This window comes from Trichoplax adhaerens, genomic scaffold (genome assembly GCF_000150275.1).
Source record: "Trichoplax adhaerens TRIADscaffold_5 genomic scaffold, whole genome shotgun sequence".
Lineage (NCBI taxonomy): Eukaryota > Metazoa > Placozoa > Uniplacotomia > Trichoplacea > Trichoplacidae > Trichoplax > Trichoplax adhaerens.
Genome location: NW_002060947.1, coordinates 5908860 through 6197217, shown reverse-complemented (window position 1 = coordinate 6197217; position 288358 = coordinate 5908860). Strand labels below are relative to the sequence as shown.

Below are 288358 nucleotides of genomic sequence, written 5' to 3'. Positions count from 1 at the left end.
TATGGAATCAAGAAACCTATGCTATGGATTTATGGGAGAACGGAAATTTGATTATGAAAGAATTTGAAGGTAAAATAAATCATTCAATACATTTAGGACTGTAATCTGCCAAGAATAATTTTACAGTAAGGAGAATGAGATCATAATCTGAAATATGCCTCAATAGAAGCTGTTTATAATCTTGAAATTTTTCATACAGGAATCATGTATCCATACCATATTTTAATTTTTGTTTATAGATTTCTTCACTCAACTACATCAACGTAATATTTTACACTACGATAGGTACAGTTAAAGTTTTATTATGAATAGGGAATGCTTTGACAACAAGCTTTAAATTTCTCAATGTTTTCTCTTAAATTATTTTTAGTACTTTGGCCGACCTATTGAATTACGTTCGTCGAGGAATGAAATTGATATCGAAGAATTAAGTGCATACAGTATACGTATGGACTATTGCTGTACAAATTTATATAAAATATTGAATTTATTTGAAATTAATCTGAATTATGCATATTCTTTTATTATTCGTAAATGGAGACCTGCAGCAAATCGAACTATATACGCTGTTATGTAGCTGCGATATGATTGTTTTATAATAATAGATATTATTATTATGAAGTGATGTAACTTACTGTCAAGCAATAATCGCTGTGAAACTACTATTGATGGTTATATATGATAATGAATTATTTACCTTTGTCGAACGCTATCGATAATCTTTCAGATTGCTTGAATATTTGATTAGTGTATTTACATATACTTGATTGGTCCATGCGACGGTTTCTCCCAGCGGTCGGTGATCTTGTGTCAATTGTAATCAACGTACGGCATCGTTCACTGTAGTAGTAAATTATTGAAATATATTAATTTTAATTTGAAATATAATTTTTCTCTAAGAGATGGTACTGTTTATACAACAGCATATTATTCTACGTAAATGAAGAAAAGATTCAAATATTAGTAATAAGTACGTTATCGTGTATACATTTTGAATATGCATCATGCATCACGCAGTAACTGCTGTATCAAATTAATACCTATACGCATACATGTACCAAATAGTTGATGAAGTATCTTGAATATTGCGCTTTAATGGCGAATAATCAAAATTTAATATTTGTAAATGAGCAAAAATGAAATAAAGTTAATAGAATTCAAAATATTAGTAATTAATTGATGTTTGATAGATAGAATGAAGTAAATTTGGCCATTATGATATGTTTATAACCTGGCTAACTTTCTACGATTTAAGATTACTGATAACATATTTGATTAAAGATGCATATACCCAATACTTCTTAGAACTCGAAATTGACCAACAACAAGTGTAGGTGTAGGCGCAAACTTTGGGATAGATCGTATGTTATTATGGCAATTATAAATTACCAAAGTCGTAGAATCTTATGACATAGAATGATATAACTTCGCTAGATTAAGCATATAGGTTTTATCGCTTTTAGTTGGAATCGTTACATCGCGTAGCTAAACGTGTACTGTACTCGCATATAGTGTATAGCAGCATCCTGTTCCTAAACTGCCTACATGACAAAAATGCTGCGTACCCTAAATATGCAATTCGATAATTCTCTTTTATTAGACAGATATAGTCATATTCATAAACCGGACTTAAAATTTGTTCATCCAGTTACGTGCTTATTCATTTTGCTAGACTATCGGTTATTAAGTAAATATGTTTAAGTAGACATCTAAAAATCACAAATTGGAGAACTTACAGGTAATACTATCTGGTTTAAATTACTAAACGTTATTATAATAATCGGATGACATAAGGAAAGGTCATCACAAATGGCATTATAAGCAGAAGTGTTGAGACGGTGAGTTGTAACCTCATTATTAAATTGTGAACTATAAGTAATCTTATCTGACAGAAATAACTTGAACTCAATAGCTACATGTTTCATAGTAATTAAAGTTTTGGAATGTTAAATGCAATGCAATTACCGACTATGTAAATAATGTTATTATCATAACCAAGATGCTTTTCTACTCTCTATTGGTAATATATAAATATTTTGAAGGAACGATGATAATCAGATTAGTAAATATATTAATTATTCATTTCTAGCCCTTTTTCTTATCTCAAATGTTTGATTAAACCTTAAAATATTATAGTATTTCAAAATTTGTGCGATAACTACACTATGGGAAGTATCAATCTCTATCTTGTACTTTATGTTACTTTTATGTTAGGCAATATATAATTTAAAGCTGTAGTCAAAGGCCATTTGCAAAAATTAATAGTCTGCATAAGACTTTAATTTGTGCCTTGAATGAAATATTACTTTATTATGTAATCTAATAGCAAGCGTATATTGTTCGACGAAATAATGAAATCTTATACAGCGGTGATAAATTTTGGGGGCAAACGAATTTATAAAATCTGATCTGATATATTACTGGTGCTTAGTACACGGTATAAAGTTACTGAACCTCTGACAGGTCTACAGTACGACAAATGGTAATACTATCTGTTAAATGAGCACATTATCGTAAACCGTCAGCAAAGCGACGGGAGTTTGCACTAGTATTTCTTAAAGAAGCTCGTATATGATCTAAAACATAAAGGATGCTATAATCATAAATAATGGAGACCAAAAAAAGTGTTGCTGTTCCTTCACTAATAGTAATCAAAGGTGATAGACTGTATTGTTGTAATGCGTAACTTATCAACTATAAAGGCTGTAAGAATATGTCAAAGATCCTTGCTAATATCATTAATAAAGCTGACATTAACCTTTATTTAGACAGTAGAATATTACATGATCATTTTTATGAGATTGCTAAATGTGATAGACTGTAATCAAGTAACATAGTTGCCAACTCTATCACATCATCTTCAGGTCTTCAACACCTACAAACTAAGCCATATTTGATTATATATTTTTTCAATACTAGTAAAGCATCCTTTTCTCCAGTTAGTGTCATTCGATATTTGGCTTTGATCCTAGCTTAATCCATGCTAATCAAGAAATCGATCATGGTGATTTTTATAAATTAGATTTCTTTAAAAAAACTGAAACTTGACACTAACAATTTTTAGTGTATAAGATCGTTTTCAATGATGCTTTGGCCAAATTTATCAATGACAACAACATCAAACTAGACTATTCTGAAAGAAGTTTTTATAGCAATATTGACCAGTAAATGTGGATATTCACAGGTCAATTAATCAAAAAGGTTTATATCTTAGCCTATTTGTAATTGACCTACAGGAATTTGACGTTTACTAATTTGATAAAAAAGCCATTATTTGGGTGTGGTAAATTTCTATTTTGGCTAATCAATTGATGCTAACGATTCGTTTTTTAGCAAGAAGCCATTATTTCCCATGTAACACTTGTATAAGATATTGTTAAATGTTACTGAAGAAAATTCTTCAAAGGATGGAAGCTCTCTACTTGATAAGATACCATTATTAATAAAAGTATTTGTTACCAATATACTGTATCATGATTCGAACTAGCAGCGAAGAGGTATTGGCCGCATTTATACGATTCTATTCTGATTAGTATACTAGTAAACGATTGATGCCAACGGAAACTTTATTAAGCACAGTGAAATCTATGTCTTGGCTAACCAACGGATTCAAAACTGATATTTCACATAACTGATTATCTATAAATAAAACTAATCTAGTTTGTTAGAGCCATGCTCTAGCTAATTGATTACTGCAAAAGCGAAATGAATTGCTGCTCAATCTCAAAAAATGTTTATTTATTCGTGAAAGCTGCTGTCAAGTATTAGAATATCATCCGGTTAAGATAACATTAACCGATGCTCTAGGTAATGAATATTCAAATAGCATATATGATCGCTTGCCCACGAAACAATTATTAAAAGTGGATTTTTGTGATATCATTTTAGATCTGTTGTCGCTCTGTTATATTTACAATTTTTCGACGTCAAAATTGGAGTTTTAAGGATAAAATATCTCGTTGTGCGATACTGTAATTTTGGGATCAACCATCAAACCAATTTACTAAGTAGTGCCAAGTATTCTCTGCGTTCACGATTTTGCTAGCAAGTAGAAGAATACTTTCATCGTAAATAACCTGAAGACAGCGATACTTGTCCGTTAAATTAAATTCTTTCTAGAAACGGATATTTGTTAATAAAACTTGCTGTTGGATACAATTATGCTAGCCACTTAAACCACTAACATAGTAATTTATCCTGTCATGTTGAAGTTAATCACAAAGCATGCCGACTTTAAAATTATTGTCAGATGGAATTACATCAGCTTATGAACAAACTCAACAAAATGATCATTAACGTTAGCTCGGTTAGATTTTAGGTCAATCCAATTACTAAGTGTCTAACTTTCTTTGTGAGACATCAAGCATGTTGATTCTAGTAATAATATCATGCAACATTAATCCATAAAGATCAGTTATCACTGATCTACGGTACAAGGATCCGATGGAATATGGTAAGATAAATCAGTGGCGTACCAATTCTAGGATAGACAATGGGATCATTCCAAGCTGAAAAACTTGAATATTAGAATTTATAATTAACCTCGAATGACATCATTTCATCTTTGTAGTTTTATTGACATAGTGGATAGTAATCAATACTATGGCATAGATGTCATCGGAGGAGTGAATTTACAGGGCGGAAAGTGCTAGCTCCATGTGACTACACAAAGTAAACAAGAAAATGATTCATATCTAAGTTATTCCTATTGATGGGGTAACTAGCGCATTAAACTGTCCTAGTTGGGGCAACAAGTTAGTCTCAATTATGAGCAAAAGTCCTTCTTTCCTACTTTGTTGGTGATTTCTCGTGTCGACAGCTGTTACTACGTACACTCAATAGGACAGCAATAATAACATTATATAACTGTTGCCATCTAGAAAGTTCGAGTTGTCTATTCAATCGGACACAATTTGCTACAAAGTAGAGTATTTTATTCTTGATGGTGACATAATTATGGTAGTGCCTGCATTCTAATCTATTTTGTATCCTATTACAGTATGATTCCTTCTGCAGTAAACTTGTTCAAGTCCTTGATCGCTTCCCTTGATCATAATAAGAATAATAATATCCAACGAAACATGCAATAATAATAATACTGAAGGATTTTTGTAATCAATCTAGAAAGCTCGAATTGTCTATCCAATCAGATATAATTTGCTACAAAGCATTGAGATCTTGATAATAGTATGGTTATGGCAATGCCTTACTCTATTTTATCTAGAATACTCGGGTTGTCCTTTCAATCAGACACCATTAGCTACAAAGCAGAGCATGGTAATCTTGATAACATGGTTATGGCAATGCCTTTACTCTATTTTATATTCTATTACAGTATAATTTCTTCTCTGATAAACTTGTACAAGTCCTTGATCGGTTTCCTTGATCATAGATGAGAAACGGAGTGCGCTAATAGGATAATAATAATGATATTATACGACTGTTCTAGAATGTTTGGTTGTCTTTCCAATCGGACTTAATTTGCTACGAAGCAGAGCTTTCTATTCTTGATGATACCTGCTCTATTTTTCATCCTATTACAGTATGATTTCCTCTCCAGTGAACTTGTACAAGTCCTTGATCGGTTTCCTTGATCACAGATGAGAAATAGAGCACGCCAACAGAATAGTAATAAGAACAATATATCAACATCGCAATCTACAATGCTCGGGTTGTCTATCCAATCGGACACCATTTGCAACAAAGTAAAGCATTCTGTCCTTGATGATAATATCGTTATGGCAATGCCTACATTCTGCTCTATTTAGCATCCTATTGTAATAGTACAGCATGTTGTTAAGTTATTGTAAGAGTAAGTCAAGGTAGAAGAGAAGTAGGGAGATACAAGGTAGTTTATTGAAAATAGTCACCAATTAACAATGTTGTTAATATAATGCATAAGGTATAAGAAAGATAAGGACTACCTAAAGAGTTAGGAGGTCAGAATCTCTATATATGTGTAACTTACGCGAGCAAAATATCGTTAGTACATATGTGTATATAAAATAGCATTAGTATATATGATAAGAGAATATATATTATGGTAATATGTCTATATATACATAACATGTCCGGTAATTATCAAGTAGTTTATAAATGTGATCTACAATATCATAATCAATGATCTACGATATACAGTAGTATTAAGATATTATTACATAACATCTTCTAAATATGATCATATCTGTAGTGATTTCAGCTAATTGCAGTAGTTTTACTTTACAATATCATAACACCTATAACAGTACGATTTCTTCTACGGTAAATTTGTCCAAATCCTGGATCGATTTCCTTCATCATGATGAGAATAACAGTATCCAACAGCTATGGATGTCATTTTATGTATCGATTGCCACCTAGCTCTACTCGAATAGAATTTACCTCAACATCAAATTAGTTTACTCTTTGCATTGCATGGACCAACAGCAATAAAAATTCTATTAATAGTTTGCATATTCTGTCAGTCTGTCACTGATCAGGATCATTATAAATAATACCGGTGTCTATTCTAATTCTTCAATCCTGTATAATGTATTCATGTTGCGCATCTTTGATGTAATTAGCTATTCAAATTCAGTCATCACCTCGATTCTATAAAACAACAAGGGTTGTACTTTTCCATCATTTAATAGCTAGCTTTTCTATCGCTAATGACACTATCCATTTTGCTATGACCAATATTCATTGTGATTATCCTCCACTTTATGGAATACAAGCCTTGACCTAAATTCAACTCTTTTGGTTCTCTAGTCTTTTGCGCTATTTCACATTATCTTTCTATCAAGAATTGAAAGTCTTTTCAATCAACCTGTTGATTGATTTTCTCATGAGATCAATACAAAGTGAAAAATAGAAATACATTCTGATCAAAGGATTAACTTATGTCAATGTGGTATCATCTTGGAGGGATGGAAGGTTATTACACTATTAATCGGTTATAATCGTTGCTAGGCCTTTTCTAGGCTTATCGTATCAAACTCCCGCGATCATAACAAAAAGTAGAAAAACCTAAATTACACTAAAATAACAGATAGGATTAATTCAATTGGATCGTCAATCTTTTAAATTACCATGGCAGACGAAGAACGCCATGATGGCGAAACGATCCTATTAATTGATGTGATGTCAAAACGTTCTCAAGACAAGGGTGTTCTTGCTTCCATTATCGGTAGCAATTTTAAAGAGAGACTATTCATTTTAACTCAATCCAAATTATATTATTACGAAGGCAACTTGGAGGTAAGATTGACACTTTTGATTTGATTCATGCAATCGCATGCCAACTCGAATGACTTTATTGATTATCCACAATGTTAAGTTGGTATGTGACACATATGCGTAAGGTAGACAGACTACTGTTATTTTTTTAAAATTGAAATTTTATCAACTGTTGTAATAGTTGCATTAATTACTCCCAAATTTAACTCTAGTTCAATAGTTACACCTACACTCATTTTTCTGCTTTCCTAATGAATAACTTAAGAGGTAGAAATCTTTCAACGATAGAATTTAACGCTGTATAAGGGCATGGGAACAATTATCCTTCATCATAGTAACATCAAGCATTTAATTTAAGGCTTATAGTACAAATTTCTCTGCTTCGTTTCTTAGCCACTGTGTTTTTTCTCTAATATCGATTGAGGATTAATGCCTTGATAACTGTTTTGTTTCATATCCCTGCTAACAGATTAAATCATTTTATCACTTGATCTTCTCTCCAAGTGGCACTAACGATTTGGTTTAATATACAGTAAGGTTTGCACGATGAATGCCTCTGATTCGTTACATAACTACTCTATCGCTTTCCCAATATCAATAGAGGATTAATGTCTTGACAATTATTTTACTTCATATCTCTGCTTTTTAATTATAAATTAAATCATTGGATGTTTGATCTTCGCGTTAAGTGGCATTAACGCATTGGCTTAATTTTGAGTAAAGCTTACACGATGAATCCCTCTGGTTCGTTACGTGACCACCCTATCTTTTCTCCTATATCGATAGAGAATTGATGTCTCGATAATTGTTTTTATTTCGTATCCCTGCCTTATAAGTACAAAATAGATCATGTGTTACCCAATCTTCTCATCAAGTGGCATTAACGAATCGGCTCAATTTAACGGCTCACTATATGAATCCATCCGGCTCATTCTATGACTACTCTATCTTTTCTCTAAAATTGATAGATGATTGATGTCTTGATAATAAATAATTATTTTATCTAATATCCGTACCTCTTAAGTACAAAATAAATCATTTAATACTTGATCTTATCATCTACCTCTACTAACTAATCGGCTAGAGGGTAAAGTAGCAGCCATAACGTGATCATCGTGATAATAAAGCTGTCTAACATGTCGCAACAAAGACCGATATTTAATTAGTGTCTGAGGTGATTAAGCAATGCTAATCCATTTAGTTCTATTTCTTATGATCTATTGAAGGGATTTCTCAGCGACAGTATTCAACCCGACATTACGCTTTATACAGTATAAAATGACGCTAAATATAACCTTAAACACTTTTTCTTCAAAGGTTTGCTTTTTAAGGAATCATCGAGTTACGATACATGGAATCTATGGTAATTCGCTAATTATAGTTATAGAGAACTGAAATATACACAACAGGAGGACTGTAGACTTAGCCTTGACTGATGCTAAATTAAACATTGAAATTGAATCCAATGAATAGTAATGAATTCTCAAGTTTAGTAATAAACACGATAATCTATCACTCATTAGCAAGGTAACTAAATCATAAATGTCTGTTAAGACAGTTTTAGTTGAGCGGTGTTTGTGATTGCCTATTCGTTAAAAAGTAGCTATTAGTAATTTCATCGTATATTAATTTATTGCAAAGTTGTTATTGCAGAAATAAATAACTGTTTAAAGATGCTACTGAAGAAAGAAATACATTCCAATTGTTATTACTCACTGTCGAAAATATGACCATTTACAAACCCAATACAATTAGAAAACCTTTATTATGGTGTTGAAATGTGTCATCAGATTATGATGTAGCTTTTCTTCAGTCATATCAAACGCCTTTGCTTTGCTTTTATTGGAGCTGAAGTGTAATTCTGCCGCTAAAATATATCAAGTCTATTTCTTAGTAATCCCAATGATCCCTTGAACATCGATGTATCATGGGCTACTTTTGAATCCGATTATGTAAAGTGTAACATTAAATTGACTTTTGGAATACGATATCAAACTATTCCTTGAATATCAGTGTATCATTGGTTACTCTTCAACCCGAGTATGAATAACATGTAAAAAGTTCAAGACTACGCCTTGAATATCGCTATTTTTACTTGTTACTCTTGAATCCGATTATGGATAACATATAAAATATTAGTTTGCTATTTTAAGATTATTCCTTGAATATCGATGTATCATTGTATTACTCTTGAACCCGATCATGGATAAGATGTGAAAGGTTTACTTTTCAAAATAACCCCTTGACTATAGATATATCCTTTATTACGGTACTCTTGAACCCGATTATAGATAACATGTGAAAAAGTTTACTTTTCAAAATTACTCCTCGAATATCGACGTATCATTTTATTACAATACTCTTGAAGTTAACGATGGATAACACGTAAAAAGTTCACTTTTCAAATAATATCAAATTATCCCTTCAATATCGATGTATCATTTGTGGCTCTTGAACTCGACCATGGATAACCTGTCAAAAAAGTTTACTTTTCAAATACGATGATAAATTATCCCTTGAATATCAATGTATCATTTGTTGCTCTTGAATCTGATTATGGTTGACATGTGAAAAAGTTTACTTTTCATTTCTTATTGAATAATAGATAGAATAATATTCGACTTATAACAGATGTAGTTTACTTGGCTCGTCAAGAATATTGAATTCGCCTATCCTTCCATGCTATACAGTTTACCCTTCCCTATAGAATAGGATTAAGTTTTTGTGATTTGTTCATCATCAATAAGTTCCAATGCTTTCAACAAAAATAACAAGAGGATCATCAATAAAGTCAATGTCTTTACTTGTTAATAGATAACAATAGTAATGGCAAGACAACAATCGATGTCTAACTAGGCGTTGTAATAGTTTGGTTTAAAAATCAAGCAGTGCTTGAGGGTAATTAGTTAATCTGTTTATGCTTATTGAATAAGATAGACATATCATAGTAATGTCATTGGGTCTGTTTCTTCCCTTTGATATATATTCAATTTGCTTTCTTTCTATGGTTGCGATCAGAGCTATTGTTTCGTTTTATTCTATTCGATTTTACAATTCATTTCTTGCTGTCTTCCTTACCTATGAATGCCAATGATGGAGCTATACCCATCTAGTTCTACCGCGCTATAAAACGATGATAGAGAGATTAAGGTAGAACACAAGTTCTTAGCCATTCCTTCGTCATTCTAAACTACTGCATGACGAAGAATTGTCGTGACTAACCACTTGATAACATAGACTATAAGTAGGATTACCATGTCTAAATATCGCATAGAGAGCTTTACATTTAGCTCTGATAGTTTACAATGAGAATATTTCATTTTTCTAGCCACCTGGCCACATAGATGGTAGGCTTACGGTATCCAAATACCGAACACAGAGAGTTTTGCATTTCGCTTCGTTAGTTTTGCAATGAGAGTATTTTTTTAGCTACCAGACAACATCAATGGTTGGCTTAGAGTGTCCAAATACTACATAGAGCGCTTTGCCTTGAGCTATGTTAGTTTTATAATAAGAATATTATTTTGGCCACCTGACAACATCGATGGTAGGCCTACAGTATCCAAATGCCACATGAAGAGCTTTGTATTTAGTTTTGTTAGTTTCGCAATAAGAATGTTTCTTTTTTCTGATCAGCTGGTAACATAGATGGCAGGCTTACAGTGTCCAAATATCGCACAGAGAGCTTTGCATTTAGCTTCGATTGTTTATAATGACAATATTTCATTTTTTCTAGCCACCTGGTATATAGGCGGTAAGCTTGCAGTGTCGAAATATCGGTCGGAGAGCTTTGTATTTAGCTTCGATAATATAGAGTTCGCAACGAGAATATTTTGTTTTTCTCGCCACCTAGCAAATATAAATGGCCAGCTTACAGTGTCCAAATATCGTACGGAGAGCTTTCCATTTAGCTTCTTTAGTTTTTAATGCAAATATTTTCTATCAACCTGGCAAAATAGATGATTTCAAATACCGTAAAAAGAGCTTTGCATTTAGCTTCGTTAGTTTTCTAATAATAAATTATAATGGAAGCTATTACTACGGTTCCAAATACCGCAAAAAGAACTTGCATTTAGCTTCGTTAGTTTCTAATAATAAATTTTAATGAAGGTTATTAATACTTGCTTGCCTTTCATTGGATTTGAATTTTATTATAGCTTTATATGTTGACTTATAGATTTTTCAGTAGACGATAATTTGAAACAATTAATGATCTCTCTGTCTAGCTAGGCAACTGTAATGTTATCGATTGATTAAAGCTGCCTAGACGACTAGAATTATTCTTTCATGACTACAGAGAGCTGCTAATAAGTCGTTTGATACGTTTGCTATTCAAAATTTTGAATAAATCTCAACTGATTAGAGGGCCTTAATACAATTCCTTTTATCCTGCATCTACCAGTCATAATCCTGAGACATGGCCGTTCTAAAATGCACAAGTGTATCTGCCTTCCACCCTCTTACCAATACTAATCGTTGAATGGCCTTCCCAATCGACGATTGGAATCAATGTTTCTGTTAAAAGACACATGAAAACTAGCTTAAAAGTATCGCAATTGTTATAGAAATGAATATCTATAGACAACTAGATAGACCTTCATACAACTGCCCAAAATCGATCCCTCACCATCGAATACATAATTATTATGCATGTTTATCAATTTTAAGCATTAACGGTCTTTCATCACAATAAATCTTTTTCATTATAGAAACTGGGCAAGTTAAAAGGATCGATAGAGCTGACAAATATTAGAGTAATTGAATCATTGGATGCACAAGCTTTCTCACAGAAATTTGTCTTCCAGGTTAAATTGCTTTCAGTCATTTGAAATAGGCAATATCAGGCTAATTTAATGTTACCATTATTTGAATTCGAATTGATCCTATTGCAGATTATCTATGATGAAGATGGAAGCGACTGGAAATTATATGTCGTTGCCAAGAGCTCAGATCAGCAAATGAAATGGATTACTACTTTACAAACAGGTATGAACGGAATATATAAGTGGGTTTACCGATTATTGTGTAAGAAGATTTTAAGTTATTAAATTTTGTCATTCATTTGTTACTATTAAACCACATATTAATTCTTAAAGAATTTTAATAAACTCCTCAAAAGAAATCGCTTTCTATTTCTCTGCTTTATAGTTTGTCAAGGCAAAGGGAAATTAATTCCATTCTATCATAGTGGTGCTTATTCAAATAATAAGTGGACGTGTTGTGGCAAATCAGATAAAAATATTGAAGGATGCAAATTTACATTTTTGGGGGAAATCCTTCGTCGAAACGTGGTGAAAGCTCGAGGTACTATGGAACGAATACATAATGTTACTCAGAACGATAGCGTTATATAATTTAAAGTTGTATATTTTGTATATCGGTACTTTATTCTTACCATCTAAATTGCATACTTTACTTAACGCAAATCTGTCCAACAAAAAATTCAGATTTTAAAAGTCTTTCTTACTCTATTTAATTATAATGATACCAGTTCGTTCAAAAGGTACGGCCGCATTATTGGAATATCAATGAGTTAGCATTCGAATAATCAGCCAATTCTGCTTACTGATACAGATGTGTATGATGTATTTGCTACGATATTGAAATTAAGATAGACTGGATATACTTATTCGACATCACTCTAGTAAATTTTAAGTCTACAATTTTTACAAATGTAAAGGTAAAATCAAATTAATTGAAACTATAAGTAAAATAAGCATCATTCAAATGGCGATAATGGAGCAAAAATGTTATCATTTGATGTTTGCAAGAACAATCCATTAGCTATGTCGATATCTTAAATCTAAATGTTGCATCTAAAATTGCATACTTTACTTGGCCTAAATCGATCAACCAAAAAATTCTAATTTTGAAAGCCTTTATTACTTTATTAAGCTGTATCGGAGCCTAGTGCTGCTCCAATCATAAAGCATACGAAAGATCTGCGGAATCCAAGGAGCGAGGTATCTGAATTTTACGATCAACATTATTAAATCGATATCTCTCATCCCACAAATTCATTCTTGTTAAATAGCCACTCTTAATATGTATAGTTATATCTATTCATAATTAATTTTAATTCATAATAAAAACTTTGTAATAGACAACTCCAAATGAGATTGGCCGAACTGCTTCCGTCTCATCTGATTCGGCAATCCTTGGCATTTCGCAAAGTCTATTTGTTTCTAGTGATGAGAAGTTATCCATATCCATGGAATCGCTAAAGAGTGGGCCATGCAAAGTTAAATATTCATTTACTTCTCGGGTTCAAGGCGATTTGTCCGTCAATAAGGTTTGTTATTTGACGAATTAGCGCATACTTACTGCAATCTGCGCCGTGGATAGTGTATAAATAATCTTACGGTTATAATATGTAGCCACACATTGAATGCGATGAAGATTAAATTAAACTAGGAATAATGTTGCATAAACTAAATTTTATTAGGGGGAAATCGTCCAAGTTATTGATCATTCCAGAGAAAATTGGTGGCTAGTCAAGAACCGGCAAGGGTTAGCCATTGCTTCTCTGATACTATAGTAAAAATGAGCATAAAATTTTTATATCAAAGCATATTGTGTACTTGTTAATATACTCTATACTGTGATGATAATCTGCTTTTGATTCTTTTAAAATATCTCATGTTAGAATTGAAGGATTTATTCCTAGCAATTACTTAGAGAAATTAGAGGGCCAAAGTGATCAGTAAGTTTGACTAACAAAATTGATTGACAAATAAAACTGTAATACATGAAATTGATGAAATAATCGATTTTCTGATACAGCAATAAGTTCATTGATTTATAATTCTACTTTCTATGTATCTCTGGAGATTAGAATTAGCGAGTGCACTGTCGTAATGCGTCCTTTCCTTGTACATAATCTTTTAATTGGGTTAACGATAGTTGTTCGCTTTCTCTCCTAATGATATCTCTTATATAATAAAGCATATTGTTTTACCTTTAATATTAGTAAACGTATAGATATTCCAACTAATGTTAACTTTAATCTAATTTATAACGAGTAGATTAACTATAAGTTCTCGTATTTTTGTAGATGGTATTATTCTAATGTTTCACGCACACAAGCTGAAGAATTGCTTCTTGCGGTATTTAGCATTTCTTAGACTATCTATTCTGAAATAGATCTCTAAATCCTCTTATTATGATAAATTTTACATATAGTATTTACACAATTTCTCTCTAGGATCCAAATAACTTATCATTAAATGGCCTCTATTTGATTAGAAAATCTAAAACACGAGGATTTTTTGCCTTGTCTGTAAGGTATCATGACCTTTTATGTCTAATTAGTTTCTTGCATTATCTATTTCTGTGCAACCTTGTGATATTTTGTGTGGAATTCTTAGGAATAAAGGAAAAGTTTGGAACTATCAAATAAAAAAAGATGCTAGAGAGAGATTTTATATATCAGAAAAGATTTATTTCCATACTTTACAAGATCTTCTAGATTATTACACACATCATGACGGTGGTAAGAAATACACTTAGTCAAGATTTTAAAATAAATTCTACTCTTTAGGCTTAACTACCGTATGGTATTCTATTTTATGTGCACTATTGTTCACCATTCTTTAATCCTGCTGTTCTATAGGTTTGACTACTAAACTTTCTAAACCTTACACGGAAGAATTTATCCCCGTTATTAGCGAATTAGGCCGAGGTATGCCGATACTAGAGTAATTTATGATATCGATTTATTATTACTAAAAGTATCTAAGGATGAAAATAATTACAATGGGATCATGTAGCTGCCTGCACCAAAATTGCGTGTGCATCTATTGATATTTTATTAATCTATTAATGAAAAGATATTTTCGAAATTAACCGAAATGACTTACAAATTGGAAAGCAACTGGGAAGAGGCCAATTTGGAGTAATGCAATAGTGAATTAACTAATTCAGCTCATTTTATAATTATATAATAAATGTGTAATTTTAGTTATCGATCGCTAGATAAATGTTAAATATTTATTTGCTAGATCTGATGATAATTATACAATTAACATTTACCACAATAAGTCACATAAAGCTGCGATGTCAAGGAAATGAAAGAAGTTATTACTTGTCGACAAATCTATACTTATTACTGACCTAATTAACTCTTAATATAGAGCCGAAACAATTTTTACAACTGTAGCTGTTAATCATAACTAGCATTATCTGATTATTCGCGAATGCAAATTTAATATGTTTGTCACGGACTATTTCCTGACAAGTTTACTAGTCTAACGTAAAGCACTTACTTTGAGTTGCTTCTACAGATTACTATCCTAATCTGTCGAAAGATCTAGTAAGAATGTAGTACTGCTACTATAACCCCTGAAAACTACCCTTCTAAAAGGCTCAGAGCCATGCTATAATACTGAAATACTGTCAGCAACAATACTTTCTTAAACTCTATAATTTAGGTAACTTAGTGCCATAACATTGTCGTATTACAAATAACCAACAAAGCTTATCTCTAGCGGATTATTTTAATTAAGATGCATATTGCACTGTTAACATGTTCATAAAGTTCATTATTTCATCTAAATCTCTAGGTTGTCTATTTTGGTACCTATCGTAATTCCATTGAAGTTGCCGTTAAAATGTTAAAGTCTGATTCCATGTCAGAAGAGGATTTCTTAAGAGAAGCAAAAGTCATGCAGTTAGTTTTGAGTTTATCTCGTTGTTACCTACCATCCATTTTTAATATATCTATCCAACTGACTGCTACTAAAGGAAAATACTTATCATAGCTGTTTATAATATCGTATTTTATTTCTTTAGTAAACTGAAGCATGAAAATTTAGTCCAACTCTACGGGATATGTAGCATTGGCAAACCATTATTCATTATTTCCGAGTTTATGTCTCGAGGTAAGCATTTTAAATTTGAATATACTGTTGTCCTTTCGCTTACCTTAGTTAGATTCACCTATCATGGCTTATTTTACATAAGCAACAGGATAAATAACATGTGCTAAATCTAGTATGATGCTATATAAATTTGGAACGACTATACTTGACTCCGATATCTTTTCAAAAATATTTTTAATTGGCACTGAATCATTTTAATTTTCAGTCAACGTATTAATAATTATTATAAGGTTCATCTTAATCTCGACATTGATTATATTTCAATGGGAAGTTACTCATCATCATAATTAAAAATCTGTGATAAGTTTCAGAATTTACATAAATAACAGGATATGTAAAATATTTTAATATAGTATGATGCTGTATAAATTTGTAATGACTGCACATGGCTCCAAAAATTACTTTTAGTTGGTGTTAAATTATTTATAAATTTCAGTCATCGTATCAGCAATTATTATAAGGTTCATCTTAATCTCGATATTAATTACATTTTAATGCGAAGTTACTGGTCAAAATTTGAAAACTGGGATTAATGTAATCACTATAGAATCACTATGGAATCACTTATTGCCCATAAAGAGTTAACTATTGTATTGTAAATATTTTGCTCTAACCCATTTCTGATGAGTATCAGGATATCTTTATTAATTATTTGAAATTGAATCCTTTGGAATAGATTGTATTCTTATCATTTTCGGATAAAAGGCTGATATTTTCACTATATCCGGCAACGGACTAAATCTAGTATAATTATTTTATAACTGTACTATGAATAAATTACTAACGTTAATATTCGATTGTAAAAACTTTAGGCTGCTTGTTGGATTATTTAAGGGAACATTTCAGTTCAACAACTGCTTTAAGTTCTCAGCAAACGGTAGAAGTACTCTTGAATATGGCGCTTCAAATATGCTCAGCGATGCTGTATTTAGAAGAAAACAATTTCATCCATCGCGATCTGGTGCAGTAGCTTATTTACCGTATAAAAAAGAATATAGGGCTGATACTTATTTATATAAAAATAATTCGCATAAATTCCTATATTTTATTAGTTTACGAACGTAAATTTTGCGATTTTAATGAAGATTCAATCATATTTCTAGGCAGCGCGCAACTGCCTTATTGGTGGGACAAATATACAAATTATTAAAGTTGCCGACTTTGGTTTAGCAAAGTTAGCAACAAACATATAGTATCATAGTCAATAAATTTAATCGTTCTCTAAGATCTTATATTTCGGTCGTAAATTAAAATCTATTCTTTTCGATCCAGGTGTGTTATTGATAGTCAGTACTACCTGGCCTCTGAAGAAGCTGTTTTTGCAGTCCGTTGGGCAGCTCCAGAAGTCCTAGGTTATCGTAAATTCAGCAATAAATCAGATGTTTGGTCTTTTGGTAAGCCGATATTGATATTAAATTGTAAAAATATACCACTTGATTGCTTTTCAGTAAGGTCTCTTAAAAACTATAGTTAACGAACTAATTCGTAAGTGATGGAGAGTATTACTTCATTTCTGACATAGCTGCCTTAATGATTATATATTTTGTAGGTGTACTTTTGTGGGAGCTTTTTACTGGAGGTTTGCGCCCTTATACGGAATTGCGTAATTCAGAGGTAGCTAGAAAGGTGAGATACTATCTCCTACATAAAACGCTTTAAATGATACTATAACCTTAATTAAAAAAAGCATTATTAGGGATATCATAAATAATCCATAATTTAAAATATTTAAATTTTATCGCAGGTTTTGAAGGGTCACTATCTTGAAAAGCCAGAATTTTGCCCTATGAACATTTATAATATTCTTCGTGATTGTAACTCTCAGGTTAATAAACATTAAATATATTATTATTCTGTAATGCCTTGAACAGAAAGTAATAACTTTAAACCATTCTATTTCTTTATAATAACAGCAATAAATGACTCCGAGTGATCTCCAATTTCCTTTTTTTATAATTATATTTACTTAGGAGCCAACTCATCGACCCAAATTCGAAAAATTGTACCGAAAATTAAGCAAGATAATTGGAGCAAGCTATCCTTTTATTGATGTAGATTGATTCTTTATTGCTCTACATTTAGCAACGGTTGAACAAAGAATAAGCAATATAGGAACAAAATTGTATCTTTTCAGTCAGGCAGTATAGTGTACTGGTAACATACAAGGCTGGTTATAATTTGTTTTGACAGTTTAAAATTGACGAAAATACTAAATTATAAATGTTGTCGGTCTTCACATATTTGTCGCATTAATATTAAATCATTACATGATTAAAAGTTATCATTCTGTAATTCATTAAATTCCTATCGTGCCATACATATATTCTTATTTTTTAAGTGTTTGGCATGAGAAAATTTTAGCTGTTGCTGTATTAGTCATAGTAATAGTTCCTACCAATATGGCTGGACGTGTTATAGCTAGGATATCATTACACTGTTTGTGAAGGACCGAATACATATAGCTTACAATTTTAATCTGACAAATTATAAGTTCATCACTAGAATTTTAGGTTAGTTTTAGTTTGAGTAAACTCCCTTAGTCGATACAAGAGCATCGAGAATACTGACAGCCTTTTATTAATCGTATATCGCATTTCTGAATGGCAAGTATCATTTACTGATCATTCACGGATCATTATTGATACCATAATAGCTCTTACAATAGATAAGCAATATTTGATGAAAAAATATGTCCAGCAACATGTATAACTATACTATATGCATCTGATTTATTGTTGATTGGATCTAATCAATCGTAATTATAACAATATAACATTTATTTTTATCTATGATTATACAACCCACACCAAAAAATAATCGTTATTCTATTCCATTCAATGATGGATGACAATATACCATGATAATCGCATCTATTTTGTCATATGCAAATAGATTACTCCTGTAACTACGGCTGCTCACTAAAGAATAATAGATATCCCAGTTTTCAAGAGAATAAGAATATTGAAGTAATATATCAATGGCATATCATGTTTTGTAATATCTTGTTTCAGCAAGAAACGAATAAATTGATACTATGCATCACTGATACTCTACATTGTGTAGCTCCCATTTATACATTGCTGATCCTACGCTGTGAATTTAAAAATCAAATTTACAGAATATTACTGTTTATTCACATATTTGATAACTGCAGTAAAATTATACAGAATACAATTTAAATTCTAATATGCTGAGTTCCCATTTACACATCGCTAATCCCTAGATTTTAGATATAAAATCAAGTTTATATTGCTATGTATTTGCATATTTGATAACTATAGTAAATTATATATGAAGACTACAACTTAAAATTCTAGTAGGCTGTGATGCCCATTTATTTCGAAATTAAGTCCCTACAATAACAATCATATATTGTAGACGTAGCATTTGTGGTAAAAGATATGTTAATTTCCTCCAAGGTCACAAATGACGAATGTATAAAGTTCATTGTTGGAGTTGCAATTATGAATCCCAGAAGACATCATATACCTCATTGCTAAAATTTTATTGCTTTCATAATCAAATTGGTTTGCTTTAAATGATGTTTTTAAGAAGTATAACAATCTGCGATCTTAACTACATCAACAAAACGTTTCAGTAAGATTGCAATTGTTTTCTTCATTTTATTTACTACACGTAAACATTCATGCTTAGCAAGATCTGATATACTTTCGTTGCACAGATAATATTTTACTCGTCGTAAGTTATATTTTCTTAAATTAGTATACAGTAGATCGTATTATTGCTTCTATAAATTTGCAAAATATGAGTATTCCTGTATCTAGAATTTGTGGATAAACCAAGATAATTGCAATATCTCTCGGATAGATTAATTTAAATTTTATCTCACTACATATTAAATACGGTAAATGCATAGAAATATTCCAGTCTAACTTAAAGCTCTATTAGAAATTCGGTAGATATTTGCATGGCTTTTAAATCGGTAAAGTGAAATCAACCTCAACGGAAGCTTCTTTTGCTAGGCTCACAATGCTAGCTACTTTGACAGCCTAGAAACAAATTAACAAAGTAAACTTAAGGCAGTTTGTCTATTGAATGAATATATTTTATTCTCAAGCAATTGAATAAAATTCATAGCTACTACTGTATCTAATTTCTCATTTGTCAATATGCTCGAGCATTAATACCAGCTTAGCTGCTTCATCAAGATCATCACAGGATAATATATGAAATTTGCTAGCACCAATAACGGCCTTGGCATCTTCTACACGAGTTCCTAGATGAGAAATTGAACATATATATGCGTATAAGATGATCACTATTGAAAATATTAAGCTTAGAGACATTAATTTCGAGTAGAAATGGGTACTATATATATACGCGTATGTAGTGGTTAACGACATGCACCATTGCACATGGTATATGTATGCCATTCTATTCGTTTCTATCGTTACCTTGCAATCGTACAATTATGGGAATTTTAAGTTTCAATTGATCAGCGGCAGCAACAATGCCTTTTGCAATAACATCACAACGCATTATACCACCAAATATGTTAACTAAAACAGCATTGACCTGAATGAGTGCCGTGGAAGCAAGTAAGTTATAAATAAAAAGAATAGATTATTTATGTGGCTTTATGTAATATTATTCGTTGTTATTTAGGCGGATAAAATTTAGCACGATCAACATTAAGATGGTTATAAAAGAAAAAACTTACGTGCTGATCGCTACTAATAATCTGAAATGCTTGAGTAACTTGATCAGCTGTAGCACCGCCACCCACATCTAGAAAGTTGGCAGGTAAACCTCCATGTAGTTTGATTATGTCCATAGTAGACATTGCTAAACCAGCGCCATTAACTAATTAAAATTGAAAACTTTGCGTAAATATTGCAAAATTAGCTATTACCTGTAAATGGCAGTTAATTTAAGGTCAGCATGGAAACATTAGCTATTTCAGCAGATATAGGTAACATTTATTTATATTAAATCCATTAGGAATAGATGGATGTTATTTAGATCCTATGCGCTACCATTTAATATTCTAATGTTAGAGACAGTGAAAATATACAAGTAATGAAATGATGCCCATAAATTATGACAAACCCAAGCAACCGATAGATCCATCTAATCCTATATAATTGAGATCTGCTTTGGAAGCTGCGACATCACGAGGATCCTCTTGACTCCAATCGCGCAATTCAGCTAAATTTTTGTGACGAAATAGCGCACTCGTATCTAGCTTTACTTTGGCATCCATGCAATATACTAATTCGAACGAATGACAACAACACAGAAAAATTTAGTCAACATTGGTATGAATATAAGAATTTCTTATCCAATCTTTACAAATATCAGAATAAAATACTCTTTACATAGGATTATGCTGGTACTCACTATATTTACTATTACAACATACGATGTAAAGCATCAACTTACCATTTCCATTGCTATCTTCGGTCATTGGATTAATTTCCACCATCAGCGCATCATTCTCAATAAATACGCTATATAACTTTTGAATGATATCAGTCGCCTAAATAATAATAGAATCCCGTAATATACAATTAGAAGCGTTATATTTTTGAAAATTTAGTTTATTAAATTAGGTATCAGGCAATAACTAACTACTGTGAATCTTGCTACGGTTGATTATTGTATTTAAGTCAATAATGTCCAACAAAATTGTATACCTGATCGATATATTCCGGACCAAAGCCTACTTTACGTGCTATAGATAATGCGGTGTCCCGATTTAGGCCTTGAAATTTGGTACGAAATAATATATAAAATCAACAAGTAAGATAGTTTAATACTCAAGCCATCCAATTAATACTTTATATTAGCAATAGTTTTCGTCGTAACATTTAATTTATTATCATATCAAAGATTAAGTTCTCAAATTTATTGCTAGCTGACAAAGCACAATCTATTCGATTCTGAATCACAGGCTTGATTTTATCTACCTTCGATAATATCAATAGGTTGCTTAATAATTGCCTCAGGTGTTTCGGCTGCAACTGTCTCTATATCTACACCTCCTTGATTACTGGCAATAATAATAGGGCCCTAATAGCATCATTTGTCAATGTCATTTAATCTGAAATAACTCTGCCTGTAGATATTATGTCTCTTGTACAGACTAACCATCGATGTTGGGTCCATAGTAATGGCAAAATAGTACTCACGTCGAGGATATAAACGTTCCGACACCATTACCTAAGCGAATGCAAATGTGTGGTATTGCAATTAATGAGAGCTAAAAATTGAAATAAATATAATTATCGCCATTTGGGCATATTCATGCAAGAAAATAAGTTAAGTCTCTTTCGTTGCCATTTGGAATGGTAATAGAATATCTTCCGAATAATAGAACAAGAACTACAGTTTCTGGTAAACTTCACATTATTACAGAAATTAGATTTCATCTTGCAATTAACAAAGACTATTTAGCTTCAATCAGATTATCTAAATTATTACAGTAAAATTCATCCTTATATGCAATCAGTTCAGAATGACTCTGTATTTTAATCTTAAACGAATTTGGGACTGCTTTACAGAATAACGCTAGTCAAAAATTAGTTCGAATTAAATTACCATCTGATACTGACCTTGTTACATAGCACCCCAGCCCCTCCTGTCTGCTTCGTGATTAATTTGTGACCAAGCATATTAGCTGCAATAGTTTTAGCCTCATCAGGTCTACATTACGAACAAACAGTAGCTGGTAAGTTTATCATGTATCCTTATAACTGCATGCCAAACTATTTAACTGCACCATCAGTCATTTTACAAAATGATCGATTATCTATACGGTAAACGACATATATACGAGTGCATTAACGGATTTCGTCGTCTTTGCTTTAACATTGGATTCAATAAACTACGAAAAATAGAAGTACTATTTTCCTATGATTCATCTAATAGCCAATTTATTTCTAGATGTTTTTTAAACGAATCAAGCTAGAACTTTAAATAACGTAGTCATTGTTTTAAATTTAGCTTTAGAGAATTGTAAGAATCACGAATGAATATTATTTTGTAGAAGGTATGCCTTCCTTTGGCACCAACTTTTATCGGTTTGTGTGCAATACTTTACTTACGAGTAGGCAATTTTCACACCTCCTTTTAAACCGGACTCAAAGAGGCCTTTACCTCTTCCACCAGCCAAGACTTGTGCTTTTACAACAACATCTTTGCTGCCTGTCCATGAGTAACATTGATGCAAAAACATTAAATTTAACTCTATCTCAATTAAAGTGTTTTTGCTTAAAAGCACTTGTATAACGACATTATGATAGATGGTTCAAAATGTAGTACCTAAATCAATATATGGCATTTTTATTGCCGTAGAAATAAATAATAATCCAAATGTCAATGGTACTCGTATAATGGTACCAACTACCAAGATAGCTCGTTCAAAGTGTAGTACCGATTGGGTCCTATCTTATTCTTGTAGAAGTAATCCTACATACTATCCTAATCCAATAGTTTACTATTATTTTGGTATCGGAGAAAAAAAAATACGAGGCATTCACTACTGTCTTCGATTAAGGGCCTATTCTAAAATATGTTGTTCTGCCAAGTATTCTAACTGCATGAGTAAGATCTTCAGTGGGCAATATATTTATTACTCTGCTAAAAGTACGCTCTTTGACTTGAATCAGTATCTTAGCTCAGCAAGAAAATAAGACGATTGAGATATTTGTTCACTACTGTTTTCACTTGAAGTATATTCTCAATTACATTATACTACTAAGTGTTCTAATAGCATCAATTAGATCTTCAGTGAAGAGTACGTTTACTACTGTGACTAAAGTAACGCTACTTGACTAGTTTCAATATCTTAGGTCAACAAGAAAACAAGACGATTGAGAAAGTAGAAAGAACTATAGAGGGAAAATATCGTCTTGACTACCATTAACGATGTTGTCTATACTATAAGAATCATTCTTAAACTGTTAACATGGAGAATAAAATTGATTACAGCCGGATCATTCGATCTTGCAGTAAATAAAACATAGCTGCAGGTCAGTGAATATGACATGTTAATCTTAACATTTAGAAAGAAAAAAATATGATCGATTATATCAAAATTGCCACCACGTACATATTATACTTTTTACCTAAGCTAGACGATGTAAAAAAGTGTCTAATCATTAATCTATTCAATGGCGTGCAAATGAAAGAACATTAAGCACTAACTTTAACATTTAGAAAGAAAAGAGAATGATCGATTGATATTGCAATTATTACCAAGTACATATTGTACTTTTTTATCTAAGTTAGACGATGTAAAAATGTCTAGTCATTCCCTATTCGATGGTGTATAAACGATTGAACATTAACGTCAATCTTGACATTTAGAAAGAAAAAGAATGATCAGTTATATTAATATTATCACCAAGTACACGTTGTACTTTTTATCTAAGCTAGACGATGTCAAAAAATGTCAAATCATTAACCTATTCAATGGCGTATAAATAAATGAATATTAGTCATTAATCTTAACATTTAGAATGAAAAAAGGATCATCGATTCATTATCGCCACGTAGATATACTACACTTTTTAACTAAGCTAGACGATGTAAAATGCCTCATCATCAATCAATCAATCCAATGGTACGCAAATAAATAAACATAAGTCGTTTACTTTGATATTTTGAAAGAAAAAGGATCATCGATTATCATCAAGTACATCTATTTTAAGTTAGATCATGCAAGAAAAGTCTAGTTTTTAACCTATCCAATGGCTTACAAATTCATACCTAACGTGGATGCTACTTCATGAACTTGAATTGGCGTTGTAGCTACTCGACTTTGAGGCGTACGAATGCCATGTTGATCTAGTAGTTGCATACTTTGATGTTCATGGATAGAAAAGTGTTTAATCTGCATCATACCGGTAACAGCTGTTGGGGTTACTCGATGGATCTAATGATTGAAAAAAAAAAAAAAAAAAATGAATTCGATACGCCTTATTATCATCATTGCAAGATGGATAATCTTGACTTGACCCCGATGATGTTCATGTTACTGCGTTGATCAAGGCGATTACCATGACGGGAATTGTTGCAATCCATCCCGATCAAACATCGCCGTGATGAAAAATGATTTTACAGTCATCATCATCTTGCTATCATGACATGGAATCGATTGATCAACCGATGTTCACGAATTGTAAACAAAGATAATTCTCATTGCATCTTTCATTCGATGATGAGATTAAACGTGCTATCATCCTGGTCTGATAGATTACGTGTTGTAGTCGTCTCGATCAAGACGATCATCGTGACAGGAATTGTTGTAATCGATCCCAATCCAACATCGCCATGATCAAAAATGGCTCTACAGTCATCATTATCATGCTATCATGACATGGAATTGATTGATCAACCGATGTTCACTGATTGTAAACAAAAACAGTTCTTATTTGCATCTTACATTCGGTGATGAGATTAAACGTGGGATCCTTCCGGTCTGATAGATTACGTGTTGTAGTCGTCTCGCCATGGTCATCTTTTCCTCTTGAATGTGGATTCTCTTGGCAAATTGAACTTCAATCAGGTAGGGAGAGCACTTTCTAAACTACGCTAGGCTTGATATTCAAATCAATACACTGTAGAAATGCGAAAATGAATTATGCATCGTTAATATACACATTTCTGTTGACGTTAGAAGGCTGCAGGTGATTGGACAAGATTGTTCTTCTAAAGAAAACGGATTATAATAATTATTATTCCCTTAATTATTATAATGCTTAGTCAATTTCTACTGGATTACTCTACTGTGTACATTTTCTATATATGGCATCATGTATCATGGGGTGCTACAGAAAAAAGACGGAGAGAAATAAATAAATACGCGAGGGGTGACTGAATTTGGTGGCTATTTGCTTGCACCCTTGAAGTGGAATTTGTCTCCCTCGAGCGACTAAAGCCATGGACTATTAGAAATGACTACTATGGCAATTTCTAGTAGTCTATGCTTCAGGTTACATTTGCGGCGTAAAGTAGCGTAAGTGAAATTTTCCTCACTCCAGCTATAAAAGGCATAGCAGGCTTCGCTTAATAGTAGGTATTATCCCCCCCTAATAACCGCTGAAACTGTTTCTAGAAACGGTTTAAGTCTTGGCATTTTCTCAATTTCCAGGCTATATTTTCCTAGGAAAGAAGCGTAAGTGAAATTTTTCATCCTCCTAACTACCAAGGCAAAGTAGACTTCGGCTGATAGCAAATATTGTCCCCCTAATTTCCGTTGAATCTATTGATAGAAACGGTTTGAGTCTTGACATTTTTCTTCAATTTCCAGGCTACATTTTCTGAGCAAGAAATGAAGGTTGGAGAGAATTTTCAGGTGGAGTGATGATATTTATTATCTTTACTCTACAAGAATTCTCATCCTACAGCCCATGGCAGATATTCTATAGTGTTTGCCTATGGACTACTAGATGCACCTATATACGCGTATCTAGTAGTCCATGGTTTGCTCAAAACAGTTCGAGTTGGGCTATTAGCACGCAACTTCCATATTGATATTTCTGTTTTAAAATAGGAGAGAATTCAAGTACGGTTATAGAGTTATTGGAGTCAGTTTTGAATAACCAAATCGGCCAGTTTAAATAATTTTATATCAAACTTTGCAAATTTGAATTTTTTAATTATTTCAGCGCTTACATCACCCATAAGGTTTAGCAACGATATAACTTTCACAGTGAACATCCATCTAGCCTAATTAATTATTAATCAAGTGTTAACTGTATTTTTGTTATAAAAATTGATATTGAACTACTATATATGCAGTGGCATCTTGTCAAAGTTATACTATCAGAGAGATGATGTTTTATATCTTTGCTCAAAGAATATAACGTAATGTAGGTAGTTTAATGCGACTGTAGATTTGGCCCAATGTTTAGAGCTGTATTATTAGAGAGCAACTTTGATATTTTCAAATTTTCAGTCTGCAGTTGAGAGTTAGAAACAATGACTGGAGAGAATTTTCAAGTAGAGAGATGATATTTCGATCTTTATTCAACCAGAATACTCGTAATTAAGCGAAGAGCAGATACTGTAATTCTGTATTTTTTTTTTTTGACGAGGACTAGCATAATTATAATATTTACTGTGACATGGAGCTAAGATTTAATATTATAGAAAGATCCTAACTTTGTTAAAATATCACATATTGATTAACATGCTCATTGTATATAAATCCCTTTTAGTAAAAGAGATACGCTCATTTTTCTACTCGCAACATTGATGATATAATTTAATTTATTTGCCGGTATTCGGTTTAGCTACATTTCCGGCTAGCCCATGGAAGCTTTAGCTATAATACAGCTAGTATTACAATATTGCCGTAACGTAGAATCAAGATTTAATAATATTTTATCCCCAATTTCATCTTGGATGAAGCTATTCTTACTATCATAAATGGCCAAAATAGAAACTAACCATGATATAAGAAACGTATCGAAGGCGCTTCTTAATCAATAACCAATTTGGATTAAAAAAATAAAACTGAAACTCAAGTTGAAAATTTGCATAAGCTTTAGAAATAGATCAATTCCCAATTTTCTATCTTAGCCTTTACCTAGGGAGAAATACGCAGATAATAATTAAGAAAACTATCCTTTTTTTACTCAAATGCGTTCAAACTTTCTGCTCTTAATTACTAAGAATATTCATTAAACTTGATCAACTTTAATAACAACTTACTTGGCTGATTGTTCGAGGTCTTGATCGTACTTGTTTGAGACAACGCCTTGATAATTTTAACATGTCCTTTCTGAGATTTTTACCAGAAGCTTTACCTGATAAAGTACGTAGGGATGACCATGATGTAGGCAGTTTAGGCCAATAAACGATACGTGTATCTCTTAATTGGGACCAGTTGGATTCAGACTTCAGTAAATCTTTCTAAAGTTGTATTAAAGCGAAATGTTGATGATATATCATAGTTGTATACTTAGATAAATTAATCTTTGCAATATGAATAACATCTGATCAAGATGAATTAGATACATTATGTGTTGTACCCATTGAAGCTTAACTTACGTTCTGTAGATATTCTTGTTCTCCACTATAATATTCCTCACCTCTTACCATTAAAAATAAAGCCTAATCAAGCAGTATATAATATGAGTTGCTTATTCTATTTCTCCTCTTGCAGCATGAAAGTACGTGCTGAATAGATTTATTGTCAATTATAGCTCAGCATTTATTAGAGCTAATTATAGCAGATTTACTGCAATTTGGCCTAACTTGAAATTGTACTCAACTCAGGGAATACTGTCTACACTTTCACTTTAGATAATCTAGCTAAGCTACAAGCATATAATAAAACTTACGGCTCCGAAACTGTAGACATCGTTATCGAATTGCACTTTACCATGTAGTGCAGCCTTGCTGTAATAGCCTTGAGCATGGCATTTAAATCGCAGATCGTTAGCTATAATTTCACGATTGACGTGGTTGAAAATACTGTGATATCCGCCATGGCTAATTTTGATGACATTTTCACGATTAATAAGTATATTATCGCTGGAAATAGATTCATTGAAAAGAATTCATTCAGCTGGTATTTCAATTATTGAAACAATTTGTTGATAATCAATTGATACCTTGTTAAGTTATTATGTACAATGTCACGGTTATGCAGATAATTTAGAGCTCGAGATATGGATAGCAGGATTCGAACTCGATCGTGGCAGGATAGAACTTCTTTAGGAGACTAGCATCAAGAATAAAATAGTCAGCAAAGGCCTATATTTTCTTTATTACAATGCGATTTAACAAGCAATAGAGGATAATAAATTGATAAATTGAAATGAAAGAATAATTTATCAGTTACCTTAAGCATGACAAAGTGTAAGCTGTAATAGCAGTATTCTTCAATAACACCATGAAGTGTTTTATTTTGATAATATTGATAGACTCGAACAATATTAGGATGGTTCATGCTACAGCATTAAGAGATAATTGCGATTCTCATGGTCAGCAATTTGTTTGCACCTTATTAATAATCGAATTGTCGTCATTCCGGTATAACTATAGCTATACTTTCTATTTATAGTTGCTATTAATGTGGTTTATCTGATTTATTAACTTTTGAATTTCGCCTGTGATTCTTATCCATTATAGTTATCATTTCGCACTAGTTGATATCACGGTAGTCTATTCGCTTGCTCTCTCTCGTTGGTGTAAATCAACTCAATTCGACCTTTTAAATCGATTTATTCCTCAGTGATGCACATACACATGCAATGAATTTACAATGAACTACTCCCAATTTGAGGGTAGCCAATTGAATATTGGCTATGGGCCACTAGTCAATGTACTAGTATGGTATAGTATATACAGTAGATAATACGATCGCTAAAATGTAAATGTGATTTGGTCAGTATACGATGCATTACTAGCTAATGGATTGGCGTCTCTTGTCTGCAGTATACGAATTATCGACGTTATAGATCAGCTCTGTTATTGGCCGCTCGGTGTGTACTTCTCGAAGAATAACCTAAATAGAAATCCTGAAATTTTTCAGAGTCTCAAGACGAGTCTAAATCACTGAGCTTACCGTCAAGGAGAATAGTATACAGTGATCTGAGTAATTAATATACTGGATTATGGGTATGGTTAATACTGACATTAAAGTACTGTGTAGTGAAATTTATAGTAGTAGGTAGCACTGTCCTGAGTGTTGAAACGTATATAAAAACTCATAGGAAATGTTTGTAATTAACAGTTAGAAATTATGCAACAACGCAATTAGCCTGGCAAATAGACATGTTTTACTGTCGACAGTAAAATTTCCAGGTAGCATTTACTACAGACCTTCTTTTCAAGTCATGTTAAGAATTGCCCATACAAAAACGTACAGGATGAAACTGGCCGGGCTTTAGCAGTAATGGCGGTAACAAGGGAACACGAAGAATAGGACTACTCAGCTAAGATTTCCTCCTCAAAGCTTGCAGGGGAAATCTGAAGTAGTCTCTGTTTTTTCTTTGTAGCATAAGGGAAAAAATGTTTAGTTGCAGCTTGGAGGGGAGGGCGAATCTTAGTTGAGTAGTCACTGATAGAGATATATCTAGTAGTCCATGGCACAACGTATACTCGCCCTATAGTAATGGAGTAAACTCAAGTACAGTTGCAAGTATTCAACGATGGCGTCCATAAGTACTTAAGCAGGGACTTTGGAGAGAAATCACGAAAAATTTCTCTTGCAAGCCGCTAACATTAGTAACCTTTATAGATATATACAGACGACGCTATTTCAGATAGGGGTAGGGGAGACACGTTCACAACATGGGCCATACTGATTTATGCATGAGAGCGATTCTCAAGGAGTAAATTAATTTAATCGCCAGTAATCACGTACCTTTTCTAATAGCACTTTAGATTCAGCTACTTCTGGTTCATCATCTCTACGATCTGTTTCTTGGGTTGAACAATTTGAAGATTCTACAACTCCATCGATGGTACTTTCAGCATCAGAATCACTATATAATGATACACCACTATCAGACATGAGCAACTGGTCATTTTCTGTATTTCGTGAACGATAAACGATCAGTTTTTGCTGGTACGTAGTCTGTTTCTTATTTCGCTGTTAAAGTTCAAAAATTAAGCGATTAATGAGACAAAAAAAGTGAACAAAATTTTCTTGTGAATTTCAGTAAGAAATTGAAACGAAAGCTACCGAAAAGTTGTTACAGCTTTAACAATCTGCTGCTTATTCGGATGATAACAAATTCAAATTTTAATGTAAAATGAGGCATTTTTAATCGAGTGGCACGGCGATTATTCCAATGGTATCAATACTGAATAAGCATTCAGTGCATATATATGAGTATTTAATTTTGAATGTTCAATTAACTTGGATAGGGTTTTAATTTTAGTAATTGTGATTTACGTTTTGAAGATTGCGATATTAGTAACCGATGATATAAAATCTTGATTTGAAAAGATTTACACTCTAGAGTCTATTATGGATTATTATCACAGATTTCATACCAAAAGAAATATGATGAAAACCACAAGAAAAATGGAGTGAAAAGTGATGACCGAGATTTATTATTGATTGTGATTAATATCATGATATATAACACATACACTCGTATTATAGAATAACTTTTCAGTTAATTCATTATATTGCAATAGCAGTTGTTTAACAATCTTATTATAAGCAATAGATCAAACTAACCTTGGTAAAACAACAGCAACATATTGTGGTTTTTGGCTCTTCGTTATCAGAATTTTTTTCCATCGGTTTTCTTAAACTTCTTCAATTTTGGAAAGATAGGCAAAAATTGATAGGATTACAATTTTATGTTATGATCAGCTTAAGTTGATTCGATTAATGTCATTGATCATTAAATCATTGTAATATCTTAAAACCCTATTAATATTATCCCAGATCTTTATAATTTACGCATCAATTAAAAAGAATTCTTGTCCTCTGTCAAGTAAATACTTCTTAATTTAGACTTATATAAAGCTGCATAGAATTACTTATACAGAATTATCCTCATATAAATTTTGAAATTAATAAAGGCATAACTTTAGGATATCAATAATAATATTACTAGTTGATAAAATTAAATTAGCAAGATAACTACGAATGGCAGAAGAATAACATGATGTAATCGCTAACAGTAGAAAGACATTTCTATTTTGAGTTGTGTAAAGGGCATTATAGACGTTGTAGCTAGGTAAAAAATGCCTTCTTCGTACAATATGAACTATATTATAAGCTATTAAATGATGTTAATTAAAATAGAAGCTTTGCGTTAATCAGATAATAGCCATTCTTCAAAGTAAACGCAAAACTGTTTTAAGAGATATGATGTTTTCGGGCTATCCTTCAGCTAGCTCTCAACTCATTTTTCCATCAATAAAGTGCGAAAAAAGGTATGATAAAAACGATACGATGGCATAATCACCGAGATTTGATAGCATAGATATTGGAATGCTGATCTGGAGGACCGTCTACTTACATTTATTTTTTCAAACTGTTTATCGATAATGTCGACAAAATGTTCAACAGCCAAGGAAGGAATCTTCAACGAATATTTAATCCGTTTGCAGTTTAAAATAGTCTGCGATAACAATTAAGCTTAAGTTGAAGAGGACTTTTAATCCAAAACACAAATTAAAACACTAAAAATGAAATATTACTTATAGGGATGAAAGTATCCTATGCGTTCGGTGACGTTAAAGACAGCCGAATTAACAAAATAAACAAAATTATGCGTAAGATCAACATGATCGAAAACTAGATCTTTTATTGGTCCAATGATGAATTCGATCATTTGTAACAATTGATACTTAATGTGATTATCTTTTAATCTATCAATCTCTTACTATTTATGGAAAAGATACAACTAATATTGACCGTAATCGTACGATTTAGTTGATAAATCAGAGTTAAAAATGATTTTAACAATGAACAACCCAGAAATTTGTTAGTATTTAACGGTCATTGGTTTTGATAATTTCCATCATCTTCATTTTCTGCAATTTTACTGTAGGCTAAGTCAATTAACTCCTAATTTCTTTGTTGATCAAGTTCATTGCAGTTTGTTTATGTCTATGTACTACTACGAGTAGCTATATTTAATGAAGTATGAAATAGAACTACGATGAATCACTTATTAACATAATCATGTTATCGGAGTCATTATCCATCAATAAAGAAGTGTATTTGGATACCGTAACCTTAAAATTGAATTATGCGATGATTAGGAAAATATTAAACTCGTAAACTTACTATCGCTTTATCTGAGTTATTATCTATTAAATAAAGAAAGCGCATTTGGATACGATATCATTAAAATTAAGTTATCTAACGATTTAGAAAACATAAAACTCACAAACTTAATAACTCTATCTCAGCCATTATCTATCAATAAAGAAATGCATTTAGATACTGTATCATTAAAATTAAGTCATTTAATGATTAAGAAAATATAAAATCTCATAAACTTAATAACTCTATCTCCGCCTTTATCTATCAATAAAGAAATGCATTTAGATACTGTATCATTAAAATTAAGTCATTTAATGATTAAGAAAATATAAAATCTCATAAACTTAATAACTCTATCTCAGCTATTATCTATCAATAAAGAAATGCATTTACATACCTTAACCTCGAAATTAAGTTATCTGATGATTAAGAAAACATAAAATTCATAAACTTGATCTCTATTTCAACCATTATCTATCAATAAAGAAATGCAAATTGGATAAATTTAAGATTGAATTCTTTGGAGATAGTGTTAATTCACAATTTTATAAACATGTCCACTTATCGTTCTATTAAATCGATTGACATTGTTATTGCCAAAATTATCACTTGTCTTTCTATCCCGTTAACTTTTTTTCCTTTCCTACGAGTACCGATTTCGGTATAAAATTGGCCAGCTATAATCAATCTTTCATATTACCATATCAGAGAGATATTAATAAATAGACTGAGACGAATAGTCAGCATTGAACTGTTTGTATGCTAATTTGACTGGATAACATTACTATTGGACTAGTCGATTTAAATCTTTCTCAAAATCGATTGTGATCCTCTCTTAATCTGTTTGTTAGCCTCATTATGTTTGCTGAATATTTTAATAATAATTTTCTCTATAAAGTCAGATTCGTTCATTTTACTATCGAGAATAACTGAAAATCTAACCCTCTACAAAGAATATAGTCTAGATGTTGCATCCGTTGTGTATTAAAAAATATAACATAATATAACAATATAATATATCTCCTGTATGGTTATCAAAAAGTTTTGTAGTAAATCACGATTTTCTAATTTAGAGTAATCGACATGGAGAGACTTTGTTATTAGAATGGTTACTGAAATAAAGTCTTATGGTAATAAAGTTGATCTCCACCAGATTTAATCATATTCTACTTTAAAAAATCAACGTGAAGAGGTTTAATTTCATGTATTCCCATTCGAATCACTAACCATTAGCAGTTTAATAGGAACCATTAAATGCGATATTTAGATTATGAAAAAAGTTAATAGCATGGGCATATGTGATACCATATCTTCTTTTTCTCTTATTATCAGATGTATATGTTCTACAGTACATTATTATCGATGAGAAAAGTTGATAGGATGTGGATAATGAATATAGGCTTGCTACGAGTTTCACTTGGCGATGACTATAATTTATCATATCTGCAATAATGAATTGCAATTGATTCACTGTTAATCAGAGCAGCCAGGTTTAGCATCATTAAATTAGTTAACCATTAAATGGAAAATTGTGAATTTAATTCTCATCTTCTATCGATCGCAAAATACGCGTTCATGCTGCACAGATGGATAACATACAGATCCGATATAATGTGAATACTGAATAGTATGATTTAACGAATTTCAGCTGCAATCATGAAAGAGTGGGTACAACCTTGTATCAAGTTAAGATGGTTAAAGTAAAAGTACTTTCTAATCTATCTTGAAAACCATATTAGTTTCATCAAATCTTCATTTTCCAAGGTATGTTGCTGAATAAAACCTGAAAAACTTGTATGGTATTCTATCTGAACAAATTACCGTAATTAAAGTTACGTGCTGATTGACAATGTAGAGTATACTAAGCACGATGCATTTATTTTTAATCTAGTCTACATATTTTTCAAGAATTGATATCTAAATTTAAAAAAAAAGCATATTTATTAAAGCAAGTGATAAGCTAAAGGCTGCCGTTTATGGGAACTTCGTATTGTAATAAAATTTATAAATTGTGATATAAAAGAAATATCGTAGGTGAATAGATCAATCAGTCTGTCTATAGTGTTGGCAAGATCTACAAAATAATTCCTTTCTATATTATCAAATATGCTAGTTAAGCCAAATATTCGGTAAAAGTACCGCAGGAAGATACAGTTCCTTTTTAAACATTTACTTACAATTAACCCTAATGATAGATCTTAAGGAGAAATAATGTTAGGTCGATAAACCAATTGTTAAATACGATATATAATGATGATTATTTAATTATTAAAAATAGTATTGGTTAAGCATAGTCCCAATCGGAAATTGAAATTAGAAATTATACCAGTTACTAGTAGCAAAACAAGATTAGCCCCAAATTTAGCTAACAAAGTAACCATCCTTAATTCAACTTCAATTTTAAGGTACAAAATAAAATCCAATGTTGTATAGAGAATATTAAAACAGAATTAAAAAATGCAGATGTAATACGGACAATTTTGATAGTTTAATATCATGGCATTTGAAATATTGATAATTAGACAATTTTGATAGTTTAACATCATGGCATTTGAAATATTGATAATTAGGCTTTCTTCAGTCCAAAAGATTAAGTTTAGGTAATCCTACATCACAATCTACGTTCAAATTTGATATCGTTGTCGATCAACAAATAATTGGCCTTGAATGTAAATTCATTTACATTAGATCATTCTTGGAAGTACCGTGCTTCGTACTTGATAAATTTCTCAATTAGCTAAAAGAAAGAATTAAAATAAGTATCTCCATTAATCAAGTTGTAATCGTAACAATTTTATTTCTGTTACAGATCAATGGTGATTAGGATACACTTAAATCAATGATTAGTATCATCTAATAAATTGGATGACAACAGAAATAATTATGGAAAGCTTTGTCTTACATCAGTTAATGTTGGTCTTGAATTTTTATTCTTTTTAACACATTCATAAGCAGTTCTTAATAGAACTTTGCGAAATGTTTTTCGCGAAGGATATACTTGATTTTTAGGCCATTTAATCCTAAAATCTTTTAACATGGACCAATCTGAATCTTCTCTCAACACCCGCATCTGTATAGGCGATCATAATAATTTAAAATATGTGTTAAAGTAATGATTTGTGAATACGTAATTTTATTCATCATAATGGCACAAAGCAATTTGTAATCATTCACTGGATAGTAATTGCAACAGCTATTAATTATTTACATCTAAAGTTTTTTATCATGAGAGAAAACTTTTGCTAAGGTTAACCTTTTTACTAATACTTAACAACTGTAATCTTTCTATCATGAATAGTTTAAAAGTTCAACTTACCGCATAACGGTATTGCTTATTATTAGGCTGGTACGGCTCGTTGCCAATAACCATAACCAAAATGATCTAGATCAAAATCAAAGCCTAAATTGATACCTGGTATTCTGTAATAATATTAATTTTAGAATCATCCTCATAGCTGTAATTTTTTAAAATTAAACTATTTACTTTCGGATAAATGCGTAATCGGAGAGTGAAAATCGATAAAATTGAGCATTACCTGATATTCTTCATAATATTAATTAGTCATAGTGTTAGCTACTCATATTACATTATATTAAAAACTAAACTCTTTAATTTCAGACAGATATGTATTGGAAAGGGCATGATAAGAATCGCAATAGCCTAAAAATCTTCGCTTCGCTCAGGAATACCGTAAAGACTTCATGCTCGATTATGAAACTAATTGGTTGTACAGATTTTCAGAATATATTTAATATTTATCATTCGCTTCTAATTATTTCGAAGATGAATTTTTAGATATAGCTGTTGAAATGCGTTACTTTTAGTTAAAGAAATCCGTATCTGCTCACAAGTAGAAACTGAATATCACTGATAATTTACTTGACCAACTTTATGTAGATTCTTATAGATAATTTAACTTGTACTCATACTTTCTGATGACAATCTTGTCCATTTTCTGCATCTTTATACAGAAAATTGCGTACTTTTAAACTAGTATCTATGTAACTTTGATATTGATATATATTAGCTATAAATTAGTTTGCATTTCGTTTCGTATTAATAACCTATTCTGTTATAGAGACAGAGACACGCCGACATAGTTTGATGATCCTGAGAGAATAGTCTGTATCGTTTTGGAAGTTAATTGATAGATAACATATTCAGAAAATCATATAATGTTGTCAGTGCACTATTTACTTCCTGTATTGTGGTTTTGTTTCAAATGCTTATTGAGCTCAACCAATTCAGTAGAATTAAAGGTTTTGGATATATACTGTGTATATTGCGGGATAAGTGCAGAAGATTGCGAAAAGGAGTGAACTAGATCACTTAATATCATATCTCTGAAGTAATCTTTACGTAGATGTCTAAGTAAGGGCAGTCTTGCAATGAATAGCTCAAAATATAAGAAAACTTACCACACCAAAGCTATAGATATCATTTTCTGGTTGTAAAATACCGGTTAGTGCTTGAGGACTGTAATATTCCAATTTCGTTGGAACTGTCTTAAAATATGTTTTATCTATGGCACGATCTATTCCCGAAAATATGCTTTGGTAACCGCCATGAGTTAATTTAGCTTTATTTTCTTGTGTTAATAAAATATTATAGCTAGATAATCCCAAGTTAATGAAATTCAAGAAGGAGCCGGCAGATATAAACATGTTAAAAAGCAATATTGAGAAAAGAAGGTATTAGTGATCAATAAATTATGGTATATCGTGCATTCTATCTTCAAGTAAATATGATAGATTGAGGTTAGTCTTGCAATTCAAATTACCTGGTGATATTATTGTGGACAATCTTTTTCTCGTGCAAATACTTTAAAGCCATCATAATATCAAACAAGATACGATAACGTCGAAAGCAATCTAAGACTGCAGCACTATTTGTTGGCTGAAATAAGATCATAAATATTTGTATGAGATTGCGCTACTTTCAATATTTAGTATTATTACTAATTCTACCTCTAATATTTTATATTATCTAACGGTCAATTTTCAAATATTTTACCCCAATATCAAATAAACGATTATGAAGTGTGATATGACAATATTCCTCCAAGACACCACCAAATGAATCGTTTCTAATATAGGCCAAGACTTTAATGATATTTTCATGACGAATTCTACATGATCAGTTTACATTTGTTAATACAAGTAAAGCAGTAGCATCTATTTCTTTAATATATAAATTGTAATGTTGGCATGTACTTTTAATTATAATTCACCTCAATAAAATTTCTACTTGTTTACCAACATTGATATCTTGAAAAATCTGCTCAGTAATAATGATTATGATCAGTATGCAGGTCTATTAATAGGTAATAATATAAACGTAATTTATTCATTACCACATCATTCCATTGCTTGAAGACATAATGCTTATTTCCATCATCCATATCGATTTTACCTGATACTTTACCGTAGTAGCCAACAACGCTTTTAGCGTCTAGAGCTCTGGTAACATACTACATTGATCGAAGAGAAAGAGAACACCGCTTCAATGTTAACTGATTTTAGTAGATCGAAACTAGGCAACTTTATTGAAACAGTATTTTCTTTATGGAGGTGGAGATTCGGATCAATGGTATTGTTATTTCTCGTTGAAAGTTAGTAAACACATGCAGGGAAGTATTACTACTGTTGAATATTAATGCGGTATGGAAAGTTGTTGCTTACACTACAGTAGGTAATTAATGAGCTGTGACGGAAATTAGAATTATTTTTCATCCCTGATTAATTCTATTCCGCGTTTTTAATTGTTTTTATTTTTATCATTATTCGTCGACTTACAGAGTTTTGTGGTAAAGTGATTTCTTCTTCCCTGTTGGTAATAACCTGTTCGTAAGTTGTTATTGGGCTAGGTGGTCCATTATCGCCATGGCTTCGACTAGAGCAGCTGTTTTCTTCCATCGGGTAATGTTCACCAGAAGATGAAGTAAGTTCATCGCGATCATCATCCACGGCAGAATTTTTTAATAGTTTGGACTTTTCCTTTGATTTTTTTTTCTATGGAAATAGTAGATACGAATCAGTCATTGCGCTTGGCTTCATTGACTTATTTATTATTCTTTTATATAGTTTAGAATGCTAATTTGAATATATTACTTATTCTGTAGAATATCAATTTATAACTCCACATAGAGAAATGAATCGTTGGATAGCGTACTAAACGGGAAGTAGCCATTAAACGCCTTGTTTAGTTTCTACAAGAGTTACTTCTTCTACATGATAAAGCTCAGTCTGAAAGCCTTACAAGATTATTTGAAAGCTAATGTTTTGAATGCATTACTTGTTCCGTAGAATATCAATTTACAACTTCATAAGAAGAGAATGAGTCGTAGGATACGTTACTGAAGAAAAAGTAAAGACCTAGCCTAATTTTTAGACAAGTTCTTTATTCTACGTGATAAATCTCGATCTGAAAGCCTTTTGGGATTATTGAAATGTTAATTTGAATACATTACTCATTCTGTAGAATATCGATTTATAATTTTGTAAAGAAAGAAATGAATCGTTGGATAGCGTATAACTAAAACGGAAAGTAATCATTAAAATGCCTCGCTAAATGAGTTCATTAATCTACATGATAAAACTCAATTTGAAAGTCTAATGGGATCGTCACAATGCTATATTTTGAATTTTTTACTTATTCTGTAGAGTATCAATTTATAACTACGTTCAGGAATGAATTGTTGCATAGCGTTACTAAAAAGGAAAGTACCAGGCCGTTATTAAAACGCCTTGCTAGAGAAGTTCATTAATCTGTATGATAAAACTCAGCCTGAAAGTCTTATATATTGTTTATCAGAGAAGAATTAATGGCGACTGTATTCTAATTATATAAGAGGATGATTGAATTGGTAAGCCTTCTGCCAAATATTAAGTACCAGTAAAATGGAGCGAAAAAAATTGATTCAATTAAAATAGTACTTGTAACTTTGTACGTTAGCGGCACTTACTGGTGGTGAATAACAGCAGCAACAAAAAGTTGCTAGAAATTTCGATCCTTTCTTTTCTGGTGGCGACGTTTTCTTCCTAGGCATGGCTTAATCTTCTATCAATAAATGATTTCTATTAAAGATAGTATTTTACAACTAATTAAATCATTTTTACTCTTAACATCAGAATCAAAGATAATCGATGTTATACAATTGATCTTTAAAAATAAAGTATAACAGATTGTCGATTAACTAGAAATATGAATGATTCCTTTTATTAATTTGTGATCCTTGGAGAGTAATATCAAACATTTATTTACATCAAGAAATGGATTATTTTAGCCTTATTGTATTTATTTGAGATGATTTCTATCGACTATTCCCCAATGATTTAATATACATAAGGTTCCATGTTGGATAGTATGGAGTTAATACTAACGAACAGACTCATGAACTATCAATATTGATTATGTCTTGGGTATTTTAATGATAATCCAATAACGATCGATTACCCCATTTTTTTTTCTTGTGATTATTTCTAAATTGCTCTAACTGGACAATAAATTTTACTCGTTTTTTCTTTCTATTGGCACCAAGCGACAGCGATCAACAATACAACCTGTGGCTATCGATATCTAAAATTCTAGATATCGGCCATTTAGTCAGGGTGGATTCTCGTTCATTTTCTGCTATTTTCAACAGCATTTACTATATTTTATGGCAACTACTAGACAACTAAATGCGAAATTTACCAAGCCAGTGTGAGTATTATCCCGGGTAAATAAGACTGTTAGGTAACACCTTATCGTCAATTATCGTGTTTTTTTCTTCCCGTTTGAATGGTCTCGTATCCATCAATATTAACTAACATTTTGTTGGTTAAACTTTTGCTTTAATCATGTTCAGGGATTGTCGATAGATTATAGAGGAGTGAAATAATCTACGGACTAGATTGAATGACTTACTTGATGATTCCTTTAAATTGAAGTGGAATATCTTGATGTTAACGTTGTCATCGACATTCGCTTCCTATGCTGACTGCTACGACTGTTTCTGATTTTTTCGATATACGTAAGTAATGTTTGCACTTGGCTACCAGGCGTCAAAGCTTTCGGCCATCCACTGTTGTATAAACGTAATCGCTATTGAAGGAGGATATTATTGTTTTTATTTTATACGTTGATCTAATGACGATCAATCGATTGTCTAAAGGGGATGAAATGTAAAGGCAATTCTTTACATGAAATTACTGCATAGTAATTAGGCTTGCATGGACATAACGAATGATCAAGTTAATTATTCTTTTCATCGATGAACATGCAATACAAAGTATCGAATATGCCCTTAGGCTATAATAAAATTATTGGCCAATACATGATTTGATTTCTTATTGAAAAGAATGGGTTAGAATGAATTTTATTTATCCTTGATATTATTCATTTATCTATTTATAATGATGATGGATTTATATTCAAGATGGCAGCCAATAAGAGGGAAGCAAGAAATATGCATGGGTTGATTATCCTCTTAATTAAACCAAGTCTGGATTATCATGCTGTGCACATCATTATCCATGTGTACTTTACTGTGATAGGATGGCAGCGAATAGCTATTAGCTAGTATAATTAATAATCCACAAGCTTCTCATTCATTGATTAATTAATAATTTATTCTACGTTACCTTCTAACTTATATTCAACTTGCCGTTTGGATTGGTCTTTTAGCCATCAGCTTTTACTTCGTCTTCGTTGTTAACTTGCATTTACATTTACCGTATTAGTTTCGAAGAGTTTTTACTTCCTACTGGTCTATTTTGGTAGTGTTGACCATATTCCAATGTTTTTATAGTAATAATAGTGCACTATAGAAGAAAGAATTTCAATTTTAATGAATGAATTTGCTGTTTCTTTACTTTTTCTTCGTTGCTAACTGACATTTACATTGACCGCATTAGCTTAGATGAGTTTTCAAATCGATCCAAATCAGTTTTTGCTTTCTATTAGTCTATTTTGGTAGTGTTAGCCTCATTTCAATGTTTCTGCAGTGATAATAGTGCACTATAGAAAAGAGAATTTCAATTTTAACGAATGAATTTGCTGTCTCTCTACTTCGTCTTCGTTATTGACTTGCGTTTACATTTACCGTATTAGCTTAGATGAGGTTTCAGTCGATCCAAAGCAATTTTTACTTCTTACAGGCTCATTCAGCTGCTACTATTGACTAATGTTTCAATATTTTCGTAACAATAATGATGCACTGTAAAAGAGAGAATTCCGAATTTTAATGAATGGATTTGCTATTTCTTAACTTCGTCTTCGTTATTGACTTATGTTTACATTTACTAAATTAGTTTAAATGAGTTTCTAAGTCTTCCTAAAGTAGTTACTACTGAATGTTTTAATATTTTCGTAGTAATAATAACGCACTGTTGAAGAGAGAGTTTCAAATTTTAATGAATGAAGTTGTTGTTTTCTGAGCGTAGTTTGACAGTAAAGTGATTATGCTGGCGAAGTAATCAATTAATTGATAGTCACTTTGCATAGAACGGTGCTTATTTTCGATTTACTGCACTCGTTGAAAGTATCATTCAGTAAATAACTGATTCTGTTCGTAGTAAGGCTTTAAAGGGTGAAATTTCGTCAAGAACACTGCTCAATATGTATGCAATAATGGTCTCTACTTGTGTTGTACCTGATATTACCATTGCCAGCATAAATTTCTATGTTAGTACGTTAGCTTTTTACATTCTCAACAAATAACATTGTACTATCTTGGCTTGGCAAAGGTGATTTAGAAGTAGAGCAATTTAATTACTGCTCTGAATGGTCCTACTTTGTCCCATTTTGAAATGATTTATGACATAATGCATTTATTTATCCTATTTCTCAATATGATATTAAATTAAATAAGTAGAATGATTGATAAACTGGAGATAATTTGATTTCCATCGAAAATAGAACGATTGATTCTATTGCAGGTACGCAGTAGACTACAGATAAACGGTATTGTAGCTGGATATATTTCCCGTTCTTAATTCTTAATTCTACGTCATTAGGGCGGATATTACTACTATGCACCGATTTTCCCACAGTTCTATAATCCTATAATATTTACGTAAGATATGTTGTCCCTTGTAAGCGATCCAGAACTATGTAAGCCATTTATTTTCAATCAACTCAGTAAGCAGGATTGGATTTTTGTCCAATTTTTAATTTTCCTTTTAACTTTGATCCTATATATATGTATTCATCGAAAAAGCTAAAAGATCGTTTTCTGGCGTTTCGGTGAGCAGGAATAGAGGTTTATCTACACACTATTCTCGGTTTTCTGTTAGCGTTGATTATATATTATATGCTCTCGAACACCTATAAGAGTTGCCCTTTCGGTTAATCAAGTGAGCAGACAGAGAGAAGTCTATCTTATTCTCCATCTTCCTAACAAATTTGGCTATATACACTCATACACCTTCAAAAACGATACCTTTTAGTTAATCTAGTGAGTAGGAATAAAACATTATCTTATTCTTCATTTTTCTAATAAAGTTGACTATTTGCACTCGCATACATAGAAAGAGCTATGGTTGTGGCCAATCCAGTCATCTAGAATAAAAGTTTAGCTAATTTTCCATTTTCCTACTAACTTTGACCCTATGCATATCACACATGCGCTTAAAGCTATCATTTTCAATCTATGCAGAGGGCAAGAATACAAGTTCATCGAATGCTCTATTTTCCTGCTAACTTTAAATTTATGTACATGCATACGTATATTTGTAAAAGCGAAAAGCTCTAGTCTGCAATTAATCTTGTGTATAGGAATAGAAGTTTATTTCAATAGCTATTTTCTGACTGACTTTGACTCTACGCGTCTGTATCGAAAAGGTGTAATTTTCGATCAATCGAGTAAGTAGAAGGTGATCAACCTCTACATTTTCGCCCTCATGTTGACTATATCTACATCTATTTCTATAAAAGACAGTTATCAATTGATAGAATGAGCTTAAAGTTGTCTAGTTGTGCATGTTGACACTCACCTTGACTGCATGTACACTGTCAGTAGGCTATCCCGGAAAGATTGCAGAAACTCTAATCTCTCTTGGATAGCCTAATATGTAGCATTCTATACTTACACAACGGGTAGAAACGTTATCATATTCAATCTATCAATATTTGGAGGGCATGATTCAGATAAAAGGCGTAATATTTCATGTTTCATGAATTAATTAATTCTATTTTGATATATCCTATTACGCGACTATATAGGAGTGCGTATATATACACTATAATAATAAATAATTAATTATAAATCAAGCAAGTCCAAATCGTAGTAATTTCAGTTAATTCCAGTAGTCATATGTGCTGAAAGTTGTACTATAATTTCTAATAAGCACTGTGAGACGTAGATTAGTCTATTGCGCTTAATAAAATAATTATACACTAAATGATGGCTGGCGCTAATGAATAGAGCGGCTATATCTATAGCTGGCAAGATGGTGTTGTAAAAATAGTTTTAGACCATATAATCTCAAGTCAGCACTGCGGGACCGTAGATTAGTCTATTCTGCTTAATAAAGTATAGTAAATGATGGCTAGCAATAATGAGTAGAGCGGTTATATCTATATCTATAGCTGGCGAGACGGGGTTGTAAAAGTAGTTTTAGATCATCTGTAATCTCAAGTAGCCACTGTAAAAGTTAGATTAGTCTATTCTGCTTAATAAAGTATAGTAAATGATGGCTAGCAATAATGAGTAGAGCGGCTATGTCTATATCTGTAGTGGGTAAGACGGGGTTATAAAGTAGTTTTAGATCATCTGTAATCTCAAGTAGCCACTGTAGAAGTTAGATTAGTCTATTCTATTTAGTAAAGTATAGTAAATGATGGCTAGCAATAATGAGTAGAGCAGCTATATCTATATCTATAGCTGGTAAGACGGGGTTGTAAAAGTAGTTTTGGATCATCTCTAGCAAAAGTAGTTTTAGATCATCTCTAATCTCAAGTAGCCACCGTAGAAATTAGATTAGTCTATTCTGCTTGATAAAGTACAGTAAATGATGGCTAGCGGCTATATCTATAGCTGAAAAGACGGGATTGTAAAAGTAGTTTTAGACCCTCTGTAATCTTAAGTAGCCACCGTAGAAGTGAGATTAGTCTATTCTGCTGAATAAAGTATAAGTAAATGATGGCTGGGCATAATTTTAATGAGTAGAAAGGCCATATCAAGTATTTGGAAATTGGATATTGCCTGCTGTACAGCTGTTTGTTTAGTATACATTCGACTGGGTTCATTTCCATCCTTTATAAGCAGTACTGAGAATATTAGCGCAATCAACTTAATACGATTGAAATAGTTTTATACTAACTAGTGGAATTTTTCGCCATGTTTCAGCAATATCGAGTCGATGTTGTTGACTACTTCGTCAGGGTCATGGGCTTACAGTCTATACTATAGGGTAGCCGACAGGACGCTGTGTACTGTACTGCAGACTAGAGTGGACTGCAAAAACCACTACGTCATTGCAATCGAGAAAAGCGCTATGGCTGTTAACTACTTTGCTCGTAGTCCATTCGACGACTTGGAGGATGATGAAACTGCCTTGCAACATGCTAAATATACCTTTCATTTAGCAGATCAGGATGAAGGTGAAAAGCTAGCATCCAAATGGAACTGTAAAGAGATAATCATCACTTTCGATCCAGGTAAGTTGGTGTTGATGTTGTCCAACACGGCTATACAAGATGGATTTTTGCTGAATAATCATGATGGACACTCGACATAGACCAATAAGGAGAGGACATAATATTGATTACAGAGAATCATTAAATGGATCTGCTTTCATCGTCAATGTTTCTACTTGGATTAAATCGATCTATCTGAAGAAACTCTTTTAATCTACCCCCCCTATTTCATGGTATGGGTAACTGTTTCGACGCTGTGTCAATGGACATGGTTGTGACAAGGGAGATGTTTTCCATCATTTCGTCATTTTGCCTTGCAATGTTTATATCGTTGCTGGAGTGCTGCCTCCAAAATAAATCTTGCTGCTAGGTTACATCGTAACATTGATACAAGTGTCTATCGTGTCATTGGAGAGAATGATGTAAAAAATCCTTGGTAGAAGAACGGATTGATGTGATGATGTAAACTAGAGCAAGAAATCCCAGTCACGTTCTATGATATAATTATTTTCGAATCCTTAATCATACGCATAGTACGCGTGTATTTTAAGGATGAGAACATTCAATAAGCATTGACTGATCTTACTACATATCGACGAGTATAGTAAAACATTAATCGACTAGTCTGTAACACTCTGGCTTAATATAGTTGTAAATAGATTTAGATTGAATTGACTATTTTTTAAATTGTAAATAAGAGTGCATATCATGATCTACTTTACTTTTGAATACCTTCGTCCATATGTAGGCATAGGCACAGTTGCTAGAAACGAGACGGTAGATTACTCGTTATACTAATCTTTCAAAATACCAAATCATGCCAGATTAGAGAAAGAAGGGAAAGAATTAGAGAAGAAATCGACTCGCACATTACTGTACATTCTACCAATATTGGGTTGTTCATACTGTCTAAAGTGGTCTCGAAGTTTACTGTAATAAAACAGGAGCTTAATTACATATAATAATACTCATAAAAGAATCGCATGCTTTATTGTACAGACTTGCATTTTAGAAATCGCAATATTTATGACTATGTAATATACTGGACATAGACATGATACAGTACATGGAATAAAATAGAAATAGCAAGATTTAAAACTACTACCATCGACCTTGACTAGTTAGTATGTAAGTTCACTAGCTAAGGTTTGTAATCATAGGACGTGTCTTTTTAGAACAACAATTTGTGAACTCGCCATAGTTCATGTTGAAGTAATTGCATTATTAAACTTAAGCTGAACCTGCATAAATGCTTGCACAGTCAATTCCATACGGGTATACTATGAGTATAATTGTTCTATGAACTATCTATCTACTATGAACAAATACATACGTTCTAATTTTCTGAATTTTATTCGCTCTAGCTTCAACCATTCTTTTACAAGGCTATCTAAGCAATAGAACAGTGAACAATATTGGCTACTTCGCCTTGGATGGTCAAACTAGCCAACGTCATCGATATCCAGTAATTGGTATCGACAATGAAAACTCTATATTAATATGTTTTTGCTCCAACAAACCTCAAGATTCTTTTCAATGGGCACAAAGTGTATGGCATAGCCTTGTTAATATTATTTTTACTTCAGTGACTGTCAATCACATCACTATTCCATTTAGCAGTCTAGAACGCTGGTCAACTTTTCAATTTGATTCATCTTTCTCTACTATCTATCTTTCTATAGTTAATGCAGACGTTTGATGCTGATAAAGTGGTTCTCATGACATCGCTACATCAATGTAACTATCAAAGTATGCTACCAACTGTTTTGCCTTTCTTAAGGACATTAAAAAGCGCCTTTTGGACGGAGAATGACGACATTACAACATTAGAACAGCCCAATATAATTAGCGATGCTCCTGCTGCTGGTAACTTTTCATTGACATATAGACTAGTTGTAACTAGACATGCTTTATTCGTAGGCAATCAAACCAAGCTAGGTTATAGTAGATGTTAATGATAACGTATCATTTCACTACAATATCAATGCTATTCATGGTTGTTGTATTGAAAGCGATTCAAGTAATTGCATTTATATATGGATAAAATGTTCCTTCTACTACAGCAATATAATCATAACGCATGCCTTTCCATTTCGAAACAGTTCTAACTGAATGCCAAATCAGTGCGAAAGCTGCAGTTTTGTATATTTGCTATACGGAATCATCCACAGTTGATATGCAAACTTTGAAGCTCTTGTGGAGTTGTTTAACTAAGTCTGTGCTACAGCAAAGTACCAATGTAAGTTGAATCACAACGTAATGACAAAGACGCTAGTTAGGAATAGTCAATTTTGTCAATGATCATTTTTACATTATTTTACAAAGTATTATAATGTGTATAGCTATTATTTAAATGCACATGCGAAGCTACTAATGTTGATAATACTCGTCTACGTGTAGCATATGATTACGTCTTAATTGAGTTGGTTGTATTTATTTAGGTATCATGGGAAGAACTTCGTGACATCTACAAGAAAGCAATAAGTCTAAGGCTGTCAGCAAACAATATATATATGTAATCACTCTCCTAACTTATTAAAAATCAGCAAAGCCATTCTTTTAAACGAAGTAACGTAGTGTTCTATTTGTACGTACTGACTTGATCAATTGTAAAAATAGTATTGTTGCTCTTCAATAAATTTTTTATAAAACGGTTAAAAAGATGTTATTTTATTAATTTGCGAATGGCTATCCATTATAAAATTACCTCTTCATTAACATAAAATGCATTCAGTGGCATTATGCCAATCGAACGTAAAAAAGTTACCAACTGGTAACACGAGATACGGAAGAGACGTCTTTATAATTAATAATTTATCGCTTGTACTTCATGCAGCTAATGCTTAGCAATAGCCAGCTGTTGCTAAGCTTGCAACTTACCTTGACTATAATATACTTTACATAATTATTTTTACTTACGCTGTCACTAACTAAGAGATCAGGCATGTTATGTCGAAATTTACACTCTATCTACAGTACTGCACAATGTATTGGCAATTCCATGATAATTTTAATGTTACATTAAGTAATTAATTAAGAATTTTTATTGGATGATGCCACAAGGTCATCATTGGCTTGATCTGTTAATGTAGCAGCACAATCGTTTACTTCTTCATTATCTATTTTATCAGTTGTACTAGCATTACTGTTTACATTATCTAGATCTGGCACTTCATCATGGCTTGGTTTTTCATTTTTGTCGTTGACGTCATCAATTTCGGCGCTTTCGTTGTTGTCTTTTTCCAAAGATTTTGTGTTAACTTCCTTTTTCTGTTTAAATATGGGTATAGAAATAAAGTAACTGATCAGCTAATCATGTAAAATAGAATGATCATTAAATTTAATCGTGTCTTGCGACATGAGTACGGACCTTGGTAAAATCAGCTACTTTTTGTCGAAGTTGGTTTCTTTCCTCTTGAAGAGCATGGCATAAGCTTTTTAAACGATCAAATTTAGCTTTGAAATTTTCATGTTCCTTTTCTTGTTTTAATTTCTATCAATACAGTTCAGTATAGCAATAAATTAACGTTAGCAACGTAGCACATTACTTTATCGGTAGAAAAATATAGAAATATTTTTAGTCTAGCGCAAACCTCCCCGGTCATTTCTAAAAATGCACGATTTGTGTTCTCCCATTTAGTCTTCCATACAATAACCTCCTTTTCTAATCTTTTAATACTTTTTGAAGCCTATGATATTTTATACCATTGAAATTGAACATTTTGTACGATATTAACACATGTATATCAAACATATTTGCCAGAACTGCATTTCTTACATTTTCCGTTTCTTTCTTGAAGGTATTGAAAATATCATTACTTTTATCAATGGTTTTTTGAAAGTCTTGAAATTTATCGGTGTACGCTAAAAGCTGACAAAAATAATACCTTATGTTAATTTACTTAATTTTATAAATCAGAAACGACGTAATAACTCTATTGTGGGTACTACCTGCTTCTTCAACTCAGCTTCATTTTTAGTTAATAATTCGCATTTTTTCTTTTGTTCGTTATTTTCAGCTATAAACTAAGAGTTTTAAATAGAGGAAAGTCCATTTTACTATTTTTACGCTAATATCTTGATGTAGTTTCATTACATTGTACTAAGTCATCAGAGTTTTGGTACTATCTATTAGCCGTAATATACAAATTGTGATTCTAAATATGTAAAATCTTACAAGTTCTTTAGCTTTATCGTAACGTGCTCTTTCTTCGGTTAATATTTTATTAATTTGGTTGAATTTAGCTTCATAGAGCTGAACTTCAAGTTGTTTTTGTTTAAATAATTTTTCCACGTGCTAATTATACAACATTAATTTTTAGTACTTTCTCAAGATATGAATAAACTGGAGAAAATTATTAGAATTCTATTCTAACTCTGAGAGCATATTTACCTCTTCTCTTACGTCGTACTGCTCCAGCAATCCTTTTAACTTCTTACTTAATCTAGAAGACAGTGGAGTAAAGTAGAATGACAATTCGGTATATGGCTTGTAGTTTTTTTTTTAAAGAGAGTTAGTGATTCGATATGCCGATTTACTACTGATCAATTTCACTAAGTAGAAACTCGAATCTTATTATTACACAATCTTTGATAAATTGCTTCAGTTAATGAGTGATACGCATAGTAATATACTTTGATAAAAATGCATTAATTTCAATGCAAATGTGAACTTTTTGGCATTTTTTTGAATACGTCTACTTACTCTGCATTTTGGTCCTGTAAAGCAACATTTTTTTCGCTTTGTTCCTGAATTTGATTTGTTATGTCGTCAATTGTAGACTAAAACGTGGAATATTAAAAAATTTGTTGAAATTTTCCTTCATGTATAAGCTTTACCACGTTGTTTAACTGCTTTAGTAGTTATACTCGGGTACTTTAACATAAATAATTCAGGTAGTCAGTTAATATTATAATTCATATCTTATCAATATTAATTGAATTGCATAAATTCCTACATTAACTGCACGGTTAAATGTGCTTATACAGTAACTGCATAGTAGTACGTTGTTAGCTCATCACTGTATAGCATTATAATTACTTAGACGATATATTTTCATTTTCAAAGAATAACATTAACACGGTTGCAACTTTATTGATGTTATTTCAGCAGAGCTGATTCTGGCGTCAAAAATATGCATTATCAAGCTATAAGCTACTATTATAGTTTACTAGGAACTTGCTGAAGGTGTTAGAATATGCTTGTAATAAATACTTTGCTCAAACTTTTATCATTGATGTGATAGAATGTAGCACGTATTATTCTAGCACCATTTACATAGTGTACAATACCTGAAATTTTGTAGCTATTGCTTGACGTTTCGATTCTTCTTCTTTGATACGATTCATATACTCTTCCTATGAAAGCAATATATAAAAGTTTTATAACGTATAAATCACTAAATATGCTCCTATAAATGGCCCATGTAGAATATTACCGCTTAGCCTAGACAGATTTGTAGTCAATAATAGCTGTATGGCAACACATTTATTTATCCATACCGTATAAGAACAAATATTCACTACGAACTAACGCAGTAAAAGGAAAAATTGCTTCTCAGGAAAGTCATAGCAAACTGGATTTTTATACTATACTTGAGGAATTAAAACCTAGTACGAGTGTATTATTTTGCTTACCTTTATTGCTTTATTGTGACGCTGTAGTTCTCGGCATAAATTTTCCAGCTTTACTTTAGCCGAATTTGCTTTTTCCAGTTGAGTTTGCAGAGATTGCTTTTCCTTAGTGAGCTTACATAGGAAGCAAAGGACGTTACTTTCTTTTTTATTATCATATTTAGTACAAGTAATGCACTAGGTGTAAACGAAAGACCTAATTTGTTCGCTTGGCGCTTTTAGTATAAAGCAATTCACAGATGTCATGCAATTCAAAAATGTGTACATATGTAGCAATTGTCTTGCTACTATATTACTATATAAAAGGTAGTGTATTGTAACGTATATGAGTAATATAGCTAAACAAAGAGCACGCAGTATCATCAGCGATAGAAATTCCAATTTTTAAAGTCTATAAACGAAATGATGCTATATGTATCGGACGGCAAAGAGTTATTGAAATCACCGAATACTAACATCATTTGTAGCTTTGATAACAACTGTTAAAAAAAGTAGCCGTAAATTTTCACTGAAATAGCTAAGTTTAATAGAGGATAGATATAACGAGGCCGTCATAATGACATTTTAGGAATTGGTATAAATTTGTAAGAAATGTATTGCAATAATTTTCTTGAAGAGTAAGCGCTACGGTATGATTCTAGACAATATAGTAATTTGATTTTTATGCTTGAATAAGTGTTAATGTTTAACAGTTAATTCTTAAGAACAAATAATAAATTAAAATAAGTTAAAAATAGTATCATTTATTGGTTATACGAATAATCTTTATTCCATTCATTGCTCTACAATAACAATTCACTTACTCGTTGTTGATTTACGGTATTAGCCTTGACGGATTTCTCCTGTTTCTTCAAGGCTTTACTCTGTATTATTTAACGAGCATCAACATTAGTAACTATCGCTCCATTAGTTAAGTTGGTAGATATATTGGTTTCATTCAGTGATTGCATTTACAAAAACATGTCATATGATCGATTTCGATCGTTGAAATAATTACCCTTTCATAAAAGTTAGTCTAATTAATATCGTTATACTATTGTAAGTTGAGTACATGGTACCGATAACATTATAAAGTAGTCGCGTAAATTATCATTTCCACTGGCTCAGATCTTGGCTGTTTACTACTGTACTACCGCTCATTTTTTCAAGTATGTAATCGCTAGTGGATACGTATTGACTATTAATTATCAGTATGCTATACTTTTCCAGAATCCTACAAATTAAGGATAAGGATTCACTCGGTCTAACTAAAGGAATTCTTAACAATTAAAAACTTCTACTACAGTATACGTATGTTATGAAGCGGTATGTGTGGATTGTTTAGTCTTAAGTTAATAAAGTGATGCAGTACTAACGCACTAGCAGATGTTGCGCTTCTAGTTTTTAGCGCTTTACGTATTGACAGTACTGGATCCACCTTTCAACGATTGAATTCAAGGGCAGAAGTTAATACTATGATTGACCAAGTATATCAAACATAATTTTTATCAAGTCAATGATAAGGACAAGAATCAATTGTAACCTGTACTAAGTTGTAAATTATCATCTAGAATAGTTATTATGCAAGATTACAACATATTATTATCCACCCACATACCGTCTGCAGATAATGAGAACATGCTATTGCTAGTTTTTCTTCCGGTGTAGCAGCTTCATCGAAGGCCTTTAACAGCGGTTTCATAAGAGGATCTAGCAAAAAGATATGGATAATAATTATATAAAACAAAACTAGATTAATATAATGTAGTAATAAAGAAACAGCTTTAACATCTTCCTTCAGTCCTAACAATATAAGCTCGTATCAGTTGAGCTGACGAAAACTATTAATCAAATATCGTGCAATCTGTATTCTCGAACAGAATCGTTTACGGTAGTCAATAGTCACTACAATCACGTACCACGTAAAAACAAATATGTCCTATGCACAATCTATCAAAACTGACTTATATTTCAGTGAGATGGATAACGATGAAATGCTGTTTTGATGCACTTTATTAGGATCGGGCAATGCAATATATTATACTAGTCTAAACAAATCAGCTTGTTGTGTAGTGCTATGTCACCTGTACTCTAATAATACGATCTAATAAGTTGTGTAGGAGATATGGATCATTTATGATCGTATAATGTGTATTGAAGGCTAAAATGAAAGAACGTCAAATCTTCATGCCACGCCGGATCAGTGACTTTCGTCCGTGATGGAAATTATCTGAAATGTATTAACGTATAGAACTGCTGCTGTACTATCGTTTGATTCACTCTTGGTAAGCTATTACTACGATAGGGTTGCTACCAGCAACGTAGTAGGGGCATTGATTTGGTTGGTAGTAAATTAATAGTTTATACATTGTGGACGGATGCTGCCTGCTGGTAGTCCGAAAGTAATTCTCGAATTGTAAGCAATCACCTTTATTCATTATCGAATATCAAAGTAACGCAGCAACAATATGACGATACAATTGAGCCAAAAATGAACTATGACGTTAGCGGAGTGTACAATAACTTGAGAATCAGCCTAATCAAGGGAGTGATACTTTGCTGCGAATAAAATACTCTTGATGATTTTATAAAATCATGATGTCTTTCTGTCACAGTAAACTATGTCATACACGTAACTACTGTCAACGGACAGTTGTGATGTTATATAAAGTATTGTTTTCAATGAATGGCTAAGTTCAATGTCGATTTAACCTTTACCATTTCGTTAAGGTAATGGATTCTATCTCTATTACATATCGATCATTGGAGTGTAGGGTATACTTCTTATCATTGATGGCTTTATTAAGATTGTTGGAAAATATTAGCTAATATCATGATACTACTGTACTTGTGTGGTCGTGAATTGGAAGACCAGTGGTTATCAAGGTTGAGTTTTACGAGTCGACTCTTGCTACTCCATTTTCGATATTTTGGGTAGTCCATTTATTGAAGCTTAAGGTATCCATCCTTCACTCCTCTACCGTTCTCTGATTTCATCGCGAATACGAGTAAAACGATATGAAAGTACTACCGTCGAACATGATGATGAAGGATGATACAGTATGCATCATATTATCCTCAGTGGTTGTTATCCACTTCAAAGTATCGATTTGAACGGCAGTTGTGCTAGCTGAATCTAAATTGGTTATTTTAAATGATCTATTGTTAAGGGATAGATTGTATTCGTTCATTGGCAATGAAACTAGTTGATGATGCTGGCCAACATGATGATGATCGCATTTAATCAACAGAAGATAAATCAACGTATGGATTGATCAGTTATGTTGTGAACCATGATGCAACATTGTCACGTTATCTTTACCTTTCGGCATTTTAGTCGGTACGTTAGTGGTGGAAACGTCCATTTTTTGATTGAATTCTTCAGCAAGTTGTTGATTAATCTATTAGGATATGGATTGAAATGTTATCTACAAAATTGCAAAATCAAGCCAATCGAATCCATCGATCCTCCAGCAGGCGTGGACTAATGGAATACTATTCAATACAATAGACTGACTAATCTATCTTCGTACGATCGATTACTGTAGTCTGTGATGATGACTCCATCGTCAACCATCAACCTTCCTCTTCTACATACTGTAATCCTATCATCAAGAGGCTTTCCTTACCTCAGATGGTGTCCTATCTTCTTCTGTCTTGGACATTTTTTCTAGCGTAAAAATTCAGTGATTGAGAATGGAGATGCAAGCAGTCGCAAGCGGACTCTTATTTTGAAGCAAGCGGGTTATGGCGTATTGCTTCTTGCGCATGTTCTTATTATACAGTTGGACACCGCAGTCCTACAGTGATTCTGACTCGTGCCTTCATGACAGCTCGTGACGTAACCGATTTTTCCCTCTACAATTTACCTATGCTTGGAGTGGGAAGAATGGCAAGCATGCGCGATTGAAGAGAGTAGAGTGTAGAGTAGGCCCAGCCATAATAACTCCGATTACTCAGATACTCAGCGTAAATAGCTTAAATAGTGTAGAGTGTAGTACAGTAGGGTACAGTGTACAGTACAGTATAGTACTGTACAGTAGAGTACAGTGTACAGTACAGTACAGTACTCTCTCTACTGTACACTGTCACCTCACCCGGTTGAGCGGAGTGATACTGTGTTACTTGATTCACGACTGGATTGCATTCTGACTGGTAGAGTGTGATATCGTTGTTGCTGACGTTGGACGAGCACGTCCGCCCGTCGTTGACGCTATAGGCATGACGCCCACGACGTCATACGGTATGCAGGTTGAGCCATCCAGCGGCGACAAAGTCTACTGCAGTCGATTCGGTTTCCATGCTAACTTGCGTTAGAGCTGAGACAGATGCTTTGCTTCTTATTTTCTTCTTCAAATAGTACTCAGCGTTGGAAGGGTTAAGATGTCTTCATACTAAAATTGAGCATGACTTACTACCACTTGTACAGTAGAAGATTTTGTTTACATGCTCCCTGTCGTCAGAGCTGAGACAGATGATGTACTTCTTAAGGTATAAGGTGTAAGGTGTCTTCATACTAAAATTGAGCATGACTTACAACGACTTGCACAGTAGAAGATTTTATTCTGATACTACCTGTCGTCAGAGCTGAGACAGATGCTGTGCTTCTTATTTTAATTGAAGGTGTCTTCATATTAAAATTGAGCATGACTTACAACGACTTGTACAATAGAAGATTTTGTTTAGATGCTACCTGTCGTCAGAGCTGAGACAGATGATGTGCTTCTTAAGGTGTAAGGTGTAAGGTGTCTTCATACTAAAATTGAGCATGACTTTATGAACTAATGCTTGATGATGGCAAGCTGGGTTGAAAAGTAAAGTCAAATACGATGACTGCTATACTCGTACTTGGATGATAGTGGACGGTGTACAATTAAAAAGTACATGAAAAGGAGACCCTGGAGGTCTTGAGTGCGTAGACATACAAATATGTTCTATACGAGTAATAGGCAGTATAATACTGCACTGTTATGCATAGCAGTATCTCCATCATTACTAGAACATACACTGCTGTCGATGTTCTTGGCATCCTTCTAAGCAAAGGAAAGATGAGCTACGATAGTATGGATGAAGTGACTTAATTATAGCGGCCAGATTTAGCCTATCTACCGCCAAGTCCTCATAATATTGCAGCTGTTAAGCAATACTGTATAGTCTGCTGCAATACGCCTTACTCGACTCAACTACTCACATAATAAATGAATATTTGAATTTAACCAACCTGCAGTCAACTCATGCAGTCCTCTCATAGTTCTATCCTGTACACTACTAGCTACCATGATATCATTATAGTGGACAGTCTTTAGCTCATGGCTCGACCATACAATGAAGTGTACGTGTATATCGACTCATGTAGACAACCTTCATCCACAGGAACATGCAATTGGATATCAATACAAAATAAAATTAGAATCAAGAAGCATGCTGCACACTTTAATCATTTGGAAATATTGCAAACACTAGCAGTTTCCAAAAACCAGTTTTCAGCATCGATGACGTGATCATAGAGGATTAGAAATTAATCCACGCAGCAATTAGAAAGACCGCACGGTATACGGACGGAAGAGATGCATTGATGCACAGTTTGGGTTGGATACGTAGACTTTTGTCTACTAGTTTACACAAGATTTATGTTAATACTGCAGAGTTCCTATACAGTAAACCATTCAAACATTATAACAGTGTACATCGCAAAAATGTATAATTACGTGACTACAAGTCTACAAGATAGGGAAAGTAAAAGTACAATTCATCGTGCTTCTGTAATAAGCTTATCCGAAGATAAGGGGATCTAACTTTACACACCAAATCAGCTATACATGTACAGAACAGCGATGGTAAGCATAAATCATGTTATCATACAATGTACAGTACCGTATCCAAACAATTTCACAGTATGGAAATGGAATACAGTTTATCAGTAGTAAACGTTTAGAGAATGTCCCATCACCTGCGATAATATTAATAATACTATGGTAACCGAATGCAGTACAACAAAAACGACTACGGCTATCATAACAGCTACTTTACATTTTGAGAAGTTCCATACATTATACAGTACACCTTTCATTAGATATGATTATAAAATCAATTCAGAATTATCCAATTATGGCCCTTTACTTCTAGCAATTTGTTCTCTTAATATCAATATACTTTGTCTTTGCTCCGGAGGTAATAAAGCTATCTGTTGGTCGGTTAAGCTCAACACTTGCATAATAAGAGCGGCCTGAAATAAAATTTCAGCAAAACATAGATTATTGTTAACCGCTATCACGTAATATATTATAAGCGCATACAGTACTAGTTGTGAACCAGTTCGTTGTAAATTATATAAAACAAATTTTACAAGAGTATAACACAACTACATTTGAAAATACCTTTTCTTGATCTTGAGCACGAATTTGAGATGCTGTTATCAGGCAACAAAATTTGATTACATTATAACTTAGGTTTTAATAAAAGTCACGTCTATTATTGATTTGGATATATCGCTAAATTTGATACCTGGTGGTGGAGGCGTCGTCGTAGATGGATTAGGTGGAGCACGATTTGCTGAGGGTTTCTTGGCTGGAGGGGGCTGTGGATTACCTGCTCCTTGATTAGGACGTTGTTGAGGTTCAGGTACAACGTGGCCAAATCCAGGATCGACAGGTGGTCTACCTACCTGCTAACGCAGTTTGAAATCGATAAGTGACTAATCGCGATAACGCTAATATGTGTATAGAACTGCAACTTTTCAACATCATTTTCTTAATTACGTCTATCTTTCGTGAAAGAATGTTCTAATACAATTTAAATATCTTAAAAACCTGAGGCTCCATTGGCATTCCGGGTAGAGGACCACCTAACGGTTTCACCAAGGTATTTGGAGGATGTAAAAGTTTCTAAAAAAATCGAAAATATTTTATTCGCAAATTAAAAAGAAAAAACACTAGAACTTTATAGGAAAATCAATCTTATTTTTGTTAGCCACAATTGATAAAACTTACTGTTGCTTCAGCTGGATCGACAACTTTCATGACAACTAAAGCCTGCAGTAGTGCATACGCCAATTGGGGATTTTGCAGCAACATTCGTCTTGTCTCATCAGGGTACTTGTGTATACTTTCCTAAAATAAGACAGTATACATAAATTATGTCAGCAGTGGATAGCATACAAGCTAAGCTAAAATCGTTTGACTAACCTTCATTTGAACCATCAGTTCAAACATTTGTTCAGGTGGGAGACTCTGCACAGATTTTTTTATTACTTCTGGAACCTCTTCCATAGGTACTGCATCGCCATACATAGACGGCTACAGAAAGATCATGAATATAAACAACTAGAGTAACTTTAAGACAATAACTTAATTGATGCTTTGCGGTGATGAACTGCTGTAAGTCAATGTGTACAATGCAACAATTGTTTACTAATTTAAATTTTTATTCTATTATACTACATTCTCCGTAAATCATATTTAATTTTACCTCTGCTAGTCCACCACCACCAGCCGGCATTTGTAAAGGAACTACAACATTGAAATGCATCGTTCAGAAACTGGCAAGTGATACACTCTCAGTCATATGACTATTCTACAAATGGGTAGTACGTAAGATGAACTTACGATCTTTATCTTTTTCACTAGCCGCACTGTCAACTCTTAATGATCTCCCATTTAATTCATAACCACTCAAATTTCTCATAGCACTTAATGCAGTTTCTTTGTCTTGAAATTCGCAGAATCCATAACCTTTAGGTTTACCACTTTCACGATCATATACAAGCCTAATAATAATTCATTGCCAATGGAATCAAAACTATGATATTGCTACTAATAGTTAACATTTGGCAAGATAGGGTAGCAATTAAATTTTCATCAAGACAGTACTACCTGAAACTGACAACTGGACCAGCACTTCCAAAGATGTCCTTTAATTGTTCTTCAGTGGCTTCATAAGGAATATTACCGACTGCAAGAAGAATAACAAATTAAGTGTTTCGATATCATTCTCAAACAATATGATCGATAGTTTCAAAGAGCATGCGTTGCGTCTCAGAGCTAGTAACTTTGTCATGTAGCGTTTGCATTAGCAGAGGGGATTACCGTAATTAGGAATGGCAGCAGTTAATTTAGAGGCTACATTATGTTCACATTACCGTTCGCTATAGCTGCTGATGTCAAGAGAGTGCACTCAAAAGTATTTTAAGACACAAATATATAGTAGGCAAACAAATTATTCCATTTCCAATATGATAGCAACTTTCACTTGGCATTGCCACTGCGGATTGAATATTGCACCTACGACACTACGTTAGGGTATCTTTTCCGGATTGCATATTGCACCCACGACACTACGATAGGCAATCTTTTCTTCTTGTTTAATCATATTACTATTAGTGTAGCGTATGTGGATAAGCATCAATAGGGACTAGTAGAGGAAGATTAATTCCTGCTAAACTACATTGCCTACATAATTAATTGGTGTGCAGCTCGTTAATGATTCCTATAGCGTATAGGCGATACTGTAGGAAGAATTGTTGAATGCATTTACTGTATGTATATACTTGCAAATTTCTCACTAATTCATTCCGTAACTTTATGAAAGTATTGTTGCAAGTATGATCGCACTTTACAAGGTTCATCAAGAACGATTTGATTTGTTAGGGTATAGATATGACATCATAGGCAATATCTACTCCTTTCTAATGTCATGATTACAAGTAAGATTCATTTGAACTACTGTATAATCATTCCATTCCTACACTTAATCGATAACCCGAGAGCAAAAGATTCTTCCTTTCTACACGCCATAACGCCTCGCTTGGATACGATACTGTAGGACAATAAAACTACGCATACACATAACCTACGTTCCATTAGATCCACTATCATTGGAGATGAATATCCTACCCTATCACTAAGAACATGAGGAACAGAAAGATTTAACATACCAAATACTGAACGTAGCGATCGTTCCCGAGAAATGGTTGCAGAAGCCATCTTGTGAGCACAGGCAATGGATCAAGGCAAAGCAGAAGATGGAAAGGGTTTACGCATGCCTGAACAGTCCACTTGCAGTCAACAGAGCGTCATCTTAGCGCATGCTCAGTACGGTAGAGCAAACCATCGGAACGATATATGGAAGCTTTAGTAAGGAAGAGTATAGATTGGCTGAAAATGCCAGTATACTGTTTAGGACGTTCATTCTTGTAACTGGATTCCGTATGGGTAGGGACGATCGCCAGTGTTCAATATGAGAAGAGGCAGAGCAATTCCATGGCAACTTCTTCTTGGCTAAGATCAGACGCGCAAAATCTGCTAGTGGTCTCTGGCCAGCTATACTCTACAGGATTGCTCCATTAAACAGTGCCATTAAATCGAGATTACACCACAATCCAATTCAGCAAAGTGGCTACTGTTAAACGCAGTTGGATCTTCTTCTCTTCGATTGATTGGTTAACTTGGAAAATTACTCCAAATCTATCATTGACTACAAGCATTTCTTCTACTTTTGGACTAGCAGTTTGTAGTCCAGTCTATGCTAGTGGTAACTCGTTGCATGCATCATCATCGGTGTGCAGTTGTGTTGTGACTATTTTACGCATTCTTATTCGCTAAAGGTATTGTAACTCCTCACTCATAACAAGATTGCCAAGATGAGTAGCAATCGTGCTTCTAAGCATGGCTCCGTTAAAGACGACAAGCCATTTTATCAAGCGGGTGATCGCATGACTGCTGCTCAGATAGTTTCTCAAGCTCGATCATCATTACGCACATTAAAAACTAAACGACCTGAAACTCCATTGCAATCTGAGCGAACTCTACTAGGAGATCGTAGTGGTAGTGCAAAAACGCGTGAAAGTCGACCACCATCAGTTATGAGGTAAAATTGGCAATAGGTCTCATAGGTATATTTAGTCATTGACTTTATATCAATATGGATGACGTCAGGATATAAGGGCCCGTATTACATATTGACGAAGTAGACTTGGTAATATCGTCTTATTGAGCATCAACGAACATATTCATCTTGCTACTGTAATCCAAATTATATTTATACAACTTGATCAGTTATAATAATATTGGATATCACAAGATGCTGCAGCATATAGATTATCATCTTGATTAGTCGAGTAGATTTAGTTGAGTTTTGCGCACATCCTATAATTGAAGTTTGTTACTTGCGTGTACCATAAATATCAAATCTTAAAGTGTGTCAAAATAATTTTCTAGATTTTCCATTTATAATAATGAATATCGTTAATCGGTACGCAAAGTTACTAAATTATTCACTTTTAAAGTCGATAGTAACAACTACAACGTTCTATCATCATTCATGCCGTAGTAGTCAAAAAATTCGAATGTTATTGCTGAATATACTGTATTCGGCGATAATAGGTTAATCGAACTCTTGCTACAGTATGGAGAACAACGAGAGATGATAGAAATTAAGCTTATTGCCATGTACTTAGGTTAATAAAGTATGTGGTTCATTTGCGATGTCAATGATTGTAAATGGATACTGATTTAATCGGATTAAGCCAATCATCACTGTTTTTATTTACAATTTTGGTATTGACGCTGTCTAACCGAGTGCCTACTGCACACATCTTTCCCAGAATATCGCGGACATGATTCAATGATTAGTAATATTGAAGAATTGGTAAATAGTTCCAACAATAATATTTCCCTTATATTTTACCATGATCTAAGTCTAAGCGATTCCTTTATAATAGAATCAAATTATATATAACATATCAGTCTATTTAGTTGTGGATGTAATAGGAATATTATCAATTAACACACTAAATGCGCTTTGCACTCGTGTAATGATAAAGAGGAGTACATAATTAAGACATCGACCAGAAAGCTTAATCAGGTTATTGATGCGGAACCGATGTTGAATGAATTTCATCAATAATATAATTAGAAGAGACTGTGAGAGCAAAAAATCAATACCTAGTACTCTCCTAGTAATCTAATACAGTAGTTGACTGAAATAGCTGATAGACTTGATATGATAATACAATTATCGAGAGATTCCAAATCACGTCAAAATACAATCTTGATTCAATCCTTGTAAAACATATTCATCCGTTTAAATCTCTACTTAGTGCAGTCTTTGGAAAGTGTATTTCATAGGTTTAATTTTCTGCTCTGTGGATGTGATCATTTAATCCGAAACTTATTTATAGCATTGAAATGTATTCTTATAACTTGAATAGGTGTCATTACTGATCAACTCCTTTTTATCAAAATATTTCGTTTTATAAAACCTTTATAATCAAAATTGTTTACATCAATCGTTGACCGATACTAATTATTATACTGTAAGCCTTTACTTGGGACATATTTACGGCACTTAAAAATAACGATATAAAAATGATATGACAATCTTATGGCTAATTAATCTTTGATACTGATTTAACAAAGTTGATTACCTTCTCATTTGTAGCCGGTTAAACGATTTCTGTTTAGTTATATACTATTATTTATTACTTATCGACAGTATTTCTTCGAGGAACTTTGTTGATTATCCAGCAGCTAAACCACCGTCTGGGAAACGATTAGCGCCGATTGATCAACAGAAGATTACAAAAAAGCCTATCTCTCCGGCTGATTCTGTCGAGAGCAGAGAAAGGGCTAGTAGTGGTAGTTCTGCTAACAACCGAAAGTTGGACAAAGGTAAGGGCAGTCATCTTTATAATTTTGTAGACCAATAAATATATTTTCTTTAGTAGTTGAATTGTACTGATTATAATCGTAGTAATCTAACAATCCTTCAACTATAATTGTTTCATTTTCGGTATTTCAATCTCAAGTTTAAAATCTTCAATCGACAAATAAAATCATCGTTGTTTCATTACATTTAATGTAATATTGCACAAAAGTAGAGTAGAAAGTATAACTGTTTGCTAGGTTTATGCTACTGTTGTGCATCATTTCAAATTTTTACTGATCAATTATTTGAATAACAATAGGGATTTTAATTTGACTAGTAGAATCGGTAAATGTTAAGATTATCCAATATGCTATTGCCGCGTAAAATATTATAGACAGTCCATCGGGCATTCCTAGAAGATCATCTTTTGGTAGGCAGTATCGACGTTTAGACAGTCTTGATGAACCGAAAAGTGAATCCAAATTGGAAGGTAAAGCATCCAAGCAATTACAACATACTGCTAGCTTTGATCAAGTACCGCGTCCACCTTCGCAAGCTAGAAGAGGGTCGTTACCTTCACCAGCAAAGGAAACTGGTAAGATTTACGCTTCAATCCATAAAAAAATTGTCAGATAAATGTTTTCTATGCTACTAAAACGTTATAAAAATGAAAGTAATTAATTATATACAGTGTTTTGGATATCAGTATACGTTAAAATAGTTGTATATTATTGTCCTAGGAATGGCTAATAGAAGAGTTCATAGTGGTCCGAAAGAACGACTTCAGTCAGATATTACAATTGATACCTCGAAAAATGATAATTTAGCTGTAACAAATGATTTGGAGCCTAGCTCTGACAAAACAGCCAGTTCAAATAGTAAGGGAGTAAAAACTAAGACATTAACAAAATCAAAAGAAAATTTAAAAACTACTAAAAAAAGAATTACTAAGGATAAAAAGTCTACCATTCAAGATGAAAATAAAAAGACGAAAAATTCTGCTACTGAAGACGAAGATGCTGCTTACTGGGAACGTGTGATTGTACCACTATTAAATCGTATAGATTTAACTAAATTGGAAGGTCCTACCAGTACTAACCAACTCTATCAATCCACGTGCTATCTATGGGATGCATTGTTTAGAAAAAATTTACTAGGACGAAGCAGCGGTGAAACTGGATCAAGTAAAAGGAGAAGTAGTGTTTTACATGCTGCTTACCGCCTATTGGATCAAGATGATCCAAAATTACTAATAAAACTTGCTCGTATTATCTTTTCTGTAAGTTGATTGCAAAATTTATTTCTGAAAATGATACTAGATTAATGAGACATTATTTATAAAATTAGATGAAAGTCAGTGGGAAAAATTTAGGAAATATTTGCAAATTGGTGTATTTAGCTAGTCGTAATGAATCGAATGATAAAATGATTATCGATGAAAACATTCCTGGTAAGTTATATGAATATTGATCATTAACGCTATCGCTGGAAAATATTGGAGTATATAACATTGATGAAATGTTGTTTTTGGTTAAGATTATTTATTTGAAATATGGAAAGACGTGGACCCTACAATTAATTTAGAAGCTCTAACTTACAGTGCTGCGTCCATTAAATTTCTGTCTGGTAATGCAAATCTGCAGGATTATCTGTTCGACCGTAACTGTATCGAGGCGGTGGCATTAGCGATGAACTCTCTCAATTCTGAAGTACGCTATTTTCTATTTGATTACAACTATGCATTTTAAGAATTATCTCGAAAGATTTTTTTATTTTACAGTCTGACCTGAAAAGTAGCGAGATTTCACATGCCATGATTCAATTGACTGGAATTTTAGCAAATCTAGCTGACAATGGACAACATCGAAAAAAGTTAATGTCAAAAGAGATTGTACTATCTGTTTTACCTGTAGTTACTAAGTTTACCAGTGATCATGATTTAATGCTAAATATAGCACGAATATTTAGGTAGGTACACAAATGTTTTTGATATATCATGTTACACTTAATATTGACTGCTAATTTGGACTTTTGTAAAGTACTTTGGTACTAAATGATCTACTTATTGGTATATTAAATCCTGCAGTAAATTGACTCAACATAGTGAATTCTGCCACATCTTGATTGATGAGGCTGATCTTATCGTACTTTTCTTGAAAGTAATGGAAAAGCAAGTACATAAAGCGGTAACATCCAGTTGAAAAATTTGCACTTTTGCTTGATAAAATTACAATAGTTACAATATCAAATTAAGTCATAGTAAATATCTTCATAATTAGGATTTGGTTCTACGTTTGGGTTATATTCTTGGAAATATCTTTCTGGAAAGTGAAGAAATTAGTATATTTGTAACTTCTAATGGCAATGGCATCGAATATTTATTAAAAGTACTTAGGACATACCTTGATTGGGATAGGAAGGTAATAAATTTTACTGTAATCTATCTTCGTTAATTTAGGTGCGTGGACGCTTGCTTGCTTCATTATAATGCTATTTATAAACTTGCCAATAATAGCTCGCTTCTGATGAAGACACCGAAGAAAAGCCAAAATCTGTAGCCAAAATTGAAGACGTAATACTAAAGGTACTCTAAGTTACTTAGGAGTTCATTGCCGGAAAAACGAGAAAAATTTGCTCAAACTTGCCTTTGTATAATTTAGATTATCCGAGCTATTGTAAATTTGTCTATATATCCGGACGTTGGCTCAATCATTGCCACCAGTTATGAATTCGTCGACTACCTACTACAACTATTAGGTTTTAATTTTTTAATTGCTTAGTAGCATTGTGATAGAAATTAACTTGTGATCATTTTCCTTTAGCTACAAAAGATATATTAAAATCGAGAGAAATTGTGACTCATGCAGCTGTCGCGATAAGTAATTTATCCTTTTATGATGTCAATGAAAGTGCCTTATTTAAAAAAGAAATTGAATTAACAAAGTGTACGTACTACTTATTATGGACCGGTTAAATGCACTACTGAATTTAAAGTTGATTTATAATCGACTGCTACTGGAATGATTAAGGGATTTAATTATATATATATTTTATAGTTTTAGTACTTTTACTACTGGATGATAATGCTTCCATCATGATTGATGTCGTACGTGTTTTTGGCAATCTTACCAGATCGAAAGCCGTTCGTGATTTGTTAGTTAAGAAAAAAGGTAGGTTCTCTTTCACTTTATCGATTCCATATAACGTAATGAAATAGAGTAATTCCCTCCGTAATTGAGTGCACTTTATTTTGCAGTGGATGAGATGATGATTGCGCTTCTTGATGCTGGCCAGCGAGAAACAGTATTTTATGCTTGCGGACTGTTGATGAATTTTATGAAAGATGCGGATAACAGAGAGAAATTATTGAAAGAAGGAGGTGTTAAAAGGTATCGTGTTGTTTTTATTTTAAGTGCCAAAATAGAAAGTGTACAGACAGTTTTATACCACGAGCAAAAATTTCACAGTAAAGATGTATTTCACTTATGTTCTTTCAATGGTAGACTGATTGATGCATTACGAGATTTTGGACGAGATGATTGGCAATTGGCAGGTTTAATTTGCAAGACTCTATGGAATTACAGGTAGGATAGGGCTGTACAGTTTTCAATGTATAACGATCAATTTGACAACCATATCAGCTATATTGATTTACCAATAATAATAATAGATAATAATAGCATGTTGTCTTATGAATTGATGATAATAAAAAAATTAAATTATTGATGCATGATTTATAGCGTCGGTATGGAAAATTCATATTCAGCGTTTGGTGAAGAAGATACTGACCGACTAATAGATTTCCTGGAAGAATACTTGGGTATTTGTTTAATTTATGCTTAGGGTATCTGTAAATGTATTGGAATCTTAACGAGGAATGCTGCTATTGCGTATATTATTTATAGATGAGGATATCATATTCGACTATGCAGATAGTGATGTTTCGCCAGAGACGCAAGAAATGCTAAAGGATATTTGGAATGATGACTTTTGTCCCGTTGCAACTGAATTTCTACAAAAAGTGATAAAATATCGAAGTGATCTGGAGCCTTTAGATTAAATATTATACTTCATATTGGATATTGAAGCACTTTATTCAGCGATCATGCTTGTAATAAGTTGTACAGTAACTTAAGTTTGCATTTCGATTGCAAAAGAAAATTTTCGCTTTCAGGTGATTCCTTGTCGTCGATCTTGAGGAATAAGAATCACCATTTTGAAATAGTTACTCTTTGTGTATTAATATTTAGAAGTAGATATTAGCTGCCTTTTTTTATTTGAGGATTAACCAAATTAGCTTAAACTCATATGTTGTTGATTACTAATGTACAGTAATGTTGTCATCATGATATTGTGATTAATTTATGCCTAGGCAGATCAAGATCGCTTCAAAAGCGAATGTTGTATATAAAGTAGGCGATAGAGTGTCATGAAGGCACAGCTATCTTAACTTTAGTATTTTTGTAAAAAATTTGTAATGATAGTATTCAGTGTGACATTGTTTACATACAGACCGTTTGTTTAATCTTAAGGTTATATAAATGTTTCGCAAACTATGATTAAAATTTAGGATAGCCACTGTCTTCAGGTGAATTGAAATGAATGAATTTAGCTATTCAACAGAGAGACTTTTGAGGAAAGATTAATTTCAAGTATACAAGGGATTGTATGGGATCTGCCCACTTGCATCCTAGTCGTAGCATGGAATTCATTCTATAAGAAATTTAGATACAATATCATGCTCAACTTTAGAAGAAGTCTTATCATTTGTTTTACGAGTATTTGACAAATACGTTGATACAATTGTTTTGTTTCCGATGTATTTTAAAAATTTTTCGTTCAATAGTTGGTTCTCAATTTTAACAATTGTTGATTGCAATTTTTGTCCTTCGAAAGTTCTTTTAGGGAGTCCATTGAGATAATAAAATATTTTATGGTTTCTGTCTAAGTTTTTTATTTTATGGCAAATGATTATACTCCTGATCAAGATCACTAGAATCATGTAATATTGTATATTCTCATTGATAAAAATGTTTGATATACTACTACGAAATAGGAGGAAAAGTAGGATAATTTCAAGGAGAGAAATATTTAATGGATAGATCATAAAAATAGTAGATATCGATCGATATACATGTAATTACGATCAGGACAGCCTAGATAGTAAGATTAGTCAAGTGCGACTAGCTAAAATGGCTATTGACTAATTGTTATGTCTAGATATTGCAGGTAGGGTAGTTACATCAAGTTATTAAAGATAAGTAAAGCCAATGCATAAGAAAACGGTTGGAAACTATTATAATCGATATACTGTATGGAAAGAGAATTATAAATTAAGAGAACTAACAATATTATCGATGAGTCTATGTGAAATATATAAAGTATAACGAGCAAACTTTATGAAATAATACAATTTGACAAAGTATAATGATATAGTTGCAAAGTAGCTGTATTTAGAAATATTAGGTTTGGTGAGATAACGTGATGAGTAAAATATATAGTTTATTCTGTCAGTTTAATGAAAAGAATTAAGAGGCAACCTTGTAATCTTCTAATTTTTTTAGAAGAGAGTCTACATTAGCTAACTTGGTAATTATCTTGGTAATCATCCATTCTTGGATATCTCTAACATAGAATAATTTAGCGAATGATGTACGTACAATCTTTTGAGCTCTCAGTAAATACTTTCTACTTTCCATGCATTCAGCATAAGCTCTTTCTAATCGAAATGGACTAATTCTACCACGCTTTCGTTGAAATCGAGTATGCCACGTTGGTATTACATTTCTTGCACGATCATAATGTATTGTACCTTGATAATAAATTCCTATGGCATAGAATGCAGCTGAACCAGTAAATGAGCATTCTTCTGCTTGATATTTACGATTAATGGCAACAGTAATATTTTTTGGACAACCAAGTAAATGTGTTGCTGTCATGACGACTTTATGATTCATTTCGCCAGCTTCTAAAACACCTAAGCATAAGGCTAGCGATGTTATTCCGGCTGGTAATAATTCAACCATATTAGCAAAGTGATCATAACGTGACCATCCTGTTAATGCAATGCCAGTTACTGTCATGCCAGTATCTTGTAAGGATGCGATAATTTTTAACCACGATTCTTGATTGCCAACATGTTGCTGAATAGGTGGGAAATCATTATCCGATCCGCCAGCTCCTTTAAAAGCGGATGCAATCCATACTTCACGAAATACCTTAGCGTAACGTTGCCACATCCCGGTAGGGAAATATTCATCTAAATTAGACCAATAGGCCCATACCATAGGTATAACGTAATCTTTCAAGTTGGCGATGTGATCCACACTCCATGTTCTTAACATATCATCCCATATAATGACACGTACATTGGACCAGTGGCTATTAATATAACTCGATACTTGCATAATATGGGTAGTAAATAATTTCTCTTTGGAAATAAATTTACCTCGAGTATGTTTATGCTTGTATAAATCGTAGACTTCATCACCACCAATATGGATATAATCAATTCCTGGATGTAAAGTCATAATTTGTCGAATCATTTCTTCGATTAATTCATAGGAGCCATTACAGCCAGAGCAAATGACCATTTTATGGTGGCTTACTTCATTTAAATGAGTAAATTGATCATGTTTCAAGACAAATTCCATATGGCCAAAAGTTTGTATTAATGGTATAATGGTTAACTTGAGTTGAGTGGCTGTTGTGTGTATTTTGGCAATATCTTGAGCAGTATAGGAATTATTCCTTGCTAAAACGGAAATATTGCCCGTATAAGGAAACATATCTTCGTATTCCATTAATAAACCCGTTGCACCTAATTTCTTGAATAACGGCAATAGCTGGAGTAAGTATTTGATCTTTGGTGGAGCTCCTTTCAAATCGAAGTGGACTAATTTTTGCCCTTCAAATGGTGACGTGGTAGTTAATGTATACTTGGCCAATTGAGAATCTTTTTCTGATAATTCTTTTTCTACTTTACTTTTATCCGCTTTCAATTTCTCATAGGCTTGCTGTGAGCTAATTAATTTCTTTTCTAAATCACCTTTGGAATCGCATTTATGTTGATTGGATAACTTGTTGAGTTGTTGAATTTTTTCCTTGGCTTCTTGTAATTGAACAATTTTAGCATCTAACTCTAAGCGTAATTGGGCAGCATCTTCCAGTTTAGCTCGATTATCTTTGGTATCTAGTTTAAAATCGTCATGTGGTAAAGTTTTGGTATTGGAATCGGAGGATAAGTAACCGAAAAATTTCAATGATAGTAATATAAATAAAATGACACATAAGATGACTGGTAGTGGACGTATTCGATTGGTACGATTCATTATGTTATTCATTGGGAGGATTGTAATTCACTTTACAGTTAATAATAATATCATCAACGACGATTTTCAATTTGGATTGGATGAATAGCAATGGGTTGCTAATGGGCAAGAAATGAACAGATTGATGGATACAATATGATATGGCCAGATTGATCGATACAGGTTGCCAATTTTTGTCACTGTCGTCACGGCTAGCAGGCTAACGTAGTAGATATTAGTCAAAGATTGATGACGATGGCAATTTTTCTAGGCAGTAGTTAATTATTCTTTATCAAGTGATCAGCGATTAATTGAATTATTTTGTGTTGGAGTGGATGGAAATATGGCGATCGCAGGGAAGCAAAGCCAACAAGAGAGAGAGAAAGATTTGCTTGATGGACACTATAAGGAAGAAAGTAGGAAAGGATAATCTTACCGATGAGGAATAGAGCTTGCCTCCAGTATACATCAATAAAATGAGAATAATTGTCTAATCCTTGACATTGTTTGGCATGGCCAACATATGATGGAAGCGTCGTAAATCAATTGGCGGAATATCAGTCCAAGTAAAATTTCTTTTGTCAATTACTTTCTTCAATGGAAACAATAGGATCAAAAATAGAGTAGACTGTTTATCCAGTCATTAAAGAAGGAAAATGGTGGCAAGGATAGCATAAAATCTGCTGCTGACTGCGTTGATGGTTCCTCTTGCAAATGGCCACGAGACTGTCCAAAGTGTCTTTCAAGGGGGAGAATTTGCTGCCTGTTGACGCCGATCAATTCTACTACCATCCAAATAATCACTGGCACACAATCAGTAAGATTTCATCACAGTTGTAGCAATGACTTTAGAACACGTAGAATTTACCATAAGCAATTTATTTCTTTAATAAATCAATGTTGGCGTAGACCAAAGCAATATCGAGATCCGATGGGGGCAAAATGCACTTCTTATTCTTACTGTCGATACTGCCTCCACTCTACCGCACTGTAGTATGGGATACTGCTGACAGGATTGCCACTCGGAAGCCAGTTCAAACGCCATAGTGGCAACAGCATGGATGGGAGTCTGCCGAGGCTACCTGCAGCCTTACAGTAGTGTGTTCCATGCGGAGATTGTCAATAAGGCGTTAGACCAAGCTATTTGCAATGATTATTTTGTTGGCTGGGGAAATGACTGCCATCCAGGTCGACGACGGCTATTTTGTGCTCGGATAAGACTGCCAGAACAATACTTTACTATAGGGATTGATTGACTTACGCTACAAAAGCACAAAAGTTGCAGACGCCAACAGCAGCTGGATCATTTATCGGATATACGTCGTAAATGCACACAGCAGCTGACTGCCTGGCGCCTGCAAACCGCTCAGCCATCCCATCTCAAAATGCAACCATGCTGCAAGAACCCAACCTTTGACAGATGAAACTCTGTACAGTATATGACATATATATATAAATATAAATGGTGCGAATACACAGTAGCTTACTGCCTGGCGTCTGCAAACACTCAGCCATCCCATCTCAAAATGCAATCATGTTGCAAGAACCCACCCAACCTTTGACAGATACAACTCTGTATAGATATGTATATATAACTCTGTACAGTATAATATATATGTATAAAGATAGATGGTGCAAATACACAGCAGCTGACTGCCTGGCGCCTGCAAACCGCTCAGCCATCCCATCTCAAAATGCAACCATGCTGCAAGAACCCAACCTTTGACAGATGAAACTCTGTACAGTATATGACATATATATATAAATATAAATGGTGCAAATACACAGTAGCTTACCGCCTGGCGTCTGCAAACACTCAGCCATCCCATCTCAAAATGCAATCATGCTGCAAGAACCCAACCTTTGACAGATGCAACTCTGTATACATATGTTATATTGTAACTCTGTACCGTATATATGTCAAATATACATGGTGCAAATACACAGCAGCTTACTGCCTAGCACCTGCAAACACTCAGCCATCCCATCTCAAAATGCAATCATGCTGCAAGAACCCAACCTTTGACAGATGCAACTCTGTATACATATGTTATATTGTAACTCTGTACCGTATATATGTCAAATATATATGGTGCAAATACACAACAGCTTACTGCCTAGCACCTGCAAACATTCAGCCATCCCATCTCAAAATGCAATCATGCTGCAAGAACCCAACCTTTGACAGATGAAACTCTGTACAGTATATGACGTATATATAAATATAAATGGTACAAATACACAATAGTTTACCGCCTGGCATCTGCAAACACTCAGCCATCCCATCTCAAATGCAATCATGTTGCAAGAACCCAACCTTTGACAGATGAAACTCTGTATAGATATGTATATCATAACCCTGTACAGTATATGACATATATATAAATATAGATGGTGCAAATACACAGCAGCTTACTACCTGGCGTCTGCAAACCGCTCAGCCATCCCATCTCAAAATGCAACCATGTTGCAAGAACCCAACCTTTGACAGATGCAACTCTGTATATATAACTGTGTACAGTATAACATAAATGTATAAATATAGACGGTGCAAATACACAGCAGCTTACCGCCTGGCGTCTGCAAACACTCAGCCATCCCATCTCAAAATGCAACCATGCTGCAAGAACCCAACCATTGACAGATGGAGCTCTCTCTCTACGTTATATATATATAAATATATATGGCGCAAATAGCAGCTTACCGCATGGCACCCGATAACACTCAGCTATCCCATCTCAAAATGCAAACCATGCCGCAAGAACCCAACCTTTGACAGATGAAACTCTGTCCGGAGATGACTCTAAAACGAAAATGAGAGGGTATAGTTAGCTATAATGATAGGGCTATACGTAGATAGCTATCATGTTCTTGCTATATGTACAGTACTATCATAATAATGACGATGGCCATTATAATGATAGGTATACATAGCTGTCTACCTTTGACAGAAGAACCTCGGTCCGGAGATGACTAAAACCAAAAATGCAGACATGGTGCAAGAAGATAGAGATGACAGTTCCTCCATGACTTTATACCTAGGCGATAGTTTTGTAGTCACCTCTCAAAATGCACACTTGCCGCAAGAATAGAGATGATAGTTATTAGGGATTGCAGCTAGTTTACTCCATGATTTTACAGTTCAAAGAAAAGAGATACTGGCTGCACTCACTAGTTGTCTCTCAAAATGCACACCTAGGCTGCTGCAATATCATGTACTCATGTTGAGTTGTCACTGCAATATGCCTTGTAGAGTTCATAGTATCGTATTTGTTCTAAATAGTGGTGCACTTCTGTAGGTATTCCTGAATTCTTGGAATCTCTCTTGAATTATCATAGTAAGGATGTACTCCTCGAATTCAAGTAATACACAGAACTTCCTCATATTAACAGATGCTAGAACAGAGATGATAGTTACTCCTACTCCCATGATTTCATAGTTCAAAGTAAGAGATACCGGATGCACTCCGTAGTCGCCTCTCAAAATGAAGATATGGTTGCAGGAATAGAGAAGATAATTCTGTCCGGAGATGACTTTACTGTTAAAAGAAAGAAAGAGATTCCGACTGCACTCAGTAGTCGCCTCTCTAAATGCAGACTTGCCGCAAGAATAGAGATGATAGTTACTCCATGACTTTACACTCCCTTTCTATTTCGTTCTGTCAAGCTGGTCCGGGCCAGTAATCCCCTCTCAAAATGCAGACTTGCCACAAGAATAGAGATGGGACTTTATAGCTAAAAGAGATACTGCACTCCGTAGTCCCCTCTCAAAATGCAGACTTGCCACAAGAATAGAGATGGGACTTTATAGTTAAAAGAAAAGAGATACTACACTCAGTAGTCCCCTCACAAAATGCAGACTTGCCACAAGAATCGAGATGGTAGTTAGTCTATCCAGAGATGGGACTTTACAGTTAAGAGAAAAGAGATATTGCATTCAGTAGTCCCCTCTCAAAATATAGACTTGCTACAAGAATGGAGATGATTGTTACTCCATGACTTTGCAGTTGAAAGAAAAGAGATACCCACTGCACTCAATAGTCACCTCTCAAGAATAGAGATGAGAGTTACTCTATCCGGAGACGACTTTATAGTTGAAAGAAAAGAGAGAGACGTTCCGTTGTCGGATCTCAAAATGCAAACACCCTGCAAGAATATGGATTACAGTTACTCTACCCAGGGTTTGCTAATTGTAAAAGAAGAGAGGCAGGTTTTGGTAGCTACTGACATACCAGATGGTAATAGACAGTTACTCCATCTAGAGACTACTAAGAAAAGAAAGAGGGAGATTCGAGTAATTGCTAACATGCAGCCAGCAAACATCCAGTCATTGCACATTATTGCTGACTGTTGACTGGATTTTTTTATAAACAGTCAGATCATGTTCTTCTGCCGAGATCGACGCTGCCAAACTACAGTACTGTACATAATCCGGAATATCTAGATGTCATTTTTTTGGAGGATAAATGAATAGCAGATTAAGCAATGTTCGTATGCGTTGTACGCTATCGATCGGTTTGTCCACAGCAGTTCAAATACATTAAGCAAAGTAAGTGTCAGGAGATGGTAGCCATTCTACTTTATTTATGGTTGCTGTAGACTATCGATCAGTTTGTCTATAGCAGTTCAAATACATTGAGCAGAGTGTCAGGAGATAGTAGCCATTCTACTTTATTTATGGTTGCTGTAGACTATCGATCAGTTTGTCTATAGCAGTTCAAATACATTGAGCAAAGTAAGTGTCAGGAGATGGTAGCCATTCTACTTTATTTATGTTTGCTGTAGACTATCGATCAGTTTGTCCATAGAAGTTCAAATACATTGAGCAAAGTAAGTGTCAGGAGATGGTAGCCATTCTACTTTATTCATGGTTGCTGTAGACTATCGATCAGTTTGTCCATAGCAGTTCAAATACATTGAGCAAAGTAAGTGTTAGGAGATGGTAGCCATTCTACTTTATTTATGGTTGCTGTAGACTATCGATCAGTTTGTCCATAGCAGTTCAAATACATGAAGCAAAGTAAGTGTCAGGAGATGGTAGCCATTTTACTTTATTTATCGTTGCAACAATGAACGCTAGACAGTACAGTACTGTTTAGTTTTATCCATGGAAATTTCAAGTGATTGAGTCAAGTTAGTACGATAACTATTAGTTTATCCATCAAAGTTGAAATGGATTGAGCAAAGTTACTACGGAGAGGAGAAACCTGCTATTGACTTTGTACACAGTCATGGCTACATGATTCATAATTGGACTAATCAATCCCAAAGTGATTTTATAACATGTAACAACGATGATCCTCCAGGCAGGGATTACTAGAATAAACTTCTTCTTATAGTAGTCTATAATCCCAATCCAAAAGCCCTTGCTCAATCGGGGACTTTTACTTACGCTTATTAGAGAAATTCTTTTGCTCCATTAGCGGTAAAGTAGTAGGCAAAATGTGCAATCTGTTGTCTCCATCTTGTGCATAAAGTAGACACTGTTATACCATCAATTCAACACGCCTTACAGTGACAAGCTATTTTGCACATAATGCTCCAGCACCCACTCTTTGTGCGTCCTAGCGTCCTTGCGGCCCCTCACGCATACATTTGGAAAATTCAATTAAAATGGTTAACAACATCAAATCAAAAATGTGCTTAATTTACATGAATATTTGCGTGCAAGATGGTCAGGTTATTCAACATTGTCATGTATTGTACACAATGTAACGCATAAATTACACATGCCAATTGGGGTATATATAGTCCTAGCTCTTATTGGGCAGTAGATTAGATTGCCACGACGTGTTGCCTTGCAAATCAAGAACAGCTACAATATGGCTGGTTACCGGGCTGAAGAAGAGATGGATGTCATGAGTAAATTAGATATGGTACGAGGTATTCGGTAAGTCACGATAGCCAGCCAACTCTATTTCTTTATCGTTCAATAAACCAAGACAGTGATGGAGGATCGCTAGCGCTTTCTTCTTCTAAATAGCAATAGCATGATTGCACGAGCTTGAATTGGCAGATTCAATAGCTTGCATCAAGTTGTCTCTCTTTTTAGTATACATTGCACTCGATGAGAAAGCGGCATCATTCCCATCCAACAACAAAACTAGTTTACTACTGTCGACACGAGCAAGGAGACAGCCTTCCTTACTAAAGGGATGCCTTTTCTACTGCATACTGATTCAATGTCTTGCAGTTACACGCTTAGCTTATGACAAAATGGCTATGGTTGTATCATGATTTGAATGGCAATCATCATGTTGTAGTACTAGATGCTATTGTACACAGGTTGGCGTAACTTCACAAAACATGATTGTACAGTAGTTAAATAACACTTCCTTGTTTTTCACAGTCTTGGGTAGGATAATCAAGTCATGACATGAACAATAATTTGCTAGGATGTTATTGCAACCCACGCTTAGACGGATTGCCCCCAGAATGAGAGCATTTTTTTATTTACAGTCAAAATGATTTCCATTCTATTCAAATTCATCTATCCTTCCATTATTGTTAATTGCATGTTAACCAACCATCCATCCACCAATCTCTCATCATAGACGCCATTTTCACAAGGTTTAGTCATGGCTTTTAGCCAATTTTGCTTTTCACACCTTATTTGTACAGTACTGTACAGGATTCTACAACTGCAAATTGGTAGAGTGTGTTCTGTACAGTCAAGAAGATTTCTACCAGTTGTAAATCGAGCGATGGTATTTTACTCCATGTACTCATGCTGTTACGATAATATCACAACGGAAAGATCGAAACGAACAAATTGTCGGAAAAATGTTGAAGTTATGGACTGTACTGTCTGCTAATCTATTCTCCTGTAGTAATTGGACAAATGGATTATAGGATAACAGTACAAACATGTTGAATTGCTAGTGTTGATAATCTCCACTTTGACACTTACGCCAACGACAGAAATGAATGATTATGAATGTGATCGTCTTGCCTAAAAGATGTATACTGTCTGCCAATCGATTCTCTTGTAATAACTAGACGAAGAAATGATAGTCTTGCCTAAAAGGTGTATACTGTCTGCCAATCGATTCTCCTGTAATAATTAGACGAAGAAATGATAGGAGAACATTACATACATGTTTCCATGCCTATGTTGATAGTCTCAACTTTGACACTAACGCTAATGGTAGAAAGCAATGATCGTGAATGTGATCGTCTTTTAAAATTGCGATTGAATCATTCATTATACGTAGAAATAAAGTACAACTATTGGATAAATTAAAGAGCAAAATGCAAAAAGAACTGGAGTTAATCAGTGGTGAAGAAAAGAAACTACAAGAATTTACCTCTGAAATTGAATTATTACAAGAGGAAAAAATGAATCACGTCGAAGCATTAAGATTAATTCATGCAGATATTAATTCAGTAAGCTATTAATTCATTTTATATAGAAGATTAACGGTCATGCATTGGTAATCATCTCACTTTATATCGCTACTTATTTCATCACTGCTCTTTTCAACTCTCTCTTTACTCATGCTAAATCAGATGGAAGCCATTATCAAGCAAACCGACCAAGAATGCCATCAGTGTAGAAATAATATTCAACGTACACATAAAGAATACAATGAATTAAAATATGAGGTAGACAAGATGAGATCTTCATTAGGTTTAGAATCTCTACCTGGCTTAGAAGATGACGATCGTAACCTATTCACTGGGTATGTTAGCTATTGATTAATACTTATTGATTTAGCAAGTTGAAATTAGTTATAAGATAGTCCATTCAAAGTCTACTACTTAACTATTGTACTATAAATGAAATCTGGCAACGAGTATCATAAGAGTCCGTATGATATCATTAAATTTGCATTGAATATGTATTACAGAATAATGAAAGCTCAAGAAACATCTAAAATAATCCACACAGAAGTCAAGCCTCCACTACCTCTTGCTCCACCAACTGCCATCGATACTGTCACCCCACTACAAGCAGTACCAGCAGAGAATCAAGATGAGGAACCTGTAATACAACAATTTAAGCAACAAGCACCACCCATGAAAATGTGTTTATCATGCCATCAACAAATTCATCGTAATGCTCCAATTTGTCCCTTATGTAAGGCGAAAAGTAGGTCCAGGCATCCAAAGAAAAAGAGAAAAATTGATGATTAAATTTGGACCAACAGTCTAGCGACTGCTACGGTCTACTTCATTTTAAAATGAAGGGGATAGTAATTTTAAAGGTTATTTTTGAAATTAAGCGCATTGAATTTCTTGTACTTGTTGTAGAATACAGTTTGAGCTATAGTATTGAGAGTGCAATTGCAAAACAACTAACTTTTTTACGATATTGTTTTAAGTGTTTTTTTTTCTGTTTCAAATAATTTATATTCTAAATGTCTATTAACGGTACGATATATCACCGCATCATTACAACATATTTATTTATTTAATATTTCAACTATAAGTTATGATAGGATTCAAGATTAAAACTGCTTTCTTAAATTAGTCCTAGTCCCATCTATCAAGCATTTCATTGCTATGATGATTTCAGAATCGGTTATAATCCTTACTCGATTCCAATGAAAATAAATGGAGATCAATTTTCAACCAGTTTGTAAACTTTAGATAATACAGAATGGCACAGAGCTATTTTATTCCATCTACATTGCTAAAGTCATAAATGAACATAATAAAGTCAAATGAAAAAATTTATTAGCTAAATTACAAGAAACGGATAGACATTAATTTGTGGCTGAAAATAATAAATATCCAGTAAATACAACAAAGTATCATATTTGTAAATTAGGAACCATTAGATATCTAATTTATTACTGTTTTTAAGTTCTCTAGCCATAACAATAGAAAATCTGATCAGAGCAATATTGACTTCAACCATTAAACAACTGCAAGTTGTTAGAGTAAATGGTATCAGATAATTTGCAATGGAGTAAGCAACGTTAGTCGGATTTTTTGGAGCTTTTTCGTAGCTCCTTTAGCCTTTCTAATAGTGGTGGATGCGAATAATTAAATGCAGAATACAGCCTATCAACAACTGGAAATGATAAATTATCTTCATGTAGTTTAATAAGACCGACTGAAAGTAAATTAGCTTTTCCCATTTCTTTGGCATAACGATCAGCTTCGAATTCAAATTTTCGACCGAGAGCAGTCATAAAAAATCCAAAAACCTGCGACAAAAAGAAAAAAATTACAAAATGTTAGTAACGCTACCGACAGTATTTGATTTCATAGTTAACTCAAAAGGACTTTATTAATAATCCGCTGATAAAGTGGCAATAGCATTGAGTCAGTGTTAAAGCATTACCTCGTTATAGATTGCATAAATATACTCAAAAACGATGATGAGACCTATTAGCACTGGCTGACTACTGAAACCGAAGGATGTATAAATGGCATTCTCTTTGATTAACAAATTTAATCCATAGAAACATATGAAGATATTAATCTATTGAAGGAAATAACACCAACAATGGTAAGTAAATAAATTTTAAGAATAATCATGATCATAATTTCATAGCAATATCACCAAAAAGGGGTCTTACTTGGGCTAACACAATATTCTTCAAATTATGATTAAATTTCCAATGGCCGAGTTCATGTGATAAAATAGCAACAACTTCATCATTTGTGCAACCTTTGATCTGATTTTTATGCCAGTTTTTATCACTTTCTTTGCTTTTTTGCTAAATGCAGGGGACACATTAAAATTGTTCTTTAGAAACAATTACATCTTGAAATTGGCATCATTCAAGAATCTAAAGTACCTCAACTGATTCTTCCTTGGTTGTCTCAGCTGCTATGTCACTTTTTTGGTCATCAGTGTTTTCTGATTCTTTTTCTTTTTGCGTTAATGGATTATCTTCTAATAAGGTATCAAACAGTACAACTCGCTTGTTCTTATAGAATCCATAGAAGTACGCATTGCTATGGGCTGATCGGACTGATCCTTCTACGACAAATAATTTCTTTAATGGAAAGTTGACACTAGAAGCTAATGCTTCGATAGCAGTCTTTAATTCTCCATCCGGCAAAGGAGTGAATTTGTCGAATAACGGAGCGATAAAATCCGCGTATATAAATACAATAAACTATACAAGAAGAAAAACATTCGATAAATATGCTGGCTGATATGTACAGCTTGAACGATTTCGATATCATTTTAGTAAGACTGGTTCTATCTTTTCATTCTGGTTTAACTACTATCCAATGAAATGAAGAGTTAAATTACATGCGTGCTATATACAATAGAGCCATTGTAAATTAACTAGCTCTATGTTAAATGCTTTTCCAATATCGACAGTGAACTACTTACCATAGAAAAGAGAAAAACAAACAACCAGGCATATATAAAAAAGTAATCGCCTCCATTCATAATGATATATATTAAAACGGCTACGACAATATATGATAGTACCAAAGTGAGGACAAGTTTCTTCAGAGTATCTTTAATGTAGAAACGTAGGGTCTGTCATACCAGGATGGGATTTAGATTATACATGAAAGAAAAAGCAATCATCACGACATTTAATTATAATTATAGTATACCCTATTTCTATTTTTTTAAGACAGTATTATTACTTATCTAAATATACGTATGTATAAGTTCAAACAATCAATGTAGTCTTATCTAAATGTAGTAACCAGGCTCAATCTACGCAAGCTTTTACTCCGCGCAAGCAATAGGATCGCTAGGTTTATCAACCTGTTTATTGAAACCGTATTTTTCTTCCAAAACAAATGTATGGTAAAGAGACCACGGCTGACCAATAACAAGAGACCACAAGGAGAGTAGTGTAGTGAAGACTAACGATGGCCAAATCTGTAAATAAGCAATAGATTATTTTATTTACTGTTAGAATCCAGACAACATTAAGTCATTTATGTCAACTAGTGATTTTAATCATTTCGGTATTACTTGGCATGCCGTTATGAATACGACCATTGCTAATAATATCACGTCAACGTAATCTTCAAAATTCTATGTCATATTTTTAGATCGTACTATCGGCTACATTTATTATAAGTAAAAGTAACTGTGGTAAGATATACTCGAATATATTTTAAAAGCGTTAAGAAGTATTTGCAATCATGGTACTAAAGGCTACTGCATCGTGTATATTTATGCTAATGTTTCTTGACAAACGATTGTACACTAACTCCATTCTATGAGTCAGTGTACAGTACGCTTTCGTTTTTAGCCAAACATACTTCCATATTTACAAATACCATTTCTATCAGTCATCACTCCCCTAATTCAAGTGATAGTACCGTAGTGGTATTATGCAGAGTACCCATTTGAGCCGTTATCCATCATAATATTATGTCATAACTGATCCATCTTGGGATAATGCCGTCGGGATTGGATCAAACAATTGTATTGAATAAATCAATTAGGGGAATATTACTAAATGTTAATTTAAAAAAAATTACTCTACCACTATAACGCATTTCCTCTTTCATTGTATGTACTTACTTCGCTCGTAACATCGAAATCATACCGAATGCATAAATCGACCGAGTATTCCCATACGTAAGGCAAGATACCATAGTATAGAAATAACTGAGAGAAATATAATATCATTTTTTAATTTCGTCCAATTACGCCATATTGATTGACAGCAAGAAATGATATTTGCACTTACCGTCATTTCTATCTGAGAGTAGAGCGTTTTATAGAATCCAAAGCTACTTTTATCCAAGCTGTAACGTCTGGATTTCTCAAATACTTCTGTCGAGATCATTTCTCTTAAATCGGCAGGAACACGTCTAGTATTGAGTGTAACACGTCTCTGTTTTGCAAAATGTGTCATATAATATAGCATTAGTTTTGGAATGGTAGAAGGCATTTCATGGTTTAAAGATATCTTGACTCCACATATTCAATACAACAATGCTTGTCGATATTCCTCAGTAGCTGTAATATACTGTATCATTATCGGCTGGGAACCTTCAAAATATCGCAATAGTATTAACTTGATGCATAATGCGTGGAGAGAAGCCATCTTTTACACTGTTAATATCAGTCGAAATTGATCTATTGTACAGTATATCCTCTATGATCTCTTGAAGTCATGATCGAAAAGGATGCGTTGCGTGAGTATATGAAGAAGTTAATCGTGAGCGATATCAAGGAATGAAATAGCATTCTTACCAGCATAAGACCCTTTCATAAAGGCTAGAATAGGGGTTTCAAAATTAGAATAACATGCATGCATACGATATTGACAAGTCGTTACTGTATCCATGGACTATCCTACAGCACGATTCATTCATCCATCTTGAAGTATGAAAAATACAGAAGAACTAATATTGAAAAGGACTTTCATCATCATTTGCTGTATGGACAATTTTTCCCATACATTCAATTAACGCCATTTTGAATACAATAAGCTCATTAAAAGTGACATGGAAAAAGAGAAGGCTAATGCCCAAATCTTGGCCAATTTGAAATGCATTGATAGTGTAATGTTAACTCATCAGCAAGGGAGGAAAAAATGGCTTATTTTGATTCATTAACTCATCAACGTCCATTCATTCTTACCTGTCTGCTCGCTAAATACATATCCCACAGCATCACCAGCCATGACAGCGTTAAAGTAACGGCTAAGATGTTAATACTGGATAAAAATTCGGATAATGTCACGGCTTCCATTGTCGATATTCTCTCCAAGTTCCCTCTTTGACGGCTGAAAAACTTAACAACTTTTCAACAACTTTTCAACAACTTTTCAACAACTTTGCCTAGCCACCAATGTGCAACTGCTGTGGAAATAGTCAGGTCGCCGCCAACTGGTTCTTTTCCTTAACTACTGCCCCAGCCAGATGGCCAACAAGCGGATGTTGACTTGACTTAGACTCCACTGTTGCCTGTAGTATGGGGAGAGCACCTTGGAAACCTTGTACGGTACCAGTGGGTAGACTGGGTGGAGTAAGCAACGGTAACAGACTACCGGACGTCCTCCAACTGCTTGACTAGGTACAATGTACCCCCAAAATGTCGACCGCTTGGTGAAATGGAAAACCAGTGGAAGGCTTTAACAAGATAATTTTTGACTTTTACTCTTCATATGGGAGATAAATTAGTATTCTTTTTCTATCGTAGCCTAGGAAAAAATTTTCACTGGCTGCGATATATACTGACATTCCCCTATATCGGTATTGCAGTGGCTTGACCAACGGGAATTTGGACTTCAAATCCTGCCTTAAGCAAAATACCTGTTAGTTGAACTTGTCATAAGCTTAAGGCCAATAAAATAAACTAGATAAAGTAAAACCCCAACCCGAAAATATAAAACTTATTTTCTTTTACAACATACTGACATTCATTTTGGATTGCAACCTACAAAAATAGCTTCGCTTACGGCAATGTTCAGTATACTGATATTCCCATATACTGTATGTGCAGACAATTTGCAGTGGCTTGACCAACGGGCATTTGGACTTCAAATCCTACCTTAAGCAAAATACCTGTTAGTTGAACTAGACATAAGCTTAAGGCCAATAAAATAAACTAGATAAAGTAAAACCCCAACTCGAAAATAAATAACTTACTATTTCTTACAACATACTGACATTCATTTTGGACTGCAGCCTACAAAAATAGCTTCGCTTGCTACAATGTTTTCCATATACTGTATTGCAGTGGCTTGACCAACTGGAATTTTGACTTCAAATCCTACCATAAGCAAAATACCTTTTAGTTGAACTAGTCGTAAGCTTAAGGCCAATAAAATAAACTAGATAAAGTAAAACCTCAACTCGAAAATAAATAACTTACTATTTTTTACAACATACTGACATTCATTTTGGACTGCAACCTACAAAAATAGTTTCACTTGCGGCAATGTTCAGTATACTGACATTCCCATATACTCTATTGCAGACAATTTGCAGTGGCTTGACAAACCTATAATTTTACTCCAGATCCTGTGCGTACGTCTACGTCGCAGATCAAGTAAAATATTCATTATTTCAACTAGTCATAAGTTTAAGTGGCTCACGAAATAAAATAAATAAATAACTCATTTTTTCCAAACGAATACTGGTATTCGTTCGAGACTGCAGCCTACGAATAATTTTCACTGGCTGCAATGTGTACTGATATTCTTATAGACTGTATTGCAGTGCATTGACCAGACTGCAATTTACTCCAAATTCTATATTAACCAAAATACCTATCGCTTAAATTAAAAGCAAGCTCAAAACTGGTAAAATAAATGACTCATTTTAGAGATACTGGCTTTCGTTCTCGATTGCAGTTTACGAAAATGTTTTTCCACGGCGTAGCTGTAATGTGTGCCTAACTACCTATATGCTTATGTGCATCAATCAATACTAATACGTCGATCACTTGCCGAAGTGAACTGGAAATAAGCTTACAAGATCGATGGCAAATTTTCGTACAGTATGTGAGGAAGATTGATGGTTATTGTCGACTGCAGCTTACGAAAAAATTTTCACTAGCTACAATGTGTACTAATACTTCTACATACGGACTCCGTCTTGCAGTGGCTTAACTAACTGTAATTTTACTTCAAATTCTATATTAAGCAAAAAGCCCATTAGGTGACTAGTAATAAGGATAAACTAAAGATATAAATGACTTCAATTTTAATTTTGAGAAGGGCAGGTATTCGTTCTCGACCACGGTCTACGAAAACATTTTCACTCATTACAATGAGTAACTAGTCGATGCATGTTTGCTTAATTTTGATAAGCTGATTCATAGGAATCGATTTGCCAACAAAATTTTACAACATATATTACTTCAGAATAGATACCAAGGGGTTTTCAAATCCAAATTTTACTGGTAATAGGTTGATATTTGGTTTATTGGATTAAAAAAATAAAAAAAATGATAACAGGACTATCAACGGTATTCCTATAATCATAATGGACAGTAAAGCAGAGGATAATTTGATATTATTATACAAGTAGCTTTAGCAATACTGGATAAAGCTTGAGATTCAAGAATTTTTCATACGACAAACTAAAATTTTAGAACCCTAATGATTTAAAAAAATAAATTTTATAAGCCCTATCACTGTAATAATATTGATAAACAGTTTTGCATCGTGCTGTCAATATTTAAAATTTATCGCCACATTAAAAACTAGTCATAGGATTTATTAGGACATCTTTGTGTAAATCATCCAATGCTAAATTATAATTTATCCCATGATGATGTAAACATGTCAAGACTTGCTTTACAGGATTGGTCACATTATTGGGCCCTTTTAGTAGCTGTTGAAAGTGATTTATAGCCAATTGTTGTCCTTCATTCCTTGAAGGACTATTATTGTCAGGCTGTTGATCACAAGCAAACTTGGATAGAATTCTAATGTAGACAACGAAAAATTGACAACAGTAACTTGCAAGCTTTGCCAACTTTACAGGGGAAAGCATAAGGAGTTCCCTGTGTCTATCCGGAAGGGCTTGTCGAATTGATTCTTGAATATTAATCAAACACAGTCGAGTTAGCACAAGACTTTAGGAGTTCAATCTGTTTCTATGTTTAACTTCTATAATGGAAGTTCGATTTTATAACGTTAGCAACATCTCTTCTACTCACCATTTGGCATAGCATTTACAGCGCCAGGCTGCAAGCCGTCACTATAATATTCTATTAAAAATTCAGTTAAAATTTGGACACATGGATCAGCATCTGATTCCGATTTACATTCGTATCGTTGTAGTAGTGCTGTCGTGATAGTAGCCTACCAAAGATCATATCGTGACGAAAAGAATAATAATTAATAGCATCATTTCAATGACATAGTTTATATTAGTTCACACCTCAAAAGTACACAGCTGGGTTATAAATTAATTACGTCTTGCTAAAGCAAATTAGTTCAGCAAGATCTAGAGTTCGACGTGAGTGCAAGAGCATCTCCTTTCTATCAAAATTTAAAAGCTGTAATTTTCATGACCGATATTCAGATACATACTATTCCAGTGTTTTTAGTAGTTAAATGGAATAATGCTTTCTTCTTGAGTAGAAAGATTTCCCTAGTAAAAATATGCATAACAATTAGATTATAGTCGTGCCTGTAAGTTAACTGGGGCGGAAATCTATAATGATAAATGTACATTATAATTCATTCATAGCTGTAATTACCGAGAAGTGATTGAGTGATTTGTATCATATTCAATGTATTGATTTAATACTTTTGCATTCTGTTCTATAGTCACTTTCAATAAAGACGTGTCAGAAAATTCCTTCATACCTATCATCAAAGTAAAACTGTTATACATGGACTAGTACCATCATAGGCTTTGTCAATGTAAATTAATTACTAAGTAAGATATTGTCACTAACCATGGATAGAGTTCTCGGAAATCATAGCATCGATTTTGCTTGCAACCTCAAGCAGTGCATTATTTACACATTTTTCAGAAATGATCTGCAAAAGATACATTAACGTTAAGGGAAAGTCTGCCTCTCCGTGCTTAAATTGAAGATTTCTCTTTCAATACAGCTATAATAAATATTTAAGCAATGTAGTTATCATTGGCAAGCTAAGTTTGCTATTATAAGATAAGGCTACATAGAACCAGTTTCGGCTATTTCTTTTTTAATAATCAATACTATCATTCAACTAATGTTACCTTGACGACACTTTCAACTTTATCTTGCGACCCGTTATTGAGCAAGTACCGTTCCAATAGAAACTGGAATAATTCTAAGGTTAAATTTTCGTTTCCCAGTAGCCTCTGCATAAAGTAAAACACCAAGTTACTGCTTAGGTCATGCGATGAATGTTAAAATGAAATACAGTAAACATTTCCATGGACGCTACAGGCTGTCATCGGATATTATTCTAAATACTGTCAGAGCTAAACGGTATTTTTACTCCAATGAGACAGTTTGAAGAATTGGTCAATCAACGCCAATTATTCAATGTCAATTATAGAAAATAGTAGATGTAAAATATTTCATTTTCGTTGATTCACGCCTTATTATCAACAACATTTACCTTTAATAGCATCAATTCTGCATTGCAAAAATGTTCGATCGATGGTAAGACCATTGATTCGGGTTCTGTCTCTTGGAGATGATTGTTGCTATAACGTATAAACAACTGCTGGTTGATTTTAGGTCGATTTGGTTTCGACCTTAAGTGATTGCATACCTAGAGTAGAAATCGTATAGATGATATTAAGAAATTCGACATGATGTAAGTTCATCATGGTCTCATTCCATGGCCATGCCTAAAGTACTATTGCAGTCACGAACCTCTTCAATATATTGAGACCATTGAATTGCATGGCTAAGGCTCGTTTCGTCCCATTTGGCTACTTTTCTGCTTCGACTTGCTTCAAGTATATTCCAAAAGGATGAAAATTTATCCAGCAAGTATTCCATCCTTAGGCTGCAGTAAATATTAATTTAATCAATGCTAAAACTCAACAGGTTTCGAAATAACTCTTTTACAAGTTTTTGCTAGCAAAAGAGTAAGAGAATGATCGAAAGTTGTACTTTGCATCCTCTGCTACAAGGACACGATTGCATCGAAAGCAAGCAAACCAATCCTTCCACTCTCTCTGACTAGAGTCTCTGTGGCATATCACTTAAGTTGCAATCATTTCTACCTGATAAATCGGCTACTGCCATCCATATTGGACTGTAACTAGTTCATCCTTGTCGTTCATTGCCAGCTTAGCCTATATACAGCTTTAATTCCTCCATGTTTTGGATATTTTGAGGCTGGAGGAGAGAGCTCGAGCTGCTGCTGAAGCTTAACTGCATTGGTCTTTCAAAAGCCTTATACAGTAGGGCTATATGCAGAGTATGGTTTGGGCTCTGTTACCGATTTTACACTCGTCAAATTGTAAACAGTTCTATTATTGTACTGGTACTGGTACCGTACTGGCACTGCCCTGGATCCTTTAGGGTCGTTACTGTATTCGGTCATTCGGTACACTATACAGTATGAGATTTCTCCGTGCAGAGTTGTCCTTGCTGCCGACTACGGACTACCGTACCGTACCGTACACAAATATTTGGCGCCAAAGTTTCAACCACGTTGTGTTTACAAGATCGATCGGCACCTTTCTGGTTACCAGAGCTTGCACCTGGGAGCTTGCACCTATCAACTTGCTGCTGGAGGAAGATTAGAATTATATAAGGATTTTGCACTAATTCAACGTTATGGCATCATCATCAACTCAACAACTAACTCTAGGTAATAGTGATTTTGGTTTCATGGTAGCTCGAAAATAAAGTAGATGCATGTTGCAATGTCGTAATCAGCTAATCACGAGCTCAAATACGATCTACTTTTAGATGGTACAAATCAAAATGGATTTCGACGATTTCTGGATTCTTTACCAGAGGTATGGTGCTGCTACTCTTGTCTGTTTCTGTAGAGTACTTTCAACTTTAACAACTAGAGGTTGTGGCGTCTACAGCGCATAAAATTCATTTTTACAAAATCAGCCATCATGCACTAGTGATCTACAGTGAGGCTTTGATTCTTGCAGAATAAAATACAATCCCAGTAATTTCATACCTACAGTAGAACTTGTAGGTATGGAATGTTGCAATAATTAATCCAAAAGCAACGATTCGATACTGGAGTGAAACAGGCACTGATTAGCTATCGATAGACTCGCCCACAACAACTTCTAATGAAGGTCTATACTTTGCTAGCTCGAGTCCAGCATGATAAGTATTTTGAAATTGAATTTTGTCAATAGTAAATAAAGCTTTACGTTCGATTCATTTCGAAATTGTCACTGGAAGAGAATACCATATTATACAGTACAGTCAGGCCCTGATGCAGTATAGTATGAACTATGAATCCCTCCAATAATACCCCTTGATCAGCTATGGCTAGAATGTTGGCTGACTGGCAATAGCGCATTAAATGTTACCTATTGAAGGAATAGTTTTATCTCGGCGGGAAAATTAACCAGGCCGCTGAAAGAGGACCGCAGACGATATTACTGTACAATTTACTAGTACCAATATTAATAGAATTATCCTATCATTATGTTCGATGTTTCTACTTTATACAGTACCTTACTAAGATTACTGCATTACTACAGTATTATATCGATAATAACATTAGACTGAATAGATTGCTTATTGTTGTAGTTAATTGATTCTTCCTTCATGTTTCGTAAATAGAAACTGGAAACGACTATCCGAATCTTTGATCGATCGGTAAGATTTTAAGTACAATGTGTGCATACGGGTATCATTCTATTTGGAACAGTGCGATAATCATCACATTAGTGTAATCCCAACTTTAATCGCCTAAATTACCTGGGACTAAGAGACTAGGTGGCTAGGATCTACTAAAATCTACTAGAAACGTATATGTTTCCTAGCTATTACTGAATTAATTTAAAACAAATACTGTTAATCAGCAGTTTAGAATTTGAGCATTGACACTGTAGCAACCTTAGTTATAGCGTAACGATTTTCTTTATACCCGTATATTAATATAGGATTGGTTCACTGTCCATGGATCCGACGCTATTTTTGTTGCAAACAACATCTTTCGATCAAAAAGTGTAATTCGATATTATCGAAATGGTAAGCCTATTTGAATCTGGTTAGCTTACATGACATCGCGTCACTATTGTACTAATGGCAAATATGTCCGAATTTCGATAATATAGGCAATGAAAAGTTAGAATATGTAGTCCTAAATAATGCAAATTACGAAAAGGTGTTACGAGATTTGCTGCTTGTTCGACAATATCGCATTGAACTCTACAAGAACAAGGGTACAAAGACAAATCAGCAATGGTACCTCGCCGAAAAGGTAGCTGGATAAATTTAACTGAGGCTTCTTGTTAAGATGTGGTATTAAGTGATTTAACTTTATTATCGGCTATTTTTTTGAAGGCAACACCTGGCAATTTGCGATGCTTTGAAGAAATCATTTTTGGAAATAATGAAATGTCTGAATCAGCCCCAGTCATAGCCATACGACTAGTAGTGGAAAATGGCCAAAGGGTAAGTCTATCGACGAATATGAACTGTAACTTACGTTGGAGCGTATCATTGATTTTGAAATAAACGACTGATATATTCGTAATACGTCTACAGATCATTGGTGTAGCATACGCTGATGCTACCCTCTATAACCTCGGCATTTCACAATTTGAAGATAACGATTTAATGACTAATCTCGAGGTCGGTACAGTATACTGTACTGTCATTGCCTAGGAATCCGGTAATAAATAGATAAGTGATGCAATTTAAGTTCTTTTGAATTCGTCGTAGGCATTAATGGTGCAAATCGGCCCCAAAGAATGTATTTTAGTATCAGGAGAAACCAGCGTAGATGCTGTTAAACTTCGTCAAGTAATTAATAAGACTGGCGTATTGGTAACTGAAAGAAAGAAATGTATGTAGACTAAAATAAGGCTTTCATATACTGATAAGAATGAAATTTCGTACATGTATGCTATAAACCTGCTTATGAAACTACCATTTGTGTTAAATTACCGTTTCTAGCGGACTTTAACGACAAGGATATTGTACAAGACTTGAATCGGTTACTGAGGATAAAATCTGGTAACGCCGCAACATTAGGTATAGTATTAGTGATAAAACTGAGATTTTTTCTTACCATAACTATTAATTGCACAAAATAACCACCAAGTCTTGTTTGTAATTTGTCATAGCTGAAATCGATCAACAAGTTGCAATGAGTTGTGTTACAGCTCTTATAAAATATCTAGAAGTGAGTTATGTTGTCATACTGAAGTTGACATTGCCGCTGATGATAACTGAGTAAATGTTTGTTATTTACAGCTTTTGAGTAACGTGTCGAACTTTAATCAATTTGACTTGGTAACATTCGATTTAAGCCAATTCATGAAGCTTGATTCAGCAGCTGTTCGAGCCCTTAATTTATTTCCAAGCCCTTCGGATGCTGGTAATAAATTGCGTTGTTTGATGGGTGTCCTAAATTATTGTAAAACAGCTCCTGGACAACGATTACTAGCTCAATGGCTTAAACAGCCGTTAATGGACATTGCCAAAATCGGTAAAAAAAATTCTGTTAGATACATTGGCTTAATATCAATGGTAAATGAGTAAATTGAACTATAAATTAAGAATTTCAATCAAATAATTTTAGAGGAAAGATTAAATTTGGTTGATGTATTCGTTGACGATACGGAATTGAGACAGTCAGTTCAAGTAAGTGTAATAAATCCTTCATTAACAATTTAAATGGTAACATATTTGATTTGCCCATTATTACCATCGCAGGAGGATCACCTTAAAAGATTCCCCGATTTGCAGCGTCTTGCTAAAAAGTTTCAGCGTAGCCGAGCGAATTTACAAGATTGTGTTCGTGTCTATCAAAGCATTAATAGAGTGAATTGTCTCATCAAAGCATTAGTAGGCTATGATAGTGCCTACAAAGATCTTATTCGAAATATGTATAGCAACCCATTAAGTGTACGTATTAATAGCGCTTACAGACATTCATAAATTATTCACTCTTTCTGTAACTAACTTCAGCTATTTTGGTTGTAAAAATTCAATTTGTTTTAAATACAGTACTCCATTAATTCATATTGATCTGGTTTAATATTTCTCAAATTATTGTTGAACCTTATATTATAGGATTTAACGACAGATTTTCAAAAATATCAAGAATTAATTGAGACCACAGTTGATCTTGATTCTGTTGCGAACCATGAATTTGTTATTAAACCCTCAATCGACCCGGACCTACAAGGTGAAGAAATCTGTTCTTTATTAATATACAAATCGACATTTTTTAATTACCAAGATATTTATTGACGACTATGAATTTAATTCTGGTTAGAATATCGCAATCAAATGGATGACCTGATTGAACAGATTTCACGCCTTTTAAGTTTGGTCAGTATTTTTGCAGTAGCGTATCCTGGATTTAGATGATAATAGTACTTGTTGATTATGTAAGCATGGAACTATAGTAATGATTCTTTCTGCTATCTCAGGCTGCTCGTGATTTAGGTCTTGAAGCTAACAAGTCTATTAAACTTGAATCCAACAGCCAATTCGGCTATTATTTTAGAGTAACTTTAAAGGTTTGAAATTCATTTAATACTTGTTGCACCTTGTGACTTGCTTTGAAATAATTTCTTGTCTCAATCCAAACAATGCCGCAGGAAGAGAAAGCGCTACGAAGCAATAAGCGATTTATGATGATCGATACCAATAAGCATGGAGTCCGATTTACTAATAATAATCTGGAGTCTTTAAATAAAAGTTTGCAAGAGATAAAATCGATGTATGACGGAAAACAAGAAGACTTTGCCGTTGAAGTTATCAATATTGCAAGCGGCTACTATGAACCTTTGCAATCATTAAGCCGGATTATTGCTCATTTGGATGTTATTGTTAGGTTAATAACTAAAATACGTATACAGCATAATTTTTAAGTTTCTCTGGACTTAGTCGCTAAAATTTAGTGAAAGGAAATCACGTAACCTATTAAGCATTTAACTTGATATGTTTGTACTTTAGTTTCGCCCATGCATCAACTAATGCTCCTGTCCCATACGTGAGACCAACTATCTTGGATACAAGTAAGTTACTGGATAGAATCATCAGATATTCGTTAATAGCCGATCATTTTTCATACGATTATTTGTTATATTATCGGGAATGTTAGTCACTAGTAAATGGTGTTGTTCGGATTGAAGATTAGAATTGTATTTTGTATTATATTTTAACTAAAGGTGATCGAATAATTGAACTGACTGAGGCTAGACATCCGTGCCTTGAAATGCAAGACGATGTAGCATTTATTCCCAATGATGTCAAATTTGCTAAAGGTTAAATTTGTAAATCTTTGCAGCTGTAAATTGTATTGCCTATTGTAAATTTAATCCTCTTAATTTCAAATTCAGACGATGCAGAATTTATTATTATCACTGGCCCAAACATGGGTGGCAAATCTACTTATATACGTCAAGTATATATAACTGTTTGCGAATACTAGTAGCCTTTAATTTATCTCCAAATTGAAAATATAATTATTTTCTGTATATAGATCGGTGTAATAGTCCTTATGGCACAGATTGGTTGCTTTGTTCCTTGTTCTTTTGCTCGAATCTCCATCATCGATTGCATTTTAGCTCGCGTTGGTGCTGGTGACAGTCAGTTAAAGGGTGTTTCTACCTTTATGTCGGAAATGTTGGAAACTTCATATATCTTAAAGGTAGAAATTGAATAAGATTATCCTAATGTTTACGTATTGATATTGAGTGTTAGTATTTAATACTGCAAGATCTGTCTTATGTCTTGTAGACTGCTACAGAAAAGTCTTTAATTATTATTGATGAACTCGGTCGTGGTACTTCCACTTACGATGGATTTGGATTAGCATGGGCCATTTCTGAGTAAGTTATATCATGCATTTTTAAGAAGTCACTAATATCCTGTTTTTAATCAGATTTTTATTCTGTGTTGGAATTGATGAATCAACCTAGATCTATAGCAAAAGATATTGGTGCCTTTACTCTATTTGCCACACATTTCCACGAATTGACGGCATTAGCAAATGATATCAAATCTGTTAAGAACTTTCACGTTTCTGCTATGACGACAGAAGAAGCTTTAACACTTTTATATAGGGTTAAGCCAGGCGTTTGCGATCAAAGTTTTGGAATTCATGTAGCTGAACTTGCTCATTTTCCGGAAAATGTTGTTACGGTACAGTAACAATAATGAGCATTTCACTATTAAAAGGTAGAATCAATTTCAGATTAACAGTCTAAAAAAAATTAATTTTATCTTTGGACAGCACGCTAAGGAAAGGGCTGCGGATTTGGAAAATTGCCAGGCCATAAGTTATGTTACCGGTAACTCCAACAAAGTCGTCTTATTGTAGAGTTACTTTAATAGTATAGTTAAATCCAATGAAAACACAGCAATCGATTAATTGGAGCATTATTTTAGATGAATATCTTATTTGTATCTTGCTTCGTCTATTAATGTTCTAGAATCGGATAGCGATCGACGTCGTGATATTATGGAAGTATGATAATTTAATTTCATCTTAGTAAATTGTATAACCGTAGGTATATAATGCCTATTAGCAATCCGTAAGATTTTTTACCAATTTTTAATGTCATTATTAGGAAGGTGAAGGCCTAATACACGACTTTTTGCAGAAGATAAGTCAAATTTCTACAACAGAAAGATCGCCACAAGAAGTCTACAGCGAAATTGCGATGCTGAGAAATTCTTTGTCTTCTTGTAGTAACTCCTATATCAAAGATCTGGTTAGCCATACTGCCAGCCAAGCTTAATATCAAAGAAAGATCCTATGAATACATAAGTCGTAGTTGAAACTTAGTTACTTTACCTTAAAGGAGCATTATTAACGCACAAATGGATCATTAGCTATATGCTTACTTATGTTCAATCAGAGCTGGCATGTGGTATATATTGTATAGTAGTGATACAATTCTAGTTAAGCTAATTCACTTCGTGTAGCGGCTAAAAAAGCGAAATTCTCTAGCTATACTAGCATGATTATAGCTCTCCATCCACTGTTCGTGTTGCAATCTAGCAGTAACGGAAATGTAATTGTAGACTGTATGTACTTGCCATTCAATCAAAGCAAATTAATCAACTGACACTAGATTAAATGATATAAAAGTATCTATAGTTCGTATTTGATTTAACTGATGACTACTAGCTATTGCAATAGTGCTTATGGCAGTTGTTGTAGGATGTTTTAAAAGGGGTCATTCATGATTAATCAGCTAATTTTTGTAATTAATGAGGTGTAATTTACTGAAACACGAAAGAATTGATATGTAATGAGTTCACATTAATTTGCACTGTACTAATAATTTTATCCAAATCTGAATTATTCAATCACACAATTATAAATTATGAGACTTGATTATTTTTACGTATAAAACAGCTAATTATAACCTACATTTGCGGACGTTTCCGATCTATGATTGCTTGCAAACGTTTAATGTAAAAGATTAAACCAACATTGACAATATTAAAGGGGATTTATATTTGTCTGACTACGTTAAAGCATTCATGCGACTAAACTCGTACTGTCGTACGGCAAGATCTACCTAAATCCCGGGCAATGGCTAGCTATACGCTTATGACGACTTCTAAAGTTTGGTCGATAATTATAGTTATAATTATAATACAATTCGATAGTGATTAATTATTACGTCATTTAATTTACTCAGTCAACGCCAGATAGTAACCGATTTTTAGGCAGATATACCTATACCCTCCTTTAACGCTTTGAATTTAAAATGCACAAAAAGAGCATTAGTTGTGAGCCACTTGTGACTACTGCATTTTAATTTCGAAATAGACTTCTATCAGGCCTACGAAATAGAAACATTCTTCTTATATAGCCTTTACGTATACAGTCTCATGTGTGCAGCTCATCAAAGTATCTTGCTGCCCTATTGATATTGAACTTCAGTCAGTTGCATAACCTACAGGCGTATTTTGTCTTCCTAATTTGGTTTTTAGATCTCTTGAAGATAGTGTTGTCAAATTGGATCACAACGACTATGATTCAATGTGATTATATACAGTACAACAATTATCGAATTACAGCTCAAACGCTTACTGGTCAAATGAAACATTTTAATTCATGTCTAATAGCAGACCCAACCTTTGATCACGAGCGTATAATCTTGATCACATCCGTTTTGCGATACCATCATTAAATACGGAGCTTTTCGGGCTTTTCACAAAGAAAAATCGTCTCTTTCGGCGGGCAGCTCTTACAAAATTGCTCGGTTACAGACTTACAGTAACCTTCTTTCCTGTTCACAAATACGCATTTGCAAGGTAGAAAATCTCCCACTACGTGATTAAGTACTCAATGCAGAGGTAGAGAAAAGGTCACTAGTGCTGATACTCTGCAAACAGTTAACTATTGTACTCAGGCAAAGACCATGAAATATTTACCTCTTAATACGGACTGCATAACAAACCATGTGCCGATAATTGGTTCAATAGACGATCTGAATTAGGTTGTGTGAAATTTGCCTACTAAACTCTACAACATATTATACGAATAGTCTGCTATGATCGTTCAGATTATGATCAGTCCACGATTACCTCCATGCGCTCTTACAGTTACAGTGCTGATTATTAATAATAATAGAACTGTCATTATAAGCTTATTCTTTGTAGAGTGGCAAAAAGAAGCAGCTAAGCACTTGGCGAATTGCATTGGTACCCAAAAATCTAACAGTAGTGTACAGTAAATTAGGAATTGGAGAGGAGCTATAATTGAATTAAATTTTTAGTAGTGATAGTACTGTAGTTGTTGAACATTGCAATTAGCTACATAATTCTTAAAGTCGAGTTTGTAACGGTTTACAGCAAGTGTCCACAGTGAAATAAATCCTTTGCATATGCACTCGAAGGATTTCATTTCATGTTTGCTCACTTTAAACCGTGTATGGTATTGCTGTAAGACATTAACCTGCAGATTTTATTTGCTAAAGTACTTTTACAGTTAATAAAAACTGGATTAGTGCAATACACGTGTACTAGTTCCAATTGCACATTCAACTAGCTGTCCCAACAGTTCGGTTCGAAGCCGGACTAGAGTCGAACCGTGTGCCTTGTCACATTATCGTAAAGCAATGCGTTTATTGAAATGATTTACATCAGAATCCAATAAAATATTGTTAGAAGGCCATATTTTCTTTTAGTTCTATAAGTATTAACTGCTACTTACACACACTGTATGCTATATAGCGAAAAATCTCCCGCTTTCACCAACACAAGCAGAAATAAAGTTCACTACAACATAAAGTACGATGTTCGAAAGAGCGACATGTAAGCTTTACAGGAAAACTAGTAATGATGGCTCATAATTTTCAACCTTTTTTTACAGACCATTTATCAGTCTGTGCAGTGCTAGGCTGCATCAGTCATTAACATTTTTCTAAGGTAGAATCTCCCTCTCATACACCCATTGCCATCGGTTCGGCAGTCAATAATTATTATAAACAACTCAGAAAATCTTTCGCAAATTTTTTCCATGAAAAATGTGTAAATGATACGTGACCAGCGACTTGAGTGATGCTCTCTTAACAAGTCCCTACGTGAACGCTTCTAAAATCAATCTCTGACAGTTTCGAACTATCGTAGACAACATATAGAGCGAAATTTTGGACGAGTTTCACTATGACAAAAATACACGAACTGAATTCGTTATTCGTCGCGGCGCAATCACACAGTTTGAAGAACAGTAGACTTCCTCTACTTTAACTATGAGTTCAATCCGCTTTGCTAGCCAATTTTAATTACTTTTCAGTTATCTTGGCCAAATTTGAATTTCTCAAATTATATAGTTTTAATCGAGTGGATAACTCAGCATGACCTATGTGCAGCGTTATAAGCTTGCTATTACTGAAACCTTGAAAGACTGTGTAGTATGGTTTTCGGAGCTGGGAACTTCTTTCACTCGTTAAAAAAGCCAATTATCTATTTGGGTGATGCTGTAGTCTAATTTTCCATTAAAATATCAAAGCTCTGCCGTGCACAGGAAAGTACTGTTGACTATCTCAATCAAATTTTAACACAAAGCTATACAGCAACTTTATATTTTCGAAAATTTTCCTTTTTCTTTGATTTGTGGCTTTTAAAAAAGCCGTTGTGTTAATAGTAATGTTAATTAAACTATAAACTCATTTTGTCGAGTAGTAATTTAAGCGCGTTCGCCACGGATACGACGTGCCAATTGGATGTCCTTTGGCATGATAGTAACACGTTTGGCGTGGATAGCGCACAAGTTGGTATCTTCGAAAAGACCAACCAAGTAAGCTTCACTAGCTTCTTGGAGAGCCATAACGGCAGAGCTTTGGAAACGTAAATCGGTCTTGAAGTCCTGAGCGATTTCACGGACCAAACGTTGGAATGGCAATTTGCGGATCAACAATTCAGTTGATTTTTGGTAACGTCTGATTTCTCTCAAGGCGACGGTACCTGGCCTATAACGATGAGGCTTCTTGACACCACCAGTAGCTGGGGCGCTTTTACGTGCGGCCTTGGTAGCCAACTGTTTTCGTGGGGCTTTGCCACCAGTAGATTTGCGAGCGGTTTGCTTAGTACGAGCCATATCTTTTCACAATAACGTTGAAACGATAACGAATGATTGGAATCAGCAAGGTTGCTGGTTTTATAGCTTATCCGTTGGCGCGCTAGGGTGCCCCTTCAAACTTGGCGCTCAGCGATAGTCTAATCTGATTGGTTAGTCAAGCTCAAATCTGATTGGCTGATACAATCGATTTTTGATCCACGGATGCTAGGTTATGCTCGCGATCTGGAACCTAAATGCGCTTGCGCAAATTGTTGTTATGACTACAACATTATATACAACATGGCGGGGCAGGAAGATGGCAAGAAGTTGCAAATAACAATCTTCGGATTACTTAAAACTTATAACTTTCACGTAGCAAAAACAGCTGCCGAGGTAACAACATAATAGTAGACTATAATGAATGTCTCTTGTAATCGTGCATATGTCATGATGTCATATTTTGTCATCATTTAATTTGTTCACGCAACTGTCTTTCAATGAAAATGCCGAGTCCAGTAACAGACGCATCATTTACAGCATTTTGGTTATTGACTATGGCGAATAAGTGATACAATACATGACTTAGGAAAATAGAGAGCAAAGTAGATTCTTGATTAGATTATAGATGTTAGAATTCGTTATATAATTATCAATTTACATGGATCACCAACTGGGATATTTGCGTGAACTATGTATGCTATTGCGTCGTATAATTTACAGTGTGAAATAGTAATTTACATCTTTTAATACTATATTAATTTATATTATTAGATCGTTAACTCCATATATTTGACGTACATTATTCTTAGTAACGTCTGTAGTATGCAAAATTTTGATGATTAGGTGACTGGCTAGCTTAAAATAAACTTTGACTGCGTTAAAAGTAGTTTTGACTAGACTAATCTTAATAATTTACGATTAATAAATGATTGCCAGACGTTGCAGCAAAACGACCCAATAAAATTCGAGAATTTAGAAATAAATGGCTTACTTGAATGCGATTGGCATGAATTTATAACTACAAAGAAAAAGGTATGAATCTTATCCCTAGGACATTATGACTTGTGACTTTTAACAAGTTAATTGTAGTAATGCTTTATAAGTACTCATTAATTTCAGTTGAGCAATATGAAACTGAAAATGCTATAATTGTTTACATCAAATGTATATTGCTGAAGTACTCGTATTATCAAAAATGCTCAAGGTTGAAATGTAACTATTTTTAAGGAAGCGTTGAAGTCCATGACATTTTTCATTTCAGTAATTATGATTTTCAAAAAATTAACTAATTTGATACACTGGCTATTATGACTTCCGTCTTTAATGTAATTTTTGTTATGTGAGTGCTTTCGAACCTTTTTAAATTTAAATGTTCTGTAATATATCTAGGAAATCAAAGAAGAATTTTGGGGTTTCAATGATGATACTGTAGTTTTCGTTAATGGAGAAGTTTTGGGATCAACGGGTGTCTTTGTTGCATGGGCAACTAAAAATTTCGATTATGAAGACTATAGGTAGAATAATAATTTTTTAACATTTATTGTGCTACTAAATGCTTAATACAATTGCGAAAGGTACCTATAAAGTAAGAATTTACGTATAACTCTCTTCTTGTAGACCTCTTCCTCTGTATGAAGCAATGGCATGTGAAGCTTATAAAGATAGATTTGAAAATGCAAAAGTAAAATTTTGAGATAGATCGCTATATACATATATAAATATGATGAAAGCGTTAAACAAATTATCGATTTTTACAGCATGATTTTGTCTACATGGATGTCACTATAAACGATGAATCGGCCGGAAAATTAGTTTTTGAGGTATTCGGCTAAGTAATTCATATACCCGTTAGGTTAGCTTTCATTAAACTCACGCAAAATCCACTACTTCCTAAATCATTGGGCTTGATGAGACATATGCATGTTTATATGATAGCTTTATACTGATATCTGCCCGAAAACATGTCAAAATTTCCGGGAATTGTGTTCATCGACTCATCAGCGTGAAGATGGCTCTGCTCTCACCTACAAAAACACATTATTTCACCGAATTCTTAAAGGTGGATGGGTACAAGCCGGAGGTATTAATTCTCTATTAGATTACTTCGGAATCTGTCATATTTAACAATTTTTTATGAATAGCTTGTCTTTATACAATTGCAATAACTCTTGATCACTAATCATGCTGATGTTATTGGGAAGACGTAATTGATGGTAGCGGGGCTAATACTGAATCAATTTATGGACCTGTTTTTGAAGGTATGCTATTGGCTAGGGTAAGCTTTAGAAATTTACTAGGTAAAAAATTAACATACGTTACTTGTTGCGCCTTTTAGACGAAAATTTCTCAGTTCATCATGATAGACGTGGCATTCTAGGAATGGCAAATAAAGGAAGACACACGAATGGTTCTCAATTCTACATTACACTTAGTCCAGCTAAGTGGATGGATACTAAATTCGTTGCATTCGGGTAAGTAATCCCAAACGGTTTTGAAACCTTATTATTGATATTACTTATATTTTCTCATTAGCATGGTAATAGAGCATAATATTGGTATTTATAATTATAGACGACTAGTCGAAGGAAACACGACTCTGATGACTTTGGAAGCTCAGAAAACCTATAATGAACGGCCTACGGTATTCTGTAGAATTGCCGATAGTGGCATATATAAAGCTGATTAAAAGATTTTCTGAAATATGTATCATTTCCAAAAATTCAACAAGTTAGCGCTTTTTACTACCACCTTTTCGCCTGTAGCAAACTTTAAATTTTTTACAATAATACTCCTACAAAATTTTACTCACAGACATTATTAGTGATACAATCTAGCTCTAGCTAATGGCGTGATTCAATATAATAATCTAGTGTCGCGGAGAGTAAAAATACGATCATTGCCAAAATGAGATTTGATTAATTAATTATAGTAATGTTAGGCTACTTTTAAGGTATAATTCACCTGCCGCAGATATTGTAGCTATCATAATATTTTTAACGTAACTCTAGTAATAAATTTATTGAACTCCATTCTGTAATTTATAGAGCAACGAAATATGGCTTAAATAGTATATACTTCTACCGTTACGTTTATTTTCTCAAAATATCACAAATACGACTGTACCGCTTTTATGATGGCATGGTTTATCCCATGCCACAAATTAGCTAAGTTAAGCCAAATTTAAATAACTTCGTAAAATATGCAATAATATTATCACACAGTGAAAGTTGCTGTATTCAATTACTGAAAAAGTAAAATGCATCATGTACTGTAAATACAGTGTATTATTATTACGTTACCGATACAAAACTGTATTCTAATCTATTTAAAATAAAGCCAAGTAAACACTAGCATTTGTATGTCTGGTGTGCAAACAAAATGCTGCATTCTGCTTGTGATGCTATTAAAATACAACTACGTTGTACACTAACAACAAATATTGTTCTTGATCATAATTCTTTGATTAATTTATCGTTTAATATAAAGGTAATTCAAATGCATGTTCACACAACCCGTTATACTTTATAATCCACTGAGATAGTGAGTCGATCGTGTATAGGACAAGGTTGTGCACATGCAAGTAGTACACCGGAAACTTGTCTATGAAGCGTCATTTAATAAGTATAATATGCGAAACACCCAACATCGTCAAAGAAGCAAGATATTGAAGATGCCGTATTCATATCATATACTTGCCTACGTATTATCTATAAGCTATCTGTTATTATTATTGTTTACTCTGTTTGGAGACTTTATTTATTATACTTTTTGCATATTTTTATATCCACAGATATTAGGACCATAACAAAGTTCCATACGTAGCACGACTTTATTACGAAATATGATGTACATCATTAAAAGAACGAGACTAGAGCCAATCGTATTTAAGTACCGTACACTATAGAAACACTGTATTGCTGATTAACATTAGCTAAACACATAATTAGTCATACTCATAACTTTACTTTAGTATGCTATCCTATAATGAGGGTACTATGTTTGGTTTATGCCTTTTCCTTACTGGCACTACGCGTTCATAAAGGCTGACTTGACTGTACCCTAATCGTCGAACTTGAGAGCAGTTACTATTTGATTTATTAGATTCTGTTGAGAGTTGTTGTTGTGACTTTGCGATCTGTTTGTTTCTACACGTTCGCCTAGAAAAAATATAATTTTGATTATAATGTCATCCAGTAAATTTATTTATCTTAGCAGTCATATACTGTAATCATGAATCTGACTCAAGTCGATCAGAACGGTAGAATACCTTTTATGCATCTTACTATACCGTGAAAAATATCACTAAATTGCTTGGCATCAAACTAACCATTTACAGTCAAGCTACAAATTGTAGTAAATAACGTTTATTTATCTTGTAAGAGTAGCATCATAACTCATGATGTTTCCACGCACAGTCAGGGACTACTTAACCCATATTCACTCATTGCTAAGTCACAGTTTCACGCCCTATCCCAGTCAATACACAGCGGATTTTCCCAATTGTAAACAATATTTTAATTTGAGGACATAATTGTTTCTTTTCGCAATTTTGAAAACATTGAATTTTAATTACAAGTGCTGTAAGTGGGGGGAAAGAAAGTAACTTGGTGGTAAGTGGATATGGGTCGAGGAGTAGGTAGTAGTCGCTGACACAGTCCCTTGCGATTCGGCTGAAGAAAGAGTCCACACCCACAAAGTGGTACAGTACAGCACAGTACAATTACGCTCTGGATCGTACCGTACCAGGAGATACCAGGGAATTAAAAGTGTACTGTACTGTACTGTACTAGGGTTTCAATAAATGCGCACAGCTCTAACGCAGAAGGACTGTGCTGGATCAAATTTGACGAAGAGAAAACTTCCGTTTGCGGCTAGTTTACTTGATCATATTGGAATAGTATGGCATTGACGCTGTACATCAAGGTAGGTTTAAATATTTTTAGAAATTGACCGGGATACTAGTGAAATATTGAAGTCATATGACTTCAATACGTCATGATGAACATGAAACATACAGTAGTCATCAATTTGAATCGGAAATGAGATTAGATAAGTTGTAGATCTTGTTTATGGCGATTAACTTAAGTCAGAATTTTTCGCTGTGTCATCATCACTGCAAGACTGAATTTAGAAGGCTAATTTAATCATTATAATGGAGGTTCTTGTAATATTAATATTGCTCGTTGTTGTATGTTATCCATGTTATTAAGGCCGGTCAACATACATTACTTGGCGATTGCCCATTCTGTCATCGTGTTCGAATGGTTGCAGCATTGAAAAATATTGAACCTGAGTTAGTATTTATTAATGTAGCTCACAAGCCTGAATCCTTTACTAAACTTGGAAGTAATACCGTTCCTGTGATGCAGGATGGCGATGTCATTTTAACTGATTCTAATGATATATCATGTTATTTGGATGAAAAATACCAACCTACGAAAGCTCTGGAAACGAACGATGAAAATTGTAAATCTGCTGGAGCTGCCATATTTGGTAAATTTGCTGCATTGATGAAGAATAAAGATTCAGCTTTGGATGGTAGTTTAAGGCAGAAACTGCTGGATGAACTAAGAAACTTTAATGAGTTTTTAAGCTCGCGATCGAATCGGTTCATCTCTGGTGATAGTTTAACCCATCCTGACTGTTCTTTGCTCCCCAAATTGTATCATGTCAGAGTTGCTGGTAAGCATTTTAAGCATTTCGATATACCAAAAGATTTTGCAAAGTTGCTTGAATACTTAAAGGCTGGATTTGAAACCGAGGCATTTAAGAAAACAGTTTACCTTGAAGATGAAGTCATTGCTGGATGGCAAAAACATCTCAATGGAAATTGATTTCTTTGCAAAGCATGAATCTCTTGTTGAGCTCAATGATCATTGCGCAGTAATACGTGTGCTTATGGCTCTTCTAGCTTTCGTATAAAATTGGTGTTATATATTATGATTTGCCTTGTATCAGCTTATCGAGTGAGCTTTTTATGCAATACCAGTCACTGTAGGGATACATGGGCTACTACTGTAAATTTTACAGGTAGAGTTTAGCAGCCTAGCGATATATGTATATTATTAATTCACCTATAAAATTATTAGTGTAGGAATTGAAAGCTAAGTTCGTGGTTGTGGTAGGTTAGGGTTGTAATTTGACCTATTCTTAACGCTAGTGAAATTACTTCAATAAACTCTGCTGCGATTGTGCTGCCATATTTGATAATTATATACTGTATCTGTAATCGCAACTGTAGTATATTTCAACCTTCCATTACTTCGCTACACTGATGGTGCTTGCATGACCTTGAATTTGCATTGGAGCTCAGACAAATAAACATATGTCCATTTTAGTAATATGCCGTATATGTGGTTTCTTAACTGTTGATGATTGCGTCAGATATTACGAGTATATTTATTATAATTGTGGATTTAATTATTATATTATTTATACAACCGTTGTAGAATTTTTACTAGAGGCTTGCCATATCATTATGTAAACAAAAATAGTGTAATAATGTTCTGAACTAATTTTAGTCGCATGAGTATTGCGATACCTTTGCGCTTTCATTTTGAACCATTATTTTACCCCTTAGTATTCTACCAGCAATAAGATCATCTCCATGTTCGTTTACACATTCATATAATGTACTGGATGTAACATACCAATACACTTTTAGTATAGGCCCAGTCAGTTTTGCCAGGAATTCTTGTATACTCTGTTCATTACGCTGTCCTAAGGATACATTGGACATTAATTAATATTATAATAAAATAAATAATTCAAGGAATCTTAAGTTATACAAATAATTTTATCATCCACCATCTGTTGTTAGGCAAAAACTAATTATCGTTAAACTGTAGATTACGCTAACTTTCTGTTAGCTATCAAATGATCGGCCAAAGTTTACGTGTTACTTAAATAATATTATTAATTTCTTTTTTCTTATGCATAATACAGAATTACAGATCAAAATAATATTACTATACAGTATGACGTTGTACGGTAGGAGAAATGCTAAAGCTACGAGCTTAATAAAATTGCATGAAAACTTAAGCTACGGTGTAGTAATTTAGCACAGAATTAATGATTCCTCCTGAACTCATAATAATAACCCGCGCGTATTTACCAGTTGCTTCTAAATAATGCTTCTTTCTTGATTTAACAACTTGTCTTCCCCTTTTAAACGAGCAGAAATAGTGGCAGTATACGTTCAAGACTTTCCAATTCTTCGCAGTACCATCGACCTGTAGCATCTCACTGCAACTCTACAGTAATTTAATTATTGTCAATAATACTGTAAACTGTATGTTCACGGGCTCATTCTATATTAATTAATTGATGAATACGCGTATATGTGCCAGTATATGTATACGTACATGTTAATTATCGATTCACCTAGTCAATACTCCTATTTTTTATGCCATGTGTAAGTTGTGATGTTTTATTTATTTCCTATTAGCTAAATCGGCTAAGCATGTAGTGCAAATGAGATTTCTGATAATTTAATATCACTTAATAATAGAATTGAAATGTGCTAGTAATATTAGGACATAACCCATAGGATACGTCCAATCATAACATGGGTCTCTAGCTTTTTACTTAATGTCATCGCTAAATAAGACAGTATCCCTAATTTCCCTTAGGATACATTTTGAAGAAATGCATTTTATGGAGAATAGAACAGTGATTCAGTGGTATAAACCAACTAAAAAGGATTGATTTATGTTTGTACTGGAAAGCAAGCTATAACAAATGCATTTTATGGAGAGTAGAATAGTGATTCAGTGATATAAACCAACTAGAAAGGATTGATTTAAGTTTGTAATGGAAAGCAAGCTATGAGAAATGCATTTTATGGAGAGTAGAATAGTGATTCAGTGGTATAAACCAACTAAAAAGGATTGATTTATGTTTGTACTGGAAAGCAAGCTATAACAAATGCCTTTTATGGAGAGTAGAATAGTGATTCAGTGGTATAAACCAACTAGAAACGATTGATTTAAGTTTGTAATGGAAAGCAAGCTATGAGAAATGCATTTTATGGAGAATAGAATAGTGATTCAGTGGTATAAACCAACTAAAAAGGATTGATTTATGTTTGTACTGGAAAGCAAGCTATAACAAATGCCTTTTATGGAGAGTAGAATAGTGATTCAGTGGTATAAACCAACTAGAAACGATTGATTTAAGTTTGTAATGGAAAGCAAGCTATGAGAAATGCATTTTATGGAGAATAGAATAGTGATTCAGTGGTATAAACCAACTAAAAAGGATTGATTTAAGTTTGTAACGGGAAGCAAGCTATGAGCATACAGTATTCACTGTCGTTCATTTTTAAAGTTATTTTTTTACTATCCATTAAAATTTTATTACAGCAGTACAAGTTACCGTATTAGTCTAGCACTAGCGAGTGTACTATCTCACGTTGTGAAAGTGAAGCTAAAAATAATATTTTAATGAATGATTTTACTATCCATTAAAATTTTATTACAGCAGCACAAGTTACCGTATTAGTCTAGCGCTAGCGAATGTACTATCTCACGTTGTGAAAGTGAAGCTAAAAATAATATTTGAATGATTGATTTTACTATCCATTAAAATTTTATTACAGCAGCACAAGTACCGTATTAGTCTAGCACTAGCGAGTGTACTATCTCACGTTGTGAAAGTGAAGCTAAAAATAATTGAATGAGTGATTTCTTTTTTGAGCTTTGCAGTACTCATGACTCAATATGGAAGGCTTCAAGCTGCTGTACTTACAATATAGGATATGACTCGAATGCTTTAGATGCTATTCAAGAATAGTTACAGATGGAAACAGGGACTACTCAAAGTTTGATGCCCGTTTTAATAAAGTTGTCACCCCTATCCTCTAGTCCTTTTCATCTAATTTTAGACAGTGGGAAGGATTTATAAGACACCCTGAGGGTAAAATCCTTCCCACAGTTTGAAATTACAGTATGAAATTCTAATTTCCAAGTCCTTATTAGACAAACATCCTTTTCCGGGTACAGTTCTTAGGTCACACCCAATGGACATGATCTGTACAGTACGAACTGCGCTAGTTTACAGTACTGTACAGTACTGTGCAAAGCTGGGAGAAATCATGGCCGGCATTGGCGAAAACGAAAATCTCCTTCAGAAAATACGAGAAAAATGGGTTTTTTTACTGTGAAACTTTATCAAGTTTATCGATTTTGGGGAAATTGAAAGTTTCATAGAGCGTACTAACTATTTCTTATCTCATTTTCATGAAGCTTCCTGGGCATTTCTTAGCTTCATGACAAAGGAGTTCATAAGCTTTCGTCTGCAAAAAAGCCTGGAGTTTGTTCAAATTTGACCCAACACAGTATTGTACTCAGTATAAAGTACAGTATAGAGACATACTGTACAGTACAGTACAGTAGAGTTATACTTATACTGACTCTAAATACTGTACTGTACAGTGTACTGTACTGTACTGTACACCAGTGGTGAAGTTAGCGAAAAGTTTGCCACAATCGAATGTACTGTACTGTACACGTGCTGTACAGTACCTACTGTACAGTACTGTACTGTAGACGGTGGAGTAAATAAATAAAACCTTGACTTCATTACCTCATCGTCCCATTTCACTCTACCGTGCGGCTAGGTTTCGAATTGCAAATCGTATCGTTTTGGTTTCTCCGAGTGCGTTTCAACAGCAATTCAACTTTCCGTTTTCCGGTCTACGTGCACAAAAAAATTCAAATGGCTAGTTATAACATTGCCTTGGTCCTATCGCTGCTATGTTTTGCAGCTTATGCACAAGAATGTAAGTCAGAGATGATTAGTCACTCTTTTATTCTTTGATATTTCACTCTACTGGATTATTTTGCAATCACTATATGACTACTACACTTGCACGACATTGTTATACGTCATGGTTGGGCAGCTGGTGCTAGCTACAGAAGATACCAATAGCATGAAAAAAAATATAAAAGGAGAGACACTGTATTTAGTTTGAGAAATAGAATGAATAACTTCTCCTAGCTGCTTGATGGTATGTATATCCACTGCGATTTTTCAATAAGCTGCTGCTATTAAAATGATATTTTCCAATGTTCTTACTTGTTCATGCTCCAAAATCACTCTTCCTCTGATCGACCAATATCCAGTACCGTCCAGTCACTCACTCGCGTGCTGAGTTGCCCCATGCCTAGACGGCTACTATTTTTTTTTTGGCTTAGTTGATGCCAAACAAGTTTCGTTATTAAATCGTTCTCAACGGTACAGTACTCATTTGAAATACAATTGAATTTTGTCTTAAAATACCGTTCAGTTATTACGACGTAGAAAATCACTGACATTACAACAAGTACTAGGCGTAAATGCAACGCAAATTAAACTCCCAACAGTGAATCCCAATTTTCAAATGCTATGATTCATCTATTGAAGACTAAATAATAAGAACCGTAGATACTTTACACGACTGAGCAGTAAAGCTTATATGATATTGCGCGGCGTAAACTGTGATTCTCCAACTTTTTCCAAAAATTGCTCTTAGAAATTATTTTTCTTGCAGAAAACTCCCCCATTTATTTTCGATTACTTTGCAATAATAAATTTTTAAAATTACAAATAAATATGTAACAACTTCGGATAAAGTCCATTGCACAATATGTGCCTGATAAGTTCAACTGAACTTATTGACTTTACTTCATCTTACAAGTCAATAATCCTGTATTGTAACTGTAAAAAAAAAAAAGTGGAAATGTTGCTTTACATGACAGTGGAATAGTGTTGTTGTATAAAACTGACTGTGTACGCTGCGTTAATTAATAGCTTTTACCCTTAATTTCATATATACGTAGACGAGTGACGGTAAACTCGTAAAGTGCTCGTACAAATGGTTTATGTGGTCAAAATACGTTGTAATATTGGCAACTAAAGCTGACGTATACGTCTTTATTTGTTAATTCCCTCTAAAGTGGTGGTATTGAGGATCTTAGAATGGCAAATACTGCGTAGTTGCGCCTATTATCAATGCGATCAATTAATTATATAATTATTATCGCGTAATGATTACATTAACATACATTTATGTGCTGTCTCTTTGCAATCGTTCACTGTCTATCTACAGTACTACGACTAATTATGGTAGTCAATTTTCATGATATAATTATGCACAACTCTAATGTACTGCATATGTTGAGAGAATTGATGAAACTGACGCTATTGCGTAAGCATTTAACGACCTTTTTTATACAGTCAACGGCTTCTAAGTGCACAATATAATAGAGTACAGATAATTGTTTTCACCTCCAATTTCCGGTTTCAAGAACTTACAATTCTACTTTTTGCTTTTTGCAGTACTGTATGTACTATGTTGATAAAACGATGAACGCAAATCCTGTATTTTTTAGTGTTTCAAAAGACTTCATGTTATTATCTTTCATCTTGGTATGATATTCGACAAAAACTTAGAAAATGCGATCATAACTGATTCATTGTCTGCTAAATGACCCATATGGTATAAGCAAAATATTATTTTTTATCATAATGTTATTATGTTCTGTACAGTCAACGAAAAACCATATATGCCATTGTATAGTACTCATCGATAACTACTGTATTACTTATAAGTAATTATATAATTTTAGAATCAACTGTTCGCAGTCAATAACATCAATTTCACTGTACAACTATAGACTCCAATATGCTGTTCTGTACTGTATGTCTTCGCGTACTTACAGACGGTATATTGTGTAGGTGGGTGTACAGTATTGGTAATACAGTATAATTGGGGGTTTACTTTACAATCATACAATAATCCAACAGTTTGACATCTTGAAAGATAAATAATATGCGGTAATCCAGTATTTTCCTCAATTTTCAATTATTCTCTGTAAGTAAAGCTTTGTGAATAAAAGGTATATTATATACAGTACATCCTTGTATATGATTGACAAAAACTGTTGTATATTGTGCGTATTTGTTGCTTCATTTGATATAGTTTATGGTGTGATTTACGATCGCGTGACGTATGTGATATACCTTGCATAACAACAATATCATCTATTGATAGATACGCGTATACGATCTAAGGTATTTCATAAAGCTCAGCCTTTGTATCAACACATCTGCTGCATTAGATTGATACATGAAGGATTGTATTATATCATTTTCCAAAGTTCTAACTGTTATTGGCATGCAAAGCTTACAATATATATATACTAAAACTATGGTCAACTGATACATTTTGTACTTGATCGACCGATTGCTATTGTTTATTCCGTATAGCATCATAAGAATACAACTATCACAAATATGAGCGACTCATCGTTATTAAGTTACAATGGATGCTGTTATACTGTAGCTTGATGTACTGGTAGTAATAGCAACATTGACGCTTTTATCAAAGTGTCGTAGATTATTATGAAATTTCTTTAATTTTGTATGCCCGTTGAAACTTACAAATATACGCGTATATTAATTATCACCGGAAATTAATCCTTCCATAAAATACCCAAAATGAGTTATGTATTTCCGCATAATTTTATAATTAATTGTATCATTTTCTAGTCCCTGATTATACCTTTCTGTAACCTGTAATTAAGAGGCCATCAGTATTCGAATGATTATTACGACCGAAATTTACTTTTTTACCCAGCAAGTAACGGATTTCTGCGATCTTTATACTTATTGACCTAGTTAACGTTGAAGAATTGGACGATTTTGATCTTGCTGCTAGTGGTACCGTTTCTGGTAGCGCAATGCCAATGGGCAGTACATCAGCAACGATGCATCACTCTCCAGTAATGACTTCATCCAAGATGGCATCCGATATGATGTCGTCTCAAATGATGTCGTCTCATGCTCAGCCAGCATCATCTGCAAATCCAACTCCATCTGCAACTGTCGTACATCCTAGTATGTCTGTAAGTGTATCCTCCATGCACCCCACTAGTAGTGGTAACCAGAGTACTCCAACTCACTCTGGCAGCAGTGCTAAAGGCTTTGATGGTGGTTCTTTCATTGGAGGTATTGCATTGGGCGTAGGGCTGTGCATTATCATCTACGGTATTGTTTATTACTACAAAAGGCGAAATAATGATTACGGACGGCTATAAATGAAAACTAGGTATAAATTTTAAGCTGTAATTAGCTTAATTCTACGATTATTAACTACATATTTCTACTATGGCACTAGTTTAGATATTTGTTGTTGCCTTAGCTTTTAGTAATGTACACACTTAAATTTGAAACAATTTAGATAGAGCAACTGTTGCAGACTAAATGTACTGTGAATGTGCTTTAAACTTTATTTTTCAGTTACTTAAACTTTATGTCAACGTTTATTAATATAAATGCAGCCCGTTCAATCGTGATTATCATGTATGATCTTTAATGACCAGAAATTTTAATTATTACTAAGGCTTTAAATTGCTAAATTAGCTCACTGTTAATGCTTAAAATAAAGAGATCATTTTTCCATCATTATCTGGGTACTGTACTCCTTTTTACTGACAATCATTAATTCATTATATTTAAATAATTGAGAGACAAAAATTTCCTCAAACTATCGAATCAATCATTATTGCAGGATAGTAATAGTAAATTATATCATCTAGTGATCTTATATTATGTGTTACATACTGCAGCTACTACGGAGGGTCCCTAGAAGCTCTTTATTGCAGTCATTTTTATACAATACTGTATTAATACATTCATGCATTATTCCATAATTTGAGGTCACACGCCAAGGAGGTAGTAATAGGGCAGCAAAAGTATAAAATGTTATTGGTACGTAAACAGTACAAATTTCATCATTCATCAACATACTGTACTCTAATTAATTATGATAAACAATTTTACAGGAAATGGATATGAACAACTTTTATATACAAATAGTAAAATGTTTGATCATTACCCTATTTGTTGAAATTTAAGCTATCTTGGAAATGCAATGGACAACAATATCGTTTTGATTCAAATTCGCTCAAGTCGTAAAACAATGCTGTAATCATATAAGTGTTGATCATAGAGTTTGAAGCAGTATCTATTATTTTATTTGTGAGTGCAAATCTACAGTAAATAAATTTATTGATCAGGCAATTATAAAAATTGTTATGAACGAGAATTGTGTAAACGCACTGATCTTGCAAGTATAACAGAATTCAGTAGCTATTAGTTGCTTCACTTGTTGTTTTATTAAGTTAACTTTATTAAATATAATGTTAATTACATTAACGTCAATTATATTAGTAGTGTTATTGCTGAAATTATTAGCCTGTGAGCCGAATTTAGTCAACTTATATACAGAGTACCGTAATAATATTGATTATACCGCATATGACAACTTTATCTGTCCTTCTCTCGAAAGTATTCACCTGAAATTACAAAGAAGTATACAGCAGTGACCACCACGTAACAGCTATTTTAGTTATATCTGAAAATCTGAAAACAACTTATAACATTCAATATTGTTATGTTATCAATTTTACCTAGCTTTTCGGTGGCTTCTACGCATATGCTTGAATGCATACTATCGTTATAGATCGATAAAATCATAAGATTGGCAGTAATAGATATAATGATTCCCTCTTTACCCTTATTAAGTAATGCAAAAATTTTTATATTTTGAACTAAGCCTGTCAGTATGAAGATTTTAAAGTCTCCATGTTCCTTTCCTATATTTTAACTATCTTATAACTAAGAATTCAAATTAAAGGCATTCAGAAGTAACCTTACTTACATATTTTGCATAGACGGACTGCTTATCAGCTCGAACTACTTTGTACTTTTTTCCATCATACATCAGTCCTTCCTCACGACTAGTAGCCGGGTCTTTTACGGCCATCACGAAGCGATTTATCTGGTCATTATCCAGCTAAAAAGATCAAAATAACAGTCATTACACTAGATTTTTATTCTCTATGCTTTGATACTCCTGAAAACGCAACATTTTCAGCCTTGGGTGGTACATATGATTAAATATAATAGACTAGCAAACTGATACAACAGTGCAATTAATTTTACTTCTTTCAACTTACCGTTAACCCAACGGAACTTGCTCTCAAGGAGGCATCTTTCACTCGAATTATTGCGCAGTGTTGAACATGTTTTGTTGATAATAGTGCTTCACCGAGTAGTTCATGTAACTGATTCATATTAAATTAGACACTTTGTACGAAATACGTCTTTAGTAGAAGTTCTTAAGCTATAACATGTCAATCAATGATCTGATTGATAATAAATAAGGTTCTCTTGCAAGGACACTGAACTCGTATCACTGCTAGCTAAATAGAGAAGCTAATGTAGTTGGGTTTCTAATCAATGATATAATATTCACAATATTGACAAAAATATTCAGTATTTATATTGGAAGCTCTAATTATCTTCCGACTGGGAATCAGTAAGATACAGAAACTTCAGATTTGTTAGCCAAAGGGTAAATCTCTGACAGTATAAGTTGATCAATTCGTCTATCTTTTCCGTTGCTCTGGTATGGTAAATAGGAAGCTCGCGCTGCGATACTTCAATATCTTGCAATTGGTAACAGTTTCGTTGCAGACTTTAATCGGTAAAATTCTATACTGAAGTAATCAAAATTGGATATCGATATAATTTATCGATGGCACCTTCAATCTTCAAATTGTATCTATAGATTTTCGAAATCGTGAAAGGTTGCGGCTTTTGTATAACTAGATCCTCAAGCCACGATATTACTGAATTCTTAAACGGCAAGCGGTTTCACAGATAATCACAATTACTTGTTGTCAGTTAATTTAGGCTGCGCACTCATAAATTTATCAAGCTACTGTACTTTGAACGAAATTGGCAGTAGTATTCGCTATAACACTATTCACAGATTGCATGCAATGCAATATTTTTATGAGGAGTAAAAGAGGAAATTAGGAGGTTTGGGCCCTACGGTTGCTTGGGTAACAAATTGAATGCGCATGCCAATTAATAGCGTTGCGTTGCTATGGATTCCATACGATATAATCATCGCACAGCCACAGAAGAAAACACAGTCGATAGACAACGACAATTGCTGTAGTCGCATACAGTTCTACTTCTCTAGGCTAAAGTAGTCAGTTCTTAAGATTAGCAGTTGTATACATGATTCAATTTTACCTTTAACATTTGTTGTTCTAGTTGGTTATGCCTCTTCGCTTGATAAATGGCTATTTATGCTTTTATATAAGTTAAGTAGGATTATCGCTTAGGTGTTGTTTGTATGAAAGATTCAGATAGCTCTAAAATTTTCACACGAAAGAATACACAAAAAGAATTCAACTACAGTTACAATTAATGTAAGGTTACAATCAAAATAATCAAGTAGATTGAAGATAATAATCATCCCTTGTAAGGACGAGACAAGAAATTGTATTCTGCCATTATTTGGCTTGGTGCTGTAAAATTGGAAAGAAAATCGAACTTATTATCTCCTAAGGATATTTTTACACTGGATAAATGAAACAATAAGATTTCCATTCTATTTTACTACGGTTTTGCATTCGGATATGAAGAAGACATTCGAAAAGAGTAACAAAGATAATCTAACTATTATTTCGGATCAGTTCACTAAAGATATACTCAATAACAGTGACGATGAAATAAGATCCTCGGTAAGACACTTGATTATAACTATAGGATCATCCAACTACATAGAATCCATCCTAACTATAGCGTAAAGGATTAAAATTGAAGCATTTATATATATGTTAAAGAACCGCCAGTTCTTTTATTATCTGTTAGGCGCCACTGGCAATGTCGTAGTTTTGTTTTTTCATATTTTAAGAGCGAATTATATTTAATTCCTAAATAATTTTTAACAGTTTTATAGAAAGCTTGCGCAAAGAAACCGCACTTCATCAGCTCCGGCCAAACCGGCTACATCAGCATCATTTAATACGCTTAATAAATTAAGAAAACAGGGCTGGATTAGTAAGGATTCATTAAAGGTAGCTAACATTTTAACGAGCACTTTTATAAGTACTACTCATAATAATAATCGAGCCATAAAGAAAGGTGGACTCATCCGGTTATACTATTCAAATTTATTTGTGTATAGTAGACCATACTGCGTATTGTTTAGTATTAATTGCCAATCACAGCATTGATGATTATTTTTTGATATTCACAATTCTTAGGAAAGACTAGATCATGAATCTCTTGAGGCAAGGCGACTTTATTCACGCTTAAAAAATGTAGAAGATACTTTCGTCAAGGTTAGTCATTACAGAAGGATGATTATTATTATCGAGATCAATGCAGGATGACATGAACTTATTTTTGATTATAGGTGCACGTACACAGTACAGTACTTGCATTTGTATTTCATTAAATTATGTCTTCATATTGATAATAAAATTTCACTAATTAGGGTGTTAACCAATATGTGGAATATGAGGATGAAAAACATGACCGAAAAAAGAGGATGTTGAATAAAAAATGGAATGAGCATGTTTATGATGTTGTACAGGTGACCTATGATGCGTTTTTTACGGAATTATTCATTTTTAGACAGACAAGGGTCGAATTGTATTCAGATGTTGTATTGAGTTCAACTGAAAAATCTCAATTATTAATCTATTCAAAACTGATAGATTCGCGTAAACGACGTTATGAAAGATTATAATAAAATTAATAAGGAAAAGCGCCATCTTATCGATCAATATATTCAATACACAAATAGGAAGGTTGTCAATTAATCATAAGCGCTTTCTTAAATTTTTAATCGCAGTTTCAAATATAATGTGATTGTTTTTGGATACAATCTAATCAATAGTTAAAATTGATATCTTATATCATTTCGCTAATAGATGCTAATTAAGCTAAGAAGATAGGCATTTTACACTTTGTTAGCTTGATGATTTACTTATATTTGGTATAATCTCAATCTAGTATAAAGTATTGTTAGACGATTATTCACCTGAAGAATATGATCCAGTGCACTTGCAACGAAATCGATATCATGGCTCTAGGGTAAATGAAACAGTAGTACTGGCATTGCCTTTCTGTCTTCGTGTATCCTATTTGCTAGCACTACAATAAAATGTGGACCCATACAAACATCTAATTCTTCCCTTACTTGAATCTGATACAGAGATCGGCGGCACCAATTCGCGATCCACTAATTTTGCAAGAAAGGGCTAGAACAGCTGAAGATCGTACTGTTAGAAGATGTGATACTGGTGTGAGTTGCTCTTCAAGGGAATTAGCTAAATATCGTTTACCTTCATCCCCGTTAGTACCTCTTGGGCGTGGGCAAGATGATAGTCGTGATTGGATTAAAATGGAATTATATGATATCACGAGTAATATACGGACTCAAAGCAGGTAATAACTCAATGCACAAATTCTTTTTTCTTTTCTTATATATATATACGTACGGAGCCCAATAAATTGTAGTTTTGGTAAATGTTTTCAAAGTACTGATCTTTATCCATACTTTTGGTATTTTTTACTGTTGGGTTAAAGAAAACGGATGAATACAGAAAAAAATACAAGTCAAGTAAATAAGTTGATTGACAAAGGATGGGATCCTCCTCAAGTAGATTATCATCGAAGACGTGAATATTTTCAACCACACGATGGAACGCCGTTAATTAGTCCCATGCCAAAACGACAGCCTATCAAGCTTTCATGGACATCTTAAATGATACTTTTATTACATGATTAATTTTAGTTAAAACAAGTCTTGTATGTTCTTTTGTTAAGCGGGCAGAAATTCAAAATATTTGCATTTAATGCTACATGTTACATTTCTGAAGTAGTTAAATGAAGAAATGATTCGACTTTGGGTATGATTGTTACAGTTTTATGGACAATATCAGGCAGATATGTGTATATATATGTGGTGTATGCCTATAGAAAATGGTCGAACACTAATGTCAATGGCAATAGTAGCTATTTGTTGCGCTTTTGGTGAATCATTTCATCAATTCAAACGTTCATAATAATTAATTCTTATGGTTATAACGAAACTATAACTGAATGTGTCAGTGATATGTGATACAATAACTTCAGTTATAGTCATGCAATTGAATTGCTTAGGATGCAGCTAACCTTTGTTACCTTGCATGTATCCTTTGCGATTAATACCGGTATTAACTTTGGCTATTAAAATATTTTATTATGGCAACAACAGTAAATCAAGTCTTTGATTAATCTATACAACCTTTTTATCTACAGAAATAAAGGTTATGAAATCATTGGTGCTAAATTATTGCTAACTACATTAAAAAGGCAGCATTGATCATAAATCATGACTAAGTAAGGACACTAACATGTCCATAAACATTCAATTTCTGCATGAATAACATGTCTGGTCAGGTTACAGTAAATTTATACAAAGTTAAATCGATTAGAAATGTACATATGTACAAAACGAAGTATATTGATGTGCAAAATATTTGAAGGACGTAGCATATTTCCTTTACATATTAACGAACGCCATAATTTGTTATTACGGATGAAATAGTATAATATTATAATTCAGTAGTTCAACCATGAGCCAAATCATACTAGTGTTTTGTGGTTTCCACATTCGTAGTGCATTGATAGCCTTATACAACATCCTGTTGATAGATTACTAAAGCAATTTACAGCGGTAGCTATGTAAAGGTTAAAGAATCTAAAGAATGGGTGAATCAATTGATTTTACTTGCTTTCTGATTCAAAAACTTTTGTGATAGGTAAATGCAAGATTTCCACTTTATAACAATTCAAGGATCTACTTTGATTATAATTATAATTACAAGTTATTACGGGTTATTCTCCGTCGATTTACCAATAATTTTATAAACGTCTATGTTGTATCTTCTAGTAGATCCACTACACTGTATAATCGAATGATAATTACCCTAAACATAAAATCTGGATCAGGATTTTGAATACCTTTAAAGGAGATGTTCTTAGAGAGTAGTGTTATCTTCTGATGTTGGCTCGCATTCGCCTTAAATTTCCAAGTGATCTATTGATTGTTTTGCTTATATCTATATGAGGCGGAATGTGAGCGTAACGAATCTTTCTCCCTTGGATAAATATCATAGGACAATGCAATCTTTTACCATTTAAAGTTAAAATATCAGCATCAGACATAGTGACATTCGAATAACCATCAACTGAATCAATTTTTCCATGAATTTTTTGCTCATTGACTAGCTCAATGATTGTTGTAACGCCTTGTAAACCTTGCAGTAGGCATAAAAGTGTATTTTCTGATGATTTTTGTTCGCGTATGGACAACCATACTTGTTGCTTTGATTTATCCATAAATTTCTTGAAGTAAATCCATAAAATGTAGGTAATTATTTCAAGTTTGAGAAAGCAGTGTAAATTAATATGCTTGTATTCGTTTTAGTTGCAACAGCTGCCAAGCGCTACGCCAAAGAAAATATTGGCTGAACAATCTTTGCTGAAGGCGAAACCGGCAGGAATCTGAGTAGTAACAATGATGATATATGATCACACAGTATTGAATTAGCAATCTACTTGCAGCAATTATCCAGGCTGCTCATATATAGTATAGAAATTTGAAAGTGTGAGAACACCGGCCCACTGTCAAAGTCTCTGCATGCAGGAAGGAAGTTGTAATAAAATCGAATTACTGTAGTTGATGATCTGCTCTAATTGGAGGTCAAAGTGGAATAGATACAGTAGTAAATGAGACAGTAGCAGCTAGCATACATTCTTATATCTTGCCTACTGATGCACTAGGTGATATTCCACACTCATTTTCAAATAATAGAGTACTATTGAAGCATATGCAAAAAGCTACAAGACCTTCTTAGCAGCGTTGCTTAACGCTAATTGGAAGCCAAAGCGGAATAGATACAGTAGTACATGAGACAGTAGTAGCTAGCATACATTCTTATATCTTGCCTACTGATGCATTAGGTGATATTCCACACTCATTTTCAAATAATAGAGTAAGTACTATTGAAGCATATGCAAAAAGCTACAAGACCTTCTTAGCAGCGTTGCTTAACGCTAATTGGAAGCCAAAGCGGAATAGATACAGTAGTAAATGAGACAGTAACAGCTAGCATACATTCTTATATCTTGCCTACTGATGCACTAGGTGATATTCCACACTCATTTTCAAATAATAGAGTAAGTACTATTGAAGCATATGCAAAAAGCTACAAGACCTTCTTAGCAGCGTTGCTTAACGAGCTCGTATTTACTCGCATGCTGTAGTCGAAGCAATAGCGATTAGGAAGCTTTACAGCATACACTAAACTCTAAGAACATTCCACAAATTGACCACAATAATATCGTTAACGAGATTGATCATATCAATGCATAATACAGTGCTATACAAACCTATGATGCCAATCAAAATAATCTTCGTTTACCATCCAGAATTGAAAGCAACAAACTAAATGCTGATGGAGACCTCGGCAAGCTCGTCTTCCAGTTCAACTGCTGGTATTTCTGACTAGACTTGCTACGCTAACGTACCTTCTATTTTACTACTTTGTATTAGAAATTTTCCATACTGTACTCTACTATGGACTGTCTATTTCTATGTTCGGAGTGTCTATGTTTTACAGTAGATTGCTGTAAACTGTCTGTCCGCCCATCTAGCGTTATCATAGCAACTAGAGTACTCGAGCCGAGCTACTCTGCTATCCTTAGGAAGGTTTGCAGATCGGTGTCCTAATGGAAATAGTGGAAAAGTTACTATAGTTTTCGTTTAGTAGGACTAAATTTTGGAGTCTGTTTTTAAATAGCTATTAAGTGAGCTACGTGCTAGTATTATAGCTGTGAGTTAGATAGAAAGGGTCTTAAGGCTTGGATCAGGGACAGTTTGTTTGATTCTCTGCAGATCATGCAAAAGAAGAAGTGAGCAATTTTAGAGAGAATTTATCGAGCTAGTTTTACGGGACGGAAAACAAAATATTGCATGGCTTAATCGTGGAACTAATCGAAATTTAAACTTTAAAGGAAATGGATAACAAGAAGCAAATACTTGCATGGGATTATTATAAGCAAGGAAAGTTCTCTGACAGTTTTGCAATATTAAACGAGGGTAAGCTGTTCTTCCTATATCATGCTGAAAACAAATGATGCAAGTATACTTTCTCGTATTACAATGCATACTTGTGTATTCTCTTCTCGATGCTAAAGACGTTATTATATCGGAATTTCGTTTTTCCTATTCTATACTGTCAATGTAAAAAGCGATAAGAATTACTAACCCATTTATTTGCTCATTCATCAGTTCATTTCCCTACATTTGACTCTGAAGAAATTAAAGTCCAGAACAATAAACTTGCTTGCAGAGCTCAGGTTTGCTATAAAGGAAATTTGAAGTTGCTCTAGACGAGTGATTGTAGATTAATTACAATCACTACATAATCTTTGAGCAAGACACAATGAAGTACTAGCTGTCCTATATAGTATTAAAATCATATCCATTTGAAGGACAGTGTACGTACGTTGACATAGCTTATGATGTTAAAATCAAAGACGTCAATGCAAAGATTTGTATCAATCGTAAATGATGCAAAATATTAAGGTTAAATGAATTAAGAAATAATACGCCAGGTTAGATATGAAGATTCTTGACAATTTTTTTCCATTTGGCTAGAGTTTTCTCTTAGGTCAAGATGATCAAAATGCTACTGATATATTACAGGATCTATCGAAGCTAATAGAGATTATTTCAGGTAAGTTATTGAATATGATACCGCTCAGATGCTGTTATGTGTTCAAAATTGGGCTAAATTATAAATGGAAACTGTTGTATGTGCTTATATGTATAATACTTATAATTTATAGAGGACGAATATAACATAATTTATCTTAATCTGTAATGCAGGATTACCTCTCAAAAATGTTATGATTATGAGATGCTCGTTATCCGCTACTATTAACAGATGTATTCTCCACTTGCAATGCCAATCTGTTACTCCCATTGATGAATTAGTGACAGAACTTACGAACTGCTTAAGATCTAGTAAGATGGAAGATGATATTCAAATGAGATGATATAAAAAGTAAAATTTCTGCAATTAATTATTTAGCTAATATGTTTATGTGTCATTTTGCATTATAGTTGCACTAGTCTTAACTGAGCAGGATATTAAGACAGACAATGCAGATGATGATATTGGCCTTGTTGCAAAGAACATCTTTAGCTGGGTTTCTGGCAACGGAGGTAATCTGTGTTGATTTAAAGGGATTCAATGCGAGTTTTTATTTATTTATCTAAATATCATACCTTCTTACTCTCCCAGATCTCATGATCGAACTTGTACCAGATTTATGGAATGCATATTGCATTATGTCGGCTCTGCTACTCATTAAAGATAAATGTATGTCTTAGTAGCTCTGTCAGTAAAGATGAATTTACATATCGTATTTACTACTTTCTTTTGACTTTATTGTAGACGATACGGCTAGTAAATTGTTGGATCTACTTCAGCCGAGCTATTTGGTAAGTATTAATCGATTTAATGAGATGTAATTATTAGTTCTAGTATGTCCTTATTGATGAGATGTTCAATTATTTAACATCTAGGATTCAACTGAAATGTTGGAAAGTAAAAGAGATGTTTATACAGCTATTAAATGGCTCGCATGTGAGGTTTGCAGCAATTAATTGTAGGTATTTTACCTTTTAATTCAAGGAAATAAACTTCTTTTACAAAGAAATATTATGGTAGCCTTGATATCCTTTCATCAAAAATGTTATGATGTCAGTCTTCAACAACTGACACAAGAGATTAGCGATCCTACTGTAGTTCATGTACTGCAAGGTACGCTTTGTTTTACTGTATTATACTTATTACTTTTTCATATGTTTCCACATTTCTAAGCTTACATAATTATATTTTTTGCAGGTTTTAATAGCTACAAATTAAACCGTATCGATCAAGCTCTCGACTACTTCAAAGTTGTTTGTTCACAACCCAATGAGGTCTACAAAGCAACCGCATTTAACATGATTGGATGTTGCTTTGCATCGCAGGTATAGAAGTACAGCATTGCTAGCGTCGACATACGCGTATTAATAAGACTAAAAAAATGTATTTTTTCTCTAGAAAAAATATATAACAGCATTGCTAAACTATAAAGAAGCCCTTTCAATAAGTATTGATAACGTGGAGCCACTACTTAACATAGCCAAAATATTTAGAGTTACGGGTGCCAAAGAGAAGGAAGTTCAAATGCTACAATATCTAGCAGATGTAACTGCATACTACGTATACTAAAAGATCAATACAGCATAGAGTAATCAGTCTAGACAGTCAGTCATAATATCATATGGTACTTATTTTAGAAAGCTAAACTTACATTTACGTATAGATTATTCAGAATCTGGCTATGGCTGTTACTTCTGCAAATCACCGCATTAAAAACTGCAGGTTGATGTATGATAATCATGGTGATTTGACTTCTATGGATGTTTCTGGCCGATTTCGGTTTGCATCTACTGTGGATAGTAATTGTATGAATCCTGTACTTCTCTGTAGTGAGGTAGCATCTCGATTCCTTCGCGCACAGAGGTAAAATTGAACTGTGTGTTTTATGATAAATTTGGACGTTTACACTGCTACCAATCATCCACTACGCGAGCGCTCATATTTATACTATACTAACTAAGCGGGTTTTATAGATATTCTTTTGCCAGCAAACTTTACTTAAACTGCTTATCGATTATTAACACAAAATGGAATTTTGAGGTATTTTTGAATATGGTTACTGTCAAGGGCAATTGTACTTGTAAGTTTCTTATATCCTATCCAACTTTCTAACTTTCTAGGTATTGCATTTATCTGTAGCACCGGATATTTCTATTATTTACCGTCTTGCGATAACATCGTTACTTTGCAATTGTCAATATGATGATGCATTAATCATATGTAACTATCTTGTATCCATAATGGAAGAGAAAGGTTTGTATTGCTAATTACTATCGTACATGTTAAATGTTTAAAAGAATTTCCGCTGATTAATTGCACTGTAGTTTCATCAAGCATTTTTACGTATTGTAGTAGGACATATTGAAGATGAAATTGAAAAATTACGAAGTTCCAGTAGTTACATGCCGGTTACCAGTGATGCTAATCCTTCAAAAAAGAGGAAAGTGACAAAGGAGAGTTTATCGACTAATAATAATATAAGGTTATTTCTGCAAGTTTTACTGATGAAAGCGGATGCTCTTTATCATCAAAAGCAATTTGAGGAAGCCAGCCAGTTATTTACGAAGTAATTTAAATGTTTCTGATTTATATTCTACGACATGATGTCCTGATTTACTATGTTTTTCAGAAGTATCAATTTCTTTGTATGCAGCTATAGAAATAATGTAATATTGTATATGCTTGGTTGTATAATTTGTAGGGCACTCCAAATTGTGAATAAGGTTTTACCAATGTCTTATCGTTTACATATGCAAGACGACCTAGTTGTTGGTGATCCTAATGGCTATTTCGCATCTATTGCCAAAATTAAAGTAACTTAAAGACACAAGTTATTTACAGTTTCTTTAAATGTTGATACAGTTTTCTGCTATGCTTATAGCTACCCTTTTACTGTTATAATTACCGGCCATATCGCTTTCGCAAATCTGATTGAATTTTCTCTTAATATTGTCATAAAATATGCTTTGCCGTAGTCGAGAATATTGAATAATATCGCCTTGATTAAAATCAACCAAGGAAAATTAAGTGATGGCTTGAAATTGCTACAAGATAGTTTCCATTTTAATGAAGGTGTGACTTAATAAGGCGTCATCTTACTTTTAAGTTCCATTACAGTTTTCATCTTACAATAATCGCGTCGCACGAACTAAAATTTCAGTTTCTTTCACGTATAGCAAACCGAGAAGCAGCTTATAACTGTACGATCTTACTATTTATGCTTGAAAGACAGCGTGATGCTTGTTTCAGTTGGTTAAAGTATAGAAAAGTGGCTACAAACGTTGAAGATGATGAAGAAAGAAGCAATACTGAACTTCGAGATAAATTAATGTTGTAAGTCTTTTGATATTGGAAATATTGTATAAATACTTTTAAGTTTAATAAATATGCTTCAGCAATTATTGACTATAGTAAACACCTCATTGCAGACTTCGATCATCAGAAGTTTCGCAAGAAGATGCATCATTTCGCGTTTCAGATTACATGGCACTACAGCTTGACATTCACTGTTTAGAAGTTTTAAATAAGATTCAAAAGACATCGAAAGGACGAAATGTAATTGCTTTGTAAAGGAATATGTGTATCAAAATTTGTCAAACAAAATTACATTTATTTCTATTGATCTTGTTGAATAAAAGAAATTTATAAAATAAGACACGCTAGGATTTGACCGCACAGTGACTTCAAATGCGATATTTGACAATGGTCGTCTTGAAAAGTTCCTGTCAAGGTCTCTTGACAGATAATTATACAAGCTTACTGATTTACTGTTGATATTGCAATTTCAACATACCGCAAAATGGACCAATGGCAATTTAAAGATAAAAAATTTTTAATTTAGAATAAACTAATTTAAATTTGATAGCCTCACTATAATTTTTCCGTAAAAATGGTTTGCAAATTGATCATATCCAATTCTATGTTAATAATACTGGTAGTGATAGCAAGGTTTAATATCGTTAATATCTGTAGGCACGAAAACTTGACAATATCAAAGTCTTCTCTAATTATATAGGCAGATGGATTGTTTTGCAGAGCCAATCATAAACGATCCATTGAAGTTGAATATTTTTCGAAAATTCGCGTACACAATTTACCCCTGTAACATTCTGAATTGCATGTTATATAGCCTATAAGGAGATCATACGGGATTTTAAGTCATTGAACAAGGGTACTTTACTTCTCTCCGGTAAGCCTTTTAAAATCAAAGATTAGCAGAGTTTGATCAGATTTGGTGAATAAGAATACATTGATTATTTTACGTTAAATGATTTGCAATTCAACAACGAATGGAATAAATACTCTTCTTGTTAGTACTAACGTGTAGCGTATTAAACGGCCTCCTTGGATCAGTTGAGCACCTTCGTTGGTTATATGGCAAGCAAATAATAAATAATTACGAGGCTGGACCATCCATGCGAATCTCATAAACACGGCTGAGTAAACGCATAAAGCTGTAATTGACGACAGAAAAAGATATACGTGGTTAACCAACCGATAATTTATGTTGCTTCACTAGGCCAAATCTACGAGTATATTTCTATACGCCTATACGGCTTTCATCTTTATGATATCGACATACTTTGTATGAGTAAATAATGTTACAGAACTGAGGTTTAGCCTATACAGTGGTTAGAAATCTAAGTATATACCTGTTGTCATTTTGCCACTGATAATTTCGGGATCTTTCTTCATATCAATAATCGCAGCAATTGGAATTCCCCAGTTAGCCACTGTAAAAGAAACATGCACCTTTATTGACAAGGATAATATTAACGTTCGGCATTATATATATTGTATTACTGTATACAACGCATATATCAATAGTGTATTATTGTACGCTCATATTTGCTGATCATAAATTAAAATACAGTTTCTACATTGACGTTTTCACAACTGTATTTCTTCTACTAGATAGAAAAGTAATACTAGGGTAGTCAAACGATGTTGACTTCCAGATCAACGTGCGTTGGGCTACTTTGATCCGAACGGCATAGCGATGTAGCCTAACGGTTAAAGGCGTATTGATAGCCATTTATTATTCATTTAATATACCTTCACTATTGAACTAGTTCATATATATCTGATATTGTAGTGAGCTATCTCGTATCTTAGGCGATGTTTTCATGACAAGTTCTACGGAGTATTTCTAACTATTACGTAAGTAAGAATGTACCTATTCCACTACACCTAAGAAGCATTCGATATCTTAGGCGATGTTTTCATGACAAATCTGTGGAGTATTTCTAACTACCATGTAAGTAAGAATGTACTAATTTCACTGCACCTAAGGAACATTCGATCAGCATGGATTTGATCGTTATCGACATGTGTACTACAGTAGCAACATATTGTATGTAAAAGATTATTTTTACGGGTAGGGATACACAGATTGAATATATTGTGGACTTGAAGCTTCTTTACTTTACTATTTATAGTACCAATGATGTTTACGTGTTCTGTAGCAATTAATTAAGTGGCTATAGCGATGATTCTACGAGTATTGTGGTAGCAAATTGGCGAAAAGGTTATTGTACTAAATCACCGCTAATTACTAGTATATAAACTAATCTGTTGAAGAAAAATTGTTAGAATAGTCTCTATCAATAAATTACTACACCAGTATAAGAACAGTATAGCTATTCTTAGCTACTACTGATTGAGGACTAGTTGCTGAAAATGGTTATCACTTTATTGCCGTCCAATATCTCACGAGTACGAGTATGTTATTTTATTTCACTCAGCTAACCTGGCCCCCAAAAATGCTGTGGTGGCATCGAGCGTTCAGGAATCCAGTATAGATAAAGGAAAACATTAGTAAACATGTCATTGGAAGAGAGGAATAAGATACACGTGTCTGCTATGCAAGCAGAATCGTAGCTGGAACTGAATATTGACTAGTATCATGATTGTAAAATTATACTAATCAAACTTACCGTGCTGGAAGGCAAATGATGCAAGGAGAAACGGTCAATCATGCGATAGAGACAATACCCAGATTAAAGATATTAGAGTTTAGCAAAGTAGTACGAATCACTATCTACCTTACTTTTGCAAATTGATACATCAAGATAGACAAGTTAGTGTCAAAATAACATGGATTCCTCTCCATTTTAAAGACTAGGAGTTGGACTACGGGTACTGCTGGTTATCAAAGCTTCTCGATTGATCTTGCACTAGGCAAAACCATTTAGCTACCACCAGTAGACTACTGCACAATTATTGAACCTAACCCGATCCAATCTTAATCCATTCTAGGCTTATTCTACATCATCATTTACCTCATTAAATAATTTCGAAACTCTTTACTGCCTAGTGCTTGAAAAAATTTCCTAAATTGAGCAGCCATGGCTAGAAATGAGCGAGTGGATTGGAATCGATGCTGCAGAAAATGCAAAGCCTGGAAGCAATTTGCTTGTCCTTCTTGATCAAGATGATGGATGATCGGCTAAAATCCTAGCGCACTGAAAGTATTGTAGTACAGTATGGGTCATTGCTATAGTTTAGATCACTATACTGTCTTTAGTATGAAATCGCCGACCTTTTTCTATACTATAGCATAGGGTGAGCTAAAACCAACCATAGAAATACTAGCATCCATACAGCATTCCCAAGCGAGACAGTGATCCTCTGTGAAACCTTATACAAGCAATGCTGTATGGCCAATACTACTACATTTGTATAGAGTAAAGCCAACAAAGGCAAACCCGGTCCAGAAGTCCTTCCAGTTGACGTTTCGTTCTCCTTTGCCAAAGAAAGGGCGGGGCGTAACAGCCGGACGGTATTCAGGACTACAGTATACTGTACGGAATACCAGTTGGAGTCCAGTATAAAACCTATGCCTGAATGACTCTACCGCATTACACTACTCGATGCACCTCAGACGGACAGTCAGCTGTGATGTATGTCAATGTAACGACACGTATTTTACACACCTCCGCAGGCCTTCCTACGGATATACACGTTGTTTAGTATAGCACATGCAATCTATTATGCGAAATAATCGCCACGGGTGACACTTATTTTGGTTATCCCGTACATTAGACGGATAATAGTGCAGTTCGAATGTCGCTATCGCCTTTTTCTTTCTTCTAACAACTCCTTCTTTCCGCCAAATTCACTACTTAAGACGTATATACTGTATGTGAATGTAACGACACATATTTTCTACACTCTCCCCTTAGCTTCCTACCGACATACGCATGTTTGGTATATATGTCATCTTATATATGACAATATACATGTCGACATCAACTACGCATAATGCCAAATAATCGCCATGGGTGACATTTATTTTGGTTATAACTTACTGTTCTACACCAAATAAATGCGCAGTTCTCATGTCCTTAAGAGCCATCAAACCACACAGTACTGTACAGTGTACAGTGTACAGTATACTATAACTCATAGTATATAGACTGTAGAGAATGTACTGTACGGTACTGTACCCGATCGGGCCACTTCCCACTCCAAATTGCGGCGACGAGCCGGCATGGCGACCTTGGCCCTACGTTGCTGTCGTTATCGCCTTTTTCCTTCTTCTAACAACTCCTTCTTTCCTTCAAATTCACTCCTTTACTTTGCTAGACGAACTCTTATTCAAGGTAAGTGATTTTATTTTATATTGGTTAGCATGTTTTCATTTGAATTGCCCGTAGCGACGTCTGTTGTGCGACATGGACTAGGAATGATAAGGAAGGACTAACAATGACCATGATGTCGGTATAATTTCAATACTGTATACTAGTGTTGAGTACGGTATACTGTTGAGAGAGTCAGGAAATTCATCATGGCCAATGAATGAATTGGTTAATCCCAACGTTGAATAAATGATCTGTTGGAGATAGACGCACAAATAGCTTAATCTTTAATCGACTACTTATTTTATAGACAATTGTATAGTAGAGATTTGCCTTGGATGTCATGGATTTAGGGTATTCAATTCAATTCAACATGATTTGGATATGTTTGATTGCTTGTAGGAAATCCTCAAACAAACAATGCCCACGATGGCCAATTAATCCAAAAGTATCATCAGCTTGTCCAAGATGGAAGCCTAACGTTGGATTCACATCAAATGCAAATTATCAAAGAGTTAAACCATGTTTACGATGGACTACTTCATTATCAACCTGAAAGGCCTGGATTATTCAGCAAGGTATGTCCAAAATTGTGAATGACTAGCTTGTAATGAATGACACCCCGTGTTAAGGATCTTATAATAATTAAGTCGTTGCGTTCGACTAAAAGTCCCAGTCCATTTTACGTGTACTGTACTAATGGAAAATCATCATTCGTGGTAGTGATCACATAAACTTTCTGTTAAACGACTCATGTTAATGTTGTAGAAAGTAACAGATTGTATAGCGTCCCAAAAAATTATACTCATGACTGTACTGTGTTGATTTCATTCTGCATCAATAGATGTTTGGTTTTGGTGGCAACCGTGTAAAAAGACCAAAAGGAATTTACATGTATGGCAGTGTCGGTAGGTTGCATACATCGTAGCCATAGTGTCTATTGAATATACCATGAATTGAGGTACACTAAGTGATAGAGTAATATATCAATGCTCACAACCAAGAGATGACATCATCATAATTAGAGGCTCTATGAAGGTTGATGACTTGAAAGTTGAAACACATGGCAAAAAATATCAGTTAGCTACTATACTTTTGATCTAATGGTTACAATCTTCATTTTTAGGTTCAGGAAAAACAATGTTGATGGATTTATTTTACAATAACATTCCAATTGAAAAGAAACAACGCGTACATTTTAATGCCTTTATGCTAGATGTCCACGCACGTATGTATTCCCTTATGGATATGATTAATACTGCAATGAAAGGTGCTCTTCAGAGTTAATAGTAGTCTAAAATTATATCTACTTACTGTTGAATATCGTAGGAATACATCAATTCAAGACAAATATTCCCTTCCAAGCTGGACGAGAAAAACCTCACAAGTACGATCCCATTCCACCTGTTGCTAGCGATATCGCAGAGGATACATGGCTGCTTTGCTTTGATGAATTCCAGGTAAAGCATTGAATACTGTACTGTTAAGAATATAAAGTAATGGTCTCTTTATAATATACTATAGCATTTAAATGGAGATTTAAAATACAATGTTCGTTTGTTAGGTTACAGATATCGCTGACGCTATGATACTGAAACGGCTATTTACAACCTTATTTGATTACGGAGTTGTCATTATTGCTACTTCAAACAGAATACCGGACGGTATAAATGCTTAGGCTGCTTGTTATGGCATTCGTTACATAAGTGTAATCTTTACATTACCAAATTGAAAGATATAACGTGTGCATTTTTTTGGCCAACAGATTTATATAAAAACGGATTACAGAGAAGCAATTTCTTGCCTTTCATACCTATATTGAAGGTCATTGGCACCGTTGTTGAATCATTTTTCTGATTGTTTTAAGCTCAATTTATTCTTTTACTCTATTATAGAGTAATTGCCATATAGTACCGCTAGATTCTGGCATTGATTATCGACGATCAGGTAGTTATATTGAACTTCAGTGTCTACCAGATACTTTATCGTATTAAAAAAATTTTATGCCATTTCATTCAGCTTCAAGAGTACTACCGAGTGGAGGACAAGTTTACTTTGTGTAAAATTTTCTTTATAATTTCAAGTTGTTACTAGTACTAATCATGCAATAATTAAACTCGTATATTAACTTTACGATTAATTTTAGGTCTAGTGAATCAGATGCAGAAAATGAATTAAATAAGATATTTGCACAATTAGCCGCTAAAGAAGGTCAAGGTATGGTAGTAGGAAAATAAATTCTCAATAATCGATTGATTTCTATGGTTAATATTAATTGTAGCTATGCTTTCAATTTTATTCCAACAGAGACCGGTAAGAGAGTATTGCGTCATCTTGGTCGCGATCTCGAAATCCCTATAGCATGTGGGAGGATTGCCGATTTTACATTTGAGCAGTTGTGCGCCCAGGTACATTAATTATTACTATTCTTGTATTAGTGCGCTTATGCCAGAGAGTGCATATATGGTGCTTACTTGAAACTACATGTTCGATCATTTAAGCACTGTTGCTTTTATTGTTAATAAGAGTTTTGAAGACTTGTATATGAACCAATTATAGAAAATTATCTGATTTTTAATTTAATTCTTACACCTTTTCTATTCATTTCCTACAGCCTGTTAGTGCAGCTGATTACTTGGAAATATGCCGCCATTTTGATGTTTTATTGATAAGAAATATACCGATTCTCAATCTTGCTTTGAGGACAGAAGCCAGAAGATTTATCGTCCTAATTGATACATTATATGATAATAAAGTAATTCAACTAATTCAAGTTACTGCTTATTTATTCATACTACAATACTTTAATAAGAACATTACTATTTCATGGTCATTAATTATTAGGTGAGGGTGGTTTGCTCAGCTGAAAAAATAGCGGAAGATTTATTTAGTACCAAATCATCAAAAAAGGTAACGGATGCGAAGCGAATGTTAATGGACGATCTGGGAATTTCCGAGGTAATGTTAATGTATTTTCGACAAAACTAGTTTGTATTTTCTATGGGTAGAGTACGGTTCTATTATACATGTATTCACCGATACTGATGTAATTTCTGTTTTTTATGATCATTCATAGTTTGATAAAGATGCCAATGCTAGTATTTTTACTGCAGAAGAAGAGATTTTTGCATTTGAACGTGTTATTTCTCGTCTAATTGAAATGCAATCGGAACAATATTGGGAAGCATGCATTGCGGAGAGAAATTTTGAAAGCAAATAATCGATGCTCTTCAGCTTTATTGTATCATTACATCCTAAGAATTGATGCAGTCTAATTTTAAAGGATTTCTTGTGAATTGACACAGCATAATTGGCAAGCAAATTATTTTTCTTTAAAGTACGTATCAACCTTTTTTAATGTTGTCTATTTTTTAATGGAGCTATACAGGTTACAAAGACTATTTATTGCAATCTAAAAGTTATAAATTATTTGTTTCTTATTGCAAGAACATTGTTATCCTTAAAATAGTATGTTACTATTTTGCTTTTCTTGGAAGATATTTACACCGAGAGCCACCGAAAAATGATCTCGGATTGATTTCTGATATTTTCAGTAGTCACGCTATAATGTTACATCAAAGGATAATCTGTACATAATGATAATGGCTTACAAATGTTTTATTGATAGATTGCTAATAAAAAATTGATTAGAGATTATATTATATTTAAATGAACTTTAGATATCTCGCGTTCATCTTGCTAATTGTAAAGAAGTAGTAATTCGTATCATGGTAATAGCATTTTAGACTTGTAAGTACCTATACATATATATAACATATATATATATTGTATGCATGTATGTATATAAATATAGTTTTAACAACGTTGTCATTACAATTTCAGTTTAGTGGTAAACTTTAAAATCAGCCTTTAGAATCGACCGAATATTTCTTATCGTTAGAAACATAGATTTCGATTCGTTATACAATAATAGAAAAAGTTACCAGTCATTCCTATAACGCACAAGATTTCTTAGTTACAAGGTTGAATATCTATCTGTTGGTCATAGTCATGCTGATGCCAGTGATAGTAATCACAATTTGCTCATAATATATCATTTTTACTTGAATAGTAGTAAAGCTTTTCTTTCTACGTCACACCTATAAGACGGTATTTACTTGAAATGATTGCAGCGTGACCAATGCTGCTATTATATATTTTGAATGGAAGCGTTGTTTTCGTCAAGTGCTATTAAAACGTTAAAACAGAATCTCTTAAGGCGTCTGCAAACATTTATGAGTCATGTATTAAAATTCGAAACAAAATCATTTTACGCATCATCAGCAGCTGGTATTTCTAAATATTTAAAAAAATTGGTGACAAAAATAGCATTAATCTTTAAAACTCACTAGTAAGAAATTTCTGATAAAAGATCAAGTATACAGGAAAATACACTGATAGGAAAATAATTTGGGCAAATTGTATTGCAATGCTAAGTTAAGAATATAGCTATGATTGTACAGCATCAACTACAGGTGGTTCTTTTTCACCAGGATTATGATTACTTGCACAAGTGGTGTTTAAAGTTTCCGCTTTATCCTTTTTTCTTCCGTTTATAGTGGTATAGCCGTAAAAGATTACTGGAGATAAAAAAGCTAACGTTGATATGATAACCAGCCAAGTGAGATCATCTGATTTGGCGTTGCATTTCCATTCATTGATCCATTTCGTCCTGGTAATATTGATCTGCAAAATAGAGACGCGCCATTAAGTGAAGATTATACATGGAATGATTGAGAAATTAGGAGATAAAAGTTTACAGTTCGAGAAAAACGAGCATCCGTTATTTTATAATATTCTATTGAGTCATTACCATGTAGACGATATCTCCACATAGAGCTACGCGAGGAGTTAACATGGCGTAGGTTGCAGTTAAATGATTATAAGCCTCTCGACACTGTACACAGATTGAATTATTACTTTGAGCTTTGGATAACAATTGTTCACTTGTATTCACATTAACGTGCCCGGTCTTATTCTGCAACATTCAACACATACATAGTCAAAATCAGATTATTCATGATTCCATTTCAATAATTGATAATAGCCTAAAAGTGTCTATTATTCTATAACATATACATAGTCGAGATCAGATTGATGATTACATTTCAATAATTAATTACAGGTGATAGCCTAAGAGTGTGTATTATTCTGCAACATATACAGAATCGAGACATGGTCGAGATCCAATTGATGATGATATGGATACAGTAACCGCAATTCCATATTCTAATGATGATAATTATCTAACTATCAATTGTTCTACAACATACACACTGTTAAGGTTAAATTGATGATTCCATTGTAACAGCAATTTCATATTCTAACGATGATAGCCCAAGTGTCTCACTATTCTAAAACATATACAGTATGTACATACTCAAGATCAAATAGATTATATTGATACCAGCCATTCCATACTCTAGCGATGAGCCTAAATTAGCCTAAAAGTGTCTATTATTCTATAAAACTCGTATATCAGTACGGCAACTGCAATTCCATATTCTGACGATCGTAGTCCAAGTATCAATTATTCTACAGTAGTCGAGATCAATAGATGGTGGCATGGATACAGCAACTGCAATTTCATATTCTAATGATTGTAGTTTAAGTATCAATTATTCTACAATAGTGGAGATACATTGATGGTAGCATGAATACAGTAACTGCAATTCTATATTCTAACGATGATAGTCGAAGTATCAATTATTCTACAATATATATACATTGTTAAGATTAAATTGATGATTCCATAGAAAGAGCAATTCTGTATGATAGCTTAAGTTTGTACTATTCTACAATATTTACGGTATATCGTCAAGATCAAACAGATGATTACATCCATAACGGCAATTCCATACTTTAGCGATGATAATCTAACTGTCTATTATTCAACAATATATATACATGATCAAGATTGAATTGATGATTACGTCGCATATTCTAACGATGATAGCCTAAGTGTCTACTATTCTACAACATTAACGGTACATCGTCAAGATCAAACAGATGATTACATCCATAAACGGCAATCCATACTCTAGCGATGATAGCCTAACTGTCTATTATTCAACAATATATACGGTACATGGTCAAGATTGAATTGATGATTACATCGCATATTCTAACGATGATAGCCTAATGTCTACTATTCTACAACATTGACAGTACATCGTCAAGATCAAACAGATGATTACATCCATAAAGGGTAATCCATACTCTAGCGATGATAGCCTAACTGTCTACTATTCTACAACATTAACGGTACATCGTCAAGATCAAACAGATGATTACATCCATAAACGGCAATCCATACTCTAGCGATGATAGCCTAACTGTCTACTATCCTACAACATATACGGTACATAGTCAAGATCGAAGAAATGATTACATAGTCCACTCAGAATAGCAATGTTTTCTACTTGTATCTTTTCATTAATAGTAATGAAGCAATTTGATTCACTATAATAAACACAATCTCTGTATACGCCTATCCAGCAGCGGTAGTTTGCTTATTTATCAGGAAATAGCATATACAGAAAATTACCATTCCATTCTATCTATTCCTTCGTAACTAAATATAAATTAAAGCGATATAAATATTTCTGAAAGTAAAGTAGAAGCATTTCTATTTGATTAAGTGGTTGTATTTTATTGCAAAAGAGTACTACCCTAGTGATGACGTAATGGAGAAGGAAAGTAGACGAAAACAACATGGCGAAAAGGATATTGGATACTGAAAGCGTCTTCAATCTATCGATCATACAGGACTTACAAAGAAATGGAGGAAACACTTTCGCGTTTCGATCAGAACCAAAAAAAATTCGGTAACATTCTCGTGTAGATGCCATTCATCACTTTGATGGTGGCGTTGAAGGAAGCATTCTAAAATACCAGATAGAATATGAAGAATTATTCGAAATTGGAAAATTTCTCCTAACAACATATATAGGATTACGATTGTGATCATTTAGGGGACTGTACGATTAATTTGGCCTTAAAATCATGTCTGTTGTAGAATCTACGAGTTACTGTATACGCCATAGTTCGCTTGACTAGAGTATTTCCTGCTGAAAAGTACGATGGAGAAGGAATGAAAGTGAAAATATCCTACAGGATAAGGTGATAATATCGATTGTGATTTCTTAACGAACTATCGTGCAATTTAGCGTTAAAAAAAGTGCAGAATCTGCCGATTATATATCTGTTATATATATATATATATATATATATATACAGTATACACGACTGTACAACTCTTAACTGGACTAGAATATTCTCCTTAATATCCGTAAGTTTCAAACAACTCTTCTACTCCTTGATTTTACGATGGATATCAGGAGACGGGAAATGGTCGAAGTACTGACAAAAAAAGTTACGGCTGGTCAAGAGTCGATAGAAATAGACATGATCAAGATATAGTTTACCATTGCAAGAGCAAGATTTCCATAATCCTACGGCATGCTTATGAGTCTGAAGAAGGACTTGAACGTGAAATGAATACTTCAAGTCTTGTGAACATTTTAATCCATTCAGTAGACCAAAGTGTTGATTAATGGTTGTATTCTCCTCCATAATTTGCGTATAACTTTGTGACAAGCGGCTATAGTAGATAGCACAATTGCGACACATTCGAAAGAGTATACTGCCACTATCAAGGGCACATTGGATAAATTGGCTATGGTGTACTGAATATTGATGTAATCGTTGTAAGCATAAGGATAAATTTTGATTTTCTCCATTTTGCTGTTGTAGTAAATCCATTCCTTGATTGGGATCATCGTCCTCTTTTGTCGATGCCATGATAGAGACATCCAATGGATCATCATAGCCCTTGTCAGCGATTGCTATCGTCGCTGCTAGTAAAATAGCCAAGAAAGACATAGCTAATTGGATTCGATGCATGATTTTTGCAATAAGAAGGGGCAAAGTGATAGATAGGCAAGCAACGAATTTCCAACTAGTAGAGAAAAAATTATGCTTTCCAGTCTGTCTGTCTACAATTCTTATAGGTCATGATTCGGTACATGACTAGCGACGTATATGCGAGAGGAGGATCAACATCCAGTCGCTTTTTTCCACCCTGCTGGAAAATCTCTCCATCAATTCCCTCCACTCCTGGAGTGATTAGCCCTAAAATTGGCCAATTTTCTATCCTATTTGTGCTCATCTGAAATTGACAAGGTCAGATAGTCGAGATGTCGTTGTTCAATAATAATTTTTACTGTGGTAGATTGAGAATGAAGATGTGTGTTGATAGCGGTGTAAGAACGGATTAAAGTAGTAAAAAAGGATCATGGACTAGTCGTGCTGTAGCCATTTCGACCATGTATTCACCAAAAGTGACGATGGAATATCTTTTATTTTAGATCGTTGTTACATGGCTAATTTACTCTACATCGTGACAGGCTTATTCCTATATTTGTATGCGTAGATAGACAAGACGTTTGCCCTATCCACTTCAGTAATTGGGTGGCATAATTTGGATGATGAGCCTTGTGTTATACAGTAGATGAAATAAAATCCCTTGCGTCTGTTTAATACGAGTCAAGAAAAAGCTTTCGCTCTGATTGATTGCATGGCTAAATTGGTTTTTTGCTGCTTGATCAGAGAGATTTATACAGCGACAACATACAGGACTATTTCCAGTAGTAGTCTGCTACGAGGAAACTTTCATCGCGCCATTCATACTAGCAAGATGGCGCTTCTGAATGCTGGCTCTCCTTTTAGTATCACTTGTACAACGGTATGCTAGAAATGTTTTGAAGTAGTGATATAATCGAATGCTGTCATGAGCTAAAGTAGGTTCATTTCCATCTCGGATTTGGACATAGACATAGCATTATGGTATCTGCTTTTGAAAACAGTGTACTACTCTACTTGTATGGCTAGAACGAGCCTAGAAGCCTCGACCACCTATCGCAGCATGTAAAAAGAGATGCTCGACAAGTTGAGTAATGCTGTCATGGCTTGAAGTACATCCATCCAATCTCAGATGGATGGATGAACATTGCATTGCAGCAGTTCTACTTTTAAACAGTCTACTACATCACTAGTTATCCAGCACCTAAGTATACATGCAGGATTACCTCTGCAAGCAATACTTGACGAGTTGAGTAATGCTGCAATGACTTCAAGTACATTCAGCTAATCTCAGATTGCTAAAAACAGTGTGGATAGAACTGCAATAATTCGTTCATCGAACATCGACGTATAGCGTGTTGCCTTTGCAACAATATACAAGAGATGCTCGATTAATGCAGTAAGGCTGCAAGGTCTCGAAGTACATTCATCCAATTTCTGATTGAAAGATGAATGTTATATTGCAGGAGTTCTATTTTCATGATCTACTTTTCAAATAGTATCGACTCGAGCTCCTTCGTTACCTTTTAGATGGGCAAGATAGGCTCGATTAATGGAGTAATCGAATAAGGTCTATAAAGTGCATTCATTCGTTCTCAGAGGATAGGTAACTTTGCATAAAGTATTATAGCGTTACCATTGCAACGATAATAATAAGTATAATAATGTACAAGAGATGATCGACTAGTTAAGTAATGTAATAACGGCTTTAATGTTTGCATATATTCATCCGGTCTCAATGCAACGATAGGCAAGAAATGCTCAACCAGTTGTCATTTAGTTAGAGCTTGGAGACTATTCATTCCATCTCGGATTTGTACATATTTCAATATGGCCTTGCATCCCTATTTCAATCGTCTTCTTTTAAAACCAGTATATAGCGATCAGCATGGAGTTAGCTACTGTAGCCTTGCATCTCTATTTTGATCGTCTTCTTTTAAAACCAGTATATAGCGATCAGCATGGAGTTAGCTACTGTAGCCTTGCATCTCTATTTTGATCGTCTTCTTTTAAAACCAGTATATAGCGATCAGCATGGAGTTAGCTACTGTAGCCTTGCATCCCTATTTTGATCGTCTTCTTTTAAAACCAGTATATAGCGATCAGCATGGAGTTAGCTACTGTAGCCTTGCATCCCTATTTTGATCGTCTTCTTTTAAAACCAGTATATAGCGATCAGCATGGAGTTAGCTACTGTAGCCTTACATCCCTATTTTGATCGTCTTCTTTTAAAACCAGTGTATAACGATTAGCGTGGAGTTCGCTACTTTAAGCCTTATTGATGCAAGAAATGCTCAACTGGATTTAGTAAGAACTTGGAGTCATTCCATCTCGAATTTGTACATACTATACTCAAGGTGGCCTTGCAACCCTATTTTGATCGACTTCTTTTAAAACCAGTATGTGACGATCAGCATGGAGTTAGATACTTCAATATGGCATTGCATCCTAGCTTTGACCATCTTCCATGAAAGTAGTGTTGACGAACTGGTAGTGAACCTAATTTGAATTTCTACTAGCAGCTTGTCGCAAAAAAGTCAGCATTACATTGGATAGCTCCTCGACATGTTGACTATCATCACCTCTTTAAAACGGTGTACTAACCAGCTGCCAGACTAGTTTAAATAGATTGATATTTATATTGGCATCTCCTTGACTATTTCCGCCATGCAATATCACTAAAACTAATGGTTGTATGCAGTTTTGAGTAAATAAATAAAATACAATCCTGTAGAAGAAGTTCAGTCCATAGTTTAATCCTTTACAACTTGGACATCATATATATTGTATAACATAGTGATAAAGAAACCAGCCTGTGCCTATTTCCTATGGCGGAATCGAGTGCAGCATCGTCTACAGCAGACATCCATTTACCCTAGACAACTCCTGATGTGGTAGCCGTAGTCAGGAAAAACAAATTCTATCTATCCCTCTATAGCAAATCGTTTATGTTTACATCTTTGAAATGTTGACAGCCAACTCCCCTTAATCAGTCGGGTAGAAGCATTCATTCAAGTGCTTGTCTTATTTTTAGTACGATCCAGTTCAACCTAGTCCGAGTAGAATGGCGACGCTGGAGGATCCACTTCATGCTATTGGATTCGATTTAGATCATACTCTAATTCGATACAAATTAGAACCATTTATGAAGGTAAGGGATAGCTAATCATAGAGTGTAATGATTATACTAGCGATTGCGTGTTGTGGCTTGAATAACATGCTAATGTTCAACACTGACATGAGAAGCCATAACTGTAAATAATTCACTACGGTAGAATTGATTAGTAATCCATACATACTGACTTTGAAATTCTTTAATTGACTATACTTTTACTCATCGTGTACGGCTCTAGTCATAGTCTAAAAGGTATCAAATCATCGGCTATAAAAGCCAACCCTAAAACAGTTCAATAGTGTAAAATGCAGCTGTCTTTAAGGCTCTCGAATCATGGATATTTGCCATTTTTTCTGTATCGTCGATAGGTCAGTGCATCTATATGATTGCCTCTTCTCCTAATGCACTATAGTATGGATTCGCATAGTTGTAGAATCACAGGCAGAAGGAAATGGACTGTTTAATCTGTTTTTCAGCACTTTAACCTTAGCAAGAGGATTAATTGGCGCAATTTACTTTTCGCCACAGTCCTAGGCTACGATGATTTACTTAGAATAATTAATTACGGTGCTACAGAGTTCCAATAGGACACTCTAGCAATCTAGATTATATAACATGCAGCAGCATCGGCTATAGACCCCTTGATCTACCTTATCATACTGTCATAGACTACGTGCAAACAAGTTTACTAGTCTAACGTAAAGCTCTTACTTTTTGAAGTTGCTTCTACAGATTATTATCCTAATCTATCCAGAGATCTAGTAATACGTAAAGCACTTACTTTTTGTGTTGCTTCTAAAGATTATTATACTAATCTATCCAAAGATCTAGTAATCATGCTGCCACTATTACGCCAAAGAGCTATCCTTCTAAAAGGCTGACAATCAGTAGACGCACCGTACCATAATCTAAAAAATAGCTTTATATTCTAATACTTTCTTAAACTCTTATGATTTAGGCAACATAGTGCCGTAACACTTACACATAAATTGCAACTTACAGTATTACCATTAACAAGACCAGTGATAGGCTAAGATTCCATCTTTTACATCATTAAGTTTGTATAGGCGAATATCGAATATAGTAATGCTAGTTGCAATAAAATCTTGAATGATTTCATCGACTGTTGCTACGCTAATGATATTGCTACCATTGCTTTCTTCAACATTCTATCTAGATGATTTATGAATCGATAGCACTTCATATGGTTCATGATTTTGGCTATGACGAACGATTACTTCAATTTGATGACGATTTAATGGATTTTTGGTATGTACAGTTATCCTTGTAGTATCCTTGTTGGCTATTGACGATGGTTAAACTTGTAGTACGATAGTAATCTTCAATGCTAAAGGTACTCATTATCATCAGTTTTAAGGGCAACTTTCTCGATCGAAATCGGGGTAACTTTCTAAAAGTAGCAGACAATGGTTATATAATCAGGTAATTTTGAATATACTCTGTACAGTACATGCTATGTCAAGTTGAATAAAATAGCCAACCTACTGTTGTAGTTTCGAGCTATAAACTCTTTCATGTTCCTTAACATAGAGCATGTCATGGTAGTAAGCTAATGAGCGATGATGAGCTGGCTACTACTTATGGAAAGGAAAGAATATTTCCCTACTTTGCAGATGTCAAGGATACCTATGATTACAGTAGTAAGTCTGCTAATTTCACTAGGGTAATTACCCTATGTGCAATTTTCAAAACTAGCCATATTGTTCTTATGACTGCGTCCTATTTTGCTTAGAATTATATTAAGAGATTGACCATGATAACATTACTATATTTTTCAATACTTGGGTATTAATCATCATCGGCAATCAATTTATTATCGAGTAACCGATAGACTGTAGAATTACTGTATAAAGATATTCTTAACCTAACCTAAAAAACTTTCCTCTTCTAATCTTTAGTTTAATAAAAGTACAACTACTCTTCAGAATATAAAATACAGGACGATAATGCAGTATTATGCTGTAATATGCCAGGAAGAGTATAAGAAAGCTTTGTTGATTTCTATTGGACTTGATTATAATTATAGATATGTGCTACTTTTTCGATGGATATTATGAAATTCCAACTTCTGCTATTGCAGCTCGATTAATCGATTTCGTAGATGCAAAGGTAGATCATTGACAGCATGAGAATAACCAATTGATCTATCAAATGACTTTTGACGTTATGCACTGATGATGTCTACAGTATAGGTTGTCTTAAGTAATTTTAATACCTACAATGGCATTTATTATTAACAATTTGTATCTACGCTTATTTCATATGTCAAAGTAGTTCGAATAACGCCTTTGATGAAGCTACTTTTTTTCTGCCTGTTAGAAAGAAAGAAAGGCTCCATATAAGATCTGGGGTAATATTCAAAATTCAGTCTTTAAGGTCTTTTTCTACAAGAATTTTAAAGGTTCGTAGATCTTGACCGCTTTCTATGTTTGTTAAATATATAACTGCCAATAGAATTTTAAGTTGAAGTAGGACCAATTTACTCGTACTATAATTCACTGTATATGAAATAGTAACGTTGAATGAAAGCATGCAATAGTTCACTCGTAGATTTAAGCTTCATGTTTATAAATCTTTTATAAACCCTACATATAACTGTATAGTATTTCTTGCTCTTTCTTTTAGAACATACCTGCAGGTTTTTTAAGTTATTATTTACTGAGCCTGAAAAGTACGCAGAACGTTGCTCTGATAAACTAGTAAATTATTTGAAGTCTTTAAAACAACGTGGCAAGAAACTATTTATCATCACTTATTCGACCGTAGAAACTGCCACTCTAATGTTGGATTATATTTTGGGGTAAACTATTTCGTAACAATTGCATTTTTAAATACTGTAATAATATTGATTTCATTATTTTTAATTACTTATTCGCCGACATGTAGTCCCGATACGTGGCGTGAATTATTTGATATTGTTGTTGTGGATGCAAAAAAGCCAGGTAAGAAAACTGGGATACTTTCAATGTTATCCATGGACACATTAACTGTCAATCTTCTTCAAGTTTGGTGATATACATTCCGTAACAGTTTGTTACAACGATTAATAAATGAGTCTATTTATATCATCATCGCTACTATTTAGCCTTTTTTGATCCAAAGAAAAAAGCCGAACACCAGTGTTTCATCAGTATGTACAACTTTATGTACTTTGGCAAGCTTTTCTTAATAATATTGCGTCATTGTTATGCTTGTACAGTTACACATTACACCATATGTAGAAAAAATATTTTAGTAGGCGATTAATAATAGTCATTTATGCTTTAGGTTAACTAGATGAAATCTAGGTCACCATGTTCTATGATTTTCTTACTTTATGAAAATTCATACAGTGCTTATCATTGCTATAATAGTTGACTATGTTACAGAATGGTGGAAAAATGATTAGTAATTTGTTCTTGAAATCTGTCTTGTATTTTTAAAAGATAATGATAAAGATGAAAAGATCCCTTTTAACGAAAAATGGAGTGAGCATGGCGTATACATTGGGGGACATTGTAGTCGATTACTTGAATTCTTATCCTCATCTACAGGAGAAGAAAACCCTAATGTGAGTTGCAAATACAGTGACCAAGTAACTTGCAAAGTCACACATTTTTCGCTGTGTCGATTATTATTCATCGGTTCAGTTATTTCAAAGTAATATAATTGCCCTACGTTAGGTCATGTATTTTGGCGATAGCATTCGATCCGACATAGTTGGTCCCAAAAAATTCTTAAATTGGACATGTGGAGCTATTATTGACGAACTTGGACCAGTAGCATTTCCAGATTCTCAGGTTCAATGAATACTCAATATATATCTGAGAAATAATTGATTGTACTTTCTGAGACATTTAAATTCTAGTGAATATGGTTCAGTAAGTAGCTTTGTTGATAGTAAACTCTTACGACCGCAATGACTGTCATAGGATGAAAGTCGAAAGAAAGTTGTCAGTTCAAAACGATGGGGATCATTCTTCTATGACTCACCTAATTGTACGTCAGACTCGGATGATAATTTGGACAGTATTCGAACGTGTGAATGGAATACATTTTGGGCTAATGGAATTAAAAAATATGCTGATTTTTGCATACCTTCGCTCCAATATTTTGTTGGTATGTTATTTGGTCTTTCTGATATCCTTTCAGTTCTGTAGTTAATCTATGTTTATATGCAAATAATATTTATCCCACCCTTTGCCCATATTCGTCATATAAAGATAACCCGAAAAGTAGCATTGCTGAATATCCTCCCCATCAATGGCCTAATGCAAGTTCTTAAGTACAACGCACTTTGGCACAATAATAGCAGATTGGACCCAAATACGAAAAACTGAAGGATATGTTATACCCTACAGTCACCGTCATTAAAATTGATGTAATAATGCTTTTAAAATCATAATGTCTTAATAAGTATCATTTAACTGTTTATTCATGTCATCTTAATCACGGCTGACACGATTATTTAGGCCTTTAAACCATATAGTTATTTATAAAGTAGCTTTGATATAGTATCGAATTTATGTTCTTAAGTCCTATGCGATTAGAGCTAGTCCTTTTTGAATGGCACAGTTACGACTGGTAGTGTAGGTACTGATGAAGTATGCTTGGTGTCATATGATTACATCGAACTTTTAGGGAGCGTATTTGTTGACAGAAAAGCCTCTAGTTTTAAATAACATCAGTTGACAAGACAATACTTGTCAACAGTCGTAAATACTGAAAGCTGTGGCGCTATATGATGTTTAAAACTTTTATCGTACTAAAAATTAATCATTTGATGATCTTGTTCTTGCTAATTTGTATGGTACACTAATAGAATATTTATATTTATATCGTCATATCACTACAATCTACATCATAACTCAGCAGTACAGTTTTACAGGTTGATTTTACCTACCTGATAACTTCGGATCTCTATTGCAACAACAAGTAACGATAACTGGACTCTGAATTATTTTGTGTAGCCATAAACGGTCAGTCAATCGTACGCTATGTACAGTATGTTGTTTCAAGATCAATTGTCAAGATTTATTTCTAATTAACGTTTTATGTTTGATTTGATGATCATAAAGTGATCTTGGTTATTATTCCATAGGATTATTTTGGACTAGAATAAATTGTATCCTGTTTACTTCACCATTAGTTTTGTAATATCGCTAAGTACAGTAAGTCTGTTGCTAAATTTGTATTCATCTGACAGATATATACAACAAGTAGCTTTGCCTATTTTGCTAACGATAGCAAGGCGATTTTGACCATAATACCATCGATGGAGCAATGTAATCCGCCTAACTATGACCCTTTTAATAGGAATCCCTGTCCATGATTACTCTTTGCTAAAGATATTGTTAACTCATGTATTATAGCATGATACAAGACGAATCATTTAGTGTAGCTTCTTCAATTTCTTGCTTGAGCAGGTAACCTGCCAAACTATGAGCATTTCAATAGGAATCCCTGTCCGTAATTACCTTTAGCTAAAGACATTATCCAATCATGTATTATAGCATGATGGAAGACGAGTCGTTTAGTGCGGCTTCTTCAATTTCTAGCTTGAGCATGTAATCTGTAACTGTGATCATTTCAATAGTAATCCCTGTCCGTGATTGCCCATTACTAACAATATTATCTAATCATGTATTATAGCATGACGGAAGAAAAATCGTTTCGTGCGGCTTCTTTAATTTCTTGCTTGAGCATGTAAACTGCCTAAGTATGATATTTTATTATTAATTATCAATTCAATAGGAATCCCTATCCTTGATTACCTTTTGCTAATGACGTTGTCAAATCATATATTATAGCATGATCGAAGACAAATCATTTAGTACAGCTCCTTCAGTTTCTTGCCTGAGCATGTAAACCGTCTAATTATCACGATAGTATTATCATTTCATCAGGAACCCCTGTTCTTGCATGCCTTTTGCTAACGACATTGTCAAATCTCGTACTGGTATTATGGCATGATGGAAGACGAATCTGTAATAAAAGTGCCCCACAATAACTATCTTAGTCAATGGCATTTTCTATAAGGCTTTTATTACAAGGTTTCAGGAATAGTAGAGCAATAATTAATTACTGCAAGAATCTGGTCTAAAATCTAAAGTATTCCGAGCTCCAAGCGAAGAGAAGTCTCTTTTCCCTTTCGTGAGCTCATCCCTTTAGTTCTTATATACATTTCGTTAAATCCATTTACGACAACTTGATTAAATTTAAAGTTGTGTAAAAGTTTTCTTACTCTTCCTCAGACATAAACCGTAACTGAAAAATTATGAACATAATGCCATTCCATTTTGTACCGTTTATTTTATTAGCATAAGAATTGATTTACTGATAGAGTAATATCCTATCGTAGTTCTAAATTTGAAATAGCAATAAGTAACCAGCAAATATAAAAATAGAATGACTAAAAATAAAAAGTCACTGAATCAGCAGTCAAGACATAAAGAAAGAATGATGTGCTCTTGAATGCTTTTTTAGCAGTATTTTCAGATAGTATATACAAGAAGATTTAGGTATCTTCAATAGATTTCAATTGAAACTAATTAACCACCTCAAGAAAGAAGACAGTTATCATTTTAGATATCTTTAGCCAACTAGCTTAGCATTAACTGCACTTAATACAGGCAATGATAAGAGTAAGAGTTTTCAAATGAAGCTGCTGATGCGAAGAAGAATCCTCTGTGGAATAGAATCAAGGATTTATTTTAGAAAACTTTGACCAGGTGATTTTGTAGAACCTGTAGTTCAACGCTTTGTTGAGATGATTCGCCATCATTGTGATATCGAAATTGCAAAACGATTATCCATATTTTGATAGCTTTGGCTACTTTAATTCAAGTAATATGAGGACGATTGGCTTTATCTCGATTTCCCACATAAAATTAGTTGCTTGGATAAGACCAACTGTAGTATAAAGACTAGTAGTAGTATTACAAAAACTTAATCTTAACAGTATACGCTAGCGATCCACGATCTTGATCGAGCTTTTAATTGGCCAATCTACTCTTGAAAAAAATACTCTCTTTATCCAACCAATGACATCTAACTTGCAGAATTTTGGCCTGAATTCAACCTATCAGGGAAAAATTGATCTGTGGTACCTCCATTGCATCAATAAGGAAGGACTAAGGAAATAAACCACGTTGGATATTTGTACAGCAGCCTTTCTATTTTAATCTAAAATTGTCGTAGCCGAGTAGTTATAAGTCTATTAAGCCTTTTCAGCTTTGTTGATCAAAGTTGATTTTCGTCGAAGATGGAGCCTACATGTTAGCTTACTTGTCCATTGGGAGATATTCCATCGATCGTAAAAGACAACCTCATCACTATACAACATTTTTATACCATAATAATAGATTGCAATTTGTACAAAGCCGGCAATATTTTTAGTGATATAATAATCATGCCATTGAATATATTTATACAGCCAATTTAAGACATACATGGTCTTGTAAAAGGCAAGTAATATTAAATAGTGGCGAATAACAGCTTTGGATTCACCACGATTACGACATATCCGTAATTGTGGTAAAATGGCGATAGCTTCTAATATATGTGAAATAGAATAGCATATTTCTACTACATCGATATAACGTGTTAAAGCAAAACCAAGTATAATGGAAATTAGAAGTAAATAACTTGCTGGAAAATCATCTTCGCCTACATCATAGCCTACTGGATAGCGTGCAGCGATTGAAAATGATGTCGCTAAGCTGAGCAATAAGATGGACATATTGACGATTGCAAGATAAAGTGATGTGTATGATATAAACCAAATATCTAAATAGCGTAATACCAAAGCGGTACATTGCAATAATTGACATTTTAATGAGATACTACTGCAACTTTCCCACCAATTGATCGCTACAACGAGGTATAAAATGGCAATCGTGTGAATAATATCGCCAATACAGAGATACGGGTTAATAGGTAGCATGGCTAAACTGGTTATGGTATCAAGAATGAATGCTAAGTTAATTTTTTACGAAGTTCTGAATAAGATCGCATAGAAGATAGTGTTATCGTTCTCAATAAAGCCGTCACTCTGTTGTTACGAGATGGAAGCAAAATAGGATAAATCCATATTGTAGCAGCGAATATAATAAGGATAGAAAAAAATTGGATACTAATATTGCTACTTAATGAAACAAAGATAGACACGATGGAGGAAGTGAGCAATGGTTAAAAATTCTTTAAATGTAAAGTTATTTACTGGATTAGGTTAGCTAAGAAAGCAGAGGGTATCATTGGAGATATTTCAATTGGACGATGAATAACTGGACAAAAAGGCCGTCAAGGAAGATATGTTGATTCGTTTACTTCAGCTAATTGCAGTCTCTCTATTCGTTAATCAATTCTATTCATCTACACCAAAAATGGCGTGCATAAATATGCAAAAATGATACTTGTATTACCAAGAAGCTTCAGGCTTTTAGGTGATTGCTTTTCTCCTCTACTAAATTGGATTTCTGCATCTGTTGTTATCCTACCAATTTTCTTCAAGATTAGGCAAGATTGACTACACCTTCTATCTTTAGATACATGGTCTACGCCTATTGATTAACGGGGATTGCGTTATGCCTCATTGGCTCAAGAATAAATCATCAAGCAAATAGACAAGTTGGAGACAAAGGCATAGGCTAAAGTATTTATTACTTGTCCAAGGCCAAAATCCTCTGCCTATAACGTGATTAAAACTAATGATAGACTTGTCACATAGTGATTGATTTAATGAGTAATCAATCATGTCTTTCATAACGAGAATACAATCATCTGGGCAAACATATGGTCGACATGTATTTTTCTTCTAGGGCTGTAAATAGGTCATACCATCAACTTGTATGATGAATACCATAGTCAATATCTGGGCTGTTTGGATTTACTCATATTCTAAGCAATCAATGGAATAATTTGCTGACACATTGAACACTGCCCTGTTTCTATCAATGCCATGGAAAGGAGAGGAAATCGTTTGATTTTAGTCTTCCTAATAGTGGATATAAATCTCGTTTGATTTTCTTTTAGTCCTGCCACAATTTTAATACCGTCCTGTATCTGAAAGTAAAGTAATGTAGAGAAGAAATGCTTTCTACTCCATATCTGAGTGTCATAAAAGTATTTCACAAATAACTGTCCTAGTCAAATGAAATTTTCTAAAAGGCTTTTATTACAAAGTTTAAGAATAGCAGAACCATAATCAATTATTATAAGAATCTAATCTCGAGTACTCTGAACTCAATATAACGTAGAAGAAATGCTTTGATTCTAGTCTTCTCTACATTCTTAATGTGGAGATAGACCTTAGCCTGATTTCTTCCTTCCTATAGCTCTTAATGATGCCGAGTGGAACGTTATAAATTGATTTAATATGGCGATTTTTTCTCTGCTGACCCGTTTCTAGGAATACAGTAAATAACGCGGAAGAAATACCTTATCATTTCCTCTTAAAGTGGATATACGAGACGTCGCCTGATATTTGAGAGTTCTAAATACTAAATATCAGAGCAATATCATTTTATTGATTTATTTCATACTGGCAGATTATCAACTTCGCTCTATTTTCAGAAGTAGCGTATGCAAGAGAAATGATGCCTTGATTAAGGATACCATAATAGATTATAAGTCTTCCCTACTGTGGATATACAAACCTTTCTTGATTTTTCTTCCTTCCCATATACCAGTAGCTCATAAAGGGTACTGTAGGAAATAGTGCAGATATTTTCGATAGGGTTAGGATGCTCGGAAGCTTTAATTAATTAAAATAAGACAATTCCCCTTACTAATCTCTGTTGTCTATTTCATGCTAAAAAGATTTATTTATCCACAAAGGATAATAAGCAAGCTTCCTATTAGTATACAAAAGAACTGTATGAGATAGCATTTACTGCGTCAGGATATTTGGAGGTTTGAGATAGAACCCACCTAATAAAAATTAATTCTTGCTTGCTTTAAGCTAAAATCCGCAGTAGATTGGAGTATGATAACTCTACGTATGAGATCCATGAGATTTTATTTCTCTATAAAGGCGAAACAAGTATGTATTTGAATTGGTATACAAAGTATATTACATGAGATAGATTTTAGTTGGGATACTCAGAGGCTTTAAATTAGAGCCACTTCCTTAAAGAATATTTCTAACCTATTTCAAGCATAAAATAATGGCTTATGTAGCTAATTAAGAGTAAAGAGTACATGAGATAGCTTTTATTAGGTTCAGATACTCTGAGGTTTTAAAATATGATATTTCCCTTAAATATCATCTCGTACTTATTTCAAACTAATTCTGTTTATAGGCAGGGGAGAATGAGCAAGCATCCTATTGATATACAAAAGTAGGGTATGAGAGAGTTCCTACGGGGTTGGGATATTTGGAGGTTTAAAAATAGAATGATTCTCTATATAAATCTTTTTTACCTGTTTTAAGCTAAAAGCTATTGGTGTACGATTATATTAGAGTAATAATGACTCGATCCATGAGACATTAACCGAACATGTAACATGACTTGCAGCTCTATTTCTTGCGTAAATTATAAACACATTCGATAATCTAAGTGCCAAGAGTGTGGCATATTCTATGTTGTGATTTTAAAATAATACAGAATAAATGTTTTACCATGATGGTGACTATTTTACTTATAAGTTTATGGCTAAGCGGTTGCAGTGATATAACGATAATTCTACTCGTGAGAATAAGGATCAAATAGTAGCTGGTGTAATAATAAAAAACTACAGTTTTAATATAGAGTAATTAATGAATAGTAAACAATAATTGATCAAAAAATTGATCATTTCTTGCTAATTTCAAGTGCATACCTTGCATGATGATTTTGAAATTAGTCTAACTATATAGACAAAAAAGTAATGACCGACAATACTGTATTCTCTATTTAAGCTTGAGGATACAGTATCATAAACTCTATGTATTAATTGTAATTGCAGTCGATATTTCATGGAGGATTAGTATAGCAAGCTCCATATTGTGCTAATATACTAATTCTTAGAATTTAAATAATTTATCGTAAAATTGATCTTTTCTAACTATACAGGATTAATTGCTATATTGCTGTACTGCTATAATGACGGCTATCTATGCGAATAAGTTTATGGATTGATTACGTCTTACCTATTTCAAAGTCATTCTTTAAATAATGATATTAAGACAATCTTTGCCCTATCGATGAAAAGTGAAAAAAATTGATAATACTGTATACTATATTTAAGATTGAGGATGCAGTATTTTAAACTTCATTTATTCATCGCATTTGTAGTCGACATTATATATAGGATTAGTACAATCAGCTCTTTGTTGTACGAATAATAAGTCTTAGACTGGAATGATTTGTCATTAAAAATTGATCATTTCAAACTGTACAAAGTTGATTGCTATATGGTTACCCTGCTGTAACAATTATCTATATACATTAAGGATTGTAAAGCTGTATTAAATTGAGTAAGTTAATGATTAGCTTTGCTTAATTACCGATAGTACAAGTATAACCTCGAGAATGAATGTTACGTAACAATAAATCTTAATAGACTCGATTGAAAATTATATTTCATTAAGTTCATATGTTTCTTATAAGCAAACAAGTTGAGGCTTTATCCTCGATAAACTTTTTCTATCATAATGATGTAAAACAAAAATGATGTCGATATTATAATAAATTAATTTGAGAATATCAGTCAATCAAAAATGTTATTCGACTAGGAATAGCATGATCGAAGATTTAGAGTATCATTGCTGTATATTACAGTGCACCCTGTAAGCGTTAAAAATAGAACAATTGTTAACTCCTTTCAAATTATTTACTTGCAATTAATCCAGCAATCACAATGTATTTATATAAGACATTGTACATAATGGAATTGATGTAATTTAAAGTCTAGAATAGCTGTTAAATAGATAAAACCGATATTTCAACAGTAGATTATAAATATTGGCCATTTTTACTATAAACTTATCGATTGTAAACAAGTTAACGACATGCATGATATAAGTAATTATTTATAAATACTGCGGATTCTTCTAAAGGCATCACCGATGCTCTTTGTTGGTAATTTAGAAAAAATGAATCAATATTAATAACATTATTCAATACGTATGATATCTATTGCCTTTCCAATTTTTTTTACTTAGGTCAATCTCCTGCTTGCTATAGCTAATAATATCTACAGATTTTCTTCACTTGACACGTAATTTATGCATGTTGAATGCCATTTGGTAGTGAAGCAGATTTCACATTCAGTCGTTGTTTATTAACTAATAGATATGGTGGTATGATAAATAATATCGAAAATCAACGTTGACCTTTTTTAAAATGTTCCAATCTTGTATTTTACCCGGAATTTTGATTTAGACGACGGTTTTGCGCGTGACTCGATTCAGTTAACAAAGTCTTATACTGTAAGAATATATCACGATCATAGAATACAACTTGATCGCTATACAACATCTTGACAGCTGCATAATATACTAGTGTTTGTCCAGTACCAGCAATGACAGACGTTAATGAAAAATAATCCATACATAATTTTCGATATACCCAATTAAAGCAATACATTGTTTTGTAGAAAGCTAGCATTAACATGTAATGGCGTATAACACCAAGGGATTCTCCACGGTTATGAGACATGATCAATTGTGGCAAGATCGCCAACGCTTCTAAAAAGAGTGACATACTCCAACAAATTTCTAAAATATCATAGGTGTAGGTAAATAGCATACCAAGAATAAATGATGGTATCAATATATAGCTTAATTTTAAATTATCTTCTTCCATTTCATAAGTTCCATTATATCCAATCGCAATGAGTCCAGTGGTTGCATAAGTGATGGTTAGAAATATCAATTTTATCAGTGTGTTATAATAAGAAATGAAATACTTGAATAGATCAAGATAGCGTAAGGTAAAAACGATACAATGTACAAATTGAGTTTTACCAGAGATGCCACTGCATGATTTTCGTTTAATTATCCAAAGTAATAAGTAAATCATGGCGATGAGATGACTTCCATCGCCTAGTAATCTATAAATATTCATGGCTGTCATATTTATTTTCCTTCATCAATCAGCTTGTACCAATGAGTACCAACTCATCTCTGATGGATGGATTTCACTTCGATCACGTCTTCAACACCAGTTTAGCCTATCAATTAGGTAGAATGTGTTGATTTAGTCGTAGACACTGAGCGAAGGTAAGCAAGATATGATCATGACGGCATTGCTCTAGAAGCCATGTCGTCTTTCTCTCCTTGAATTCGGGAGTAATTGCCAAGGTAGTGTACAGTACTATCCTATCCGCAGCACTGTGGAGTATTCTGCGTCCCAGTCTGGTAATACCGTAAACTACTGTATATGGTAAAACTCTGTGAGCTCGGTTGTTACTAGAGTGCATCCAAGTGGACTGAGTCATGGACCACCAACACCTGGGCTGGACGGACCGAACACTCCTTCCGACGGACAGACCGCTCATTGGACGGACAAACGTTAGGCCTAATTTCGTCAACACTTCACGACGATTGAATTTTTGGTATGCAGACAGTCGATTCTGAATGGACTAATTTTTTCGACAAATTAAATAATATTACATTGTATTCTATTGCCTGTTGCTAAGTGCTGCTTGGAAGCGGTAACTTTAGATTATCAATGTTATTGAAATGAATACAAGTGATTTCGAAAACAGACACCGAAGATTCATAGTGAGCAACTATTTTTCGGCCTTGTCATGTATGAGAAGTCCATCCATCCGAGGACAGTCTCTAGTCCCGCTACATTACAATACTACATTACAGTGTACAGTGTACAGTGTACAGTATCCAGCCTCAAGCTTGCTATCCTACCGCTTGTAGACCGAGTGGTACCGGAAGGCATTCGAGTGGCAATGATGGAGAGCAGAGTTCGATATTGAATAAATGATTGGAGACATTGAAGTGTGAGCTAAAGTAGACATGTAGCAAGAACGCTATCAACTCGTTAGTGACAAAGTTGATCGATGGATGATGATATAGAATTAGAGAGACTTCGAGATGAGACATTTGGTAGATAGCTCGTTGAAGCTGAATCCTGGCAATAGACTGCCTGATTTGCGGGCATTCGAAATCCTCATCGTGCATGTCAAACTCTGCTAGTGATTAGCGATGTGAGACATTAGGGAGATAATTGAGCTCATTTTCAGCTAATCATCAGCTCATCCACGCCTAATCTTGACAGATATCCACTGGGTGTGCAATGTACTGTAGTGATAAACAGGGTAGAAAATGTACTATAACTATGGATCAAGAAATATGAGTGTATATCGACTCGTTGGTGATAGAGTAGATTAATTAGGGACATTTAAACTCGACAATATTGAGTTTAGAAGACAAGTAAAAGGGATATATGGTATCCATCTAACAGTAGCAGATATGTATTGTACTGTACATGCAATAGTAGGTGTTGTAAAAGTCAAAGATATTTTAATCACGTCGCTAAAGTAGCAAGAAAAAACCAAAGCATTCAAGTATCCCTACTGCTACAGCAGAAGTGCACTAACCATTGGTGTCGTACATTACGCTAGTATTAGGTCTTAGTTGACACTGATGCATAGTAAGTGGTTGGAATCTTCCTTCGAGGACTCTACGGTGTAGAACTGCAGGAGTGCTACCTCAGCGGGTGCAGTCAGAGTATTTCTATACAAGAATTTGGAAGCACGCTCAGCTTTTAAATCTCAAAGCAATCTCCCATAACGAGTGAACATTATTGAGATTGTGTTGTTTCCAGGTATAAATTACAGCAAATGATAAGTTGGTAAAATTTCCTTTATACTGTACTAATAACTTACTCATGGTGGAATGATAAGTTCTACGTTAGGGTTTTGAGCTATCTTGGAGGTACTCGTCCACATACTGCGAATTGCAGCTCAGGCTCAAGTTGATATTGAACACCACCAATAAGTTATGGCGGAAAATTCAGCTAATACCACTCTTGATCAGGGTACAGTGATGCTCACTATAATTACTGAAGCTAATGTATTAATAAAAAAAAAAAGGATTAGTCATTGATATCTCATACAGTAGCGATAGCAGCAAGGTATAATAAAAATGGTTATTTTAGCGGTGATGATTGTTTTGATTATCATGTCCAATGGCGTAGGACGAATTGAATAAATTGATAGTAACCCATTAATCGTAAAATCTCATTTTACTATGTATTAAAACTAGTTTGCATTTGCTCGTTCAACAGTTTCACGCCGAGATTTTGGATCATTTCATTCATCCAATGTGCAAGAACTACTAAGCTTAACAGAGGTTGGTAGGAAGGAAAACTTTACGAACTTTCTCTCGTCATAACCTCTAGTGTTATTGTTTTACGCATTCGTGTACGCAGTACGATAGATAGTGTATAATGGTATATGTAACAATCATTTGAGTTTGCAAGATTAAACAGACAGCGTTGCCGGACAGTGTTGCTCTTCAAAATCAATGTTGATCGATCATAATACGCTATAAAACACAAATAATGTTCTGTACAAAGCATACTTCAACTGCTATATTTATTAAATTATTGATACCTGGAGCTGATGTAAATAACTTTTACCAATGTATATCTAGATCGTCATTATTAAAATGCACAGCCTAAAATGGATGGCACACAATCCAATCCCATAAACCTAAATTACTTTTCTTAAAAAACAGCTCATTTGTTAATCATCTTATAGGACCTATATCAACCTCCAGATATTCCTATAGATCTACCAAAGTTTGATGCTGACGACAGAGGTGCTTATGGTAAAGACATTAAAGGCAAGCACTTTTTGCTGGGGGTACGTAACAAATCTTATGGGATACTGTCTTATGCATTAATATAAACTATATTTGCCACTATTCTATCATGAATAGAGGAATAACTTCCAGATTTATTAACAACTTTTTCAAATTGAACTATTTTAATTTAGGATGAATATACATTTCTAAACCATGGTGCCTTCGGTTCAGTATTGAAAGAAGCGTTGGATGCTGTACAGGTTTTATCTTGTAGTCTTTTCTAACGTGGCTGTTAGGTAGAAGAACGTTTATACGATCTTACAATTTCGTTTATTGTAGGCATGGCAGCGGTATACGGAAGCACAACCGTTAAAATTTCTGGACAGGGAATTATTCCCTCAGCTCGTTCATGTTTCACGAAGGCTGTGCAATTTTATTGGTAAGAATTAAGTGACAGCAGTATTATTAGGATCACCAACATGTAGTCTTTACAAAGATCAATGCTCGAATGCTTATAAGATAAGGCAACAAAGCAAAATCGATAACAATTTATATAATCATTGCTCTTGTTCTAATTGACATTAGTGGTAGATAAAAGCGAGGATTTATTATTAATCTCCAGCGCATCTTGCTAGTAATTTAATACTACTTATTTTTTTATAATTGGGAATTAGGTTGTACACCAACCGATATAGCGCTGATAGAGAATGCTACCACTGGCACTAATGCTGTGTTAAAGTCCATGAAATTCAGTTCTAGTGATACCATTTATTATCTGGACTGTACATATGGTAAATATCGTGAAAACTGTCAAAATTAAGATAAAATTGATGGAAGAAGTCTACAATATTCTATTCCAAAATTGGTTTGCCTCCTTGAGTGAGACATAAAAGCTACTCTAATTATTTTATAGGTGCTGTGAAAAAGCTCCTAAAATTTATAAGTAGCGAGAATGGTTGTAGCCTTAAGGAGATTAAAATACCTTCATTTGTAGAGAACCAACAACAAGTAACACTTTAATGATTAATATTGATGTTTAAAACAAATTAGCATTCGTTTCTTACTAATACACATTCACCTTGACTAATTTCAGATAATTGATCTTGTCAGATCAACCTTAAGGTTGTCTTCTACTGAAAATTTTGTTTTTTCTGTAGTAACATTTAGGTGATAAATGTCTGTAAAAGATTATAATTCTTGATTGTATTTGCTACACCATAGCCAAGAATGTACCTTTGCTGTATTTGATCATATTCCTAGTAACTTTCCTATCATTATGCCGATTAAGGTAGGTACTGTCTATCTTGTGTTGTTTACTATTACGCAATACTATCTCAAATACTAAATTGTGCCCATGTCCACATTTTTAGGAGATTGTTAAAGTTTGTAAAGAGAGGTATTGTTGTGTTGCTTCTTTATCCGGTCTTATATAATTATTTGTAAGAGATACAATCACTATAGATAGATTGGTTATGCTTTAAATGTCCAATCATTTATATCATTATTAGGAATATTCCGGTATTTATCGATGGTGCACACGCATTAGGATCTTTACCAATTAAGTTAAGGTATTGTACGTAACGTATGGTGTATGTTATTGCAACCAATTGATAACGTAATGCTCGGTTCAAACATGTTAATAGCCTTGATACCAGTCGTAGCGTAAATTTGTGTAACGAATCCTTCTCTATCAATAGCGATATCGATGCTGATTTTTACGTATCGAATGCTCATAAATGGTTTTGTTCTGCAAAGGTAATGTGAATCATTTCGATTATTAAGTAATTGCAATGCATTCAATTAGGGTATTGAATTGATTTTAAATTTAGGGGTGCGCATTTTTATACATAAAGCGTTGCTGGCAAAAAAAAATTCGTTCGCAAACTGTATCTCATGGCTTTGGATCAGGGTTTAATTCTGAATTTATTTGGACAGGTCTGATAAATGTGTATTAAAGAATTAAACTTGCAGCTTATGTTTTCAAATCATATTTAAGACTTACTCTAGGTCGTGCTTTCAAGGCAGATAAAATTATCACTCTAATCTAACAATGTATACGTATCTTCATTATTCCACAAATACTGACAGGGTTAAGAGATTTTAGTCCTTTGCTATCACTACATACAGGTTTATTTTTGAATGATATCATTGTTGCACTGTAGTTTTAATTCATGTACTGATCACCAGCTGCTTCGAATATGACAGTATTAGATTTTTGGTCATTGCATAACCCAGATTCTATTCGGAAATACATCTACGGATTAGTAGCTGAAGCTAGTAAGTCGTATTGAAGGTTGCTTTTAATGTCAGATTGAATTTTTCAAACAGCCAAGAATATGGCTAGTTATCAATATTTGTTATGGCTAACTCCTTATTTCAATCTATAGGTCAAATGTTGGCAACAAAGTGGGATACAAAATTAGCAGCTTCCAAAGATATGTTTGGTTGGTGCTGTACTCAGTTGTAATAGAATATTGAAAGTGTCGATGATATCACAAGTGTGACATTAGCGTTTTCCTAATTAATATTTCAGGTTCGATGTGTTTAATTCAGTTACCTGAATGTATCTCTAAGAATTTATCACAGGATAATAAAGTAACGTATGAGCAAGCAGAGATTGTGCAAAACGTACTTTACCGTGATTTTAAAATAGAGGTAATTAAAATATTACTTTTGCATTTTGCTCTAATATTTGTATTTATCAGGCGAATAAGGATTACTTAAATTTCGATTATGCTCATTAGGTTCCTATTAAAGCCCACTGTAACAGTCTCTACGTCAGAATATCGGGTCACTTATATAATGATCTATCAGATTACGAAAGACTTTGCGATGCAGTTTGTACAATAGCTGCAAAGCTCTCATAAGATACAGCGCTCTTTTGAGGTAGTTTTCACTCAATTAAGTGAATACTACTTTACTTTAATATCAATACAAAAATATATCTGGTGTTAATAAGATTACTATACGATTGATCTGCCTCGCTAAATTATGTTTAGATAGGCTGTGATAAATCGTTCGAATTTTGCAATTATTATACCTTTTAGTAAATAGTCTTATTTTCTACTTTGATAGGATATATTGAACTTAGCAATGTATGTCTAGTACATTTACTTAATAAAAATTGTAAGCGTAATGCAAATTTTTTCCGGTTAGTCATATTTTAAAGTGTGGGTATGCACATAGAATGTGCCACCTAACAGAACCGATTACATCCGCTCCACTTGTCGCAACTGAAAGGCTGGCATAATTGTATTTGTTAATAGACTGTAATTGAAACAGACTACTTATGTTTTGGTACTATGTATAGTTCGTAAAGGTTTTATTAATGCTAAGTAGTTCCATGCAAAATAGCAATATAGTAAGCATTGTTAACTGTGGATTAGCTCACAAGCGTATTGATAGTAATCGACAACAATCACGCCATTTTCACCATTATTTGCGCTAAAGATTAGCTTTTTTATTGCGAATGTTTTTATTTCTTGGTTGCAATATGTTACTTAAAAATTATCTTTGTAAATATAATGATATTAAGTAAGGAAGTATTGGTTGAGTCGTAGGAGTTTCTAAAGAGTGCATTAACCTTAAAAATTCCTTTTACGATTTAAATATGTAATGAATACTATACTATCGTTTCAACCTACCAGATTTTATTTGGCTTACCTTGGATGATTACATCACATTTGTTGTTTATATTAACGGTAATTTTTATCGTCTTATCTTCACAGATAATTGACTATGCGCAGTCAGTTTTGCACAGTATGTACATGCGAGTATAATAATGTCGCGTTTGGTAATTAGTGAATTGAATTTCAATCTTTGCACATCTGTTAGAAAGGTGCCATCAAAATCTGTCGTTAGCTATTTACACGTTTAATATGGCAATGTTTGTGAACTGAAGCGCAAATTATTAAAAGATATTGGTGGCCCAGATAACTCAGCTTGCGTAGCAGCTGAATTTTTGCAAGAGTTTTTCGATCGATGAATATATGCAGCACTAAAGTGAATGACTTATCATCTAATTATTAACTTGTAAATCTTGGTCTATTTCTGTCTTCTAGCGGACTATTAAAGAGTCCGTTATCAGCGGATCATATTGTTAATGCTATTTTTATTAACCAGATGAGTAAGATTATGTATAAGATGAACCCATTGAACAGATGTAAGGTTCATATCTGTATACACTCCGCTATACAGTATAAGCATGGCTGCAACAAATGTCCAGCTGATAAGTCATCAATTCAGTAAATTTTTTTATGCTTTATAACAAATTCTGCCGACTATAAAGATGCAGACTAGAGTCTGGAATTGACTTTCCACGTACTCTTTCATCGCAAATACCCTCTCTCGCAGGTGAGACGTTTCTTGGAATTGGAATTAATAATTAATTTGCTCGCATGTAGATCCCCTTGAAGTATGTGGGTGGTGGCATGGAAGTCATCATCTGTTAGTAGCAGACATACGCGGATAGTAAACAGCTCAAGATCGCTTTACCTTGCATTAGTGTAAAGATTGACCAGTTTGTCTCAGATTTGTGCTACTTCCTGCAGTGCCTAATATACCACGTACAGTGTACACGTCCAATGCCTTAGCTATTGCATTAAGGTCACATACTTTCAGATTCTACACCCTTTTCAATGGCTAAATTCGTATTGGCTAGCTCAATTAGTTGAGTTATGGTATTGCTGTGGATATTCAGTCTATACTAGGCCCAATTTAAATACTAATAGTGATTTCTATAACAAGACGATCCTTATGCTCTTTGGACCTTACTTCATTGCTAGAATACTCATACTTGCACGATAGCTCTCGCTTTTTACCGATTTTCATACCATCACGATTAATAATTAGTTTGTATCAAATAGGCATAAAGTATGCAAGTGCTATTGCGATAGGACAATGTAATGTATTGAATAATATGTTATTCTTTGATGCTAAAAATGCTTATGTCGACATGAATAAGACGCATGAATATTCTTGGTCAGTAATATGTTTTAAGTGGCATTTAATAGTTTGTGTATACCTTAGCTGATTGCATGCTTTGTTTGTTATTATCCTATTATGGTTCTGATTTGGAATGTAAAATTGGAATTTCAAAGTTATCGTTTCGACGTTTATCCAGTATTTTTATATAATATACAGTACAGGATTTGCATGCTAAATTTAAATTAATAAATACCTTCGCTCATTCATTCAATAACCATCTGTAAGCTCAAAATAGTGATAAATTAAGAAAGTATTGCGGTATTCTACGAGTCGTAGTAACTTGACTAGTTTAATATAGTAGTGTACCGATAATTCTATTTTGAAATTCATAATCTATTGATTCAGCGGTTAGCATTAGTGATTTGAATTCATAATACCATTTTAACTAGATTTTCTATTTATGCTGATAAAGCAAAATAGTTTCACTGTCCATCTATTTAGAATTCGTTGAAAGGTAATAGGTCATGATGCAGTTAGTATCTTAGTTGAGTATATAATAGCTACTTTGTCACTCCAAGGGGCAATGATATAGAGAATTATCTTTCATTTATCTCATCCCTTTGCATTGCCCGGTGCTAGCAAAGAGACATCACTGCTACTGTACTGTTTACTTTTAAATGCTAAACATATTTTTCTACAATAGATCATGAGCTTCTGTGCACAATTTTAAATTTTACTGCAGTCACACTATTTACTTAAAAGTGAAGGCGTTATAATGAGCTCCGATCTATCAGCACGACGAGATACTTTAGTAATTTCAGCCTTGTTGATATGAAAGTGAGCTTGTTTTTATCCCATAGCAGCAAGATAGAAGCTGAAATTATGCCCCTAAAATGATTGCTACAATAGCTCAAGTATGTAGAGTAGTTATAGTGGTGCATTTTATTGTCTACTGTACTCATTGATGATTATTCTATATATTAATAATGATATAATGTGATAATCTCTTTGAAAAGGCGAAAATATATTCAACATTGAAAATGATAGAACGACAGTTCATTGGATTGTAATGGTTTTTAATTAAAACATTAAGAGAAATTTGCTGTCTCAACATTGTGGCCATCTGCTATAGCATTATAATTGACATGATAATAATAGAAGCAATTATTAAATTGTGATTGGATACAAGCTTCTTCTATCTACACAATCTAGCAATGAGAGGGTGCACGATTAAAAAATTGATCATTCCCATTCTTGTAGGCAACTAAAATAAATAAACTGTTTCAAGCTGGATATTGGTCATAATATACCTATCTTAATAAAGGACGTCGAGCCTTCGCTTTGTTATTGTCATACTTCCAGTTTTCTTTGGCTTAGCTTCAGATCATTATAGCAACCCTATTGGAAAGGAAATTAAAATATTCAGAGTTGATATCGCTACAACCGATAGCCAATTCTAGTATCTTGGAGAAATCAAACCTATTCCTTAAAAGCAATGGCTGAGGCAGACGTTCGATTTGTTAAAACAGCCCGTAAGAAAATTATTATTGGCGTTATTGTAGCCATCGTCGTATTATGTGCAATAGTTATTCCATTTGCAGTGACTAGTCAAGCTAATCTACCGCAAAATAGCAATGCTACAGCACCATCCACCACTACTAGTAGCGTTGCTACAACGCAGCCAACAACGCCACCATTAACCAATGCCCCTACTTGTGCAAGTGTTCAAGATAATCAACGATTTGATTGCTTTCCAGACAGTGCTAAAGCCAGTAGAAATTTATGCCAAGCGCGAGGTTGTTGCTGGATCCCAACCAATACACCAATGGCACCATCCTGTTTTTTCCCTCCTAACTATCAGTCCTTTACTGCGGTAGAGCAAAATGCAACCTATGGCAGGAGTTTCCTTTTAACAAGGCATTCCTCCATGACTACACATTACGGCTCACCAGTAAATCGTCTTCGTTTACAGATTCAGTATCAAACTGCTAACCGACTTCGAATTAAGGTAAGTCTTGTAATAGCCAGCAGTCAAATAACAGCCATTCCGAAACTCTGTAGTACAAATATGAAATTCTATTCGGCTGTCGATCCATACTGATGTGATTGTACTGTGATGTATAATCCCTATTATTGCTGCAGCTTAATTTGCTACTGTAGAATTGTATTTCTGAAAAGGTTGGCAAGGATAGAAGGATTAGAATGGCCGAGACAATAATCTTGCTGATTAATTATATTACTTTAAAGGCAAAATTTCTTTACCTTATAACATTTTATTCCAGATACTAAAAAATAAATTAGAAATGACAAACTATTAATCAATCATTCTTCCAAATGGACATAGAATACAAACTGAATCCATTTTTCGATTTCAATATTTCGCTAATACGACATAAATCGGATTAAAACTGATATATAAAATGATCAAGTTACCAAGAACACATAAAAAGCTTTTTTTGACGATTTGAAATCGAATTGAAGACTAGTATATGAAATGATCCAAGTTACGAAGGTTAAATTAATTTCATGAATGCAAAGCTTTAGTTTTAATTTTAGTCTTGTTAAATTTCAATATTTCATTACTTTAACCGTACGGAGTTTTAAACTAGTCTATAAAATTACTAAGAGACTAAAATTCCATGAAAATCTTCCCGTATTGGTACGCTAATTTAAGCCCTGTTATTCAATTTCAATATTTCATTGGCATGATTTAAATCGAATTTAGACTAACAAAATCGTAAAAAAATTATGAAATTATTTCACTATCCAATTGAAGTCTTCTTACGGAAACTTTTGATAGCTGTGATGGCGATATCAAATTTTCCAGCTCAGCAATTGCCGGAGATGATCATCTATTATATTTATATTCTGCGGGAGATTTAAGTACATTCAATGGATGATATGTAGGTAGACGTTAGTTGAAATCCTTTCCTTTATATAGAATGCTGGGTCGTAGTTATCAACATTAAATAGTCAATTTAACGTTAATCTTTTCTAGCTAAAGAGATGTCAGGTTTTCGTATTTTTACACCAAGCCTCTAGTTTTATTAACTATGGTTACCGCAGCTAAAATGATGTATGGAGAATATTTTATCACAGTAAGAAATCTTCGTTATTATTTACAATTTTTCTTAGCTAATACACAATAAAACGCATTAGTACTGAATGAAATGCTTCCAGTAGTTCAAATTAGCATGGATAAATACGATACTAGATATTCACACTCTACCTCTTGGAAATTTTAGCTTGGTTTTACAGAGATTTGGTTGTATTCATTTAGATCGAATGCTTTCGATTGGACGAAGTAAAGCTTAAAGTATTCGGGCTGCACGTTCAGGAATACTTTATGACTCTAATATGAATCTACATGATCAAATTTATATCAACAGCTGCATCCATATCATTTGTAAAGTTTTAAGCAGATACGAATTATCAAGGGATAGAGTTTTAAGTAGGCCTGCTCTACTTGTAAAGGGACAGAATTTTGATCTATTTCTTGTAGCTCGATGTAGATAATTGTAAATATCAAGCAACCCTATCCTGCTTGCAAAGAGATTGAGTACAGATCTATTTCTTCTAGTTAGATATGGATAGTTTTGTAACATTTTTAGGGCTTTAAGTACCCCTGTCCTGCTTCTAAAAGAACTGAGTACCGATCTATTTCTTCCACTTGCATACGGATAATTATAAAATGTCATTCGTTGATCTTCAAGTGGTTCTATATAGTTTGTAAAGGGACTAAATGACGATCTATATCTTCTAGTTAGTTACGAATAATCATACAATATAATTCGTAGGATATTAAGCAGCCCTACTCTACTTGTAAGAAGACTGAATACTGATCTAATTCTTCTAGTTCCATATGGATAAATGTAAAGCAATATTCGTAGAGCTTAGTGGCCTATCCTGCTCGTAAAGACTGAACACCGATCTATTTCTTGCAGTTCGATCAGATATACTGCAGTATAGACTATTTAGGAATTCAGGTTTATGTTTTCGATTCCACTACATTAACCCGATCGAAAGTACAAATTTGATCTCAGTAAGAATTGATTAATTTCGCTTCGTATGCAGGACGTAAATTATAAATAAAAGATGAAATCCTAAAAACTCTTTTCATTATTCAAAGAAGTTAAAATAACATGCAGACTGATGAAATAAATAAACTAGCAACAGAAGGCCTAAGTGGATTTGAAAATACGCCTATAGCATTAAGATTATCATCAATAGGCCCTACATTGCTTTGCAGATGGATGAAGATCGTATGATAAGATGAAGAAAGTTACGATCCATTCAATTGCTAATGTAAACATGATTGCCAGACTATAGAAGATTACTGAGCGGACTAATAAGGATTGAGATCATTTGGTCCAGAAAGAATTGATAATGATCATGTCTGTATTCAAAAGAAACATGATAATACATAGAACGATCTAGAAGTAAGGAGAATCAACCCTATTTGCCAGTATTCTACCGTTGATTATAATCCTAAAGTTAGTTCTCGCCTAGATAGAACAGCAATAGAAAAATTGGATCTCATGGATTGTATCTTGACACTATCGGATGGAAGAAAATGTAGTTTTCCTTGAATAGCTTCCAAGGTGTAATGTCAATAAACAAAATACAGCTGTTACTGTTGATAGAGAAGAAAGTCAACAAAGATCAAGACGATTATCTCTATAAATTAGTCATGAGATGGAAGAAATATAAACGTATTCCATTTCTTACTTAGAAACTATTTATTGCCTTGATAGGACATGACCATTTTAGGACTACGATTGTTAATAATATTAATCATTAATCGTACTCTGTCTTTTTCCCCCTTGATCTAAGATCGATGGCAATTTCAAAATTCTATTTTTACCGTGAAATGCCGTCATTGAACCAGGCCGTTTATTGTCAGTAAATTTGATTATACTAATATACCGAAATTACTCAATTTTGTATTCATGCTCAGTATAAGATATGAAGGAATAGATCTATTTGTACCTTTATTTTTATTTTAGGATATCATAGTTGAATCAGGCGGTTTATTGTTAGCAAAATTTGATTATTCTGGTACGCAAGTATTTTTGAAATTCTGTATTCTTTCTTAGTATAAAATAGGAAGGAATAGATCTACTTGTAATAGTTTTACCTGAGGACACCGTCATTAAACCAGACGGTTTATTGTCAGTAAAATCTAATTATACTAATCTACTAAAATTTTCAAATTATGAATCCATTCTCCGTATAAGACTTGGAGAAATGGATCTGCTTGATTAAGTGCCATTATTGTCTTCGAACTCCATAACCGAGCAGGCGGTCTATACGTATCGTCTATATATCAGGTTGTTCTAATCAACCAAGGTTGCTAATTTTTGTGTAAATTCTCACCATGAGATGTGAATAAATGGATCTATTTGATTAAGTTATTTACTTAAGAAAGGCCCACGTGGTTAGTAATCCTTATTAAAGAAGAATATTTCTATGTTATACTCTTACTCTATCCATCTTGATGATAAAATTCTCTACTTAATAGTTGATTTATGAACTGAATAATAACTACTGTTGCCAACAAGGCGATTACAAGTAGCTTTCGTTCCACAACATGAACAAAATGGTTATGATCTTGTTTGAACCCTAGATCGGGGAAATTACAGTTGATCCTTTAGATTGAATAGTAGAAATGAATGACAAGATTTGTATGTCTATCCATTTATCCAATTTGTTTACTGAGGGGAAATTCCATGTTATCAACTGATAATAGCATATAAAAACGAATCCTAAATCGATAGGCTAACCAATTAGCGACAACATCAAAACTCATCAAAATCCTTCGATCTTCCCAATCTACTTCTTGAAGTCTTCACAGCCCTTATAGACTATTTATTTATGAAGTAGCTACTAATACACAGGTATAAATAGCTAATTTAGATTAATGACACTCTATAACAACCACATTTGAAATATCTTGACCTTAAACCGATATGTAATCAACGAGTAACAAGATAAGAGTTCATCAGAGCTCTTTCATCCTCTTAACCTGCTGCACTTGAGATACGATGCTATGATATACTAGTAAATGGCAGGAAATGACAATGAAAGTGAAGACTTACAGGGTTTATGATATCGATTGGATTTCAGTGATATAAACAGTTTTGTAGAGGAGTATTTTGATACCATAATATGGAATCATGTTCTAAATAGTGTGAGGATGGTTCTATTTTCAATCGAAATCCTGCGTGGATGCTATATGCTAGATGGAAGGGAGAAAATAGCCATGTTGATGGTATTATCATTTAGCAATTTATGTAATAGAGTTAGCGACTAGACTTGGCAATCTTAGATCAATTAGTCAGTAATTCATTAAAAAGAGCTCGTCTGCTATACCGAAATTTGCAATTTTAATAAGTAGATATGGTATTGGGAAACTTGGAGTCAACTTTTAGTCATAGCGAAACTATATATGATCTAAAACTCTTTCTCAAAGTCGTATTTCGAAAATTGAATTGATTTATGAGTCATGGCTTGCTGCTTGAAATTATTCACAAACTAGCAGTTTCCTGAGTACGCTAACCCTGTTAGACGTTCTAGAATTTTAGTAGATCCTCTGCCATAGACTTGTAGTTTGGCTACTAGATAAATATGCTAGTCGATACGTGGAGCAGGTATAGACTTAAATTATGGGTATGAAATGCTTAGTTTAAATTTATAACTCGTAGAAAACGCATTTAATCGTTCTAGTAGCTCAATAAGGTTCCTTTAATATTTCTAAACCAAAACAATGAAATTTTAGCTACTTTAAAAGATTACAGCAATAATTAAATGAGTGAATTATACGCCATAAAATCATCAAATAGAAGGTTAGAATTTAATCCATGGCAGTTTTAATCGTTTCTCTCTTTTACTATTGTAGAATTGAGATCTCAATGATCGTCAGGATAAATCTTTAATTTATAATTCTATAATACGGCATTTTCTTTTAAAAGTTGCTCTGCTTGTGAATCATCATGTTTATATTTTTATATGTATATGTTGCAGTTTTCCGATGCTGATTCAACCAGATATGAAGTTCCTATTCCTCTGCCAAAAATGAACTTACAAGATCAAGCTGCAAAAGATCCAATTTACAGCGTTGAAGTGAATATGGATCCTTTTTCACTTGTGGTAAAGCGAAAATCAACAGATACAGTAATGTAAGTGGTTGCGTTGACTTTGCCAATAAGGACATGAAAATCGACCAATGCATCTACTGTACTCTGTAATTTATAATTGATATTAATCATTATCTTGATCATTACAGCTTGGACATAAGTCATGGCGGTTTCATCTTTGAAGACCAGCTGCTACAAATTTCATCATCTGTTCCGTCTAAATACCTCTATGGTTTAGGCGAGCATGAACATGAGTCTCTTCTTCATCAAAATTGGAATTGGCATCGTTGGGGAATGTTTTCAAGGGATGAATTTCCTGGCGTAAGTCATACATAGTCTTAATGCTTTATAATAGAATATGTAATCTTATAATTCATTTATAAATCTAATAAAATTGAACATTAATTTTAAAATTAATGTAATCTTAATACTTTAAAATCATGTTTACTCTGAATTCTACAATAGTTTATAAGTCTTAACATTGCTTCTTAAGAGGTTATCTTAATAAGTACATTTTGCTTCGAACAGCCAAACAGAAATTTATATGGCGTCCATCCTATGTACTTAAATATTGAAGATGATGCTGCAAATTCTCATGCTATACTTTTATTAAACAGCAATGCTATGGGTAATGTAGCTTAAATAAGCAATTATAAGACATACAGATAGTTATTCTTAAATCTTATTGAGAGAGATACTCTTAAATTTTAACTAAAAATGATTTATCCATACGAATAATATAGCTTAAAGCAAGCAATTATACGACGTGCGGGTAGTTGTGCTTGAACATTATCGTGAAAGATACTCTTAGGCTAAAAATGACTAATCTGTATAAGTAATATAGCTTAACTGGAGAAGCTATTATAAGATGTACTGCTAGTTCTTTTTGAATATAATCGTGAAGAGAGTTTTTCCCTAAGAAACATTTATCTATCATTATTGATTTTAGAGGCGGTTTTAACCCCTATGCCTGGCATTACTTGGCGTACCATCGGCGGAGTACTGGACTTTTATGTCTTTCTTGGGTCGACGCCATCAGAAGCAGTTAGCCAGTATATCAATGTAGGTTTTAATCCTTTTCCAGGCTGTATAACTTAAAGCAGAGGTAACTTTTATCGTATAAATTAAGACAAACTACTCCAATACTTCGTCTAATTTCATACGTTTGTAATTAAAATTCTTCCTACGGAAAAGATAACATAGTAAAATCAAGTACTGTAAAGATCAAAGCTTGTGCACATAAATGTTGGAAAAATGATCTTTCATATCGCAATCAGTCTTATGAAACCAATGTAGTAAATGTCAAGATAGATGCAATAAAATTAGCAACCTTGATAATGCAACATAAAATAAATATTAGATATCCGATAGTTTGGAGCATATTCTTGAAATATCACACCTATAGTAAGGAAATTTTGATATGGAGGTAAATTAATAGAAAAGCTTTCCTATCTCTATATACCCATAAGACGAATTTTTCGCTGATAAGATTATGCTAAGGTAGTTCTAGCATTAGCTCTAGTGAATAAAGTACAAATAATGATATTTATACTACTAATCTTTAGCTAGTGTTTTTCGTCCTGAGTATACATGTTCTAAAATCAAATATTCTAGCTTCAATGCTACTAGTAATAGCAGGATATGATGTAGGCATATAGTATTCAGTTAATAAGCTCTAAATAACGAAATTTTGACATTGCCTATGATAACAGAAATGGAACTAGGGGTAGCAGAAATGCCTTATTACGCTACGTAAGGTATTAGGTCTTTGCTAAGAAAATCTGGCACTGACGATACTAATAGCTATACAAACCATAATTAAAGAAAAACTTTAGAATTGATCATGGCATAGTTTAAATTTCTGTATTTCTTACAATGAAAAATGCAACTTACGGTAACAAATGATTACAAATATAAACCTAAGGTTAATAATTTCATCAAAGGAAATACGTGATCGAGCATCTAAAATATTAAGTTATGTATGTTATTTTACTGATAGTTTCTGCAAACGTTTCGATAGGCGATTGGATTGCCGTACTTTCCTCCGTATTGGGCTCTAGGATTTCAATTATGTCGATGGGGTTATAACAGCTTAGATCGAGTTAAACAAGTAGTTGATGATATGCGGAATGCAGATATTCCACAAGTAAGTAGTTTCTGTTTTCACTATCATATCATCGTACTTCAAAATCGATATCTATAGGTATTGCCTCTATATCTAGTTAAGTGTGTATGTTAAAATTTGCCTTTTGCTTAGTAAAACTGGAGCATAGAAATGTCTTAAATGAATGCTTAGTGTAACAAATTTTTATTTGTTCTTCTGTAGCATCAGTAAATTATCTAAAATATATTTTGAATAGTATTAAGCTCTATGTGTTACACTAACGCGGTAATAATTCATCCATTCTAACTAAATATTCACAATTAGATTTAGAAACTGTTTGAAACTGTTGATATTTAGTCCTTTTTGAATAATTTTGATCAAATTAATATCAGTCTCAGTATATTGCACCTATGTCGCATTAATTTTCCACTTTATCAGAAATATTACATTTTCAAGTCAAGATATGACTTGAAATTGTTGATATTTAGTCCATTTGAATGGTTTTTATAAAGCGATTTCAAACTCAATGTATTGTTAATCACAATATGGCATTATTACTGTATTTATTTTCCATTTTCTCATGGAATGAAATATTTCTCGATCAGATTAAGAAATGATTTAAAAGTATTGGTGTTTAATCATTCTCAAATGATTTTCATCGAAGTAATACCAAAGGATTCGCTGGTGGATTTCAATTACTAAAATTTTGCAATTTTGTAATGGATAATATTAGGATATCCAATATGGTGATATCGACTACATGAGCGATCAATTAGATTTCACATGGAATAAGACTTCCTATGCTGGTTTACCGGAATTTGTTCAAGACTTACATCAGCATGGACAACATTACATTATAATATTGGTAGGTAATAAAAACAGAAGATGGTATTAGATTTATGCTGTATACTGTATAGTTGTAGACTCTAGTATGATAGGATAACGATAAAATGTTAAGCCTCTAATTTTTAGTCAACGGTGAGGTATGGTTGAGTTTACCATTATTTTAATTCATTTGCCATAAAGTCATTTATACGTTGACTGTTAAAGGTGCGATGAATATCTGCTTGCGATAATTTTGGTATACAGTGGTAATTAGTGTTATTAGTTCTCGTTTCAAGTTTCAGTATTGATATATTTACCTGATCTCCGCTACTGCGACCACTATTTGCTGTACTACCAAACACCAATTCTGATCAGTTTGTAGCATGAATCAATCCTAATTAATATCTGGATTTCTAGTCTGCATTCTCGTATAAACTGAGATAATTATATGCTATAGTCATGATAAATAAGATCAATTTAATCTATCCTTTTGAAATGAAATTTATCACGTTGCTTAAAAATAACGCTACTGATTAAACAGGATCCTGCTATTGGCGCTAGCCAGCCAGCTGGAAGTTATCCTCCATACGAAGATGGCAAAGCTAAGGATATTTTTATTCGCCACGGTGATGGTCGCCCAATGCTTGGCAAGGTATTTGAATGAATAGCATTCTTTATAGAATTGGATATCTTAATAAATCTACTTTGAGTAAAGTACTGGTACAGTTTGCCTATTTTTAATTAGGTATGGCCTCCTGGCAACGCTGCATTCCCTGACTATACCAACACTACTACTCATACATGGTGGCAAAATCATATTGTCGATTTTCATCGTAATGTTTCATTTGATGGCTTATGGATTGTAAGTCTATATTATAGACTGAAAAGTTTAGTATTTTTAGTTAATATCCTTGATAATATTAGAATGTCAATGATTTATAAAGCATTTCGATGTAATGATATTACGTCATACAGTTTTAATTGATGAAATAAGAAATCTTTCTTAATACCTATAATGCAATAGTATTGAGGTTATGATGATAATAAAAACTTTAAAATTTCGGCTAGGATATGAATGAGCCAGCCAATTTTGTACAAGGATCGGTTGAGGGATGCACAAATAATCAATACAATAATCCACCCTACAAACCAGGCAAGCATGGAAAGATAATTTTACTTTAATTGCTGAATATTTCTACCATCCGATTCGGAAAAATAGGGCCTTTTTATTATTAAATTCTTGAAGTAAATAGGATAATCTATTGCATTTTAGCTGCCCTTTTTGGAGATAAATTGTACAACAAGACGCTATGCATGGATGGCAAACAAGCTTGGGGTGTACACTATAATGTTCACAGCTTGTATGGCTTTAGCGAGATGGAGCCCACTCTAAAGTATGTAAAATTGCAATCTGGTCCGTCTTTTTATGATGTTTTCACCTGTGTCTATAATTTTGTATAACTTGTTAGAGCATGCCGAGCAGCAACAGGAAAACGGGGTATAGTCATTTCACGATCAACTTATGTTAGTGGTGGTCGATTTGGAGGGCATTGGTTGGGTGATAATTATTCTGGCTGGAAATCGATGACTAATTCGATCATTGGTAAAGTTTTTACTGCAGATTAATTTCATATCAGCAGCATAAAATAACTATATTCACAATTTTTATTCATGTAGGTGCTCTTGAATTTAACATGTTTGGAATTCCATATGTAAGTTCTTTCGTATGTTGAAGAAAAGTGCTCATTAAACTGTGCCGTAGTATATTTATTATAAATTTAATCATCCTCAATGATGCAATTACATCTATACGCGTATATCAGCTATTTACGCAATTGTAAACTAAATGTATGGGATATGATAGTGACATGTTAATGAATTGCTGTATTTCTTTATATTTGACCTCATGTAATAGCAAGCAAAATTAGCACGGCCCTTAAATTTATGCGTAGCATTAGCTTTTACGTTCTTAAATTACTATTAATATTTCAAATGATATGGAATACTTTCATCAAGCCAAATCAAGATAGTTTTTACTCTCCATATGTTATTAAAATAAGACTTTATGCACGCCAAAATTCCTATACAATTATCCATTAATGCACTTAGATTGGTGCCGATATTTGTGGCTTTTTCGATAATTCTACAGCATCACTGTGCAATCGTTGGATGCAATTGGGAGCTTTCTATACCTTCTCTCGCAACCATAACGGATACGGATTTAAGGTTAATAACACGTGCTATAATTTTAGAATCTTAATATATTTATTGCATACTAGACGATTAAATGAGTGTTGGGAGGAGTATTCATTTACTTTACAGCATTACGCCAATTTAAAATTTATATCTGGATTTCAATCCATTCAGAAAAGGCAGAATATTCGAAATGCTTAAAATATATTGGATCGTTGAGAATAATTATTAGGAACAATCATTCGACCGAATATTCATCTGCCTTATATCATTTGTGAACTCAAGAAGTTCTTTCTTAATTTTATTTCAACGTACAGTAATAACAAGTGCTGCAGTTTTAATTCTAACATATATATTAGGTAGCTGATGAATATTAGAATAAATGTTATTCTACCTTACATCACGATTTGATTTTAAGTTTACTTGGATTTCATTTTAGAAAGTATTTTAAGCTACCTTGTATCATTTTTTCCTATTAAAAGTCTTAATTTTATCATTATAGCCTCAACATCCACCTGCATTTGGTGCTAAGAATGCTGCTAATGCTAGATCAGTATTACTTATTCGTTACAAGCTGCTTCCCTACTTGTATACGTTATTCTACCATGCAAATACACAAGGCTTAACCGTGATGCGATCCTTAATGATGGAATTCCCTAAGGATAAAATTGCACGAACTGTATCCAAGCAATTTATGTGGGGATCAGGCTTGCTCATTACTCCTGTTCTTGTAGAGGTGAGTGAATTTTTAGACGGTGAGTAATTTAAAGCTTAGCATTAAAACTATATGTACAAGTGATGCTTATCGTGTGACTCAAATCACAGTCACAATATCTTCAATAGGATGATGGAGAAGTCTACTCCTATAAAAAATAAATTCATATTAATAAATGATAAGAATGCTGTGGATTTTTATTGTTTATCAAGCCTATTAATTATTCTGTGTCCATAAAAGTCATTTTAGATTTACTCTCCTTAAAATATTAATCATGTGTGAGACAGACAAAATACGATTTATCGATTTTCCATTTTTAGAACGCTACTTCTGTTCGTGGATATTTCCCCAATGATCGTTGGTTTGATTTTTATACTGTAAGGATATTTTTCCTCCATTGCGAATATGATAATACTATTACTCGCTATCGCATTGAATCAATCCATTTATCAATACAGGGTGTAGAAATGCAAGGTGGTAGTGGAGGCGCATCAGTCAATGTATCGCTTAGTGCTCCCACAGATTTTATCCCACTCCATATCCGTGGTGGACATATATTGCCGATACAGCACCCTGCCAATACGACAGTCTATTCGTAAGTCTATTCTATTTCTTGTTATTGAGTTATAGCGAATAGATTGAGGATCTTTTAATCTACTGTAAATGATAAGGTCCTGTAGTAATATCCTTTAGAAATAGAATTAAAATGCATATGGCTATGTCAATAGCAGTATTGATTTTCTTGTTTTACTAGCTTAATGAAGTCGATTTGCAGTAATAAAATTTTAATTTACCCCATTTATTGAATGGATTACTGAGACGTCAATTCAAATAGAGTAAGAAAGACCTTAATTTTATCGCATTTTGCTTTATCTACATATAAATCAGTCGTCAAAATCAATTTGCATTAATGGTGGCCTTAACTAAAGAGAATTATGCAGAAGGATCATTATTTTGGGACGATGGAGAAAGTACCGGTGAGATGTTAATTGTATAAATGACTTGATTGCCATGTTATTCTGAATGTACAAATAAATGAGTAGATAAAATTAATCCATGGTCAGAAAGATTGTAACTGAAACTCTTAATCTATGATTTTATTGCAGATACCATGACTAACGATAAGCATACTTTAATTCACTATAATGCAACGAAGGTAAGGCTTCGTTGTCGTTGTCATCATTCTTCATTGGATGATTTCAATTTTATATTTCTTTAGCACTAGCATAATCTTCTACGAAATCGAGCATTGTAGATTCAAGCCAATGTTATTATCTTGCCTATGCTAATAAATTAAATGGTCTACTTTTCGTTTATAGGACACTTTAACTGCAACAGTGGCAACCAATGGCTATAGCATAGGACCAACTTTAGATTATATAACCATTTACGGTGTTAATGTACCTAACATTGTTTCTACTACCATCAATGGGGCATTTTGTGCTCATAACTGGGATGATTCTACAAAGGTAAGCTACTTAAAATACAGGGTTACTGTGATGGATTATACCATTATCCACGATATTACTCATTTTATAAAAATAGTGAAATTATTGAAGAAACAATATAATGTACAATTGTCCATTATTTGATTGATGCTTCTCCCCCAAAAATTAAAAAATCGTTCTATAGTCCATTATTTGATTGATGTTGCTCCCAACAAAATTAAAAAATCATTCTATAACCTAGGCTAAAATTGCTATGACAACTTGGTAGTTTCCATTAGCTAATTTACAATCCAAATAGGGTGAAATAATGATGCTATAATCTAGAACGAATTATTACAGAAACACCATAGTCCTCATTTTCTAGCTGATGTTGCTCGGAATATAGTTGAATAATCATTCTATGTTCTAGGATAAAATTGTTGAAGGAAACACTATAGTCTCACTGGGGTACTCAAATAGCATTAAATAATCATTCTATAATCTAGGCTGAAATAGTTAAGGAACTACTGTAGCGCTTACCTGTTCGTTTATCTACCCAAATAAAACTAAATAATCATCCTGTAATTCAGACTGGAATTATTAAGGAAACATCATTGTGCCTATTAGCTAATTTGATATTGCTCTCAATAGGATTAAATTATTTTTTTATTTGCAGCTTGCCAGATAAATAGAGATTATATGTTTGTATCGTTTAAATGAATTAAATTACGGTAGTCCATCAACGCCATAAATGCTATCAGATTAAGTTAAACAAGTACGGATACTAGAGTTTCCGATGTAACTTGTGTAGAGGTGTAAATGGACAAGGATCGACTGTGTGGTAACGGTTAATTTCAACGTCAATATTTAGGTGCTCAATATTACTGGACTGAATCATAATATGAATCAAAGAATTGTCGTTAAATACCAAGCAAATCTGTAAGGTTATGGCAACAGCAACCTAGAGTTATCCAAATAGCCATAGAATAATTTTAACTTTACCGGCTACCATACTTAATTTTGGTAGCAAAGCTGCTAGTTCAGCTTATGCATTTAAAATTATCTTCTACTTGTGTTTACCTGTTAATCAAATTTTAATGCCATTGTCAAGAGTTAGTTTGTACTTGCAAAGCGCCTTGGATAGCTTTAGCAACTTTTTCAGGCTAAATTAATGTATACCAGAAGTCTTTCCGTAGCAATAGCCGAAAAACTAGTCATATTTTATGCCTATTTTGATCCAGTTATAGTATTATTCATTGCAGGTACATCCGAAATGTTGCATTTTTGTTGTCTGTATTAAGATTATGATAACTCGTTAGGAGATAGTGACTCGCAATTAGATGTAATTTGTTCGCTTTAGAAATAGAGCTATGGCGTAAATGACTCTGCTTTTCGTCATCAGTTTCTAAGATAACGTTAAATTGATAGGGAGGAGAAGTGGTGTTTTAGGTAAATGTTGTGTACTCATTATGGAAATTGAATTTTTAATTTAATGCCTGATCGCTACCCAATTTTTGAGACGAAAACAAATTGATAGAGTAGGGTACTTTATTTTCAGCTAGATGTAATGGGACTGGCTTTGGAAATTGAGCTATAATTATTCCATTAGCTATCGTTCCATTGATTTGATAGATTATTGTAAGCTGATTTGTTATGATAAATCATTTAGTCTTGATAGAATAGATCAAGCTTGAGTTGATAATTATAATTCCGTAGTACAATCGAAAAGAATTTATGGAATATTGTTTGACTTAAATTAAGGAACATCTTATTGTCTATTATCCATTCTGATGTATTTTGAAAGTTTCCGTAATGATGCTAAACGTAATAAATGAAATTGTCTCGAATGCTGACTTTATAAGTGGTTTTACTAATTGAGATATCGTATCTACATGTTTGGTTATGAGAAGATGATCGATTAAGATACGTTAGATAATTAATTTACATTTATTTTAATATTAAAGTATGCTTTAAAATTTTAGATCTTCATATTTAGTGGAATGACGGATAATAACGAATTGGTATTGCTTGTTGGTGCTAAGAATTGAGTTAAAGCAAGGCCTAGTTCGTTGTAGATATAGCATACGGTGAATGATGGTTGATCTGATTTATACGATGATCTAGATAGGGTTACTTGTAGCCTAGGAAAAACTAATAGTCCATGGGTTATTAAGTAAATTTAAATTGTAGACAATAATATGAACTATTATCGTCAAACTAGTATACATATTTGGACTCCAACTTATTTCAGAACTAGAAATATTAGTGTTTAACAGACGATAAATGTTTGAAAAATTGATATTCCATGGTTACACTGAATTAGAAAATATATCTCTTTCGATTTATTTTAGGCATATTATACCGTAAAGAATATACATTGTAACATATACAAGTTCGTAAATATTACGAATTCGGGCAAAGCAGGCAAATATTTAGGTACTCTTGTAAACGACGCAATCACTAAATTATAATTATTTAACAACTTAAATATAGTGAACCACATTTTTATTATTATTATCAAGAAAAATACGAGATTTTAAAAACAATTTTTACTGCATACAACTGAAGCAATTTACTAAAGTGTATCAACTTAAATATTAATAAAATTTCCTGTATTTTGAAATCTATAAACCTTTTATTATACGCTTAGTTAAGTCGATTTTTTATGCAATGAATTCATTATATTTAGGTAAAATAACTTTAGCAGCTATTTACACGTGCCCTAAAAGTAGTTCCCATATGACCATACCTGTTATCAAAGTCACGTGAAATTATCGATTAATTATAAAAGTAAGACCAAAAATTAGATTTGCCCAAGTTTACAAATTGACTTTTGCCCATGTCATATAATCTGGGCCCAGTATGCTGCGGTTTTATGTTCAGTTTTTATTTGTAATTTTATCCAATATGGCAACGCAATTCATTTTAAAAAATAAGTAATGGGATAGTGGAATTTCGAGCTATTAGCAACCATGACTTGATTAACATAGTAAAAAACATTTATCCTGTCTAGTAGAAAATTAAAAATTCTTGCATGCTTTTCCTCTTAACATGGATGGGCATAGAAAGTATACAAGGTCATCAAGGAATAGCTTTGATACGATATCAAACCGATCAAGTGATGAATAGCATGAATTATCTATGAGTCTTTCTAATTAAAGGATCAATTAATTAAGCAAATTGAACTGAGAAGAAGAGTGCTGTCTATTATAATCGATATTACTATTGACATACAATTTAATTGGCTAGTCCTAAGTATATAATAGGCAGAATGAGAACATTAAATCGACATGTTGGAGCGATTCCATATGTATGCATGTAGAGCATTATTTAATTAGTCATTCCGTAAGCACTTTATAATTTCTGCTGTTTCAATGTGGTAGTACGGTACTGACTGGCTCTTACTGCCTTCCAGATCCAAAGGAATTGCAACTCTAGCTGATCTGCTATCGACATCCAATTCTTTAACAACTTTTTCCCTGTCAGTATCGATTAGATCAATTATCTCATCATGAGAGAAATGAGTAATAGATTAAAAATTGTTATTGGAGTCCCTGTAGCCATCGTTATTATGTGTGCCATTATTATTCCTGTTGTCTTGGTCGCTAATGGCCAACGTGAAAATATTGGAGCTACTGAGCCAGCAACCATAGCGACTACACAAGGCCTCACATCGCCTACTCCAACAACTTTAATTGTCAGTAATTCCCCAACACGTCCAAGTGTTCAGGCTTTACAGCGTTTTGATTGCTTTCCAGATACGGATAAGCAATCCAAAGGTGTCTGTCAAGCTCGAGGATGTAGTTGGATTCCTATCAATGTCGCTAGAGCTCCAAGTTGCTTTTATCCTCCTCAATACCGATCCTATACAGCAACAGAACAAGCCGTACCTTATGGTAAGAAATATATCTTAGAGCGCAATCCAGTCTTGCCTACCCATTATGGATCGCCAAGCAATACGATCAAATTAGATATTCAATTTCAAGCTAGCAATCGATTGCGTATCAAGGTAAGCATTTTTGCACTAATAGCATGAGCACTTTCGAGCTGGAAATACGCGTATGTCCTTTACATCCATTAGTAAAATTGAACTACAGATTCAAGTCATACTCTATACGATAGTTGTCCAAATGGACTGGAAATGAACAATTTTAAGTCCTGTATCCATTTTATTTTATACGTTGAAGAATTCCTGGGCAATCATTTATTTCAGCCTAAGATGTTTTCTATTCGAATTTTGTTGCAATATATGTCAGTTTGAAAATTGAATATAGAGGTACTGATTCAATTTTCTACTCCCTCGACTGTCTATCCTACTGAGTGACTAACCGAAATAAAGTGCCCTTCCTATATTCGTTTATTTCAACTTCAGATCGATTTCGTGATAAAAATTATTTTGATGGCAATTGGAAAATTCGTGAGATTAATGGCAACATGTTTCAATATTAGAATAGCGTTTTATCCTTGAACCTATTTTTAAACATCTTTCATTCTGTAGTCTACAAGACTCTACTCCTAGTGGACTAAAGTACTAAGTGATAATATTTTGCTTGAATGGAGCTACATCGTTGCTCTCATGACAAACTAGAAAGAGTTAGATGTCTAGATCTTGATTTTAGAATAGGATGATTTTAATTCTGTTTTACTGCTATTAAGATTCTCAACAGCCTCACTTTTAGCGCCAAAAAATTGCGTTTACTTATCGCTGACTTATAATAATTCAAAATCTTACGACACATTCCTGACGGAAAGGTGAAAGATGATTGATTTTATTATACATTTTGTAGCGGAACAATTAGGATTGAATAGGAATTTCTGGACTAGAAAGGATTAATTCTGAGCGTTCATGTTGTTGTAGTTGATAAGTAGACTAACATGCAGTTAAAATCATTTCTAATTTTTTTATGCGTTTCTACCACAGTTTACCCTGTATGAACTCACTTTTCCAAAAAAATATCTAAATGGAGCTGTTAGAAAACCAGCCGTTATGGCCAAACTGAATATTAGATCAAATAAAACTAGAATCAGTAACCTGTAATATTAATTACTTAATATGACTAATGGCCTATCTAAGAAACATTCCATGATAAAGTTATGATTACACGCATTTCTCCTCAGTTTAATATTTTATTTGAATTTGCAATAGCTACAGCCTATTAATTCAATTTATATCTAGACTAAAATGCTAATTTGTATCCATTTACTAGCTCACCTTTCATTTAATGAGGTAAGAGTAACATCCTTAATAGTAAAGAGTAAATTGTAATATTTAATAATATAGAAAGATGAAAGAAATAGAAGGGAATATCAAAAGAGAGTTCCGTTCCATATTTGAAATTATAATAGAGTAGCAAACTTAAGCTATTATAATACACACACGCTTGCTTAAAACTGTATTATACGATTTAGGACTATGTTATAATATAAAAATAAAATGGGTTAGGGGCTGGTAACTTTAATAAAAGCCGAATTTGCATAACATTAATTTATCGGCAAATAATACGGGTAAATTAATCTGTGTTGACTATGATCCAGATTTATCTCTACCAAGTACCGCAAACGATATGATGGCGTGTAGGTTGTCCACGAACAGAATTTAGGACATTAAAATTGCTGTCTTTCGTAAAAAATAGGTGAAATAATTACATAGAGAAATAGGTTATATTGTGATGTAAAATAGAGCTTTATGAGCTTCGAATGGATTTACTCTATGTTATAAGATGATCGAGTATTATAATGAGGGACGATAGTAAGTGACAGATAGAACAAAGACTATCTAATGATAAATGATTTAATAATCATCCATTTCCTCCTTTAATCGTGGCTAAAGACGGATTAATTGATACATGATGAAATTACGATTAAAAGTGCCAACAGTATTGATTTCATGAATGAAATTTCTTATTTTTTATTTCACTAGTTGTAGCATTTAGTAGTTCTTATTCCTATCCAGTTAAAAAATTAGATTAACTTACAGCAAAGAATATCTATCACTCGATGTAGTTAAGAATAAAATAGTAAATAATTGAAATTGAGGAAGAAGTATATCTCACTTTGAATTTTTATACTCATGACAGAATTAGAGTCGGAAATATCAGAATATGTTTATAATTAGCTCAAGTAGAAAGTAGTTAAATGTGATACAGGAAAATAGAATAGTTAAGTTAATACCTATCAGGAAAAGAAAACATACCACGTTCTTTTTCTACCAACCGTCCATCATTGCTGGCGATTAAGGAGATGAACGGTAATGTTGAATATGAAATAACGAACAAACATTAGATAAAAATAACTTTCTTTCTAATGATGGCTACAATCGAAGTTTTCAAAGCCAATTATCATCTTCATGATTAAATCAATTGTCATTATCAAGGCTATGTTGATTACATCATTATTTTTAAATTGATTATCATGATCACAACTACGTTGATTATCATCGCTATCGCTAAATTGATTACCATTATCATATAGCAAAACTCCTCCCTTGTAATGGTTCCTATTATTTATAAAACAAATACAAATATGGTAGTGGTATTATAAATCAAATGATTGTAATTATTTATCTGTGTAATAAACTTGTTTTGCGAACTACTACCCTAAAATAATAGATTACTTATTCCTATCTCCACTACACTTAGGTCTACTGTGTGGTAGTCCTGTTTTACTTACAGTCACACAGGGGTAAGACTGTTCTAAGAATTTAGTATAGTTTTATTGGTAGAGTAGCCGAAATGCTTTCTAATCACGAACGAACTGAGGAGCTGAGCATTTGATCCTCCTTTTATACTCTACCGCCAAACTTGAGGTGCACACATAGTAATTAAGCAACATAACATTTACAGGGTTCTTATAAGAAAACAACCCTCAATAAACTATATAGTTTACTATAGATACAATTAGTAAAAAACTTTAATTGGCAATAACTAATAAATAGCCAATTAAACGAGCGATGCTCAGTAAGCTACTCGCACTTCGCGGCGGGTGCTAAGGCCATGCCAATATTAGTATCTATAAAGATTATACTAATAGATTTCAGAACACGCTTACAGTACATCTAGGTAGTCTAACAAAACTATGCACGATTAATATTTATAATCACTGTTTACCGCGTATAGCTACGTAATGAAATCTACTTAATTAAGTTAACATGTACGGTGCTTTGCTCCGTAACAATCTGCTAAAGGAAATTGATATCAATTAGCTAAAAATTCGTCATTGATAACGAATTATTCGTTATTCCTAAGCATTTATCGTTTATTAAGTTAAGATCGTTATTATCCAAGAATTTTCTTTAGTGCCTGCATCGATTCAACATTGCTAAAGTAATTATGATGCTAGGTCAAGTTTTCTGAGCCAATAATTATACAAAGTAATCTCGAATTAACAATTATACCATTATAACTACAACAATCTAATATGATCGAATAGATTAGTATAACTTGCGTATCTTGTCACTATTTACGGTAGTACTGAGATTACGACATAGCTAAGGGATTCCAAATTCGTTTCAGCTATTACGGTTATTAGTAATAATATTCTGAGGTTACTAGTTATAAATTGGGTAATATTTTAAACACCATGTCATGAATTAGCGTTTATTCTGTTTGAATGTTTAATTACAGTATCGATACCTAGAATGAGTGGAGCTAAGTTAGAGAAATATTTATTGTCATGTTTAACCTGAAATACTGACACGTCCATTACGTATTTATAGTTTACGGACAACGCTACAGCCCGCTATGAAGTGCCAATCAAATTTCCTACTATGAATGCAAATGATCAAACAGCTGCAAATCGTCTATACGATGTTGAAGTAAAAACGGATCCTTTTGCTATAGTTGTTAAAAGGCGATCGACAAATACTATCATGTAAGTTCTGTGATACACTAGAAATGGAATTTCATTTCAAGAAATTGAGTTAGCTAGAACGTTTAAAATTAATTGCTGTTAATGTTTACATCTCTTATTTGGATATAGTTTTGATTCCAGCGTATCTGGCTTCATCTATGAAGATCAATTTTTGGAGATTTCTTCCAAATTGCCATCCAAGTATTTCTATGGCTTAGGTGAACATGAACATCGGTCCTTCGTCCATAAAAACTGGGACTGGAAACGTTGGGGAATGTTTGCTAGAGACGAATTTCTTGGGGTATATTGAATAGTTTATTAAGTTTACTCTCTACAGTAGATATTGCAATAGACTTGATAGCTATAAATCAGAGTGATTGACTTTTACTTCTATCTCTTCGCTTTTATAAAGTGTTTAGTAACTAGTAGCAGAAAGTTTACACTCATCTCGGCAGCTGTTATAGTTTAAAGCTGAAATATTTAGTTATCTACTTAATATTAGACCGACAGATAATAGTTTAGAGATTTAGAATCAAGCTACAGCTATTGCTTTCTGACTAGAAAATGTGTTATTGACTTTTTGGCAATGATTACTACTATATTAAGAATATATTATAAAAAATAAATAAAAATCGGGTAGTGGCCGGTAAAGCTAGTTGTGATAATAAATTGCTTTAGATATTATACACTTGTAATTACTGCATTGATGTTTCATAGTTATGAACAGTAGAATTAAGCTCACACTGCTAAATTACGGTTATAAGACAAGTTCTTGCTGCTTTCCATGATCCGCTATAATTGATAGTATTAATATTTTTCGTGGATTACAACAAAGTATTATAGCCTTGAATAGTCAATAATTTGTTGCCGTTGCGATTTCGTATACGATCAACTTTTACAACGGCTAAACAAATTTTTGAAATAATTGTTTTATCCTTAACTCGGTTTAAGTAGACTTATTTGAAACTTTAGGAGTAATAGTATATAGTTACTTATGTATATAGCGTATAGTATATTGGCTGAAGCATTAGGATTTTGTGCCATCTTAGAATTTCTTTAACTTTTAAAGTCTATACTGATATGAAATTATCCTTGTTTTAATCAGCCTGATAAAAATTTGTATAGTACACATCCTATGTACTTAAACATCGAAGATAATGCTGGTAACTCTAACGTTGTTCTCTTAGCCAATAGCAATGCTATGGGTATGTCTAAAAGCTACAAGATTATAACAATATAATTGGATACAATGATATTTATACCATCAAACTCGATTGATCTTGTTCCTTTGAAAACCTAGAGGTAGTTTTAACGCCTCTTCCTGGTATCACATGGAGAACTATCGGCGGCATATTAGATTTCTATATTTTTCTTGGTCCTTCTCCGGCAGATGCAGTCAGCCAATACATCAAGGTTTACGCTATCCATCAGTAGATCTTGTACGTAAACATAGTGGCTTAGAGCTTTACTAACTGCAACTACGACAAATATATTGTAATATCACATTAAATGTAAATATCTTGGCTTTAAATTTCTGCTGAGTTAATTATTGTATTAGACCAAACTAAAAATCTTATAACATAGTTAATGAATCGTTTAATTAAATTTTGACTAGCTAGGCTAGGCCTATAATCATAATCAGCTGTTTGAAACTCGCCAGTCTGCTTCCTACAATACTTATGTACCAATAATTTACTAATAACCCCATTGGCTTGATATTGAAGGCTATTGGATTACCTTATTTGCCACCTTATTAATCCTTGGGTTTCCAACTAAGTCGTTGGGGATACCAAAATTTGGATCATGTTCAGCAAGTTCTGGAAGAAATGAGAACAGCTGATATTCCAATGGTAAATAAGCGGCATATATATTATTGATGCTATTAAGTATTTAACGCCAATAGGTTTGTCAGCATGATTTTGATCTGATAGTTTAATGATGATGGCTGAAAATAGAATTTCAGTTATTTTTAGGACGTCCAATTTAATGATCTTGACTTTACCAAGTACCATCTAAGTTTTACCTATGATTCAGTCAATTACGGTGGTTTACCCGAATTTATCGACGATCTTCATAATCGTGGCCAAAAATATATTATTAAACTTGTAATGATGGCATTAATCTCGAGTATATTCTATACTCGTATTTCTAGCAGCTAAATTATTTACAACATCTATTAATTACGATTGCTCGACACTTGTTCTATTGCATCAACTAGGATGCACAGATCGGCAATAATGAAACTAATGGCACATATCCTCCCTACGATGAAGGAATGCAAAGAAATATCTTTATTCGTCATAGCGATGATAGAATGATTGTTGGCAAGGTAATATTATGATTATTATTCGAATCTGGAATCCAGTTTTTAGCAAAATATCCAGTAAGATATTAAGAAGCCTGCTTCTAAAAAGGACACCCTATAAGCTACGATAAATTAGTCAATTCTATATGTACTAAAGACACATATATGCCGCTTATTTTCGCTTGTAGGTATGGCCTCGTGGAACTAGCGTGTTTCCGGATTTTACTAGTGACTCGACAAAAACTTGGTGGAGAAATATGATTGTTGATTTCCGTAGAACCATTCCATTTGATGGTCTATGGCTCGTAAGTTGCTATCGATTGCTGCGTTTGAGAAGTTCCATTGTCTTAAAAAATAATGTATAAATCATTTCTAGTATTAGATGGCAATTTTTGAGCAGATAAGATGAAAATTTCTCTTTATAGGATAAGGATTGGTATTTAATGTAGCTACATTAAATCTTAAAATTAAACTATTCTATTAACTGCTGTATTGGATCGTTTGAGCGGGTGTAAGGCCCTTTGGCTTTCGATGTAGTGATCAGAGACAAAATTTCATGAGACAAATAATCTAAATAACTGTTATCCCATGATGTTAGGACATGAATGAACCGGCAAACTTTGTCCCTGGATTGATTGTCGGTTGTATTAACAATCAATACAACTATCCTCCATATAAACCAAGTAATGAAGAAATTAATTTGTGTAAAATCTTAAAATTTGAGTCATAGTTTAGTGGCAATGATTAGGAGTTTTAATTTTTAGACATTGATTTATTTCATCATCGGATAATGCCTGTACATCAACATAGCAGGCATTGATATAACTGCACGGTAGTATGGCTTAAATTTTTAGACTGTAATAATTATTTTATGGTCAGATATTGCCTGCACATTTAACGTATTAATATAGGAGGTATGGATTAAATTATGCGGCAATATAGTTTAAATTTTTAGACTTTAGTTATTGCAATTATTTTATGGTCAGATATTGCCAGTACATTCTATATATTAATATGGTAGGTATTGATCTAATTGTACGACTTTACAATCTAAACTTTTAAACTTTAGTAATTGTTATTATTTTATCGTCAGATATTGCCTGTAGATTTTACATATTAATTTAATACAGCCGGTATTGATCTAATTGTAAAACAGTCTTATTTAAATTTTTAGACTTTAGTAATTATAAATACTTTATCGTCAGATATTACCTGTACATGTAATATATTAATACGCGTTTAGCAGATATCGATCCAATTGTACGGCAACGTGGTTTAAATTTTTAGACTTTAATTTATTTTATCCTCAGATATTGCTTTTAAGTTCTATAGATATAAATATAAACAGGTATTGATTTAATTACGCAATTGAGTAATTAAAAACTGCTTGTAGAGGCAATCATTGGAAAGACTTTGTTTAATCAAACTATCTGTATGGATGGCAAGCAGGCTTGGGGAAGTCATTATAACACCCACAGTTTATATGGATATAGTGAAATAGAGCCATCTTTACAGTAAGCTGCAAATACAGTAAAGAGAGTTGAATAGAGTTTAATTTTATATTTTATTTTCATAGCTGGTATTATCATAGTATATCCTATTTAATTATATGTGTTAAGTCAATTTTTCAATGTATTATTATAATTGAGATTGAATCTCTTCTGCCGTCGATAACTTTGCAATTTTATGGCATTTTGTAGTATTTGCGTCTATATTATATCTTTAAATCAAACTAATTAGCATTCATGGTATATTCAAGTGCTGATATAAATAGTTTTAATCTTACGATACCTACTTATGAGCAGAACTTGCGAATAATTTCTTAGGGGTTGCAATACAGCGACGGGAAAGCGAAGTATCATGATTAGTCGCTCGACTTTTGCTGGTAGTGGTAAATATGGTGGCCATTGGCTTGGCGACAATCTATCTGAATGGCCATCCATGGCTTATTCTATTATCGGTTAACATTTTATTAGGATATACTCTACATTGCTTCAAAGGAGATATCAATATTCACAAATGGCTACAGCCTGATTATAGAATAAAATCGATACAATTTTTTCAGCTAATTTTAATCATAATTGGCTTTATAAATTCCTACCATTTGTTCGCTTTTGAACAGGTTCCTTGGAGTTTAACCTATTTGGCATACCATTTGTATGTTTGAAATTTGTAAATTTTCAGATTTAAGCGTAGTACAGTAATTTGCAATGCTATTGTAAATCATAAAGAATTAATGTTTTATCCAGTCTTATCAACTGTTATATGCACCATATATTATTTAATGCGCAGGTTGGCGCAGATATCTGCGGACTTTTTGGAAATGCAACCGCTTCGCTTTGTAATCGTTGGATGCAATTGGGAGCTTTCTATCCTTTTGCTCGAAATCATAATACCAGAGGAAACTCGGTATACATACTTTTTCAAGCCTAAGACAAAGATCAATGTTTGATATTTTAGGATAGAAGAAGAAAAATTCTAATGGTATAAAATTACTTTATTTTCCTTTGTAGCCTCAACATTCAACAGCATTTGATACTCAAAATGCAGTAAATGCTAGGAAAGTTCTGCTCATACGTTATAGATTGCTACCTTATCTGTATACCTTATTTTATGAAGCAGCTACAGAAGGAAAGACCGTTATGCGCTCGTTAATGATGGAGTTTCCAACAGATTTAATCACGTGTTCCATTTATAAACAATTTATGTGGGGATCTGCACTGTTGATTACTCCGATTTTGGAAGATGTAAGTTACAAACTTGTTTTCTTGCTATAAATAATGAACTATTGTCTAATGAATTCGAATTTGAAGATAAAATTGCCTATATTTCAATTTCAATTTTTATTCATAACTTCACTCTTTGACCAATCGTAAATCTTAAGAACCTAAATGTTAGATATTAATTGATGAATCAATTGAATAACATTATTCGCATATTAAATACTCAACCATAGTCCCACTTTTATCCAATCTAAACGTTAAGAACTAAATGTTGAATATTAATTGATGAAGCAATTTAATGATAGCATTCTGCTATCAAATATTCTACCATGGTTTTACTCTTTCATCAGTCTTAAATGTTGAGAACTAAATGTTTGATATTAATTGATGAATCAATTAAATATCATCCTCCTCTTATTATTCCATCATAATTCCACTCTTTGACGATTCTTACATGTCAGAAGCTAAATGTTGATATTAATTGACGAATCAATTAAACATCATTCTCCAATTAAATAGAATGCAAATAGTGTCTATGGTTATTTTCCAAGTGGGCGTTGGTTCGACTATTATACCGTAAGTATATCATTACTACGGTTGCCTTATGATATTAAAGAGGGATAGTATAAAAAAATAGAGAACTTATGCTACTTACATGATAAATAGATGTTAAGCTTTGAGCTAGTCATATCTACTTTCCATGCATTAATCTGATTTCAATAGGGTGTAGAATTAAAAACTAAAGGTAATGTTTCGTTGAATGCTCCTGCAGATTATATTCCTCTTCATATGCGTGGGGGAAGCATCATGGTCGTACAAGAACCGGCTAATACTACAGTTTACTCGTAAGTTCATATCATCAAGGTCTTCTACTAGGTCATTTAGTTGTCATCGTAGTCCTAGCCAAGTAAACTATCCTAAATTTATTTTTAATGCTCTATTAAACTTTGAAGATAGCATTCAATAGTGGCATAGAATCAGTTACATGATTATTTTGGTTTGGTGGCTATATTTCATCCCTCTGTATTTGCAAACATCGCTGTTACTTTAAACATATTTTATCATCTTAGTTGTAACGTAGATAGGAAATGTATCTGCCTACGATACCTCATGTCGCTAAGACTACGTATGAATGAAATTAATTTTTGACCTAATTTTATCAGTTTACCTTTATATTAATAATAATAGACTTGCTAATCAGTTACCCGTTCAAATGAACGGAAACATATTTTGCACGAAGCAATATATTAAAAGAAAATTAACAGCTAGATTATCTTATTATGTATGATTCCTTATGGTTTAATCGTAATCTTGGTCCTAACTCGTATATGATTATCATGTTCGTATGCTCGTAAAATAATCTTCTGAGGTACTTTATGGTATCTATGAGTAAAAATTAAGATTAAAATGCGATTTGACACTATTCTAACGTAATATTATTCTACATTTCAGACGAAAAAATAAATTTACTATTATTATTGCTATCAGTGCTAACAACTATGCAGAAGGGTCCTTCTTTTGGGATGATGGGGAGAGCATAGGTAATCTTAAGAATAATGAATTACTGCCGTTATAATTAATATAATCAATGATAAATATTTGGTGATCATCGATATAACTTTAAAATTGATAATCTGTAACTAAATAAATCTTTTATTAATATTCCAATAGCATTAAGAACACATTACTTTATAAAATACTGATTTTGGCATTTTCCCCATAAACTATTGCTTTATATCAATCGTCGATGCCAAGTAAATTTATACCTTGATAGAAGACGTTATTAGTACTTCTATTTCGGCATCGTACTAGCTGCAACGTCTAGCAAGTGTTTTAAAAGTATTGATGATCGGATAACCAGTTTATTTTGTAGCTATATATCGTGCGATTTCAAGCTTTTATTCTTTCCAAAATACAATATCAAGAATTTTTTAATTACTTTAAAGTAGAAAGTATAGTCTAGATCTCTAGTATCAATGACACTCTTACAAATTCTAAGTCTCGGTATTAATCATGCATTTTATTTCTGCTTATTAAAATAAATCTTTGCCCATGTCGGCATTAGCATTGTCTTGAAGATCATCTGGTGATATTATTTGTTGTTTATTTACTAAGCTCTTATTTTTCTAGATACTATTAAGAATAATCAATATACCTACATGACTATGAAGGCTACTAAGGTATTTTATGATATACTGTTGCAAATAGGCTAATGCTCAAGGTTGAAAGTATTGTAGACAATCACATGAACAAAGCAACCGAAAGCCTGTCAATGTTATGCTCTGCGATGCTATTTAGATAGAAAATGGAGAAGATTTGCGATTCTATACGTATAGATATAAATTTAAAATGGAGAAGATTTGCGATTTTATACGTATAGATATAAATTTAAAATGGATTAGAATTATAATCGTTTATCTAGACATGCCTACGATGAGACGATATTGACATAATCAATATTGCCAATATGAAGGTATTAACTCTTAATCTGGATTCTTCTTCTATTTTTATAGGATACTTTAACTGTCAACATGGTGAAGAATGATTATGCCATTGAACCAACTGTAAGCAATATTTTGGTTTACGGTATAACAGTTCCCTATATTGTATCGGTAACCGTGGGTGGCGAATTTAAGAATCATGTATTTAATTCTAATACTAGGGTAATTTCGCTAATGATTATATTAATGCGTTAGCTCAGGATTCATTTGCTTACTCCATTCGATGGGTTTCATTGTAGCTAATAGACATGGATAGTTTTCTTGTAAAAGTTGGGATATTAACAAGCATGAGTTCTATTTTACTTTTATTGGTTAGGTCTAGGATATATATGGTATAAACGGTGCCTCATTAGACTACAACATGAATGGTGGAGGTTTTACTGTGACCTATAAAGAATTCCTATAAATTGCTATTTAGCTCTATGCATCCTATATATTCTATGATTTCATAGATTTTTAATCCATAGCTATAACAATTTAACAGAAACTTATCTATTTCAGCGTATCTTTATTTTATATACTGAAAATTTTTTAATCTCGTTTTAATTAATTCTTGTTAACATCATGTATGCTGTCGTATATTCAATCCTGATTAAAATTTAGTTTAACCTATTCTAGCCTTCTTAAAGTTATCACTTTTTCAATAGCATTCAAATGCTTTTTATTGTCACTTCAGATAGAATTGCAATTGTTTAAATAAATACCTAAATGTTAAAATTGCTAACGATAAGTAATTTACAATAAATGGATTTATCTGAAGTTGTCTAACAAGTAGAGTTTGTCTGAAAGCATCTCACGAGAAAATTTTGCACCAAGTATTGAATCCCTACCCAATCGTTTTATAACTAAAGTTGGATTTGGATTATTATTGTTAAATAACCATTTTAGATAGACTTGCCTTCGTTTAAATAAATACCTAAGTATTAGAATAGCTAATGGTCTTTCAATTGCAATAATATAATTGAGGCTGAATTATTTTTAAAACGTTCTTGCAGATTATACGCACTCATATTCATGTACGGGTAACATAACTAATTGATGAATATATTTGAGGTCTAGTAAAATTCATAATGATAACGACATGGACAACATAGGATACTGATAATGATAAGGAATAGATGTCTCGATTTCAATAGCTGTGGAATTAGCATTATTGTAATTAACACTGTGATCAGCTTTTTTCAAGACCAATCAACAGGCATGATTCCGGGTTGGATGAATAGCAGTTTACTGTAGTAGCACTACCTGGCAAGCAGCATAAAAGTTCGTAAATTGCTGGTGGCTTTTAAATATGAGACTGTAAAAGATTTAGTAGGTAGAAATCTTTAAAAATAGATCTAGCAGATCATAAATTGAAAAGCCTCAAACAGCACCAAGTAAAAGAACACTGAAAACCGAAAAAGGAAAAGAAAAATCAGCTTTTATTTCTCTTACTTTTCCTTTGGTCTGTTCTTTCGCCAGTTAAATATTATAGAGTGCATGAAAATTTTGTACACTTTGTATTCGTCATTATACAGGCTATATTATTATACCCTTAACATCATCCATTTAATATAGGTTAAACGTGGAATAAATATCAATATGGTAGTCAAAAGAATATCTAATCCTTACCTTTAATCCTAATAAAGTATCGGACTACGGCCTTTAGGTCAATTTTGCTGCTATTTTTTTATAGATTATAAAAATAGAACATGGGGAATGTAAACTAGCCAAAAATAGTAGCCTTAAATTTACTAATAGTATATCCTAATTGAAATTAACATAATGAATAAATGGATAAGACTATCAGATAACGCCAACTGTAGTGGGCTTGCATTCCATAGTAGATTTAAGATCAGATGCGTTCCCTGATCATGAATATATGGTATTATCATTTAAAATTTTTAAGCCAAAATAAATTACATAAGAGCGATATAGGGTCGCTCTAAATCATAATTAGTGTAATAACATGCCGTTCTTTTAGTGAAAAATTTGATTTGGTTGCTCTGCAATTTATTATTGTTGTAAAGTCTTGCCGATTTGCAACTTGCTTCTAAGTAGTTTATAGTATGTAAAAGTTAATAGAACATTCTATAATAATACCACTGCATTAAGAACGTTTAAAACATAGTGCCCTATAAGTGAAAAATTGATTATGTATGAAATTTAACGTCCATATCAAGTAAATTAATATTCAAATCCAATATACTGATGAACATGATTACTAAAATATAATATTATTCTACTAAGTGCAACTAAGCGATTTATTATTATTTGAACTTTAAAATTAATTGACTGTGAGCATAGCGAGTGAGCTCCGACTCAAAACTAGTATTTTAATTGGATAATTATTTGAAAGCTATTAATGAATTGGTGACCAAGAAGATACTTCGAAGTTCAATGCTTTCATTTTATTTGTCTATAATATTTAGTTCATAACAACTACTGATCTAAAGTAAATCTTGACTCCATGGACATTTATATTATTCTTATAAACTACATAATTGTATTAGAGTTGTCCCATTACTCAAACCCAAACTGCATATATAGACTAGCTATGATAGCTCGGTGCATATACTATAATTTAAAGCTAACATGACTAGGTGCCCCTTCTTCAACAATTTTACTTTATGATTGAAAAATAGTTGCATTAGATGTGTTTCTAGTATCGTTTAAATCTACGTTATTGTCTTTATACATTTTTTTTCATTACAGCAAGTATTATTAGCATGACATTTGAGTTGTTATTGCTGATACATTCATTTTTGCGGTCCCAAAATTACTTAACTGGACGAAATCGAATTATCAACCATTACCGGTAATAGGCTTCGTAATGACAGTTTAAGATATTTCTTGAAGAATGACTTATGCTGTTTTATAGTCTCTTAGACTTATTTGCAGTCGAGAAATTAGATGTAATCACTAAAATAAGCTATAGATATAAAGAAAAAGGACTCAACTAATTTTTAATAGATTTTCTATGAAGCTTGTCGCTCATGAATTTATAGCCCTGACAAGAATGTACCACGTGCTGAATGCGCGTAGAACGTAACTTTCAAAATAATGAATATTTCCTTTCTAGCTATAGTTTTGAGTGGGGTTTGGCTATAACCTCCTTATTTTTCTATAACAGGGAGGTATTTGATTCAAAAATAAAATATCTCAAACTCTCGACAGATACCGGTATGTCAATAATGCAAATTATGCCTGTAATTCATGTTAGGTTGCATACGGTTATGCATATATATTACAAACTATTCTATAGCATAAGTTCATGGAGCTTAGAGCAGACATTTGTCTACATTTAATGTATTTTATCAATCCAATGTACACTTTGAAATGTAAATATAATGGGCTAGAGAGATGTTCACACTAATAAAGTAATTCTAATGTAATAGCAAGATAGCATTCCTGGAAAGGCATGCACGAATATGTTCTTGATAATCATGATTATTTTTAATAAAAGAGTTGTGTATAAAGAGCTTGTTAACGTTATAACTCACTTTCTTGTTCTAAGCCTTGTTATATACAGTTATGGGATATTTGGTTAGTGCTATTAGGGTAGTTTTTTCCCACTAGTTATAAGTAGTCTTACATTAACAAATCATTACCGGTAGAAATATTTATTTTCAATCTGGTGTCTGTGGTGGTACCACTGTTTAACTATTTGCTTTTGTAGCTGATGTTGATTTATTTATATAGCATATTTTATACAGAATGTTCATCTGCTCTGGCATTATAAAAAAAAATTTAATAATAAATTTTGACCTGTTGTACATCCTAATAAAATACTGTAATATTAATTCTATTAGAGTAAAACATGCAAAATGCCACAGTTAAAACCAGGTTTGATAGACTTAGATCAAATGGTAATCTAGAACTTACTTGATCACTGAAAACATGAACATATTTTCATGCTCTTGTCAGGATTACCACATATCATAGAGATAACATATATTTTTACATTGAATAGATTTGTGGCTTTCTACTATGTCAGTTTACAATAGCTCAATTTGATTCATGTAAAATAGATATAGAATATTACGCAAATATGTTTAATTTGGCATTATCTGACGAGAACAGTTTAAAAAGCCTAGACTTAGAGCCCGATAGGCATATTCGAATTTCACCTTAATATCAAGTTTCATGAAAGTCGATTTAGAATTTACAGCTATCTTGAGTCAATTCTAGAATTTATTCTAATTTAGCATATGATATTGTATCACTCTATTTTAATTCGATTTAAAGAGACTTATTGCTATTGAATATTGGTTAAATCATGTTTGCTTATAATAGGCAAACATAATTTGAGGTTTTGTGTATATAGAAGGATGCTTAGTATTATTGCTATGCTCACATGATTATCCATATTAGCGATGTCGAAGTTTTGCTTTCTCATTTGCGTCTATAATTTTGATTTAGAAATTGGTGCTGTAGCATTTGCACACCACAGTTGACACAATATCTATCTGGTTGGTAAAACTTATTTACAACCTGATTAAATTGAATTTAGGAATACAATTATGCTAGTCCCATTGCAAAATCTACCTCAACGTATGGTATACGTCCTAAGTTTTAATCGATCCTTAATTATTTTATAAAAATTCTGAGCTTGCTTCGGCATATTGATGATTGCTTAGCTATAAGTGAGCATAACTATATAAGGAATAGAGATAATATTTTTGAAACTATTCCCAAGGCTGTCTATTAGATGGAATGCTTATAAAATAGTATAAACAAAATCAAGTTACAGACATGATCGACAAATGTATTTCCTTCAAGTTTGAAAATTATAGATATCCGAAATTATGCTAGTAAAAAGGAAATAACATGGCCTACGTTACAGCATTTTATGTGTCACCAGATAATAATTATTTACAGTATATAATCAGTTACGAATAAGTCTTTGAGTAAGTTATAGTGCCAAACTCTATCCACTGACATTATAGGATACCTACTATACAGATAATTTAAAAACGATTACTATCGACGAGAAGACAAATAATTGTAATTGCTGACATGTTCAAAAGTTTTTAATTAAACTGACGTTAATCAATCTATTCCATTAATGAATGCAAAGTCAAAGTCAATACTAGACGGCTTGATATCAATAATTAGTCAACAGTCTATTTTTACGAAAATTTATTAGATGGATGTGAAACGCCTTCAGTACAAACCATCTGCTTGGTAGGTAACATTCCATATTGAAGCATGAAGATATCAAGACAATACCAACAATTGCATGCAATATTATTGGATAGCATCTTTGGTATGGGCTTATAAATAAATAGATGCAACCTAGACTTTCGATTATTTATATAGTTGATGAATAACAAATTCAGTATAAATCTAAAGTCCTATGCGGCTTAGATATCATTCACCTCAATCTTCTGCAGTAACTTAGTCCATGGTCTAGTAATTGCCAACACAGGCTGATATTTTCTACCTTAAGATTGATTTCAGTTAGAGAAAAGAAAATTTGGCCGTATCATCACCATGGCAAGTGAAGAAGACATTAAATCGTTCAAAAACGAGCAAACATCGCCTTCAAAAGATCAAGAAGCTGTTGTCGAAGTCAAAAGAAATACAACTCATCGGAAGTTATTTATCGGTCTTATTATCACAGGACTGGCTTTAATTATCGCCGTTATTCCTATCACCATAATGGCCTATCGAAATGAAAGCCCAGGTGAGCAATCAGGACTGGGCCAAAGTACTGATAATCCTTTACGTACAGAAAATTCAACATTTGCTTCGACCATATCAGCAACAACTACACGTACAACTAGTGGTATTCCAGTAGTTAGTACTAATAGTCCAACCAGTCGTCCACCAATAATAATATCAACGACTAGAGAACCAACGGTTGGCGATCCAACACAGCCATCTACATGCAATCAAATCGCTGGTTATCAACGATTTGATTGCTTTCCTGATGTTGTTAAACGATCGCAAAGTGGATGCATAGCTCGTGGTTGCTGTTGGAATCCCATTTCTGAGCCCAAAAATGCTCCTTCATGTTATTACCCACCTAATTATACTACCTATTATGGCCAACAAGTTCAAAATGTCTCTTTTGGTCAGCGAGTGATTGTTAATCGTCGTTTAGATCAGCCAGCTCTCTATCATTCACCTGCCATATCTCTGCGAGTAGATATTCAGCATCAAACAGCCTCTCGGTTGCGAATTAAGGTAAGATACGTGCACATAGCTTATGCTTTAATAACATCAGAAATAATTAATATAGTAGGGCAGAATATGCGTATTTGTAAGGCTAGATGGCTTCGAATGATTTGTGGAGAGCTTATAAATGATGATTGAACTTCTTAAATTATAATGATGAGTTGGAATCATCAAGTTATTTCTCGGATGGTTATTCTTCTTTATGATTCTACTTAAGAACCAAGAGTGCTCTACCATGCGTAATTCATACCTAAATAAATTGCGTCTTAAAATCTTAAGAAATTGTGGTTGTTAAACCAAACGTTAGTAATATTATTGATCGAACATTCGAAGGTCACAGGCTCTCACGGGCGACGTTACTTGCCCCTCATTGCAATGAAATACCTTTCGTCTATTAGGATACTTGATATACCTAGAGCTATATTCATAACTCGATTAGGTTTAAAGGATTTTGCATTTATTTCTAAGCAGTCCAATACTGCTAGGAATTTACTTTTTGTATTAAATCAAAGAGATAGCCTTGTGGACTTTGTAGCTACCAATTTCTGTTCTACTTAAACTCTTAATTTCTTAAATTTCTTACAGTAATATTCAGTCCAGCCTGCAGTAAAGCAGGATTCTAAACTTGTCTATTTCCTGGGTTGCTTTGGGATTTTAACAATTATCAACTCTAGTTTTGCTTTAAATTTCCAAAATGTTAAGTACTAGTACAGCTAAACCTTGAAATATTATTTTAGGTTCCCTAGTTTCGTAGGTAATAATTGCATTGTTATCAAGAAGTTTAATGATAATTAAAAATCTACGTTATTGTTACACAAGTGTTGATGCATAATGCCTGAAATGTTTGATTATATTTTTGCTTCAAATCTCGATTAAAATTAATTTCAGAATATTCAGTCCAGTTGACAACCAGACAAACTTTAAAACTGCTAGACAAAGTGACAATCGTCTTACGTTATGATTTTGTCTTGCCAGTAAATTTCATGAGAACTCGATTAAACCCAAGAGACTAAGTTAATTTGCTAATAACAAATTGATTTTTGAGAGTGGAGGGAAATTTGGAAATTCATTTAACGCCATATCAAATCATCATTTCTTTGAAGGAACAGTTAGTTCATTTGGTAGAATATACGCTAAGGATAATTATTCTCTTATCAAACATTCAAATCTTTAAATTTTTCTCCATTTATCCCTATAAAGTGAAAATGGCATTCTTTATTACTAAAGAATACTTTAAACTCTACTAGACCATTTCTGATCCTTTCCGATCAATTTTAAAATTTTGCTCTTATATCGGCACAAGGACAAGTCATCGTATTTATTACTCAGAGACTGTTTATTGGAAGATTTTTTCTAATGTTTATCCTTTATTTATTTATCAACTTACTCATATCTATGGGCAATGAATTAAACTGTCTGTCGCATCATATGGCTATCGGGCATATGTCAATAAAATTATTGGAACAAAATAAATGCTGATTAGTAATCAATAAAGGTGAAGAATTGATTAGTCATTGTTGCAGACTGTATAGATTAGATTTTATAGCCGGTTAAAGGATTGCAGGTATAGTATATGCCCTTGAAAGTACTGATATTTAGGGTAGAAATGGGATAAGTTAGTAGCCTAAAAATTGCTTAATAGCTAGGAATGGGCTTAAATAGATTCTTTTTATTTATAGTTTAGTCTGATTAATGTTAAGATATAACATTAAATTCCTTCTATATCCTCAATTAATACTGCTAAATTTAATTCTGTTACAACTGGTAGTTTGTTAAACGCAATGTTGGCTGGCAAGTAGAGATTAGAAAGTGTCACAGTTTAAATGGTTTGTTTCGCTAGGCTAATCATTAATACTACGGTAAAGTTAGTACAAGCTTGATATTTAATAGGCTTTAGCACTTTATGCGCACTAGCCGCCTATAAACGAATTTCTTTGTGCGTTAAAAGGTTTAGGGAGCTTAATTACTGTGATATTTTGGCCTCAGTTTATAGTCAGAAAATATCTCACTCTCCTTTCCATAATTGGGTCTCCTATATTAATTTGAGTACTAAACAATTTAATAAAATTTTAAGCCATAAATTTCAGCAACGCGTAACCGATGCTGCAAGTTTTAAAATCAACTGTAAGACAGATGAAATTACCTTATGTGATATAAAATGACCTTCAAAAGCAAAACTAAGCTATCTGATAGGATTGTACCCAGTGTATGAATTAGGCAAAGAGGTTAACTTTTAAGATAGACTGCTAGTAAAAAGTAAAAGAAATTATTCTGACGGAATATTCTACTCTACCAGTAAATGTAAATTTGGGAAAAATTATTCAATAACTATTAAGGATAAATTTGTAATAATCGCCCATATAAATTATGCATATCTCTTTGAATAGCTGAAATTTAAGTACGGTATAGCATGAATTAGATTTAAAGTTTTAAGTGTACTCCTCATTTTTCACCTGGGAAGGAACTGGATTCATAGCAAATGATCAAATTAGAATAGCTATTAGCAGGCTATTTAAAAACTTCAAGTTTGATTTGGATTAATTCTACGGTAGTATAGCGTCAATAGAAGCCAATATTGCGTTAGCTAAATAAATATTTTCAAGACGCAATCTAGTCCTTAAAATGCTGCCCTATAGTATAGCTATTTCGTTTTGTTTGAAAACCAGGATATGAATCTTGAATAATTATGTTTGCCTTTAGATTACAGATAGAAATAGTGCAAGATATCAGGTTCCAATTCAACAATTTCCTGATATGAAAGAAAGTGATCAAGGCAATAGAAATCCTTTATATCACGTTCAAGTTAATACCAATCCATTTTCGATTAAAATTACCAGAAAATCGACGGGTCAAGTCATGTATGTCTATATTTTTAAACTAATTAATGCAATGGTTTCATTTAATCCGAGCTGTATGTACTTTCGTCATAGTATTATTTCAAAGTATAAATTCAGGACCAATTACTAATCATGATGGTCAATATTGATCAACGACTATTGAATACAGTGACTGATGACATCATTTTGCTTATAGTATGGACACAAGTGTTGGTGGATTTATCTACGAAGATCAGTTTTTACAAATTTCAAGTAAACTATCATCAACATGGCTTTATGGGTTAGGAGAACATGAGCGTCAAAATTATCGCCATCAAGACTGGAATTGGCACCGCTGGGGAATGTTTGCCTCAGATAACATGCCTGATGTAAGTTTGTTTTTGCTCAGTTTAAGCTTTTGCAAGATCTAGAGTGAGAATCGAGTTATGAAATTTACGCCTATTAGTCTTCAATTAGATCAAGTCTATTTTAACTTTATAATTACATCTTCCTTAAGACCAATCAAAATTTGTATGGAGTCCATCCTATGTACTTAAATATTGAAGATAATGCGGGCAATGCTCATGCCGTTTTGTTAATTAATAGCAATGCTTTGGGTAAGAGAGCCATTCCATGATTTTTTACTGCAGTTCTGGATATTTATTAGTAATACCTTAAATAAATTAGCTCCGATTTCGATAAGTGAATCTTGAAGATATTTAGTATGAGTCTTATACAACAAAATTTACCAATAATTGTGATCAGTATATTATCTGATTCATCAATTTCTGTGATATCTTTCATAGAGGCTGTATTAACTCCATCGCCTGGTCTTACTTGGAGAACTATTGGAGGCATTCTCGATTTCATAGTATTTCTTGGCCCAAGTCCACAAGATGTCATTAATCAATATATTAAGGTCTGAAATACTGCAGTCGCTAGTGTTAATTAACCTGCATATTAAAAATATGAAGATTATTATTATTACTTAGATGATATTAATTGGATGTACACATAGATGCCTATTTTTCATTTATTCATACATTTAATAGTTAAAATTATGTTACGGCTAAATTTAAAATGCAGTTTTTGCTCAGTACATTCTCTTTAGGTTTTGGTGATTTTGTACTGACTGATATTGAATGCTATAAAGACTATAGGCTTGCCATATTTTCCACCTTATTGGGCCCTAGGTTTTCAGTTATCTCGCTGGGGTTATAACAGCTTAGATCGGGTCAAAGAAGTTGTTAAAGAGATGAAAGACGCCGGAATCCCACAGGTCTGTGATATTGAAAATCATAAAATTTTAAAATAACAAATTTACTCCAAACTTACGTTGAATGCGATAAATATCAGCTTGCCTAACTAAAGTAGTATAAATTTCTATATATAGCATGCTAACCATAATTTCAATTCATGGTGTAACTAGGATGTTCAGTATGGGGATATCGACTACATGCAGGATCGAATGGATTTTACGTATAATAAGGAAAGCTTTTCTGGACTACCTGAATTTGTTCGCCATCTACATGCAGAAGGACAAAAATACGTTATTGTATTGGTAAATAAAAGTAGCATGTAGAAATTTTCCAACAATCTGCTCAGCTTAACTTGTTATTTTCTAATCTATATATGTGTGCTAAAATTTATATAAGGATCCTGCTATTCGAAGTAATCGGCCTGGTTTCTATAGACCTTATTCTGAAGGTCTGACTCGTAATATCTTTATTAGAGACGAAAATGGCATGCTAATTCGTGGCCAGGTAGCTCATTTTGATAAATTAGAAAAATCAATATCATGCTTATTTATAATTCTTATGATCTTTAATGATAAGTCAAAAGATTAGAAATAAGTATGATATTATCGATAGATAGTATTAGTTAAGATCATATTTAACAGAAAAGATAGAATGCATAAATTGAAATAAGTTAATTGCTTTCAAAATTGTATGCTATATGTTAGACAGCTTAATTTTTAATTACTTCATCTTTTCTGTTTTTCACAATAAGATTAAAAGTAGTTGTGATAAATGTATAATTTTTTAACATTTTGCTGCTTAGTTAATTCGAATACATAAGTTGCTCTAAACCTACAGCACAATTTAATAAATTTTAGTTACGGGACTGCAAAAGATTTACTTTCTGATGTTTCCGTCTGCTCATAGGTTTGGCCACAAACTGCTTCTGTCTATCCAGATTTTACTAATTCTCTTTCTCACTCCTGGTGGCAAGATCAGATTGTAAATTTCCATAAGAACATTTCGTTTGATGGATTATGGCTAGTAAGTTACTTACCTTATATTTATATAGCTATAAAATATCATTGATTATAAATTTAAAACTGAGAAGTTTACTAAGATTCATTTGATAAATATAAGGAATTAGTAGCATTACGAAGTATTTAAAAATTAAGTTATGAGATTTAAAAATAATGGATCTCCATAGATAACAGTAGAATTTTGACTGCTGTCTTGGACTAATTGATCAGAGCATTTTTTTAAATTATGTCAACACTGCATTGATCGTTTATAAATTCTTTGGCTATAATCTTAGTAGATAGACGAAAGCAATTCGGTTAAATCGGGATACAGTATGAAAATCATCGTGTAAAAAGTTGCATTGCACTCAAACTTCGTTAAAATTAACTTTTTATGTGATATTACGAGGGAGTGATTAGATTAGAAAATATTATCAAAAGTAGTAATGCAACAAATATAATATGTTAATGATAACATATTGCAGTAATAATTTGATTGCTAAAATATTCTAATAGCAATAGAATTGCTATTCTAATCGCAATAGAATTGCTATTCTAATCGCAATAGAATTGCTATTCTAATCGTGGTACTAATAAGTATAGATCTTGGTAGATAAAGTCGTCAAAAATAATTTGATAAATGTAATAATATTTCAATCAGGATACCCTAATCTAATTGCTAGAATAAATTGTTATTTGAAATTATGCTTCAGGACATGAATGAGCCTTCTAACTTTGTTTCTGGATCAATTTCTGGTTGTCCACGTAATAATTTCAATAATCCTCCATATAAGCCTGGTAGGTTGATTTGCAAATGCCGCCATTATAGTGGTTTCAATTATTATTATCAGAGCCATATTTAAGCTGGGCTAGTGAAGTTAAAGGTTATAAATTGATTGACTTAATTAATGGATGTTTCTTGATAATTTAAAGCTGCTATAAGCGGAAATAGAATATATGATAAAACTCTATGCATGCATGGTAAGCAGACATGGGGCGATCACTATAATGTTCATAACTTGTATGGTTACAGCCAAATGGAGCCATCTATGAAGTAAGTAACCTTTGATATTTTTTATGATAGTAAGGAATTAAGCATTAAATAGACTATTAGACTTAAATTTGAAGGTCAATTACTCTAATTACTATTTGCATCAAAATGAATAACTTTAGAGCCCTTCGTGTAGCTGTTAAACAACGAGGAATGATTATTTCCCGTTCTACTTTTACTGGTTCGGGAAGATTTGGTGGACACAACTTAGGGGATAACTGGTCTGGTTGGCAATCTATGTCGAATTCTATTATTGGTAATTTAATTATTTCAAGTAATCACAGCTATGTATACATGGTAAGCTAATAGATAAAACTTACTATAAAATTATTGTATTACATTATAGGAAGTCTTGAATTTAACATGTTTGGTGTTCCATACGTAAGTTTATAGAATACTTAATTAGATATTATCAGAGAATATGACTTAAATTTCCAACGCTAATAAAAGCAATGTCAAACATTATATTAAAAGTTAAAGAAATTCTGATGCTAATGTTACTTAATACTGTATATCAATTAACTGTAAATATCTTATCGATACAATTGTAGGTTGGTGCGAATGTTTGCGGTTATTCTGGTAACGCAACAGCCTCATTATGTAATCGTTGGATGCAGTTAGGAGCATTTTATACCTATTCAAGAAATCATAACAGCTATGGTTTTGGGGTAAAATACTTGTTTTGAGTTCAGTTGAAGACGGAAATATGAATATTAACTTACTTAATTGAAATTAAGTTGCTAATTTTACATAAATTTCCATAGGCCCAACATCCACCAGCATTGGGTCCGGAAAACGCAGCCAATGCTAAAAAAGTTTTATTAACAAGATATTCCCTTTTACCTTACTTGTACACATTATTCTACCAAGCACACACACAAGGCAATACTGTTACGCGATCTCTAATGTTTGAATTTCCTACCGACGAGGTTGCTCGAAGTATCGATAAACAATTCTTATGGGGACCTGCTTTGTTAATAACACCAGTTTTAACGGAGGTAAGAATGTTTCACTTACACATTTTATAATCAGCAACGAAATATGACTTATTTATTATTGATAGATTAGATATTACTCTAAATATCCTAAAATTATTTGACTTATAAAAATAAGACCACACTAGTTTATGAGTCGAGATTACTACTGTTCGAGGAAATTGAGATTATAATAGTCAGTGATCATGATATAAACTGGATAAAAAAATTTTAAATGTTTATTGCTTTACAGAATGCTAATTCCGTTCGGGCTTACTTCCCTCAAGGCCGTTGGTTCGATTATTACACTGTAATATCATATATATGTTAAATTTTTGTTATAGTCTTGTGGTAGTTATGCTAACTTCCATTAAGGTTTCACGATTTTTACGCTTAGGGACAAGAAATTAATACTGTAAATAGATTTGTCGACTTACCAGCACCAACAAATCACATCAATTTGCATATTCGTGGTGGCTACGTTTTACCTCACCAAAAACCCGCTAATACAACGTTTTACGCGTAAGTTATTAGACAAGGGATTACAAATTCAATTAGATTATCATTAACAAATGCCCAACGAAAAGGTATCGTCGCTCTTTAGACAAGCTTAAATAACCGATTATTTATTTAATAATAGTCGCAAGAATCCGTATTCATTAAAGATAGCTGTAGATAACAACGAGCAAGCTAGTGGTACTGCATTTTATGATGATGGAGAATCAATTGGTAAGTCTAGTTAGATTATACACTAATAGAGATAGAAAAGCAGCACTAGCTGCAGCTATTTTTATGAGGTTGATTATTAGTGTAGTACAGCAATAATTATAATTAGCTGGACATTAATCATTTTATAATTATAAATGATGTTTCTTAATAACATTGCTGCTTCATCTCCAAACTAGCAATTAAACAGACATAGTAGAAAATAATTTTCTTGGACTTTGTATTCATAATTAATTAGGATATATTTTTCCTTGGATGATAGTTAATTTATTGTAAGCTATTATATTGTAAATAACCTGGTTTGTAAATGATGCCATTTCTGGTTAATTTTTAATGTTTTCTGTGGTACCAGTAGATGATAACGCATTTCGTTTAATATGACCTTTAGTTAGCTAGCTTATTAAATTTAAAATGAAAACTTTACCCAAAAATAACTTTATGATAGATAATGAGCTTAAATGGATGCTTTACTATTTATTGACATATTAAGATACCATTGATAAGCAACAATATACCATCATCAATTATGAGGCAACATCTGTAAGTAGATAGAACACTCGTTATACGAGTAGAATTTACTTTATTTTGTTTAACAAAGAGTAAATTGAAAATTATTCCATATTCTGCGGGTAATAAATAGCTTTTTTATTCTGATAAGATTAAAATTTAACTTATTAATTTCTATAGACTGGCGTAACGGCTTCAGTCACTGTCAAAGGGTATTCAATAGTACCAAGATTGGATTTTATAACAGTTTATGGTATCAAAGCATCGAGAATTATCTCCTGTAGACTTAATAGCAGATACAAGCTCTTCAATTGGGACAACGATAAGAAAGTAAGTCTCAAGTATTCATTGCAAAGCATTGTCTTCTTTTTACAAAATATACAGAACTAATAATTAATTTCTATACTTTGCTTTGGGCCATCTAGGTACTCAATGTTACTAAATTAGATCATGACATGAACACAAATTTTATCCTTGAGTACGGAATACCTTAGATGTGGAATACAGAGCTGTAGAATCGGTATTTTAACGATCAGAATGATTTAAATTTGGAAGTTGGACTCACAATGAAGAAGTAAGATATCCTATGACCAAATATTTCTTTCAAATTGGAAGCTTGTTGCGTATTTGTTCTTATAACTTTAAGCATAGAAGTATATGTGCGTATTTGCTTATAATATATGAAAAAGTAATTATTGTAAACTCTAATTTTCTTCGATAGCATCGTTACTCTAGTTTATGATATATTTATCAGGAATAGCATGACGATGTGTGACGACAATGGCTATTATTTCTAGGTTAATTATCGATAAGATCTAGCCCAATAATGTAGTTACAGGTGACTACTTTCAGGGTTAAAACTCTTATACGATATATTGATGTAAAGTTTTTCATTAAAAGGAGAGACTGCCTTAATTAACTTACTAATATTATATGTATCGATATAAGTAAAAAATATATTTGACTACGATTTATTACAGACTGCTGGACTCGTGTAATTATCAAAGAAAATTTATGATTTCCGTATACCAATTCATAGCTAGCATGATGTGGTATATAATTGTGTTTACATGTTAATTATCATCAATGATGCTGAGCTAACTACAGCGGATATACCGTAAACAGTATGACATACAGAGTTTAATAAATTCTTTTAACAAAACTATCTCCAAGATGAAGCAATGGCTATTCAGTATGATATACGAAATAATTTAACGATTTGATGAACTGCTATTTTCTGCCAGGACTTAGATCTTATTTATTATAAACTGAATATTCATCCTGGCAATATCTATTTACAGTATGAAAACAGTATACAGCCGATCTAAAATTTATAAAGTCTGGATTTAAATGGATGAATCATTCAATAATAGTTTAAAATGTATTGCTGAGTATTAGATGATATTATTTATTAAATGAATTATCAACAAACCAGGTTATGCTAAATGTATGTAATTTAACAATAATCTATACGCTGTGCAAAAAAATCCATAGAATGAGCCCATGTCTATACCCTGTAATATATCATGCAGTTGTTATTCACAATTTATAGAATTAAAAGCAAATTCAATAAATTATTAGTTGCATGTCATAATCATTTTCTGGTCGGGCCTAACCTTGGACACATTATTCACCAGTTGGGAATTTAAGTAGTTCCGGTATTTGTTGATATTCTTACGGGAGGAATTTGCTTAGAAACGGCATATAAATGTGCTCCCAAACAGCTTAATTTTTGCTTATGTAGATAATGTTAATTAATAACATCGAAATGCTTCGCTTTTGTTTAAAAACTTGAAATTATTAATATTATTTGCACGAATTTGTAATTATGTGCAGTGACCTTTGAGAGTGTGTTTATACATAGTCATATCCTTTCTTGATAGCATCATTCTTGGCTATAATCTTGTAAAATTACAAAATGTTACAAATCGTAACTCCTCTTATAATAATTATCATAGATTAAATTAAATTAAGAGAATTTTTTGGCAGTTATAGTAATCATCCTGATGTAGCCGTTGCGAATAATAACAGCATGCTTGACTTGTTTCCTATTTGTTTATATGGAAAATGAATAAAGTTCTATTAGGTATCTGTGCCATTTTCTTCATCCGATAGTTATTCCGAGGGTAGCTTATAAATTGGACTATTTTATTATTCAGCTCGCGCTAATATGCTTTTGCTAATAACATAAAATACTATCGTAATACGTGAATTCCAATCGCTATATTTATAGTTATGATCTAGGCTATGCTAATTTATATAGTTCAAATGTTGCACTTCCATACTTGGGGTTACACGATGACTACATAGGAATAAATCTTATACATTGATATTGAGAGCTACAAAAGGATTGCATTTTATAGTAATATTTAATATTATAGAATCATCTAATTTTCTAATACTGTATATGTCAGATTACTGTCATTCTTTTATCGCAGTTTACAGCTATATTAGTGTTATTACCTTACAGATGTTAAAATGTGACAGAAGTAGGTAATTTTCAAATCTTGCTAAGATACTTCCTACGTGGCATTAACTATATGTAGACTCCTAGATAGGTTATTAGATTACCTGTATGGCGAGAATGTACTGTACTGTATGCTTTATTTATACTTCAGCTAAACTATAAATGTGTATATCAAAGAGATTTTTATTCTTACTGATACTTAACAATACATGAGTAATATAATGAGACCTAATATATTATTTAAATGTTTTGCTTTGGTGGAAGCATCATCTATATTTGATTATGTTGTTATCTGTTACACAATTCCACCAGTTAAATTTTGAAGTAGTTTCAGCTAATTACAATAGTAGTTGAAGTACGTAAGCATTAAGAAGTAGAATAGTCGACTATGCTTATAAGGTAATTTCATGATTAATGATGATGAAAAGGTGTACTTATATTATTCGTACTGTGTGCGTATAAGGCCATTGTAGGCAGCTATATAAGGTGGTATTTTTGTGTAATGTCTTAATGTAACTGTTAAATAAGATGGGATTGTTATCGTGGAGACTAAGTTGATCATCCGATTTATCGTAGCCACTTTCAGCCCGTCGTATTAGATACTTTTAAACAAATCCATTTATTGAAAATTAAAGGTGCATCGCTATGTCAATACTAAAGTAGTCATTTAATGATTGCAGCCTATTTAAAATGGCAATCAAAAAGCATTTGGATGCCTATACAAAAAGAGGTGACTTGAAGGAAACTAAATACGACGTACTAAATGTAAACAAAAATTAATGACTGGTATACATGAAGTAACGTACAACTAATAAATGCAGACCATTTAACACAAAAAATAGCTCATGCTGCAATGCACAAAAAGCTACTGTTAACCCCTAACGACCACAAATTAAAGATCTATGAAATGATAGAATAGATAGATGCCAAAGAGGCCAAATAACAAACTAAAGGAACTCTTTATATGTTGTTGTGAAACCTCTTCCATTCATGTTGTAATTTAATGACGCGCCATTTATACCAGTTATATTCAGGACCTAGCCAACACAAGTCAAAATGAAATTCACACACGTTAATTTTCTCAATTTCTCAAGGTGATACTGTCAATATTGATCGATTATAAAGATCAGAAATAGCAATCATGTATGGTTTTGTGTACTTGTAGCAAGAATTGTAGTAGAAGAATTGGAACAGGAGCTTGTAGATGAGAAGTAAAAAAATAATAGCAAGATTTACATCAGTATTAAGATTAATAATTACTCAATAAAGTAATTTTACTATCATCATCATCTACTTCTTGACAAGATCCTCATTTAGTTTACGCCAACAACTGGCAAATGAGGTAGATGAGATGGAAGGTGGAATGCGCACAAATAATGACCTCCTACATTACAGGATAGTGAAATAGTGACTGCAATCTTGCAGTCACTGGCTTTGCTAGTTGTTACTATTTTTAAGTTGTTACTATTGTGCAACCGTAATGTACGATTAGTAAACATTGAGAAAGCAGGTTTCGCTAGGTATCAGAAAGATTATGAGCATCAATATAACCACCGCTTACAGTAGTTACTGTAAATGTTATAACAAGTCGCTATGAAGAATAATTATTATACTGAACATGAGACAAATGCTTATCTAGAAAAGTAGTAACTACTAAGTCTAGTAATACTAGAGGGAATTACTACTACTAAAGTGTTTTGATAATGTAATTATTAATAGCATTACATTACCACTCAATTGAAGACTTGGACTAGGCTCGAATAATCTCATCATCATAAAATTGTCGGTAGCCTTCAGCTACTCCACGCCGTCGATAGTGAAGTTCAGTCAATAAAACTTTGATTTATACCTGGATATATTGAACGATAATTATATGTTGTATTACCACTGATAAATGGAACAGTTTTCCTATTTTATCAATTGAGGTAAAGGTGAAGAAATTCGATTTATTGAATAATAGCATCCGTTCGACTGTTAACCATCAATTATGCTTTGCGTGACCTTGACATAATTTTCTTCGCGCAGTATCAGACTGTTTTCTTTGGCAGAAATTTACTTTTCTCTATTCTTTTACTCTGTTCTATTACCACAGTATATTCAACATTTGTATGGGTAATGCATCAAATTGATCCTGTTGAGATTTACGTGACTGAATAGTTCTTATCTAAAAATGGAGATTAAAAATTGAAATCTATAGCAAAAATTGAGTACTACTACTAGATACTAACACTGTGAATCTACTGTCAGGCTTGTTCTCCTCTGCATTAACGTCAAATGACTCTAAATACTAGTTCAATCGCTACAAATCAGAATTATAACGAGGAAATAAACATTACCAACAGTTATTACATTACGGATCTGCAATCATGTTTGTCTTCTAAGATTTTTATCAATAGTTCGACTCTAAAAAACACTATCTCGCCACCCTCAAGATGTTATATTAAACCATTAGTCTCTATTAAACAAAACTGAACCTAATTTTTGTAGAAAATCGGCAAATTTGTAATTGGGAAACAATAACAACAATTATATAATTATCAGGTCCTAGATAATATCATAAACTTTACTGTTATCTATAAAACTGAATATAGCGTCATAGATAACGGTATTATCAACAAATGCTGAAGTATTTTATCTAACGAAAATAAAATAAGTACATGCTTGCGAAAGTACGATCCTAACAGTATCTACTTTATAATTGAGCATGCAAGGCGTGTATGCACATTATTAAGCATTGTTTTCGTTCTTTTAAATTGATCAACGAAAAAACTACTTCGTAATCGTCAATAACTTTAACTTGAGGTATTCTATCTACATTAGTATAGACAATCTAACATTCATAGCCTATATTAAATTTTGCGTACAATATATGAAATTATTTAAGTAAAATTTATTAAAATTTTATTCACAGCTACTCTCTGTGAACGTGTTTAAATAAATTTCCAAGTCACTCGAACATAGCTTTTCTTTTGCAGCTCAGCAATGTGGTTAAGTCATGAAATGAGTAATAAAATAGCTTAAACATTTCACCATCTAGTATTGACGAGCTATCTACAATTATGACTTGATTAACATAGCACAGAACTGTGTATTCAGTTTTTCAGCAAATTAAAATTTCTGTATTCTGTTCCTCTAAAAGTGAACATACACGTACGTAGAATATAGGCATGGCCATAAATTAACGGTTTTCATACTATTTATCGAGCTAACTTTGCAAAGAATAGTGTGAATCGTCTTTCAATCCTTTTCAGTGAATTTATTAACGTAACTGAATTTAAATAAGACAGAAGAATAGTTGTTGTCATAAACTATCTTCTTATTTACATAAGATTTCATTGGTTGCTACTAAGTACATAATCAGCAGAATGGATCGATTAAGTCAAAATCTTAAGGCGTTATTGTTTCCATGTGCACGTTCAGCATTATTTAATCTACTATCCCCATAAGCGCTAACTTACTTCTGCTTTTTTGATCTGGTAGCACTGGCTGGTTATCATTGCCTTCCAGATCGAAAAAAATTGGGCTGCATCTGATCCACTATCAATTTTAATTTTTGTGCAGAAATATCTCCTCTATTCATTAGCTAGATCAACATGGGAGAAATGAGCGGTAGATCGAAAATTGTTATTGGGGTAGTAGTAGCTATCGTTATTATGTGTGCCATTATTATTCCCATTACCGTGGTCGTTAATGGTCAACGTGAAAATATCGAAGCAACCGAGCCAACTCAACAAGCCACAACTACAGTGCCTACACAAGCCCCTACATCTCCAACTCCAACCACTATTCCTGTCAGTAATGCTCCAACATGTCCAAGTGTTGGGGCTTCAGAACGTTTTAATTGCTTTCCAGATACAGATAAGCAATCCAAAGATGTTTGTGAAGCTCGTGGATGCTGTTGGATTCCTACCAACGTTGTAGGAGCTCCTAGTTGCTTTTTCCCTCCTAATTATCGAACCTATACTGCAACAGAGCAAAGTGTACCTTATGGTAAGAAATATACCTTAACACGCAACACGGTTTTGCCTGCCCATTATGGATCACCAATCAGTTCCGTCAACTTGGATATTCAATTTCAAACTAGCAACCGATTGCGTATTAAGGTAAGTTCTAGCTCTTTCAATTTTATACTCTTTTGCTATAATTACATCGATTACGTCTATCTATAAGATTCAGAAACTGAAAAATTAAAAATATCAATTCAATAGTCATACATATGGATTCATGACGGAAATTCTAGTTTTATTAATTTGATGATGTACGTTGAAAATTGTATTAGAATCATCTTATTTCGGGCTAGGATGGTTTTCACTTTATTTTAGTAGCCATGTATATCTATATTAAAATATATTTTGTGAGGATAATTTACTCTTCAACATCCCCGAACGTCTACGTGATTTCATGATTAGTCAAAATAATACATTGATCCTAAAATTAATTCTTCATCTTAATTTCCGATCGGTTCGGTGTTAAATCGAATTGCATATCGACTTGAAAGGTTGCGACATAATTGTTACAGTTTCTTTATATCGTTGCTTTAGTATCTATTTCAAATATTATATAAATCTCGTTATGGCAGCTTCAATGATCTATGGGACTTCGTAGTTGTAAATTAAAATGTAGTATTAAGCAACAATCGTTTGCTTAGACTCCAATTACGGAGTAATACTTATGATAAACTTGAAAGAGTTTGAGCTGCAATTGTACCGAAGGAATGAATGATAGATTTCAGCTAAAAGCTTTTCGTCTAATGCTGACTCATGATTGATTGAAATTAGATATTACGAATTAGTTCGAGGAAGGTTATCAACTTTACTTCATGTTATACTAACGTACGATATAAATTCTATCATTAAAGGTAATTTCTGAATAATTGCATTTGTTGCTCAGAAGATTTAGCTAATGGTCAAAATCGGCTCACATGTTTTGCCAGTCTTGACTGCTATTTTAAGGTGTGGGGCACGAACTTTTCAAAAATGTTAAAATCGAGGACTTAGGAAATCAGCTATTCAGCCTGCATAAAAAATATCATTAGATTAAACAAAAAATATAATTGACAGGTCAGGAAACTAATTGCTAATTATAGCCAATAGTGTATCGGGAAAAAATAATATTTTATGGTCATGCAATAGTTCCACCCATTTTTCGCCACGTTTAATATCCAAAATTAAATTTACGCCATAATATGCGTATTGATCCGTTCTTGACCTATACTAAAATGTAATTTGTTTACTCGTTTATTTTTTATAATTCCAAAACTGAATTAATTAAGGGTCGGTAATTTAATTAAACAGGACTTGCATAATGTTAATTAATCGACAAACAATGAAAATCGTCTATAGCAATGATTTATCTCTACCTGGATCACGAATTATTTTTTTTAATGATACCGTTAATTTCGGCAGTTAATCGAATTTATGGCCATAAAATCATCAACTTTAGTAATGGAAGTGATGAATATAGCCTGATTTAACTTTCATCATAGTATAAAGCGTAGTTTCATAAGCTGTTAATACATTTATTTAGCGATTTAACATTCTGAAGTAATATGACGAAAAGATGATAGTAATGCTATGTATGTAACAAAGGCTACCAGCTGCCATAATTAATTAACTGTTTAATTGTTACCCATCTCCTTTTACTAAGGCTACCAAAAGGCTAATTGATTCCTACTGTTCAGTACCATAGCATTTCCTCGTTCAGAATTCATTTACACAGTATGAGACAACGAATATTAGCTCAGATAGATTTTAATTTCGAGAAGAAAAATTTCTCTCATTTCAAACTTTGATCCTCTAGTCGAATTTAAAGTCGAAATTGTCTAGACATTTTTATATTAGCTGAAGTGTTTAGCATTCCATGTTACTGATACATTCAAAAAACTAGATTACTAACCAATCGTAAATAATTTCTTTCTACGCTTCTCGTAGAATAGTTTAGGCGCAGGAGAGTATAGTTAAATAAACTTCAATAGCTCATTAGTGCTAAATTGAATTAATTTAAAATCAGGAATGAATCAAAGGATATTCAGGTGTAGAAAAATCTATATGAGTAGAACGTAGATATGGGCTAGTTAATTTTCCTTGGGGAAAGGATAACAATTTGTATTAGTGGCAGATACTAAAGATCAAGATGATTTAGTTTACGTTAATATCTAAAGTCAGATATGCTTAAAATAGCTCTCTTCAAGTGATAATATGGAGATAGATTTTTATGCTACACGTAAATATAGATTTGTAAGTTCTAATCTTGGAAAGATTCCTAATTTAACAATGCAATGGGATTGAAGACCAGGATTGTTTTGTTTGATTTGATAACTTTCAAGGGAAATGAAATAACTTACTAAGTCTTAAAATATCGCGATAGGTATTTTAGTACGAATATATTTAAAATATTAAGTTCTTACAATAGAAAATAAGTTTTAATTTATACCAGCAATAGACAATGATGTTCAAAATCGTTTAGATTGTATTCTCAGCAGAATAGAATAGATCTCTACAGGTTACTTTATCATGATGGATATATGTTACTGCTTTTCTGGCTTAAAGTAGCAAAATTTTAAAATGAAAGAATAATAATTTAGTAATACAACAGACGCTAACGGCCAGAATAATTTAACTACATTAATATATAAGAACGAAAATAAAATCGTTAACCATCGGATGTACGATCATAGGTTTATTTTGTGCGTTGTTTTTCAACCAACTGTCGATCATAACTAGAAATAAGGGTAAAGAATTGTACTATTCAATATAAATTAACGATTAAATATTAGATTTAATTTCTCAATGTTTGAATATCGCCGTGATCAAGGCTTTCAAAGTCAATTGTTTTCGTCATGACTGAGTTGATTATCATCATCATCAAATAAGAAAGCTCCTCCTATATTCAAAGTCCTAATTATTTATAAAACAAACATGATCATAGCATTATGGGCATATAGATTATTAATCTCCTGAATGCAATTTATACCTTCTAGCTGAGAATAAGTAATTGACAATTATTCCCATTATCCTTCAAGATTTCATCGCTATAGGAGATTATTAACAAATAATACCTTTCGTCGGTATAGATTAAAAGGTGGCAAATGCAATAAATATACTTTTAATAATACAGTGGTTAGATTACCGTTACCGATTAGATTAGAATACTTTACAAAATCACTTACTGTTTGCAATAACAAGGTATAGTTAATTCCTTTTCAATTTTTGTTATCATCAGCTTTATTATTATAAATCTAGTTGTAGTTTGGTTACCATTTGGGTACTGTAGTGTTGAACTGAAATGTGTCGGCTTACGATACAGTAACGACTAAGACAGCTATGGTCCTTAACTAAATATCCTGGTAGTTTACCGAATCATTAGCTACAAATTAGAAGTCCTGATGCAATTAGGCTGCCACTTAGGCAGTAAAGTCTTAATGAAGATGTATTGGCTTGCAATGTGAAACGGGTATTTTGGCCAATCATTCGTTTTTAAGTGGAATTGGGGGATTATTATTTAAAATGACTTTACTCTCGGCTCCATGCTGTACTGTTTGCTTTATTTCAGCGTCACGTAATTTCCATGATCTAGCGTAGTGACTCATGAAGTTATGATATAATTATGTAGTAAGAAAATTATGCTACTAGATTTCATTCGATAAAATAAAGTTCAGGGCTTTTTATCTAAATAATGAAAGCACTAATACAATCATGATCTAGATTAATGTAGGAACTAAAATTACACGGCACTAAACTACTTTCTGAGGTTATTGGATAACAATCACCTATAATATTTTAATGGCTAAATCGTTTGCTAGCTTTGCAATTCATAAAATCGTTATCTAGATGAAATGGGCATATAATTTTACGAAATTAGACTCTATTTTGATGAGATGCATACTTTCACCCTTTCTTTGTTAGCATCTAATAGTTTCAATCTCTTGAAAAATTAAAGTGCATAGTAAATGATATAAATCCTTTAAAATGATGCACTGCTATATTTTTTTAATTTCATGATCATTATTAGCAATAGCTATTTGAGCATGACTAAATTGATGTAGTTTCATGACTATTTTTTCAGTTATTTACGGGCAAGACCAAACTTGAAAACTTTGAATCTTATTTATAATTTGATTCCACGGAAAGATTAATATTTAATTCTAATCTATATTGTAAATCTGGTAATTAATTTACAATGTTAAATTTGAATGAGATAATGCTTTGATAGAATGCTTTTATAAATGAATTTTATGATTTTAACTAGTGATCCGTTACGATAATTATCATTAGCTATGATCACTATTTCGTATTGTAGTAAAATTTTAATGAATTACCGGTATATACTACCGTTCGGTTATTATCGCATTTTATTTATTAAATAACTTTGCAGTACTAAAATCATACCAATACTTTAAAGCTGTAATCAGATTTAAGAAAGTGGTTTAGTTTCATCTGGGAGACGATCAAGACTAAATTGACCTTAATTGGTAGCAAATAGGATACCATCGAATTAGCATCGGTAATTAAAATACAAAAACCATTTACATATGCATTATTCCGAGAACTATGAATAGCTACAATCACCATGCGGTACTACTATATTAGCTATAGTATTGCAACATTACCATACACTATTTCATGAAAATACCCCCAAAATCTCCGAAATTTGTGCCAAAAATAGTTCTGCTCGATTAGAGTGATTATTGCATTGAAATCATTTAGCGAAACTACTATTTATCAGCAAAATTTTATCTAACAGAACAAATTTCTTCGTTTAAAGAAATTGTTTCCAGTACAGTGTTTCATACGTATTGCTATCATTCAGCAGGCAAGACCATCAAATAAGATTTTCTTGATAATTACCACCCCTTTCGCATTATTTCATGACATTGTTGCCAAAAAATATACAGGCCTATTTAAAAAGTAATAGATTCTTTGATTGCAGCAACGGTTTCTTTCTTATTTCAAGAAAACCATCAATCAATAATTACTAGCATTAAAATAGGAATAGTTCTGTTTGATTACAGTAACCATTTCCTGTTTATTATAAAAAAAAATGCAAAACAACACGTAAATTTTCTCGATAAATTAAAAAAGTTATTAACGATGCTATATTAGTATCCAACCGTGAGATAGCTTAATTGAATAGACATGTGACAGGCTTGATTTGAAAAACAATTTATCATAGGGATTAAATCGGTTAATATTTCCAAACTATTACCTTGGATAAATATTTCTATTTGGATAAAGATAATCTAATCATTTCTGATAAATTAGATACATAGCTATATCATCGCCGGCATCGCTGCATGCTATTCATGTTGAAGGCTAATAAGGTATATGCCCAAACTGGTGTATGAAATCGATTTAATCGAAATTAGAAAGCCTTTTAATGGAAGCTTATTGAAGTAGTGATCGTTGATATTCCAATATTAAGACGTTAGCAACACCAATTAGATATTTTATTGGTAAACTATTGATATTGCCATGATAAGAACACATTCATCTTTGTGGAAATGATGAAGAGCGTTTTGCAAATATCTGATTTTGCTTATTTGACATGAACGGGGATTATTAATCTTTCGTTTTAATCGGAAACTATTGTACGGGATATAGCAAACGAAAATTCGACATTCTTAAATCTGTTGCCGCTGCAGTCTTTATTTGTATCGAATTATTTAGTCACTATATCAATATCTAGAACTAGTAGAGCTAAATTTAAGTAAGCTAATTGCTGAAGTTTTACGTGAAAATAATGATATTCTTTTTCGTCCGATATGTTACAGTTTACTGACAACGCAAGAAAGCGCTATGAAGTGCCAATTGACTTTCCCACCATGAACACAAATGATCAAGCTGCTACAAATCGTTTATACGAAGTTGAAGTAAAAACAGATCCATTTGCTATAATTATAAAAAGACGATCAACAAACACTGTCATGTAAGTTGTAATGTAGGTTCATTATTGCAGATCGAATTCTTGATATGAGATTAAATTTGATGTAGTGCTTAAAATTAATTCCTCTGCTTGTTCTTGCTCACCTTGCTTGGATGTAGCTTTGACTCTAGCGTATCTGGTTTCATCTTTGAAGATCAATTTTTGGAGATTTCTTCCAAATTACCTTCCATTTATTTCTATGGCTTAGGTGAACATGAACATCAGTCTTTGGCTCATAGTAATTGGAACTGGCACCGCTGGGGAATGTTTTCTAGAGACGAATTTCCTGGAGTAAGTCATGAAGTCTTTTGAAGATCACATAATGTTTGGAATAGATAGTAAAATTTCCTTCTATTTATGTCTCTTAAGTTTCCTTCTATTTCTGTCTCTTCTTTACTTTAATATATCGCTGGTGTGTAGTAAAAATATAATAAATGTACCGTAGTCATCAGAGTGATTACATTTTTAAAGCTAAAACTTTTAGTTATTCCGCAGAATTTAGAATGATAAGTCATAGTATAAAACTCAAGCTTTATTGTTATGAAAAGAGTTATCAGCCCATTTCGATAGTGCTCAACGTTCTAATACGAATACTATACTGCACTAATAATTAGCAGAAATCTAGTAGTAGTTAATGAATAATATTTACTACAATAAATTAGGATAGTACGGGATATTAGGGCCGGCTTATACAGTTTATAATACTAGAATTAAGCTTAGGTTACCAAAAATTGTTATAAAAGAGATTCCAGTGGCTTTTACCATGTGCTATAATTTATAGTTTCAATATTTATACTATACTAGTATGGCTAAGGTGATCTTAAGGTGCTTATTATTGCTATTAGCAAAGTAGTTCCATTCTATTCGACAGCAATGCAATGTCGAATAAGATCGGCTTTTACAACGCCGAAACTAATTTGAAATAGTTTTCCTTAATCAATTCCACTTTAAGCCGGCTTGTTATTGTAGTATCGAATGTTTCGTTCTACATTACAGTCGATATGGCTTACAATTTTAAGATTTTGAGCTGCCCTATGGGCTAATTCCTTTGACATTTTAAGCCTTTACTGACATAAAATCACCTATCTTTCCATCAGCCAAATAGAAATTTATATGGTGTACATCCAATGTACTTAAACGTTGAAGATGTTGATGGTAACTCCAATGTTGTTCTCTTAGTCAACAGTAATGCTATGGGTAAGTCTAAAGCATAAAAATCATGATAGTACTATAGGATAGAACGATGCTTATGTGATCAAGCTCAGACGATTATGTCTATTTTAAATCCAGAGGCTGTTTTGACTCCTCTTCCTGGTATCACTTGGAGAACTATTGGTGGTATTTTAGATTTCTATGTTTTCCTTGGTCCTTCTCCGGCAAATGCAGTCAGCCAATACATCAAGGTAACGACTATCGTTTATATGTCCTAGTAGCATGAAATATCAATAGTAGTTATATCTTTTTTAAATAATATTAGCAATAGATCTTTAGGTATGAAGATATAGTATCTTAGAGCAGTATATATAAGTAAATATTACTATAATTTAATAATTAATGCATGCGTTTTGGCTTAAGGATCCTTTAGCTAAGTTATTATGAGATCACCAGGACCGAAATTTTTATTACATAGTAAACAAATCATTAACCTCATTTAAATCACCACCTACGTTCAATTTACACTGTCTTTAGTAGGCTTAAAGTTCTATTTAGATGTACGCATATAAAATTATTTATCTATACCTTAAGCTACTAATACACAACTAGTAAGTACGAACATACTGATAATTTAATTGGATTTGTATTCAAGACTATCGGTTTACCGTATTTCCCACCCTATTGGTCTTTGGGCTTCCAATTGTGTCGTTGGGGATATAACAGTTTGGATCGTGTTAAACAAGTTGTTGAAGATATGAGAGCAGCTGATATTCCATTGGTAAATTAATAATAGAAATATTTAACGCTAAAAGTAGAATAATAATAAAATTTGGATCGATGCCGATTAATTTTATCTGCCATTAATTAAAAATTGAAAATATTAAAGTATCAAAATTAAAAAATGAATAAATTGAGCTGCTATTTTAATTTTGATCTGATATTACAAAAGTTAGGACTGAAATATGATTTCATCACGTTTTTAGGATGTTCAATACGGTGATCTTGACTATATGAAGTACCAACTAGATTTTACCTATGATCCTGTACGTTATGATGGTTTGCCCGCATTTGTTGACGAGCTCCATAGTCGAGGACAAAAATATATTATTATCCTGGTAATGATGACAGCACAGTAATCTATAGTGAATTATACTGATATTGTTAAATTAGCCTAACTGCATCATCGGTTTATGATAATTTCTTTGAATTGCATGTTGTATAGGATCCAGCAATCAGTGATAATCAAACTAGTGGAACTTATCCTCCTTACGACGATGGAGCAAAAAGAGATATTTTTATCCGTCATGCCGATAATAGGGTTATGGTTGGCAAGGTAGTATTCTGATTTATTACATTTAGTTGTAGTTAATATTTATAGAGATTTCTAGTAATAAATTGATAGATCTATATGTTCCTAAAACATAGAAATGATTACTGTCCTATCTCATTCAATTACATGAGTTAAAGACAAGTATGTAAAATCAATCCATTTCATTTGTAGGTATGGCCTCGCGGAAATGCTGTATTCCCAGATTATACTAGTGAATCTGGAAGAACTTGGTGGAAAAATCTAATTGTTGATTTCCATAATACTATTAAATTCGATGGTCTATGGATTGTAAGTCACTGTCTGTATTTACATTCGGAAGAATACTGAAGTTATCATACTTTACAATATTATTTCCCGCAGCACGAAAAAGTAGATCAATTTATGTTAACTGGATAGAAACTTATCTTTGATGCGATTATAGCACATTTATAATTTTATTTGTTATAGTGTATGGCAAATTTTAAGCAGAAAAGCATTAATTTAGGTTTAAATTGAGGAAATAGACGAAGCTATAGTTTCGTTTCATATTTAAGTTTGTTTAAGAAATATATAGATTACCTTGTAAATCGATATAACGATCGGAAATGCACATAAATTCTAATGAAAATATAACCTAATTGACTAATGACTGCTGCTACATGATAGGATATGAATGAGCCTGCAAACTTTGTTCCTGGATCAGTCGTAGGCTGCCCAAATGACCGATACAATAATCCTCCATATATGCCAAGTAAGAAACAAAGATAAACTGAAGTAGATTTTAAATTCTCAGATATAAAGTAATGGTGATGATTTGAGTTGAACCTATTCGATTTTTATTTATTGTACTCTCGGATTCTACTGGTACACTTTTTCTATTGATGTGTATGAGAGATATAGATCTAAACATAGCAATCTATTTGAAAATTGCTTATAGAGGGAATCAAAGGAAACAATCTATATGAAAAAACTCTCTGCATGGACGGGAAACAAGCTTGGGGTACACATTACGATGTCCATAGCTTGTATGGATATAGTGAAATCCAGCCAACTCTAGAGTAAGCTCGAAGGCAATAGCTAACTTTCCATTGAGTATGAAACTGTATTTCTATTCCCGTGGTTAATATTGATGTAGTCTATCCTATTTGATTGTGATTATTGAATCAGTTTTCAATGCAAAATTAGGATTTTATCATTTCTACCTTCGATAACTGCTCAGCTTACTATATTTGCAACTTGAAATTTGTGTGCTAATTTTACACTTAGAACAGTTATTGTCTATTGAAAGCTTTACTACTTCGTTTTATTCTATAATAAGTACTGTTATTAATAGCTTTATGCTACCTTTTAACGAAGAAAACTGGGTAATGATTTCTTAGGGGTTGCCGTAATGCAACTGGAAAGCGAGGTATGGTTATTTCTCGTTCAACTTTTGTTGGTGGTGGTAAAGAATCTGGTCATTGGCTTGGTGACAACTGGTCTGGCTGGCCACCTATGGCTTACTCTATTGTCGGTTAGCATTTTATTAGTAAATGCTTTCCAATGCTTCGTATTTAAACTTGATTTACGACAAGTTGTACTCTTTTAAGGCCGTATTCTTAATAACGATGAGCCGTTCACAGTAGAAATACAATCAATAACGTTGTTTAATAGCGGGTTTCAATTTTTTACTTTCTGTACACCTTTTGGCCACTACTAACTAGGTTCCTTGGAGTTTAACATGTTCGGCATACCCTATGTAAGCTTGAAATATACCAATCTTCAAACTTATGCATGCTTCAATCATTTTTTTTGTTCTTTCATATTTCCGTGAATTGATATTTAACCCTGCCTCATAATCTAATATATGCTTGCATATAAAATAATGAACAGATTGGTGCGGATATTTGCGGATTTTTCAATAATGCAACTGCTTCACTTTGTAATCGTTGGATGCAACTGGGAGCTTTCTATACTTTTGCTCGTAATCACAATGGCAATGGATTCTTGGTATGTTCGTTAGATCAATATCAATTATTGCAAATCAAAATTATGTTAAGCTTTTTTAATGCAGTAATATAGGATAGAAGATAATTCAATTCTATAAAACCTCATTGCACTATTTTCTCTATCTTTACAGCCTCAACATCCACCTGCATTTGGTGCTCAAAATGCAGCCAATGCCAGAAAAGTTTTGCTCACCCGCTATAGATTGCTACCCTATTTGTATACCTTGTTCTTTGAAGCGGCTACTGAGGGAAAGACCGTTATGCGATCATTAATGATGGAATTTCCAAGAGATATAACCGCACGTACTATTTCTAGACAATTTCTGTGGGGATCCGCACTATTAATCACTCCAGTTCTAGAAGATGTAAGTTGCATACCTACTTTTTGTTATAAATTAGCTAGACACTATCGAAATAAAACTTAATTACGAATATTCTCAGGTATCAATTTTCGGTTATAATGCACAACCTTAAATGTTGAGAACTTAATAACAAATTTTAATTCATAATTTTTAATTACTCGTATGCCATTTTCTGATTGAAATAGAATGCAAATAGTGTCTATGGCTATTTCCCAAGTGGACGTTGGTTCGACTATTACACTGTAAGTATATTATTGACCATGCTGCCACTATTAGGCTACTGACGGGTCCTCAAAAACTTGATATGCGGTGTTTTTTCTGAAGCTTTGAGCTATTTACGTGTATATACAAACTTATTGATGTATTAATATGTTAATTACAATAGGGTGTAGAACTCGTGCGCCCACCAAATGGCAATGTTTCATTGAATGCCCCTGCCGATTATATTCCTCTCCATATGCGGGGTGGAAGTATCATGGTTGTACAAGAACCGGCTAATACGACAGTTTTTGCGTAAGCTGATAGAACCTTCGTTAGTTAAGATAGCTATTATGATTATCCTAAACAAAAATTTACAATAATTTTGTTTTCGAATGGTCTTTTAATCTCTATAAATAACATATAACAGTGGCTTAGAGAATCAGTTAGGGGATAATGTATCTTTAGGGTTACGGTATATTTCATTGCATTATATTTGATAGACCTTTTTAATTGCTACCAATTCGACAATACATGATTACTCTAAGCCTACTTCATCATCTGGGCTCATAACTGAGATATTAGTTGTGCCTGTCTACTGTATTTTATTTAATATTAAGCAATATTTATGGATTAATTTATACCTTAGCTTTATTAATTCAGCGTTACAGCAGTTGTTTATTTATTGGTATCATCTTAATTTTAGTTCATGTCTTATACTTCGTAAATTTATATCAATATAGGCTAGTTTATAGAAGTCTACGAATTAAAATTTAGAGTTACATCGTTTTACACCATTTAACATAATGCTTTTCTACCATACAGACGCAGAAACCAATTCACTATCATTATTGCAATTGGTGCAAACAATTTCGCCGAAGGTTCATTCTTCTGGGACGATGGAGATAGTGCAGGTAACTTTGAGAATATTGAATTGCTCGTGCAATTGTAAATTACTGATATTTGGCCGTTATTAGCGTAATTTCAAAATTGATACCTTAGTTATACAGAAAGTGTTTTGATAATATTATTATGGCATAGATAATTGGCAAATTTTGTAAATATTAATTTAGAAATATGTCTTTAGATGTTTAGTTTTTCGCCATCACAAATAGAGCTATAGTTACTGCAGTGTAACATTATTATAGGACGAAATTGATGCTTAAGATTTTTTGCATAGAATTAATTATAACACATTTTAAGTTGCGTATTGATGATATAATAACCAGTTATACTTTTAGCTTTATATACTACGATACTTATAATCATATTAGGAAAAGCATTAAGAGCAATAAAAAGGTCCATCTTATATACTTGTGCTTTCTAAAATACTATACTGGTATCATATAAACTTTGATTAAGGTAGCATAAAATGTAAAGATATTCAGGTTTAACCCTCCATCATCCACGATACTATTACAAATTGTAAACTATCATGCTATCATTCACTTTTTTTTCTATACTGTACATTATCGTGGCTACTTTAAATTATTAGGGTTAAATTTGCCTAAATAGTACCTCACAATATTATTTGAATATATTAATTTTTGGAATCCTCATTTCTATAGAAACAATTAAGAACGAAAATTACACATATATGACTATGAACGCTACTCAGGTACTTTGCTGTTCATTCGTATTAAACAGAATAATTTTTAAGACTGAGTACATTATAGATCGCTAAATTAGAGGCGAAAACAAAGTCGATTGACTTTGTGCTATACCAACTTAATTTTAATTTTCAAATAGAAAGGCAGTTAAAACTGTAATCGTAAATGCAGATTTAAGGATACAATAAAACTTTCACTACTCAACTAGATAAGACCGTGATACGACAACTCTAGAGTAATATATGACTGCAATTAAAGTTAAAAATATTGAGGTATAAATTATTAATCTAGATTATTCTTCAAATTTGTGCTATAGAATACTTTGACTGTCACCATGGTGAAGAATAATTATCCCATTACGCCAACTTTGAAGAACATTTTGGTTTATGGTATAACAGTTTCCAATATTGTATCGGTGTCTGTTGGTGGTGAATTCAAAAATCACGTGTTTAATGCTAATACTAGGGTAATTCCGCTTGCGATGATATTAATGCGTTCGCTCGGGTTTCTTCTTCATACGTGATTACTATTTCTGATCTTTATAATCGATCAATATTGACAGTATCACCTTGAGAAATTGAGAAAATTAACGTGTGTGAATTTCATTTTGACTTGTGTTGGCTAGGTCCTGAATATAACTGGTATAAATGGCGCGTCATTAAATTACAACATGAATGGAAGAGGTTTCACAGCAACATATAAAGCGTTCCTTTAGTTTGTTATTTGGCCTCTTTGGCATCTATCTATTCTATCATTTCATAGATCTTTAATTTGTGGTCGTTAGGGGTTAGCAGTAGCTTCTTGTGCATTGCAGCATGAGCTATTTTTTGTATTAAATGGTCTGCATTTATTAGTTGCACGTTACTTCATGTATACCAGTCATTAATCTTTGTTTGCATTTAGTGTGTCGTATTTAGTTTCCTTCAAGTCATTTCTTCTTGTATAGGCATCCAAATGCTTTTTGATTGCCATTTTAAATAGGTTGCAATCATTTAATGACTACTTTAGTATTGACATAGCGATGCACCTTTAATTTTCAATAAATGGATTTGTTTAAAAGTATCTAAAAAGACGGGCTGAAATTTCACTGCAAGAAATCGCAATCTAATTAATATTTGATGGCAATTACGATTAATTATAGTATGCATCTGCGTATATTAAGGTCTATAATGATTTATTATGATATATATCAGGTAAAGTGTTTCTAATTGGAATGGATAGTCGTCTAGTTTTTCTTGAATAATTAATTCATCGTACGACAGTAAAGAATATTTTCTATACTTTATCAACTATTTCTGTACAAATTGTATGTAATTAGCTCAGAAAGTAAAGCAAACAGGGAAATTTTTCCAATTTAGTGTACGGCGGTTGGTAGAATGATGGCGAATTATTAGAAAAAATTATTCCCATTTCGTGAAAATAAATCGAAGGTCATGGTTTGCTCTGTATTTACAGTTTAAACTCTAGCTATGATAGTAGTATACGTAATTTGGTGGGATAATAATGTAAATATGAGATCACAAAAGGGGCTTACTGTAGGCCAAATCCTTCCAGTAAATTACTAGTAAGTGATATAAACTCTAGTATGAGAGACGTAAAAGATTTTGTATACTCGGAAGTTCTTAAAAAACTGATCCCATTTCGTCAAGACAAATCGATGGGCGTAATTTGCTCTATACTTATAATCTTAAACACTTCCTCTATGGTAGTGGTATAGTTAAGTGGGATAATACAAATCCGAGACCAAAGAAGGGATTTAGCCTAGGCTAAATGCTTTTAGTGGATTTCTACTAAGTCATACAAACTATAGTATAAGAGTTGCAAACTATTTATATATACACTTCAAATTTTAATAAAACCGATCCGATTTTGTTACAACGGACATGATTGGAACTGTATTAGCAGTTTAAAACTCTAGCTATGGTCCTAATATACTTAAGTAGGGTAATAATGATAGAAATATGAGATCACAGAAGGGTTTTAGCGGAGATTAAATCTTTTCAGTATACCTCTAGTTAGTCTCGCGAATCACAGTATAGGAAGTGCAAAAGATTTTAATCTTTTATACACTTCAGGTTTGCAATGACTTCACACTGTATCATAGCTTTGCAATTCGAATTTAATATAGGTCAAATATGGAGACATAATATTACAATAGCAGGCCTGATCCTTACTTTAATCTTAATAAAGTTATGGATTACTGTATATGGATCCGTATTTAGCATCCATTACTTCATGACGTATTTGGCAGTCAATTTTTTTGCTAAGCCAAAAATAGAATGCAGTATACCAACGTCATATTCTATAGAGTTGAAAATTTTTCTTACTACTCTTGGACTAAAATAGCCGGTAAAAATATCTGCTAGCATTGTTGTTCCATGAAGCTGTTCGTGAGGTTTTCGTACACTGTGGTGGACTTCAAGGACAGCTATATTTACTAAATGTGAAAGCTATGGCATTGCCATCTAGAAATATTCAGCGGAAAGAGAATTCTACGTATTACCAGTAGATGCAGGTATCGATTAATTTTGCAATCATAACTTATTAGAGATTTGGTACTTACAATTTATCCCATTTCATTAAAGGCATTAGGTTATCTAATAAATTTACTATTATTTCCATCGCGGCTTTTAAGCTAGTTACCGTATTCAGTCAGCTATTGTAGGTATAAAGGGAATAAAGAATTGTCTAAGAATCCAATGGCCAGATCATGACTTTATTTTAAACGAATACAGCACAGTACTTTTAATAAGGCAAATTATTCAGTATCAAGGTAGACACAGGATTGATTATCAGTAATTTTCAATTAAATATAGATATGGTATCACAATATTTTCATCATGACGATGACATAAGCCCATGCTATATACGGTAGTAGATGTCTAAACTCTCCTGGAGATTCGAAGGTGTAAACCGACATAGTAGAATTACATTCTTGAGACTGTGATCATAAACGACAAGTCATTTCCATAATCTTATTCCATATACGCTAGCAGTAACTGGCCATTGCTATGTTGGCTAGATATATCCTCGACGATGACACCAACTTATGTCCTATACTATAGTACAGTAGTAGTAGCAGATGGCTAAGCTTTCTTGATGAGATTCGAAGGTGCAAACTGGCGAAGTAGCATAAAACTATCGAGACTATGATCATGCACAATTCATTAATCACTTTCCTATACTTAGGTCATATACATAGGTGGCTAAAATTGTCTTAGCATAGCGCCATATACGGTAGTTATAGACGGCCAAAGCTATCCTAGCACAGTACATTCTTGAAAATGATATCAACTTATACCCAATGCAGTAGTAGAATTAAATGGCTAAGCTCTTTTAGCAAGATTCGAAAGTGTAGGCTGACACAATAACATGAGATTATCAAGACTATCATTATGAACAATTAGTCATTTCCTCAAGCTGATGCCAAAAAACGGTAGGTGGCCAAAGCTATCTCAGCTGGATATATTCTTAAAGATTACACAAATTCTTTCCCTATATAGTAGTAGTGGTATTTAATGGCTAACTTTTCTTAGCGAGATTCGAAGGTGCAAACCGATACTCAGGGCTGAAACTTTCGAAATTACAATCTTGAACGACTACGCATTTCCGCAAGTTTAGACTATATATGGCAATAGTAGGTGGGCAAAGCTGTCTTCAAGAGACTAGAGTTTGGAAATGGGAACGCTTGAAGGAAGATATTCAGGCTATTGATCATTCTAGAATAGAGATCAATCTCTTCTTATGGTCAATGGATTTATCTCCAAGCCCTGCTTTACTACTTTATTTGGATGGAACTTGAACGATTGGTAGTTTGGGGAAGGTAAAGTGTTTTCTGCGTGATAAAATTAGTAAGTAAATCTCACTATCAATTTGACGATTGAAAGATATTGTAGCTCAGTGCGTGTTGAACTGCTATGTATAAAAACTCTTGATATTGGAAAACTTACTCATAGTTTCTCATCATAAAGACTGCGTGATCATTATCCTCTTATTCCACTCGATTCCGGTTGACGAACATGGATTCAGCAAAAACTTGCAAATTGACAGGAAAGGCCGTTGTGGTAGTTTGTCTCCTGGCTCTGATCGTTATTGGAGTAATTACAGCCAGTATACTGGTTGGGGTACTGCAGAAAAATCCAAATGATGTTAGCCTAACATCTCAGAATATTCCTACTTCAACCGCAAGCACGCTAATGAATAAGAATATCCTTACCGCAGATTCGCTAAAAACGATCTCTACTGCTATTTCATCTATAGCTCTGAGTAGTTATAGTGATATTTCAATGGGCTATGATTATGGCAATAATGTTGATGAAGATGAGCAAGCGAGAGAGTCTACGATTGTGGCGAGTGGTACGGTTGTTCATGAACATTTTCCATCAATGACCTCTTCGGATAGAACTTCTTCTGTCGTTTCTAGCAATTAGGAAATAAAATTGAATATCATATCGTTGATAGGGTGATTACAAAGTTTTATCCCGAATTGATTATTAGACTGTCAATGGACTAAAGAAGAACGCCATGTGAGACGATTTAAATTCGTTTAGAATACCATGTCTAAGTAACTTATTGCCGTTAAATCGTTTTTTATATTTTTGTAATTGGGATAGTAATAATTGAATACATTTGAAATGGAGAGCTATCATGATTCCTATTTCATTTTTGTACCTGAACTACTGAAAAGAAAATGCGCTGAATACTTACTTATTCATTGCTTTTGATGCTTGTTGTTGATTATCCAAATGAATTCTTTTCAATAAATCTTACTAAATAGTATCACCAGTTTCGAATCTTTGATAGATTCTTTTTCGTCAATTAACTTTAAAAATTAACATTTTAAAAATGATTATTTTATTGGAAATAAAACTGTTCAGGTAAAAATCCGTGGAAGGCGTTTTACTTGCTTATAAGAGTGATTGATTCATTTAAAGAAAGCAACAGGAGTTGATTGAACTATAGTCCATAGTATGAGTCAATATAATGCTAATTTTGGGGAAATTGGCTAGCGATTAATATAATATATTTCAACAAGAACAATAGTACATTTTTGCTCATTTTGCTAAATTGAGAAGATGTATTACCGGTTAGTTGTAATAAGCAAGGGACAAAACTATAAAATATGTGATATCGTGATTGCTTTACTTAATAGACAATTATGTTAAGAAAACATTTACCTTATAGATTTGGTAGAGTAGGCAGTATCTTTTCACCTATTTGCAATAAATGGGATCGCTTTACTTAATAAGCACGATGTTAAGAAAGCATTATCATATTTTGGTAGAGTAGACAATATCTTTTCACCTATTTAGAAGAAATAAATTAATATGACAAGATTTATATGATAGGCCAGGCAGAAATTATGAAGCATAGTATAGGGTAGTATTGGATAATTGATGGGTTACTAAGTTAGGTTAGGTAAGATGCTAAGTGATTTCATAAGTCTTACTGAACTACTATCATAAACCTACGGGTTGATATTGTTGCTATTAAATGATTCATTTCGCCTTGATGATATAATTTACGAATCTGCTATAGCCATAATAGCTTTCAACTGAATGATGGGATAAATATCACGACATTCGTAAACTGTATCATGGACTACGGTACTAGAGAAAGTAAGGTATTTCATTAGTAGTCCATGGCTGGATCTATTCAATTTAGCTGTGATATCAAGCCATTTTAAAGATAGAGGACTGTATATCAAATAATCTATAAAATGAAAGCTGAAAGTAATGATGGTTGTGCTATGTAAGCTGCTAGAGTGAATGAATTAAGTATTTATAGCAGGATTTCTATTGAATTTTTCTCTATAAGTTTAAGTCTTATCGTCGGAAATACGTCATCAGCGACTTTTGGATTATTTTACTTTCCTAACTATTCTAGAGGTTAAATTTTATAAGAAGCTAACCAATTCTATAGATGCTGTAAAAAGTCGCCATAATTAGCCGATATGAAACTGAAACCTTGCTAAGATTCAATTTCCTTATCATTTTTTTGTTTCAGAAGTGCAAAAAATCCAATATTATACATTCGTACTCTGCTGTATCATTTCCATCTTCTTCTATCATGATCGCTGGTCCATATTAATGATATATTATTTACTGCTCTAGTAGTTATTAGCTATGCTTTGCTTTGCCGGTACTGATGAGGCAATTAAGTTAATCTTTTCCATTTAAATTCATATGCCCGTCTTGGTACTGTATGAAATTTTCCAACTTCTCGTCTACAAAGAGATGCGAGTGCTAATTGATTGAATTTTATAGCCCTTGTCAGATACCTTATCTGCTGATGATTGCTGAGAGTGTAAGATCGATCATTCGGTGCAGCAGACTTGACTATCTGGAATATGAAGAAAACGATGGCTACCAACTTGTTGCGAAACTCAAAGCTAATTGAATTTTATAATTGGAATCAAATTTTAACGGAATTTCTTTCGTATTCTCCGACTGATTTTCATCGCTAGCACTTTATATAGAGTCATTCCATAGAGAAGAGATAATCTCCATGTTGGTCAAAATTACTGATTTGCTGTTTATCCGTCTTCCTCATCGTTTACATTGTGTCGTTGTTATTATTAGAATAAAGCTTTAGGAGAAAACTAAAGCTGTGTCAAATAGCAGAAGCCGGCAGATGATTCAGTCATTATTATCATTTATTGCAATATGAATTGGCGGAATCATTCTATACTTTGTCAGAGAATTATTAATATTAACTATTCGTAAATAAGTCCATAATTCGTGCAGGTACCAGATAACACGATTTTAATTTAATTAGCATAATGTTTACCTAGGAATAATTATGCCACGAACGGCTGAGATGTACTGTGATTTACATTCTAGGAAAATTATTTCAGTTAGATAGTGATGATTACATCTTTGATGCTGAAAGACTTAAGAAGCCATTTTTATTAAATAGCGTCTATCAATAAATGAAAGTTTCTATACGTGTTCATCTTTGACGATGGGCAGTTCTTACTCATATTCAAGACAATTTCGCATAGCGTGAGAAATGATGGGAACTTATCTTAAGTTGTTTTATTGTTAGTCAATGAACTTAATATCCAAATAAATGACTAACAATTTTGCATATAGTGCACTTTCCTGCTAGAGAGTGGATTAGGGTTACAAAAAAAATGGATAAATAGTGTAAACTTTTCAAGATTATTAGTATACTGTCCTTGTTAACTAGATCTGCACAGTGAATTATAGTCACGTAAATGGATGAACGCGGGAAACTCTTTGAGATTCGTTGTGTAGTGCATTTCCTAACTGACTAACGAATTATAGTTGTGAAGATAGCAGAACAGCGCAAACCCCTTAAAGTTCCTAATATTGCGGATGAGCGCGGTCAATTTTATGAGATTCTCTGTGTAGTGCATCTCCTAACTCGCTAGCGGGTTATAGTTGTAAAAATGGAAGAATACTGCGAGCCCTTTCAAGTTCTTAATAGAATACATTTTCTAATTGAGCAGTTGATCATAGTCACCAAAACAGATGAATTATGACACCTCTTTACAGACCTTCATAGAATGTTTTTTCCTAACTGGATGGAAGATGACCGTAGTGTATAGTCGCAAGAACTGATTAATACGTGGAGTAAATTATTTTAGATCATGCAACTCAACGCCGATTGCTAAAACATGAAATGATCTTGACTGCAATAGCTAGAATCAATAGCTCGAATCAATAATAATGATAATAACAATTTAACAAGTCCTAACCAAATAAGGAAAAAACCATGATTAGGTTCATGGCTACAGCCTACAGGTCAAGGATATGATAGATGTTATAAAAGCTTTAGTAGAGTACTAATTTATATTTGCTTCAGTTATAGTTCAATGATGGCTTCCAGTAGAATATAATAAACTCTTTCTCAATTTCTGGCGTATCTTAGAGGATGATCGTGACCTAGAATCAGACAAAAGCTTTCTATAAACAAAGACAATAAATAAATATTAATACTTGCTGTAGGTGATTTTAGGCTATTTATTTGTTATTATTTCATTTTGCAAACTTTGTAAACACCTCCTATCCCACCTTCTATCCCACCTTCTATCCCACCTTCTATCCCATCTTCTATCCCACCTTCTATCCAACCTTCTATCCAACCTTCTATTCTACCTTATCCTACCTTCTATCCCACCTCCTATCCCACCTCCTTAGCCGTCTTTGATACAAGCACCTCCCCATTTGCCTGACCGCATAGAGTTGACCAATGTGATATTAAACAGCGGTTATGACCATCTCCACTTTTAGTAGGCTAGTGCAATACTGTTGTATTCAATCTGTTCATAGTCTATAGCTTACTTCATCTCTATTGCATATTTTAGCAGCTTTAAAATTTTGAAGCAAAAATCACTTCGCTAAAGCCTGAGTATTCTTCTAGATAAATTGGAAGTAAAATGTCGAAAGACGATGCATTTGGACAATTTACGTCCAGCAAAAGAGCTCTCTGGGTATTAGGCATATTCTTGATCGCAACTATCGCCATTTGTGTCGTTGTTCCAATGGTTATCAACATTAATTGCATCCCTTTAAATCAAGAAATTGGATCAACTCAAGCAGTGACTACATCAAAGCCAACAACTCGGCCAACAAATCCACCTACAACCAAAGCACCGCAAACAACAGCTGCAACCACTGCAGCCACAAATGCAGCAACAACTGGTGCAACAACTCAAGCAACGATACCACCAACTCCTCCTGTTAATCCTTGTCTAGCAGTCACTGAAAAAAATCGACTGGATTGCTTTGCAGACTATTCCTTTTCCAATCCTTCTTCCTGTGCAAATCGGCGCTGCTGTTGGAGGCCAATTTCGACCGGTGGTGTACCATGGTGTATCTATTCCGACAAATTTTCATTTTACAACAGCACAGTTCGAACGATGCCCTTCGGAATTCGTGCTATCTTAATGCGGGATGCTTTCATGCCTGTTCATTACGGTAATGCTCCAAATATGATCTATGCAGATTTCCAATTTCAAACCAATGAAAGATTGAGAATGAAAGTAAGTGTATGAAACTAGCAGTCTTTAAGGATTAATGCTATATTATCTGTTGAATAGAGCAGCAGATTAAAATTGAGATTATCATTTAAGGATGAACGGAAAAGAGTTTTAGCTGTCGATTAGAACTGAAAAGTAGTTAAAGTCGATAGAATGCTGTATAGGTCTAGTATTGACTCGTACAGCTGATCGCAAATCAAACAACTAATATTAATATTAGGTATCAGTAGACTAGCTCATCATGTAAGCTATATCTGAATAGAGTTTAGACCGGATAACGTTAATTTAGCCGACATAGATGTTGATTATATATCTAACTTGAGATATTGGAAATACACGTAGGGGATGTCTGTCATTTTGATTCAGTATCTCAATTTATAAAAAAAAGTCTAGATCTCTTTCCTCTAATTTTTACTCTACTAATTTGCAATTATCAAAGCTTGTAAAATAAAGGCCAAGCTTGTTGGGCCACCCAATTTACTTTATATTACAATGTGATATGACTTAAAATAAAGGTGCGGCACTTTGTTTCCTATCGGATACAACAAATGATTGCTAAAAATCTTCTACAGATTGATGTGACACTGTTTAATGAATTAAATAAAAGTTTTTTTCCATTTTTTGACATTATTTTATATATATTGTCTATTTCATTATTTACTAACTTTATTTTAAAATTATAGATTTACGATCCTAATAATAAAAGATTCGAAGTTCCTATACCAATGCCAACCATGTCGGACACTGACAACCAGGCTAGTGATCCTTTATATGAAGTGGAAGTATTGACTAAACCAGTTTTTACCATTATTGTAAAGAGAAAATCAACAGGAACAAAAATGTAATAAATTTACATATAAAGCAATCGATTTAAAAAGTAGATAGAAATACTTATAGTTTAACACGAAGGTTTAAACAGCAATAATTTTATATTAAAGCTAGAGTAGAAATACATGTATCACATTTAAATTAAAAGATTGCCATAATCGCTTCTTAATTGTAACTCATTTCACATGAATAGTTCCATATGTAAAATCTATTGACGCTTAAAATATAATTGACGGTTATAGCTTGTATTTTTTGTTAGTAATATTATAAAATGAAAGATTACTAGTTCATTATGCATTTACAAAGCATTTTGCGCTCTAATTTCAGCATTGATACAACTCTTGGCCCATTAGTATTTGAAGATCAGTATTTGGAATTGTCAACTAGGCTACCATCTACTAACCTCTATGGATTAGGAGAGCATGTTCATAGTACGTTTATGCATAAGGATTTTCACTGGAAACGTATTCCTATCTTCGCCCGCGATCAAGCACCAGTCGTAAGTTACTACGTCTACTATCTGAACTATTTACTGCAGTTTAGCATGCTTCATTATAAAGTCTTACAAAGTGGGCTATTATCTTAATTATATGCCTCCATTCAAATAATTCATATAGCTCAATGCCAATCTTTACGGCTCACATCCTATGTATTTAAATGTCGAAGACGATGCAGCCAATAGTCATACCGTACTATTAATGAATAGCAATGCTATGGGTAAGAGTGGCATATGTAAATGCCAATCTGTCAAATAAGATCGAGGTTTATTATTTCAAGATAAATGATTGTTTCTAATGGTTTTAATCGAGGCCATTTATTACCGTAGCTGCAATATTTTCACATATCTAAAAGTATTTTTTCAATCATGCAGAGGTTATTCTAACGGGAGCACCAGGATTGCAATGGCGAACAACCGGTGGTATTCTCGATTTTTACATAACGATGGGCCCAATGCCACATCAAGCTGTTCAACAATACATTAAGGTTAAATTTTCATTACTATACAACTTAAAGTACAATTATTAATATCAATTACGTATATTTCAATAAAATATGCTCTTCAACGAAATTGATATCACTATAATAGATGATTGGCTTACCCTACTTTCCGCCTTATTGGTCTTTGGGATTTCAGCTATGCCGTTGGGGTTATAACAGCTTGGATCGTGTTAAGCAAGTAGTAGAAGAAGTAAGATCGTTTGACATACCACATGTAAGCACAAAATAGTAGATTAATGATTAGAAAATTTTTCACCTTTTTCTTGTCTACACCTAAATAAAGGCCTTAGAGTTTTCAGGAAATAAACAGTTGTATTTTTCTTAAATTTTATTAAAGGATGTTCAATATGGGGATATCGATTACATGAAGCATGCCTTAGATTTCACGTGGGATCCGGTCAATTATGCTGGCCTTCCTGAATTTGTCAATGATTTACGCTCCAGAGGAATGCGCTACATCATTATATTGGTTAGTATAGTGTATTAGATACTCTTATTTTGTGCATATAAGTATTTGCAATCTTAAAGTAATAACAGTTACAATTACTGTAGGATCCAGCTATTAGTGACAATCAAACTGCAGGTACATATCCTCCTTACGATAATGGAGTCAAGATGGACATCTTCATCAAGGATGGTGAAGGCAAGACTTTAATTGGCAAGGTAATGAGAAAAGAAAATTGGCGGTATTATTATATTCATTTACAAAATTAAAATAGGATGTTGAAATCTGATACGGATATCGATATATGTAGGTTTGGCCTCGAGGTAACGCTACTTTCCCTGATTATACAAACCCAAATACTACTATATGGTGGCAAGAATTAATCGTGAACTTTCGCAAGAACATCACATTTGACGGCTTATGGATCGTAAGTTATGAATGAGTATTATACTTATAAAGAATTATACTAATGCTATGATTATGAATTACCATCAGGATATGAATGAACCTGCCAATTTTGTTGAAGGTTCCATGAAGGGTTGTCCAAAAAATAAATATAATAATCCACCATATAAGCCACGTATGTTTCAAGACAACTTTAATTCATTCCTATAAGCTAGTATTAACTCTAAAATTAGATGATAAGTATATGTATACGTACGACAGACAATTTTGTTGTATATAATGAAAAGTCACATAGATGTAATCACTATTAAAATAATATAATAACATTTTCATTTTAACTGGTGAATTAGATTTGTAAACTGTTCATACTGCGTATCTTGATATTGGTTATTAAGCTATTTGTTTGTGAATGTTTTAAGAAAGTTAGATTTAGCAGTATGCATTACTTTTGTTCAATTTCATTAGTCAGCATTTTTGGCAGCACATTGAATGATAAAACTATTTGCATGGATTCTATGCAACATTGGGGTCTACATTATGATGTTCATAGCTTGTACGGATTTAGTGAAACAGAACCCACTCTCAAGTAAGTTATAAGTATAAACTTTAACGGACTGATGAACAGTAATTGGGGATAAATTGAGGATTATTATCATACTATTTATTATTTATGTCATATATTGCGAGGCCTGTTGTACCAAATTTCCTTCAATTAATAAGATGTTGCAGTACTATTTTTTTTGTTATGCATAGTATGTTACCAAGCTTATGGCACTAAATCTTATTAAATATTACTATAAAATAGAGCTGCTAGAGCTTCTACAGGAGAGCGAAGTATCGTCATATCCCGATCTACTTTCGTAAGTTCTGGTAAATATGGTGGTCATTGGCTAGGTGATAACTTCTCTACATGGCCTGATCTAGCATATTCGATCATTGGTTAGTGAAGTGGACAGTTATGTTCGTCACAATATGTAAAATATGCCTAAAAGCTGGTGTGGATAAGCATTAAAATAGATGTTTATATAGCTTATCAATTAATTAGAAATTAAGTTTGGTTGTACGTTTATCATGATAGAAGGACCTTACTCTAAACGTAATTGATTTTTCGTTGATCTCGTTAGGCTGTTTGGAGTTCAATATGTTTGGCATCCCATATGTAAGTTATTGTAAAAATCTTCAGATAGATCTAAGACTATGGATAAAGTAATGATGTAAACTGATTTTGAACCCTAGATTGGAGCAGATATTTGCGGATTCAACGGTAATACTAATGAGAACCTGTGTAATCGATGGATGCAACTCGGAGCATTCTACACATATAGCAGAAATCACAATGGTCGAGGAAATTCGGTACGGTCGAGACTGTGACTTTCATCGTCTTCATGCATTTTTAATTTAATCTTTTTCATTACTTGTTTTTATTAGCCTCAACATCCAACAGCTTTTGGAGCTAAACTAGCTAATAGTGCTAGAAAAGCCCTGCTAGTTCGATATAAGTTACTCCCCTATTTATACACCTTATTTTATCACGCAAATACAGATGGCTTAACAGTTATGCGTTCCTTTTTGTTTGAGTAAGTTAATTTGATGAATTGTAAGTTATAAAAATAATTATGTTACAAGATAAATGGATCTCAAGAAGAAGAGTATTTGATATTAAGCTTACCTTTATTGTAAGATAATTTATAACCGCATGTACTATTGTTTAGATGGCCAACTGATCCAGTTGCAAGGAATACAGACAGACAATTTTTGTGGGGTGCTGCGTTATTAATTACGCCGGTTTTAACTGAGGTATTAACTTTAATTACTTGTGGTTTATCATGAAGTAGCCAGATTGGAACCGTTTTGAAACTTTATGTTCTTTTTTATTTCAATCTAGAATGCCGTTAAGGTGACCGGCTACTTTCCCGATAGTAGGTGGTACGATTATTATAATGTAAGTCAAATTAAGATTTATAGTGATCAGCTTCGTATATTTAATAAAGATATGATTTTTAGACATAATATATTGTTATGGGCATAATGAATATAGTATTTAAAAAGAGGATGTACATTCCTGTAACAGCACTTTATCAATGCAAGTGTTCGCGATTAAAAATTATTACTTTTATCGTCCTTCTATGGATAGGGAATTGAAGTTGGTATACGTAAAGGAAATGTTGAATTAAGTGCTCCATACGATCATATTAACGTTCACGTTCGTGGAGGATATATCTTACCTATGCAAGAAGCTGCTAATAATACCTACTTTGCGTAAGCTGAAGTAATCTGTTTGTATTTAGTAAAGAGAATTGAATTGCATGTTAATATTTAGTGTGGGTAGTTCTTTATTTTTGTCTTGCTTGGTGAGGTATTGTGAAAGTTTTACGCATATGTTAAATTTTCTCTGTTGCTTTCTTCTATTTTTAGACGTATGAATCAATTTTCTTTACTAGTCGCTATGGATGACAAAATTACTGCGAAGGGGAATCTATTCTGGGATGATGGAGATTCAATAGGTAGGATGCAAATTTAATATACTTTGCTAGATAGATTTCCCTATTTCTTAATAAAGACTTTTCGTTTAACGTGACGCTTCGACTTAATTATAATTTCCAATATCAATAGATACCATACCGAAAGATCAATATCTCTACGTCGACTATACAGCAGATAAGGTAAGACCGAGAAAGAAGGAATATTTACTGAGCATTATTTTGAAAACATGTAGGGTTTCATTCCTAGATATTATGAATAGTATTATCAAATCAGTGTATAGGATAGCATGACTAAGCTAGAAAGTAGCAATAACTGTGCAACTATCCAGCCGAAATCAGTAACGCAAAATTTATATCTGAGAAGCCTAACAATTATATTATATAGAATATGTAATCAGTATATCATGAGCAAACCGCTGAAGAAATATCACTATCCTAAATTCTCTAGTCTTGATTATGTTTTATTTGATAGCTAGAGTAGCGAAAATTTTTAACTGTTTGTCATACTAGCGAACACATGAACATAATTTAAATGGATATAGATGACAGATTTTATAGTGCTCATGATACAAAATTAATTCAGATTATATTCTAACTTTATAGACATCATTGAAAGCCGTTGTTTCCAAGAATAATTACATTGCTGCAACAACTTTAGGAGAGATCAAAGTTTATGGTTTATCTATTCCTACAGTCAGTAATGTTCAAGTTGATGGTACAACAACAGAATTTACTTTTGATAGCGTATTTAAAGTAAGCATTCTAACACTGATTGATATTAAATTTTGTTGTAAAATTTTATTTTGCAAAAATTATTTCACGATAAACCCGTATTCATTTTTCTGATCATCTATTCTTTCTTCATGTCCCATAGATTTTGCAAATATCTAATTTGAATATTGATATGAACAAAGCTTTCACCATTACTTGGAGCTAATTTGGTGTCCTAAACTCATGATTATGTTTTTTCTAAATTTTAATCCAAAATAAAACGTGTTCGTAAAACACAAACTTCAACTAATTATTTTGATAATTGCTAGTTTTCTACACAAATGTTTGGCTTGTATCTGTACATAAATGATATAATGCTGGTTTTCAATTTTAAGCACAGTTAAGATTGAAAGATATCTCTTGACTTAACTGTAGCTATGGTAAATCACGTCATTTCATTAATAATTTGGCCAGCATAATTTAGTTTGATCGTTAGTTGTGCGCATATGATCACTTATATCAAAATGATACGTTTATAATATCGATCGTAACTGATAATTATCAATGACTTGACGTTCATCCAATAAAATTAATTAATTGATTTATTTGCTATCTGGAATTTGATATTATTAGTTCAATAGAGTAAAGTTCTTAATATTCTTCGATTTAAGAATTGGTTCTTGATTCTTGTCTTCAATATCAAGATCTGTAGCTTCCTATTCGCTGTTTGGCAATTGTCAATTTCACGTCATAGAATGAACAGATTCAATCGGCTCAATTCAGAATAGAACCAGCGATAACAAAATATAGTCTAGTTTTTAAATATATTATCATACTCATTATGATACACATGGAAAGCTGTAATTGCCGTTACTTTAGAGGATATACATAATCACTTTAAGTATGCAATTTAGAATACTTTATACTCTTACACCATCGAGGTTAGATTATATTCGATATAGTCTAGCTTTTAAATATATTATTATCATAGTCAACTAGCAATTGCTGTTGTTATAAAGGATAAACATGATCATTTTAACTTTGTAATTTGGACTACTTCATACTTTTTACCATCGAAATTCGTCTATATTCGATACGGTATATTCTAGTTCCTAAAGATATTATCATAGTCAATAAGATTATGACAAAAACAGCAATTATCGCGATTATGGTAGATCAATACGATCATTTTAACTTTTCAATTTGGACTCTATAATTTTTACTATCGGAAATTCGCTTATATTCCATATACGTAGTCTAGTTTTAAAATATATGATCATGCTCAATAAGATATGGACAGAAAAAGCAATTATCATTGTTGTAAAGGATAAACATGATCACGGTAACTATGTACTTTTGGCCACTTTATATTTTTACGATCAAAATACACTTATATTCTATTATATCTAACTAACTAAAGAATGGCGTTATATAATGTAGGGTTAAGTCAGCATTTTTTTATTAAGTTGACTAATATATAAAAATAGGAATAACGTCGCCTAACAACATTTAGCTGTACCTGGCATCAAGATTGATTGGTGTAGTTTTTAAGATATTGTCTGCTTACTAGCAGAGCCGAGTAAAAAATTGATTTACGATGGATAATATACCGGTGAACAGTTAATATATTAAATCAAAAAGATCCGGAGAATGGGACTAGGATCATATTAGAGTTTTATTTCATATTATAACCTAGTTTGTACCCATTTCCTGCCGCAAGAATTAGAACTAAAAGTAGTCTATTAGTATATCTATCAAGGATACTTGTGTATCAACTTTAAACAATTGGTATGAATAAATTGTAAAAAAATAATCATGATAAAATCATCTTGGCATTTTGATTGACGAGACATTGTTGCTTATGTAAATAGCTTACGTGATAGATTTGTCAAGACTGACAGAAACCTGTTAGCTTTGTCATGAAGGTCTATCATACTGTAGTGGTACTATTTCTTTATTTGAATATATGAAAACGTAAAATTGCGGTAGTAAAGTGATGATATAGACAAATATAGATTGACCTTAAGCATCATTTAGATCATCATAATGCAATTCTGAATCATCATCGAATTAAACTGTAAATTTTCATTTGGGTAACTAAGTCTTTGCTTGAGAAGCTTAATAACTCATATTTCGTCTAAACATTACTGATAACAATATGTCAATTCGAAAAATTGACATTTGAATATTAGCGTGATAATACAAAAGGAAGTGTTGACTCAATCATGAGCACGAGGAAAAGCCGTGAATAATATTATAATCATCGTGAAAAAGTAGAAGTGATTGGCTAAATCTTTTAATGCTAATTCGTAGATAAGTGCATTAAATGCTTCTCTATTGATTGCTCACCTATCAATCATGATTTGATATCCTGCTACGAGCTAAAATTGGATTTTTCTATATCTATGTAATGTTGTAAAGCTTAATGTGGTATTAGCCGGTTCTAATTATTATTTTCTTGTCAATATTATCAGACAGAAGAAGCTCCTGTCTAATTCCGATTCTATTAGGTTAAGAATATATACGATTTAATTCTTGCTAATATTTTTCTGTCATCCTTAATTGGAATACATTGACAGTAAAAGTGAATAATAAACTGTCAAGACATAATCAGATGATTCTCATTTTCTGGGATATTCTTCCTAATGTAAACACCTAAACAATTGATGTCAAACATTAGATAAACAACTTCGGTTATGAGTGAGATAATATCCTGCCAATACAACCCTAGGCAATAGAAATAGACGATACGGCTAAATTGAAGTCTTATAACGTGACTGTGAATTAATGACCAATAGAACTCTTCTATCAAAGCTGCGGTAGCTACTTCTCGTACAAGTTAATATTGTCCAAGACCTCGCTTCCTCCTCAGTCTATTCTGCAAGATCAGAATTGGGCTGATCCTTGTTTGTACACTGTAACATTCAATCTCTGCAGCTAAATAGAATTCTGTGCAGAGTAATTAATTACTCTTGGATGCAATTACTTTGCACACAAAGTACAATTAATAAACTGATCGGCAAGTTTAATATTAGTAATTATCCTCATCGAATACCAGTTTGAATTATACTTTGAAAAATTTCCAGTTATCGCTAGAAACCACCATGGAAAAATTTGACGTCGACGAGAACCAACAATCAGGTAGCCAAACTAGTAAAGGAATTTTTCTCATTGCCTTGGCTGCGATGATCGTAGCTGTATGTATTGCTGTCATTCTACCTATCACAATGTCTCAAAAACTATGCCAGCAATCCAGTGGTAATTTGGCAGGAACTCCAACTATTGCAACAACAGCTCCACCACCAACTACACCAACAGCAACGCCAACATCAACAACCAAAAAACCGACAATAAATCCACCAACTACTCCAGCAATGCAAGCAACAACCATGCCAATTACACCACCACCCACTTCTTGCCCAGCAGTGAATGATAATGATCGTATTGATTGCTTTCCAGATTATTTCCAATCTTCAGAACAAACATGTCGTAGTCGTGGTTGTTGCTGGGCAGCAACAAATGTACCCAATGCTCCTTATTGCTTCTATCCCCAAAATTATCGAACTTATTACGTTAGCAAGACCGAAAAAAAATCATATGGTCAAACATTAGAACTAACCCGCGATACTGCAACTCCTGTTCAATATGGCAGTCGGATATCGACATTAACTGCAGATATTCAGTATCAAACCAATGAACGACTTCGAATTAAGGTAATTTAGTAAGCTGTATGTAGTGTTTTTGAAATAATTCTTGATCACGTTGATGCTGTAACTATACATACACCCAAATGAGTCCGTTACAAGCTTGAGAGCAGCGCTACATCTCTGTTAAATGAATGATTTCAAAGAAAGTAACTGCAATCTATTACCATTGCAAAATGATACCTTACAGGTGGAATGTGAATTCATTTCCTATCTTGAAAATTTATTACTACCTCTATTATAGTATCCAGTATTTCGATCAATCTCAACTTTTACTTCCAATAGATAATAATACAAGCTACATTTAAATGATTTTTTTAAAGACAGTCACTATCCAGCATTGTATTTTAGTACTTACTAACTAGACATTTATCAGATGATTTAATATTTGAGAAATTTCAATTTCTTCAGGGATTGATTGGTGTAAATTGATGGCCGGTATTACGCGATTTGTATATTGTTAGACATTCTCTAGCTGTAAACTGTGACGATTAAGATGATATTAGATCGATTATGACTTTTTCTGACTTTCGTTTAGTGCTATACTTAAATTTTATTACCTCAACTTACCTAATTTAGCTGACAATAAGCACAAATCTACTTTCAGAGTTTACAAATTAACGTAAATCTATCAAAAAATTTTCTATTTTAAAATTTATCAACTTGTAATGACATCTGATTTAGTTCTAATTTCGTTGATATATACAAAAATTTAGTCTGGTCAAGTTGTCATTCGCTAATATTTAAACTAATTTTTAAGCAAATCATCTAAATCTTGTCCATAATTATGATCGATTTTAATTAGATTTACGATCCTAACAATGCTCGATATGAGGTTCCAATTACGATGCCAAATCTGTCCGGTAATGATGCAGAAGCTCCGAACCCTCTCTATCAAGTCCAAATTCAAGAGAATCCTTTTGCTATTAAAGTCATTCGTAAAGCAACCGGAAAAGCAATGTATGCTTATAAATAAAGTATTTCATTTTAAACTACTTCAAATGTTTCAAGAATGCTATATTTTTTAGCTGACATCGCTTTCAGTGCTACCTAATTTTAATAGCCTAGTTATGATAGTGTACCGAATAAGTTGCAGTGCAGTTTGATCAACGTATACCTATCAACTCTGAGATTAAATAGGAACCTGTATAAATTGAAACGCTAGGTATCTCAAGATTAAGCTTAACGATAACGATGAAAATCAATAAGTATTATTTTACAGTCATCTTTTATATGTATTGTACGCTGTAGTACAATGTTATTCAGCTTTAAGATATTTTACCCTAAATACTTTAATATCGTTGTTCAATTATAAAATAAAAATCCGCCACTAGAGTTCAGCTTGTTTTTGTTGAATAACTTATAAAGTTAATTCCTATCAATATCTTTTTTCTAGCTTTGATACAACTCTAGGCCCTTTACACTTTGAAAATCAATACCTTGAATGGAGCACAAAATTATTATCCAAAGATTTCTATGGTATTGGCGAACATGAACATCGATCATTTAAGCATCAGCAATGGAACTGGAAAAGATGGGGTCTATTCGCAAGAGATCAACCACCCACTGTACGTTCCGATATTACTGATAATCAACACAGATACTTTGAACTTAAACCCACAGATTTAGTGATATATATAATTGATTGAATAAAGCGTTACTGTATTTCTAATATTGATTTTACAACATTTACATACTATGATTATACGCGTATATTCTATTTTACGTACGGTATTAACTTGCAAGAACATAATGTTGCCGGTAATTCTTCTTATATTTAAGGTAGAATACGCCGATGAGAATATTTATTGACGTTTCACTTTAAACATATGCATAGGTGCTTTAAATTGAAGGCTAGCTTAAATAAAAATTTCTGTTTTCCATTCCGCTATAGCAAGACGGAAATTTATATGGCACTCATCCTATGTACTTCAACATCGAAGATGATCAAGCCAATAGCCATGCAGTTCTTTTCTTCAACAGTAATGCAATGGGTAAGGTAGAATAATTCATTCTAGCTCCGATCACATCTAAGTCATTCTTATACCAATACTTGCAACCAATTTAATTCTTTTCCAACTATTTCCTCCAGAGGCCGTTCTTTCTCAAAGTCCAGCTATAACATGGCGCTCTATTGGTGGCATCGTAGACTTTTTCATCTTTATGGGACCTCAGCCAAAACAAGCAATTTCACAATATGTTATGGTTAGCGCCATGATATCTTAAATAATAGGATAAAAATTAAGATTTTATGTAGTGGGGCTATGCCAGAGCTCAATTTAATCTGAGCAGGTTAATTAATTTGCCAATTTAAATCTCTAGACTACCGGTGCACCTTATTTTCCACCATATTGGGCATTGGGCTTCCAGTTATGTCGTTATGGCTATGGCAATGTATCGCGTGTAAGACAAGTTCTATCTGAAATGAGAGCTTATGATATTCCACAGGTAAAACCATGCAGAAAGCTGGAGTTTTCTGTACTATTTCTTAAAATTATAATGTCTCCTCAGATATTTAATTTAAGTTCGCATACTTAAATTTTTAGGACGTTCAATATGGAGATATAGATTATATGCAAACTCAATTAGATTTTACTTACGATCCAGTTCGCTATAAGGATATGCCAGCATTAGTTAATGAAGTCCATTCTTACGGCCAAAAATATATCATTATTCTAGTAAGATCAAACGATTCTGTAAAGTATGGCTAACTGTAGGTTATAGAAGTAACTTTCAATAATATAATCATTCCATTAATAGGACCCAGCTATTGATACAACTAGACCAGCAGGTACTTATCCGGCATTCGATGAAGGGAAAAAAATGGGCGTTTTTGTCAATAATAGCGATGGAACGATGCTCCTTGGCAAGGTTTAAGCGATGATGTATTGTTTTCTGTCATTTGCACAGTATTAAGATTTAAGCCGAGCCAGTCTATCAACTTGTTCATTTTTTACTTGTGCTATTAGGTTTGGCCACCAGGTAATGCATCTTTCCCGGATTATACTGCTCCACAAACATCAGATTGGTGGACCCAATTGTGTGTTGACTTTCATAAAACTATCCCATTTGATGGATTATGGATTGTATGTAGAAAGCAAGACTTAATTTAATTAAGATTGTATTAATTATTGAATTCTTATGACTAAAATATCAATAATGGAAACTAGGATATGAATGAGCCAGCTAATTTTGGAACGGGTTCCATTATCGGTTGTCCAAACAACCCATATAATGCTCCTCCTTACAAGCCACGTGAAGACCTTTCTAGATATGAATAAACCTAGGCTAGCGTTCTTCTCTTATTTTAATCATTTTTATTACTGACAAGAAAAGTACAGAATTTATCCTAAAAAATTACGTATACTGCATTTAAATATTGATGTTATCCATTAGCATCGAAATTCTGAGGAATGACGATATAATAATTAATGCTTTTTCTACTCATTTTAGATGGAATATGGGGTCCCAATCTTAATGACAAAACAATCTGTATGGACTCTATACAAAATTGGGGAGTCCATTACAATGTTCACAATTTATATGGTCATAGTGAAATGGAACCTAGTTTGAGGTATGATGATTATTATTATTACGATTGATAATAATTTAGCTAAATCATGCAAATAAATTAGTCGAGAAGAAGGGTTGTTTTGCTGTCTCTAAAGACGCAATATTGAAACATAGTTACCAAAGCTTAAAGTTCAGTTTCATGCCAGAGCTAAATTCTTTACCTTTATGAAAATATTCCAGGGCTGCTCGTGCTTCGACTAATAAAAGAAGCCTGGTTATATCTCGTTCTACTTATGTTAGCAGTGGTAAATTCGGTGGCCATTGGCTAGGCGATAACGCTGCTAATTGGAATTCTATGGCGTATTCTATCATTGGTACTACCAAAAAACTGTTACTTTATATTGGATGGCAAATTTAATAAGTTTATTCATCCTAATACATTTATACTCGAAATCTATAGGTAGTTTAGAGTTCAATCTTTTTGGTATTCCATACGTAAGTATTTTTCAAGCTTTTAGAGTTTAACAAGTTAAAATGAAATGTTACATAAGTTACCTTTTAACTGTTACAATTATTTGCCGAATAATTTTTATACTTTGTCATCTATATAGATTGGAGCCGATATATGCGGATTCTTTGGCGACTCAACCGCAAAATTATGTAATCGTTGGATGCAATTAGGCGCTTTCTACACCTACTCGAGAAATCACAATACTCTTAATGCGAAGGTATTTCTTGTTAAAGGAATAAGTTATCATCATTTCCAAGAATATGATTTGCAGAATAATAATTAAGCTATTGATTGATAGGTCTAGCTATCGATTACAAATTAATCCATATTTCACTTACCTAGTATAGAGCCCTAGTTTTGTTTAAAGTTATTCCTTGTAAACGTATGATCTTTAGTGTTTAAATATATTACTTTGGTAGTAAACTGGATTAAATAAAATAAAATTGCACAAAATAATTGCAATAATATAATTTAGATCAAAAGTGCCGAATAATTACTGATCGTCTTTTTTGCTTTGATAGCCTCATCACCCTCCAGCATTTGGAGCTGCAAATGCTAATAGTGCTCGCAAGGTTTTACATACACGCTATAGATTACTGCCTTATTTATATAATTTACATTATGAGGCAACAACGGCTGGTGCAACAATTATGAGGGCTCTAATGTTGGAGTAAGGAATTGTTTAAATTTATGATAATTTTCAAGTCCTGAAATTTTGCAATCATTACTCATGCTGACCATATTTCACTTTGTGTTACGTAATTAGGTTTCCCACTGATAAAACAGCTCGTGGAATTGACAAACAGTTCTTATGGGGTAGTGGACTTCTTATAACGCCTGTACTAACTTTGGTACGTCTCTAAGCCCAGATAGTTAAGCTAAATAATTATTCCTAAACCTAATTTCGCATTTCTCGTACTTATACTGGCTTCTATGCAATATCTACAGGACGCAGTAACAGTCGATGGATATTTTCCTGATGCTAGATGGTATGACTATTATACGGTAAGACTTCCTTTATGAAGGTGTAGTAGCATAGCTGTAAACATATGACTGCTAATCAAGAATAATTTTGGTGATAAAACTTACTGATACTTTCCTTGGTGTTTGACTAATTTGTTGAGATAGATTTTACCAAGCCATAAATAATAGCTGAACATAAAGACTATACGTATAAGTATCAATAATAAAATGATAATCCTTTTAATTAGGGTGCTCAAGTTGGAGTACGAAGAAGTTATTTAACATTAAATGCACCGTTTGATCACATACCATTACATGTTCGAGGAGGATCTATTTTCGTCCAACAAGAGCCAGCTAATACTACTTATTTTGCGTTAGTACATCAAATTTCTGCTTACTAGTGTCATGTGGGAATTTTCCAGATAATTGAAATATTTTTCAATTATATTATATTATATAGACGACAAAATTCTTTCAGCTTATTGGTTGCTATGGATGATACCTTACAAGCTAGTGGAAACTTATTTTGGGATGATGGAGAGACTATTAGTAAGTTCATCTTTATTTTTAATTATAAAATAATCGTGAAAGCTACAAAGAATCTCACTATGTACTTTATCTTCACATTAAGAATACGGCATTTTCTTAGATATCTTACATTAATGGACAGTAAATGCTAAGCATAACCTTGACAAAATCTGATGATTCTCTTACTTACGCTTTAATTGAACAAAATTAAATAAATAACGAGTCAGAGAAATTTCAATAATTATTTAAAACAGTAAAGAATATAACTGTATTATCTGGCATTCTGCAATAAAATCTAAACATCTGCTAGGCCATAAGATAGTTGAGTAAAATTTTCCTAGATTATAAGATTATCTTTTACATATTTTATTTCCGTAGATACAGATTTTAACTTTTATTTTTAGTAACTAAATTATAAAATGAATCCCTACTTTATTCTCTGATTCATAACAGTGGGATTGTAAGAATTTTTAAGTATTACTTTACAGCTTTAGTCTTGTTCAATATCTTGAAAATTATATTAGTGTATTTATTTGCTTTTAAATTACTTATTAGATACAATTGCTAATGGACAATATCTTCGTGTTAATTATAAAGCAACAAAGGTAAAAGGAAGAATATTTAAAGATTAGTGAAATAGTAGTTGTACTTACGTATCTATAATACTTTGTGATGTTAGCGTTTGTATAAATGTTTGAATTCTTGGTAATGATTTATTATCAATAGAATTGTATAATTTAGCCTGATGTTTATCTAGATTAGCAATCTTTAGGCATTTTAGTTAATTAAACCATCTAGCAAAGCGTCTGTTTGGCAATTCACTACTGTTTTTCATAGATTTAGAAGATATCTAGTTAATGGTTTCATGTTTATACTAACCATGAATAAATTATTGCAAAATTATGGGTATTTCAAGGCATATTTCTTCTAATAATCTAGAATATGTTATCAATTTATGTCCATAGTCTATAAGAATACTTAAGAACCTAATCTAATTGTTGTGATTGCCATTTCAGAGTGGGTTGACAGCTACCGTTGTGCAAAATGGCTATACCGCTCAAACTAGTTTGAATTATATTACAGTATATGGATTATCTGTAGCCAGTATCAACCAAGTCCAACTCAATGGCACTTCAACGCAGTTTGATTTTAGTAATAATTACAAGGTAATTGTTGAAAATATTTTCTGAATCCGCTAAATAGCCACTGTAATTTTTAGAGTTATGGTTTTAATTTATTTTATTGTTTAAAATCGATAGATGCTAAATATAACCGGCTTGAATATGGATATGAACAAAAGTTATACCGTAACTTGGAGTTAAACACCTCTAGTTCGTACTTAAATTCTTGTATCGCGTAATTCTTATTCTAGTTTTAAATTATGCAACTATGTTTGCAATAATATGATATTGAATTATGATCATTACTTTAATTCTTTTATTTCATATCAAATCGATTAATAATTATGTTAATGAACTGAGGTAGTTTAAAGTGCTGATTTGCATGGCTTAATTACTCATATCGTTCAATGAAGTTTCGGGGAGATTATATTACGATAGAAGAAACTAAATTCCTGGATTTACTAGCTCTATTTAGGTGCTAGTACTCTATTAACGTTGAATAATTTTATTCTGAGGAAGTTATAGCAAGTGTTGGCATATCATATATCGGAATTTGTTATGAAATCAGCTTCACAAAATAGATAATGTAAATGTGATCGATCACACGGTGTAATTCAAGTCTGCTTTGTGAACTGAAACTTTTGTGAATTTAAGTTGAAATAGTTACTTTAAGTTAGCTATAGTTTGAGTTTTTTCAAGTGATATATTTAAAATAATTTCATTGAAAATTTAATAAATCTATGGGTTTTGATCCAGTCCAATATCTTATTAGCGTTGATACTTTGTGTGGTCATATGAAATCGTACTAACTGGAAGCATCTACTTCTATTCTTGCCACAGATTTAAATTAATGAGATTCATGAGCAAGACTGTGCAAATTATTGATCGAACAACTAGAGTTTACAATTTCTTTGCAATTATTTTACATTATGGATTACATGTAAAGTATTGAACCAAAACTAGATTATAACTAGAATGTTTTTAATGACTTTCTCTTACTTCAACAAATATTCGAACTAATACTAGAACAGATCTGCGTGCTCACAGTAATATATCGTAAATTCTGGTACGAAAAATCTTTTATTTACATATCCGTAACGTGAATTGTTACTGTTACTATAAAATATTTGCATTGCCATACGAAATTTTTAGTCACTATCAGATCAGATGAAGGCTTAAAATGCAATTGCTGTATATCAGATTTCATACGGTCCTTGCATAGTTAGCAGCACGATTTACTGACGTTTTAATTTGATTTATTATAACCTCTACGTGGAATTCTTAATTATTGTATTATCAGATAGTAGTTACTAAAGGTAAAGCGGGACTATAAAAGATTTCGTATCCACTTTTTTAATCAGACAATTCATTTCAGATACCATAGCATACGCGATAATTTTATTTTGAATATCTCAGTTATGTTAAATCGTAGCTACAACACTATTTAGATCGCAAAACCAAGTTTAGCTCAACTTTACTTTATAAAAGCATGAATTACTTCAGCTGCTATAGTATCATCATGACTGTTTTACAGTATGTTCAACTTCTCGTTAATTTAGACTGTAGCAATAAAAACCTAAAATTTACTGCGGAATATTTTATGACTATATATTATTGACGTGACTAATCTCTGTTATTGTAGAAAATATCGTGATCTCTTTGTGTAAAATTTTCAGCTAGCACCTAATTGCTGCTATGGTACCAGTCTAACTGGAGAATTAATTTGCCTCGTTCGGTAAATATTTTGTTTAGAACTGGCATAATTTTTTCGATGATTAAAAGGATTGAAATTCCGCTTCGAGATCATAGACCGGCGAAATAAAAATTAATTAATTGTTGATTACTGTACATTCTGGATTGCTTTTAGTATTATAAGCGTTACTCGTTGTCTTGATAGAGGTTGTGACACAGGGAGATAATATAAAATGGGGATGCTGTACCTTCGTTGATCTGCTAAAACTACCTCGTAACTTGATATTAATTGGAATTGCTCTTTAAATCTTGGTCTCCGTGCTGATATAATAAGTACTACCCTACCTTTTATCCTACTAACAACTTCATGATCAACGTGTAGTCCATGCTACTATACTGTTAGCTTTTTTAACTCATTTTATACAGCTTACTACTACTCTTCCGGTCGTCTACTCAGCTCCACTTTTTATTTATGAACAATCCCTTACAACAATCACAATAGCTGGCACATATTCATAATAATTAATATATCTATGTATAGAATATACTTTAATAGCTTAATTAGTTAATAGATTTTATGCTTTCAGTTCGCTATCGTCACACTCGTATATCATCATATCATTTGGAAGGGAATAAAGCACAAATTCATCCATCTCTACTTCCATTTCACACTTCTTACGTGAATGTGCTAATGTAAGAGCATAGACTAGACTGTATACTGTGATGTTATCATTGATTCCATATGGTTATGAGCTCCAACTATACCAGCTGATGGATTTGTAGTTGTAAAAGTGGGTTTTAAAAAGTCAACGCCAAAGGAAAAATTATACCGGAGCTACGTATTTCACTCACAGGATAAATACCTTTTATTCTGAATCGTCGATACTTCATCTAGTCCATTAGCGACAACAAGGTTAAAATCTACTCTAGGTAGTTCTAGTAACTACCGAATTAAGAAGAATTTATTAAGCTAGTATACTAATGCTGCAGTATAACAGTGAATACTATTCTACCAAATTAAAATCAAAAAATTCCGAAATCAACTATACCGAATTAATCCACCATTACAGTAGTTACTTAAGAGTTTGCGACTATTTAAAGATGCATTTCGATGCTAGTTTGATTATATATATATATATATGTATAAATAAGGACTATACAATAGATAACATGAGTATCTCTCGTTACGCCGATATTCTGGATTTGTAGTTACTTTCGATAGTCTAACTAGTTAAAAATCATGTTTCTATTGCTAGCTACATTCAATTTAATATGGAACAAGCAGTACAGAGACAATTTTGGGAGTCTTCAGTTTATGGATAGGCTTTGACTGTACCCAATTTAGCTACATGCTAGTTTTTATTAAGTAGCTTACTTTGATTTTGTAGCTGAAAATATCTTTCATCTTGCGGGTAATAGGCACATGTATAAATTAGGATTGTAAAGTACTGTCATTTGACAGTGACTTTTTCAACGCTAATGAACTATTAATTAATTCTTAATTATAATTTATTATAAGAAATAATATTATACCATATCGTAGTCAATGAAATTGCAATGAAAAGAGCAGTAACAATTTAAAATATCTGACATGGTAAAGAAGTCAGGAAGTAAATGAGTAAGTATAATTAAAGAAGGTCAGTGTTCTGTAAGATTCCTTTTTTAGGCTTAGCCACGGTACCTTTGCTAGAAAATTCATTGCAAACGTAATTATAATCAATTGTAAATCTAAAATGTATATTTTGCATATGAAATAGTATATTTTATAGTTACATTGAAGGTATGCTCGATATATCCAGATTATTTGCTATATAGGAGCTGACATTAACCTTTAATGAATGTTTAATAATCTACAGTCTATCAAACCAATTTTACTTTGGGTAAGAAAAAACAATTTTAATTTTTCTTGCAATTATGTTGATACTAGACAGATCTGCTGTATAAATAAATCGATCTTTGCGACTTTATATTCCTAATGTGTACATTACTTCCCAAATAGACTGAGAATAGCACGTGCTAGCGCACTGTAATTTCCAGGAAATCATTATGGTTGAACACAGGATATACAACGAAATATAATTAAAATACTTTGCAAGCAAGGTTCATAATTACTAATATTACTTCAAGAGTACAAGAGACTAGCACTAGCAATTTAGTTTGAAACATACACCAGTCAATAATATTTGACTATTATGAATACAAATAGATATTATGATGGAGTGCTTTCAAAACTTCTAAGCTCTCTATCAAATCATAATAGAGATCTGGCTGTCATGCAACGTCTTTAATATTTTTTAGAATGCTGTTTTACTGAATTCAATTCGATGCTAATTTGCCGGTACTTGGAGTAGGTTTCTTACGGCATTATAAGGTCATATTATAAAAGAAATCGATAGTAAAAAATTTATAAGATTCACAACAAGAAATTGACCTCATACAATTTCCTTGCTTATGGCATAGTCTAGAAAAGAATTATACCATACGTGATCATATCGGAATAACGCAGCAGTCGCTCTCAGCTATATCACCTCAGGCTTAGTTTACATTAGCTCTGCATGAGGTCCCAGTGTCAAGGTACCAAGATGTACTTGCACTAGTCTAAGTGAATTTCAGTTCGTTAAGCAGGAGCAATAGTCAGTAACCAAAGTTTAAATCTATGACGTTCTTGATGACTCAATATTATCTGATCATTATTATTAAGTATTATTTACATTAGAGGTCTGCCCGAATTTATTTAACTTTAAGCACGCGCTGACCAATTTTATTTTATTTTCTGCTTAGTGCAACTATCCAGGATCGATAGAAGAAAGAGAGGCAAAATGGCGATGAGTAAATCGGCTAAAATTGCCGTAGTAGTAGTTGCAATTATCATCATTATTGTCGCCATTGTGGTTCCTGTAACAGTTTTGAGCAATCGCAGCCATACGAATGCAACTGCTAAAACTCCGACAACGACTAGGCCAGTAACAACCAGGCCAACAGTGGCGGGTACAACACCTAGAACGTCGGTAACTCGAACTACTCCTGTAGAAACCGACGCAGCTACAACAGCTGCAACAACTGCTGCTGCTCCAGGCCAATGTGGATTAGCTACTGCTTCATCTCAAGCATGTACTGATGTTGAAACATCTTACATCGTCACACAGCAGACTCAAACTTCTTATGGATGGCGCCTTAGCCTTCAGCGATGTCGGTTAACACCTATGCATTTCGGAGAGCCAGTAGATCAATTAAATGTTGACATTCAATTTCAACAAAGTAATCGCTTAAGAGTCAAGGTAAATTCTTTTATCTACTTTTTCAATATTTTTTATCCAAAGTATAAATCTTGAAGTAGTATAATATTCTTTAGTTGTCGGGTAATCAGTGGCTGGCATTAAAGTGCGATAAAATTATGACTGAAATTTTGTAAAATTATGCTTGATCCATATGTGATAATTCTTCCCACGATTAAAAGAGTATTCTTATACTCTCTAAATTAATCACTTTTCACAATTACAATTGCCGGCTTAGATCACCGATGCTAATATTAAACGCTACGAGGTTCCAATTCCTCTACCGGAAATGAAAGACGGCGATCAAGCTGCTCAAAGTCGTCTTTATGATCTAAAGGTTAAAGCTAATCCGTTTTCATTTCAAGTTATCCGCAAGGAAACCAACACAGTTATGTAAGGAAATAAAAAATAAATGGAAAAAGTGTAATGGTTTGAATGCTTTCCTTCATTTCCGTCTGACAATATTCATCGTTGTATAAAACATTATATTTCTAATACTTATATCGTCACAATTTATTTGCAGCCACGTAGGGTGTTAAAACACTAAAAAGTTGCACTTAAAATGATGTTGGAATTGCGTTAGACTTACATACCCATGCATTTCTATTTCTTTCTATTGTAGTTTTAATACTGAACGTGGTGGCTTCAAATATGAAAATCAATTTCTACAGATTTCATCCAAACTTCCATCACGATATTTTTACGGCTTAGGTGAACATGAACACCGGCAATATCTTCACAATAATTTTGATTGGAAGGCTTGGCCACTCTTTACCAAAGATGAATTTCCAACGGTAAGTTCATCATTTAAAGTGATCAAATTCAAGTCTTCGAAGTTCCTTTTTTTACCAAAGCTAAGGATATTAAGAATTGTAGAAGTTATCAGTTAACTTGATCACTGTTAATGGAAACAGTAGTAATCAATAAATATAATGTCGATTCTACTATTAAAGCATATTTAGAAAGTTTCTCAATTGATTTTGCCGAGAAAATTTTGTTAATACGCATCGTAGAATATCCTAATAAAATATCGAAATATTTATATCAATTTAATTTGGCTTATTTAATGCAGCCCTAGTTCCATAAAATCTGATGATGCACTGATTACCCTATTTTTTTCTTGGTTCTAATGTCCATCTTTTTAGGCTGATTTAAATTTATACGGTGTCCATCCATTTTACCTCAATATTGAAGACAATGATGCTAGAAGTAACGCTGTTCTTTTCTATAACAGTAATGCAATGGGTAAGTGGGAAATAGTAATTTTTCTGAGATGAGTCATGTATCTGTATCACTAATAAGTGTAGGTTCCTCTATTATAACGTTATAAATCCAAGCCGTAGAGAACAGGATTTGTTCATATACCTTAAAATTCTAGACGTAATAGTACCATTTGACTGCCGTATATTCAGCGCAGTGTCCGTAGCAATAGTAATTAATTTATACCCTTAAGATCGTAACTGAGCTGCTACAATCCAGCGTCGAATTATAAAAACTATTTCATATATTACTAGCGCACAAAGACTCCTTTAGTACCGAACCCTATAATTATAATTAAAAATGCAAATTTTAAATTCGAATGATTTTTTCCTATTAAAATTTTAAAGCGGTATTGATAAATGCTACCTATGGTATTTTATCTATCTTTATGAATTTTCAAATCAGTTCTGATGAGAATACTAAAGATGGCTATATACAGACGCTAATTAATGAAGCTTCCTTTACCTACAATTTAGCCTAAACTCAATGCAGTTTAGATCCGATTGTAATAACCGTAGTACTTGCTGTATCATATCGACCAGACAAGCGCTAATTATCAGCTATTGTATTAGAATAAATCATATATCATTTTGCATTCCTTTCCTGTCTAGAAATTATTGTTACACCAGCTCCAGCTATTACTTATCGCACTATCGGAGGTGTTTTGGACTTTTTCATCTTTCTTGGTCCTGATCCAGCTGCAACCAATGCTCTCTACATACAAGTATGTAAAAATTGAAATATATCATTCACCCTTTGATAGTTTATTTTGGCTCTAAGATCTTCAACGAGCTGCAACGTAACCAAAGTACTAACAATTCATTTTATTAAATAATGAAATTAGACCATTGGAATGCCGTACTTCCAACCCTATTGGGCTCTAGGATTCCAATTATGCCGATGGGGCTACATGCACATCGATGTTGTTAAAAGAGTTGTTTCTGAAATGCGTGAATATGATATACCTCAAGTAAGTTGATAAACTATATTTTTCTTTGCCGTAATAATGTTTTTAAGCATCATCAGTTCTGTCTCTACCTCAACTATTTTATATAAAGTTATTAATAATATTATGTTAATATGGAGTATTCTATACGAAATTTTTTTATAAATTAATTTCAAAACCTCAAACTATTCAGTTAGACACAGTAGTACGGCAGCGTTTATTTTATAATTCCACATTTTAAGATAGTCCTGATTGTTGAATCGGGTTCCGTCCTTTTAGATAGGATGATTTTATAGAATGCTGTAATATTACTCTCCTGTAAATTATTTGTATGCGATACTTTACGGGTATTTCTTAGGCTTTTCAAAACTTAACGTTGTATTGATCTTCATGCAATGATTTCATACCTTACATAAGAACTTACTAAAAAAATTTTGATTTGCCGAGAAATTTGAAATTATTATCAGAAATTGTCGTTGGAATTGTAATGTCAGTTGATTTTCTAATGCTTACAGGACATTCAGTACGGTGATATCGATTACATGAGACATCGGCTTGATTTTACATATGATAGAGTTCGATTTAATGGGCTACCGGAATTTGTTAAGCAGTTACATGCTGATGGTCTACATTACATAATCATCCTGGTAATTAATAATCTTTCCATAAATTTGTTTATTCTGAATGGATTTATTGAGAATAAAAATGAAATTTTAAAATAATAAAGAATATATATTAATATGGAAAAATGTTGGATATTATCAGGATCCCGCAATTAGCGATAATCAAACCAAAGGTACTTATCCTCCTTTTGATAAAGGCCAAGAAATGGGAGTATGGGTAAATGATAGCAGAGGAGGATACTTGGTTGGTAAGGTAAGGATCTCAGGATCAATCCTTCAATAATCCGTTTGTGCAAAGTCGAATCATAGCTTATGTATAAAATACAGATAAGATAGTTTAAGTAAATGACAATTTTAAAATAACATAGGTATGGCCTAGAGGAAATGCATCGTTTCCAGATTATACCAACCCTATTACGCATAAATGGTGGGAAGATTTAATTATAGACTTTCATAAAGTTATCGAATATGATGGACTATGGATTGTAAGTGTATTCTAAGTCACGACTGTAACTATAAAATACTTGATGAATGTATTTAATATAGTGATAACTAAGATGGAAACAGAGTTTTAGCTTCCATTCTCTTACTTGAAATAAATTTATAGTATAACCTAAGGCTATCTAAGGAGTTAGTTAGATTCCGATACATTAAGCCATGCAAACGGTAACTATCTTATATTCCCTTATTTTATTGGACTTTACTAATTTTAATATATAGCATAAAATATAAAGGTGCAATTACAATTAGTAGTGGTTGTTTAATTTCTATATCTGATATTAAATACTATCTAGCGCGTAATAAATAAAGAATATCTAACGAGTAATAAAAAAATGACTTGAATTACCATGGTATTAATTTAAGCTTAACTTATCGTGCAGGATATGAATGAACCAGCTAATTTCGTTGCCGGATCGCAGACTGGCTGCCCAAATAATAAGTGGAATTATCCTCCCTATCGTCCAAGTAAGATCAAGCATCATTTAAGCTATAGCATATAGTATTTACGCATTTCATTCATTTCTATTTGGATACTCATAGAGCAAGATAGCTAATTCTTTCTTGTTTTACTACTCTATCAGAAAGCTTGTCTGGAAACTTTCTCTTCACTAAAACGTTATGTATGGATGCTAAACAATATTGGTCAGATCATTATAACGTTCATAGCTTGTACGGATACAGCGAAACTGAACCCACATTAATGTAAGTTTCAATCTGTTTTATTCCTTTATAGCTTTATCGAATGAGCATTTTTTTTTGCATTGCTGTTGATATAGCTGTTATAATGAAAAACTTTTATTCAATGTTGAACATTTAAATTTTAAGTACGGTATAATTTACATGAATATTGATACTGTAATTAATAGTGCGGCAAGAAAGGTCCTGAATAAGAGAAGCATGGTACTTTCACGTTCTACTTTTGTTGGAAGTGGTAAATTCACAGGTCATTGGCTCGGTGATAATAACGCGTGGTGGAGTCAGCTGGCATATTCTATTATCGGTAGTTTTGAGTTTGGCATGTTCGGATTTTCCTATGTAAGTAGCATTTGCAATTTATTAGATATGGAAAGATTACAGCACTCTACTTTGGTTCCATTTAAAAGACTAAAAGCGATTTCAGTCACGATAATTGTTACTAGCTAAAATAGAATTATCTTTAAATTAAAATTTAGGTTGGTGCAGATATTTGCGGATTTTTTGGAAATTCGACAGCAGATTTATGTAATCGTTGGATGCAACTTGGTGCGTTTTATCCATTTTCTCGAAATCATAATGCAGAAAACTATGATGTAAGTTATAAGATACACTCATTGATGATTCTTTTTGTAAGCTGGATTATGATGTTCTCAGTATGCCGTTTGTGAAATTCTTTCAGCACCAACATCCTCCGAAATTTGGGCCAGAAGTTGCAACTAATTCACGTACAGTTTTGTTAATCCGTTACCGGCTTTTGCCTTATCTATATACATTAATGCATGATGCTTCTACCCTGGGTACCATCGTTATGAGACCCTTTATGATGGAGTAAGTATGATGTTAAGTAATTTATAATTTTGATTATCAGCACCAACAGGTTAATTTTGTCAACAAAAACATAAATCCAAGAAGGATTCTTTAATCTTCATATTATGATTGTAATTTAGTACTATGCAGTATGTGTCCTATTTTAGCCATAGTATTAAAAATTGTCTTTTCTCAAATACTTACACTCCAATAGTGAAAGACTCAATTTATTTTTCAATATCGTAAATACAATATAGATGGCCGAAAGATATTACTGCAAGAGCAATAGATAAGCAATTCCTTTGGGGAAGTGGACTGATGATAACGCCAGTATTGCTACAGGTGAGAAACAGAAGCTGCAGAGCTGGCTATAGATTCAATTTTAAAGATAGTACATTTTAAAGTTAGCTTAATCATTTGGATCCTAATCAGTTGGACAATGGTATATAGCGGGTATTCAAGTTCTAGTCTTGATTGTATTTTTGAGTGATTTCCTTTTCTATTTGCTTGATATATTCATTTATTTACTGACATGATTATAGAATACCACTTCGGTTAGAGGTTATATCCCAGGTGCTCGCTGGTTTGACTACCGTACTGTAAGTTCAAATGGCTAACTTTAAGTAGAAACTCAAAATTAGCAGAATCGATTTCAATATAGATTTAGTCACTGTTGGTACACAATAATACTTAAATTTCAACTTTAGGGTCGAGAATTGCCCAAGAACGCTCGGTTAACTTTTCAAACTTTCGATGCTCCTCACAATTACATTCCTCTCCACACGCGCGGTGGTGTCATAATTCCTATGCAACAACCAGCCAATAATACAGTATTTTCGTGAGTATTGTAAAATTAATTCAACTTCTCTATATACTCGTATAAGTTGGATATCAACATTAAAAGAATGTCATATTTAATATATACTCTTTGAAGTTCAGTGGATACAAGAAGTATAATCTTATAATTTACTAGTGCTTATCATTGACAGCATTATCATTTTAAATCAGTTTCGAATTAGTAAGGTAGGCGTATAAATTGGATTAGATAGATTCTAGTTTTGGTCTATGCACGAGCATTTTTAGGGATTTGTAAAAAGTAAAAAAGATCAGTTAAGTTTCATTTTGAGAACTAGAATGGATATCCAACGGAATGCTTATCTTCTGGATGGAGAATATACTGTAGTTCTCAGAAACTAATATAGACTCCGAAATTATAGCTGAAATTTGCATTATAGACTGAAGAAATTAGTTCAATGTTATGCAGTAATGATTTTGTTGGGTATTGTAAGACTAAAAAATGTTACATTAGATATAAGATTACAATCCTATATTCTAACTAGATTATATCGCGTAAAAGTATTCTAAAGGAGCAGTTTTTATTTATTATTAGATTAAAGTTTGAGCAATCCTAAAAGAAATGATAAAGCATACCGTTATGCTAATCCCCGTCATTTAAATCTAATCAATTAGATCCCACAGAGCTGCTATTATGCTGTCTAATATAATAGATAATACCAATTTTTTTAGAATGAGACACGAGAACTAATATATTTTATTAAAATTCACATCCTACTAGGCGTCAAAATCCTTTTGAATTACTAATATCTTTGGATGATGATAATACCGCTACCGGAAAGTTATTTTGGGATGATGGCGATTCTATTGGTAAGAAAAGATTTTCTGAAATAAATTAATAAAATTGGTAGGTATTTATTATATCACAATTTATAACATAATTTCTATTCACTTCATATAGATACGTATAAGAATAACAAATATCTCAGTATTTCCTATAAAGCGACTGAGGTAAATGGACCTATACTGTGCTACTTTTAATCACAGGATTTTATTTAAAACAGTTATTACTAAATATAGAGTATTAATCAAGGATTTTACTATATAAGCAGCTAATATTAAATGTACCTTATAATTATTTTATTTCCCTTCTTATTATCTGATTGAAATTATAGAACAGTGTTGCTGCTAAAGTAGAGTATAACGGTTACGTTGCTGAAAATACTCTCCAAAACATTCTCGTATATGGTCTTCCCAAGGCTGTCGGTGAGGTTACTTCTGGAGGTAATAATATCACTACATTCCGATGGGATCCTATAAATACGGTAAGTGAGTAGATCATGATATTGCATATCAGTATATAGTGTTAATTCTATTTGAATGTTCAACAACTAGGTATTGAATGTCACCGGACTTTCTCTTAATATGGATTCCGATTGGACAGTAGAATGGAAATAAATCATCATCTAATGAATTCATTCAGCAGTACAATCACATTAATCTTAATGATTTAGTTTTCTTACCCTATTTATAATTTATATTAGAATATATTTAAACTATATCAAAGGATCATTTTGGAATCTAGATTAGAAATAGAGTGGTAGAAAATCTCAATAAATAAATGAGTATCATCAAATATAGCATCACCATAGGATTCTTCAGTGCTATTATGAGATAGGATAGTGTGTTGCTGACTTGAGCAAACAGAAGAAATTTAATTACTTTTGAAGTAAGCGAGATCTTAAATGTTAAGTAATCTGATCTGATGGTATATGTTTATCCAAGGGTAATTAATTTCGTCCTAGATTGTTAGGTTCTGATCGTATTTTAAAGTTGGTTTTCCACTTTAATAATCCAGAATTAGCTTTCTACTGTAGCCCTCTTTTATTAAGAAATTGGGTTACTAATTTGATTTTATCATGTTGGTGAGCCACTTTAATTTGACATTTCCAATTTCTTTTTGTGGAAACTGTGAGAAATGCTATAACCTCTAAATGTTTATTGATTAATAAACTGATACTTTTAAAAATAACGAAAGAGAGCTAACTATTACTTTTGAGTCATATTGTAGTAAAGATTCAAGTAACGGCTGTTTCTTGACTATAGGCTTCGTACGGTCTGCTGAAGCGACTTAAAATGCTAAATTTTCCGTCATTTAAATACCATACTTTGGAGAAACTAGAATATTGTCAACGCTATTACTGTAGCATACGTCACTATACGGTACGGTTTATGTTCTTTTTAATTACAGCAGAAGATATAAGTTCAGGTTTATTAGTTATTTATCGAGTCAAACGTCTATCATCTATGGCGCAGGTACATGTTCTACATATCTGGGATATTTACTGATTAACACTGCACTGTGTGTGATCACTTTCTAAGCCTCACATCATTTAATTCTAGTAAACATATGAAAATTATAGCGTATAACTAGCATCTTCTGATTGTAGTGCTATGAATTGTTCGTAAAGTAACGTAGCATTTAGCACTTTTCATAACTTGTAGGCAGCAGTAAAGATTATAATTTATCGTATTTTAAGATTTTTCGCATTTTATGGGCGTTTACATTGGATCTACGATGCAAGGAGCCTTAAGTAGAGTATGTTAAATCGCTTTCTGGAACATTTATATTTTATCTTATTTCTCAATATCATAGCTGCTCGAGATCTAGTAATAAGCAAGATAATGCTTTGTATACGCGTAGATGTTAATTTCGGTAGATCATTATTTAGTGTCTCATTTCATGTTTTCAATACGAATGTAATCTAGAGATCTGATTAATTTAAATTTTTACACTTTCTTGAGCTATAGTTGACACTATGTAATATTTCCTTATTGACGTTATGCCAGATATTGAAAAGTTATGCATGGAGAGAACGAGCATAACATCAACAGCTAGATAATAATACAGTAGCACTATTACTCCATTAAGGAATTATTGCAGTGAAATTGTTAATTATAATTTAAATTCATTAATATATGCTGGTATAATATGTGACATATGTTATATATCACGAATGCAGTTGCTGTCGCAATGGAACTCCTTTGGACATTATAAACCTGATGATCAATGTTGCGTTTATCTAATTCATAGCTAAGCCATATTATCTTGTTAAAACTGCTGGGGAACGTATAATAATGTTCTATCATTTATTAGCTAGCAGTTATAAGCAGTCTGATTACTATATTTCAATCCAAGAGCCAAGGTGGTAGGAGTTCATTACTGTCCAATGTCCAATTGTTCAATGTCCATGCGTGGAATAATACGGACAGATAGAAAGGACTTGTTTACAATTGGAGAAATTACCTACGCTTGCGCAGTAGGATTCGTCTGGCCATGATGGTAACTATGGCTGCGTAATTTACATAACAATGGCCTTTACGCGAAAAGACTCTTCTCGGTCGCCTAGCAACAAGAACATTTATTTATGATACAGTATAGGAAAGGCAATGCAACCCACTGATCTCATCCAAACTCTTAAGCGAATTTATCCTAGTTTTATACATAGTGAATTAGAATTGCTTCTATTTCTTGTCAGTATTTCATGAATATAATTTGTTGAAGCAATGTCCAAGAAACCACGACAGAAGAGTGGTTCTGCCGGTATAGGCAGATGGGATTCGCAACTAGTCAATTATAATCTAAACGAGGTAATATGGTATATCAGTGTTTGTTCAATAGTTAGAATTATGAACGTAGATGTTAATACTATGTTAACATGTTAACTGAATTATGACGATAGTCATAGTTACAACGAGTTTACTAATCGATATTAATGTGTATACGCAATTACAGTATATCACTTAATATAGCAGTTAGTACGTCCAGATGCTGTGATCATAATGCTTCTGGAAATAGTCACTGTTATTACTTGACTCTGTGAACATGACAATCGTTAGAAGTACAATTGCTTTTATTTCAATTTATCATTTTTCAAAATTATACTTAGGCTATTACTCTTAGTCTCTTATAATTTGAGTGTGTAGCAATAGAGATGTTAAATTGTATACGTAATCATATTACCTAATAGTATTTAGTACGCCAAGACGTTGTGATCTTAATGTTTGTGGGAATGGTCACTGTCGTTGTTTGACTCTGTGAATACGATAATTGTTAGAAGCATGATTTCATTTGCTTTAAGTTATCATTTATCGAAATTATACTAATGCTATTACTCTTAGTCTCTTATAATCTGGGTGTACTGTAGTAGAGATGGATCAATATCCTATCAAGATACTGTTGTGTATTTTTACGCTTATCATTTATTGACACAAATAATCATATTTACCATCAGGATGATTGGAAAGCAGCTTTATTCTTTGTAGTTGGTGATCGAACGGAAGATTTTAAGCATATCAATATATTACATTCCGCAATTGCTACCGGTATTCGCAAACAATTTTACGCTATATCTAAGGACGACGTTCTAAATCAGGTACAGTATCGTTAGCCATCAATTGATATTTAATTAATGAATATGTATGGTAAAGTTAAATTGGTAATAATTGCTTGTAAAAACCTTGAAATATGCATTTAGGCTAGAGAATTAGGTGGTAAAGTCAGAAAGGGATCAAATCGTGACCTACCACAATTTGTCGAAATCTGTGAGCATGTTAAGGGAATTCTGGATAATGGAGATGAAATTAGCCCTCATTTACAATCAAGATTAATAAAATTTAAGCTGATTCAGATAAAGACTAAAGATATTGCTAAACGCGAAGCGGAACGAAAAGTAGGAATCCAGGCATCCGTACTTGCTTTCAAAATGACTTCTAATTCACTGACTAAGTGAAAACTATTTATGAATTATGAATTATGAATTATAGGTCGCAGAATTGGCGAATAGAAACAATGTGCGTCAAGATAGGGTAGATACGAAAGGCAAGAAACCTATTTCTAGCCGAAGAAGTCGTTCTCCTGCTAAAAAGCGCGATATACAACGAGAAGTACCAATGCCACTTAAGAAGGAAACTAAACTAAAGAGGCGAGGCGAAAAGGAGGATAACTTTCAAACCATCGGTAACTGGAATTATCAATTTATAAGTGGACTGACTTTAGAATTTTGCCAAGCTTATACTCCTATTAACTAGTTATATCCTTTGTTCTCATAATTTAATCTTCACTTTATCTACGGCAGATGATGAACCAGAATATGGACCTCAAGCTTACGTCATTATCCACGGCTTCAGTGAATCTGCTGTCTTAGCATATTGCGCTGAAAGTAATATACCGATTGATGCCACTATTAAAGTTCGGTCGGACGATTATGAAACATTTGAACAACTTTATAAATTAGCTGAAACTTCAAATGTGCAAAATGTTACAACCGAAGGTAATTGCTGCTTTATATCTCACATAATATTATATACATGTATGTGTGAAACATATTAGTATTAAAGGGATTTTTAGGGTAACGTAGGCTATTCTTTAAGTTTAAAACAATTGTTGTATACTAATACCGACTGCGTAAAATACTATAGATCATAGCAAGGATGACATTGATAAACAGATGGAACAAAAATCGAAAAAATTCTGGAAAGAACTGGATTCTGTGGTACTGCAGTCCTTTGCTAGTGCCAAGTTACATGATTTAGCATCCTTTGAAGTAGAAATTAAAAAGTCTTTATTCCCGGTTGATTATCAAAATATTGAAAAGAAGGTTAAAAATATTGGCAAACTGCTTACTTATATTAGTAATATGCAGCATTATGATATCACTAAACAATAGCTGCTTTATTGATGTTATTTCAGAATGAATTTGGGCTGAAAATGTTTGATCAAATTGCTAATATATGCTATAATATGTTGCTTCGGCGTCGAGAATACCAAGAATATCTAAAAATGATCAATTTGATCCGAATTCCGACTAACAATTCAGGAGATCTCAACGGCACACAAAATATTGTTAATGATTCAGTTACCGCTGATGTTGATATGCGTTATTATAACGATATTCTCAACTCAGTTCCAACGGAAAGTGTTACTGTGCCTTTAATTATGTATGCCATGTTGGAGCAGGTAATACTAAATTTTAAGAATGAATTATTCAATAATTATAGGATTTACGCGTTCTTAGCAATCGTGGTATTCATAATTAGATTGCATGCTCTAGATTTTGAATCGGTGCAGTACGGTAATTATTTGTATACTTGATGTATATATAACTTTAGGTAAGCATCGCGATCGATGAAAGCGAAATTGCAGCTTCTTTAAATAATACAGCTTTTAATTATCCTGCCGCACCACCTCCATCAACAGCAGCAACTGCAGTTACACGCGACGAAAATGGCGCTGCAGAGGCTTCCGTTATGGACTATTTTGATAATGCTATTCGCGGTTTGGGCTTATCCGAGCCTATCGTAAAGGTATAAATGTTATTATGGCTACTGTAGCTAAGAATAATTTACTTATAATTATGCCTACAATTTTCTAGATTTAAATATAGCTTTTATTGACATTGTTGAAATTATTACAAATGAGTAAAGTATAATAATATTTTCATTTAGTCCATAACAGATAATGCTACTATCAATGATACAAGTGTATGGTCGAAGGACAACAAAGTAGAAATTCCTCCCGTAGTTATTCGTCATGGTGATGAAGCATTAAAACGTTATTACCATTTGGCTCGCTTAAACAATATTATTCCACATGAGGCGGAATTAGAGATGCTACGAAAATTACCAGTTGCCCGCCTCTCGCAATTTCAGGTACCTTCTCAACGTTGTGTTTTGGATCGAGCTTCAAGAGCTCATCAACTTCAGCATTTTTGTACAAAAGTATCGCTAACTGAAGACTCACTTAATCGCATCTTAAAACAAGCTACATTTGAAAACGTTAGCTTAACTAGTGTTGATGATCAAGAGATTGTTCAGGACAGTAAAGACGTTAAACCTATCATTTTACCTTGGGACGATCCATATTTATTTCCCACTCAAAATAATGATCATCATTTGGATGAAAATCAGCATGATTTCGACAATTGGCTTTACGCTGAACACTATCAAGCTGATAGCATGGTACAGGTATTATGTGAAGCTCAGGAATTAAGATCGCATGTGGACACTTATCATAATCGACGCGATAATACTCTACTTGTGGTTATGCATAATCCCATTGGTAAACGACAACAGCACTTAACTAATTGGGATTACAGCTTACACTCCAATGTTGGCTTTCGCAACTATCTAGAATATGTAGCTAAAGATATTGGCGATATTGTATCGGAGAAGGTACAAAAGGAAATAGCAGCCACCGAAGCATTAAATACTGCTCAAGCCGAAACCGTATCGGTTGTTGTTCAACCTGCTATGCCTTTACCGCCGAAGCAAGAGCTGATTTCACGAGCAAGTATTAAAGAAGCTGAAATAGCAGAAAGTATGGAAAGTAGTAAAAGGGCTAGAACGAAGCGCAGTACTGCTCGACGAAGTCCACATACCGAACAAAGAAAAACTCCAGAGCGACGTACGCCTTCACCACAATTTGGAAATTCAATGAACAAGAAGTCTGTGTCTAAGTTGAAATTGCAAACTAAAAACGAGAAATTAACTGAGAAAGAAGCACAATTTCCATCTCATGGTACGGGTAGTAAACGAGGTGCTAGCAATAATCGGCGTGTTAGTTTACCTGAATCTGTTAAAAGTATGACAGTGGATTCATCAGTACGATCAGAAACACCAGTTAAAGATGAGCTCAATCGAGATATTGATATCGAAAAAACCGATGACGAGTGTGAAGAAAAATTCTTAGGTTATGATCTCGGAAATCAAATGGTTCGAGTTTCTGGTTGTCAAGCAACGCAGTTGCCATGCGATGATGGCTTAATACGATCAGAAAGGACCAGTTATGTTCACGGAACCCTGTACGTTAAAACTTCAGTGTATAAAGATGGTCATCATTTTGTTGTCCACGTTGTTGACCCTCATAACGAAGAAGACGAAGAATCGAATAACGATGGAAATACTTCAGAGCACAATAAATCTCATGATGCAGATAATCCTGAGATGAAAGATAGCGGATTAATGAATCAAGATAAAAATGCTCAGGATGATCAAAATCAGCCTATACCACCTTGTAAGTTTGGCTCATTTATTGCTCATCTTCGTGACGGTATTACTATTTCCTATAGCCGATTTGGTGGTCACGGTAAACGAGAAATTACGGAGCGTGATGACGAATCAGAATTAATAACTATGATCAAGGATCTCATACTGCAGCTCCTACACCAACCATCTCGCCAGTGAAAAGTCGAAAACATAATCAAGACAAGCAAGATAGGCAGCAACAATCACAGCAATCGCAATCGCAACCGACACCGTCAGCATTTGATACATTCATTCATCAAGATAGTAGAACAGAAGGTGAATTAAATAATCCTACCTCTAATCATAGTTTCAAAGAGCAAGTTAAAGGTTTATTTATGTCCTGTCCTGATGGTCTTCATATTCAAGCAACCGTTAATGATAAATTAAGCAATGAAGACGGTAGTAGCAACAATAATCTTGGCATTATAGTTCGCCAGTTCTATACTGACAAATCGAATGGCTATCATGTGTGTGAAGCACTCAAATCTCAAATAACGAAGGAGGAAATTGGTCGAACATTTACTCATGACGGCAATGTCATTAAGTTAATGGTTGATGGCAGTATACAGGTTTTAATGCCACATGGTGTGATATGTAAATCTGCTAGTGGTAGCATTAATTTTCCTCGCACTGTTACTACAGCAAATGGACAGAAATCAAGCGACGCCGTACCTAATACACCACAAAAGAAAACAAGTTCACGTAGTGTCTCTAAAAAGGTATCTAATATTTCAGCTGTTGATCATTTCAATAAAATCGCATTAGAAAAGTTCAATCAATGGGAAGTGATTAGTCCGGAAGGGCAACGTTATTCAACTCGATTAGATTCAACACAGCATCAATTAATTGATGAAATTATCTCTACCGTCATGTCTGATCCAATCACTCATCAAGTGAGTAAATTACAGTATAGAGTTATATTTAAAACTATGTATACTTATCAGTATCGATTGATTGAGTTGTTATAATTAAATTAAAATCAATGATTTAAATTGATATATTTATTTTCCCAGCGTGTTAGAGTAAGAGAAGACAACGTTATCATTTCCAACCATGATAATGGTAGTTCAGTTGTTGAATATCCTGATGGAACAAGGATTCATACGTATTATGAAGAACGACTAAAAGGACGTGATGAAGATGGTAATAGGATCACTGAAAGAATTAAATACAGAAAAATTGAATGCAATGGATATGCCGGTGTAATTTTTAATTGTAGTGACGGTTCATGCCAAATTTTATTTGCTACTGGAACGAAAGCTACTGTACAGGTTGATGGAAATCATAACTTAAACTTAGATGATGGCTCTCAAATTGAATTACATAATGATGGTCGGACATTATATCAACCAGCATCGGTTCTTATAGCTGGTACATTTGGAAAAGAAGTCGGTGTAGTAGGTGTTTATGAAATGCATCATGCTTCATCAATCTGTTGCCATACTGTTGACAGCCGTGGCAATACTTTTAAAGTCTCATCGCAAGGAAAAGTTATTGTTGATTTCGCTAAGAGTCCTGAAAGTGACGGTGATCAACTTATTAATCCACTTATATTACCGCGATTATTTATCTTGAAACCTGATGGTAGTGGTGCTGAATTGATGAATATCCATTTAGTTGATAGTGAACTAAACAACTTAGCAATGGATAAGGATAACATTATCATGAATGAAAATATTAGCAATCGCTCTAAAGCTTCATGCGTTACAATATTGCAACCGCTAGCTAATGTTACTTTAAATCGTTGGACAGCACCACCACAAGCTCGAGAATCTATCATGGCCTCATTGAGAGTGAATTCTTTCCGTGTAGATTCTACTATTGCGGATATCAAACAAGAAATGCGCCAAGCAATCTTTGGTCAGGAAAATGATAAGAAGAAAGCTGCTTTGCATAAGAAAAAGATACATCCAAATGGCGTCGAAATCCGCCACTTAATACGATATCCGAGAATATCAAAGAAAGAAAAGAAAACCTTATTCAATTGTCTAAGTGAATATAACGAATTCGTTAATGAACGTGAAATCAATGCCGATCAATTATTACCTCAGGATGAACGAAATTTAGAAGAGCGTTCACAAGCGTCTGATTTTACAGTCAATTATCGCAGTCAAAGTCGATATCATACACAACAAGAAGAATTGAATGAATTTATAAGTGATATTATAGCAAATAGTTCTAAGCCTGAGTTATCTGATCGCGATATTATTCAATTATATCTTCACGCCAAATCACCATCAAAATTAGAAAAACAACAAAAACCTAAGCCGAAAAGAACACCAGCAGATTGGCAAGCTGATAGAGAAGAACTAGCTGCTGCTGAGGCACGTAAAGAACAGTTGAAGTCTCATCATATCCCTCCTTATTTTCATACCGAGAAGGGGAAAGAAATTTTAGAGTACATTAACGAACCTAATATGACAGCATTGACAAAAGAATTAGCAAAATCGCCGCTGAAAAGTCATCAAGGCGACAGATCGTCTACTGCGTTATCTTATATTTTAGATAATTTAAAACTGGATTCGGAACAAACTTTACCTAATCCTAGCGGGATTGCGGGTGGTGATGATACCGGTGTGGTTGATCTAAATGTTACTAGTGAAAATAATCCAGATAATAAAGATGAGGAAAGCAATACAAAGGTAATATCCAGTCTTGATGTTAGTTATGAGGAAGCGCGACCGATAGCACCAACACCTGGAAAAGCAGTGAAAATGCATACAAGTAGCAAATTTAATGAAGTCGAGCATCATAGTACCACCATGAGTCCATCGCGCCCCGCTAATGCAACTCCTAGTCAAGCAAGTGTTTATCCTTCTACTGTAGCTAAATTTGCCGAGCAGGATGATGCAAAATCTATTAATAATTCTTTGAGAGGTGATGTTCAATCGGCGCCATTAGAGCGTATTACGGCAGCTACTGAATTAGAAACAGGTAAGTTTCATTCATTCAACTTTCTGACCGGATCGTAATACAATTTCCTATATCATTTCGCCTTTCACTCTGTTTTAATCCTCAATAATATTACTGATTGACACTTACTCTTTCATTTACTTGTTTAGCATCTCCTGACATACTTACTATGCATAATGGGAACGAATTTAAAATGCGTAATTTAGTTTCCGAGAGTGATGCTCAACGTAATATTTCCACAAATGAGAGTCTTAGTAGGAGCAGTCAATCTCGTGTTAGAAAGCCTGTATCGGTCAAAGGCTCTAGACCTGGCTCAATTCCCAATGAGAAGGTAAAAATCATATTTCAGTCTTCTTAAATGCCATCAAATCACCATCATAATTATACTGAAGTTCCTTAATGATTTAGCTGTGTACTAGTTTATGTAGCCTATATTTATTATTGGTATGCTCACTAAATGCTGACATAGTCTTTTTAATTGGCAGTATATGAAAATAGAAAGCCCAGTTCGTCGAGATGTCAATACAGCATCTGTCTCTAATGGCAGACAATCACGTGCCTTTGAAGTTTATCCTGACTGTGTGGAATTTGGTGTCTTGAAAGAAGGCTACATGTACAGGAGTACGTTTTTACTTAAAAATATTGGAGTTGATGTAGGCAGATACAAGATTACTCAACCCCCACCTTCAACCGGTTTAAAGGCTTCTTTTCAACCAGGACCCGTGAGTACCGACTGACTCATGCTTATGATATATCTGATAGTAACATACTGTTGGTTGCAGTCAATTAAAATTATTTGTAATATGCAAGTAGCAGTTTTATTTAATTTTTACAGTTTTTTATTAATATATGGACAGAATTGAACGTGTTAATTTAACGTGTTATTGATTTTATTTCCATTATAGCTCGCTGTCGGTATGACTGCAAAAATAATAGTTGATATCTATGCAGTTGCGGTTGGCATTGAAGGTGGCAAAGATGGTGCTGGTATGATCCATCACGAGCTGGAAGTAGTTACGGAATCTAATATTCTTTACATTCCTATTTCAGCAGATATCCTTTTTTATACTAGTAGCAATCTTGCATTAATATGCACGGTATTGAACCATAACAATTGAAATATTATAATACGAATATTTTGTCATGATATAGAATAATGTATCGATCAATTTTAAATTTTATTGATGCAATCTGAATTGTTTAGACATTTGTTTATTGCATTTTTCTTAACTTAAACTACTGGTCTTGACGACTGCTGAGTTTAATACTCGATTTTCTGTTGATCCTGCAACTGGTATGGCGCCTGGAGTTAAAGTTGTAAGTGATCGCCCTACGAGCGCCAAAGCGATTATTGTAGCATAGATTAAGGAGAATCCAGTCTATCCGTGATTACCGGTAAGTCTTTCGATTAATACTTTAAACTTTATTAATTTGTAGTGCGTTGTCGATTATAATATTCATATCGTTCATAGAGCAGTTTTTCGAATATTCAAGCTTAAAATTAGAATGAAAATAATATCAACTTTTTGCAATACATGTTATCGTTTATGTAGTCTCTTATTAGGTTGACTGCTCGTATTAAGTAATCTACTGTGATTAATATTTTATCGCTTTCATTTATAGGTTCAGCAAGATTAACATCAACCAAGACTTGGTATCCCAACTAAAATACCGAATATTACTTCAACATATTGTAAAAACTGATGGTTATTTTTTACCTCAATACACTAAAATTACGACAAACAGCTTGAAAGTCACCAATCATAGTTAAGAATTGCATTTATACCGAAAATTGTAATAGTCGTAATCTTGTATTTTAAGCAATATCATGCAGTATTTTATCATATCACTTGTAATGTATAATAAAACACAGTCAGTACATTTATGAAATTGTGATACAGACTTTAGCATCCATGATGGAAAGCTTGGTCAATGGAAGAGACGATTTTTCTTTGATAGCTCGAATAATTTGAGTAAGGCTATTCGTTTCATAGACTATTTGGCCTGTACAATATGATAATTAATATTTTTTTTCATTTGAGTATTTACAACTTTACAGGCGGATATCACATTAGAATAGTACCAAGGCGCAGTTCAATACACTCTAAGCTCTACGCGTATACGAATATATTGTAAATCTATCTTAACCGTGAAGATATGTCACTCATTATATTACGCCATATTGGCTTCGAATTGAATGGCTTTGATTATTTGTAACATTTTTAATTTGGATATGAAGGATTACGTGCTGCATACGTAAATATTGACAATGGAATATTCAATTTGAAATATGGATAGTCAAAAATAAAATTGTTAATTGATATTTCAAGTGTGTAATGCGTGGACTACGATTGAGACCCTAAGGCCTAAGCGTCTTGAAAGTTATCCTCGGTCCGCCATCGATCGATCAATCTGTGATACTGTATCACTATTAGCACAGACAGCAGAAATTGATACTTGAAAGAGATAAGTTACAGGCTACCGTACAGCATAGAAATCTATAATTTGCAGTATTCTGATTGCTAGCTGCTACTACAGAACTAGGAAATGGCAGGACAAAATACACGATTTGACTAGAGTCCTGCTAGCTGTCCTGAAAAGGAGTCCGTCGTGTGAATGCCCGTATTTTACTAATACGTCAATTCAAGCGATGCATTTTTTCAGGACTTCGGTCAAATCCCGTATTTTTCATCTTCGTTAACAGGGGTAACAGAAAAGATTTTTTAGCAGATAATGTACACTTAATAAATGAAAGAGGGCAATGGACTGGCCACAGCCGTTCTATGTAATATAAATGTTGGGTTGAACTATTTTGGTAGTCGTCTCCAGTGGTGGATTGGTTTTGCACAGTGTGGAATATGGGGTTTACGGCTATAGCAGAATGAGCAGAAAGATAGTCTGCAAAGCCTTGTCATTATTTTTGCACCGAATACTTTAGTTCACCATAGCGGACTATAGCAGAATGAACAGAAAGATAGTCTGCTAGTGTAAGTCATTCTTTTTGCACCGAATACTTTACTGTAGTTCACCATAGCAGACTATAGTAGAATGAGCGGAAAGATATTCTGCTTAGCCCTGTCATTATTATCGTACCGAATATTTTAGTTCGCCATAGCAGACTATAGCAGAATGAGCAGAAAGATAGTCTGCTATCCTTGTCATTCTTTTTGCACCGAGTACTTTACTGTACTGTACTGTACTGTACAGCAGCGTTGCTGATAATATAATGTTTAATGTTATGGCAAAATTGTTTAACATAACTTAATGTTAATAATCTCGAAAAAGCTTGTAATTAATTATTTAAAAACTATTCATATCGACAATTAATTATTGAAAATATTGTGCTAAAGTAGTTCACCATAGCAAACTACTTTACTGTCCAGTATAGTAGAATGAGCAGAAAAATAGTCTGCCAGGCCTTGTCATTATTTTTGCACCGAGTACTTTACTATAATTCACCATAGCAGACTATAGCAGAATGAGCAGAAAGATAGTCTGCCAGGCCTTGTCATTATTGTTGCACCGAGTACTTTACTGTAGTTCACCATAGCAGACTATAGTAGAAGAAGCAGAAAGATAGTCTGCCAGGCCTTGTCATTATTGTTGCACCGAGTACTTTACTGTAATTCACCATAGCAGACTATAGCAGAATGAGCAGAAAGATAGTCTGCCAGGCCTTGTCATTATTGTTGCACCGAATACTTTACTGTAGTTCACCATAGCAGACTATAGTAGAAGGAGCAGAAAGATAGTCTGCCAGGCCTTGTCATTATTGTTGCACCGAATACTTTACTGTAGTTCACCATAGCAGACTATAGTAGAAGGAGCAGAAAGATAGTCTGCCAGGCCTTGTCATTATTGTTGCACCGAATACTTTACTGTAGTTCACCATAGCAGACTATAGTAGAAGGAGCAGAAAGATAGTCTGCCAGGCCTTGTTATTATTTTGCAACCGAATACTCTAGTTCATCATAGCAGACCATACTGTAGTGGTCAGGGTCCTTCATTTGGCATTTTTACCGGTCCTCTGTAGAAGGTTCTAGTAAAAGTTGACATGCGTAGAAAGCAAAGCTAGCACAGTACAGTGTACAGTACTGTACTGTATTATGCTGTACTGTACTGTAGTCCGTGACTGTACTGTACAGTACAGTGTACACTGTACCCAAATGATTCAGCCATGCGCATGCTTACCATCACCCTTCGGCGGTTAATTTTCAAATTGATTCGATATCCAATGAAAGAAGAGCTTTCTCACTCTTCCAATTTTAATTGGCCAATGGAACCCATACAAAGGATTGTGATCGAATGGCAACCGCATGTGCAAAGGGCAGTCAGGAAATTCAATGCAATATGCTATATGCTGTTATGAGCATACAGAGCTGAACAATACACTAACCTATCGGCCAGACCAACCACTGGCTACAGTATTTTGCCATCTTGCCTACTCTTTACAGTACTGTACACTGTATAAAGTGTCGATCATCGCGTAGCCCTACTTACTCAAACATCGCTATTCAATGGCATAAAATAGTATGAAAGCATCCATAATTCGGTGCACTTGTATTGCAACCTTTGCGCATTTGCAAACTACAGTGCATACTGTCACAAAACGTCTTTCATTCATCCTTACTACTGCTTTACGCTACATATGCTTTCAAGGCTACAGTATAGACTCCCCTATCAACTAAGTGAACGCGTATGCAAATTGGCCGTATATAACTAACGGTCAGTTAATTCAAATCCAGAATTCAATCTCTTGCTCACCATCGCTCATCAACATTATTTGGCAATCGATCATTGCACTTCTCCATTGAAATTAGACATTGATTCCTTCTGAGATTTTTAATTTTAGAGCAACGTTTGAACCTTGTAAGTGTTATAAGCTACATAGACATTTTTTTTTCAAGATTGGTAACTTACTGGACTCGATAGGTTATATGCCAATGCGTTGTTGTAGTGTTAGAACGCGTAATAAATGTTGCCAATTTGTTCCAATTTTGGGGTTAGTACACTATGCCTGGATCACTTGAAAATTCTCGTCTTAAATCTTTTAAAAATAAGGGAAAGGATGATAGGGTAAGTGAAATTGAATTGCAAATTGATTTCCATTTCCATTCTTAGTCACAGTGTACCGAAGTAGTGGAAGTAGGAAAATCTTACTTTTGACCGTCTAGTAATAAATTCAAATCAAGACCTTCTCCATCGTCTCATGTTGTGATTGATAGTGATTTTTAAAGTCTATGACGCAGTGCATTCGCAAGTTTTTACCATTGATGATTAATATGGAACCTAGTGAATGAGTCCGGTGATCGTTATTAATTTTGACTATATTCGCATACCGGTGTACCATTATTAAACGACCAGAAAAGACTACTGTACGTTCTCCACTCTTTGGTTTGCTACTATAGTTTGCATTGACTCTGTTAGTGTGGTCAATATCCTGAAGAATGCCATCAGATACTCTTAATCATCTATCTTATGTATTGATATCGTTATTGGTGAAATTGTCCTATTTCTCACTTTACTTCTTTGATCAAACTTAAAGTAAGCATGATGTGTTAATAACGATATCGTAGTGATACGTATACAACATTGGAAGATGGTATAGGTCTTGGAACTGTATTCACTTGTAAGATACTCCGATCAGCGCAGCGCGATCGTTAGATATAGACAGTTTTGAATGCATTCAATTCTACAATTATTATTATTAATTAATAAGAATACTTTGGGATATTGTCGCATTTTAGGAACTTCGACGACGTAGAAATGAAGTCAGTATCGAACTTCGAAAGGTTTGTGCTGTAGTTGATGTAACACCACTCAATGACGATGGATTTTGAAAGTTTCCATTTCAATCGAATTTATCCGTAATATAGTTTACAATAAAAGCATCGAATAGTATTACACTTCGTCATCAACGCACTAGAAAAGCATGAAGTGCACTGATATTCTGACTGGTGATTTTTGACCTACATTCATTCTGTAATTAAACGTGTCAGGACTTGTTGTAATATTAGGTAAAAATTGTTTCAACTCCATGACTCTATACACCATATGAGCAATAAGCAACTGCTATCGCTGCTTTCCCACCAAAGCACGACTGTAAAATCTCGATTGAAAGGGTCGATCGGCAGAGATAACTATTACCTTATACCGTAATAAAGTAAGATTCAAAGTTAGGATCGAAAGTCAACGATCTTTGATTGTTTTATCAGCTCAATTTTTCTATATGGGAAGGCCATGCAAGAAATCATTCATGAATCGCTTGTACATGATACAGCTAACTCCTTGTAACCAGTTTTTGTTAAGCGTCATGACACTAGATACTTGCTTTGACAAGTTAGCATTTCAGTTTTCAAAAGTTCTCATTGCAATGGAGTCATGATTTACATTTAGTCATCATGATTGGATTGTACCAGCAGCAAGTGATGTACATCGGAATTGGCATTTCATTTCATCCATTCGCTATAGTATATTTATTTACAGGTAGTATTTCGTGGACGTTTCGTGCATTTCGCCTATATCATTATTGTCCAAGAAAGTACTGTAAAAACGTTCTACCGTATATTCAAGTTGGAATTCAACACGATCCAACAACGTTGCCATAATGAATTACATCATGATCGCTGATTATCCATATTGTCAATGCACGAACTGCATTCCATTTTGCAATAGGAAATTATCCAACATAGTTATTGGATATTTGTTTATTGGTGCAAAGATAGACGGTAATATCATTTTACCAAGCAACTACTGTACTGTATTGCCAAGAACGTTTTACCCTTTGCTTTCTAAAATGGATTTCTGTTGGATCAGACTACCCTATCCTCTCATTGCGTTTAGAATGGCGATCCATCATTCTAAGACTGATTTTATTTCAATGAATTTTTGCCATACTGTCTGTCGTCTATTAATCCATTTTTTTCCTCTCTTCATAGAACAAACGAGACGAACAAGTCCTGAAGCGTCGTAATGTCAATCTATCGACTGAAGTGACTTGCAATCCATTGAGTGAAACAACCAATAATCAGGTTTGTGTTGTGTGATTGATTTTCCAGCAGCATTTTGTGGCCTTAATAGAGAATAATATGATCCATGTACTCTTGTTTGTGTCACTTATCTAACCAAAGAGAATCGCCTTTAGATTGCATTGTTGTCCATGCTGAGTCAACGCTATGATTGATTGAAGCGTACAAGTGTACAATTCACCGCGATTGACGCTTGCAAAATACAATAGATAATCATGATGTAGCACGTCTACTGGCAGAGGTCACTGACAGCTTGTATGACTGATGTCTCCTCAACCATACAGTATTGATGTTTGCACTACTTCTATTGTTCCAAACAATAGCCACCATAGATTGTCATTCAATGAAGTATTATTGTATTGTTAATAACGGAAGTGACAATAGATTGACAAAGTTAGTGATGGCCAAATTGGACTCATGGTTGATCATAGGGTAGTGACTTGGAATGATTCTCAAGCTTTACTTTAATCATTGTATAGTATTCAAATGGACTTTGTACTGTTGAATAATCGACATTACTGATGCTGGAGTTCAAGATAGGTTTGCATGCTTTGATTTTATACGTCCAATACTCGTCTAGGTTGATAGGAACATGAACAATTCTCGTACTTTCCCTCTCTACTATTTGGAGTTAGCTGCATGGCTTCGATAGGCAATTTGAAGACATGTTGACATATAGGCAATAGCAAAACATCAACTGATCGATTGTAGACTACACTCGATAGGAGTCCCTTGCATCATAGATTACATTCGATGAGTAGCAATAGTCATGGACGATACCCTATCTTGCTTCTATTGACACAGGAATATTGAACGTAGTCAATTCAATGATAGGGAAGCTGAGATATCACTAGTTGTTTCCATAGTAAGTTCATAAACGAGAGGATGGAAAATTGTTGTCACACTGACAACACATTTCAATGCGCATTTTTATTATTGCGACGTAGTGGATAGGATAAAGTATAGCAAGGAGTGAATGAGTCTTTAAAGAGCTATTTACAAGCAGTATCAATCTTATAGTACGAGGATCACTTTGTTTACCATTTTGCTGTAAGCTGAAACCGTCATTTGAGTCTATATTTTCACCATACAATATCATAGAATTGGAGTTTCATTGAATTAGGTAGAAGGGCATTTACTTTTAAATGTTTTAGCTGTATTTTCTGCTTTGTATGAATAGCTCTATTAAATCGATGGAATAAGCAATGATATAAAATGATTATATTAAATTTGAATAGGAAAGTGGTCATTACTTAACAAATCTGGATGAAATTGTTCAGGTATTTGTGCTACGCTATACAATATTTACTTCATGTAGCCAATTTCTATCCATGTTCTGATGATAGTAACATGTGTGCTATGATATATTTTTTTATTAGAAAATCAATGATCCATCATCGGTTGAAACTCAAATGTTAGCTGTACAATCAGCAAGGTACGCTTTACAAATTGTATAGACCAAGTCTTGATATTAAAAGAGAAAATTATATGAGAATGTTGGGGGTATAAGCTACAAAGTAATCATAATTTATATATGCTATTAGAAAAATTCTATCGAGGGAACGTCATCCACCTGTTGAAAGTGTTATCAAGTATGTATATCATATTGAGTATAAAATAGGTAGTGTAGTTCTTGCCTTTTATCTTTGATATCAACTGTAAGTGTACAATCTATGGATTGATGTTAATCAACTACAAATTTCGATTAAATCTTATAGGGCTGGTTTAGTTCCCAAATTTGTGGAATTTCTGTCATGCAATGATAAGTACGTTTAACTGATAGAGCAAGATTGAATATACCTAGAAATGGACGTTATTGGATAGAAAAAATATTGTAACATTCATTATACGCATAATTATTTTATAGCCCAACTCTACAATTTGAAGCTGCTTGGGCATTGACTAATATCGCTTCTGGGACTTCGGATCAAACCAAGGTCGTCATTGATTCAGGTATGCCAACTTGATTGGACATAATATTGCAAGTCTTCTCGTCACTAACAATTTGAAATGATAATTTTAGGGGCAGTACCACATTTTGTTAAATTGCTGTCTTCGACGTATGCTAACGTGTGCGAACAAGCAATTTGGGCTCTCGGAAATATTGCTGGAGATGGACCCAAGGCGAGGGATTTAGTTATTCGTTGTGATGTCATTCCTGCTATGCTGAGAATCACTACACCTGATAAGCCTGTATGTAAACATCGTAAATAATCCTTTTTGTGTGACTATTATACTTACTTTTTACTGTATATTTTAACTCCTTTCACTTGTTAGAATATACAAATAAATTTTTATTACTGTTACAAATAGGTGACGTTTTTACGTAATGCAACTTGGACGTTATCGAATTTATGTCGAAACAAAAATCCTCCACCACCGTTTGAAGCCGTCCGCGAGGTAATAACTTTCACTAATTATATTGATTTTCATCGTATTTTTATAAGCTCATTCGTAGTCGGTTAATTTCCCTTTTTTTAAAGTATAATGTCTATGTAGCATTGAAAGCTTATTACTGTTGTTAATGTTACACTAGATATTGCCATTGTTGGCACAGCTTCTGCACGCTGATGATAAAGAGGTAAGATTCCATATATATATTGAATAACATGTAACAAGATTTGACTGAATTAGGCTCTTATTGCAACTTTTAGATTTCCACTGATGCATGCTGGGCATTGTCCTATATTACTGATGGCCCCAATGAAAAAATTGAGAACGTTATCAGATCAGGTGTTTGTCCACGTTTGGTGTCATTACTAGCTTCTACAGAGCTATCACTTCTTGTAAGTATATTTCATTTTTTACGTTGGTGTAATTTTCCTTTTTGGTAGCCTCCATCGTTAATTGTATTTTATACAATATTTTATCTACAGACGCCTGCTTTAAGAACTATTGGTAACATTGTCACAGGCAACGACACGCAAACTCAAGTAATATGATGATAAGAATACTTGATATCTATATAAAAATACAGAGAAAATTACAAAATATATTCTTAGTTGTGATCACAGCTAATATTGAATATTTCCTTTGTGGTATAGGCTATTCTTGATCTACAAGGTCATTATTGCCTAGCCTTGTTGTTAAAACACCAAAAAGCTAGCGTACAGAAGGTAGATTTTGGAAAGCTATTGTAGTAGAATAGGCTACAATAAATAGAGATCAATACCTTGATTTATTTTGCAATACTGTCTCTACTTGTAGGAAACCGCTTGGACTATTTCTAATATTGCGGCTGGCAATCAACAACAAATACAGGTTATTTTATTAAATAGATACAATAGACACATTTATACTTTTAGTGTGAAGGATTATATGCTGCATGCAATTTAATGTTTTTTAACATGAAATGATTTTACCATGCATATTAGGCATTGATAAATGCAAATATTATTCCACAATTAGTCGAAACCCTACGAAATGTAAGTTTATTCAAAATAATTTATCGATTTAATTGGGAGTAAATTACTATAGCAAAAGTGCGAACTTCTTACGTATTTTTCAATAGAGTGATTTTAAGACTAAAAAAGAATGTGCTTGGGCTGTAAATAACTTTACAGCTGGTGGAACCGTTGATCAGGTAACTCTATTAAATTTACGATAACTGATTGACTTGACGTAATACTGCAGTAAATTGGAAAATTAAACTGTTTGCTAGCTTACCAAATAGTGACGCTTCCCTAAAATAATATTTACTGAGTATATCATTACCAATTAGGTATCTTACTTAGTACAATGTGGAGTGATTAAGCCGTTATGTGACTTATTGTCATCAATGGAACCAAAGGTAATTCTTGCCCGAGTAACATGGCTACAATGGATTTAATTCATATCGTTAGTGATTTTAACGACAGCATTTGATTTAATGATAGATTATAATAGTCGCTCTGGAAGGACTAAGAAACATATTAAATGTAAGTATTTTGAAACGAAAATATTTAGATATAATTGGATTGGATCGTAATTGTTAAGACGACATATTCTATATATTTCAGGTTGCTGATAAAGTAAAACAGGCTGAACCAATCTGCTTATCAATCGAAGAGGAAGGAGGTAAATTATATTAATTTATAGTACTAGTTACTTCATAGTCATAAGAGTATTAGAATATCTGTATTTTGGCTTCGTGTATTATTTTTATTAATCGATTTCTTGATTTACATGTATTCTTGTAACAGGCTTGGATAAAATGGAAGCCTTACAGACGCATGATAATGATCAAGTTTACCAACTAATATCCGATATAATGGACAAATATTTCCCAGATGTGGTAAAAACATTGCTGATGCTTTTATGCTTATAGGAGCTACAAACTTGTTGGAACGTTCATATATTGATGGATGATTGATTATTACGCCTATTAGGAAGGAGATGATGATGATGAAACCCTAGCTCCTGAAGTGAAGGAAGATCAATTTGCCTTTCAGCAAACTGCTCCAACCGGAGCGATCACTTTCTAAACGAAATACCTTCATAGTGATTACCTCATATTTTTCTCACTTAGGTGATCACATTTGATGCATGATGATCCTATAGCGGATCCATTAATTGTTGTTTATACTTTGATAATTACTAGTATGAGCCTGGCGGATAGCTATTCGATTAATACTGAAAGATGATCTTATCAGTAGTAGATATAGCGATTTGCAAATATTTGCGTTGGTATAAAAATATATCGTCGTGTGTATATATATATACTCGTATGAGCTATCATTTAAGTTTTTGCTTAAAAAGGGGCAAATATATTGTTTATGCTGGAAAACTTGTTGCCGACGCTTCGTATGGGGTAATGTTAATACTAACTTTGTGATATTTCGATAAATTTACCGTGCGTATACAACTCTAGGCGTTTAGCAGTACCGTTTAAAGAAACTGTACGTGTTGCAAGGATGTACACTGTATCGTACGAATAAATAAAATCTCTCTCTATATACTGTATAATGTATAAGTTTCAATTCAAATGTATTAATTAATTATTATTGGCTACGCCAGCCTGTTTCTAAGCACGTTTGTGACTATCGCTTTGACGTATGCTGAATAGCAAATTATAATCGCACTAAGCACTTAGCATAACTAAGTTATGGTATAGATTTGATTTGATTTTAACATACGTATTACAGTGATAATTATTATTAAATAGTGAGAAGCATTTACAAGACTAATGTTAAAAAAACCGATGAGGAGGTGATCTTAAGTATACTGTAATACGTAGTTTCCTACAGCATATCAACACTTGGATTACTTCTGTTCTCCTTCCGATTCACGTTAATAAGTTTATAGACTACGCGTATATCGAAAACGAAATTAACGTTGCTGTCCTATGCATGATTCGGCAAGGAACAGATGAATGGGTTGATTTATTATTAATTATAATTATTATCCTATAAATTTTCATGGAATTCATTGATCAAGGGAGTAATTTAAAAACACAATACTGTACTCGTATACTGTTGTAGTCGATGATATGTTGACAATTGTTCAGTGTTGGGTGAGTGGCCGATGATAATTATATAAAAATATTAATAATACAGCTTATCTCATGAAACGATTTCTATTAAGCAATGCTTTAGCGCTCATACTGTATCTTTTCGACAAGGCCTATCCTTTAATAAAACTAACTTAGGTGTTGTGAGTAGTCTAGGAAATCTAAAATGTTGATGTTGCTCTGACATCGACATCATCTGCCGTATACAGAGCGTTGTAGAGCGCAGTATAGTATGGGGCATCTTAGGATAGACAGAGTACAGTCGTAAACCTTCACTCTAGCAATACAGTACAGTATGGGACGTAGGCTTTTATCTAATTCTACTATGACGCATGTACTGTAGAAGATTTGGCTACAGTATTTTACTCTCTCCACTCTGACTGTAAGGAGAGTGTACTGTACCGTACCGTACTACTTACGGCAATACTGCCAAAAGTAGGAATCGAGGGACAGAGTGAAAACAAGATGGAGTTGGCCAAGGATGAAGAGCTGCTTTATCAAAATACCTATGTTAAACATCGCAAAATGATGGGTACCTTCTTTTTATCGACAAAGCGAATTGTTTGGAAAGCCAGTGATAATGATGAGCTACAGTTATGTAGTTATTATCCGGAGATTAAAAGTGAGTTCTTGCTGTACAATCTCAAGTTGATGATGGAATGGTGATGGCATGCTGACGATATGTTATAGCCTTGTTTTCTACAATTTTATTACTATTTAACGTAGTGACAAGATTATCTTGCCTTAAATTATGATTATATAGGACTGTTATTACCTCAGTAATGAAAGTAGTAGGTAGTCAGAACGAGTTCGCTAATTGAAATAACCTTTGTTGGTATGGTTCCTTGCTTCAAATATAGTGCAAAAAATAAGCCCTGATACCAGCTCCAAAGTGCAATTGCAATTGCAGCTCCACAACGGGAATTCATTCAATTTCCACTTTGCCAATAGCGATAGTGCTAAAACAGAACGAGATCAAGCGAAAGATTTTGTACAACAGCTGTTAATTAAAAGTCGAAAGAAACCTTCCAAAGAATTAGAAGAAAAAAGCAGGTACAACGTTAATAATAATTCGTATAGAATCGAGCAAATAGATCGCCCTGATGGTGCATTGAATGCATGCTAGAATTTCATAGCAAATTTCGATCAAACTCAACTCTAACAGAACGCTTATTATCGTCTCAATCTTCTTTTAGGCTATTAAAGGAAAATCCTGAATTGTACCAATTATACAAAGATTTAGTAGTTGGAAATATTATAAGTGCTGAGGAATTTTGGTCTAATCGTTCTGTAAGTTATTTTCGAATATTAGACATACATGCAAACAAACTCTGACTGTCTGACGACATTTCTATCAAAACTACCTACAGTGCGTAGTAGCCGCTTGAAATAATTCCGCTCTATTTATTTGCAGTATATATGAAGTCTGCTTACAGTCTGTAGTCTAATGGATCGTAGTAAATTAGTCAACTTTTGATTATATTATCGACTGGAGAACATAAATGGCTTAACTGCTTTGGATCTTTTTAACGTATTTTAGGTGTTTTGCTTCTGTGCATGATTAACTAGAGTATATTAATGGCAATCGTCTATCCGATAATTGACTTCAAAATGCGTTAGAATCATTGTGTCTAAAATTTTCCGTCTCCCACTATTCTAAGGCTAGGCCAGTACTAGTACTTAAAAGTTATCTGGATAATATGACCTTACTACCAAGTAGAGAATGGATTGCTATTGGATAGCTTTAGCTAATTATAATTATCCTATAATTTAATATTCAGGTTAACATGATCTGTTCTTGAAATTGCGGCAGTTGTTAAAAAATTGTTATGTCTTTACTTGTTTTATTTTAACTTAAACAAAATAAAGCTTTATCGAACCCTTCCTACATTTCTAAAATACTATTTCTGCGTCAGTTATGTCTCATAATTTAAATTCATGTCTGATACAAGTTTTGCTATTATTAAAATTTGCTCTAGCTTCTTTCTGTACAGTTTTGTTAGGTTGTGAGGTCTTTGCCGTATGGCCACATTTCCATTGTCGTAAATTCTAACTAATAAATATATTTACATATTAGGGTATGCTCACTTCGTCATCAGGCCAAAATATTGGAGTTTCTCCAGAATTCTTGGTATGGTTACCGATTCATATATATTAAAACATATACAAGCGTGCTTCTATAATGAATATATATACGCGTGTAGGAACTCTCATCTTTAAGTACTTAAATTTGCTGTCATCATTTAGACTGGGGCCAATGTTAATGTTTCTGGATGTAATACATTAAAGTATAATTTAAGTGCCGATATGATAGAATCAATATTTAAGACGTATCCGAAAGGTAATAACTTCAATACCTTGACTAACTGATTTTAATGCATTAATTATGGATAGTAAGCCAATCGCTTCATTCATGTTAAATCTGTAGCACGATATATAGTTTAAAATAATTTGTTACTATTTGCTCATGTTTTTAGTTAAGAAAAAGCATATAGAATGTGTTCCTGACAAGGTAACTTAAAATAGATTGTTAATTTCTTTATGTTGTATCCTAATTAAAGTACATGAATGCCAGTGTACGGCAGTGCAATATATTTAAGCTTGTATGTAGTATAATTTGGTACTTGATTACAATACTTCATAGATGAATGAAGGAGAATTTTGGACATTATTTTTTCAATCGCAATATTTTCATCGTAACCGAGCAAGCACATCGAATAATGCCGCCAACGAACTGTTCGGAAGTGGTGCAAGCAAGGACTTTAATGGTAGCTTATACAACTCTACATAAAACTTCATTCTTGCAGTGGATCAAAAATCAGATGTTACTTATTAATAAATTGGTGACAATGATTGCTACGTTAATTTACATAGATTACTTGCAAAAAAATGCCCGGAGTGAGCGTGATCCGTTATTAGATTTAACGAAATCGAATACATTTTTAGATGAGGTAGATAAATGAATTTGTAATTATGCCAGCTGACACTTTAGGCTTGAGTGGTGATATAATACATCAACTTTACCGTCTTAAATCTGTTTTAGGCATTTGGCACTAATGATATAGATGGACAATCAGCCGCCACTACCAGTAATGCCCAATTACTACAGCAATTTAATCATCAGAGCTATGTAATACTTCATTCTGGCGAAAAACGGTACGCAAAATAACCTTATTGCTTTGGTAAACTAGCATCAAAGATATAAGAGATACACTATTGATTAGAGTTATATACGTACTCGTGCATAGTGACAAGGAACAAAACGATTCAGACACACAAAAAGATAGAAAGAAGGTAATGCGTTCAATTAATACTTTCATCATCCCCTGTAAGTAAAATATCGTTCGTTTCTGCATAGATCAAATTACGTGAAGCCGTAAGTTATGATGAATTGCACGGGAAAGATGCTGATCTTGGGCCGAAGTTAGCATTGAAAAACACACAGGTTTATGCCCAAGGACCAACAGTTCCAATTCAGGTCTGTTAGGATGACCATTAGTAAAACAATAATACCTGAAGATTACTGTGAAAATGTCTTAAGGTGATGAGGGTTAAAAATAACACGTTTTATCCTAACAGGATGTTACAGTAATATCACAAAGCGATGTTGAAGTAGCTACATCTAATCTTAAATCAAAACTAAAGAATTGGTCTGCTAACCTTGTTGAGGTACATTTTACGCTTCACGTATTAATAGAAATATTAACTAAAATTTTTATTGGTGTGATTAATTACAATTTGCAGTGTATCAGCAGTGAGGCAGCGTGTAAGGCTGTAAACGATTTAAGTCCTAATGGTGCTTTAATGAAGTCTGTGTTACAAGTAAACTTAACTCGTAAGTTCTCTGGCTAATGGCTTTATTTCCTTCCAACGTCATTACTTAAATGCTCTCTTTTTACTAAATTAGAATCGGTCAGCCAGTCACTGCAGGATGACCTTAAAAAACATTACTTTGCCTTGGGAGAATTACTCCGACATTTTTGGTCTTGCTTTCCCGTACAATCGAAAGGCTTAGAAGAAAAGGTTTATAAATTTGTCAATCTTTAACATTACTCAGACTTTTATAGGTTTCTTGCCGTAGCAATGCTGGATACTGATTATGTTTTCCACTTTGATCCAGGTTGAGAGAATGGCCGCTGCAATCTCAAAGTATAAGTCTAGTAATTTACAGCGACTTAAGGCCTCTTTAACTGAAGAACACTCGCATGTGAGAGCGGAAACACCTTTTTTTATTAAGATTTTTTATTGGAAATTCGTACTCTTGCTATTTTTCTTCGTCATCTTATTAACCTAAACTTTTGTACTTCTTACTTAGCTTGCCGATCATTTACTGGAGATGATTAACGTCGCAATAAATAAATATAAAGGATGGCAAGATCGACAGCGTAATATTCGATCAAGATGATTTCTTCTATAATATCTTACACCAACTTAGATTGTAATTTATTTGGACAGATTACTACAGAATACTTTTGCATGAGGTGATTACGATTTTGGTCAGATCTCTATTTCTTTAAGATTATACCTGTATTATCGCAAATTATAAGTAATAATCTGTGGTTACTTGCATTCGACTTGGATTATTTCCTCTTGCACTGATGCAGTTGTAGCAGTATCGTATTAAGAAGGAATGTGATGTACATTTTTGTATATATATCTGAGGACAATAAATAACTTTTGAAATCAAACTTGTGTACGCTGTATTGTCTAAATTAAAAGTTATAATCAGGATTCTGTCTACGGATTTCACACTGCTGTTTGGAGGCCAAGAACACTTGTTTTAAGAACTCTAATATCAACGCGTATACCTTAAATTCTTGTACTTAAACAGTCTTAAAAGTTTACTATTTATACAATGCACATAAAGTTGCTAACATGGCACCGAAATTATAAACTACCTTCTGATATTAAAATTTTAGTAAAAATACTTGATTGCGAATTGCTTTCTTGATTTGTACGAATGATGGAGATAATGGTAATTCCTTCATTAACTTACCGTGCATCAGATTTGAATAGAATGAACCATCACCTTAGTCGAAGATCTAATACCATAAAGGTCTCATAAATTATTTTATTGCTATCCTATCTACTTACTTATATATCTCTAATAAGTTACCTTGAATGGGATACGCCTCAAAGTTAGTGGATAGGGGAAGTATATCTTATAGCATTTCAGGCATTTTACAAAATGCTTGATTTCGCAAATTGTCGGTAACTTATATACTATTCACTAAGTTTAAAATCGTTTTATTAGATCATTAAAAGTCATTCTTTGACAAAAAAATTGGAGTCGATATAAGTGTTCCATTACAGTATCCTGTAATCACTTATATTTGATTTCTGACTACTAGTTTACGCTAGAAGTATCATACAGTATCAAAGATGGTACATCTGCATTTAGGTGTAATTATAAATTATTAAATACTATCAAGACTTGGAGTACATTAAGGGTTAGCAAATCTATCTAAGCATTGGGTAAAGCTTTAATTTCGGACATGGTTCGTCCATAGCAAAATGAAGTATGAAATAGAGCATAAATATGTCAGGCGAGAAAATGCAAATGTAAGCGTATTTTATCTAATATTTCTTCGGTCATGGACTAGCAAATAAATAACTGTAACACAATGCCTTGCTCTTTATCAATATTTTGAGAAAATAAAATATTTCAATAATTCCGAGTAGCTCATTCTACTAACAGATTATCTAACATAAAACTGTGGCAAAAAAATAGGAGTACTTTCACTAGTCGATTAAGTTGCCTGCACTAAATGAAATCAAGTACTGTATTATTTCTATTGGTCCAATTGATACATAAACAATCATTGTAATCTGAATTTAATGGCAAACACAGAAGCTCA

The 288358-nt window shown here is 33.2% G+C and overlaps 40 protein-coding genes across 40 annotated transcripts in view; 25 read left to right on the top strand and 15 right to left on the bottom strand.

Annotated features, from left to right (window-relative positions):
* TRIADDRAFT_56732 (uncharacterized protein) overlaps window positions 1-431 on the top strand; it is a gene marked incomplete at both ends in the record, with an annotated part of 7614 nt that extends 7183 nt beyond the window's left edge. The window contains 3 exons of the mRNA XM_002112981.1: window positions 1-69; window positions 240-285; window positions 371-431. The exon at window positions 1-69 is cut by the window's left edge and continues 179 nt beyond it. Coding sequence (XP_002113017.1) covers window positions 1-69; window positions 240-285; window positions 371-431 — 176 coding nt within the window. The remainder of the gene's footprint in view (window positions 70-239; window positions 286-370) is intronic.
* A 14612-nt stretch (window positions 432-15043) lies between these two features.
* Window positions 15044-17937, top strand: TRIADDRAFT_24853 (uncharacterized protein; the record flags this gene model as incomplete). Its single annotated transcript, XM_002112980.1, has 8 exons — window positions 15044-15112; window positions 15780-15886; window positions 16009-16097; window positions 16910-17058; window positions 17201-17271; window positions 17370-17491; window positions 17647-17723; window positions 17842-17937. Coding segments are annotated over 8 exons (780 nt in total), but the record flags the coding sequence as incomplete, so codon positions are not given.
* Window positions 17938-20032: 2095 nt separating this feature from the next.
* On the bottom strand, window positions 20033-24960 carry TRIADDRAFT_25488 (uncharacterized protein; the record flags this gene model as incomplete). The annotated part of the gene is made up of 12 exons (XM_002112538.1): window positions 20033-20107; window positions 20246-20334; window positions 20513-20633; window positions 20779-20921; window positions 21168-21329; window positions 21501-21597; window positions 21755-21822; window positions 22028-22130; window positions 22209-22280; window positions 22673-22763; window positions 23165-23264; window positions 24831-24960. The coding sequence occupies 12 exons, from the start codon at window positions 24958-24960 to the stop codon at window positions 20033-20035; spliced, it is 1251 nt and encodes a 416-aa protein (XP_002112574.1).
* A 1538-nt stretch (window positions 24961-26498) lies between these two features.
* On the bottom strand, window positions 26499-29022 carry TRIADDRAFT_56729 (uncharacterized protein; the record flags this gene model as incomplete). Its single annotated transcript, XM_002112537.1, has 6 exons — window positions 26499-26602; window positions 27875-27980; window positions 28119-28181; window positions 28412-28562; window positions 28685-28794; window positions 28915-29022. The coding sequence occupies 6 exons, from the start codon at window positions 29020-29022 to the stop codon at window positions 26499-26501; spliced, it is 642 nt and encodes a 213-aa protein (XP_002112573.1).
* A 416-nt stretch (window positions 29023-29438) lies between these two features.
* On the bottom strand, window positions 29439-31329 carry TRIADDRAFT_56728 (uncharacterized protein; the record flags this gene model as incomplete). Its single annotated transcript, XM_002112536.1, has 3 exons — window positions 29439-29504; window positions 30442-30669; window positions 31267-31329. 3 exons carry the CDS (start codon window positions 31327-31329, stop codon window positions 29439-29441), a joined length of 357 nt encoding a protein of 118 aa, XP_002112572.1.
* A 3369-nt stretch (window positions 31330-34698) lies between these two features.
* TRIADDRAFT_56727 (uncharacterized protein) lies at window positions 34699-39860 on the bottom strand (the record flags this gene model as incomplete). Its single annotated transcript, XM_002112535.1, has 10 exons — window positions 34699-34728; window positions 35714-35881; window positions 36128-36193; window positions 37231-37423; window positions 37593-37708; window positions 37826-37940; window positions 38043-38125; window positions 38166-38282; window positions 38608-38823; window positions 39777-39860. 10 exons carry the CDS (start codon window positions 39858-39860, stop codon window positions 34699-34701), a joined length of 1188 nt encoding a protein of 395 aa, XP_002112571.1.
* Window positions 39861-45291: 5431 nt separating this feature from the next.
* TRIADDRAFT_56726 (uncharacterized protein) lies at window positions 45292-47952 on the top strand (the record flags this gene model as incomplete). Its single annotated transcript, XM_002112979.1, has 5 exons — window positions 45292-45454; window positions 46798-46982; window positions 47116-47299; window positions 47536-47672; window positions 47875-47952. 5 exons carry the CDS (start codon window positions 45292-45294, stop codon window positions 47950-47952), a joined length of 747 nt encoding a protein of 248 aa, XP_002113015.1.
* Window positions 47953-48773: 821 nt separating this feature from the next.
* On the bottom strand, window positions 48774-49307 carry TRIADDRAFT_25276 (uncharacterized protein; the record flags this gene model as incomplete). Its single annotated transcript, XM_002112534.1, has 3 exons — window positions 48774-48926; window positions 49027-49122; window positions 49212-49307. Coding segments are annotated over 3 exons (345 nt in total), but the record flags the coding sequence as incomplete, so codon positions are not given.
* Window positions 49308-57152: 7845 nt separating this feature from the next.
* Window positions 57153-60027, bottom strand: TRIADDRAFT_56724 (uncharacterized protein; the record flags this gene model as incomplete). The annotated part of the gene is made up of 10 exons (XM_002112533.1): window positions 57153-57272; window positions 57424-57455; window positions 57551-57713; window positions 57856-57930; window positions 58036-58155; window positions 58231-58341; window positions 58514-58554; window positions 58651-58811; window positions 58918-58996; window positions 59979-60027. 10 exons carry the CDS (start codon window positions 60025-60027, stop codon window positions 57153-57155), a joined length of 951 nt encoding a protein of 316 aa, XP_002112569.1.
* A 3404-nt stretch (window positions 60028-63431) lies between these two features.
* TRIADDRAFT_26025 (uncharacterized protein) lies at window positions 63432-66749 on the top strand (the record flags this gene model as incomplete). The annotated part of the gene is made up of 14 exons (XM_002112978.1): window positions 63432-63968; window positions 64037-64139; window positions 64226-64398; window positions 64470-64657; window positions 64776-64875; window positions 64969-65109; window positions 65205-65273; window positions 65350-65446; window positions 65512-65634; window positions 65746-65859; window positions 65946-66078; window positions 66193-66273; window positions 66430-66509; window positions 66595-66749. 14 exons carry the CDS (start codon window positions 63432-63434, stop codon window positions 66747-66749), a joined length of 2094 nt encoding a protein of 697 aa, XP_002113014.1.
* A 1855-nt stretch (window positions 66750-68604) lies between these two features.
* Window positions 68605-69594, bottom strand: TRIADDRAFT_2986 (uncharacterized protein; the record flags this gene model as incomplete). The annotated part of the gene is made up of 1 exon (XM_002112532.1): window positions 68605-69594. A coding segment is annotated over one exon (990 nt), but the record flags the coding sequence as incomplete, so codon positions are not given.
* Window positions 69595-75821: 6227 nt separating this feature from the next.
* Window positions 75822-78135, top strand: TRIADDRAFT_56721 (uncharacterized protein; the record flags this gene model as incomplete). The annotated part of the gene is made up of 4 exons (XM_002112977.1): window positions 75822-75889; window positions 77214-77385; window positions 77509-77681; window positions 77850-78135. The coding sequence occupies 4 exons, from the start codon at window positions 75822-75824 to the stop codon at window positions 78133-78135; spliced, it is 699 nt and encodes a 232-aa protein (XP_002113013.1).
* A 788-nt stretch (window positions 78136-78923) lies between these two features.
* Window positions 78924-82639, bottom strand: TRIADDRAFT_25296 (uncharacterized protein; the record flags this gene model as incomplete). Its single annotated transcript, XM_002112531.1, has 9 exons — window positions 78924-79154; window positions 79292-79432; window positions 79530-79670; window positions 79758-80075; window positions 80300-80452; window positions 80690-80806; window positions 81461-81547; window positions 81630-81776; window positions 82529-82639. 9 exons carry the CDS (start codon window positions 82637-82639, stop codon window positions 78924-78926), a joined length of 1446 nt encoding a protein of 481 aa, XP_002112567.1.
* A 2453-nt stretch (window positions 82640-85092) lies between these two features.
* TRIADDRAFT_56719 (uncharacterized protein) lies at window positions 85093-87605 on the bottom strand (the record flags this gene model as incomplete). The annotated part of the gene is made up of 9 exons (XM_002112530.1): window positions 85093-85436; window positions 85559-85703; window positions 85935-85995; window positions 86105-86213; window positions 86306-86390; window positions 86596-86700; window positions 86964-87119; window positions 87224-87359; window positions 87580-87605. The coding sequence occupies 9 exons, from the start codon at window positions 87603-87605 to the stop codon at window positions 85093-85095; spliced, it is 1167 nt and encodes a 388-aa protein (XP_002112566.1).
* Window positions 87606-88138: 533 nt separating this feature from the next.
* Window positions 88139-94949, top strand: TRIADDRAFT_56718 (uncharacterized protein; the record flags this gene model as incomplete). Its single annotated transcript, XM_002112976.1, has 27 exons — window positions 88139-88172; window positions 88274-88323; window positions 89120-89155; window positions 89443-89530; window positions 89617-89762; window positions 89846-89956; window positions 90050-90136; window positions 90227-90350; window positions 90461-90538; window positions 90631-90689; window positions 90761-90995; window positions 91089-91150; window positions 91223-91414; window positions 91583-91697; window positions 91788-91843; window positions 91945-92034; window positions 92116-92351; window positions 92474-92535; window positions 92689-92784; window positions 92860-92924; window positions 93003-93170; window positions 93260-93351; window positions 93442-93664; window positions 93756-93813; window positions 93955-93989; window positions 94093-94236; window positions 94887-94949. 27 exons carry the CDS (start codon window positions 88139-88141, stop codon window positions 94947-94949), a joined length of 2805 nt encoding a protein of 934 aa, XP_002113012.1.
* A 2721-nt stretch (window positions 94950-97670) lies between these two features.
* Window positions 97671-98081, bottom strand: TRIADDRAFT_24875 (uncharacterized protein; the record flags this gene model as incomplete). The annotated part of the gene is made up of 1 exon (XM_002112529.1): window positions 97671-98081. The coding sequence occupies one exon, from the start codon at window positions 98079-98081 to the stop codon at window positions 97671-97673; it is 411 nt and encodes a 136-aa protein (XP_002112565.1).
* Window positions 98082-98342: 261 nt separating this feature from the next.
* Window positions 98343-100728, top strand: TRIADDRAFT_24929 (uncharacterized protein; the record flags this gene model as incomplete). The annotated part of the gene is made up of 9 exons (XM_002112975.1): window positions 98343-98435; window positions 98979-99074; window positions 99432-99556; window positions 99660-99723; window positions 99800-99862; window positions 99978-100122; window positions 100244-100300; window positions 100378-100513; window positions 100614-100728. 9 exons carry the CDS (start codon window positions 98343-98345, stop codon window positions 100726-100728), a joined length of 894 nt encoding a protein of 297 aa, XP_002113011.1.
* Window positions 100729-102941: 2213 nt separating this feature from the next.
* TRIADDRAFT_56715 (uncharacterized protein) lies at window positions 102942-103876 on the top strand (the record flags this gene model as incomplete). Its single annotated transcript, XM_002112974.1, has 2 exons — window positions 102942-102965; window positions 103253-103876. 2 exons carry the CDS (start codon window positions 102942-102944, stop codon window positions 103874-103876), a joined length of 648 nt encoding a protein of 215 aa, XP_002113010.1.
* Window positions 103877-112352: 8476 nt separating this feature from the next.
* Window positions 112353-113161, bottom strand: TRIADDRAFT_56714 (uncharacterized protein; the record flags this gene model as incomplete). Its single annotated transcript, XM_002112528.1, has 4 exons — window positions 112353-112381; window positions 112496-112601; window positions 112747-112881; window positions 113045-113161. 4 exons carry the CDS (start codon window positions 113159-113161, stop codon window positions 112353-112355), a joined length of 387 nt encoding a protein of 128 aa, XP_002112564.1.
* Window positions 113162-114520: 1359 nt separating this feature from the next.
* TRIADDRAFT_56713 (uncharacterized protein) lies at window positions 114521-116343 on the top strand (the record flags this gene model as incomplete). The annotated part of the gene is made up of 6 exons (XM_002112973.1): window positions 114521-114625; window positions 114836-114961; window positions 115151-115228; window positions 115384-115482; window positions 115905-115985; window positions 116107-116343. 6 exons carry the CDS (start codon window positions 114521-114523, stop codon window positions 116341-116343), a joined length of 726 nt encoding a protein of 241 aa, XP_002113009.1.
* A 1586-nt stretch (window positions 116344-117929) lies between these two features.
* Window positions 117930-118277, bottom strand: TRIADDRAFT_24947 (uncharacterized protein; the record flags this gene model as incomplete). The annotated part of the gene is made up of 1 exon (XM_002112527.1): window positions 117930-118277. One exon carries the CDS (start codon window positions 118275-118277, stop codon window positions 117930-117932), a length of 348 nt encoding a protein of 115 aa, XP_002112563.1.
* A 1680-nt stretch (window positions 118278-119957) lies between these two features.
* Window positions 119958-124228, top strand: TRIADDRAFT_56712 (uncharacterized protein; the record flags this gene model as incomplete). Its single annotated transcript, XM_002112972.1, has 18 exons — window positions 119958-120039; window positions 120232-120299; window positions 120601-120679; window positions 120832-120969; window positions 121069-121170; window positions 121250-121327; window positions 121403-121449; window positions 121534-121599; window positions 121643-121674; window positions 121716-121771; window positions 121856-121983; window positions 122057-122203; window positions 122779-122911; window positions 123011-123224; window positions 123360-123471; window positions 123634-123730; window positions 123835-123991; window positions 124087-124228. The coding sequence occupies 18 exons, from the start codon at window positions 119958-119960 to the stop codon at window positions 124226-124228; spliced, it is 1878 nt and encodes a 625-aa protein (XP_002113008.1).
* Window positions 124229-124921: 693 nt separating this feature from the next.
* Window positions 124922-127007, bottom strand: TRIADDRAFT_25971 (uncharacterized protein; the record flags this gene model as incomplete). Its single annotated transcript, XM_002112526.1, has 5 exons — window positions 124922-125112; window positions 125311-125391; window positions 126408-126423; window positions 126595-126598; window positions 126940-127007. 5 exons carry the CDS (start codon window positions 127005-127007, stop codon window positions 124922-124924), a joined length of 360 nt encoding a protein of 119 aa, XP_002112562.1.
* Window positions 127008-128678: 1671 nt separating this feature from the next.
* TRIADDRAFT_25679 (uncharacterized protein) lies at window positions 128679-131458 on the top strand (the record flags this gene model as incomplete). The annotated part of the gene is made up of 13 exons (XM_002112971.1): window positions 128679-128816; window positions 129083-129146; window positions 129365-129466; window positions 129568-129698; window positions 129803-129902; window positions 130004-130062; window positions 130134-130185; window positions 130267-130297; window positions 130385-130455; window positions 130546-130646; window positions 130853-130993; window positions 131083-131196; window positions 131315-131458. Coding segments are annotated over 13 exons (1248 nt in total), but the record flags the coding sequence as incomplete, so codon positions are not given.
* A 1229-nt stretch (window positions 131459-132687) lies between these two features.
* TRIADDRAFT_56709 (uncharacterized protein) lies at window positions 132688-136143 on the bottom strand (the record flags this gene model as incomplete). The annotated part of the gene is made up of 4 exons (XM_002112525.1): window positions 132688-132924; window positions 133052-133216; window positions 135014-135123; window positions 135666-136143. The coding sequence occupies 4 exons, from the start codon at window positions 136141-136143 to the stop codon at window positions 132688-132690; spliced, it is 990 nt and encodes a 329-aa protein (XP_002112561.1).
* A 3022-nt stretch (window positions 136144-139165) lies between these two features.
* On the top strand, window positions 139166-143501 carry TRIADDRAFT_56708 (uncharacterized protein; the record flags this gene model as incomplete). The annotated part of the gene is made up of 12 exons (XM_002112970.1): window positions 139166-139252; window positions 140394-140485; window positions 140588-140659; window positions 140768-140877; window positions 141264-141346; window positions 141557-141638; window positions 141863-142037; window positions 142124-142179; window positions 142663-142787; window positions 142900-143016; window positions 143149-143335; window positions 143377-143501. The coding sequence occupies 12 exons, from the start codon at window positions 139166-139168 to the stop codon at window positions 143499-143501; spliced, it is 1311 nt and encodes a 436-aa protein (XP_002113006.1).
* An 8059-nt stretch (window positions 143502-151560) lies between these two features.
* TRIADDRAFT_25687 (uncharacterized protein) lies at window positions 151561-152265 on the bottom strand (the record flags this gene model as incomplete). Its single annotated transcript, XM_002112524.1, has 1 exon — window positions 151561-152265. The coding sequence occupies one exon, from the start codon at window positions 152263-152265 to the stop codon at window positions 151561-151563; it is 705 nt and encodes a 234-aa protein (XP_002112560.1).
* Window positions 152266-154160: 1895 nt separating this feature from the next.
* Window positions 154161-158072, top strand: TRIADDRAFT_56707 (uncharacterized protein; the record flags this gene model as incomplete). Its single annotated transcript, XM_002112969.1, has 18 exons — window positions 154161-154197; window positions 154253-154293; window positions 154425-154511; window positions 154922-155026; window positions 155159-155227; window positions 155307-155406; window positions 155642-155758; window positions 155881-155975; window positions 156061-156134; window positions 156189-156255; window positions 156338-156363; window positions 156476-156535; window positions 156665-156722; window positions 156797-156902; window positions 157173-157244; window positions 157355-157411; window positions 157501-157622; window positions 158043-158072. The coding sequence occupies 18 exons, from the start codon at window positions 154161-154163 to the stop codon at window positions 158070-158072; spliced, it is 1323 nt and encodes a 440-aa protein (XP_002113005.1).
* Window positions 158073-161388: 3316 nt separating this feature from the next.
* On the top strand, window positions 161389-162182 carry TRIADDRAFT_56706 (uncharacterized protein; the record flags this gene model as incomplete). The annotated part of the gene is made up of 2 exons (XM_002112968.1): window positions 161389-161901; window positions 162054-162182. The coding sequence occupies 2 exons, from the start codon at window positions 161389-161391 to the stop codon at window positions 162180-162182; spliced, it is 642 nt and encodes a 213-aa protein (XP_002113004.1).
* Window positions 162183-166089: 3907 nt separating this feature from the next.
* On the top strand, window positions 166090-171140 carry TRIADDRAFT_56705 (uncharacterized protein; the record flags this gene model as incomplete). The annotated part of the gene is made up of 10 exons (XM_002112967.1): window positions 166090-166164; window positions 166917-167071; window positions 167179-167350; window positions 167558-167657; window positions 167979-168091; window positions 169050-169175; window positions 169867-169998; window positions 170500-170610; window positions 170704-170820; window positions 171027-171140. 10 exons carry the CDS (start codon window positions 166090-166092, stop codon window positions 171138-171140), a joined length of 1215 nt encoding a protein of 404 aa, XP_002113003.1.
* Window positions 171141-171272: 132 nt separating this feature from the next.
* TRIADDRAFT_56704 (uncharacterized protein) lies at window positions 171273-174783 on the top strand (the record flags this gene model as incomplete). Its single annotated transcript, XM_002112966.1, has 11 exons — window positions 171273-171352; window positions 171428-171561; window positions 171636-171670; window positions 172068-172184; window positions 172654-172887; window positions 173187-173243; window positions 173325-173461; window positions 173755-173843; window positions 173973-174022; window positions 174186-174335; window positions 174724-174783. The coding sequence occupies 11 exons, from the start codon at window positions 171273-171275 to the stop codon at window positions 174781-174783; spliced, it is 1143 nt and encodes a 380-aa protein (XP_002113002.1).
* Window positions 174784-177804: 3021 nt separating this feature from the next.
* On the top strand, window positions 177805-179628 carry TRIADDRAFT_56703 (uncharacterized protein; the record flags this gene model as incomplete). Its single annotated transcript, XM_002112965.1, has 3 exons — window positions 177805-178302; window positions 179470-179520; window positions 179575-179628. The coding sequence occupies 3 exons, from the start codon at window positions 177805-177807 to the stop codon at window positions 179626-179628; spliced, it is 603 nt and encodes a 200-aa protein (XP_002113001.1).
* Window positions 179629-182058: 2430 nt separating this feature from the next.
* On the top strand, window positions 182059-191287 carry TRIADDRAFT_56702 (uncharacterized protein; the record flags this gene model as incomplete). Its single annotated transcript, XM_002112964.1, has 18 exons — window positions 182059-182162; window positions 182271-182442; window positions 183247-183346; window positions 183442-183554; window positions 184360-184470; window positions 184635-184751; window positions 185045-185129; window positions 185840-185960; window positions 186273-186337; window positions 186569-186603; window positions 186739-186855; window positions 186960-187193; window positions 187689-187745; window positions 187893-188014; window positions 188622-188710; window positions 189300-189349; window positions 189683-189832; window positions 191228-191287. 18 exons carry the CDS (start codon window positions 182059-182061, stop codon window positions 191285-191287), a joined length of 1902 nt encoding a protein of 633 aa, XP_002113000.1.
* Window positions 191288-195313: 4026 nt separating this feature from the next.
* Window positions 195314-222515, top strand: TRIADDRAFT_25103 (uncharacterized protein; the record flags this gene model as incomplete). Its single annotated transcript, XM_002112963.1, has 37 exons — window positions 195314-195841; window positions 198533-198690; window positions 198866-199037; window positions 199166-199265; window positions 199455-199567; window positions 199802-199927; window positions 200078-200209; window positions 200304-200411; window positions 200814-200930; window positions 201619-201707; window positions 201849-201959; window positions 202079-202212; window positions 202303-202337; window positions 202508-202624; window positions 202721-202954; window positions 203184-203240; window positions 203328-203452; window positions 203571-203663; window positions 206501-206616; window positions 210273-210733; window positions 216400-216554; window positions 216671-216842; window positions 217649-217748; window positions 217842-217954; window positions 218359-218484; window positions 218690-218821; window positions 218929-219042; window positions 219208-219324; window positions 219682-219766; window positions 219953-220073; window positions 220395-220528; window positions 220719-220753; window positions 220888-221004; window positions 221135-221368; window positions 221551-221607; window positions 221751-221878; window positions 222389-222515. The coding sequence occupies 37 exons, from the start codon at window positions 195314-195316 to the stop codon at window positions 222513-222515; spliced, it is 5193 nt and encodes a 1730-aa protein (XP_002112999.1).
* A 4677-nt stretch (window positions 222516-227192) lies between these two features.
* Window positions 227193-227603, top strand: TRIADDRAFT_56698 (uncharacterized protein; the record flags this gene model as incomplete). Its single annotated transcript, XM_002112962.1, has 1 exon — window positions 227193-227603. The coding sequence occupies one exon, from the start codon at window positions 227193-227195 to the stop codon at window positions 227601-227603; it is 411 nt and encodes a 136-aa protein (XP_002112998.1).
* Window positions 227604-231682: 4079 nt separating this feature from the next.
* On the top strand, window positions 231683-248460 carry TRIADDRAFT_37758 (uncharacterized protein; the record flags this gene model as incomplete). Its single annotated transcript, XM_002112961.1, has 42 exons — window positions 231683-232183; window positions 232864-233021; window positions 233336-233507; window positions 233626-233725; window positions 233880-233992; window positions 234096-234221; window positions 234345-234476; window positions 234560-234670; window positions 234763-234879; window positions 234948-235032; window positions 235323-235443; window positions 235663-235796; window positions 235982-236016; window positions 236094-236210; window positions 236286-236434; window positions 236570-236654; window positions 236743-236799; window positions 236992-237116; window positions 237273-237361; window positions 237471-237520; window positions 237944-238127; window positions 241433-241764; window positions 242561-242715; window positions 243152-243327; window positions 243654-243749; window positions 243848-243960; window positions 244078-244203; window positions 244302-244433; window positions 244516-244626; window positions 244725-244841; window positions 244926-245010; window positions 245209-245329; window positions 245509-245642; window positions 245729-245763; window positions 245880-245996; window positions 246301-246449; window positions 246546-246630; window positions 246728-246784; window positions 246991-247115; window positions 247203-247291; window positions 247826-247875; window positions 248287-248460. 42 exons carry the CDS (start codon window positions 231683-231685, stop codon window positions 248458-248460), a joined length of 5340 nt encoding a protein of 1779 aa, XP_002112997.1.
* Window positions 248461-253211: 4751 nt separating this feature from the next.
* Window positions 253212-259855, top strand: TRIADDRAFT_10696 (uncharacterized protein; the record flags this gene model as incomplete). Its single annotated transcript, XM_002112960.1, has 18 exons — window positions 253212-253361; window positions 253597-253751; window positions 253981-254152; window positions 254504-254603; window positions 255230-255342; window positions 255463-255588; window positions 256080-256211; window positions 256330-256440; window positions 256556-256672; window positions 257069-257153; window positions 257270-257390; window positions 257555-257723; window positions 257861-257977; window positions 258064-258212; window positions 258449-258533; window positions 258734-258794; window positions 258906-259029; window positions 259768-259855. Coding segments are annotated over 18 exons (2175 nt in total), but the record flags the coding sequence as incomplete, so codon positions are not given.
* Window positions 259856-262553: 2698 nt separating this feature from the next.
* Window positions 262554-271651, top strand: TRIADDRAFT_56694 (uncharacterized protein; the record flags this gene model as incomplete). Its single annotated transcript, XM_002112959.1, has 15 exons — window positions 262554-262637; window positions 263282-263422; window positions 263525-263719; window positions 263814-264006; window positions 264125-264319; window positions 264468-264646; window positions 264739-265005; window positions 265158-265352; window positions 265494-267132; window positions 267189-267964; window positions 268085-270005; window positions 270134-270315; window positions 270470-270706; window positions 270890-270971; window positions 271608-271651. The coding sequence occupies 15 exons, from the start codon at window positions 262554-262556 to the stop codon at window positions 271649-271651; spliced, it is 6330 nt and encodes a 2109-aa protein (XP_002112995.1).
* Window positions 271652-274997: 3346 nt separating this feature from the next.
* On the top strand, window positions 274998-281318 carry TRIADDRAFT_25477 (uncharacterized protein; the record flags this gene model as incomplete). Its single annotated transcript, XM_002112958.1, has 20 exons — window positions 274998-275060; window positions 275732-275776; window positions 276923-277021; window positions 278392-278447; window positions 278557-278604; window positions 278731-278778; window positions 278880-278965; window positions 279036-279205; window positions 279326-279412; window positions 279549-279593; window positions 279667-279798; window positions 279889-279945; window positions 280057-280128; window positions 280220-280273; window positions 280387-280437; window positions 280524-280595; window positions 280734-280802; window positions 280888-280929; window positions 281011-281068; window positions 281194-281318. The coding sequence occupies 20 exons, from the start codon at window positions 274998-275000 to the stop codon at window positions 281316-281318; spliced, it is 1479 nt and encodes a 492-aa protein (XP_002112994.1).
* A 1647-nt stretch (window positions 281319-282965) lies between these two features.
* Window positions 282966-286905, top strand: TRIADDRAFT_56692 (uncharacterized protein; the record flags this gene model as incomplete). Its single annotated transcript, XM_002112957.1, has 16 exons — window positions 282966-283122; window positions 283361-283553; window positions 283697-283790; window positions 284578-284631; window positions 284748-284841; window positions 284978-285012; window positions 285145-285268; window positions 285375-285451; window positions 285544-285656; window positions 285692-285794; window positions 285859-285978; window positions 286080-286169; window positions 286245-286335; window positions 286408-286523; window positions 286621-286707; window positions 286816-286905. The coding sequence occupies 16 exons, from the start codon at window positions 282966-282968 to the stop codon at window positions 286903-286905; spliced, it is 1638 nt and encodes a 545-aa protein (XP_002112993.1).
* Between the last annotated feature and the right edge of the window lie 1453 nt (window positions 286906-288358).